General features: G+C 59.9%; 5 protein-coding genes and 1 long non-coding RNA gene across 10 annotated transcripts; 2 read left to right on the forward strand and 4 right to left on the reverse strand.

Annotated features, from left to right (window-relative positions):
• The first annotated feature begins 9290 nt into the window (after window positions 1-9290).
• Lactbl1 (lactamase beta like 1) lies at window positions 9291-23770 on the forward strand. The gene is given in 8 exon segments (XM_047541671.1): window positions 9291-9302; window positions 12784-12919; window positions 15210-15319; window positions 16704-16861; window positions 17782-17993; window positions 21710-21815; window positions 22788-23526; window positions 23528-23770. Coding segments are annotated over 8 exon segments (1716 nt in total).
• A 16735-nt stretch (window positions 23771-40505) lies between these two features.
• Window positions 40506-189466, reverse strand: Ephb2 (EPH receptor B2). Of its 3 annotated transcripts, none has more exons than XM_047561849.1 (16): window positions 189258-189466; window positions 137554-137618; window positions 134063-134747; window positions 75059-75214; window positions 73727-74062; window positions 62773-62897; window positions 55235-55304; window positions 54264-54372; window positions 53451-53518; window positions 47583-47705; window positions 46832-47079; window positions 45692-45907; window positions 44749-44898; window positions 43435-43628; window positions 42675-42830; window positions 40506-42178 (listed from the first exon to the last, which is right to left on the reverse strand). In XM_047561849.1, the coding sequence occupies exons 1-16, from the start codon at window positions 189316-189318 to the stop codon at window positions 42070-42072; spliced, it is 2871 nt and encodes a 956-aa protein (XP_047417805.1). In that variant the 5' UTR covers window positions 189319-189466; the 3' UTR covers window positions 40506-42069. The 3 variants fall into 3 exon arrangements, with proteins under 3 accessions (XP_047417805.1, XP_047417796.1, XP_047417787.1); XM_047561840.1 differs by having other exon boundaries at window positions 53451-53515; window positions 55235-55397; XM_047561831.1 differs by having other exon boundaries at window positions 55235-55397.
• On the forward strand, window positions 61706-62674 carry LOC124991104 (uncharacterized). The gene is made up of 3 exons (XR_007109874.1): window positions 61706-61810; window positions 62296-62371; window positions 62464-62674. It is a non-coding gene; the product is annotated as an uncharacterized LOC124991104 (long non-coding RNA).
• A 37710-nt stretch (window positions 189467-227176) lies between the features above and the next one.
• Window positions 227177-233647, reverse strand: C1qb (complement C1q B chain). Of its 3 annotated transcripts, XM_047547885.1 has the most exons (4): window positions 230822-230852; window positions 229873-230329; window positions 228831-229024; window positions 227177-227900 (listed from the first exon to the last, which is right to left on the reverse strand). In XM_047547885.1, the coding sequence occupies exons 1-4, from the start codon at window positions 230838-230840 to the stop codon at window positions 227329-227331; spliced, it is 1242 nt and encodes a 413-aa protein (XP_047403841.1). In that variant the 5' UTR covers window positions 230841-230852; the 3' UTR covers window positions 227177-227328. The 3 variants fall into 3 exon arrangements, with proteins under 3 accessions (XP_047403841.1, XP_047403988.1, XP_047403909.1); XM_047548032.1 differs by lacking the exons at window positions 229873-230329; window positions 230822-230852 and adding an exon at window positions 233515-233647; XM_047547953.1 differs by lacking the exons at window positions 229873-230329; window positions 230822-230852 and adding an exon at window positions 233515-233619 and having other exon boundaries at window positions 228831-229019.
• Window positions 233648-237879: 4232 nt separating this feature from the next.
• C1qc (complement C1q C chain) lies at window positions 237880-241383 on the reverse strand. The gene is made up of 3 exons (XM_047562213.1): window positions 241252-241383; window positions 240853-241034; window positions 237880-238621 (listed from the first exon to the last, which is right to left on the reverse strand). The coding sequence occupies exons 2-3, from the start codon at window positions 241031-241033 to the stop codon at window positions 238065-238067; spliced, it is 738 nt and encodes a 245-aa protein (XP_047418169.1). The 5' UTR covers window position 241034; window positions 241252-241383; the 3' UTR covers window positions 237880-238064.
• A 3510-nt stretch (window positions 241384-244893) lies between these two features.
• On the reverse strand, window positions 244894-247337 carry C1qa (complement C1q A chain). The gene is made up of 3 exons (XM_047564035.1): window positions 247207-247337; window positions 246493-246662; window positions 244894-245542 (listed from the first exon to the last, which is right to left on the reverse strand). The coding sequence occupies exons 2-3, from the start codon at window positions 246653-246655 to the stop codon at window positions 244968-244970; spliced, it is 738 nt and encodes a 245-aa protein (XP_047419991.1). The 5' UTR covers window positions 246656-246662; window positions 247207-247337; the 3' UTR covers window positions 244894-244967.
• Between the last annotated feature and the right edge of the window lie 22917 nt (window positions 247338-270254).

The following is a 270254-nucleotide window of genomic DNA, read 5'->3' on the forward strand; positions in this document are numbered from 1 at the left end:
GAGGGGCTGGGGTTGTGGCTCAGTGGTAGACACTCACCCAGCACGTGTGAGGCCCTGGGTTTGATCTTCAGCACCACATAAAGAGAAATAAAGGGATTATGTCCATCTACAACTAAACAAATTGAAAAAGCTGGGTATACAGCTCTGTGGTAAAGCACCCCTGGGTTGGATCCCTAGTACCACAAAACGAAGTATGCCAAAGTATTCTAACCATCAGTGATTTGTGTACACCTTTGTGATTTTGCCACAGCCATGAACCACCTGAATGTGTGGCCCAATACTGTCCCCCACCTTTTGTTCTCCTTACTGGGGATTCAAGCCAGGACATCGTACATGCTGGGCAAGTGCTCTACCACTAATCCACATCCCCAGCCCTAATATTGTTCCTTGAAATCTGCTATTTTTTTTCTTAAATAAATTTATCTGTAAGGGGAATAAATAACAGTTTCTCTGTGAATTAAAAAAAAAAAAGTATGATTGACTTAAATAATATACAGCTGAAAAAGACACTGAAAATAAAACCACACTTTAGCCTAAACCAGAGCTCGGCTGCCCCTGAAGGATCAGAGCCTATGACGCGGGAGTTTAAAAAGTGAGAAAATCAAGTGTCAGAGTTTGAGAGACAGGCCAGCGCCAAGCAGAGACATCTCCATAAGGAGAATTGGAGAGAAGTCACCATCTCGCGGTGGGTTCTGTGTGACCTAACACCACATTGCTGTCCCACTGAAAATCTCCTCTCAGCATTTAACACAGTGGCTATTATACAGTCAGCACTCAATAAATAATCTATGATTGTTGATCACTGTTTTGTGTCCTGGTATTTTCCTTGCCATGTTTTCAAATCCTATTTTAAGAGCAAGATCTCTGGGCTAAACTGCCTGGGTTTAAATCCCATTTCCACAATTGGGCATGGTGCAGCTACTTAGGAAGCCAAGGCAGGGGGATTGCTTGAGTCCACAAGTTTAAGATCAGCCTGGACAACACAGTAAGACCCTGTCTTGAAAAAAAAAAAGTCCTGGGACTGGGGTTTTAGCTCAATGGCAGAGCACTTACCTAGTATGTGTGAGGCACTGGGTTCGATCCTCAGCACCACATATACATACATAAAGGTTCATCGACAACTAAAAAATATATATTTTTTAAAAGTCCCAACTCTACCAATTCTGGACAACTTTACCTTTTTTATTCTTACTGTCCTTGGCCTCCTGGACTGTATAGTAGGGAGAATAAGATCACAGATCCTATAAAGCTGTTGTTAGGATTATAAGGTGTATGATTCTGGTTTTGCTGCTATAACAAAATACACAGTTTATAAAGCATCCAGTTTCCTTCTACTTACACGATCTCCTTATCATCCGGTTACCCTTGGTTTTTCTCTCCTAAATACACATTTTTATTATTCACTTAGCCAAGGTAAGAAAATTTTCAAAATTTTCTACTTCCCTTTTAATTATAAATCATTCTCTTCTTCTTTAAATCGTTTTGCTCTTCTCCCATTTTGTGGTAAGAAATTAGGAGATGCCACACATCCTGAGGGTTTTACAGTTTCGAGACACAATTTGCCAAAGTCCTACTTCAGTGCCCTTGTGTTCTGCTTCTGTGAAGTCCAGGACACAGACACAATTGAGCCAAGTTCTTTCCCACTTTATGACAAGGATAGCCTTTCCCCTGGGACCCGATACCTGGCTCTTCATTGCCGTCTGGGACCTCATCACCGTTACCGTGCCAAGCACGTGAGTAATCTCCGAGAAGAAAGGGTGTTCCCTACAGATCTTCTCCTGCACCCTCACCAGAATCGCCCTTAATGCTCCGTTCATGGTAGCACAGGCTTTTCCAGGAGGGTGTCCCACTGTCCCAGCCCCTGCCCATCCCTCATTCCAAAGCGGCTTCCACTTCTTGAAGCGTTTGTTGTATGACACACTCCTTTGCTACCAACTCTGTCTTAGTCTATTTGTGCTGCTGTAAGGAAGTGCCTGAGACCAGACGACTCACAGAGAACAGAAACTCATTACCATCCTGGAGGCTGGGGAGTCCAGGCGCAAAGTGGAGGCAGATTTGGTGTCTGGTGAGGATCTGGTCTCTGCTTCCAGGATGGTGCCTTGAACTCCACACTCTCCAGAGGGAAGGAACGCTGTGTCCTCACGAGAACAGGAGGTGGAAGGGAAAAAGAAGAAAGAAGAAACAAAGGGTTCTTGTCAAGCCTTTTGATAATGGCCTTAATCCATCACGAGACAGGAGCCCTCTTGACATAACCCTCTCTCCCGATATCATTGCACAGAAGGTCAAGTTTCCAACTGATTGTAGGAGACACGTTCAGACTAGAGCCGAAGAGCTGCTGCACCCCTCCAGGTCTTTGCTCAGATGACTCCTCAGTCAGAACCCCCAGACCTTCCTCTAAAATCCCAGCCCTCCATTGTGTGTCAGAGATCCTCAACTTGCCCCTTCAGGTCCACTCTCCATCCCTTGCCTGACTTTTCTCCAGAAACACAGTATGGATGACATCACGGGTTCCCTTGGCCCGTGCTTCCAGCTGGGCTTGGCCAATGGGGATCTCTGGAAGCGGGCTAGGGGAAGGAACAGGTTGAGGTGTTCACCCGCCGGGTCCCTCCTAAGGATCTCCAGGGGTGCTGGTGGGCTAGCCGCGCCCAGGGTGCTCTCTAGCACTCTCTCCTCCCTTTGGGCCTGGGCTGGTAGCATCCCACAGGTTTCCTGCTCAGGGGTACTGCGCCATTCCTGGGGGCCCCTCTATCCCCCACAGATCCTTGTAAACAGTCACTTTTGTGCAGCCTCACATGCCATTGCTAACGGTCTCGCTGAACGGCCAGGCCGTTGGGCCACCTGGGACTGGACCATCAGGAGAACAGTCATATGGTAACCCCTGCTGCGGAAACAAACAGCAAGTCAACTAGGAACTCGATCTGTATGAGACATATGAGGCAAATACGGAGTAATAATAAAAATAGAAGTGAATCAAGATGTTGGGGGGTCACATCCTTTTGGTGCCCTAGACCCATGTCTGGCCCTGCCACAACAGAAAAACCCCTGGGAGGTCTGAGGGACCCAGGGGGTGGGCCACTGAGCCTGGGAAGAAGGTAACAGTGTGTGACAGTGTGTGACATTGTGTGACATTGTTCCATGGCACCAGGCGGGGATGGCCCCGTGGCTCTGACCAGTCCACAATCGGCCATGGCTACAGTGGATTCTGCGGGCTGAGGATGTGATTTTGGCATCCAGGTGGCTGATCTCTGCCACCAGGGGGACAGCTCCCAGACTCCAAAGGCTCTGATGATGTCTTTGTCATGGGCTGGGACTTCCTGACGAGACACCATCTGACAGTGGGCTCTGTTGACATGGAGTGGCTCCTCCACCCTTGTCACCTGCAGTGGGCAGGTACCTCAAGCCTGGGTACCAATGGCTCCAGGAGGAAGTATGTCAGTCACCGCCTTGTCACTCTCTGTGGCACCCAGCAGCGGGAGAGCCCTGTGATGTCAGGTCCCCAGAGTCTGCACCCAATCACCCCTATTTTTTTGAGCCCACATCAAATCTGTTGGCTGGTAAGTTCACACCGCCCAGTTGAAGGACAACTGGGTGGACATGACCTTGGGTCCTTTTTGATGGACTCCTTGATGGACACACCCTGGGCTGGCGACCCTGGCACTGCCTTCACGCTGGAGCCCCATTCCTACCGTCCAGCTCCTCTGTGGCTCTGGTTGCTTGTGCAGAAGGTCTCCTCTGCCCTGGGGCCACCTTCTGTGGTCTCCAGAGGTTGGCTTGGAGGACAGAATGGTGACCACAGGTTCCTATGGAGGCCAAGACTCTGGAACAAGTATAGACCACCTGGCAGATCTTGGGGCAGGACAGATCCCAGTTGATCTAGCAAGAACATACACAAGCGGTCTCCCGAAGTGGATCAGATGGAGGGCCAACAACCTCCCACCCACTCCTCCAGATGTGGACAGGCACGGCTGAATAGCCTCTAGCAGCTGCCTAGGGACACGGGCCTATTACAGTTCCAAACATATCAGCCCCGCTGCTCCCACCTGCCATGCCCAGCTACAGGAGAGCTCAAGGTGTCTCACTTTCTGATGGTGGCGAGGGTACTACTCCTAGCTGGCCGCAGGTGCAGGAACCTCTGAGCCTCGGGCCTGCGTGAGCATGTTCCTATCCTCTGCATGGCTGGTATTGAGGCCGCCTGGCAAGAGATGCTGAACCACATCTTTTGTACCTCCAGGACTTGTTCTGTGCTCTGGACATAGGTCCTTCCTTGCCTGGACACAATGCCACCTGTGTATGGAACTTCCTGATAGCCCATGTGGGCACAGGCACTGTTCCCATGGACGAGATGTTCCTGGGTGTTTGGTGCGTGGGTTTCACCATGGATAGATGGAATCCATGATCCACAATGGCCCAGCCATCCTGGAGGAAGTTGCCATGGCGACAGCCAGGATTCTCACTGCCAAGGAGGTTATCTTGAATCCCCAGCTCAGGTTGTGCTGGGGTTAATTACTGGCAGACGAGAGAGTAGCCACACTGGCAATGTCACCTTGGGCCAAGCCAGGAAGCCCAGGGAGTGACGGCAGAAGCTCAGGGGCTCCAGGCTGCACCCCCGCCGAGCCTGGGCTCCTCCCTCAGACTTGGCATGATCTCCAGGGCCAGAGAGCTCAGGCTGTGCCTCTGCCCTATGTCTCCAGGCCTCGCTCTGTCTCTGAAGTCTCCTCTGGCTTTACCAGCAACCACTGGATCCCAGTTTCAAGCCCTGATCGATCTACTTCTGTCCGGTGGGCTTATACTTGATGAACCCCCTCTGCGGGGACGAATCTGGGGAAGACAATGTGCATCCTGTTGGAAGACCCTGGGCGCTCCTTCCAGCAATGAGAGAGCAGGAAGGCTCTGGAGGGGCTCCCTGCCCCACAGCAGAAGTGGCCCCGCTGGTCTCCATGTCCCATGGGGTCTCAGGTGCCCTCAGGGCCGCGGGTAGTTCCCCTGGCACCTGGGCTCAGACCAGGTTTTTTTTAACTTGTGATACCGACCTTGCACTTACCTGTAAAAAGTGAAGTAGCAAGAGGGCTCCGTCCAGGGCGCACTCCACGGCATTTCCAGCTACGTCCTGGCCTGTACCCAGCTGCATACGATGAGGGATGAGGAGGGGCTGGAGGTCGCCGTGCCTCCTTCAGCTGTGACCCTCTGCCGTGCGTTTCCCAGTAAAGGCTGCGTGGGCTTCGACTCGGTGGAATTCACCTTCGCCGGGACTCACCTCTCCTGGGTCTCCGCTTCCTTTTTCTTCTCCATCTCACTGTGGTGATAGCTTTAAATATCTAACGTCGCAGGCCAGACATTTTCTACATGGTGCCTCTGATCCCCGCCTCTCAGTTCCAGATGCGATGCCCAGCTGCCTGCTTCTGCGCTTCCCGCCCACACTCCACCATTCCCGGGTCAGTCCTGAACGGGGCCTCCCTGGCCGCAGGGAAAGCCCCGCCCTCCTTCCCCACGTGCAGGGCGGCCACTTTGGCGCTTTTGCCCACCACCCTCTTGCTCTCGCACCCAGCTCCACGCAGTGCGGCTGCACCTTTAAGAGTATCAGCCTCTGTCACTCGCTGGCCTCTGCTGCTGGCCCACTCACCCCCTCACCCGAACAAGCAGGGCAGCCTCTTCACTAGACTCCCTGCCCCACCCCGACCCACAGGAGCCAGATGTGGTCTGAGTGTGTCCCCAGGGCCACGTGCTGGAAGCCTGGCCCCCAGGGTGGCAGTAGAGGGTGCTCTACCACTGAGCCCCTTTTATTTTCTATTTTGAGACAGAGTCTCACTAAATTGCTCCAGCTGGCCTTGAACTTGCAATCCTCCTACCTCAGCCTGGGAGTAGCTGGGAATATAGGCACCACCAGGCCAGCAAGTGACCGAGCCTCTACGAGGCGGGGTCTAGTGCAAAGTGATTGGGCCACAGTGGGCGCTGCCCTCTGAAAGCATCAGTGTAGTTCTGTGGCCCCCTGGTTAGTACTTTGCCTCTCTCTGACTTCCTGTCTCCTCATGTGATCTTTCCCTGTCCTTGCATTCCCGCCATGCACTATGATTTTACAGTGAGGGAGGCCCTTGCCATGCTGTTTGGACTTTCAGTTTCCAAAACTGTGAGCTAAATAACCTCTTTTCTTTATAAAGTACCCAGCCTTGAGTATTCTGTTACAGTAACAGAAAACAGACTAATGCAGTGCTCCTTTGAAAAGGTGAGTCAGATCATGCTAGTCTTCTGTTCCAAACTTTGTGATGGCTCCCATCCTGCTCAGAGGAAGAGCCTGCGTCCTTCCTGTATTCTAGAAGATCCCACTCAACCTCCCTAGCCCATTACTTCCTGACTTTGCCTACTACTCTGCCTTGTACTTAGTCTGGTCTAGCCTCCGGTCTTCCTGCTTTTCCTTCCATCTACTAGGTATTCTTCCCCTAATAGGAGTGCTCTTCCTCTGCTGTCTCTAGAGTGGACTCTTTTGCTTCCTTCAAGTGATGTGCCTATCAATGAGGCCCATCCTGACTGACCAACTTAACACTGTAATCTAGCCCCCTACCCAGCTCTACTTGATTTTCCATGGCATGTACCCCATCATTTAATTTATGCACTGTGCTGCTCCTGCTAGGAGATTAGCTCTCTGAGGCCAGGGATGTTGGCCTGTGTTCACTGATATTTCAGAAGCACCCAGAACAGTGTCCAGCCCTGAGCAGGGGCCCAGTGAACACGTGATGACAGTATCTGCTACTAGGTCTGCCTGGCCACTGTGCCCTGCCCCAGAGCCAGGCGTGAGGCCTGAGTGGCGGAGGCGCGGTAAGCGCTTGCTCGGTGCTGTGAGTGAGCTAGAGGGGAATCCACCAACAAAGCCCCGCCGGGAAATGTGTCTTCGTGTATTCTTTGCGAGAATTGTTTTCCTTGTTAAAGTTTGATCTGTTCTTTCTCTTCAGCTACGCTCTTCTTTCTCAACAGCCCTGATGTTAAGGCTGGTGGCAATTTTCTTCTTCCTGGACGAGCAGGTCCGTGAGACTAAGGGGAGTAGGGGAGACCGACGTTGGTGGAGCCCCTGCGTGAGCCACTGAACTGTGTGCCGCGGGCGCATCCTCTCCTGGAGGCGCTTCATTAGCCCATTTTACAGATGAACATATCGAGGCCCAAGGGTAGCAAGGAGACCTGACCAAAGTTGCTGGCAGTGGAGAGCTGGGGATTGAACTCTGCGGTCTGACTCCAGGGTCTGCCAGGGGGTAGAGTCTACTCTGGGCAGTTAAGGATTTGGAATTTTTCAAAAGAACAGGACGCAGCTGCGGGAGTTAAGCAAAGGATGAATATGGTCTCTCATCTTGGCGGAGGATAAATGATCACTCCCTACCTGGCCGGCATGGGGATGATCTGGTTGGTGGATGGAAAGGCCGGGCGTGTGGGCTGCAGGAAGAGCCGACCGCCAGTAAAGGATTCCTTGAAGGAGGGCAGGCTGGACCCAAGGCTTTACAGCTGGCCGTCTGCTGCCACCATGTGGCCATCTTGCTGTATGACAGGCTGCAGATTCTGGTCTGGCTAAATTTGGGAGGACTGGGCTGGGTGTCCTGAGCAGGAGGCTCAGGGCCCTGAAGGGCATCAACTGAGTCAGGTAGTCAGCACTAGCTTTAAGATGCAGCCCTTGCCCTAGGGGACCTTATAGTCAGAAGGGAACAAAAGACCAGAGGTCACCTGTCTGGGAAAAGAGGACTTGTGGGTCCAATTCTGGGTCCTGCTACTTCCTGGAGACCTCTCTCCTCTGAGCATCAGTTTCTTTGGGTGCAAAGTGAGACATAATAAAACCTGCTTCATGGGACAACAGTCCCAGAAAGCACTGAGCTCTGTGTCTGGCACAAGGTCAGTACCCGTGACCTTGAGAGACTGCACAGCCCTCTCTGAGCTTCAGTGACAGCTAACCCAGAAGCCAGGTACCATGGAAAAGACCTGGGTCCTAGTGCCACTTCTGTCACTAAACTTGCTGTGTGACCCTGCGGTCACTTCCCCTCTCAGCCTGTTTCCCCAGCCACACCAGGTAGTTAGGCCAGGTCATTGGGATGTTGGTCGTGGGGCCACAGAAGAAGGTCCAGGAGGTCTGCCTCTGCCCACTCCCATACCCCCCCTGGGCACAGAGAAAGGAGATCATAGTGAGGGGCTGACGTGATCCATCAGGGTGCAGGGGACCTCGCTCCTCCAGGTGCCAGCATCCGCGTCACCTGGGTGGTGGCCAGAAATGGAGACTGTCAGGTCCCACCTTGACCCACTGCTTAGAACCTGCAGTTTAGCACCAGCCTGGGCGGCTCCCACGTGCACACGGACCCGGGGCAGAGCTTCTCAACCCGGCCACACAGCAGAATCACTGAGGACGCTTCAAAAACGTGGCTTCTGGGCTACAGCCCTGGGCATCCGGGACCCGAACACCAGCGGTTTAAAAAGGGTCACAGGGTAGTGACGGAACTGGGGTTTGAACCCAGCTATCTGGACGTGTGGACACCAGGCTTCAAACCTCAGAGGTGCATGAGGAGCCGCGTGGGTTTGGACGGGTCCAGGAAGCCCTGTGGGCCCCACCCGGTAGCTGCCACTGCCACCTCTCTTCTGCATGGGCTTGGCGAGACTCCTCCTGAGTGTCCCTCTGGCCTCCATCCCCGGGTTCCTGGGTCATGTGGTGCATCCATTCCTCCCTGACAGGTCTGCCCGCTTCCCTGGCGCCTGGGGACCCCAGCACTAATCCCCTTGGCAGAGGCACTCGGAGGGATTAGCGCTGGGAAATCAGATGCCACATCTGCTGGTCCCGGGAGAGCTTGGGCAGGGCCTCCGAGCCCAGGAAGCCTCTCCTGTCCCCTGGCCAGCTGCAGTGGGCCCCAACTGCCCTGTCCTTCCGCAGCCTTCTGGAAGAAGGTAAGTCGTGGCCCAGTGCTTGGGGGCCTGACAGGATCGTTGCTGAATGGGCTGGAGGGGGACAGGAGCCGGAATCAGAGGCAGGGCAGGCTGGCTGGCCGGCTGTCCCGTTTGCTGGCCACGGAGGGAGGGAGGGGCCTCTGGCAGTGTAGGACTCTCCGTGCTAGAAGCAGGGCGCCCTGGGCAGACAGACACCGGGTCAGCGCGAGGGGGCCTTGCCGCCAGGCGGCCGGCTTTCTAGTAGCCGCCTGTCCCTTTTCCCTTTCCCAGCCCCCGCCCGGGACTCGTTTTGCTTTCTCCCCTCTGACTCTGTTCCTGGCCCGCTGGGTCTCCTGGTGTGTGGACCTGAATCCCCCAGGAGCTGGAATCTTCCATGCCTTGGAAAGATGAAGACCCAGGTAAGGCAGAGGCCCACCGGCCTCAGGCATTGCCCTCGATCGCTCAGCCCTCGTCACCTGCATGGCCACCACTGACCTTCCAGAGCATGTGCCTAGTCCGCGGCAGCGTCCAGTGTTCCGCCCGCGCCGCTCCAAGCGGAAGCTGCACCTTCCTCCCACGCCCTCCCGCTGGCTGGTCTGCACCCTCCGTGGAGGCTGGGCCCTCCGTGGAGGCCGAGGCCACCGCAGGCTTCTGCTCATGCCCACTCCCTCGGAGGAACTACCACAGCTCTAGCGCCCAGTTGGTGAACGGCTTTCTAGGGCCTTCCAGGCATGACCTCTCCGGTCATGGCCTGATCTCCAGGAGGCGTGGGAGGACTGGCCTCCTTAAGCAGACGGGGACTCCTAGAGGCGAAGCCCTGTGTCCACGGCTAGGAAGGGCAGCCCGTGTCCAGTCCTCCTGCACCTGGCCCCAGGCCCTGGTCCCACATCACATGCTGCTGGCTCTGGGGGGCGGCAGGGGGGGCGGTGGGCAGCACCGAGCAGGCCCCGGGGACCGTGAATGAATGAATGAATGGACAGAGGGGGAGTCCCACAGTGGGCCCCGAGGACCGGGAAAAGGAGGTGAGGCGACCATGTGCAGACCCCAGGCAGGCAGCTGGGGGCCACGCAGGCACGGGGGGGCCTGGGAGGGCCGGCCCCACACAGCGTTCTCCAGCTAGGAGGGGAGAGGAGAGCCGCCCAAACGTGGCAGCTGGTGAACAGCTTAGTGCTTACGTGCTGACTCTGCCCCGGGTCCTCTGGAAATAATCCTGAGATGGGAGACCGAGGGGGGATGAGGCTGAAATCGGAGGAGCCCCCCACGCCACACGTGGAAGTGGGTGGGGGCTACAGAGCACAGAGCTCGAGTCCCAGCCCCACCTCGGCTGTCACCAAAGGCCTGGGGATTCCATTCCCATCCCATGTCCTGTTGGCTCCGCACCTACTGCTCCTGGCTCCTCTTTGTATAAACCTGCCACAGTGACCAGCAGAGTTTTACATCAGGTGTCACTCCTCTGACACTCTGGTAGAGACTGCCTTGTGCTCTCAGGATCATTAATGGACTCACTTTAGAAACCCGAGGTATTCACCTGTGATCACAGCTGCTCAGGAGGCTGAGGCAGGAGGATCACAAGTTTGAGGCCAGCCTCAGCAACTTAGCGAGACCCTGTCTCAAAAAAAAAAAAAAAAAAAAAAAAGGGGTCAGGGATGTAGCTTAGTGGCAGAGCACTTGCCTAGCATGTGCGAGGTTCTGGGTTCAATTCCCATTACTGCAAAAACAACTGAAAACAAACAATAACAAAAACTGAGGTGTTTATAAGCAATAAAGCTCCACATTTCCATGAGTTTTGACAAATCGCCAACATAGGATGGAGAAAAATTCCATCAACTCCCAGATTCACTACTGCTCTTTCATAGCCTCCCCCATCCCCAGCCCCAGGCAACTGTTAAATTGTTTTCTGTTCCTGTGGTTTGGCCTTTTCCAGAATGTTATGTAAGTGGTATTATATAGTTTGTAGTCTTTTCAGTCTGGCTTATTTCACTGAGCATCGTGCATTTGAAATTCATCTACGTTCCTGCACATTCCCGAAGCCCATCCCTTTACACTGCTGCGTAGTATCCCATTGTATGGACATAGCATACTTGGTTTATTTATTCCCCAGCTCAAAGACATTTGAGTTGATCCTGGTCTCTGAAAATTAAAAATAAATAATGACTTGGCTGGGGATGTAGCTCAGTGGTAGAGCACTCGGCTAGCATGCATGAGGCCCTGAGTTCAATCCCCAGCACTGGAAAAAAGCAAGGCAAAACAAAACAAAATAAAGCCTTCAGCATGAATACCAAATTCTGGAGCTGGAAGATAACTTTTGAAATCCAGGGAGATTTCCAGATGTAAAAATGAACTCTTTATAAATATCCCAATCCTCTTCTTCAACAATTGGAGAAGCAGAAGCTCAGAGAGTGAGGTACTTACCCCAGATGACAGTGGACTTAGGAGGGCGGGCTGAGATTTGAACCCAAGACTTTCAACTTGCTGGACAACGTGAAGTTCAAAAGCATTTCTTAAGAACCAGGAAAATAATAGTGCCTGCTTATCTTCAGATGCAAGGATTAAATTAATTCTTTATAAATCACCCAAAGAGCACCAAGCACGTGGGACCACTGCGTGTCGGCTCCTACTGAATGCCTGCCAGGTGCGGGTCTCTGAGCCAGCGATGGAGACCCGCCAGGAAGTGAAAAGGAACGTCCCTGAGCTGCTGGGCCACGGGAGACAGGCTCAGACGCCACCTCTCCAGCTCCCTGAGGGCGGATATTCCTGAGGCTGGTTCACTGTTGAACCTCAAGGCCCTGAACAGTGCCTGAGGCCTAGTAGGTGCTCAGGAAAGAGAGGTTGAAAGGACAGGGACAGTGACATTCAGGAGAGGTCAGACACAGGGTAGACAGTTGGGTAGAATGGACTTCCTTTGCTATGTGACCTTGAGCAAGTTGCTTAACCTCGCTGAACCCCCTTTATCATCTCTAAAACAGAGGTCCTGAACCAGCTTCCTGAGCAGGTTGTGAGGTCTAATAAAATGGTACACGTTAGCCAGGCCTGGTGGCGCATACCTGTACTCCCAGCTACTCGGGAGGCTGAGGCAGAAGGAGTGCAGGTTCAAGGCCAGCCTGGGCAACTTAGCAAGACTCTCTCAAAACAAGGAGGGTTGAGGATGTGGCTCAGAGGCTAGGCATAAAGCTGACACTCAACACGTGACACACGCACACGGCATACTGGGGGTGACTATTTCTTTTTGACAAGTCTTTTCCTTTCTATAACTTCCATCTGCCCACCTGGAAATGAGAAGATTCAACCAATGACCATTAAGAATCTTCTAGAATTTTGGTTGAGCAGGTCAGAGACTGGGTGTTGGGTTCAAATCCCAGATCTGCCACTGGCTGTGAGACCTTGGGCAAGTCACTTAACTTCTCTGAGCCTTGTCTATAACCTACAGGCACTAACGGGGCCTCTCTCCCAGGGTGCTGTGGCTCTCCTCTTAAAGGGGCTTAGCCCAGCTCTGGGATGCCAAAGAGAGGTGGAACCTGGCCCTTTAGTTGACGCTGAGGGAGCCATGGCTCTTCTGGGTGGCTGGGTGGCAACCAGCCTCCACCTCCAGCATCTCAGGCCTCTCCCTACCTGTCCCCTCCTCCCCTCGTGGCTTGGGGACTCGCTCACCCCGTGGACACCGCCTCCTGCTGGGCTTCCTCCTCCAGATCCCCAGGAAAGTCCCCTTTCCTCGCAGAGCTTTTCCCACTCACTTTGGCAGAGCAGCGTGGGGACCGGGAGCTGGGCCGGGCCTTCCAGGGCAGGCCACCATGCCGCAGCCCAAGCCTGCGCTGGGAGCGGAGGGTCACCCTGGGGAGGGCCTGGTTTCACAGGGCTGGGGTCCCTCTGCAGCTGTGGACTCCCATGTCCCTGCTCTTCCAGGCTGGCTGGCGGCCCCCGCTGCCCAGAGTGCGGGAGAGCTGGCTCTGGCCGGCCTTGAGCGGCTTCCTCTTCCTGTTCTCCGTGGTCATGACTGGCTGCTTCCTGTGGCAGTACCAGCTCCCCAAGCTTCAGACTGGTGAGTGTGGCCACTAGTACTGTCCCTGCTCCTGTCCCCTTGGGTCCTCCTAGGCTGTGAGCTGCCACCCAGGCCCAGGATGCTGTGGCCTCCTGCTCACTCACCAGGTCTTGCTTACTGTGCACCGTGGGCAAGTTCTGTGACCTCTCTGGGTCCTTGACGCTCTCGTGTATAAAATGAGGACCCAAATGCCACCAGGGTTTCTCAAGCCACCCAGTACAGGGTACAACTCAGGGTCCCTGCAAGTGCCAACAGCATTTCCCTTGTTCTGCCTTCAGCCAACATGGTGGGGTCCGCAGGCCCTCACCCCCTTCAAAGATCTCCCCACCGTTACATCTACGGCTCGAAGGAGCCACCATGCTGGTGATGGACATCAGGCCTTGTTGCTATAGCAACCTGGGGTCATCCAACCTGCTGGGATCCTGGAGGGCCCAGAGCCCCAGCCTCTGAGGTGTGGGAGGCCTGTCTCCATACCTGTGTCACCCTGTGTCACCGACGTCCACAGCTCAGTGAGGGCCAAGGGCTTCCAATATGCCACAGAGCTTTTATGGACGTGGCTCCTTTCCTTTCCCTTCCTCTCTCATTAATTCCTCTATGAGCGGCTTCTCAATTCCTCAAAAGACAAGATCCCGGGTGGGCAGGCTGGCCGGTCTCCCAGGGCCACGTTTCTCAAGCTATCATCCTACCCTCCATAGCAGACCAAGATTGGTATAAAACATAAAAATGAATTATTAGGGAAAACATTAGAAACGACATCCAAAATAGAAGCCCAAGTTTTGCGTTAGTGCATTCAGCAGGTGCCAAATCACTGCTGAACTGCCATAGAAGTTTCCGAACCCTTTCTCTCCAAGTGTGTACTAACTTACCACCAGCGGGAAACACAGGTCATGATCTGCAGCCCACGCGGATCTAGGTCCTCCTGCTCCGTGGGCAAGACCTGGGTGGCTTCCAGGCAGGACTCTCAGGCCCGCCCGGCGCTGGTGAATGGAGTCTGGGAATTTTAAGATTCCCAGGTGACTTTTCAGGTGTGTGCACATCAGAGCGGCGAGCCCTTGAGTCCAGCCCCAGCTCCATCCCAGCTGCCACGGCCGGATTCTCCCTGAGACCCTGACCCTGATCATTAGCCTGTGCCGTGGACTTACTGAGGTTCTACCCGAGGTCATTTTCCTGTGTAAGCGACGAACCTCCCCAGACTTACTGGCTCGCTCTCGCTAACGATCCTGCTGACCGCCGAGCTTTGCTGCTGGTCTGACCCGGGCTTCCTTCGAGGCGGCAGGCAAGCCAGTGGGGACAGAGGGCCTCCTCTGAGTCTCCTTCAGAGACCATGGGAGGCAGGGTCTCCAGGGAGCAAATCCCTTAAGGTCTAGGCTTGGAAGTCAAAGTCACACCATCAGCGGACCTAGTTCCATTGGCGTAAGGAAGTCCCCAAGCCAGCCAGACTCTAGAAGTGTGAAGAGGGCGGGGTAAGGCTTGGTGGCCAGTGGTCAGTGGCCAGGGGCTTTGCCAGCACTCCTGGCCCTGGCCCTCAGCCTTGGCAGCCGGGGAGGGCGGGAGGGTGGGAAGAGCTGACGGAACTTTTGGCCCTACTGAGCCTATCACAGGGACCTTCCCTCAGCTTGGGGAAGTGTCAGAGGCTGTGGACGGCACGGAGAGGTCCTTCCCAGGTGGTCCTCACGCCCCTCGGCACCACGCTGGCCTTGCAGGCTAAGCTGAGGTTTAGGGGAGCCGTGTGATACTGCAGCTGGAATCGGCCCTGCCGACACCTCAGGTGCCAGGGCTGCCCTCCCTGGGCACAGGCAGAGTGGCTCAAGCCCCAGAGCACGGGTCTGGTGACCGAAAGAGCTGTCCCTGGTGCTTTAAGCCTGGAGCCGACCTGAGGGTCCAAGTCCCCTCTCCCCCCTAACACACAGGCAAGAGAGATGGACAGACAGACAGAAGTAGCTAGGCCTGCCCCAAGGAGCTGAGTGCATGGCCACAAGGGCAGGAAGCTGGCTAAGCAGGGGAGGAGGGGACAGGGGTCACCAGCCAAGGCTGCGGCCTAAGGGGCACCTCGAGGGCCGAGCGGAAGCTGGCAAGCCTGGGCGGGCTCCTCCTCCTGGCTCTCTCTGCCCTTTATCCCTCTGTGCCTGTTGGTGGCATCTGTGCTGTACGCTGGCATCTGGCAAGGCTCCTGCGGCTGGGAGGACTGTCCCCACGGCTCAGCTCTGGGCTGTGCTGCCATCCCCTCCCTTAGGACCACCCTGACTCTCCTCCTGACCTCCACCCTATCACCATGTGATGTCCCCTCCAGGTTCCCCGGGACCAGAGGTGACCTCCGCCCCTGTGAGGATGTGTCCCCGGCACCCTGAGTTAGTGCCCCTGGCCCACCCGCTGCCTGTGTTGAAGGAGGCCCTGGAGAAGGTCAGTGACGCCGAGGGCGCTGGGCGGGCACTGGGCTCGTTCACTCCCCGCTCAGCATGTGTCTCCCGAGACCTGTCCCCAGGGAGGAAGGCTACCCTGACCCGTCCCCAGACCCCCAAATGGGAAGCGAAGGGAACAGACAGGACATGTGTGTCCACCGCGGGGTGAGAGTGAGGACAGGGAATGTTTAGGGGACCGTGGGGCAGAGGAACCGGTGGGGTCAGGGAGGACCCTGGAGGAAGGGCGTGGGTGCCCTGTGAACAGGACACGCCCACGTGACACGCACCCAGGGCGCCTAGATGGAAGGGTGTGCTCGAGAAAGGGAAGAGACCATGGCGTGGCCGAGGACGGGGCACCTGGAGGCCAGGAGGCTGGGGTGGACGGCGTGGGGAGATGAGATGGGAGAGGGTGGCGGCGGCCATGTCGCAGAGGCCCCTGGGAGAGCTCGGACCCCACGGCGGAACTTCTCCTGCGCAGGGTGCTCGGCTCCCTGCCAGTCAGACCCCACGCACCCGGGTCACCTGCGAGGAGACAGAGGGGACGCGTCAGCATCAGGAGCTGCAGCGCAGTGGTGTGGCGGGGGGACTCGAAACTGCCACCTGAGGGGCAGGTGGCGGGCCGGGCTGAGGGGTCCACCGCGCACCAATGCAGGGACACAACGCCCTTCCGCGAATCCCGAGAGGAGAGGGGGCACGGGCGCGCGGCAGCCAGAGTCAGAAATTTTAAAAGCAAGTCGGCAGCCACTGCGGCCTGCTGCGGTCACCGGTGTGTGGCAGGGGCTGTGCTTCTGCTCTGTCCACTGCTCGCGGTCCCCTCCCCAGGAGGAGAGGAGGCCCCCAGAGGCGCGGGTGGGCGGCAGGGACCTGAGTGGATGGCGCCCCTTGGGAGGTGTCCAGCCTGCAAAGAATGGGCTGCAGGCCGGCCTTGGTTCCGTCAGCCACTCGCCAGATGACGGTAGCCCTGGGACTCAGTTTCCCTGTCTGTTAAGTGGGGAGAAGCGAGGGCAGGCCTACCTCTCAGAGGACGATGTGAGGGACGGCTGCGTGGCCTGAGGCCCTGCTGGGCACGTCCCCAACCCCAGTGCACATCCCAGCTGGCCAGGGGCCCTCTGTGCACTGCAGAGGGCTCAGCACTGGTCTGAGGGACCCCAGGCGGGCTCCCTGGGGCGGCGGGTGGGGTTCAATTGAGTCCGTAGCTTCGCCCTGTCCTCTCTTGATTCTGCTAAGGAAAGGCTTCTCTGGACCCAAGGACAGCTGCTCAGCGGAGCTGGGCCCTCCGGGGGGTGGGTTTGGGAGGCGAGGACCTCAGGGCTGCTGCGTGCAGAGCCTCCTGTAGCCTGGGGGCTGCCGCTGCACCCACACTGCAGCCTCACGCTCTCCCTCAGGTGGACGGGATCCTGCGCCAGGCCATGTCTGCCCCAGGCCTGGCTGCCATGTCTGCAGTTGTCATTCACAACGACACCGTGCTCTGGACTGGGAACTTCGGGAGGAAGAACGGCTCAGACCCGAATTCTGGGGCGCCCAATGAGTACACCATGTACCGGTCAGCCGGGCCGCCTGCCGGGTCCTGCGGAGGGGTGAGGGGTGGGAGGGCTGAGGGACCTGGGCGGCAGGGAGACCCAGGACAATGGTGGCGGGGTCTAAGCTGCCAGGGCCCGTGATTAAGTCCTGATGATTCCATGGAGGAGAAGACTGAGGTCCACAGAGGACCAGTGAGAACCCAATTTCTCATTGTGGAAACAGATGAAGAAGGGGTCCCTTCTGGAGAGCCTTAGTCCCAAACTGCCCAAACTAGAAAGGGGTCCCTTGTCACCCTTCCCATGTGCCACATAAGAACTGTAACCAGTACTCTGGGCCTTCACCCCAGGTCCCTGTGAGTTGGCAGCAGTGGGAGGTGCTTGGGACACTGAGTTGGGACACTTGGGACCCTGGGTCTCCTCTCCTGGGTGCTGTCCACCCGATCCTCAAAGCTCACAGTGCAAAGTAAAGATGCCCCAGGGATACTGGGGGATAATGGGACCCAGAGGGAACCCCCTCCCGGGCCGGGCAGGGGCAACAATTCTATGCACTGTCACTTACAGCACTTGTCCCTGCTGGGTATGCTGACTAGCACTTCGCCTGCACAATCTCATGCACCCACTTTACTACCCATGAAGCGCTCAGATAGGTCTAGCAACTTGCCCAGGCCACACAGCCAGTGAGAGGCAGAGGACAGACCGAGCCCAGGCCTGCCCCAGCACAGGAAGGGCCTGGCACGGGTGGGCGCTCAGGGGTGCCCATCGCTCGCCAGCCCCGCTGCCTCTGGCGTCCTCCAGCATCCCAGAGTAGCTCCCAGAGGCTGGGGAACCTCCACCTCAGACCCTGGCGAGTGGACTCTGTGCTCCCCTGGGAGACCGGAAGGTTGGGGCACAGGCAGGAGCGGGCGGGGGGCCGACGGTCGCCCTCTGCCCCCACGCCGCCCAGGATCTCCAGCATCTCCAAGGTCTTCCCGGTGCTCATGCTGTACCGCCTGTGGGAGGAGGGCCTCGTGGCCTCCCTGGACGACCCTCTGGAGCGGTACGCCAGCGCCTTCACCATCCGCCACCCGCTGGGCCTGCTGGACGGGCGGGAGGAGGTTGGTCCCGGCCCCGGGCCTTCGCCTGTCACCCTCCGCAGGATGGCCAGCCAGCTCTCCGGTGAGTCTCGGCGCCCACCTGGCCTGGCCCAAACCCCCTCGGGTGGGGACTCCTGGGGACAGGTTCCCATGCAACAGGTCCCTGCTGTGTCCCCTGAACTGGCCACACTCCTGGGTGGTGGGCTGGCAAAGACCTCGCAGAGGTGAACCTGGGAATGCAGGTCAAGTCACGGATCAAAGTCAAGTTGAGAGGTCCCGTCCAGTGAACAGATGGGTATGGGGAGGCGATTCCACAGCCAAGGCCTGGTGTCCCCTCATACACAAACAAGGATCACCAACACTGACGCAGAGGTAGCGAGCCGTGGAAACAGGCGAGGACGGAGGCGGAATCAGTGACGGCAGGAAAGGCTCTCCAGTGTCCTAAATGGTGCAAGGTCCCGAGCTCACTTCCCACGAAATAAACACAGATTAAAACGACACAGAGGGACACAATTCCCGACCGGCAAAGAGCCAAAGAACGGGTACCCCCAGCTGGGGGTCGTGGTGCAATAGGCCCTCTGACAGGCCCGTGGTGGGAATTTAAGTTGACATGCGGGGAGCGACTGGCAGACTCACCAGGACTGAACGTGCAGGGGGGGCAGAGCACGCGCTCAGCATGCCTAGGACTGAGTTCCATCCCTCCTGCCACCAAAAATACATACCCTTGACTCAGCAGTCTCACTTCTAGGAAGTTCTGTACTCCCACGCATAGCTTCACGTCTGTCCACAATTATTTCCTACAGCAAAGTTTGTAATGACAAAAGATGGAAGCAACCTACATGTCCACGGACAGGGGAATGACTCAGTGAGCTGTAGGAACACATACACAATCAAATACTATGTAGCCCTAAAAAAGGTTGATACTGTTTGTGTTCAGAGATGGAAGAAGATACAGTATCAAGTAGAGGACAAACTCTTAACAGCACAAAGACTATGCTAACATAAAGAGAATAAAAATGAAACCTATGTACACGGAGGATGGATACGTATGAGTGTACAGGTACAGCGCATGCAGAACATGCGTGAGCACGCATATTCTGGATGAGGAGGAAGAGCATCTCCCGAGTGCTCTCTGGTGTTTTAGGAGTTTGAATCACATAAGTGAATACTTATTAAGGACAATTTATGTGACGATAATAAAAGCACAATAACAAGCCAGGATGCAGGTGGCGATTGGGACTATGAGACAAGACCGGGGACAGGAAGGAGCATGGCCAGGAGGGATGGTTCTGGAGGGTTCTGAAGGACCTCGCTGGCCTTTTTGCCTATCTCTCACCACGGGTGGGGACAAAGAAGGTGTGGGGGAGGAGAGTCCTGCCTCAAGGGGTCTGGCCCAGCGAAGGCGGAGAAGGCCACCCCGCCTGCCCCATCCCGAATGCCTCACTTGGCTCCTATTTATGTCACCGATTCATCAACTCGAAAAGGTGGACGTCCTCTGAAAGTGCCTGCCATTTCATCAGTTCACAGTGAGGTCCGGCTTGTCCCTCCTGGCCTCGCTCCCTCCTGACCCACTTCCACGTACAGAACCCGGGGCTCTGCCAGGGAATAGGTCCTCCTGAGATGACAGTGCAGAACGGGATCAGCGTCTTCCTGAGGCAGGGTGGCCTGGTGGATAAGGGTACAAGCACTGAAATTCCAGCTCTGCCTCTATGCTGTGTGATCCTGGGCAGGTCACTTAACCTCTCTGAGCCTTGCATTTTTCTTATGTAATAAAGCAACTGTAGCTGAGTGTGGGGGCACACACTTACAATCCCCATTACTCCAGAAGCTGAGGCAGGAGGTCTCAAGTTCAAGGTCAGCTTTGGTAACTTAGTGAAGCCTTGTCTCGAAATAAAAAATAAAAAAAGGGCTGGGGATGTAGCACAGTTGTAGATGCAACTGGGTTCAATTCCCAGTATGGAAAAATAAATAAGTAAAAAAATGGAATGACAGGTTAAGTTGACTATGGGCAACTGGAGTTGGTGAGTCTGAGTACTTGGCACCCGCAGCAGGTACTTGTCTAGGTAGCTCTTCCTGTTACTCTGGTGGAGCCTGATGTGGTTGTCATTTTGGGGTTCTCTTTAACAGTAATATTATAAATTCAAACGTATGGTGGGGCATGGCATGCTGCAATCTCAGCCATGTGAGGCTGAGGCAGGAGGATCCTAACCTGGCAAGACCCTGTCTCAGGAAAACCAAGGGGATGTGTAGCTCAGTGGCAGAGCAATCCTGGGTTCAATACCCAGTGCTAAAACAGCCGGGGAGAGGGGGAGATGTCCAGCCTCCGAACCTCCAGGGAAGTCCACCCTGGAGCTGACTCTGGGGCTCCCTCTAGTGGTGCAGCGTGGATTTTTCTTCGTCTGTAACTGGAACCCTGCACAGGGCTGTCGGCTGTCAGTTAAGGAAATATCCCACCTGATCCATGAAAATAGGGCGAGATCCCAGGCGTCAGGGGATGGAAGGGAGGGCGGAGGGCGGAAGGGGAGAAGGGTGGAATGACTGGGTCCAACTTTCTACATACATGTGTGAACACTGCACAGTGAATCTCACCTTTATGTACATCTGCAAGGCACTGATTAAAAAAAAATCTATAAATAAATAGATCAGGAAGGAAAGGGAACAGGGGAAGGACAGAGGAGAGGGAAAGGGGAAGTCCTGGGGACTGAATCGGAACAAATTGTACCCTGTGCTTGTATAATCATGTCAAAATGAACCCCAGTAATGTGTATCTATGATGAACTCATAAACAACAACTTAATTTAAAAAATATCCCACCCGGCTCCTCCCTGTCCCACAGGGGCCAGTGGAGAAATGTGCCATCCGAGCGGCTGTTCTAGGCGCTCAGCATCTTTGAAGACCTTGCACTGTCCCCCAGGGCGCCTCCGTTCCTGGGGCTCCTTCTCCTTCTAAGTCTGGCAGGGAAGCCACGCAGGCACTGAGGGTGAGCAGAGGCGGCCCAGAGAGGGGTTCCTGCCTCAAGCCCTTAGTGCTGGCTGTTCCCTCTGCCTAAGATGTCCTTTCCTTCAGCTGCCTGGCTCACTTCCACATCTCCAGGGATCACTTGCTTGAGGGTCACCTTCTCCCACCATCTTGTAGGAGACAGCATCTGACGTGGGGACAGCTTTCTCCACTGCATGCATATTTATTACGATGTGACTCCACACAGCAGGGACTTTGTTCACTGCTGAATCCCCAGCACGTAGAACAGTCCCTGGTACAAAACACGTGCTCATAAATTGGTGACAGGTGCCTGGACGGAAGGAATCCCAAGCCTGTGACCCTTCCAATGCCTGTCACATCCAGCTCAGAAAACCCCAAATGGACAGAGGAGCCAGTTCCACAAAACTGGACTGATCACTGACCTCGAGAAGTGTGTGGAAATTAAACTTTCTACAGTTGATAACAATTAATGTTTTTATGCTAGGATGGGTCCTGGGCCATGCCAGGCACCTGCTGTACACTGAGCTGCGCCTCCAGCCCCGAACGACTATTTCGTGAGCAGTCAGTATGTGCCAGGCATCCTGATAAGCATCGTATCTCACTTAATCCTCACGTCAGTCCTAGACATAGGCATCAGTCCCTCATATTATAGATAAGGCTTGGAACAGAGAGGTTCAGTGACTTCCCCAATGAAACACAGGCCCAGTGGCTCTGACCACTGCGTTCTGCACGCTGGCACTGCGCCACATGCATGGCTACATCTTCCAGCTGCATGTGGCCTGCGAGTTCCCGCATGTGCTGACCACTGCTCTTCCCTAGGGCTGCCCAGAAGGCTTCGGTCCACCTCGCTGCTGTGGAGAGGCAGCACCCAGGAAGCCCTGAGCCTGCTCAAGGACGATGTGCTGGTGGTGGACCCAGGAACCAGGTGAGGAGTGTGCTCTGATACCCAGCCGCATGGTAGGCACCTCCTGAAGAGCCAGACGCACACCCTTGAAAAATCCTAGATGGCCAGTCCGCGGAGACCTGGGGCGCACTGAACACGGTCCCTATCACTAAGGCCTCCAGCAGGAGGCAGAGCAAGGCAGGGCGAGCGGGGCCCAGAATGCAGGCCTTCCCTTCATCAGCGGACTCTGATCAAGCACCTTCCCCACATGTCCCTTTGCTTCCCCCAAAGCTGAGCCTCTGGCCCCTCTTCCCCTAGGAAGAAGGGACCCAACAGAGGCGGATACAGGCTGGGGCCCTCCTTCCTCCTCTGCAGAGCCAGGTTCCCTCTGGCCTGGAGTTCAGCAGTGCCCTTGTCGTCCATGCTGGGCCTTCCTCGGCGCCGTTTTAGAGATTCCTAAACGGCACCCGCTGTAATTGATTATTAGTGAATGTCATGCACTGGAAGAAGGGACTGAGACCCTGTCTCCTATTTGATGTCCTTGGGCCACATGGGCATTGTCACCCACCGCGCCCCATTCAGTCTACGACGTTAAGCTTCCATTTGACAACGTAAACCCTCACAAATAAGATTTGTTTTGCCGCTTTTCCACACGCATTGCTGAGCCCAGCTCTCCACTGTCCTGTGACCCCGGCAATTCCAGGTTCCTCTCTGGGCTTAGTCTTTCCCGACTGAAAATGGAGACCTTAAAAAAATCATCCGACTATACCGGGATAAATGTCTTTTATTTTAGGTAAATTATCATCAGATAAGGTTGATTTCTGAAAGACAAAACGCAACCCTGTGTCTTGCCTTAGATTCAACGGACCTCTTAAGTCTCTTCGGGGTCTGACCGCAGGGGAAGCAGGTCCCTCCTGGCGGCATTTCAGACGGCCCGAGCTGGTGGACGGGGCGGGTCAGGGTCTGGGGATGTCCGCCCAGGTCACCCTGGGGTTTCCACTGTCCTCCTGACAGATGCCATTACAGCACGCTGGCCTTCTCGCTCCTGGCCCACGTTCTGGCGGCCCACACCACGCAGGGTGACTACCAGCGCTGGGTCTCGGAGAACGTGCTGGAGCCTCTGGGGATGGGCGACACCGGCTTCGACCTCACGCCCTCCGTGCGCGCCCGCCTGGCGGCCGGCTTCTACGGCAGCGGCCGGCCGGCCCCGCTCTACGACCTGGGCTGGTACCGCCCGTCGGGCCAGATGTACTCGACCCCCGCCGACCTGGCCAAGCTGGCCATGGCGCTGCTGGGCAGCGGGCCCCAGCGGCTCCTGCGGCCCGACGCGGTCAAGACGCTGCTGGCGCCGCTGCTGGCCTGCCCGGGCGCCTACTTCGCCAACGAGACCGGCACGCCGTGGGAGTTCCACGCGCAGCGCGGCTACCGCGTGGTGCGCAAGGACGGCGACCTGGACGGCTACGCCGCCACCTTCTCGCTGGTGCCGCCGCTGCGCCTGGGCCTCGTGCTGCTGCTGGCCGGGCCGCGGCCGCCGGGGCCCGACCTGGTGGCCCAGGCCTACGACGCGCTCCTGCCGGCCATGGAGAGGGCGCTCCGGGAGGCCGAGCGCAGCCCGGCCCCGCCGCCCAGCGCGCGGCCCTTCGCCGGCTACTTCACCTTCGCCAACCGGACCTTCTACGAGGTGCGCGCGGGGCCGGCGGGCGAGCTGCGCCTGCGCCAGTTCGGGCCCCGTGTCGAGGCGCTCCTGCCCCCTCGCGTTCCGCACGCTGGCGCTGCGCCACGTGCGCGGCCGCGTCTTCCAGCTGCACGTGGCCCGCGAGTTCCCATGCGCGCTGCCGCTCGGCGACGCCTGGCTCTCGCTGGAAGCCCAGCACGGGCAGCTGGTCAACTTCTACCCGCTGGACGGCCACGGGCTGTCCCCGGGCTTCGATGTGCCCGGCCTCAACACGTACCGGGTGCTGCGTGTGCAGCACAAGCCGGTGTTCAAGGCCCAGTGAGCCTTACCCTGAGCCCCAGCTGCCACCGCGAGCTTGGAGAGAGGAGCCTGCAGGGGCCTTAGAGAACCCGGGGTCAGAGTGGGGTCCTCAGGCCGCGGACAGTTGGACTGCCCAGGTCCACGGGGAGGAGAGATTAAGTGCAGAAATTTAGAGTGAGCACTTAGAAATGTAAGCAGTGAGCGGTATTTTTGTGTCTGCTGGGTTTAAGGCACGACTCGGGGTTGCATTTTGTGTTTTAAAAATCAACCTGATCTGATTACAATTAACTTAAAATAAAAGGCATCATCCGGGTTTAGTTGGATGATTTTTTAATTTAATTTTTTGCCGTGGAGGGGATCAAACCCAGGGCATCGTGTCGCCTAGGCAAGCACTGTTCCACTGAGCTGCACCCCTTGCCCCAGTTAGATGATTGGAGCATATTGGTGCCCCCCACCACAATGAAGATATAGGAAATTACCCCCCCCCCCCCATTCCTTTGCTGGCAGCTCCCTCCCCACTCCCAGCCCCGGGCAGCCGCTCATCTGCTTTCTGTCACTGTGGATTAGTTGCGCCTGCTTAAGAATTCCACATAAATGGAATCATACAGTGTAGTCTTTTGTGTCTGTCTTCGTTTGCTCAGCATGCTGTTTTTGAGGTTCGTGTCTTTGCGTGTATCAATAGTTGGTTCCCTTTTATTCCATGGTATAGCTGGGCCACACTTTGTTTACCCTTTCACCTGCTGATGGACGTGTGGGCGGCTTCCAGATGGGGCTATTATGAAAGTGCATTCTTGTACAAGTCTTTTGTGAATGCATGCTTTCATTTCTCTTGGATAAATTTCTAGGTGTGACTGTCATGCAGTTTTCCAAAGCACTTGTGCCATTTAACATCCCTAAACCATGTCTCTCACTGTGATGGTAACTGTGTTGTATTTATTGATTTGTAAATGCTCTTTACATACTATAGATACAAATCCTTTGTCAAATATATGTATCGCAAATGTTTTCTTCCAGTTTTTGGCTTGACTTTTCATTTTCTTTTCTTCTTTCTTTCTTTCTTTCTTTTTTTTTTTTTTTGGCACCAGAGTTTGAACCCAGGGGCACTTAACCACTGAACCACATCCCCAGCCCTTTTTGTTTTTTATTTTGAGACAGGGTCTCTCTAAGTTACTTAGGGCCTTGCTGAGGCTGGCTTTGAACTTGCCATCCTCCTGCCTCAGCCTCCTGAACTGCTGGGATTACACCTCTATGCTCAGTGACTTTTCATTTTCTTAATGGTATCTTTTGAAGAGCAGAGTTTTAACATTTTGATGAATTTTATGTCTGTTGACATAAAATACAGAATTTGGGCTTGTATTTTGCATGTCTTTTTTTTTTTTTTAAAGTAAACTTTTTCTTTTGAGATAGTGATAGATCCACATGCAAGTATAAGAAGGAGTCAGTGTGCCCTTAACCCAGGTTCCTCTGATGTGGGCATCTGCTAAAACAATGGCAAGCAAGATTCCAACAGAACGGTCAAGATCCAGGACAGTTTCTTTAGCACCAGGACCCCTCTTTCCCCTTTCCTAGCCACACCCACCTACTTGTCAACCCTATCCTCTCAACCCTTGGTAACCACCAATCTGTTCTCCATTTCTGAAATTTTGTCATTTCAAGAATGGCATATAGGCCTGGGGATATAGCTCAGTTGGTAGAGTGCTCGCCTTGAAAGCACAAGGCCCTGGGTTCCATCCCCAGCACCGCAAAAAAAAAAAAAAAAAAAAAAAAAAGAATAGCGTCTAGATTGGGCTATGGCTCGGTGGTAGAGCGCTTACCTAGCACATGTGAGGCACTGGGTTCGATTCTCAGCACTGCATATAAGTGAATAAATTAAAGGCCCATTGCAACTAAAAAAAAAAAATTAAAAAAAGAAAGAATAGCATATAAATGGAGTCAGATGGTATGTGAGCTTTTGGGACCCTGCTCCCCAGGGTCATTCTCCCGGTGCTGCAGGTATTAGTAGTTTGTTTCTTTTTGTTGCACAGTAGTGGTTTCTTGGATGGATTTGGCACAAATGTCTAACCATTCACTTGTCAAAGGACATCTGGGTTGTCATGAACAAAGTTGCAGTGAGAATTTGTTTACAGGCTTTTATGGGAACTTGCTTTTATTTCTCTGGGACACGTGCCCGGGAGTGCATGGTGGGGTCAGATGGTAGTTATCTGCTTAGTTAAGCTGCCCAACTTGTCCCGGAGTGGCTGTGCCCACCCGGGGAGTGGCTCAGTGGTAGTGTGAGGCCCTCGGTTCCATTCCTGGTGCCGCAAAGATAAGAAAAGAGTGGCAGGTTGGGGATACAGCTCAGTGGGTAGAGTGCTTGCCTCGCAAGCACAAGGCCCGGGGTTCAGTCTCAGCACCGCAAAAAAAAAAAAAAGAGTGACTTACCATTTTACTTTCCAGCCAGCCGTGTCCAAAGGATCATTTCCCCACAGTCGTATCGACATTTGGTATTGTCGCTATTTTTTATTTTAGTAATTTTAATAGATGTGCAGCGATACGTCACGGTGATTTTAATTTGCACTTTCCTAACAGCAACTGATGTTGAACATCCTCATGGACTTTTTTCCCTTTCTTTTTTTTTATTTTGCCATCTGTACAGCCTCTTTAGTGAAATCTCTCTTTATGATCTTTGCCCATTTTCTAACTGGATTAAAAGATTGTTTCATTTTGAAGGTTCTTTATATATTCTTGATAGGGTCCTTTGTCAAATGTGTAGTTTCCAAATATTTTCAAGTTAGTAGTTTGTCTTTTCAGCCTCCTAGGATAGTTTGCAAAGCAGTGTTTAAAATTTTTGCTCAAGTCCAATTGTGGTAGGCTGGATCATGGTCCCTCAAAAGATGTACATGCGTCTGGGGACGGGGGTGGCGCACCCCTGACATCCCAGTGACTTGGGAGGCTGAAGCAGGAAGATCACAAGTTCGAGGCCAGTCTCAGTAACTTAGTGAGACCCTGTCTCAAAAAATATAAAAAGGACTGGGGATGAACCTCAGGGGTGGGGCACTCCTGGGTGGTTCCATCCCCAGTACTGCAAAAACAAACAAACGAAGCATCCAGGTTGTCATCGCGGGAACCTGAGACTGTTACATTGTAGAGCAGACAAAGGACTTTGCAGATATGACTGAAGATATTGAGATGAGGGTGTGGGGTTGTGACTCAGTGTAGAGCGCTTGCCTAGCATGTGTGAGGCACTGGGTTTGATTCTCAGCACCGCGTAGAAATAAACGAATAAAGTAAAGATCTATCAACATCTAAAAAAATATAAAAAAAAAAGAGTTTGAGATGAGACCATCCTGCATTACTGGGATGGGTCTGAAAAGCAATTGCAGATTTCCTTGTAAGAGAGATGCGAGGGTGAGTCAGCTCAGAAGAGAAGGAGAAAGTGTGACCACAGAGTTTGAAATGACGCAGCCCCAGCAGGGGATGGTGGCAGCCACCAGTCACCAGAAGAGGCAAAGGGCGGCTTCTCTCCTACAGCCAACAGAGCGCAGCCCTGCAGACACTCCATTCAGCCCAGCGATACTCATTTCAGACGTCTAGTCTCTAGAATGGTGAGAGTACATTTCTGTTGTTTAAAGTCATCAGTTTTGTAGTAATCTGTTACAGTAGCCACAAAACTCAAACCATCTAATTCATCATTTTTTCTCCTCTGGGTCGTGCTTTGGATGCCAAGTCTCAGAACTTTTCCGGCCTCTAGTTCCCAAAGATTTCTCCTATGAGATTTTCTGAACATTTTATCATTTTATAGTTTATATTTAAGTTTGTGAGCCCTTTTGGATTAATTTTTGTAAAAGATGTGAGGTTTAGGTTGAAATTCATGTTTCTGCCTATAGTTGTTGCTCTGGTTTGGATAAGTGTCCCCCAAATGTGTATGTGTGTATGGCTTGGTCACCAGACGATGGTGCTATTTGGAGATGGTGGAACTTTTAAGAGGTGAGGCCTAATTGGAAACCTTCAGTCATATGGGAGCATGTCCTGGATGGGGACTCTGGGACTTTGGATCCTTGTCTTTCTCTTTCACTTCCCCGATGCTATGAGGTGAGCAGATTCCTCTACTGCACACTCCTATCATGACATATGACTACCTCACTGCAGGTCCAAAGGCAACAGGAACAACTGATCATAGACTTAAAGATCCAAACTGTGAGCCATAATAAACCTTTTTTCTTTATAAGTTATTTCATGTATTTTGTTACAGTAACAGAAAACTGACCAACACAGGTGTCCAGTTATTCCAGGACCATTTGTTGAAGTGGCTGTCCTCCATTGAACACCTGTTGTGCATTAGTAAAAAAATATTTAGACACATGTGGGTCTGCCTCTAGGTTCTCTGTCCTGTTCTATGTGTCTGTCCTTCCATCAATACAACGTAGTTTGATTACTATAGTTATATTTTCCTGTTATGTTAATTCTCCTGCTTTCTGGTTTGATGGCATTCTGACCAGAGTATACACTTTGTATGATTTTAATCCTTTTAAAATCTGCTGAGGTTTGTGCTGGGCGGCTCCTCCTGTTTCTGGTCAGTGACTCACATTGATAGTTTGAAACTGGTCTCCGTGGGAGTAGTAACACCATGGAAAGTGGCCATTGCTACAGGTCAGGGATTGGTTTAGTTCTCGTTTTGTCAATTTTCTAGACCTGAGAAAATGATGGGTAAAAGGCCAATGCAGATTAAACTCAATATTGCATGTGTGCACAGCCATTAGGTTGTGACTGTCACAAAACAACTGAGGAAATATTCTTCCAGTATTTAAAAAATATTACCTGATTCAGGAGAGAAGGTTCTCACGTCATCAAGGAATTAGTGAAGCTTCACCATAATAACCATTGTTTTATTTTACCCCTTCAATGAAAATGTCAGTCAGTATTTATGAACTATATTTGGGTTTTATTTTATTAAAATTCTTTTTAGTTGTAGATGGACCTTTAATTAATTAATTAATTAATTATTTTTTTAGTTGTAGATGGACCTTTATTTTATTTCTTTATTATTATATGGTGCTGAGGATCGAACCCAGTGCCTCAGTGGGCTAGGTGAGTGCTTACCACTGAGCCACAACCCCAGTCTGAAGAGTGGGTTTTATTTATTTTATTATTTAAAAAAAATTTTTTTGGTTGTAGGTGGACACAACATCTTTATTTATTTGTTTATTTATATGTGGTGCCGAGAATCGAACCCAGTGCCTCACACGTGCGAGGTAAGGGCTCCACCACCGAGCCACAACCCACCTCAAGAGGGGTTTGAAACCCTTAAGCCTTCACACCTGGGAGGAAACACTTCTGGAAGGTTGTGAGCATCAGTTGATGACATATCCCTGGTAAAGGTCCCACAGGTGACAGTCTCCGCCAGCTTTTCCCCTGGAGCCACCTCTGATAAACTGGCAGCCTAGAGACAGACAGCAGGCTGGCAAGGTACCTAAGCCTCAAGACAAATTTCCTAGTCCTTCTCAGCCAGGTTGAGCTCTTTTCTTGAGAAATTCGAAGCCAGCAGCCGGGACCTGAGAGGTAGTGTTAAGAAATCAGGAGTGGGGGGTTTATTTTAAACTGGGGATCGAAAACAGGGATGCTCTGTGACTCAGCCACCTCCCTTTTGATTTTTTATTTTGAGACAGGGTCTTGCTCATTTGCCGAGACTGGCCTCGAACTTGTGATCCTCCTGCCTCAGCCTCCCACACCACTGGGATTACAGGTGTGCACTGCCTCACCTGGCAGGAGTGGGGATTTCAGAGGGACACCCTGAGGTTCAGCCTTCTCTGCTTCCTGTCCCATCACTGTGCAGATGGGACTGCACAACTTATGGTGTGGGTCCGTCCCTGATAAACCACACCCTACGTTGAAAACACACCTGACCCTAATTTACCGAATGTCCTAACTCGGTGACTCAGCACCCTGCAGAGCTTGGGTCGTTCTCCCGACTCCCACGTGACCGTGTGACTCACTGGAAGCCGGGCTGGCTGCCACTGCCTGGCACTGCCGGAGAGTACGGTGCAGCATATCACTTGCCCCAGAAAAGATCCAAGTTCGAAATCCAAAGTTCAGTTTGTGCTGAATGCATGTCGCTTTCACACCCTTGTAGTATCTAAAATCTCAAGTCGAGCCACCGCAAGCCTGGGGCTGTCTGTGCCTCTAGCTCCTGGCGCCTTGGCCTGAGTCCTTGCTGACAGCAGCAGGGGGTCGGATGCCCCCAGCCCACAGCCTCCTGATACCAAGGCTGCTTCTCTGGGGCTCGGCTCTGGCCTGTTACCAGCCGTGGCCCCCAGGGGGCAGAGCGGCGCCACGGAAGGAAGGCAGGCCAGGCTCAGCCTCCAGTCCCTGCCTGTCCTCCCAGTGGCCAGGCAACTCTGTGGCTTGTAACGGAGTCTCAGTTCTGAGTCCTGCCGTGTGCCCAGCTGGCACCGTGGTGGGATTTCAGCTCCTGGCTTGCTGTGGTGGCTTCTGACCTCCAGCACGACTTGGGTCCCAATCTTCCCGTGGTTGTTCCCTTGACCTTGAGAAGGTCACTCCCCTCAGTCATCTTACTTCTTCTTTTTATGTTTCTTTAGATGTTGATAGACCTTTACTTTATGCACTTATTCATACGTGGAGCTGAGGCTCGAACCCTGTACCTCACACGTGCTAGGCAAGCGCTCTGCCGCTGAGCCCCAGCCCATCATCTTCTGAGGATGCCGATTTCCAGCCGCTGCTTCCTCTACTCCAGGTCACTTCGGGGTCCTCATTCTGACACTTCTCCCCCTTCCCCTGGACACTGCTCCGGTCCTGCCCCATGCGCACTGTCCCCGTGCGTCCTGCTGTGGGGTGCTCTGTCCCTGCTTGGTGCAGGGCCACTGCTGTTGCCTTCACTCTCACCTCCCGGCTCTTCTCCACGTTACCAGGCTCCGAGGCCAAGCCCGTCGCCCATGCGGATAGCTCCACCCCATTGCTTCTTTTTTCTTTTTTGGAACCAGGGATTGAACCCCCGGGTGCCTAACCACTGAGCCACATTCTCAGCCTCCCCTCCCCCCCTTTTTAAATTTAGAGACGGGTCTTGCTGAGTTGCTTAGGGTCTCGCTACAGTGCTGAGGCTGGCCTTGAACTCCAGATCCTCCTGCCTCAGCCTCCCGAGCCGCTGGGCTTACAGGCGTGTGCCCCCGCGCCCGGCTGGCCTAACTACAGACTTCTTTCTCTATGTGGCTGCTGACCAGATGTTTAAGCACCATCTCCGACAGTCCCTACAGGATTCTTCGTCTCCCCCAGACCCGCTTCCCCACCTCTGCGAGGTGGCGGCTCCACCCTTCCTGTTGTGCAGGCGGATCTCTTTGGAGGCCCCTCCCCACTCTTTCCCTCACCCACATCCCTCCATCAGCAAACCAAGTCGACCTTACCGTCCACTCTCCAGCGTCCAGTTGCTGCTCACCGCCTCTGCTCCTGCTGCTCTGGCAGGCCACCCTTGTCTCCCTCCAGGACTGTCCGGTGACTTCCTGCCTCCTGCTTCTGCCCCGGCCTGCTGCGGTGGTCGGCTCCTGTGTGGCTCCTGGTCATGCCAACACGGATCCAGGCGTTGCTGGGTAGGTACTTTGTAGGTGTGATTAACAGACCATGGAGGGCGATCGCCCTGCTGAGAGTCAGCTGAAGATCATCCTCTGTGCTCTGCTGGGCCTCGTCCAATCAGCAAAAGGCTTCAAGAGCAAAATTAAGGTTTTCTTAAGGGAGAAGGAGTCCCACCTGGGACCCCACAGCTGCTTCTGCCGGAGATTTCCCGCCTGCCGGTCTGTCCTGCAGTTGATGGATTTGCCAGCCAAACTGCATGAATGCATCCCCAGGAATAAATCTCTTAATGTGTATCCTACCAGTGTTGTTTCTCTGGAGAGCCCTGGCTGATCCTTCCCCACCAACATCCCGAAGGACAGTCGGAGTGACGCTTGGAAAGCCAGACGGCAGCACTTGCATTCTCGAACACTCCACGGGCTTTCCTCATGCGGAGAGAAGTTAGAGTTCATATAGTCCGTGAAGGACCCCAGCTCCTCCCAGTCTCCCCTATTCCTTCTGCTCCAGCCGTCCTGGCCTTGCTGCTTCTTGAACATGCCAGGCATTCTCTGCTGGCCTCAGGGCCTTTGATCCCGCTGTCCCCTCTGCCTGGGCTCGTTTGCTCCCTCGTCACTTCAGCTGTTTCTTTATTCAAATGTCTCTGCAGTGAGGCTTTCCCTGACCACATTGTGTTTACAAATTGAGCAATAACACCCATCAAGTGTGTAAGGTGTACTAATACCGCACTTGATGCTCTTTTGCATATGCCTACACCCGCGTAACCACCACTTCCATCAAGAGATAGAATGTTAGCCAGGCATGATGGGGCACACCTGTGATCCCAGCGGCTCAGGAGGCTGAGGCAGGAGGATCGCAAGTTCAAAGCCAGCCTCAGCAACTTAGCAAGGCCCTAAGCAACTCAGTGAGACCCTGTCTCAAAACAAAAATAAAATATGAAAAATGGGCTGGGATGTGGCTCAGTGGTTAAGCACGGCTGGGTTCAAATCCCTGGTAGGAAAAAAAGAAGTAGAATGTTTCTGGCTCTCCACAAGATTCCCTCCGCACTTCCCAAAAGGAGTCACTCTTTTTTTTAAGTACCGGGGATTGAACCCAGGGGTGCTTTACCACTGAGCCACATCCCCTGTCCTTTTTGATTTGAGACAGGGCTCACTAAGTTACTGAGACTGGCCTTGAACTTTCGATCCTCCTGCCTCAGCCTCCCGAGCCACGTGCCCGCCTCAGGGGTAACTGCTGTTGAGAACTCCATCGCCATTGGTTAACGAGTCTGTCCGGCATCTTCATACAAATGTGATCCTGGATTACGTGCTCCCTTGTGTCCAACCACTCGACTTTAAAATCGCGAGCCCCCCTAGGACTTCCCAAAGCCCTTGCCCACTAATTTTTTCCTGGCTTCATCCCCACTTTTGTGGTGCGATTGTGCCCCCCCCCCCCCACACACCTAAGTTCACGTGCTGCAGATTTCACCCCTGACGCGGCAGCGCCGGGAGGTGGGGCCTAATACCAGGTGACGAGGATGAATGTCGCGAGACTGGGCTGCGGTGAAAGGCGTTCCCCACTTTCGCGCTCTCACCTCCTCCTGCCCTTCTGCCTCCCACCAAGGGATCATCCCTCCAAGGGATGATGAAGCTGAGGGCCTCACTGGCGCCAGCGTCCAGCTGTTGGAGCTCCCAGCCTTCAGAATTTGAGACAAATACACTGCTGTTTATTGTAAATTGTCCAGTGTCAGGTATTCTGTTACAGTGGCGGAAAACAGACCACGACAGCCACCTGGCATAGTGTGGTCTTTTTTTTTGGTACCTGGGACTGAACCCAGCGCACTTAGCCTCTGAGCCACATCCCCAGACCTTTTTATGTTCTATTTTGAGACGGGGTCTTGCTCACTTGCTTAGGGCCTCACTAAATTGCTGAGTTCCTGAGCATGGGATCCTCTGGCCTCAGCCTCCAAAGCCGATGGAATTACAGGTGACAGGAGTGGGGATTTTAACGGGGTACCTACAGCCATTGATAAGGGGACACCCTTAGGCCCAGCCTTGCCTGTTTCCTGTCCCAGAGCAAGGCCTGGCAGGGTGAGCATTGGAGAGAATAACCTGTCACTGTGACGAAGGGGAGTGTTGGCCAGATGACTCCGTTTGCGTATGGGGCTGGGGAGCCTGAGCTCACCTGCGTGTGGTGGGTGGGGCAGGGCAGGGCGGAGGTGCGTGTGTGGCTGCGTGTGCCTGTGCACACGCAGTGGGAGCCACTTACAAATGCGTGTGCAGGGTGGGGCCTCCACCATTGCTGAGGACTCCCATGAGGCAGGCGAACGTCCAGTGCTCTGCTCCTCTGGTCTGCCTTCCACAGTTTCAGTTACTAGGTCCCCATGGGCCAAGGATCTTAAATGGAAAATTTCAGAAACAATCAATTCATGTGTTTTGAATTGTGCGTCATTTGCAGTGGGGTGATGAAATCCCTTGCTGACCCTTCCTCCTAACAGGATGTGAATCATCCTTCTGACCAGCGTTTCCATGCTGTATGTACTACCTGCCCGTCAGTCACTTAGTGGCCATCTTGATTGTCACATTGACTGCTGCGAAATCGCAGTGCCGTGTTCAAGTAACCCTTATTTTACTTCATAACGACCTTGAAGTACAAGTGTAGTGGTGCCAAGGAGGTACCAGGGCACAAAACATGGAAGGACAGAAGACCAGGATACAACGTAGCCATGCTGTGGAACACAAAGAAAAAAATCATAGCACTCCCTGGTTGATACTAGCTGGTTTCAGGCATCCCCTGGGTCCCAGGACACTTGCACCCCTGTGTACAGGGGCTACTTTCTCAGTCCAGGGCCTGGTGTTCTGTAGGAGCCCAATTCCCATGTGATGAAGCGGCCCGGATGCTCTGACAAGCTCTCCAGGGCGGGAGCCGTCTCTGTTTGCCCGTGGTGTCTGATGTGGCACCTTCCATGTAATAAATAATCGTGATTCTAATGATGGTAATTAGACTTCGGTAAGTACTTCTGAGTGAGTCCAAGGGCAGCCTCCGAGATCCCAGCCCTCTCCGGCCTCTTCCCGACACCATTTCCAGGCCTCACTCAGCCCCAGCCCAGCTCCACTCCAGCTGCCAGGGCAGTGCCCATGCGTTGGGTGGTTCTCCCAGGGGGCTTCCAGGGACGCTGGTCCCCGAGATGGGAAGCCCGTAGGCAAGAACACCTGGGGGAGGTTCCCGTGGCGCTTCTGGCCTCGAAGCCTCCGCAGCGTTCTGAGACCCCACGATCAGGCTGCCTTGCCCAGAGTGTGCCCGGTGCATTGGAACACGGGACACTCTCCAAATGTCCTCTTCCTTTTGGCGGAAGGTCCCCTGAGGTCCGATGGGCGTCGACTCTCTGGTGCTGTCTTCGTTGCGGACCCAGCAGGGTGGGTGACAGGCCCAGGCCCTGCCATGGCGGGCTTCCCCCTCAGCGGAGCTCCCTGCTGGCACCCCCCAGGAGTGAGTGTGGGGGCCCCCGCTTCACCGACAGGAGAGTGAGGCCTAGAGTCCCGATGTGACCCACTCTCACCAGGGCAGTGGGGACGCAGACCCCAGGTCCCTGAGGGCAGAGCACACGCCCAACAGAGTGGCAGTTAGAAGAGCAGTTGTCCCTCAAGTTCCACGCCCTGGTCCCAGCCCGTCCCGGCCCCATCCTCAGCCCCGGCCAACTCACGCCGGCCTTCCGGGAGTGCCCGATTGTTCCCTGGGGAACCAACTCGGAGAAAAGAAAGTACTGAGTCCACGTGATCATTTGTACAATTCACATTTATTTTGGAAAAAAAAAAAGTTCTGCTAAAAATACTCCTACAAAGGCATTGGAGTAACAGGGTCGGGGTCGTCCGGGACACAGCTGGTGAGGTCTCCTTGGTCACAGCAGTGGGGGTCCGAGGAGCCAGGGGTTACCGGCAGCCCTTAGAAGCCCCGCTGCCTCGTGCCCGGACTCCCCAGCCTTGTCAGGAAGGCCACGTCTACGACCAGAGGAATCAGGGTTCTTGGAAATCACCTGGCACCCCTGGCACCCCGGCCGAGCGCTGGCCTGCGGAGCTGAGGCTGGGGCACAGCCCGGGAGGGGTCCAGGCGCTCTCTTCCTGCCTGGTGACAGGGTCTGGGCTGGGACGGGCCATGGTTCTGACCGTGGAGTGGTGCAGTGTGGGTGGGGGGCCGTGGCAGCGTGCGCCATGGTGATTGCAGGGCAGGCTCTGGGGTCAGAGAGCACTTGTGGCTGTGACCTGGGAGCACCGTGTGTCACGTCTCTGGTCTCTGGAATGGGAGCGGTCATTTCCCTGTCTCATGGGGTAGCATGAGAATCGGCCAGACACCACGTGTAAAAGGTCAGCACGGGCCAGGCACGTGGTTGGCACTCAGGAAACAAGCTGTGGTGACGAGCTGCCAGGCAGCCGTCTCCTCCGACTCCAGAGAAGTCCCTGCCAGGCCTAGCCAGGGTCAGCTCAGGGGCTACAGTGCATGGCCCTGCCAGCCAGAGAGTCCCTGTCCAAGGAGTGGGAGCCACGAGACTGATGGCTGAGCTTCAAGCCATCACGGGCCCTCCCTGAGGCTGCCTCCAGCTCTGGAGGGCAGTGGTTAGGATCGGAAGGGGTGAGAGGCCCTTGGGTGGGGACAGGGCTAGGCGGCCATGGGAGCTGCATCCTGAGCGTCAGAGGGCAGGAACGGGCTCTGCTGTTCGCAGCGAGACCCTCCGACGCTGTGTTAAGGCTCTGGCTTGGAACAGGAACCTGGAGGCTTGGGCAGTTCGCACCCCGCCCAGTGACTTCTGCCCAAGCTGAGCCATGGGGTCCCTACTTGGCTCCTGAGCGGGGCTGCAGAGCCCAACAGCCCGTGGGCCCTGAGGCCTGCTGGGAGGTGCGTCCCGCAGGAGAGAATTCTGCATGGCGCTCCAGGGGAGGGCCTCTAGCCAGGTTCCAAGGGTGGAGCCCTTTTTACTATGTCCAACTGTCCACCTCCCTACCTCTTCCTCTGTCTCTCTTTCTCTCTCTTTGTGCTTTACTTATTATTATTATTTTTAATTGCTAAGGCCCTGGGGCCGGGGACCAGCAATGAACAAGGGACTTGAAATCTCAGGAATCGGCAGCCTAGACTCATCAGTGCTGGAATCACAGAACGTGGAATCCTCCCCTGGAGTCTCAGAGTCGCGGGGCTTTGCAATCTTAGAGTCCTGGCATCTTCCTCCCATGGAATGTTAGAATTCTTGACTCTTGCACGCTCGGCAGGGCCCCCAGAGCGCCTGTGGCCCTGGCTCTGACCTCCTCTGAGAAGTCTCCTGACCTCCTCCCTCTCTCTTCCCTCTCTTCGTTCTCTGCTCCGCCAACAAGGGCCTTTGCTTCCTGCCCCTTCTCCAGGGAGAACTGCATTGGTTGGGGAGGCCACGTCAGACCTGAAGCTCCTGGTCCAGCTGGTAGCCCCATGCTGCCTTTGCCTGGCCCACCTGGCCAAGTGTTGAGTGAGCAGGTCTGGACTGCAGCACTGGGGTCTGTGGGGTCTCCGTAGGTGGCCCTGGGTGGGCTGCGGCCCCTCTGAAGTACTGAATTCCTCTTCTTCTTACTGCATCCGCTTTCCAGAGGCGGGCTTCGTGCTGCGAAGCTGAAGTCAGACGGACTTGGGCCTGGGGCTCTTTCTCATTTTCCTGAAATCTTAGCTCAGCCTGAACACATTCCTGAGGGTCAGCCCTACCCCCTCTGCTTCCAGAGTCCTAACCTATGTCTGCATTTGGGCATCTTATTGAACAAGGTCCAACTTTTTCCTAATCCCTGTCTACGCCAGACCCTCTCTCTGCAGTCACTGGGGCAAAGTTTGTCGTGGGGGAAGGATCTCAGCACTGGAGAATACAGAAATGGAGGCTTCTGGCCTGACTTCAGAAATTCTGGGGGCCAGCGTGGAGCCTGGGGCTCTGCAAGTTAAGGAATAAGTAGCCCAGGAGAGTCTGATCCAAAGGGATGATTGTAAACCTTTCGGGTGGAAGGACAGCAGGTTAATGGCCTGGCTGGACTCTTCTGGAATCACCACTGGGATTCTCAGTTTCCTCATTTGTGAGGTGGGGAGGTTGATACCTGGCATATGGCAAGAGCCTGGCCATCACTGCAATCCCTGTGGCTGCCACCTCCTGAGAGCAGCCTCCCTGAGCCCACCTTCTTCCTGCACCAAAAACCAATTCTGCAACCAATGCTCCAACCTTGGCTTTCCTAGCGTGGGGACCTGGCCAGCACTGAGGCCATTCTGTATCCCAACTTTTATGGCAGGAGCTGCTTCAGGGGATTTGGGGTCAAGGCCTACAGGTAGTGTGTGCACAGGTGCGAGGCACCACTCAGCACCCTGGGGCTCCCCAGACCTCCCTGGGGTTTCCCCCAGTATGATAGATACACTATGGAAAAGGACAGGACCCCAGGCCCCTTCCAGCTAGTCTGGGTGACCTGTCCAGGGCCAGGGTGACAGGGAGCAGTTTTCATGCCCACCTATTAACATTCAGGCTCCACTCCCTGGTGCCTGGCGGCTGCTGGAGAGGCCTGGAGGAAACGGGGTGGACATAGCTCCATGAAAATCAGGTAGCACAAAAATCCAGCCCCACTGTTGCAAGCAGCTGAGGTGAGTCTTTGGATTATCCGCATCCGTGAGGATGGAAATCCATCAAGGAGGGCTGCCCAGGGGCTCTTCCTCCCTGGCGGAGGGTTTCTGGAGAGCCTGCTCCATCTGATGGCTGAACTTACTCCTCTTCCTAGGACCGGACACTCTCCTGACACCCTCTGCTCAAGACTGGGCCCAATGGCGTGGCCAGACCCTGCCTGGTACCGGCCATGCCTTCCGCCTGTCCTCTCCCCTTCCAGACCAAGTCCCCACTACGCTGGGCCACTGGCTGCTGCCTCTTGCAGGGACTTCCTTTCGACCTCTCATTTTCAAGGTGGCCTCCCTGCTAGCCCCAGACCACGTCAGCGCCCCTTCTCTAACCGGCTAACCTCAGACCATCTAGCTAAGCGAGGTGGACTGAGCCCTGGAAGCGGATGGACCCAGGCTCACGGCCACTCTCTGCCCCTTGCTGGAGGTGGAGGCCTGAGAAGGACCTGCACCCCTGAGCCTCAGTGTCTTTTCCTGTACGGAGCTGGGCCTCCTCACAGGACCAAGGTGGACGCCATGTTTGCAGGCCTGGTGCGCCCAGTCCAGTACTCTTGTTTCATAGTTGGAAAACTAAGCTTAGTGAGGGGTGAGTGTCTGCCCAGACCCACATCTCTAGTTAGTGACAGGAGGGGGCTGCCTGTCCTTTCAAAGCACTCACAAGGTCTTTCCTGACGAGAATCTTCCAACTTTGGAACTATGGAGACCCTGGAGCGAGCTAGGAGTGGCTGAGGGTCCGGCACTGGGCATGGGGAGTGGTCCTGAGTCCTTCCTGGGCTTCAGCTAGGTGTGAGGATGGCCTGGCAGGGGCCGCAGCTCCCAGCTTGGAACCACATCTGTGAGGGTGCAATGCCAGTGAGTTCCCACCAGGGGGTGGCAGAGAGCCCCCAGACGGTGATCCGGTGGGGACCAACTAGACCTGCTGATGCTCTGACCTTCGAGTCTCTTAAGTGTCTTCCATGGCCCCTGTCACCCTAGTCCCCGCTCTGAGGCCTTGGCTATCATTTACTCTGATTGGTTTGCATGTGTCTTCCCAGGTGATAGATATTCAGAGTGTCCTCTCCAGGAAGATGCCTGCTGCTGATTGCCACCGCCAACCCGTCTGGGGGCCTCTGGAGTAGGAGGGCGGGCAGGTGGCATGGCTGTGTCTTACCCAGCCTGCACTGCTCAGCTCTGCCAGTCGCCCGCTCCTAGAGCAGCTGGCCCATTTCCACGGGGCCCTGGCCCGGGTTACAAGACAGCTTTCTTTCCTTAAGAACCAACTGTGTGCTGAGCTGCCGGAAGCTCCTCTCACACTGCTGGGCAGGTGGGGGCTGGCACTTGGGGAGGTTGAGCCAGGAAAGGATTAGTAACCAGGCAGCGGGCAGCTCGGAGCCATGTGCCCAGGCGAGGGGGCAGCATACGTGGCAGGCGCTTGGCAGCGTGACCTGACGCCCCCTGTGGAGCAGCCGGGGGCGGGGGTGGAGGGAACTGCCTCGGCATTGAGAAGGGAGCTGCGACTCAGCCGGACAGTGAGGTCACAGTGAGGTCTGTCTGCGGCCCTGCAGAGGTGACAGGGGGTCTGGATAGCACCTGTGGTCTGGGAAGCAGGTATGTGGGGGCCCTGAGGGTGGACAGGCAGGCGTGCCGGCTAGCAGTCACCGGCCTAGCGAGTCAGGAGAGGAAGCCATCTGACCGAAGCACCAATTGCCAGCCCCCTGTGGGGCCCTGGAGCAGCGGGAGGTGGGGCTGGGCCGGGGAGACAGAGTTAATCTAAAAAGCACCAGGGCAGCTCTTGCCAGAAGGTGACCTTGTGTGCTGGGACAGCTGCCACCCATGCTGGGCATCTTTGGGGCACAAAGGGATGGACAGTGGGCCATTGCCGGCCAGTTTGTGGGCAACCTGCCAATGCTTTCCCTGTGGCTGGCCCTGCTGTCGCCCCCAGGGGCTCGGTCCCTCCTAATCCCTTCCTTCCCTCTGCACCACAGGCTCTGGGAACAGGTGAGCGACAGATGACAGGCCCGTCTGTGCTGGATGTGCAGACCCAGGCTTTTAGCTCGTGGCCTGTGGCTTCCATCTTTCCGCTGCGGAGGCCCCTCAAAGAAACTCTATGGACCAAGGGGAAGGTCCTGAGATGGGGCGTCCCTGGCCCCCGCTGCAGAGGGAGTCAGGGCAGGCGGCAAGGCGCACACGGTGGCTCGTACTGGGGGTCTGCAGGCGCTCTGGGGCCCACGCCCCATGAGCACAGCACATGGATCACAGCTCGCCTGACACCCAGAACCCCTGGCTCTGGCCCAGGCATGCTGAGTGCACCCCTGTCCGCTCCCTGCCCGATGCATCTGGCCCACCCGCTCCCCAGGGCACTAATGCTGAGTTCTAGGCCGCTTTCTGTGCCTTTGGGAAGCCAGAGCCAGAAAGGCCACAGGGAGAAGTGTATTCTTCCATGTGTTTTCTCAGCCCTGGGCCTTCTAGAATCCTGAGGGTGGGAGGGTCCCTGGGAAGAGCATCATGAACCACTTGGCATGTCCCTAGGGCGCCAGGGTTTTCTCTTGGAACTTACAGAGGACAGGGGTCATTTTATAACTAAAGCGTTTATTTCCATTCAGTTCACTAACCGATCGTTCGGCCCAGGCGCCTGCATTTGCTCTCGGGAGGGTGTCTGGCTGATGGTTTCCCCCTGGCCGAGCCCTTCAGACCTGGGCGAAGGCCTGGTGGAGGGAAGGAGGTGGGAGAGAAGCACGTCTGCCCGTCTTGGAGGGCACCCCTGGAGGGTAGGGTATCACAGTGAATGACCCAGGCCTGGCCTCTGACTCAGCCTGGCTCAGGCTCCCAGAGGTGAACTGGGTTGTGGCCCCGGAGGGCGCTCGGGAACCCTGAAGGAGCCTGTTTGCTGGGAAGTACTGGACAGGGCGGGCCGGAGGGAGAGTGGGTGAGGCCGCTTCCACTCAATCTGCGGCTTTCAAAAGCCACCCTGGGTGGGATGCTCCTCCGCCTTGGGGCCCCCGGACCAATCTCACTCACGTCTCTGAAGGGCCCAGATGGCCCGTGGCAGGTGGCTTTGGTGAGGCCTGAGCAGGTGGGAGGAGGGAAGCGTGTCAATGAAAACCATATAAAAAATCCAGAAATGTGCATATAAAATCTCGCCCTTGGTGTATTGCCTAAGTCAGTAAGCAGAAAGCACCTTCTTCCTGGAGAAGGATCAAGTCCTCAAAAGGTAGGAAATGTCAAAGTGTCACTTCATTGTCATTAAAAAAAAAAACCCAAAAAAAACAAAAAAACCCCAAAAAAACCAACACCCCCCCCAAACCAAAACCACCCCTGACCAAAATACCCCGGAGTCCACGATTCGCTGTAAACAAACCCAGATGCAAGATCAACCCTTCTCAGTGGCAGTGTGGCTGACGACAGTCACCGCAGCATCCGTCCTCGAGGCGGGGCTGGCGGGAGCAGGCGCCGGGCGGCTGGCCTGGGGCGGCCGTCCTCAGGAAGCCTGGCCCGGGGGTGTGTCCCTGCCTTTCCTGACACAGAAGGACGAAATCCCCTTCTCAGCCCCGCGAACCGACGGCAGAAACAGTCTCTCTCGCTGGAGTTTCCAGACTTCTCTCCACGGACAGGAACTGTTTCTGTTGGCCGAGTGGCGCTGGAATGGATTTTCCCAGAGGGGCTCGGGGGCGGCTGCCTGTCTGTCCGTCGCCCCGCCACCCAGGACAGGAGAGGAGGCAGCCCCGGCTCCCCTTCACTCTTGTTTCCTGAAAGCGGTTCTGGGCTCTGGCCAGGTCACCTTCCCAGAGGGAGTTGGAGGGAACCTGCTTTTGGTCTCCGACTGGACAGGATCGCACGGATCCCCCAAGCCCTTTTTTTTCCCCCCAAGAACCAGCATCCATTTCCTGTGAGAATCCTCTTTCAAGAATATTCCTCGTATTTCCCGCCCCTCCCGGATCTAGATGCTTTCCCCCCTTTTCCCTTTCTTTCCGTCGTTTGAGTTGCACGTGTTCTTGGTGACGTCCCTGCGGCTGGAAAGCTGCTTGGTTCTTCCTGGTTGCCGTGGCCTCCTGGCAGGTGGCTGACCCTGCAGTGGACGGAGCACCTGGGGGGCCGGCATGTGGGGCGGGGGGGGCGGCCCGGAGGAAGAGGCAGGCGAGCCGAGGCAGGCGAGCGTCAGACCTCCACAGACTGAATCTGGTTCATCTGTGCCCGCATCACCTGGATACTGTTCAGGATTTTTTTCTGGTGGCCAGCCAGGGTGACCCCAACCCGGAGAATGTCCCTGTGGGAGAGAAGCCCGTGTTGGGAAATGTCGGGGCCGGAGAGGGCTTGGGGCCAGCAGGAGCTGCCTGGGCTTCCCCAGGGACTTTGTGCTGACAGCAAGTGGGGGGACGCTGAGGTGGGGCGTGGGTGGCTCTCAGAGCCGGAGTGAGTGGCCCGGTGAGGGAAAGAACACTCTGGAAGCCGGGGCACTTGGATGCCTGTTCCCTTTGCCACGAGGAAGGGGAGAGGCGCCCTCACGAAACGCCTCCTTCCTTTATTTCTCCTTCAGCCTGCCCCAGGTTACAGATGGGAAAACTGAGGCCGAGGGAACCACTTTGACTTGCTCACAGCGGCCCGGCCAGTGGGTGGCGGGCAGACCTGGATGTGGATCTGGATGTTGCCCCTTGGTCCCTTGCACCCCAGCAGGCCATCGTCTGCTCCTCACCCTCCAGGGTCCCCTGGAGGTGGGTGGACGCAGGGGCCGGGGTGGTGGGCAGGGGCGGCCGGGCACTTACTCCATCATCATCTGAGACACGACGTCGAAGGAGGTGAAGCCGGCGCTGGCGAAGCTCTCCTTGTACTGCCCCATCTTGATGGCCTCCAGCCACTCGTCCACGGTGTTGAAGCTGGTGTAGTCGGGCACCGTGCGGTCCAGCAGCGGCAGGTTGATGCTGGGGGCGACAGAGACCGTCAGGGCAGGGGCCTGCAGGGACCGCGAGGGCAAGAACCTGTGCGGACAGGCTACGGTGTACACATGGGCACCAGTGTCCACTGAGTGGACCAAGGTGGGTGAATTGTACCTACAGTGAGTGTGGGCACAAGTGCCTGCCTCTGTGTGTGTGCGTGAGAGAGAGAGAGGCAGAGTGGGAGGCTCTGCTGAGGCTGGACCTCCAGAGGGAGGCGGGGAGGCACCTGTCCGGGCTTCCAATTTTGGGGACCAGGGACTTGGGCGGGACTGACTGCGCCAGTCCCTCATGCATTCTCCACCGCTCTCTGCCGTGGTCTGGGTTCTAGGAGGCCAGGCTTGGGGACCATCCCCCAATGCAGATGAAGCTGGTGGTGCTCACGGGAATGGCCTCCTGGCTGGTGAGGGGCTTGGGTAAGGTCTCTCATGAGGCTAAAAGCTCAGGGAGATCTTGTCCAGAGTCGTGAGTGGCCGGCACGGCTGGAGGCCAGGGCTATGCTGAGACGCGGCATAAACTCTTGGCCTCATAAGGGGCGGGGCTTGGAGAAGGGCGGGGCCGGGAGGAGGGGGCGTGGCCAGGCAGGCAGTACCCAGAGGAGAGGGGCGCCATGGCTTTGAGGCTGTTGGGGTTGCGGATCATCTTGTCCAGCGTGTTGACAATCTGGCCGAACTTGGGCCTATGGTTGCGGTCTTTCTGCCAGCAGTCCAGCATGAGCTGGTGCAGGGCGCTCGGACAGTCCATGGGCGGTGGTAGCCGGTAGTCCTGCTCGATGGCATTGATTACCTGGAGACAGCACAGAGGCGGGTGGGGTTGGCATCGGCCTCTGCCAGGCCACCTTGTCTCTGGGGCATTGCAGGTCTGACCTCTTTGGTTCCACCTCTAGCCGGGGGTTGACCTGCATTCCCACCATCTATAGCCTCAGTCTGACCCGGCAGCTGGGCCTCTGCCTACCTTCTGCCAATCTCAGGACATCCGATGCCCTGAGGTGCCTCCCCCAGCTGTGTCTGGCTCCGCCAGCTCCTCCCTCTTTGCCCTCTGTGACCCTCCCCTACCCCTGGTCCAGAGAACTCCTCTCTTCGGCCACGTTCTCCATTGTAGTGTCACTGACAGATCCAGCTGAGAGATGACCTCCCAGCCAGGTCCCTCAGCACGGCCCTGAGCCCGCCTGCTGTCCCCTTCCCACAGCCCCCACCTGCTCCTCCACCAGGAACAGGAAGTCAAACACCCTGCTCCAATCTCTCCTGCCTCTGTGACAAGATTCACAGCCGGACCGTGGGTCGCCCTCCCTGTTCAAGAAGCTTCTCAAGTGCTTGTCTGTACTTTTGCGGGTGGAAATCCCGTGGATCGCTCTAAACCCTTCAGCGTGGAACGTGGCCGACTTCCGACCAACTTTCCTCTCTGCAACTCCCGCTGTCCCTGTGATATCCCGTCTCTGGGCCTTTGCGTGGGCTGTGCTTCCACCCGGAGGCCCTCGCTCCTCCTGTCCTGTGACTGAGTCCCTCTTGCCTTGTGAAGACTTCCTGGCCCATCGGGTCTAGGACTCGATACCCAACTTCTCCAATTCAGTCCCGACCACGAAGTTCCTGACGCTACGTGGGCTTCCCCCAGTCCTCATCTCGTCTCCCTGGTTTGGTGGCCAACACTGAAGGACGGCAGGGTCTCCCTAGGGCTGGCCACAGGTGCATGCGTGCTGAAGCGTGCTGCTTGGGCAGCAGGAGGCTTCCCTGCCACCTGCCCTCTGTGCCCCTGAATCAGTCGACGCTGGGCCGGGAGCTGTGCTGGCAGCCAGGCCCTCCATCTCAGGCCTATCCCCTGTCCCCTGGGTGCAAGGTCAGGAGTCCTGGTCTGCCCCTCCTCCATCTGGATGGCCAGAAAGGCTCTGTCCACCCCCTTGGAGACTTACGTCCTGGTTGGTCATGTCCCAGTAGGGCCGCTCCCCGTAGGACATCACCTCCCACATGACGATACCATAGCTCCACACATCGCTGGCTGAAGTGAACTTGCGGTACTGGATGGCTTCGGGAGCTGTCCAACGGATGGGGATCTTCCCACCCTGGGGAATGGGAAGGAGGTTGGCCTGTATGGCCTCTTCCCTCTACTCCCCACCCTTAGCCCCATGCTGCACGAACCCCACAGAGCATCCTCATTCCCTGGACTTGCCACGCTGCCTCCGACCACCGGCCATTTGCACAGGCCTTCCCTCTGCATGAAGTAGCTTCCCCACTCTGCCATCTGGTCACTGCCTTCTCTCCTTAAACCCTACTGAAGACCCTTCCCTGGCTCCCGAAGAGTTGCTGGCCCTCCATCCCTCGCGTGTGCCTCGTCTCTCTCCATGGAGGGGGCACTTGCGTAGACGTAGGACGCACAGGGCTGCCAGCCTGGCTCCGCTTGCGTGGGTCTCCTCTGAGTCTTTGAGGACAGGACCTGGGGCTTCTTCCCCTCCGTCTAAAACCCTTCAGCCCTACCTGCTGTCAGGGCAGAGTCCTGACCTTGGGCCTTCCTGGGCCTCCAGGATCTGGCCTGCCTCCTCCCCAGCACGAGACCCCAAGCCAGCACTGTGGTCACGTGACACTGCACGAGAACACACCCCCAACCAGCTCTACCACCCCCAGCCCCCCCAAACCGGTGACCTGCCTCACAGCCCCCCACTCCACAGTGCTCTGCACACCCGTGTCCCCCTCCGGCCTGGCAGCTCCGAGTGCACAGGAGCCTCAGTTGCTCTCTCCCTGTCTTAGGGCCCGGCCCCGGGCTTGGCCCGAGCAGGCCTCCGTCTACCGCGTGGGGAGCGGGATTTTTCTGCCCGCTTCTCTGGCACTGTGACTCCCACGTTCCCGCCTCCACCTTACCAAGGCGCTGGTGTAGGTGGGGTCTGAGGTGTCATCCTCCAGAAAGCGTGAGAGCCCGAAGTCAGACACCTTGCAGACCAGGTTGCTGTTGACCAGGATGTTGCGGGCGGCCAGGTCGCGGTGCACGTAGTTCATGTCCGCCAGGTACTTCATGCCGGCGGCGATGCCCCGCAGCATGCCCACCAGCTGGATGACTGTGAACTGCCCGTCGTTTTGCTTTGGGGGAGATGAAGAAAATGGAGTCAGCAGAGGAGCCGGCCTTGAGCTCGGGTCATCCTCACAACGGGGAACTGGGCAGGCCGGGGCCTGGGCCATGGGCTCCCTGTGGGAAGGACTCAAGAGGCCAGGGACCTCAAAGAGCCCCAGGAGAGGCCAAAGTCAGGGTGGGGGAGAGAACTCAGGCTTTGGAGCTTCTGGTTTGACTCTGGCTCTGCCCCTTCCTGGCTGTGCAACGTAGGACACATGACCTAACCTCTCTGAATCTCGGTTTCCTCATCTGTCTGTGCAATGGCGATAAGGAACATCTACCTTCCAGGGCCGTTCTGAGTTAAACAGGAAGGTGCATGGACACTGCCTGCACCTGCTTCACAGCTATTTGCCAGGTGTCAGCTAGTCCATCGGTATGCTTCTGCCACCCAGGCCAGTGCCCTCTGTCTAGCTGGTTGACAGTGATGTCCTGGAGGGGGCCATCAAAACTGTCCCCTGTTGGTCTTGAGCTCTGAACTCCTCTCCCTCGCCTAGGCAGTTTCGGGGAACTTCCAAATCTGATGAAAACTGGATAAAGCAACAGGACGCCTGGTCCAGTCTGAACTCCCACCCTGACCCTCTGGCTGACGTGGGCCAACAGTGCCCTCCTCCCCTGTGCTAATGAGAAGGCTGGCTCAGAGCAAGGACGGAGTCAGGCCTCAGGTTTCCTGCCAACCCCGATGGTGCTCTCTGGTGAACCGCCCTGAGAAAGAGTCTGAGACGGCTTGGGGTTGGCGGGAGGGCGTGCCGGGATCGATTAGCAATGCCTGCCACGGGTAAGGGAAGGGAGCAGGACCCCTGCAGGCCGTTCCTGATCTAGAGCTTTTCCGAGGCCCCGTGGTACGGAATCCTGCCGGCCTTCCTGCTCTTGCCCCACATCTTGGCTCCCCCTACCCGGAGGAAGGAGTCCAGGGAGCCGTTCTCCATGAACTCAGTGATGATCATCACGGGGGTGCTCTTGGTGACCACGCCCTCCAGGTGGATGACGTTGGGGTGGTCGAACTGGCCCATGATGGAGGCCTCGCTCAGGAAGTCCCGCCGCTGCTTCTCCGTGTAGCCCGACTTGAGTGTCTTGATGGCCACGAAGATCTCCCTCTTGCCTGGCAGCTTCAGGTGGCCACTGCAGACCTCACCAAACTCCCCTGGGACGGACACATCAAGAGAGGCGGGTGGTCACCTGCCGGGCAGAAGGGCCGCGGCCTTCTTCCCCTCTGATGGTCAGCTCACCCTCTCAGACACAGAACCCCTCTGAGAACGTGGGGCCCAGACAAGGCCCAGGCGCCTCCGGGAGAAGAGAGTGGGGTGAGCCCTTCAGGGGTGGCCCTGGTACTGTGCTGGGCGTGGGGGTGGGGACACAGGGGATCTGGGAAAGGGGAGAGTGACTGGGGTCCGTGATGGGAGGAAGGACACAGCCCTGGGTGAAGGGTCCTGTGAAGGGGGTTCAGACTCGCTGTGCCAGGTCGCCTGTGCCTCAGTTTCCCCTCCGGTCTGCCAGGTTTTACAGGAGGACCTCCGAGGACCCCTCCTCCTTGGGCTTCGGGCCTGGTGGTCCTTGCCCCTGTCCCACCCTCTGCCGCAGGAGGTGCCCTGGGCAGCCCCCCACCCGGGCGGAGGCTGCGGCGCCTGTTGAGGTTTGGCCACCTACCTGCTCCAATCACCTGCTCGATTTTGACGCAGGAGATGTCGATTTCCTTGGCGAACTCTCGCACTGCCTCGTTGGGGTCCTCGTAGGTGAAAGGATCGATGTAGATCTTCATGCCTGGGGTCACTGGGGGACAAGACCAGGCCCGGTCACATGGACTGATGTGCTCACACGGAAACATGGGAGCCCGTGCCTCCATGGAGGGGAAGACACGCGTGTGCCATCCCCAGAACTGGGCCAGCCCCTGCAGGGCACTGGACCTCTCAGGGAGCAGGTGGGGGGAAAGGCAAGGGGAACAGAGAGACCACAGAGGTGACAGAGAGGTTCTTGTCTTGTTCCCACTTCATTGATTAGTAATGGCTTTCTGGAGTGGTTAAGACTGTCTGGGTTGACTAGCAATGTCTGCTACGTGCCTGGGCTCGGAGGAATGAGACTAGGAGGCTCTGGTGCCCTGGCAGTGGAGAATCAGGGGTGCAGAGTGAAGGAAGAAAAAGTCAAAAGAAAGAGACTTGGAACTGAAATTAAAAAGGGCAGGCCTCAGAGCATGGTGTTCTCGGTGCTGCTGAGATCTCCTCCCTGTCTCTCTGGGCCTGGGAAACCTCCTGTCCTGGAGCCTTCCACCTGCCCAGCCCTGCCAGCCAGGTCCCAGAGCCTGTAGGGACGCTTCGCTCACCAGGTTCTGAGTACCTCGGCTCCTTGCCTCAATTCCTGGGTCCCCCACTAGCCAAGTCCAAAACCCTTCTGGATCCCTGTGGTCAGCATGAGGCCAGACGTGGGACATACTAAGTCGATTCTTGAAGTAGGTTTATTTCTATTGAATTTTGTTTGGTCCTGGGGATTGAGCCCAGGAGTACTCTGCCACGGAACTCCGTCCCTAGCCTGTTGTCTCATTTTTTATTTTCACACAGGGTCTCACTGAGTTGCTTAGGGTCTCGCTAAATTACTGAGGCTGGCCTTGAACTCCAGATCCTCCTGCCTCAGCCTCGCGAGACCTGGGATTACAGGCGTGCGACACTGCGCCTGGCAGATTTTCATTTTTTGATGCAGAAAGTGAAGGCCACCTGAACTTCAAAGACCCAGTTCTGCCCTGGTTGTGAGTCAGCAAAACACTTTGAAGGAAAGAGGGTCCATCCCCCATTCCCCTCCCAGATAACTGTCTGCCACCAGACCTTCTGGCTGTCCCCCGCCAGGCCTTCCTCCGTCCTCCCGGCATCCTGCCCACATCCCCCATTGCTCTGTAAGAGGCAGCAGCTCTAGGGGTTGGGAGCTGGAGCCCCCGGCTGGGTGGCAAGTGGGGTCATCAACCCTGCTCGGCCGTGACCTTGTTAGCTGACCTCTCTCAGCCTCCATTGCAGACATTCCAGGAACTGAGGAGTTGGAGCCTGTAACAGCCTGTAACTGGCCCACTGCCTGTTTTGTAAATAAAGTTTTATTGGAACACAGCCATGCTCATTCCTTTGCCTGTGGCTCCTCTGATCCTGCAGAGTTAGGGAGTGACAACAGAGTTCCCAAGGGCATTACCATCTGGCCCCTACAGAAAAGCTCGCCAGTGCTGCTTTAGCACGTTAGCCGTGTCTGGGATTCTTTGTGTGGGTGTTTGTCAAGCCCCCTGGGCCTGTGAGCCTCTTGGCAGCCCTGGGATGGGCTTTGGGAGGTCTGGTAACCTCCTGGGATGGAATGCATTTTTTACTTCCTTTTTGAATTCAAGAAGAAATTCAAGCTCCTTATAAAGTCCAAAAATTATGGAAATAAATGTAGTTGGAAAAAAATTCCTGAAAACCCATCCCTGAGTTCAGACCTCCAGTTTCTTTTATCTTAGAATTTTCTACACCTACTCACACAGACACATTTGTGTCCAAAACACTCATCAGAGTCTCACAGGAATCCAAGGCCTCAAAAGAGGTGAGGAACCACTGCCCAAGGCCGAGGGCCTGGGGCGGGCGTGGGCCCGGAGCTTTCCCGTGTCTCCCCCTCTTGGCACTCCATGCAGAGCTCAGCTCACGACAAGCCCTACCCGTCTGCAGCGCCGAGAGACTCCAGATGCCGGGACAGAATGATAATAACAGCCGCTGTCACTTACTGAGTCCCTTGTCTGGGCCCAACACCGTGCCGGTCTCTCTAGGCACCGTCTCATTTCTTCCTTCCAAAAGCTTTTGGAGGAAAGGATGATCAGCTCCATTTCCCACATAAGGAAACTGCAGCTCAGAGGCCAAGTCATCTGACCAAGCCCACACAGCGGGCATGGCCAGCTGTGCAAATGGCACAGGGAGGATTCACACCCAGGACCGTCAGCCTTGAGCCCAGGGCGGGTTCCCTCAATCGCCACGCTCACTGCTGCCTGGATCTGCCCAGCCTCCTCCACCTGGAGCCTCCAGCCACGACCCCTCCTTCCTTGGAAGAGCCGGGGACCGGCTCCCTGGAGGTGCTCTTTCTTGGTCAGATGCCGTGGGTCAGGGAGGCTGGCTTTCAGCATTCCTCCCAGGAGAACTGGGGAGGCCCTTTCTGGCCCCAGCGAGGGAGGAGGGACAGAAATGGGGGGCTCAGGAGCTCAGGGGAAGAACAGCCAGAACTCAGAGCCCACTGGGCACTTCCATTGCCCACACTTAGATGCCATCCGCAAGCCTTGGCTGGGAGCATGATCAGACGTTCCCCAAACGTCGCGTGCTAGAGGCCTGGTCCCCACTGTGGAGGTGTTGGGGCCTTTAAGAGGGGGAGCTGGCTGCCAGGTAATAAGGCCGTTGGGGGTGCTGGCCGAGGTCTCAGGGACCCTGGGTGGCGCTCTCCTCCCGCAGGCCGTTTCCTGGAGGGGCACGTGCTTGGCTGAGCCTGGGTGAGGACCTATGCGGGCACAGTCTGCCGGAAACACCATGTCTGTGTGATTCACAGCTGTCAGGGTTGCTGACTGTCATCCTGAAGCCAGATGGGAACTTCAGGAGGTGGGGGGTGGGAACCAGGTGTGCAGAGTCCTGGGTTTGAATTCTGACTCTTTGGATCCAGTCCCAACCACTGTGTTGACCCAGCTGTGTGCCCTTGGGTGTTACCTGACGTTGGCTCACTTGTTTCCATCTGCAAAATGGATGTAGTAAGCATCAACCTCATTAGGGGATTGTGCGGATTAAATGAGGATATCTTATTAAAGGGCTGAGTACTACAGCTGGCAAATAGCATTAACTAACTACCTGTTAATAAAGAAGAGTTGGCTGTTGCTAAGTCTTATTATTACAAAGCACCTCAACTTCCACTAATTCATTTACAGCCCTGTGAAATAAGTGGACCAGTCCAGTAATGTCCCATATAAGGATGCTGAGGCTCAGAGAGGGTTGGTAACTTCCCCAAGGTCACCCAGCTGGCCAGTGGCCGAGCAGGGATAAGAAACAGAGTAAGTTCCTCTGGTTCCACACCCATGCCTCGGTCCCCACTGAGTACCCGCTGAAGGATGGAAAACAGCCCACGCAGGGACTCGGAGCCGTCCCATGCATCTCTGGGCCTCAGCCTCCTCCTGTGTCCTGGCCACACAGGGTTGTGGGTGGATCTGGGATCACAGGGTAGGCTGTGCTTTGAAGAGAACAAAGTCCTGCTTGGGTCTGATGTTACAGCGCAGGACGGGGAGCGCGGACTTCGACCTTAACGTGTATCGATCTGGGAACAAACCCTGGGGTCTATTTTTAAAATCAGCCTCACCTGCTTCCTTGTTATTGACTCACGCTCCAAATAACCCCGCTCCCCAAGGTTCCAGGTGGCGGGCGTGAGCCTGCTGCCTCTGCTCGGCAGCTGCAGAGGGGCTGAGAGCACACGCTCTGGGCCGGGCCCACGCCCGGCTCCTTCTCCCAGCAGCTGGCGATCCCAGTGCCCCCATTTACTTACATTCCAAGTGGGACATTAAAAGGATTAGATGGATGAACACGGTGAGATGAGGCACTTCTGGGCACATGGAATGCACTCACTGTGCCTAGCCACAGGACCTCCCGGTTTCATTACTTGGGGACAGCGGGGGAGCCATGTCACTGATCATTTTGGTACCAGGGATTGAACCCAGGGGTGTTTAACCACTAAGCCGCATCCCCAGCCCTTTTTGGTATTTTATTTAGAGACAGGGTCTCCCTGAGTTACTTAGGGCCTTGCCAAGTTGCTGAGACTGGCTTTGAACTCGCGATCCTCCTGCCTCAGCCTCCCGAGCTGCTGGGATGACAGGGGAGTGCCGCTGTGCTCAGTTTGAGGACTTATTTGTAATGGACAGGTGATTTTTATTTCTGGGCAGTTAAATGTGTCCCTCTTTCCCCCATGGTCTTCCATTGCTTTTATACTTAGTCCTCTCCCTTCTCCCTATCTGTTAAGTAGTTACTTCCAGGATCTGCTGGAAATTTTAATGGTTCACTTGTCTTTACACATAGGTCCAAAACTATTTCTAAGTGTCGGAACTTTTACTCCCAGTGGTTTAGCTAGGGGTCTAACATCTGGGACTCTCTGACTCACCCGCCACATCCAACGCTGCAGGAAGTCCAACCACTGCCTCCCGCCTCCCCGGCTGCTGCCAGGTCTCGCTGCAGCCGGGTCTGCCCTAGGTGAGTCCAGCCCACCTCGCTCATCTCCCTGCTTCAGCATTTGATGTCCATTCTCCATACAGCAGCCAATAAGTCCTGCCAGGGCTGCAGCTCAGAGCACGCGCGTCCTCTGTTCTGAGCCCTCTGTGGCTCCGCACTTCACTAAGCGTGTGAGCCGAGGCCCTGCCAAGGCTGGCAAGAGCCCGCACGTGCAGTCCCTCCTGCCTCCCAGTTCCACCTTCACTCTGCTGCGATCACGCTGGCCTCTTTGCTGTTCCTGAAACCTGCTGGGCTCCAGCCTCGGGGCCTTTGCACTGGCTGCTCCCCTGCCGGGAATGCCCTTCCCTCGGGCGTCTCCAAGCAGCCCGCTTCCCCAGCGACTTCGCCTCTTTGTTCAAATGAGACCCCACTCCCTGCCGCCCGACCTCCGCGACCCAGCCCCTCGTCCTGCTCCCTGGTGCTGGTGTCTCCTCGAAACACTGGATCTTGTTCAGTGATTACGTTTTAAAATCCCCTGTCCCTCCCCTGGAACGTGCCATCTGCGTTCTGCTGGGCGTCTAGGCTCGTGTCTGGTGTCCAGGCCAGTAGGCCCAGCATAGGTGTGTGACAAGGAAGATGTGCCGAGTCCCCTCTTACCCAGAGGCGACCGTGGGAGGAACCCCAGGGGACCCCACTGAACATGGTTTGAGAACCCACGTGGGACCTGCTGGAACCCCTTCTGGCTGGAAGCTGAGGAAGGGCTTCCTGCTTCCTGACCGCCCATTCTGCCAAAGTCACGTGGAGAGCGCTCTGGAGTCGCCTTCTCCGTTGGCCCTTCTGGCCTGTCTGGGCTTCTGCTCTGGGAGAGTGTGAGGCACCCGCACCCCCAGCCCTGGCCTGATGTGGGGTGGGACAGTGGGGACGTGGGGCACTGGGTGGACGGAGGGAGGCCGGCCTGCTGCCTTCCTCTCCCCAGCTGGGCCCGGGCCTGGCTCCTGGTCATGCCACTCGCTCATCGGTTCGCGTATTCACTCTGAGACGTGTCCCTTGGGCCCACTATGTGCCGAACACCCTGCTGGTGCCAGGGAGCAGCGGAGAATGGCAGACGCAATCTGGGTCTCCGGGGGACCCTGTTAGAATGGTGGAGAGACCAGGAAACAGGGTCACCACACGGCCTGGCAGGAGGGGGCCTGACCCAGGGCGGCCTGGTCAGGGAGGCTGCTCCGCGCCTGGCAGAGGCCAAGAGGCGGGGCGAGCTCTGGCTGCAGCATGGGAGGAGGCGCACGGAGGCCGGGAGGCCCCTGGGGAGCCACAGTGAGGGCCAGGTGAGCCCGCGGGGCGGTGTACATACTGTGGCCGCTGGTGTAGTGCTGCAGCTTGTCCGTGTACTCCGAGTCGGCACGCTCAAAGCCCCGTCTTCTGGAACAAGAGCAAAGGGCTGGAGCCACCTGAGACGCCCGGGGAGCTGGGAGCCCCAGCAGGTGATAGGGAGAAGGTGGGCCAGCCCTTGAAGCCGCTCCCTGCCCCTGGCTCCCTGCCTGCCCCTTGCCTCGCAGTCCCCGCTCCTGGCCCCACCCCGAGCCCAGGCTCACCCTGGGGCTGTTCCCTCTCCAGCCAAGTCCCTTCAGAGAGAAATCCCATCTCCCAGCTGTGGCTTCTGTCCCCGCCAGCCCAGGGGCCTCTGTCCACCTGACCTGATGGTCCATCTGGGTGAAGGCAGGGACTCAGGGAGGGGTCGGTCTCTGTCTGCACTGCGCCCAGCAGAGCCGGAGCCGCCCGCCCTCCCGCCCTCCCGCCTTCCCTCAGGCTGTGCTGGCTGCCTGGGTTGCGTTGCCCACAGCTCCTAAGTCCTCCCCGTCTTTCGGGCACTTCAGCCAGTGCAGAAACTGGGGCGATCTGCACGGCCCCCGGCCTGGAGCTGCTGGCATTCTGAGGTCATCTCTGTCCACGGTCCTGGGACCTTCCCCGGGGTGGCTGGGCCACCCCTCTGCTCCACGGACCTCCCAAGGGCAGTGCCGAGTGGGCCTTAGGGATGGACGGCTGACGGGCCTGTGGGGCTCTGGGCCCACCCAGTCCCTCCCTGGTCCTGGCGGTTGTGGCCTCTGTCCGCAAACACGGCTGACTGGACGCAGGGACCCGCTGGGCCAGCCGGGGCGCCACCCACCTGTTGCACACGATGGCGATGACCACCACAGCGATGAGGAAGACCAGGCCGGCGGCCGAGGAGCCGATGACGAGGGGCAGCTTCTCCTGGATGCTCGTCTGGTACTCGGCTGGTGGAGGCACAGGGCGAGTCAGCCCCGCTCGGGTCTAACGCTGCCCCGCCCCCGCCTCTGGAGCCCACAGAGACTGGCTGGCTGGAGAAGGGGCCCCCAGAGACCCCCAGCCACGGCCCCGAGGTAACCGCCATTTGATGAGTGCTAAGCACGCGTGGGGCCCGAACCCAGCCCGTGCTACGTCCCTCATCCTGACACTAGTTTGATGATGACAATGACATAGTTGTTATCACCTCCAGTTGTGGATAAAAAGCTGGGGATCAGAGAGGTAAGGGACATGTTCAGGCCCCAGGGGCTGAACCAGCGCGGAATCCCGTCTGCCTGGTCAGAGGTCACACTGTCTTTAACCTCTTTAGGCTGCGGCCGCCTGTTCCCTGGCCCAGGCAGACATGACTAATCTATCGCAGACATGACTAATCTATCCTGCTGAACTTGGTTGTGGCTTCTGAATTCTCCATCCAATCATCACAGTCATTTATGGATCGACTGTGTTCACTCTCTCAGATGGAATACGATGCTTTCATTTTATAAATGAGAAAAATTCAGAGCAGGAAATGGAAATGACTTGCTCAGAGTGGCCCTGCAGGTTAGGACTGAGCTTCCCAGCGTCCTGGGAAAGGATTGGCCTGGCTGAGACGATGGTAACTGAGAAGCCTGTGTCCTTTCTAGGCCACAGAAGCAGAGGTTCCATGGAGGGTTGGGCAGTTTGTGCACTGAACAAAGGTTTGCGACCGGAAGCGGGGTTAACGTCTGGGGGGGGTGCCTTTCCAATCTGCACAAAGCTTTCGCAGGAGGGGGCCCCTGATTTGTTCTTTCTGTGGAACTGGTGCCCCCTTCTTGCCCCCTGGACTCCGCTCACCTTCTGTCATGGTCTGGAAGTACATCTTGCCGCTGTAGCGCCCGTACCCTGCCACGGTGCGTGCCCGCACCTGGAAGACATAGATGGCGCCGGCTTTGAGGCCCTGCACGGTGACCGTGTTGGTGGGGCTTTTTATGGCTGTGGCGTTGTACTCACTGAGCTCCTGCCGAGGAACAGAGAAGAGGGTTAGTGAGGCGGCTGCCCACGCTGGGCCCCCAGCCGGCTGCCCTTAGCTGCACATTGGGGCCTTGGCAGCAAGCAGAGCGTATTTCTCTGCCTCGTGGCTGCTGGATTCAGCCGGGGGACCTGCTTTGGCCACCGGCATACTCCCGCGGACACGATGCCGGTCGGCATGGCGAGCTAGAGGGTGTGGAGTGGATCAAGTGGACGGGCAGGCTCTGCGTGCGTTCGCTGATTTGGCCTGACTTCCTGGGTTTCTACCTCGTGCCTCGAGAGGGGCTTGCCTGGGTTACGCTGGTTCCAGAACGAGAAACGTGTGGATGAAACAGGGTCACGCTAGTGGGTTCCCAGACAAATCCAGGAGCAAGAACAATGATTGCTTGCTGACCTATGCCACTGGCTTTGGGGGACTGTTTGTTTTGCAGCGTCACATCAGCAACAGCTGACTAATACATACATTAAGTGGCCACTGTGTGCAGATCCTAAGGACTAGATTGGGGACAGCATGGAGGGGAGTCATCTTATTACTTTGGTCCCTGCCTTCTTGCCCCGGGCCTTGATGGGTAAAGCCAAAGGGCCTCTTCTCAGACTCAGCACCCTTGGGTGGGATGAGAACAAAGGCCGAGAAAGGGAAAATGATGCTCGAGGACACACATAACAGTTGGCGGCTGCTTTGGGACTCAAAGCCAGGCTGTGCTGGAGCCACATCTAATGTCCACACGTTGGGTACTCAGGACCTAATGTTCCCTCCTGGGAGAGACACAGGACACTGATGCTGGCCTCCTGACCACGGCACGGGGTGTCTGAGGCAGGACAAAGTTCCAGCTGTGCCCTCGGAGTGCAGATGTGGCTGGGCTGGATGCCTGTGGGACCAGGCGTCTGTCAGCCACCCAGGGACTTCCCCAAGTACCCTCTTTGCACTGGGCCTGGGTCCTGGGGTTCCACAGAGATCAGCCCAGAAAAGCAAAAGGCCTGAGGATCTCGACTGAGAAACTGATAAAACCCCGTGGGCCTCATCCAGGAAAACGGGCCCCTAATCGTACCTGCCAATCACGTATACACCACGGAGCCCGGGAAACCCTCCCCAAGCAAGGAAGACTGGCGTGAGCACCGTCACCAAGGCACTGTCCTGTGGAAGTTGAGGTCACACACTGGAGCCCCACCTCCTGGGTTCAGACTCTGGCTCTGTGACTTAGCACCTGGGCAGCCTGAGGCAAGTTCCTGAATTTCTCTGGGTCTCCTTTTATCTATGGAGTGGGAATGATCATGACGCTACCTCAGAGCGCGGCTCACGGGCTGCAAAGTGCTCACGCTGGTGGGCGGGCACAGTGAGTCTGGGGATGAGACCTGGCCTGGGTGGGGGCTGTCGGGTGACCTCAGGAGAGGCTCCCTGGGGGGTGGGGACACCAGAATGGAATCTTTCCGAATGAACAGGGCATTCCCGGCAGAAGGAGCAGCAGCTACAAAGCAAGAGGAGAGGAAGGGCCTGGGGTGAGGCTGGAGAAGGGGCTGACCTGTAGGGGTAGCGCCAGGAAGTCTCTTCCTGTGCCAGGTCATCGGCCGCCTCCTCCAGGAAGCCTCCCTGACTTCCAAGCCAGATGTGCCCCTCTCTCGTCAGGGCCCCGAGCACTTGCTGTGGGTGCCAGAGGAAGGGGATTTCTGCCGCCTCCTCTTGCCTGGGGCACAGGCCCCTTTACCACCTTGATTGTGGCTTCCCGAGGGAGGGGCTGTACCAAGCCCAGGGTGCTGCACACAGAGTCCTTCCCCAACACCCAGTGTGAGGCCGACTCCTTCCCTGGCATTCCAGGCCCAACAGCACCACCCCTCACCAATCTCTCCTGCCACATCCCCAAGATCCTCCAGACTCCGGCCATGCCAGACACACACACACACGATTTTTTGATACCAGGGATTGAACCCAGGGATACTTAACCACAAAGTCATGACCCCAGCCCTTTTTATTTTTATTTTTTGGTGCTGGGGATTGAACCCAGGGCCTTGTGCATGCAAGGCAAGCACTCTACCAACTGAGCTATCTCCCCAGTCCTTTATTTTTTATTTTGAGACAGGGCCTTGCTAAGTTGCTGAGGCTGGTTCTGAACTTGTGATCCTCCAGCCTCAGCCTCTCGAGCTGCTGGGATTACAGGCGTGCACTACTGTGTCTGGCACCATATAAATATATAGTGTAAAAGGATGTCCCATGCAATATTTGGGACATATACCAAAGTGATTTTTTGAAAATTCAAATCTAGCTGGGAGCGAAATCTCAGCAACTCAGGAGGCCAAGGCATAAGGATCGCAACTTAGAGGCCAGTCTCAGCAACTTGGTGACATCCTGTCTCAAATTTAAAAATGCAAATCTAATCTTATTTCCTCCCTCCCTCCTTCCTTCCTGCCTTCCTTCCCTCATTCCTTCCTTCCTTCCTGGGATCAAACCCAGGTTTGGCATGCTAGGCAAGTTCTCTACCACTGAGTTTCACCCCCAGCCCTGCGTCCTATATTTTCCCTGGCAACCCCACCTTCCCTGGGCACTCTGAGATTCTGCAAGCAGACTGCCCTGCCTGACATGCCCTTTCCTCTTCTATCTGACATTCGACCTCTGCCGGGAAACCTTCTCAGGTGCCCCAGCCGGGGATGCGGGTCTGCTGCCTTCTCGTCTATCTGTTGTTGTTATACGTGCCCGTATTATCTAAGGATGTGGGATCCCTGAGGGCAGGGGCCACCTCATTCATCTGCAGAACCTCAGGATCAGCACACAGTAGGTGCTCCCTAGCTGGTGACATGAACATTCAGAATTGCCAGGCCTTGGGCGCAGTACCGGGATTGAACACTAGGCGCCGCTGTGCCACGTGGGATCTGCTCAGGTGTGGAAAGTGGGTTGGATTTGCACTGGCTGGGGGCCCACTTGAGGATCCCAGGTTTTAAGTTCCTGATCACAGGAGGGTCACGAGAGGTAACTTCTGGTGTCACGGTGTCTCCGGAGAGTGAGGAACTAACTTGAACAGATCCCTTCTCTAAAGCTGGGCCCAGGTCCGAGCCTGGGTTTGAAGACTTCAAATATCAGCTCTTCCACTTAATCGCACGGTGACATTGGGAAGGACCTTCTCTGCCCTGAGCCTCTGTTTTCCACTTCAGAAAAACGGAGCAAAGCATGCCAATCCCTCGGGGTTCTGACATCCACTCCCTCTGCCTCGCCTCTGGAGGGCCTTTATCTGAAGTGATTCAGCGCCAATGGGCGGTGGGAAGAAATTCAGCATGGAATCCACTAGTCCTTCGTGTGAGTCCTTTTCCGGGGACTGGAGGTCAGGGAGTCACCAGGTGCGTGTCCTGAGCCATCTGAGCCTTGGTTTTCTCTCCTCAAAAGCGGGATAACCCCAGTGCGTACCACGGTGGGTGGCTGCAGGGATCCAGCACAAGATCACGGGAGCACTTGCAGCCTGTAAGTCCTCTGAGCACACATCAGGACTCAAGTGAACGTGGGCTGCCACCAACATCGTCATCGTCAACGCCAGGACCCAGTAAGTTCTCACTGGTGAGCGAATGCGTGAAGGGACCTCTCCAGGTAGGTGCTGCTCAGTACACTGAACACAGGTGACTCTACCCCAGCCTTTGTCCCTGGACTGTCCTTCCCCTCCACAGCTGCCAAGCAGACATTCTGATGACTAAACACTGACATCGGTGTGGCTGTGAGGGCCCACCCACCTCAGCCAGCCTCCCTGATCCGATGCCTCTCCTCGGCTCTTGAGAGCTGCGGGGAGCGTGAACCAGTGTGCTCAGGGGTGACACCGCTGGGGCCACCTCCCCTGGGAAGCCGAGGCTGGTGGAAGCGGCCCAGCCTGGGTCTGCAGGCCTCGCTCCCTCCATCAGTCACACCCGGAAACCTTCTGGCAAAGCGGTGGCCTGCTCTCGGGCCGGGCTGGCTGGGCCATCGCAGTGGAGCTGGGGCAATGCCAAAGGAGCCCCTTCTGAGGAAGGGAGGCGAGGAAAGGGGGATGGGGTTCTGTGGGCCCTTCTAGGGGGATCTGGAGCAGCCCCTGGGAAGCAGCCGCGGGCTTCAGGAGGCTGACAGGCCTCAGGTGAGAGCCGGCTGCCCACTGATGTGCCTCCAGGACACTCCTGTCGGCTCGCTTCTCCCTCACTGTGCCCTGGTGCTCCCCGGACCCCTCTGCTTCTGTCAGCCTTCTGCACACTGTCTGACTGTCCTAAGCCACCCTCCTGTCCCCACAGTCCTGCTCCAGCAGGCGCCAACTGACACCTGCACATCACCTGCCCCAGGAACAGGCACCCCATCCTGGGAGGCCCAGAGTCCCCGAGCTCCAGGATACTGTCTGGATCGCTCAGCTTCTCAGGTCTCCCCGGCAGTCTACTCTGCACACAGCACACTGTAGGGCCCTTGGTGCAATCCGAGTCAGATGCCACCATTCCAGAACCTTCCCATCATACCTTAACTCCAAGACAGACTCCCAAGGCCTGGCAGGCTGGACACAACCAGACCCGAGTCCTCTCCAACCTGCTCCCCTGCCTCTCCACCTCTGGCTCTCATTGCTCCTGCCTGAGCCCCACGAGCCTCGCCCTCTCTGTTCCTGATGCAGCTGACATCCCTGCCCCAGGGCCTTTGCACATGTTCTGCCTGCTCCCCCACATGACCACTCTCTTCACATGCCTGTCTGAACTCTGAGCATCATTCAAGGCTCAACTCAAATGTCACTAACGGCAGGCTTCCCCCGGCTGCCATGCCACGATTGGGGGCCTCTCCTGGGTGCCCCTGGGATCTTTGCTGACCCTTCTGTAGCTTGTATCATGCTGTCTCAGGCTGTTAGTGTCTGCGTTTATGTTTTTCCTGGACTATTTGGTCCCTGATGCCTCTGGGCCATCTGGTTGCTTTCAGTATTTCTGACTCCCATGTAAAACCTGGTCCAAAGTTGGTGAGGATGACAGTGAGTGGCCACTGTCCCTCTTCCTGGTAGCAGATGCCAAGTGGCCACTCTGCACCCAGCCCTGGGGGTGGGGCTGATGAAAGCACATGCTCAGCCCTGCCCTGCACAGCACTTGTCCCCAAGGGTCCTGCCTACCTGTCGGGTTGTCCCAGCAGCACCCTGAGGAACAGTGGGAGGCAGGAGCGCCAGGCAGAGAGGGAGGGCACATAGGGAATCCTTGCTCTGCCCTGTGCTCCTGGGCTGGTTATGTACAGCCTGTGCCTCAGTTTCCCCTCCCGTCCAGTGGGCCGGAGAGTGGGCCATGTGCGTGGCACAGAGCAAGGCACAGAGGGAGGGCTCCTGAGCAGGCGCCACCTCGGGGCTGCGGCACCTGCTGGTCCTGCCCCTGGTAGGGGCCTGGGAAGCCTGGGCAGCGCTGGAAAGTGGGGCAGAGCCCCCTCCCAGCTCCCGCCTCCACCAGCCTCCCCAGGCCTGCCTGCCGAGGAAATGGGTCGCGGGCAGGACCCGCCCGGGGTTCCTCATTTCCTCTCCTGTCTCCGGGGACAAACACTTTCAGTTTCATTTAATCACAAAGCTTCATAATTAGTTTTTTTTTTTTTTTTTTTCCCCCTTAATTCGGAGTTGCTAGGCCGTCCCTGCTGGAGGGAACAGTGACACTGGCTGGTGCCGGCCTGGGTTTCCGGGGTCTGGGAGTCTGTCCAGCGGCCCAGGGTGCCCGCTCCTTGGAGGCTCCGCCCAGCGAGGGGTGGAGTCGCCCTCCGTGTCACCCCAGCGCAGGCCCTCAGGGACCGCTTCCCCGAGACATCCCAAAACACCTGTGAGCGCCCCTTGTGTGCCAGGCTCTAGGGACACCGCAGAGAGAGCGGCAGGGTCTCCACCCCGGAGAGGCCGACCCTCGGACCCACAGCGGAGGCAGCGCAGACTTGGGCGGCGCTTAGCACCGCACAGCCCTGAGCAGCGCTTTGCAGGAGAGGGGCGAGGAGCGAGCAGGGAGGAGGGGCCTGGCCTGGGGGCCTGCCCTGCATGGGGTTCCGGCTGAGAAAGAACGGGAAGGAGGAGCGAGCGGGCCAGGGGGCGGGAGGGGCGTGGCGGGGCGTGGCCAGGGTGGGGGCGTGGCCGCGGGGTCGGGGGCCAGCGCCCGACCTGGGCACCAGCCCCCCTGTCAGCTTCTCCTCTGTTCCTCGGCGCCATGGTTCACTGGCCTTCAGACTCACTGTGCAAGGCCTGCGGGGACGTGGTGCCCACTGCCAGCCTGCGGCATTTGGGAGGAGCCCGAAAGGCAGAGAGGAGGGGAGGGCGGAGGGATGTGGCCCGCAAGGGGTCCATTCGCTTATTCATTCATCAGGTATTGCAGGTGTCTCCCCGGTGACACGCCCAGGGGGCTGGGAGAAGCTGGTGAGTGGAGAGAAGTGGCCCCAGACCTTGGAGTGCACAGCCTCCAGGAGGGGACGGCGAGGACGTAAGCAGTCAGCAGCAGCTGGGGAAGGCCGGACAGTGTGGGCTGAGGTCACCGGGTCTGGCTGACCCAGCGGTTCACAGACTTGCAGGGCTCCAGCAGAGCCGCCCACACTGGCTCCGGCTCTCCCCCTTTCAGCCTTTAGGGACAGCCTTCCTGTGCGGTTTTGGTTCCAATGGGCTTGCCCTCCACTAAAGGACTTCCTATCAGTCATTTACATCTTAGTCTGAATGCAAGCCTGTGACACCTTTCCTCTCTGTGGCTGTTTGGGGCTTCAGGGCCTCTCATGCCTGTCCCTGTGGGTGGCCAGCTGCTGTGCCTACCCTCTCACCCTGAATCGTGCAGACCCTAGGTTCTCCTGGCCTCGTGTGGTGTTGCCCTTGTCCACCCTGTGGCGGGCAGGGTGGAGGAGCAGGGTAGGGGGTGCACTCATGCCGTCAAGGTCAGGCACCTTGCTGGGCGCCGACTTTGCCTCCTCCTGCTCACAGGCACAGCCCTCTCCTACGACAGAGCCCATCTCTTCGCCACCTGACCCAGGAGGTGCACACCCGCCCAGGCCACGAGGTTGGTTAAAGATGGAGCTGGGGTTTGAACCCGGTTCCGTTCCTACTCTCCCTCCTGGGTCGCCGAAGGGTGAATTAGGGGCTGCTCTACAGGTTCAAGAGGAAGCACGCTCTCTAAGGCCAGGGCGTTTGCTGAGTGGACAGAGCGGACGGGGGCTCCGCTGGCCCTGCCGGGCTCTCAGTAGGTGTGGGGACCCTCATGACCACTAAGCAGGACTTTTTGGAAGCCAGTGTTTTGGCAATCTCGGACCCACTGAGACCAGGCAGAGGGGTCCGGGTGCGGGTGTGTGAGGGCTGCGTTTGTCCAGGTGACTGCTGGACCCCGCATGCCAGAAAAGCAAGGCACGGAGAAGAGCGGGACCTGGGGGAGGAGCGGGCGGGGCGGGCGCGGGGCGGGGCTACCTTCTCGTAGTACTGCAGCTCGTAGTCCAGGATCACGCCGTTGGGCTGGTCTGGCTGGGACCACGACAGGGTGATGCTGTCCACGGTGCGGCTCACCTGGTGCATGATGGACACCGCTGAGGGCGCTGCAAGAGAGGCCGGGGTCGCGCTCAGCGGCACACCCAGGAGGGGCAGCCTCTGAACCACTCTGAGAGGTGCCAGGGCAGGCGGGGAGTGGCGGGGCCGGAGGGGAGAAGGCATCTGGCTGAGGCCACGGCCAGCTGGGCAGCAGACGGGGCAGAGGGGCAGGCAGGGCCGTGGGGCTGTCGTGAACCCTCCAGCACCTTTGGGTTACAGACAGTGACAGCCTGGGCCACTCCAGAGATGAGAGACCGCGGCCTGGCTTTTGGCCCCGCCCCCAGGGACACAGGATATAGGACAGGGAAGTGGAAGGGCCCGTGGGGCAGAGAAGGTGGGTGGTCCATTCATTCCTTCCACAGCTCTGCACTGAGTGCCTACTGTATGTCAAGGAATACAGTCACCAATAAAACTGACCTGGATAACCAGTGTACATTTATCTTAGCATTTCTACTCTTAAGGATATTCTCCAAAGAACTGAAGACATGTACTCAAACACATCCTTGCACATGAATGTTTTTGGCAGTACAGTTCACAATAGCCAAAAGGTGGGGATACTCCAAACACCCATCAACAGATGAAAGGTGAACAAATTATGATGTACAAATTATAATGGAATATTACCTGGCCATAAAAAAGGAATGAAGTACTGAATCAGGCTACAATGTGGACGAGCCCCAAGCATACGCTAAGTCAAAGACGGCAAAGCTCACATATGGTATGATTCTATTTATACGATACTCAGAATCGGTAAATCTGTAGGGACAGAGGGCAGGCTGGTGGCTGCCAGGGCCTGGGGGGTGGGGAGGAGCAGAGAGCGTTGGGCACAGGATCTTCTTCTGGCGGAGATGAAAATGTCTTGGAACTAGGTAGAGGCACGGGCTGCAGAGCACGGTAAACACACTAAGTGCCACTGCATTGCACGTGTCGAGATGGCTGATTTAAGTCATGATTTCAACCCAATAAATTCAGTCCATCCATTGACCCCCCCTCCCACGGGTGCTGTCTGGAGCGTGGCTGGCTGACGGGGACAAAGTCGGGCCAGCGACGGCCTTGCTGCCTGCTCTCCCCGTCCCTGACCCGGCTCAGCTCGTAGTGGCACCTCGGTAGTGAGCCCAGCGCTGTCCTCCGGGGCTGCCCGAGGCCTGGCTCCACCGTGAGGTCCCGGCTAAGCCAATCCAGGGCTCCTGCCTGGGGCTCAGGAAGCACCCCCGTACCCCAGCTTCCCAGCCCCCTGGGGCTTCCGCTGAGAGCCGCAGGGCCCGGGGGCGGCCTAGCCTGGCTGGAGTCCGGCCGCCCCCACGCACTTGTGTGGAGCAGGCACTTCTCCCCTCTCTGAGCCTCAGTTTCCACACCTGTGAAACGGAACCTTTGCTCGACAGGGACGTTGGGTGTCGGCCAGGAGGGAAGTATCATCAGGTGACCTCCATTCCTGGAGTGGCCGGGATGCCAGTGTGCTGCTGGGCCCTGGAGGGGAAACTCACGGGCCCTGCCTCCCCAGGCTCGTCTGTCTTTCACCTCTGCTTCTGCCCCAGGCCGGTGCCACGCTAGGCGCTGGAGAGACCACGAGACCGGGAGGCCGCGTGGAGCCCCTGGGTCGGAGCCCGTTCAAGACGCGGCCCAGGGTAACCAGGCCTGAGAAAGGACAGGGGCTGCTCCCTTCCCTCTGCTCCTCGTGATTCCCCTTACAGCAAACCAAAGTGGCAGAACGTGTCCCCATGGCTTCCTGTGCTTCTTTCGGTTTTGGTCCTGGGGATTGGACCCTGGGGGCTTTACCACCGGGCCACTCCCCTGCCCTCTTTGTTTTGAGACAGGGTCTCACAAAGTTGCTTAGTGCTAAGTTGTGGAGGCTGGCCTTGAACTTGGATCCTCCTGCCTCAGCCTCCCGAGTCACTGGTGCTCAGCACTCTCTGCACTGTCCCCCGCCCCCCCCCCCCCCACCGCATGGCGTTGGGTTGGCTGGAGGCTTTGCTGGCACTCAGGCGGGACTAGAGCCCAGAGCACTGAGACCTGGGGGAGTGCAGTCTCCACTGCCGCGTGGCCTCTCCCGGCCCGGCCCTGCCCTGCCTGCCAGGCCGGACTCTTCCCTCCCGTACTCCAGCCCTGGGCCTCCAGGCGGTGGAAGGAGGAATTCCCAGAGGGGCGCGGACCAGGCAGTGGGACAGGTGGGGCCCAGCCTAGGCTCGGCTTGGTCCTGCGGGCACTGGGGAGCTGCCCCTCCAGCAGCACAAGCCGGGCACAGGACACCCAGCCGAGGGGACGGCCATGGCGGGGCACCTGGCCGAACGCGTGTGTCAGAGAAGTCACCCGACACCCGACCAACCCGTGGGGCTGATGTTCTCATGCCCATTTCACAGAGCAGTAGACGGAGGCACAGCGTGAAGCGACTGGCCCAGGCTCACACAGGGACCCCGGGTCTGAGGCCGCCCCTGCCCAGCAGCCCCAGGCCCCCAGGACAGTCCGGCCACGGCCATCCGTCTGCTGCCCAGTGCACACCCGTGAAGCACCCGCTGCCCACCGCTGCCCGGCCCTGGGCTCAGCTGCTGGCCGAGGTGGGGCTGCGGGTCTGGGCGCCTCTGATCTCCCAGGCCCGCAGCCCGGGCGTGGCGAGGAGGCGGCCTCTGCCGGGAAGAGGCCTGCAGGCCGGGCGCTGGGCCGGCCTCTCCCCTGGAATCCGGGATTAGGCGGAACAGCTGGGGTGCCCGGCCCGCCTGCCCCCCCGCGCCCCGGGCTCAGGTTCCCTGTAGCTGGTCACCAGGGGATTCTGGCATTTTCAATTACCAGCCAGACAAGCTGGCAGGGGACGGGGTCAGCGGGGCTCCATGACCCCTGCGAGGAGATGGAGCCCCAGGGAGCGAGCAGAGGCGGCAGCCGAGGGGCAGCCGGGCCTCCCTGGCTGGAGCCGGTGGTCAGGGCCCCGCCGCCCCCCCAAGCCCTGGGGACCGGTCCCACTGTCCTTGGCTGAGAGCGGGAGGCAGCCCTGCCATGCCCTGTGTCCTTCCAGGGCCTGAGGGGCTGCCATGCAGGGCTGGCCGGGAGCCCGGGGACTGCGACCCTGGACGCTGCAGGAGGCGCCCCAGGCTCCCACGGCGCCCACACCAGGCTGGCGGAGGAAGGAGGCAGGCCTCACCCTGACCTGGCCCTGACCCTGCCCTGCCCTGGCCCTGACCCTGCCCTGACCCCGCCCTGGCCCTGGCCCTTCCACCAGGCAGAAGACCCGGAGCCAGGGTGGCCGCCTCCCCAGGCCCCGCCCCGCCCCCAAGCTCTGCCCGGTGCAGAGACAGAGGTCTCCTCCACTCTCCCCTCCCTCAGCACCCGCCACCCTGGGCCCGTCCCCAGGGCACCCGGGTCGCTGCTGTTCCTGCCCGAGCCTGTCCCCCGGCCACCCTCCTCTTCGCAGGGTCCCTCAGGGCACCTCCTGGACCCCTGCCCTCCAGCCGCTGCCACCCACACCCTGGTTTTCTTCAGAGAACCCGTGGGCAGGGCCCTCCTCTCGTTGGGCTCCGTCGCCAGCGCTGGGCACAGGTGAAGCGTCTCGGCGGGAGGAGAGCCGGGAGGGGCCGCTGACCGCCAGCCCCCAGGCTCCACTCGCCCACCTCCCCTCGCCAGCGGCCAGCGGAGGCCACGTGACTTCCGTGGTGGCCGTCCACATTGGCTCCCCAGAGCCCTGCGGCCTCCTGCCAACCTGCAGCTGCCTCTCGGCGGCCGGGGCCTGGCTAGGCACTTGCCCACGGCGGCACTGCGGGCCAGCTAAGGGCCGGCCAGCTCTTTTTGGAGCACCCGTCTCTTCAGCTCAGTTACCTGCCCGCGAGGGACCAGAGGGCCCTTCTGCCTGGCCCGCAATGACGCTCCCATAACGCTCTTCCAGAGAACAGTCCTGCACACCTTTTCTAAGGGCTTCCAGGCTCTCAGGGACCGTCTGGGACAAGCAGGGACCCAGTGCCTGGACCGGAAGGTGGCAGGAGCCCAGGCCACCTGGCTCAGCGCCCCGGGCCTCGGTTTCCCCTCTGGAGAATGGGTACCATGACGGGGCTCTCGGCAGGGCTAAGTGAAGACCTCTTGGCAAAGCCCTTAGCATGGGACCTGCCCCAGGGGAAGGCCAGGGACGACTCGGCCGCAGGCAGCCCAGTCTCACTGGGCACTGCCAGCAGCCAGTGCCCAGCCTGGCTGTCGGCAGTGCGGCGTGCCAGGGAGGCAGCGTCAAGATCCCCAACCCGGCCATCCTGCTCCCAGGCCACTGCGTGACCCAGGTCCCCTACCGCTTCTCTGCACGGGTTCCTCATCTGCAGAATGGAACGTGGCGGACACGTCTCACTCTCTCACGCACACGGAGTCTGTTCCTCAGACCAGCGAAACCCTGGGTCTTAGCTGGGCACACGGTGCCCAATTGAAGGACTACATTTTCCCAAACTCTCTGGCAACCAGAGTGGCCGTGTGACAACATGCTTATCAATAGAGACAAGCTGGCATGTTGTGTAGGACTTCTAGGAAGTCTACCTCTCGCTCTCCTTCCATCCTGCTGCCTGGGACATGGGCGTGATGGCTGGAGATATTGCAGCCATTTGGGTCCACAAGGACAAGAAACTATGGATTTAAGTCTGGACCCTGATCGTTGCATGAGTTGCTGCAACTCCTGTCTTCCGACGTGTGAGAAAAGGAAAACCTCCATTCTGTCTAAGCCACCATGTTAAGCTGGTTGCAGTAACTGCCCCTCTATCCACACTGCCTGGTAACTGTGCACCCTCTCACTCCGACTCTGGGCCTGGCCAGGTGACTTTCTTTGGCCAGCTGTGATATAAACAGACGAGCTGCTGTCTGGGTTCCCGTGACTGCCCCAGAACATGTCCAGGCCAAACTGCCGGAAGCCCAGACCCGAGGCGCGGAGCCGCTGCCGCAGGAGGCCCAGCCAGGCCCCTCCAGGCTGGCTGGCAACAGTCAGCCCCTGAACCGGCCACGGAGTCCCGGCAAACTCCAAGGAGCTGCCAAGTGACCCCGGAGCAGATGGCCTGTAAATCCGCGGATGCTGGGGGCCAAGCCCTGGGTGACGGTCCCGCCAGCCCTGCCTCTCGGGCCGGGTGTGCAGTGCAGTGGCCCCCGTGTGGCAGCGGCTGCTCTCTTCCTCCCGTGCTGCACAGAGAAAGCCTGTGGCAGTGTTCCCGCGGGCCAGCCCTGCCTTCCAGGAAGCTCGGGAGGATCAGAGAGGAGGAGGCAGGCGGAGGCCCCGGCCTCGGGAGGGGCGCCCCCCCCCCCCTCAACCCCCTTTCCGGGCCGGGCTCACCGGGGCTCTCTTGGCCTCTTTCTCTCTGATCCTGTGGCCTCCCAGGGAGAGAAGCGGGTGAACACGTTCACCCCAGTGCTGGAGACTGCGCGGTGCGCCTGGCAGGCGGGAGGATCAGAGGAGCGCTCGGTGGGGAGGCCGGGAGGGCTTCCAGAGCCGAGTCTCCCCAGGAGGCCACGCCGCAGTGTCACGGGAGAGACCCGGCTGGGGGGCGGGGGCGGCTGTGTGATCCGGGCAGTCACTCAGAACCTCTCTGGGCCTCAGTTTCCCTCTTTGTAAGAGAAGGCGCGTGCACTGCGGAGCGCGAATCCCCGCCAGCGCCGGGTGCTGCCTTCCCTGAGGCCGATGGCGGCCCCCAAGACACGCCCCACTCCTGGGGTCTGCGGCAAAAGGACCCTCGGCCGGGAGATTTTCCTGGATTATCCAGGCAGACCCAGCTCCTTGATTGAGCTCTGAAAAGAGGAGGACCTTCTCCAGCAGGGACCCGGAGGGCCGGGCGCGTCCGAGGCTCTGCACGAGGACCTGAGAGAGGCCCGGAGGGGCCCAGGGCAGCCCCAGCTGACACTGCAGGAGACAGAGCCTCACTTCTCCGCAAGGACCTGAGTTCTAAGGACGCAACAAACGAGGAGACAGATCCTCCCTGAGCGCCGGGGACACATCCTCTGACAGATTTCCACCCGACGGGGTCCACACTGACCTTCTGATCCTCCAGCACCGGAAGATCCTAAGTGATTTTTTTTTTTTAATATTTTTTAGTTATAGTTGTTGATGGACCTTTATTTTATTTATTTATTTTTATGTGGTGCTGAGAATCGAACCCAGGGCCTCACACGTTAGGCAAGCGCTCTGCCACTGAGCCCCAGCCCCAGCCCCCCAAGTGATCTTATGCTGCTGTAATTTTTTTTTCCCCTTTGGTACCCGGGATTGCACCCAGGAGCACCTACCACTGAGCCACACCCCAGCCCTTTTTGTATTTTTATTTAGAGACAGGGTCTTGATAAGCGGCTGAGGCTGGCCTTGAACTTGTGATCCTCCTGCCTCAGCCTCCTGAGCCGCTGGGATTACAGGCGTGCACCACTGCACTTGTACCCAAGTTTTCCGTAACTGAGTCTGCAGGATTTTGCTGGGGCTGCCATAGTAGTGTCCACCTGCTGTGTGCTGGGAGCTTTGTCCATGTCACTGTGGGTCCTGTGGCCACCTGGCTGAGCTGGAGGGACAGGAAATTGCTGGCTCTGTGGCTGAGGCCTCCCTGCTGGGCCGGCTGGGTGGATGAGGCCCAGTTCCTTGCCTTTTCTCCCAGGTGATCACAGGAAGGAGGGGACAGGTCCCTCCTGGTGAAGCCCCTGCCCATTACCGTGGCCTCCAAGCTCCGAGGGCCCCCAGGCTGTGAGCTGCTGTTCCATCTCTGCACGAGGCGGGGCCTGGCCAGCCCTGGGCCCTGCGTCTGCAGTGACCTGGTCCTTCAGGCGCTGCCTCTTGCTGCCAGGAGGCCGAGGGCAGGTCCCCTAGCGTTCCACGCCGGGCTCCCTTTAGAGAACATCAGGGCCCGAGCGTGGCGCCTGCCAAGGCCTCGCCCAGCCCTGCCGTGGTGACCGCCCACCAGGAGGATGCAACCGGACGGCAGCGAAGCCACGTGAGCCAGGCCACGGGCAGGGAGCTGCCAGGTCCGTCCAAGCCAGGTCCGCTGCCCGACTCCAGGGCCCGGACCTTCCCACCGGCTCCGGAACCCGGCAGAGCGGGGGCGTCGGGAGCTGCTCGGGTGAAGTCTGGGGCTTAGGCCACCGCGTCCGGCGCAGCCTGGAGGTGGCAGAGCCCTGCGTGGACTCTGAGCATGAGCCGCGTTTCTGAAATCCGCCCCCAGTCTGCCTGGCTGTCTCTGCCCGCGGTCCCATGTCAGCTGGAGAAGCTGCCCGCGGCTGGCCGCCCCCTCCCTCCTGTCCCTCTGGGGCTGCTGGTTTGTGTCAAGGGCCAAGATGGCAGCGTGGACAGGACCCTGGGCTCGGGACAGCTGGACCCGCTCTCAGATCTGCCCCTCCCAGCGGCAGGGCTGGACACATCATTGTCCTCTCCCGGTCACACCTGTCCATCCTTGGCTGTGGTCAGTGCCCAGGGATAGCAAGCTGGGCCCGTCCTTGCCCAGAAGAAATGCTTTCTCCTCTTAAGGCGACAAGCTGATGTTTATGTAACGAATTTTGGGGTCTGTCCACAACAGGCCACTGGACGCACAGCCCTGGACGTGGAGTCCCCAGCCTGGCTTCTGGCCTTGCCCCACTTCTCCACACCCAGCCTCGCTCCACGTTTTGCCAAACGCCAGTTGCGGGGCGTCCCCTTCGGTGAGGAGAAGCAGGCCCAGCACAGTGTGGAAGGTGGGGAGACAGGGACCCCATGACGGAAGACAGGAAGATTTCTGCTGTGACAACCGGAAGGCCACAGTGCTATGGCCAGGCAGGAGACTTTCCACCCCGTCCAGGAACGTCCATAAAATGAGCTGAGGTCTGAAGGAAGAGTGGAGGGCAAAGCCTTCTGGGTAGTGGAAACAGCAGCAGGTGCAAAGATCCTGGGGCAGAGGAGGCTGGGGCTGAGGAAAGAGGCTTCGGTCTTGCTGTCTCCTGCAGATCTGCACCTGGGGATGCTCCGCCCTGCACGATCCCACTTTGCTTGTTAGAAGCCTCTTCAGTCTCCAAGGCCAAGCTCAAATAAGTGCCTCCTCTTCCAGGAAGCTCTCCAGGACGCGTCTACCTCTCATTCCCCAGGAGGAGACGATCTCTCCTGCTGTCGTCTCCTTTGTGGGCCATGCCTGGGTCCTCGCTCACATCCCACGCACCCTGCGTGTCTGTGTGGCGTCTCCCGATCCAGCTGTACACCCTCCAGGGCAGGTTCTGTGTTTTCTCCGGTGTGGACTTGGAGGCACGGGACGTGGTCCTGGGTAAGTCCTGTTGAGGCCCCTTGGCAGGGGGACTTGGCATGAATGACCCACCTCTCGGGACCTCAGTGTCCTCGCCTGGCAAGGCCATGCGTGGGGAGGGGTGGCGGCTGGCTGCACAGAGCACCTGAGGACGGAGCTTTACAGGGGCTTGGGACAAAGTGGAGGGGGGGAGGCGACTACCGCCCAGCACACGGGGGCCGGGGGCGCAGCAGGGCCCGTCGCCCTGAGGCCCGAGCTCCCCAGGTGTGTCTGCGGGAAGAAACACCTGAGCCACTTATTAGGGACGCAGTCCCTGGAGTCCTCATTTGGCAGGTCTGGGGGGACCAGGAGCCTGTGTTCTGACCAAGTCCCCAGGTAGCCCCGATGCAGAACCCGGCGGGGAGGAAGCGAGTCCCCTGTGTGGTGGGCTGGCTCGGTCCCCGGGGCCTTCCCGTGACAGGATCACACAGCTCTCTCCCGTGCCAGCGATGGCACAGCCCACTCCCTTGGCGGAGTGGACCTGCCCCCCACACCGATGCTGGCACTGGACTTGCTGTGGCCGGTGAGTGGCACGGCTCCCAGCCACGATCCCACTACACCTGGTCCAACGGGAGGAGCCTCATGGAACCTGCTGAACGAGGGACTCCTGCCCAGCACAGAGCTCCTGGCCAAGATGAGCCCACTCCGTGGAGGCCTCTCACTGTCGAGTTCTGAGTTGGGAGGTTTTGTTACGCAGCACCACTGAGCAGCAGCTGACTGACATGCTGACGTCACTCGGCAAACCAGTGCACACCTGGGGTTCCAACCAGGTCTCCTGCTCCTCCTCCAGGGCCTGCTCCTCACGGCTTCCCCGTCCATCCCCAGGCCTCCTCCTGCACCCTTCCACCGGAAGCCTCTTACTTCCGTCCTTGGCCCACCTCTGCTCTCTGGGGACAGCCAGCTCTGGACAGCAGCCCGGGAAGCACCCTTGCTGCTAATAGGCTGAGGTTTCTTAGAAGCCACTTCCACCCTCAGGGGTCCCAGCGGGTGCAGGGGCTCCCGCCATGGGCGACGGGCCCCCAGCGCTTCCTCTCTGGCTCTTCCCAGCTGCAAAGCGCTGCGCCTCCGTCCTGTTGGGAGTCCAGGCTCCCAGCCCCCAGCGTCGTCAGCGGAGGCCTGGTCACTTGCCAGGTGTCCCGGTCGACGGCTGCTGGCTCTTGAGGGTTCCCTGAGGCTCTCACTGAGTCGGCCCCTGCCGACCCCAATCGGGGGACGATGCCAATCACCCACCTGCAAGGACCGCGGGCTCCGGCTCACGGCCACACCCGCTGCCCAGGCCCAAGGGCCACAGGCTCCCCAGCCCTGCTCCCGGGCCCCAGAGCGGGACGCGCCCAGCTCCCAAGTGCAAATATAAATCAGAGGCCGCGGTTTCTCGCCCAGGCGCCCGCGCACGGCCCCTCACAGAGGCCCACGGCCCCCTCAGTGCCTGGACCCGCCCACGCGGGTCCCTGACTCGTGCTCTGGACTCACTCCTCCCAGCACATCTGTGGGATGGGCACGCGGAGGCCTGGGGTGCGGGAGGTGGGGTGCGGAGGGCGCCTGCCCGCCAGGAGGCCCTCCCTGGCCTGGGAACTCCATTTCTTCCTACGATCCCTTCCAGAACCGGCTGGTCCTTCGACCCGCAGGCCAAGTCCAACCTCCTCTGGGAAGCCCTCCAGGGTCTGCCCGGGCCTCCCGCGGGCTTACTGTGGGCGCTGTGCCTTGGGGGGACAGCAGGGTGGCTGCTCGCCCTCTCCTGGCCTCCCTGGCTCCTTGGCCCTCACGCCGCAGGGGGCGGCAACTGTGTGGAGGGAATTACAGAGGGTCCCACGCACAGTGCCCGTCCCGGACCTCCCGCCGGCACCGAGATGTGGTTGGAGAGCTCATGGGGGCCGGGGGCTGGGAGGTCATGCTGGACACCCGGAGGTCTCAGGTGAGCCTGAGGGGCCGTCCTGGCGGACAGTGGGCGGGCACCGCGCCTTCGGCCGCCGTGTGTGCCTGTGCGCGTGCGTGGGTGACGGGCAGGGACAGGACTATTGAAGGCGAGCCTCCGGAGCAGAGAGGTTTCTAGAACGTGATCGTCCTGCTGAGTGAGACAGAGTGGGCAGAGGTCAAAGGAAGCCCTGTGGAAGGGGCTGGGTGTCCCCTGAGGCCCGTCCACCATGACAAGAGGCTTCTGTCCGGCCAGAGAGGTGACATCCCCAGCTCCCTGTGAGGCCCCGTGACCAAGGCCTTCCCCACGGGATGCCCAGAGGCCTGGGTGCCACTCCCCAGACCCGGCTTGACACACCCGCGCTGCCTGGTCTGCTCTGTCCTCCACTCTGTCCCCCCACATGGATGAGCCGCAGGGAGGAGGAGGTGACACCAGGGAGCCTGGGTCCCACGACTCCCCGGGACGGCTCTGCTGGCCTCTACGCTCTTCCAAGAGAGGGAAACGCATTTTCTTGAAGCCACATTAACATTGGGACCTTTTGTTTTAGCGGCTACATGTTAACCTTCAGCAATGCGCGCTCTGCAAGAGGCACTGTCACCAACTCTGGGGGCGTGTCACCCACGTGAAGCTGTCGACAGGAGGAGCTCACTCTGCGGATGGCAGGGAGTCTCCCCCAGGCCCGGCGCGACCCCGGGCGGCTCACCTGCTTGGTTGGTGGTGATGTTCACGGAGGCGAACTGGGGAGAGAAGGGGCTCTGTTCGGTGACGCCGTTCACGGCCTGGATCTCGAAGGTGTACTGAGTGTGGGCCAGCAGGTCGCTGATGTAGACGCGCGGTTCGGTCAGGCCCAGCTGGCGCGGGGCGTACTGCACGTTGTCCCCGCAGCGCGTGCAGGCGCCCCGGCCCGAGCCGCAGCTCTTGCAGATGATGTTGTAGACCAGGTCCTCGCGGCCCCCGGCGTCCCGCGGGGGCGTCCACTCCAGCATGAGGGACGTCTCGTTGACGCTGGAGATCACGGCCTGCGGGGCGGAGGGGATGGCTGGGGACGGGAGAGGCGGGAGTTAACCGGGGCCGTGGGGGCTGCTCCCCAGGGGGCCCTCTGCCCGCTGCCTGGCTCCAGCCCAGGCCTCTACCTCCAAATCCTCACCTGAGAGAATTTTCTAGAAAACGAGTCATCCTGCTGCGCCTCTGCGGAAACCGTTCCTCCCAGCCCCCACTAGGGACGGTTCTGGGTTTGGGTTGCCTGTGCAGTATCTATTTTCCCTCTTTCCTTATGTAAGAACCCAACTATACTCAGGGTGGCAATAGGTTTAGCTAAAGGACTTTATTCTCAGATTTTTGTGATTAAGTGCTGGCCATTCATAACAGTCAGAAGTTGTTAAATAGGGCTGCGTCTTAAAAGGGAGACAGACACATCCTTTTTGGCCTTTCTCCCTTTATACGGCCAAAATGGATGTGATGGCAGGAGCATCGGCAGCCGTGTTGGACTATGAAGTGACTTTAAGGATAGAAACCCCAGGTTACGGCTGGCAGAGCCAGCCAAGAAGTCATCTCGACTCTTCATACCATCCCAGGACGGCCTACCCTGAGCTCCTTGCATGGAAGAGAAGGAATCTGTGGGGTTCGAGCCACTGGAATCAGCTCTGTTATTCATAGCTGACGGCCATTCCTGACTGACAGAGGGGCAGGGAAACTGCCCGCCCGCCCACCCTTTCCTAGAGCACCTGGCCCGAGTCTGGCAGCTGCTGCCAGGTGAAAGCGCTGGGCAGCCTTCTGTGCAGAGGCCCAGCTGCGCTGGCTGCTGCCTGCCGAGCCTCACGTCCCCCGCCCCGCTGTGAATCGAGACCTTGACCTTATCGTCCTCCCTGCGACACAGCAGAGGGGAGGCAGGAGACAGAGGCCGACTACGGTGTCCGCACGGCGGCAGCGCCACCCCAGGTACCTGGTGCTCCCTCGGCCGCCACCCACCGCCCCCAGCTGTCCTGCGGGGGGCCGGGGCCAGGGCAGGCGGCACCCTGGCGGGGCCTGAGCGTACTTGTGCAGGGCATGTCCAGGGGGTCCAGGTCCGCTCGGTAGTAGCCATTGCGGCAGACGCAGTTGGTGGCCCCTTCGGAGGTGGTTCGGCTGTTGATGGGGCAGTGCGTGCAGGCCTCGTCCCCTTGGTTGGCCTTGAAGGTTCCAGACGGACACCCTGGGGAGGAGACGAGGGCTCATCAGGGAGCCGGACCAGACGGTCCCCCACCCGGCCCAACTGTTGAGAGCCCATCCCCTGAAGTCCCGGCTTCAGCTCTAGGGGGCAGTTCTGCTCCGTCTAGAAGGTTCCAGACCCCTGGCTTCCTGCCCCTGAGGCTGTCTGGGGTTGGCCGGGCCCTGTCTTCCCTCCCTGCCCAGCCTGGCCAGGCCACGGCCTCCAGGAGCCACCCGGCCTCGTCGGGAGGCCTCTGAAGGGGGCCTCGCCCATGGTCCGCCCTTGCTTTCTGACGTCGAGCCAGCCACCAGCAATGAGTTCATAACTGGGTCCCGGGTTCCAGACCGGGAAGGGGGGATTAGGTTACAGGAGAGAAGTCCACAGCACGGGGTCAGGAGAGAGGGGACATGGAGAGCAGGGGACGCAGCCCTTCGGCCCCCGCAGACCTGCGTTTGAGTCTCTGTCCCGTATTTTACTGCTGTGTGGCTCTAGACAAGTGGCTTAGCCACTCTGAGACTCGGTTTTGTTATTCATAAAACTACGACTCGAAGGCCTGTTTCTGCAGGTGAACATTTACCTAGCGTGAGTGCGAGAGGGCACAGGGCCTTCCAGGAGGCAGGTGCCGGGCTTGACCAGTTCACCAACCGCAGGGCCCACAGCTCCAAGCGCAGCCTGGCGGGCAGCGGCCACACTCGCCCTGGGTTTGCATTCTGGATTGGCCCGGCCGGGAACAGCCCCTGCAGCTCAGAGCCCGGAGCTGGTTCACTGCCGCGCGTGGGTTTGCCTCCTCACCCCCTTCCTGCTGGCCCTGGGCGGGGAATCAGGTGGTCCAGGGCTCAGCGCTGTCCGTCTCCCAGCCTCAGCCTACGGGGTTCGGCATCCCAAGTCTGCTGTGATGCCTTGGAGGGACTGAGGGAGGGGCACGTGAGTGGGTGGGAAGGGAAGAGCTTTGCAGGACAAGATCCTCCGTGGGATGAAATGCTGTTAATCCATCTACAAGCCAGAGCCCCTCAACCAGAGTACATTCCTGCCTGGGTGCTGTGTGACCTTTGGCAAGTGACTCCACCTCTCTGAGCATCGGCTTCCTTGTATGTAAATGGTTAACCCGGAGTTTGTCTTCAATGCTTATCTTCCAAGCCTTAGCAAACCACCCTTCCGGCTGCTCCAGCTCAGGGAAGCAGCTTTTCCCGGTGCTCGGAACAGCACTTGCCTTTGGAATCCTTTACTCTCCTGCCGTGATTATTAATCGAGGCCGCCCAGGATGGGAGCCATAAGTCATGCCTCGCTCTGGCCTAGCCGAGGGCTTGGTACTCAGTGGGCGCAATAGCGATGCTTCTTGGAGCTGCCTCCAGGTGGAGAGAGAGGCCTTCGGGGGACTGGCCAGCGGGAGGGCAGTGCCTGGCAAATTCTGGGCTCACCCGTGTGAGCAGCCTGACCTCGGACAAGTCACTCACACTGTTTCCTCGTCCGTAAAATGGAACCAGAGTGACCTCCTCCTGGGGCTGCCAGGGTCCACTGGCTAACTTATGTAAAAGTGCTCAGAACAGCTCCCCGCAGGACGGGGCAGTTATCTGGTTCAAAGCCAAGCTGCTGGGTGACCTTGGATGAGTTGCTTGACCTCTCTGAGCTGCAATTTTCTCAGCAGTGGGTAGAGAGGGGTCTACCACATAAGGCGACTCCTGCGAGCACAGACCTGGTGTGGGGCCGAGGAGGGGCCGCAGCTCCAAGCCGGGGCTCGGGGAGGAGGGGGCTCCCTGAGGCAGCTGGAGGCAGCAGGCGGCCCTGCCTTCCTGCCCTGGGAGGGGGCTTCTGTGAGGCGGGCTACGAGGTGAGGGTCCCAGAGTTGGGGCCTCCAGGGTGAGGCTCCGGAGGCCCCAGAGGCAAATGGCCGGCACCTCTGTGCTCCTCGTGCCCCTGGCCCTGGTCCAAGTATCCGAGCTGTGTGACCCGGACCCCCACCCGCCCCGGGCCGGGGTCACCCCATCTCAGAGGCGTGAAGAGGCGAGGCTGCCTTCCCAGCAGGGCTCCGAACCTCGTCCCCCAGCCTCCCAGACCTCCCTCTCCCGCAGTCTGTCATTTCTGGATCGCTGGCACCGAGGTTCCTAAAACCTGCTCTTCTCCGTCCTGGGAAGCGGCCTGAGGTCCCCCATTCGCCGGGAGCCCCATCTCCACGCCTGCTGCCCGTCAGTTACCAGGTCTTCCTCCTCAGCGGTCGCCCTGCTCTGTGGTGCCTGCCACCCCTGCAGGCATCTAGAAAGCTCTTCCCACCACCCAGCCCAGCCTCCCTGGCCTCCCGCCCGCCTTCCGCAGCAGGCTCTCTGAGGTGACCTTTCTGTGTCACTGGAACACGCGCCTCGGCAGACAATGGAATATTATTCAGCCACAAAAAGGAACAACGCGTGCTGATCCAGGCTCCCAGGTGGAAAAGCTGCTGGGGAGAGGAGCCCGTCACGAACAAGTGGTTCCATTTACAGGAGCAGGTCCAGGAAGACACATCGAAGAGACAGAAAGTCGATGTGTGCCTGCGGAGGGCAGGGGACGGGGGACCGGCTGCCTGCTAATGGGCTGCGGGGTTTCTTTGGGGGTGACAAGATGTTTTCAGATCGATCGCGGTGATGCTTGCATGGTCCTGTGGACGCGCTGCATCCATTAAGGCAAACCCTCGGGCAGGGAGGCCGTGGCCGTACTGACCTCCCGACAAGGCCGCGATTCCGAACGCTGCCGGGGTCTCGTCGCCCGGGAGGCAGGACCTCTTCGGGGCCCCTGTGCCCCTGGGCTGGCGTAGCCCCGTCTCCAGCACGAGGCTCTCTGTCCCTGGCCCACCTGCGCCCCTGGCCTTCGTCCACCTGCCCTGGCCTGGGATGGCCTGGGATGTGTCCCCGTCCCAGGCGGACGCCACCTCTTCCAGGAAGTCCCCCCGGGCACGGTTTTGGCTCTTGGCTGGGCTCCCTCGGGGCGGGAGGGGCCAGGAAAGCGTCTGGCGTCCAGGCCGCCCCTTCTGTTGGCCTCCGGGGAGACCAAGGCCCAGAGAGGAGCGCACGGGTGGGCGAGGCCCTCGGAGGCCGGGCCACTGTGCCGGGCTCAGCGCCAGCCTCGCCTCCCCCTCCTCCAGAGGGGCCTGGTGGCCGCTGGCGCTCGCTGCCCTCTCCTGGGGCCTGGTGGCCGCCCCTCCCGCCAGCCTCTGGGAGGAGGAAGCCAGGCCCTGGGGGCTGCAGAGCCGTGTCGGCCTGGACAGGCCCTCTTGTCTCCAGGAAAGGTAGCGGGCAGGGCAGACGTGCTGCGGGTGACGGGCACCCAGGGATGGTCCCACTGACCCCCGCCCAGCTGAAGTCCGAAGTGACCCTGACGGGGAATCAGCTGCTCACGCCCGGGGGCTCCCTCCTGAGCTGCCACGAGGCCTCGGTCACCCTGAGGGTCTCCTGCCACTGCCTGCCACCCCCACGCTCGGGGCACGGCCCGCGGGTCATGGGTTGGTCCCCACCCCCGGCCTTTGGCCACGCTGCCCGGGCTTGGCCTGCCCTCCCTGCTCCTCAGGACGCTCCTTGTCCTCCTCCAGGCCACCTCCTCCCAGGGGCCACGCAGGCTCCGGCTGGAGGGAGTCCTGCCTTGCCTGTCTCTGTCTCCGTCCCCCCGTGGACCCCGGCCCCGACGGGCAGCCCCTCCAGAAGTCGGTTTCTCAGCCTGTGAGCTGCCCAGACGTCTAGCTGCACCCCACGCCCCGGCGCCCGCCCGGCCTCTCTGAGGCCCACGGGCTGGAGGACCTGCTCACGACGGGCGGGGTGCACTGGCCAGCGGCAGGTCAGGAAATAAGAAGCCCGGGTTCACTGTTCGCGGTTCTTGTGGTGGGGGGTCCCTGCCAGATTCCAGGCTCCCAACCTGAGGCCGCAGGACACAGAAGAAACGTGGGCCAGCGGCTCCTGCCAGCCAGGCCAGGGCTCGTCTGTGTCCCGCCGCTGGCTAGTGAGCGCTGGCTGGAGCAGGGGAGGAGCCTCTAGTCTCTAGGTGGCACCTAACACAGGCCCTGGCACATAGTAGGTGCTCAGCCAATTCCATCTGCTCGAGGACGGGTCTGCCGCTGGGCGGGCGGGTGGACACCCTGCAGGTGCTGCTGGCCGTCAACGCTCCCGTTTGTCAGGCGCGCCCGGGTGCCGGGTGCTGGGCTAGGTACTCACTCAGATTCTCTCTTAGTCCGAGCTCTGCCCCCCGAGGTAGGTGCCACTACCATTCCCTCCTACAGACGGAAACCGAGGCTCAGAGGGTACAGCCACCCCCTGGAGCCACACAGCTCGTGAGGGCCCAGCTGGGGCTGGACTCTGGTTTCAGAGACCTTGGGCCCAAATACAGAGGCCGAATCTCAGGGCTGGAGACCATCCTGTCAGGCTGACCGGGGTCCCTCGGCAAGACGGGGGCGAAGCCTGGCACTCGAGCCCAGGGCTCCGGTTTGGGATCAGGAGCAGCCAGCCGGCCTGGCCTTCTGCGGACGCCCAGTGCCCTGGGCCAGGCAGCCCGAGGTGCGGATGGCAGGCGGCCAGCTGGGGACGGACAGGAGGATTAGAGGGAAGCAGATTTCCCCCGCCTGCCCCCTGGGCCCGGGATAGGTGATAATTGACCAAGTGGGCCCAGAGTCAGGCCAGCAGGGCTCCATCTGGGCCTGGCACGCCGGGCTGCTAATTGGCACCCGGTGACCCTCGGCGGCTGTCCTGCTGCCTCTGCTGGCCCCTCCTCCCAGCCACGCTGCTCTCATCCTGGAGATGGCCGGAGATGGCCGAAGCCACCTTGGAGCCCGCCGCTCGGTCAGGCCCGTGTGCCAGACAGCGGGGCTCGGCAGGAGCGTGTCTCCCTGGGGGTCCTGGAGTCAGGGGGCTCTGTCTGCGGGCCCGGGGGGGTGGCACCTGCAGTCTGCTCCCCGCGCACGTTCCCCACTCCTGCGCAGGGGCTCCGAGTCAGGAGCACCCGGCCAGGGCGGGGCAGTCACGGCCTCTCCTGCACTGTGTGACCATCGGAAAGTTACCTAACCTCTCTGTGCCTCGGTTTCCAGTCCACACGATGAGGAGGATAACAATACTGGCTCTGCTGTGATGATTAAAGGAGATAATAAAGCAAAGCTCCCCCACGGAGACTTCCCGGCTCACGGTCAGCTGTCATCCTACCTTTACCTGGACGTTTGGGATCGGGAGAGTTTGGGATTTCAGAAGTTAGAATACGAGCTCAGACCTTGAGAGATCGTGGGAACGGGACCCAGCGTCCACCTGAGTCTCTCACACCTCAGATCAAGCCTGAAGGTCATTTCCCAGGTGTCGTAAGGGGCTGTGTACCGGCGGCGGGGCTTCCTGGAGGGTTTCCCCGCGACGTCACCCTCGCTCCGTCAGGCTCTGGATTGGGAGCATTTTGGGTTTTGGGTCAGGGATGGTCGACCTGCACCCGTCCATTCTGGGCCCGAGCTTGCCACGCGCCTGGAGCTGCAGAGGGGAGGACAGGCCCCTGTCCTGGGAGGCCATGCCCGCTGGGGACGCGGCCAGCCTGCACCGGCCCGCAGGCGTTTCTCAAGCCCCCTGCAGGCGCCAGGCACCGGGCTGGGCCGCGGACGGGCCCTTCTCTACCTGGTGGCCTCTGCACAGGAGCCTGGCCACTTCCTCCCGACTCCCCTACCAGGCTGGCAGCAGAGACAGGACGACGGGTGCCCCAGCGTCTGGCCCCGAGGGGACGGTGGCCCACACAGGTGGCATCTTTGCTGGAGGTCGGCCAGCTTGCGCCTGGCCTGGGGTTTGTCCTCCCCACGTCCTCGAAGATGGCTCTGGGGCGCCACCCACCTTCCCCTGGGCGCCTCCTCCCCTGCCCAGCGGTGAGCTGCCCTGCTGACCACCCTGCTGACCACCCGGCGGGCAGGCCAGAGCAGGTGTGGGGAGCGGCTTCCTGCAGGAGGGCGGTCTGGAGGTCCTGGGGCCTCGGCCAGGGCCACCGGCCAGGCGTTCGCGACCAGCCTCGGCTCCCGGTGGCGGCAGGGGTCCTGGGGACGGGGCTCGGTCTCTGAGGGAGCCGGAGGCGAGCGAGGGGGGTTCTCGGCCTGTGCCCGGGCGCTGGACCCGAGTCGGGCCCCAGCCCGCTGCCTCCCCTGGGCTCGGCCAGCGGGCCCAGCAGGCGGCCGCTGCTCCCTTTTCCTCCCCATTAATCGAGCGCTGGACTTTTTAATTATCTGCCTGCAGGGCGACTCCCACTCTGGTGGAGCAATTAAGGACGTTTCCAAGGGCCGCGCGGCTGCAGGCAGAGTGCTGGGCCAGGCCCTGGTGCAGGGGCGAGAGACGAGGGGCTGGCCACGGCGGTGACAAGGTCCCAACCGCGGGGCCGCTGCCAAGTTGTCCTGGGACCTGGCCGGAGCGATCCAGGGATCCAGGGCCACCCTGTTGAGCGTCACCCACTCAGGTGCATCTGTGGTCTGGGCTCCGGGGTCCCTGACCGCTCCCAGGGGCCAGGCTCTGGCCAAGTGCCCCGTGGACACTGGCTCTTCCCCTGAACCTGGGAGTAGGAACCTGTGTCTCACTGACGAGGGAGCCACCTGCCTGCAGGAGATGCCCGAGCGGAGGCAGCCTGTGGGTGAGGGGGCTCTGGGCCGAGGGGACAGCCTGAGCAAGGGCACAGACGTGACATGGCCTGGTGGGAACTGCACACAGTGCCCAGCCACTGGGGCACGAAGTTCAAGGCTGCAGAGGCAGGAGGGGGAGACTGGAGAGGCAGGAGGGGAGGCTGGAGAGGCAGGAGGGGAGGCTGCAGAGGCAGGAGGGGAGGCTGGAGAGGCAGGAGGGGAGGCTGGAGAGGCAGGAGGGGAGGCTGCAGAGGCAGGAGGGGAGGCTGGAGAGGCAGGAGGGGAGGCTGCAGAGGCAGGAGGGGAGGCTGGAGAGGCAGGAGGGGAGGCTGCAGAGGCAGGAGGGGAGGCTGGAGAGGCAGGAGGGGAGGCTGCAGAGGCAGGAGGGGAGGCTGCAGAGGCAGGAGGGGTCTGGGGCATCGGAAGGCACAGAACTTGCACCATATTCTGGGTTAAGCTCCTCACGTGTGACTATAGAATACGTGGCCCAGGCAGGGACGGTAACTCGCCTAAGGTCACACAGCGAGTCAGTGATGACAGAGCTGGGGCAGCAGTCCAGGGGTCTGGTGCCTGGATTTGGAGGGAAGAAAGAGGCTCAGAGCAGCGGTCACATCATGCTGGCTGGCCTTCTGACTGGCCTCCTGCTTCTGCCCTCGTCCGCCATCCCGCTTTCTACGGGCTGCAGCCCGCTGTCCACACCCTGTGGAGCAGGAGCCGCTCCATTGCCGCTCTGCCCGGAGGCCTCCGACAGCCCAGCTCGTGTGGAGTAAGATCCAGTGACCTACAAAGTCACCTCCTAGCACCCTCCCTTTGATCCACTGACCATTCTGGAGTGCACAGACCTCCTCTAGCCTCAGGGCCTTTGCACATGCCGATTCTGCTGCTTCCTGAGTCGCTTCTTGGTTATGCCCCACCTCCTCACCTACCACTGGGTTGATGCCACACACCCCACTCTCCTGAGGAAGAGGAATGACCGGGAGCCCCTTCACCCCAGCCAGCACCATCACCAAAACAGGCCCGGGCCCGCAGCCTGTCGTGGGGACTCAGAAATGCTGGAAGAGCGAGCGTTAAAGAATGATCACAACGAGCCCTCGGGAGGCTGCATGTGCTCAGAAGGCCCCACACATCTGGCAGAGCCGCCTGAGCCCGGCGCATCTGGCTGCTGTATGGACAGGTGTGCGCGGGTCACGGAGGTGGCCTGGCGGGTCCAGTCCTGCTGCAGGGCTGTGGGGGCCCCTGACGGAGCTGGCGGGTCCCCGTGTCCTGCACGGGTCCCTGGTGGGCCCTCAGCCGGCGGCAGTGGCAGGGCCCAGGCTGGTCTGCCAGACCCCGAGGCCCGACCTCCACGTCAGCCCTGCAGCCCGGCTGGGGTCGGGGGCCCGGGAGAGGCCCCTCCCCTCTCCAGCCGCCCGGGCCTCTGGGGTCCCTCGCGGAGCATGTCCCCTTCTACCGGAGCCAGAAACGCGGCCGTCGCCCCACCCGAGGGACCCCGGCCGAGCCTGCCTCTCCCCCCGCCCACCTGCCCCGGGAGGCCAGGGTCATTAATAAAGGACACGGTGAGCTGTCAGCCGAGAGCACGTCTGGACTCTTTCCCCTGCTCGGTGAGCCGGTTAAAGCAACCAGCCCGCGGCCCCGCGAGCGGCCGACACACCTGCCCGGGGCCCTGCCGCCCGGGGCAGGCGGGGCCGCGGCGTCTCCGGTGGGTCCGCAGGTCCCAGCCTGTTTCCGGGCCAGTGGAGAAAGTGATGAAGCGCGAGAGATTCCTGGCAGAAGCCGTTTTCTCCACCTGACAGGCCGCAGGCCGAGGGAGCGGCCCGGGCTGGGGGACCCGGGGTGGTCGGCCTCCCCGATCCATGCGCAGGAGGGAAGGAGGCCCAGGGTGGAGCGGGGCCTGGCTCCTGCCCAGGGTAGCTTGTCCCTCTTGCTGTGTGGCCCCCCGCCCACCCTAGGGACTGGCTGCCCGCGTCTCCAAGGAGGCTCCACAGTCCGTGAGGGTGGCTTCCACACACTGCTGGGCCCTGGGGCCACAGGACAGCGGCGATGGGGACGTGTGGCGGCTGCCCTCGCAGAGTGGACGGCGGCACGGAGGGAGGAAGCCCTGGCCGCGACGGAGACCACGGCAGGCTCTGGAACGTTCTCAGAGACTTGGCAACGAGGTCTGAAGGTGCCAGGAGGGAGAGGGGGTCCCCAAGGAGAGGCCCTCGGGGGTCACACAGGGATGGGGACATGCCAGGGGCAGGTGCTCCGCAGGCAGGGAGCACACGGCCCAGGGGCCAGGGTCTTGGTGCCGCGGGCTGCACCGGCCAGTAGCGCTGGGGGCTGCGGTGCTGGGCGTTGGGCACCCTCTTGTCTGCGGCCAGCTACGTACCACCCAGACAGACAGAAGGACTGGGGCCCGGAAGGACTTCTTGTCCTGTCCTAACGACGCCATGACCTGGGGATCCATGGCCCACTCCACAGATCAGAGACGGAGGCTCACGATCGATGGCCCGTCCCGGGGCTCACAGACCTCGGCGCAGGAGCCTCCGCCTCCAGCACCAGCCTCTCTCCCTCCCTGGTCTGGGAGTGTTCTGGAACCACTGCTCCCAGCGAAGGCTGGTCTCCTTGAGCCGGGCACCTGTGACTAGAACACCAACCACACCTCTACTCCAGGGGTCCCAGCACTCGGCACCTCAGGGAGGAGGGATCGGGAAATGCAAATGGGCGGGGGCTCTCGCACACGGGCACTGAGGTCCCCACTTGGGGCGACTGCCATTGTTCTCCCTCCTAGGGGTACAAAAACCATCCTCCTCCTCCTTTGGCTTCTGGGGAGCAGGAGTAGGCCTCAGCTAACCCAAGCCATAAATCAAACGCACAAGATGTGGCTTGGCAGCCATCCCAGTGAAAAAGATCTGGGGGTTTGAGTTGACCACAAGCCAAAAGCTGCTGAAAAAGCCAATGTGGTCATAGGCTGCTAGAATAGAAGCGGAGTGACAGCCTGGCATCCTCCCGCTGCTCAGGCGGGGCTGGTGATAGCCGGCAGGACATTTCAGCCTTTCAGCTTGCTTTACACTGGCAGCTGCCTCGGGGGGAGCTGGGGCGGGTCCCAGCTATGAAGTCTCCAGGTAGCACTGCACAGGCGAATGGCCGCGTTCTGGAGCATCTCTCACCTAGACCCCGAGCAGCGCCAGCTGGGCTTCCTCTCACTCGGCCTGCGTGTACTGGGTCGCTGGCGATGTGAGGTCACCTGTGGGGTTTCACCAGGCCTGCCATTCGTTAGAAGAGGGACAGTAAAAACCCTAGGGACTTTTTCTAGTGATTACCTGGTGCCAGGTCTGCATTAGATGCTGAGCTACATGGGCCCTGGCCTTGAGGCTCCCCGCCTGGCAGGGAAGCTGCTGTGAGCAGCTGGGGTATCTGGAGGCTCCTCAGAGGAGGGGCCGCTGGCACAGGGTATTGAGGGGTGAAGAGGAGTTTGCCCAGGCTAGAGGAGAGGAAGGCGGTGTCTGACGGACACGCACCACGGTGCCTGCAGGGCCTGGAGGGGTGCGGGCAGGGCAGGTGGCTGGAGCGTGGTGAGTGTGGGGTGGGGCACGAGGCAGGAGAGCGACCTGGGCTTCATGTGCCAGCGAGGGAGGCTGGGGTTTATCTTCTAAGAGCGGGGAAGCCAGCGGTCATCCGGGGAGTCCTGGCCCTGCCGCCCTCTGCCATCCTCCGGGGCCTGCTGGCCCTCCCGCCCTGGGCTCCGCCCTCCGGGTTGGCCTCGGCGGCCCCACCCCCGTCCCCTCGCTCCTGGCCCCTCTTCTCCAGTTCTTCTCCTCTGCCGTCACCTGTCCCACCTCCTCATCATTAAAAATGGGCTCAGAACCTACCGCAGGGCAGCCACCGTTTGCTGAGCATCTACTGTGCTCCAGGCTGAGGGACTCGTCCCGGGGAGGGCCCTGCCTCGCCTGGAGAGGGACGTGGGCTCCGAGCCGGGGACCTCTGGCTCCAGCCTCTGGCTCCACCTGGCCTCGGGCGGGTTACTCAGCTTCTCCGCTGCCTGGTTTCCTCATGGAAAGGGGGCCTGCTGTTAGGACCCCTGGAGCGAGGCGCTCAGGTCAACTCCAGGCAGCGGTCGGCTTCCCTCCGCGATTCCCGGGAGCGAGTAGCTGCCCGCAACCCCTGGGGAAGCGTCTCATCTGGGATGGGGCCGGACCTGCCCCGGCCACCTGGCCTGGCCCTGGAGCCTGCTGCCTGGCCTGGGTGGGCAGACGCCCAGTATGGAGCCCTTTCCCCTGAGGCTCAGTGTTGGGGCTGCACAGGGTGCGGGGTTGGTGCTGGCCTGGGAGCCCAGAGGCGGGTCCTTAACAGAGTTGCTTCCTGGTGGTGGCAGCGCTTGAGCTGTCTAGAGACACAGAAGGGATGGAGAGAGGAGAGATGGAGAGCGGAGGCCAGCCAGGCCCAGGGAGCAGCCTGGCCCAGGGGGCAGTGCGGGGTGGGCAGATGGGGCAGACAGCACCCAGCCAGGGTGCCTGTGTCCAAGTCTGCAGGAGAACTGGGCGGAAGCTGGCCAGGCCCCTGCCCTGGAATGTTCTAGAATCATAAAGTCTTACATGGCAGAGCAGGGTCCGTACCTCTGCCGAGCTCCTTTGGGTCAAACTGATCCCAAATACTCCCAGGGACAAGTGATTTTTTTTTTAAAGTTACTTTAAAATTTTCCCATCCCCTAAGCTTACAGAGATCCCACACCTTCTTAGTTTTAAAGGGTCAAAAGTTGAAAATTACGAGCCGGCGGCAAGATTTTTCAACACAAGTGATCTTTGGCCAACAGCCTGGAGACTTTACGACACAGTGCCCAGACCCGGCCATTTAGGAGCAATCACCTTTAAACGGAGCCTTGACTGAGAAGCCCCTAAACGTCTCCTTTATTTGAACAGCCTGTTTATGGGGCCCGGGGCTGCCGTTCCCAGCCGCGCTACGGTTTTGTAAAAGAGAAGGAACCCGAGAGAGAGAGACAGACATTAAAGCAGAGGACGATGACAAACTTCTAATCCCATAAACCTTCTCTTATCTCAGCCCTTATAAAAGTGGGAGGCTGAGTGTCCCTAAAAGCAGCCCTGAGAGCTCGTAAACTTGACAGGCATTGAGCTCCAGCACCCACAGAGAGGCCTCAAATCCCTGAGAAAACCCAACAGCAGCCCACAGAGAGGCCCCGGGCTATCAGCCTGCGAGGGCTCTGGAGTCCGCTTCCAGCCCAGTGTCCTGACCTCAGGGCGGCCCTGTTTGGGACAGCCTCTGCTCTGGAGACGGGAGACCCCAGACTAACGTTTTAACCTCCGGAATCTCTGATAAGTAGCAGCTTATGCTGGGCGCTTGCTCTGGCCAAGACCAGCCTTTGGCACCTGGCGAGGATTAACCGTGCCATCGCAGGGTAGATCCTCATTGTTACAGGGAGAACAGGTAAGTCGCCAGAGCTGGCCGCGGCCGGCCTTCCCTCACCGGCTGCCCACGTGCTGGGTGGGCTTTCCTCAGGACTGCATGTCTTTTTACTCTGCCAGGCCTGCAGCCCCTTCCTGAACCTGGGGCTCTGGTGCCCTGACCGGCGTGGTCTCCCTGGAGAGGCAGTGCAGGGCAGTGGTCAGTGGCGTGCATGCAGCCGCCCGACTCCTACCTGGGCTTAACCTGGCTTCCCAGCTGAGGGGCCATGGGCAGGTCCAACAGCCTCCTGTGCTTCCATCTTGCCATCTGCAAAATGGGAACACCAGCACACTCCCTCCTGAGGCTCGGAGAACACAGCGAATGCCCGGGGGCAGGGGGCACAGAGACCACTGTCCGAGTGGAGCGAGTGCTGAAACGTGTCAGAGCTGTCCCTACGCAGATCTCCTCTCCCGGGCATGTGGCCTGCGGCCTGGGCATCGCTGCCAAGCTGGACGGCCTCTGGCCACCCCAAAGCCTGTCCCTGCAGAGGAAGCAGCCTCTGGGTTCAGACCCCAGCTTAGCTCTCGCCGGCCGGAGAGAGGCCAGAGCAGGGGCTCGGCACCACACGGACCTGGGTCTGCTTCCTGCTCTCTGCCCGGTCCGGAGACAGCTGCTGGCACCCAGAGCCCCAGTTTCTCTGCTGTACCACGAGGACGCTCCCTTGGAGGGCTTCGGACTGTGAGGACAGAACGAGGTTCCAGGTGGATGTGCCAGGTACGGCAGGGTCTTCACGTGGCCATTCATATTACCTGCTTCCTTTTTAGGGACCATTCATTTGACAGACGCGGTGCCTGGGGACAAGCCAGGTGCTACTCCAGCTGCCAACCAGCACGCTGGGTCCCTCCTGAGAGTTGAGAACCATGTGAGGAGACGGGCGACGGACAGAGAGCAAGTGAATGCGGGGTGCGTGCTCGGGGGGCCCGGGAGGAACGCCGGCTGGGGCACAGCGAGGGCTTCTCGGAGGAGGCGAGGCTGGCGGGCAATGGCGCGGGGGACGGCAGGGAAGGGGACGGAACGGGCAAAGGAGGAGCTGCAGAGAGACCCGGGTGGCTGGGGAGGGTGGACGGTGAGCAGGACAGGGGAGGGGCAGGGGTCACGGTCACAGGAAGGAGACTGGGCTCGAAGTATCATGGGAAACCACGAGGTTCCAGCCAGGGCCAGGAAGTGACCTGTGATCCGATCGGGTCCCCCAGGGCGGTGCAGGGGACAGGGGGCCAGTGAGGAGGCAGTGCTAGGACGGCCCGTGACAGAAGCGCAGAGAGGTGCTGGGCTCAGCCAGGGCTTGGGAGCAAGTCCACTGGGGGGCGTGGAGGCTCACGCGGGGTTCCACGGCTCAGCACGGCCTCCCCCAGGGGCTCAGTCAGCGCTGGCTGCCCATTGAGAGGCTGTAATTAGGCTTCTAGGACAGGTGCCCGAGGGTGGCAGGAGCCCTTTGGGACTGTTCCTTGGCAAAGAGTTGAAACAGGCAAGAAGATGGCTCCCGGCAGCAGCTCCGTGCTCCATTCTTAGGGTCCTCCTGCTGCCCCTCCTCTGGCCACGGGCATGTGGCTCCCACAGCTCCCTGAGGCCCCGGATGCCAGCTGGAAGCCTCGGGCCGCGCCTGGCTCCTGGCGTCGCCCCGCCCCAGCCCCGGCCCGCTCCCCTGAACCCAGCTCAAGCTAAGGGAGGCCAGGGATGGGTCCTCCCCGAGGAAGCCCAGTGGCGGCTCTCCACCCCGCTGCCTTGCAACGGGACTCCCAGGAGGCAGAGGCCTTCACCCAGGAGTCCATCAAGGGTGGACACGTCCAGCACTGTGGCAGGCAGGACGGGGGAGACTCTGAGGCCAAACAGGGCATGTGGCGGCCACACAAATCCCACCTCAGCCTCCAGCATTCAAGTCTGACCCCTGCTCCTGGACCCACCTGCCCACAGCTGGTGTCCAGAACAACTCGCTTCTGCTTCCGTGTCCTAGGATGGCCACGTGTATGTCTTCCACCCTCATGACCCGAGGCCCGGGTCATCGGTCCTCCCCTTGTGCCCATGAGAATGACAAGGCTCTGAGGGAGAGGTGACTGTCCAAGGCACACAGGTGGCAGGGGCAGAAGCGGGCACCGAGCCCGCCTCCGTCAAGGAGGACATGTTTCCTTGGTACCAGGCCCTCTCCCCCACCAGGCTCCTGCGGGCTCTACAAGGGCTGAAAGGGTGGCAGGGGGCTTTGGCTAAGATCACAGAACTACAAGGCCATCTATGGGTGGTGGCAGACACGAAAGGACAGCAAAGCATGTGGCCTAAGCGAGTCCAAACACTGACTGAGACAACCACTGAGGAAAGCCCTGAGGTCTTGGAGACATTAACCCTCTAGACCACAGCCCTTTGTCTGCCAAACCACCATCAGAGCCTGGTCCACACTCGAAGGGCTGCAGTGAGCAGATGTATCCATTCATCCACCCATCCATCCTCCATCCATCCACCCACCCATCCATCCATCTAGTCCTTTCTCCATCCATCCCTCCATTCATCCATCCACCCATCCATCCATCTAGTCCTTTCTCCATCCCTCCATTCATCCATCCACCTATCCATTCATCTAGTTCTTTCTCCATCCATCCATTCATCCATCTATCCCTCCATTCATACATCCATCTATCCCTCCATCCATCCATTCACCCATCTAGTCCTTTCTCCATCCATCCATCCATCCATCCATCCATCCATCCATCCATCCATCCATCCAAGATTTACTAAATACCTTTTTTTGGTACCAGGAGTTGAACCTAGAGGCTCTTAAACACTAAGCCCCATCCCCACAATCCCCTGTATATTTTATTTACGGACAGGGTCTCCCTAAGTTGCTTAGAACCTTGTTAAGTTTCTGAGGCTGGTTTTGAACTTGTGATCCTCCTGCCTCAGTCTCCCGAGCTGCTGGGGTTACAGGCGTGTGCCACCGCGCCTGGCTTACTAAGTACCTTTGATGAGCCGGTCGGCACTAGGGCCAGATTCAAGTCCCAGCTAATATCAAGTGAGACCCAGGCCCTGCCCTGTCAGGGCTGGCCAGGAAGCCCCTGTTAAATAACCGGCAGTCTCCTGTGGAGTGCAGGGTACAATGGGTGAGTCCACCAGGGCCTGAGTGGGGTTTCAGCCCAGCAGGAAAGCCAGCCTGGGAATGTCCCTCTCACCCCCCGAGTCACTCCTCCAAGGTCCCATCTTTGGCCATTTTTGATGCTGCAAATCCCCATTCCTTGGGGATGGTGACCTGGTTATGACACCTTCTCCTTATCTCACCCGCCACAGATGCCACATACCCCTGAGAAACCAGGTGCATCTGAACCCTGTGTTGTCACTTGTTTGCTGAGTGAGAATTCCAATGTCCCCTTCTTGGGAGGCCTTCTGGAACCACAACCATGTCCCCGAAGAGCCAAGATGCTTCCTTCTCTGAGTTCCCACAGGAAACTGAATGTCGCGGACAGTCTCCTGTATCTTAATTATTTCCCCCTTGACCTCCTTCCTGCTGGACTTTGCTCCTCCTCTGGAGAGTGACTAGGCCTTGTTCATCTTTGAATCTCAGACAACACTGGACATGTGGTGGGTCTCACTAAGAGCTCGGTCCAGGAGCATGGAGGGGCAGAACGGGAGAGAATGTTGGGCCTGAGTGCCAGTCCTGATTGTCCAGTGGCAGGGCCCTGGGCAGGCCCAGGCTGGCTCTCTGGTTGGCATGCACATAGCTTCATCTTACCCTCCAACTGCAACCAGCTGATGGGCAGCTGCCTAGAGTGTTGTGTTGAGAAGGTCCTGAAGGGGCACCTGGCTTGGGAGAGGTGAGTGGTGAAGGGCCTGCAGCGTCTGCCCCGGTCAGCAGACGGGGTGACAGGTGTGCCGGGAAGTCCTTTTGCTCCTTCAGGCTTGGTTTTCCCATTTGCGAAGTGAGCCGGCTGCAGGATTCTGAGCCCTGCACCCTCCCAGGGCCTGGGCACAGCAGGTGCTCAGTAGATGCAGACTGGACGGATAACCTGTCCCCGTAAGCCTGTGTCACCTCATTTCAACAGAAGGGAGGCGGGTTTCCAAGGGAAGGAGGGGAAGCCGTGCCAGGGCTGTTCCCTGCTCCTCGGACCTCGGCGGTGCTCCCTCCCCGGCTGGCTGAACGCACCTCTCTGAATGGACGTTTCCGAGGGTCGCGATCACCCTCAGGCCTGCATTTCCAATCCTTGGGTTTTTTCACCCTGCTTGTTGCACTTGAGCTTCTCAAGGACTCTGGCAAGGGAGGGGTGTCCGCCGCCCTCGGTCAGCAGCCTGGAACTCGGATGCTCAGAGGCCGTGGGGTTTGCTGGAGCTGGGACTCAAGAAACTCGGGTGTTTTGGTCCTGGTCCTGAGCTGCCCACCTGCCCACCTGCCCAGCTCTGGGGGCTGGTTCCCCTCTCTGCACAGACATCTGTATTTTTTTTTTAAGATGAAAGAGCAGAGACATAAAGGAGATGTAACGGGAACCACGCTGCCTCTCCCACGAGGCCAAGCCCCACCTTGGGCCACCTCTTTGGAGGGGAGGGGTCTTGAAGGGGTCATAAGACCTGCGCGGCGGGCGCCAGCTGGATGATGGGACTCGCAGGGACCCCAGCCGGGGCCTCGCCAGCTGGGTAAACAAGAGCGAACCCTTCCTGGGGCTGGCGGGGGGGTCCTGCCCTCTCGGTGCCTGTCTGTTGCTAAGGATTCTGGGGAGGGTGGAGGCAACATAGCCAAGGAGCAGCCACCCAGGTCTGATCTGCGACTGTCCTTGGGAAGACAGGACGGCCCCCAGGCAGGCCTGGCACCACCCTCCCCCTTCTTCCCGCTCCTTACAATTCCGGTTTACTTTTCACCTAGACAGTGTGTAACGCTTGCCACGTCACTGGGTCACCTGTCACTCAACTGCCCCCCTGGAAAACAGGCCTGGGGACCAGCTCTTTGGGACTCCAGAAGCCTTTCTTTGTTCCCACCTGCTCTGCTTTTCAGAGACCCTTACCCCTCACTGACTCAGACTCTGTGAATGTCACACTGTCCTGCCCCACACAGCAGCCCGCAGGACCAGGGCAGCAGGTGTCTGTGTATGCAGGGGGTCAGCCGGCGTGAATTTCCCCAGGACTGTGGAGAAGGCCTTAGGCTAAGGGGCTTGGGGGCTGGAGGTCCCCATGACAGTGGGAAAGCCACCTCCTCTCTTTGGGCCTTGGTTGCTTTCTTTGTGGCACCTGGGAGCTGAGGGTCATTAGGGCCCTTCTGGTGGGGACGTCATTCCAGCGCCTGTTTTCCCGGTTCCGGCTCTGCTGGCCCAGTGTCCTCAACTCTTGGCAGAGTCCCCCCATCTCTGCGTGAGCAAATCCAGGTCTGGGGTCCCCCCTCGGCACACACCTCCCCAGGCCTGCTCCAGCCACCAGACCACAGGGCTTCATCAGGAGCCCAGCGGGGGAACGCAGTGCCCCGGGCTGTCCACCTGCAGTGCTGTGGCTCTTGCCACGGTTCCCAGTGCCCAGCGCAGCGGGAAACCAACAGAAGAAATAGGCAAGAGGGCCGCCACACCCCTGCCCGGCCCTGGCAGGGGGCTTCAGAGCTCCGAGATCCCCTCGCGCTGGAAACTCACAGGAAGATGAGGCACAGGGGGGAGAGGGCTCGCGTTTCCAGGCGTCTGGTGGAACCCAAGACTGCAGGGCCACTCGAGGGCTCCCAGAAGGTCAAGTTCAATGAACAGCAGGCTGGAAGACCTCACCGGGATGCTCCCTGACCCAGCCAAAGCCATCACTCGCTCCCTCCTGCATCCAACGCACCACATCCTGCGGATCAATATTCCAAAATACACAGCCCACTGTCTTGTCCATAAGAACACAGGGTCTCCCTCCCTCCAGTGTTTCCAGATAACGGGAAACAAGGACAAGAAGCAGGACCGACTGCCTGTCTGTTGATCTTTGTACCCCCAGAGGCTGGTGCCGACTTGACTCTGAGAACCCCCAGAGTGAGCGGCTGCCCCCAGCCCGGTGCACAGCCGAACTCTCAGCACGTCTCCTCTGGACGCACGCACTCCGCGGGCTGGAGACCATCAGGAGGCGTCGGGGAAATCAAAAGCAGCTACGCAGGAAAGGCCGGGCCGCAGCAGAGGCCGCTCGGCGGGGCCACGCTGCCCCCGGCCGGTGATTCATGCCTCTCTGGCTTGGGGCGGGAGCGCAGGCGAGGCTGAGCTGAATTCATAAGACCATCTCTGTTTTATCTCACAGATGTTTCTGGGATGGATGTGTCAAGGGAAAAAAAAGGATGGAGTTGAAAAATTCCAACTCAGCACATGTCCTCAGCCCTGGGAGACGTGACAGGGGATTCAAACGCCTGCTCTCCTCATTTGCCAGCGTCTCGGGGGGAAGCTAAGTCGTGTCCCTGTCAGGGCTCTCCTGGGCACCTGCTGGCTACACAGACAGCCTCCTCGGTAGCTTTCCTTTGGAAACCAGCACGCAAAAATAGTGTCGTGGGTGCAGATGTGTGCCACGGACCTGACGCTGTTCCAGAACCTGTTCCCACACAGAGGAGCCAACTTCCGAGCGCTTACCGCGTGCCAGGCATTGCCCTGAGTGCCCCTCGGTTGTGTCCTTGAAACCCAATGAGGCCAAGGTGTCTTTTTTGGTACCAGGAATTGAACCTAGGGGCACTTACCCACTGAGTCGCATCCCCAGCCCTTTTTAATTTTATTTACAGTCAGGGTCTTGCTGAGTTGCTGAGGCTGCCTTTAAACTTGTGATCCTCCTGCCTCAGCCTCCTGAACTGCTGGGAGAGGTCAAAGTTCTTACTATCTCACTCTCTAGGTGATTTGCCTGCACACACGAGAACAGGCCCACTCGTGTGCGTATATCCTTCTGTGCACAAAATTGGCTCACGCGTACATCTAGTCTTCATCGTTCCAACGTGTCCAACGTATCCAACACGGTGCGTTCACCTACTGGGCATCCTCCTTGATAATTGTTACCATTTACTGAGCTACTTCTTAGCGACAGACTCTTCCCTTACAATCCTGGTGAGGAAAACAGCCTCATTTACGGCAGAGGTCGCCGGAGGCCGAGCTTGGCCACCACCTGTTTCTGAAGATGGCGTTTTATTGGGACGCGGCCACGCCCCTTTGGTTCAGGATCATCTAGGGCTGCAATGAGGCCCCCGGGGCGGGCAGGCAGGTCAGTGGCAGGAGAGACCCAGGAGGTCACAAGTCTGCGTGTTACTCTCCGGCCCTTCGGGGTTGGCCGATCCCAAATCTACACCGTCCACGTCAGGAAACCGACGCTCAGGCGGTGCAGCTAACTGTGCGAGGTCGCGCGCTGAGCAGCTGGCCGGCGCGCCAGACCGGCTTCGCACACCTGTGGGTCTTTGTGGGAGCTAGCTGCAGTTGTTGCTACGGACTGTCACTGTCCCCGTGGGCTTATGCACCTGGGGGAAGGTTTGTGGGCCTGTTTTGAGCCTTTCCGTGTGGGATGTCTGAAAAAAAAAATGTGGGTTTTAAAATTTATTGGGAGCAGGGTTCTTATTAATTAGGTCATTTGAGTCTAAAAATTTGAGTCTACTTAGTCAATTTCTGAGAAATCTATGCTAAAATATCCTGCTGAGCCTGTGGAGTTGATTTGGTGGTTTCTTCTTGCAAGAGCGTCGGTTTTATTTTGTGTTTCCCGCGAGCCACCTCAAGCCCAGGGACCCCTTTTTCCCCAGTGTGTCCTGAGCCTGTGTTGCGAGTGCAGGTTCAGGACTGTCATGGCTTGTCTTGAGCAGCAAGGCTTCCTGCCTCGGAGTCTTTGCCCTGATAGGAGCCTTGGTACCAGTTCCATCCCGAGACTGCTGCCGTCACCCTGTCCCTTCCCCTCCTTGAAGGGCCGCCCTCTCCTAGGCTTGCGCCTGGTAAGTGGGCATTGTTTCCTTCTCCAAACTAAGAATTCCTGTCTCTTCACTGTTGAGTTTCATCTATTTTCATTTAATGCGAATACTCTGTGCATTCGAGTTAATTTATACACTCTTGTGTGTTTTATTTATCATCCACTTAAATCCCCTTTATCCTCTCTTGCCTTCTGTGGAATTGCTTGAAATTTCTTTATGCCTTTTTATTCCTTTTATTGAAGTTCGGTATCATAGTCTTTCACAGGGATCCTTACTGTGCGTCCGTGTCTGGGGGCCGGGTGGGACCCAGGGCCTCCCGCATGCCGAGCCCGGGCTCTGCCCCCGAGCTGCCCCCAGCCCAACCCTGACATCTTCAACACGCACCTTCGTCTTGACCAAGTACAAAGCGAATTGCTACCTCTGTCCACCTTCCGAACAGAGTGCTTGGATTCATTCTCCTTCCCTCCATCTTCAATCGAATCACTATATTTTGTTCTATCTAATATAAAAAAATTTCCTAAATTAAAAAATAAAGTCACCCAAGGATTTTCCAGTTTTCTTACAAGTTCATGTCAACCTCGCCTCTGGTAATTTTTTTGTGTGTGTCTGGGGTAGGGGAGGGGCCGCCACGCCAGCACAACCCACCCTGTTCCGGAAAGCTCCCCCTCGCGGCTTCTTGTCCTCGCCTCTGTGTGACTGTGTTGCACGACTGCACTTAACACGCACGCCGAGGGGCCCCTGTTCCCCACCCTGAGCCTGCGCCATTAGCAGACCGTCTCTTGTGCCCTTTCCCCATGGGGACCTGTGGCGGGCCCTCGGGGTCCCAGCTGGGAGCACCTAAAGATCGCAACGAAGCCTGGGAGATGCCGGACGGGAGCCTAAAGGCTGCGGGAGATGAAGGCGTGCTTAACCAGGCTCTCAGGCCATCCAGGAAAGCTTCCTGGAGGAAGAGGCATCCGCCTGAATCCTGACAGAGGAACAGGAACCCCACAGTGAAGAGCAGTGGCCTGGCTGGGCTGGCCCACTCTGTGACACTCGCTGGGGTTGCAGCTCAGAGGGTTAGAGGCTGTGTGATTCCGGGTAAGGCCCTTAACCTCTCTGGTAAAGAGACCTTGCAAAAGTGTTGTGAGGCTTCAAAGAGACGGGGCGGGGGGGAGGGGCGAAGGTGCACAGCAAGCTGAGAAGGGCTGTCTGGAGGCACGATTTTTAAAATACAGCAGTAGTGCAGCCACCATTTCTTGAGTCCCTACTGTGTGTTAGGCCCGGTATTGCGAATCTGCCCAGCAATATTAAATAGGGCATTGGCCTGCCCTTATTACCGAGGAGGACCCTAAAGACCAGAGACGTAACGTGACTTGCCCAAGGCCACACAGGGACTGCGCGGGCCTGGGACGCGTGTTCCCACGGTGAACACTCTGCCGCGCACCCCAGTCTGAATTCTCCCGTCTTTTTCTGCTTCCCACCTCTCTCCGACTCCCTTCATGAGCCAGGGGCCCGGAGGACCTCCTGGTCTGCAGGAGGGAAAGCCGGCACCTCCCGCTGCTCCGTTTGGGCCTGGGGAAGCCCCCCTCTTCCCCTCCCCAGCCCCCTCCCTCCCGGGAGCCCCTCTGCAGGTTTATGTGGGGCAGAGAATCAGGTTAATGGAATCCTGCCTGCCTCTGGCTAGCGGGTGGCAGGCCCCCCTCTGGAACGCACTGTGGTCAGCCCTCTGCTTCCAGCTCTGTGGAACGCGCCCCGCCCCCGGCCTTGAAGAGCCAGGGGTGGGGGTCCGCACTTCACACCCTGCCCGGGGAGCTCAGGCCAGCCTCTGCCACCAAGAGCCACTCTGGCCTTCCCTTCAGCAGCCCCAGGAAGCCATTCCTGAGATCTGTGCCGGCGCGGTTTGGTGTCGGGTTAAGGTGCTGGGTTTGGAAAGCCCTGGGTAACCGCCCTGCTGGGTCTGACCTTGGTCAAACCACTCGGGCTCCCTGGGCCTCAGTTTCTTCATCTGTCAAATGGAAATCAGAGCGGACTCACTTGTATGGACAGCTGATTTAAATAAGATGATTCACACACAGGGCCTAGCAGGTTGCCTGGCACATAGTAGGAACTCAATTAACGCTTGTTGACTAGGTGACTTACACTATGCCAGCAGCCGAGTTTTTATGCAATAAACGGTCACTCTCTGGGGGCCGTCCCGTCTTGATCTGGAGGGGCCATCTCGTGCTCATGACCTGCTAGGACCCGCACACCTGTGTGCAAGACACTCTGCGAAGCACCTTACAGAAGCTGCCTCACTTAGTTAATGCCCAGCATTGTCCCCCTCAGCCACCTCTCACTCCTGCAGAGAAGCTGCTCAGTCCCTTCACAGGGTGGACAGGCGGCCAGTACCGAGCCGCGGAGCTGCGGGCTCGCCTGGGATCCTGGGTCTGCCTCTGGCCTCAATCCCCAGGGTCTGGCTCTGGACTCGGGGCTGCACGTTTCATGACCAGCAGGAGCTTCACCCTCTTCCTTCGCTTGGCGTTCCCGCCCCGGAGGCCAAACCATCGCCCGCTACCTCTGAATGTCCGCCGTGGTTCCTGGGCCTCTGTTTGCTGCCTGGGAAATGGGGTGGTTGGAGACAGGCTTCTCTTCGATTTTAGGTGCTAGGGACAGGAGCGAGGCATCGCTTCCCCCGTGGCTCTGCAGGGCAGGCTCTGTCCTTAGCCCCACGTCACCAATGGAGACACTGAGGCCTCTGGAGTGACGTCATTTGCCCGACTCGTTGGCAACACAGGCGGGCAGGGACTTCTGCGCCGGCCTGTCTGGCTCTTTGCCTACGCGTGGCCCCCAGCTCGGGGGATTCTACAGACTGCACAGAGCTGGGGGCACCGTGCGGTCCCCGCGTGGGTCCCATTCAGTGCCTGGGACCTGCCCGCCCCTCCGCGCACGGTGTCTGCTGCCAGCCTGTGGACAAAGGCTACGCAGCCGGCACCCCTCTGTGCAGCCCGGGGACCCGCGGAAGGCCTTTCTCTGATTTTGGAGCCCGGCCCGGGTTGGCCACCAGTCCTGGGAAGGAATCTGCAGTTCCTCGATTCTAAAGGAAGGAAAGCAAATCCTGCGCCCAGGCTTCTCTTCCCACCAGTCAGGCACGCGCTCTCCCGAAGTGGCACAGCCTTAGCGAGACGCCCCGGCCGCCCCCACGCCTCTGCTCGGCACCGCCGTCTGCCGCCCCGTGGCCACCGCGGGGCACCTTTCTTGCTGCCCACGCAGCAGCTCTTGACGATTCCCAAACCAGGCCACCTGCGGCGTTTCTGGGCCTTTGCTCCTGCTGCCTCCACCTTCCCTGTGGATCCGGATTCTGCCTCCTTCTGCGCTCCTTCCTCCGGGAAGGCCTCCGTGACACCCTGGCCACATCCCCCCCCACAGTATCGTCTCTGTCCCCGGATGGCCCTTCCAGTCTGATGCTTAGGACAGGGGCTGTCCTGACCCAGGGCCATCTCGCTGGTGCCCGCAGCCTCGTCTGACTCTCAGAAAGTGATCTGAAATGACACGGAACTGACGAAGGTGGTGGTGGGGACGTGCGCAGTGCACGGTTGGCACGGCCACCTGTGGGCAGACAGGCAGGTAAGGGCGAGGCGGTGCCGGGAGGCCGCTGGGGATCCCACGCCATGGCCCTCACGCCCAGGCTATGAATCCCGGCTGGGACCTGGGTGCGCTCGCTGGAAGCAGACCCGGAGACCCTGGAGAGGCATGGTCACCAGAGGGTGCTGGCCGCTGGCTGGGCTGCTCCCCTGGGACACCAGGTGCAGGCTCTGGGGACCCCTCCCACCTCCCCTGCCACGGCAGGAGGGCTGGCGAGCAGGACTGGCAGGTGCCGGGAGCAGATGTCCTCAGGCCCCCGTCACCTTGGCGGTGGGGCGGGGGTGGCTGGGGATGGACCCCAGGGTCTCCCACATGCTAGGCCGGGGCTCTGCCACGCAGCCACACCCCAGCCTCTGCAAGTCTTGATGAGACACCACACCCCAAGACCAAAATATTCTCCAGTGTAGGGCTGGGATGTGGCCCAGCGGCAGGGCGGTGCCAGGCGTGTGCAAGACCTGAGTTTGATCTCCAGCACCACAAATCACACCAACCAATGAACAACAGCAAGAGAAGGAGGAGGAGACCGTCCCCAGTCCCCGATCGCGGCGCTTTCCCAGGGCAGCAGGCTGCAGGTCCCGCCTCCAGAGCGAACATTCTCAGCGCACCAACTGAGATGGTAACAGTCTCGAATTCCTGCTTATAAGGCTACAATTTTAATAATCTCTGGCTGTAAAGTTCTCTAATTCTATGATCATGACCTTTGCACGCCTGCAATATTCGAAAACTGCCGCTTCACCGACCCCTCTGCTTCTCCTCCTTTTGGCCCCTGTGATTACACGATTGTAACATTCCGTAATTCCATGATTATAACCTTTCCAGGCCTGTAACAGTCTAAAGTTCTCGCTCGACTGCGATTTTAACACTGCACAGCTCTGTGGCCGTAATGCACAGGGACTGTGGCGTCGTGGGGCGTGATCCTGGACTGTCTGGCCTTGTCCCACCCCCACGCCAGCCTCTGCTGGGACTCCCGGTTCCCACAGGGTCTCTGGCTCTCTGGCAGAGGCTGGGCCTCTTGCCTCTTCCAGCCCGAGCCAGGATGGGCTCAGTGAATGTCCACCAGAGTGGGCCTAGAGGAGACCCAGGGGCTCTTGGGGTGGCCGGGGACCCCGGAGGGCTGACTGCCTGGCTGCCCCCCGCCCCACTGTTGGGTGAGCTGGGGGCGGCCAGGCCCTGCTGTGAATTCTGCTACCCAGGTTCACCAGGCAGCACGTGCATCTGCTTCTGAGCCCCAGGAGAAGTAGCGAGGCCACCGAGCAGCCCCCGAATCCCCGAGGAGCCGGCGCCAGGCACCGTAAGACCCAGAGCAGCCTTGACCCACGGCTGGCCCCCTCTAAGTGGAGCTGGGGGAGCACGGCTACAGGACCCCCGCCCCCGCCAGTGGGGTCAGGACACCATCTGAAGCGGCCTCTTTCTCCTTTTCTGACTGGGGCAGCTCGGTTCTGTCTCTGTGGGCGTCAGCATGTCCCTGGTGAGCAGCCCTGCACATGAGCAGATGGCGAAGGCCCACAGAACAAGGCCAAGGGGCTGGCCACCCTTTGGCCCACATGATCTGAAGTAGCCTGGACCCTGGACAAGGGTTTCCTGGCGTGAATGAGAGAGGGACATGGGAGTGAGCAGGTCTCAGACAAGGCCAGCCCCCAACTCAGAATTAGGGTTGATTCCTTGCTATGTCTGCGTGAACCACGAGTCCCCAGGTATGAGGGTGCGGGGGCTCTGGCGAGGGGGTCTATGCTTCACACCGGCAACAGCTTGTTTTATTGAGCACTTACTATGTCCCAGGCACCTTGTCCTGGTTCCCTCCATTAAGTCCTCACAGGGACAAAATTGAGACTTCAAGAGATGCAGCCCAAAGTTGCCAACTGGTTAGGGGTTGGGCAGCAGCCAGACCTGATGGACAGCAAAGCCACCATAGTATATAAGTCTACTGTGCTGTGGGTCAGTCTGCTGGTCCCTGGGCCAGCTCAGTGTAGTGTCCATCCCCGGCCTGGGAAGGAGGGTGAGTCTTCCACCTGCTTCCGTTGGCCTCTCCTGTGAGCTGGGCTGGAAGCAGGGGACACAGATGAGAGAGCCCAGTTCCTGCCATAGACATAGATGCCACAAGGCCAGAGGTCCTGAGCCCAGGGGCTCAAGGACAGATGGACACTTCTGTCTGGGGAAACCAGGGAGGGGTCCCTGGAGGCGGTGAGGTCTGAACTGGACTTGGGGACCTCTACGGCTGCGCGGGTGGCGGAGGGGCAGACAAAGAGGAGGATGTCTTCCTTCTCAGGAACCTTGTGTCCCAGCAGCCGGGAGGGGGCAGGGCCCCCGAATTCCACACTCATTTACTAAGAATTTCAGGAAAAACTGGTTTGGCGTTAGGCTGGACTGAAGGCAAAGAGCAACTGGAGGTCAAGGCAGGGGGAGGGGGTGACACAGAAGGAATTTGCCTCCATTTTCAATCCCGCCCTGGATTCCGAGCTGCGTCAGGCTGTGGGGTCCCAGAGGAGCCAGAGATAGAGGTAGCACTGGAAGAGCTCTCCTGCCGGGAGAAGGCGGCCGGACAAGGGCTGGGCCTCCCCACCGAGACTCCCACGCAACCTGGAGGCTGCCTCTCCAGACCACGGATGCCCGGGGAGGCCAGGCTGGCCCCCACCTTGGGATCGCTGGGAGAGACGTGTTCCCTCAGAGCCGGTCAGAAACCAGCTGCTTACTGGTTTGCATGGGAAATTAAATTTCCCTGGAAGCCCTGGCCCCACGAGGGTACAGCGCCGGCCCCACCTGCTGGGGTTAGCAGACCTCGTTTGAGACGCGTGAGATACAGGCCGAGCGGAGGCGCTCCGAAGATCTCCCTGAAGCCCCAGGCCGCGGGGAGGCGGGGGCGCGCCCCGCTTTTCTAAAGGACGCGTCTTCACGTCACGGGTTTGAGCTCTGGGAGCCTGGCCCAGCCTGCTGGCCGCCAGCCCTGCCTGGCGTAAGACGGCAGCCTCATCAAAGGCCGTCTCCTCACTCCAGCTCACTCGCCCCTGCCAATCACCCCATCACGCCACTCTCCCACTCAAAACCCCGCTGTGGCTCCCAGCACCCTGGGGTTCAGCTCAGCTCCTCAGTTGGCAGAGGAGGCCTCATGGGGCGCCTCACTCCTGGGGCCTCGGCCTTAGCCTGCTCTGCACCCGCTGCTCTCCCGCCCCCTCCCGCCACCTGCCACTTCCCCTCAGGTGACCCTCATTTGTCCCCGGCTTGGCAGGTGCTTCCCTTGCCACGGGGCAGCCTGGTTTGCTTTCCCGCCTGCGCCTGCGGCAGGGCCTCCACACCCGGGCAGCCACAGCCCTCCCCGGTTCCTGCTTTGCCTTGCAAAGGGCAGAGACCCAGGTGGCCCAGCACCCGGCTCCTGCTAGTTCTCCACTGCAGCTGTGGCTCCGCTCAGCCGGCTGCGCCTCCGTGCCAGCCCCGTGCTCTCCCTCCCCACTGTGGGTGACAGTGAGGTGCCAGCGCAGGAGGGTTGAGGCTTGGTAGGAGCAGAGCTGCCACTGGACCTGGGTACCCCAAGTCCTGGCCTGGGGCTCCCTCAGCCCAGCACTCGTTCCCTACCAGTCCTCTCTGCTCAGACCCAGGCTGTCCGCCACCGGGTTCTGCAGGGGCGGTGAGAGGAGTTAGATGTGCGCGCAGACCATCCCTGAAAATGGCTTCTGTGGTGGGAGTAAGGTGTCAATATCTAGACCTGATGTTCCATTTCACAGTAGCTCAGAGAGGCCAAGTGCTTTTCCCAAGGCCACACAGCTAGAAGGTTCCAGACCTAGGATATGAATCCAGGTCTTTCTGAACCAGAGCCTATGTCCTCGAAGTATCTTCAGTCTATGGGACCTTCTGGAGACAAGGTGTGGTCCCTGGTGGTGCGCCTGACTCAGGAGAGTCCTGGGAGCTCCTGGGGATCTCAGAACACTCCTGGAGGAGGGCAGGGAAGGGTTCCATCATCAAGTTTTCTGTCCCCAGGGCTTCGGATGAGCTTGGCTCTGTCTAACCCTGGGCTGCCTGGCAATGCCCCTGGGAACCTGGCTGTGGCCAGCCCACCCTGCCCCGGTCACAGGCACCCTGGGATGGAATGCTCACAGGGCTGCCATCCCAGGCTGGAGCTGAAAATTAAATTAAAACCACGACAGGGACAGTTAATTAAAGCAGATTAGTGCGAGACTAATTAGGGACACTGACACTGGAACCATCGCACTCCAAGATGTTAATTAGCTGTTCATTAATGTCAGCTCCCCGTTCAAGGGAGAAATATGAACAGCCTTCCTGGAGCCTCATCCCAGAGCTGAGTAGACAGGGGCTGCCCGCCGCTCCCCGCCGCCCTCCCTCCCTTTGGCCCTTGTCTCTGCCCACTCTGTCCCCCTCCTCACCAGCTTCTGAGCTTCGCCACTGCAGAGGCCCTGGCTCTCGGGAGTGTCAGCGAAGCTGGGGCCCAACACCAAGAAGCTCTGCAAGACGGGGCCCAGGGAGCCCTCTGCCCCTGCCTCCCGTCTTGGCCTAGTCGGATGGAGGCCTTCCTTCCACCATCCATCCATCCATCCACTATCCATCCATCCATCCTTCAGACCATCCATCCAATTATCCACCCATCCATCCATCCATTCATCCATGCATCCATCCAACCATCCATCCATCCACAATCCATCCATCCATCCATCCTTCAGACCATCCATCCAATTATCCACCCATCCATCCATCCATTCATCCATGCATCCATGCATCCATCCTTCAGATCATCCATCCAATTATCCATCCATTCATCCATTCATCCATGCATCCATCCAACCATCCATCCACAATCCATCCATCCATCCATCCTTCAGACCATCCATCCAATTATCCATCCATCCATCCATCCATTCATCCATGCATCCATCCATCCATCCTTCAGATCATCGATTCAATTATACATCCATCCATCCATCCAACCACCCATCCAACCATCCACCCATCCACCCCACACATCCATCCATCCATCCACAATCCATCCATCCATCCATCCATCCTTCAGACCATCCAATTATCCATTCATCCATCCATCCATTCATCCATGCATCCATCCATCCATCCTTCAGATCATCAATTCAATTATACATCCATCCATCCATCCATTCAACCACCCATCCAACCATCCACACATCCACCCCACACATCCATCCATCCATCCACAATCCATCCATCCATCTATCCTTCAGACCATCCAATTATCCATCCATCCATTGATCCATCCATCCATCCATCCATTCATCCATGCATCCATCCATCCATCCTTCAGATCATCCATCTAATTATATATCCATCCATCAATTCAACCACCCATCCACCCATCCACCCACACATCCATCCATCCATCCACCCATTCATCCTTCAGACCATCCACCCAATTATACACCTACCCATCCATCCACATTCCCATCTATGATCCATGTAGTCATCATTTCACCCATCTACTGATTCTTTGTCAAAACCCATCTGCCACCTATCCATCCATCACCCATCCACCATCAGCCAATCTTACATGCACGGATCTATCCCTCTACCTAGCGAGCCCATGAGCGCATCCGCCACTCCTCCAGCCACACGCTGCGGCCACTCACCATGCCCGCACCACTGTCATTCATCTAGACACCGACTCTTCCACCTACTGCCAATCACCCTTCCGTCCAACGCTCTCAGGCAGCTGCTGAACACCTCCTGTGTGAGGCACCATGTTAGACGCTGAGGTAGAGGAGGGACAGAGATGAGGAGGAGCTCACAGGGGAATCTCCCCTCGTCTCCACTTCACAGATGAGAAACCCAAGATCAAAGGAGGTGAATTTCTTGCCTAAAGCCACCCATCAAATTATTCATCCCAGCATCCGCTTAATTACTATTTATCGTACTGCCTATTGCATGTCACTAGAGGATACAGCGACAGACACAGTTCCTAACTGTACAAGCGTCACAGTCTAGAGCGGGAATTCTCAAGAGCATCTGATGCGGTTATTACTGCTGTCCCCAGAAAGCCCTCCTGCACACCTAGAACACATTTAGTGAACAAAGTCAGTGAGTTCACAACCCTCCTTAAAGCCTCCCCACGTGCCAGACCCATGGTGTCGGTTGATGGATGCACAGTCAACAGAATGGCAGACCCAGTGTTCTGCGCGGAGTAATGCGGGAGTAGGGAGGGAGTCAGGGAAGACTTCCTGGAGGAGGTGGCGGCCAGGCTGAGTCGTGAAGGGCGGGTTGGCTAAGCGAGGCTGGCCACGCTGTTTGCACATTCTGTTGCACATCCAAAGCTCCGAGGAGCGAGGCAGTCAAGGGCGGGGTCTGTGTGGGGTGAGTGGGACCTGCAGTGTGTAGGGGTGCTGGTACTGGCCCGATCGCTAAGTGAAGGCTTGGATCTGCCCAACTTCCCAAGAAACACGAGGATCAAGCCCTCGGGGGTGGCCCGGGGTCCATGCAGGTCTCAGTGGCTCTCAGCTTGGTGCCGGGCCCCAAGTGCTGCCTCGCTGTCTCCTGGAGGCCACTGTCTCCTCCAGGAAGCCTGTTTCCAGGCTTGAACCTCAGCCACGTGGCTCTGTAGGACGGCTCCTCCTTCATCCCAGACTCCATCTGGGTAGGGATGGGAAACAGGGAGCAGAGGCCTCTGCAGGTGCTGGGCCTGGAGCTGTGCTTGGACCCGCTGGGCAGGGGCTGCAGCGGGGGGAGACAGGCCCTCTGGGAGTTGCTCTGTGCTTTGCCCCAGGACTGGTCCCTTCACGCTGGGCCAGTCCAGCCTGCTCTGTGACGGTGGGCAGGGGGCTTCAGATCAGTTCCCCATCAGGCCACGGCTGTGACACTGGTCCAGTCTACAGAAGGCAGCTAGGCATTCCCAGAGAAGCAGGCATTTAGGTGACAGAAAGGTCTGGGTTTGAATCACACTTCTGCCCTTCAGGGGCTCTGCGGCCTCAGCTGAGAAGCTTCAGCCTTTCGAACGTCAAACGTGAAACAGGATTGTGACCACTGCTTTCTTTCCTGGTCTTTATTTTTTATTGAGCATTGCTTGGTGGGGCTCATTCCATCCCTTGGCTTTTTATCCTGTATCATTTTGCTTTAGCTGTGTCTTTTTAAAAAAAGAGCATGTAGCCAGATTTATTCTAATTTTAAGCCCTGAGAGTCATTGTCTGTCAATAAAGGAATATAACCTATTCACATTTATTATAGTAATATAATTGGTACAGAAGATGCCTAGCAAAGATGACTCTTTCCTCCTGGTATCAGCTGGGGACCTTAAATTTTTGTTCTTCCATATCCATTGCCCCTTCCACAAGTTCCACCTCTGGAGACCCATTTGCTGGGGAACATGCAGCAGGTTCTAAGCAAAGGCTGCCCTTGGCTTTGCAGCATCTCAAAAACTGAATGTCAGCACAGGAAAGACCTTTAAGACCGACAGGCCAGAATACCAAGGGCCAAGGTCAGATATCTTTAGTATCAACACTGGTAAAACAATCATCTCTTATCAATTCAGGGGCTAAAAGAAGCCCCCAAATGCAACTATCCTAAGGCTCAGGAAGAGAAGAGGGAAGGTGAACCAGGAGCCAGAAGGAAAGGACCTGGGAGGCAGGGTGAGGCCGAGAACGTGGGTTTTGTGACTCCTGAGACAGGTTTCTGAACTTGATCCTGCCCCCCTTTTCTGTTCGATCCTGAGCAAGTCACTTGCCCTCTCTGGGTTTCAGGTTCTTTCTGGAATACTTGGAAGCTGGATCTAAAGACTGCACTGAACAATTCTGTCTGCACGTCTGGAGAGGCAGTGAGGGGGTGCTGACGGAGGCGTTGAGGAGCGTCCCCGCATCTGACCCCCTTTATTCCCTAATGGTTGCCCCTGATGTTCAGCTGGGCACGAGCCCTGGAGTCAAGCCTACGTTCCCACCCTATCTGGGGACAGGGCTAAGGTTATGTGATTTGGTTCTGACCAAGGAGATGTTAGTGGAAATGATAGCTCACGACTTCTGGGAAGTGTCCTTAAAAGAACCACGCATACCCGTGTTCGCCCTTTCCTTTTTCCTACCAGCTGGAATGTGGATGTGATAGCTGGCGCTCTAGCAGTCAAACTGAGATCTTGGGACCAAAACAGGACTCTGGGTCCTCTACGATCATAGAACCACCACACCAGTCTTGGACCCCCTGTCTCTGGACTTCATTTACTTGTGAGAGGCAAAGACTCCTACCTCATCCAAGTCACTATTATTTTGATTTTCTGTTATTTGCAATCCAAACTGACGCAAGCGGTTAAAAATGCATGATGTGAACTGACATACCTACTTTGAGTCCTAGTTCTGCTACCAACAACCTGAGTGATCTTCTGCAAGTCGCTTAACTTCTGGCCTCAGTTTCCCTATCTGTGAAATGGATATATGGACACGAGCCCATTAGCATGACCTCTGTTATTTCCATCCGCTAATTTCTTCCCCAGGATTTCCATGAAAGCTGCTGCTCCTGTAGCCCCCTGGCTTTTAGCTTCACTCTGTAGGCGACACTTGGGGAGACGTGTGTAAGCATGGGAAGACCCAGACTTCACGCCGTCGAGGCCTGGGATCTAACCGCAACGCTGCGTGGTCCTGGCCACGCCTCGCCGCCCGCCTGAGGCTGCGTCCTCTTCCCGGAGGATGGTGATACAGATCCATCAGGGGCGTCTGGAGGTCCTGACGGGATCGCCTTGGGGAAGGCCCGGGGTGGGGTTACCACCAGGGAAGGAGAAGGTGGCCGCCTTCCCTGGCCTTGGACACATCTGGAGGACGCAGGAGCAGAGAGGGAGTGACCAGCCTGGTCCCCGATCTCCGGAGGGGGAAATCTCCCGGTTGCTCATCTCGCGGTCTAACGGGCCCTGAGGGGGCGCTTAGGGCGCAGGGAGAAAAACCAAAGCTCCATTTTTAACAACCAATCAATTTGCAACAATCCAAATACAAGTCATTAGATGTGGCTGCCCACCAGGGACACCCAGGGGCCTCCTCCTCACCAGGTTCCCAGGAAATTGATCGGCAATCACTGACACTAATGGGGGCTGGAGAGGCCCGGCCTTCTCCCGTGGCTCTCTGGGGACGGCGATGGCATGTCAAGATCTGTCAGGCCGGGTCCGTCCTGGGGCAGTGGAGACCCCAGTTCTGGCCAGAGACGGGCACCAGCTGGGGCCGACGCCCCCGGGGACCCTCACCCCTTTACTTATTTATGGCTTGCTTTGCCTCCCGGTGAGCTAATGGTCCCCGTGGGCCTGTGCAGATGGCGGGACCGCGATGGGAGGGTGGGCGAGGGGCCTGCGAGCCTCCAGGCCTGCCCGGGACCCGGGTCCGGGGTTGCATGAAGGAGGCCTCGGTCCTCCCAGGAAGTCAGGGGGCAAAAGTCAAAGGAAGGGTCGCTGGAGAGGCCAGAGCCGCTGCAGGCGGGGCTGGAGCTGGAGACAGACGGAAAAGGCGCGAAGACCAGCAGGAAGGGCCTCTAATGGGAGACCGAGATGCGGCCGCCGGCTGGCCGGGCCACAGCAGACACCCAACTCAGGCGGTCTTTTATACGCTCAGCAGCCAAGGCACAGAGAGGGTAGGGCTCCAGCCTGAGGTCTCCCAGCACAGATCTGGGGAGGGGACCAGAACCTGACTAGCTGCCTTGAGCTGGGAAGGGAGACCCCCTGGGACAGTGTCTCTCACCTCAGGGGCATCTCTGCACCTGGGGAGGGTCCCCTCTGGCTGCGGGGAAGACAGGCGACCGGTGAGCAGGGGTGTGGGGAAGGGTGTTCGAGGAGGGTCCCTGGGGGAGACGAGGTCAGGAGGAGGGGAGGGAGTTCTAGGCCAGCGGCAGCTCGGGCACCGCTGGGGTAGGAGCAGGGTGAACACCACGCCACGGGGGCTGGAGGCGGAGGCTGGAGAGAGGCTGGGCGGATGTGGAGGCCGAGCTCCGTGCTGGGCGGATCAGGAAGCCTCAGGCAGACACCAACCCGTGACCAGATTTCCACTTTAGAAAGTGGCTCTGGGCTGCCAGACGGGAGGGACTGGCGGGCAGAGATGGGCAAGGCGGGCAGGAGAGGCCACTGCAGGAATCCTGCAGGTGGCAGGGGCGGAGGGAGGCCAGGACTCACATGGGAGGGACGGTCACAGGGTCTGGAGTCTGATCCCGGGGTGCCTGAGGCATGGGGTAGGGTGGCTGGCCAGGCGTCCTGAGCTTGAAGGACGGCTGGGACCAGCACAGTGACCCCGAGTGCAGATGGACCATGTGGTCTGGGAAAGGTGACAGGACCAGCTGCAGGAAGGGAGGTGAGACTGAGGTCAGAGAGGTTAAGTTTTTCAGCCAAGGTCACCCAGCCAGGAGGCATCCCTCTGCTTTAACCCCAAAGCCACACATTTCCAGGGAGAGGAAGACGGCTGGGCTCTCAAGCACTTCCACAGTGTGGACCGTGACCAACTGTCCCTCCTCCCAGCCAGGAGGTTTGGGGCCGGGTTCCCCTCTTTCACCTGGGCCCTGGACACTCAGTCCTTTGGCGGATGAGACCTCGCTGACCGAGGATGCTGTCCCCGAGGGTCCATGCCGGCTGGGCTCTCCCATGCCCGGAGTGAGTGGCCGTTCGCCTGCCTGCTCCGAGGTCCCACGGAATGACCCTGCAACCTGTCAAGGCGCTGCTGGCCGAGCCCCAGACATCTCGGGTTGCTCTGGAGCCAAAGCCCCCGTGTCCACAGCACGCAGAGGGCTGAGGTCTCGCCCGTAGGCGGGACTCTGGGGGCGGGAGTCAGTGTGTGGCCCAGGGCCATCTACACAGCTACCTCAACCGTCCAGCGTGGGGCAGCCAGGCAGGCGTGGGTTCTGATCCTGGCTGGATACTTTTTAGCTGTGTGACCTCAGGTGACTCACTGAAGCTCTCTGTGCCACATTTCATCTGTGAAACAGGGAAATATCCGTATCTGCTGCGAGGGTGCCTGAGAGGATTCAATGATTAATGTGTGTAAAACACGGTAAAATAGTTCAAGGGGAAACAATGTTGCCAGGCAGGGAGCCGAGGGAGACGCCATGGGGGTCGCTAAGCTGCATCCTCCCTGCGTGTCCTGGACAGACGCTGGGGAGGCAGGCTGGTCACGTCTATTCTCGGCTCATCCACTGGGGGCCGGCCGTGGCATTGCGCCAGGCTGCCCACACGCCGCGGTATTGATCTTCCTACTGGAAGGCATGAGGTATTTACTGCACCAGTTGGCGGTGGCGGGTCCCCTGCTGGGGCCAGCCTTCCGCTGCGAGCGTGTCGGGAGTCAGGACGAGCCTGGCTCCTCCCAGGGCCTGCAGCACGGTCCCGGGGCTCCTGAGGGGGCCGAGACCCTCATCAACGCCCCAGTCAGGAGCCTCGGTCAGGGTCCTGGCTTGGCTTCCGGCCTCCCTGGTGACCTTGGGCGGACTCGGCCACCGTGAGGCTCATCACTGTAGAGCTTAATTAATTAACTCTTGGTGTTGTGATCGACCCCAGGGGCGCTTTACCACAGAGCCACATCCCCAGCGCTTTTCACTTTTATTTCAAGATAGGATCTTGCTAGGTTGCAGAGGCTGGCCTTGACCTTGAGATCCTCCTGCCTCAGCCTCCCGAGTCTCTGGGATGACAGGCGTGTGCCATGATGCCTGGCTCTGGCGAGTCCATACACCTGGCTCCTGCCCATCATTTCATTTGACCCCCACCGCAACCCCAGGGGCGGGCAGCGCATGAGTCGTCACTCCCACCGTGTGGCGGAACCGAGGCTCAGGAGGGCTCAGCACCGGCCTGCCTGAGGTCACCTGCAGGTGGGGGCCTGGCCAGGCTGGGGTCTGCCTGACTCGGCTCTGCCTCTGCCCAGGCAGAAACTCCAGACCCACACTTGGGAGCAGTCACGCAGCGTTAGCCAGCCCTGCGGGGGGCGTTCTCGGGCTAATCCCACACACTCCTGAGGTTAGATGGGAGGGGGACGGTCAGGCTTGCAAAGGCCCAGAGAGGTTAAGTAATTGGCCTCAAGTCCCACAGCATATGAGTGGTAAATCTGGGTTCTAAACCCTTCCCCGAGCTGCCAACACCCACACCCCTTCTGTTCCCTCAGAACCACAGGCGACTTCGCACTCTGGGACTTGGAGGGCTAGGCAGCGCTCACCTCCGTGCCACCCAGGCCCCGAGCCTGCTCTGGCCCGACCGGAAGACTCGGGTGTTTGCACTCGGGACGGGAAGACCTTGGACGACAGCCCTGGCTATCCTAATGGATTCTGGACTCTTTAAATAGCCCTCGGAGCCCCTAAACAGCTTCCAGGGCTGAGAGATTGCTTCCATAGCGTTCCAATGCCTTTGGAATCTTTGAACAACCCCTAAGATGGACCAGAGTCGGAGGCCCAGGAGGTTGGGGTGGTCCTCCCAGGAGGCAGAGGCCCCCCACGGGGCCGGCTGCACCTGCGGGGCCTGCAGCAGCCTGGCAACCCCTCGGGCCAGCCTGCAAGGCTCCTGGTGGCCTGGAAGGACCGCAGGACCCAGCCAGGACCCCCCAGGGCCTCCTCCGGCCTCCACCCACGAGGTCCTGGGCTCGGTTTCCCGGTTTACCAAAGCGGGCTCCTGGGGGGGGGTTCAGGGTGTGAGGGGTGCTGCCAAGCTCCAGGGTAAAGCCCGCCCGGGCCCGGCTGGCCTGTCATGAGTCCAAGGCCAGGGCAGGCGCTGACTCACTGGGACAGCAGTGCCCAGGGCCAGAGGCACCCCGGCCTGTGGGCCACCCGGGACGCAGGCCCGACTTCCCCTTTCCACGGGCCTGGATGGAAGCCCCGACCCTTGGCCTGGACAGGCGCCTCTCGGGAGGGGCCTCGGGTGCCAGCCCAGCACCTGGCTGCCTTCACGCGTGGCCACAGGGGGCGGCCGCGTCAGCCACACAGAGCCGTCTCCATGGTGACAGGCAGGAAGCCGAGCGGGGCTCTGGAAGAACATTCCCCAAGGGACAAGCCCGCCCGACGAGCCGGGTGCACTGGTGAAGCAAGAGGCCTGGGCCAGCCCCGTGCCGTGTCCAGTGCGGCTGCCCGTGGTCTGTCTGTCCTGGCCAGGACCGGGCTTCTGGCCACCAGGCTTGAGCCCTGCTTCTGCCCGCACCTACCCACTCGATCTTTGAAGGGAGCTGCCATGGCCTTCTTAGCTGTGTGACCTTGAACGAGTGCATTCACCTCTCTGAGCCTCAGTTAAACCCCGAATTGTCCGAAACCCCCCACTCCAGAGGGCAGTGTTTCACGAAGACAAAGGATCTAGGTGGTCCTGCCACCTAGGAGCTGTGTGACCTCTGACGAGTTACTGAACCTCTCTGAGCCTGGGCTTCCTTACAAGGAAGCCTGATGAGTTGCTGTGACGGAGGCCGGTTGAAGGGCCAGGTCCCGTTTGTAAGCAGGACGGTGCTCGGGAGGGCTGGGCTGTGAGGAGCTGCATTGCAACAGGGCACTGCACCCCAGCGCGTGGTCCCAAGGGCGGCCAGTTGCCTCAGGCGGGTGGGACGGCCAGACGTCCTCGCGACCACCAGGAAGGGGGACACCAGCAACCCCGGCGGGGCCCCGACTACGCCCAGCTGGTCCCAAGCCTTGGCCTGCTCCGCACAGCACCCCGACTTCCTGCGCCCTGGGCGTCCCTCCCCGCAGTCGCCGGCCTGGCCGCTGAGCCCTGCCCTGCCCCGGGCCCCCCGGGACTCAGGACGTCCCCCCGCGTCCCCCCTCGGGATCTCCTTACAAAACGGGCCCCGTTAAAAAAACAAGAAGCGCGTTGCATGATCTCACGGAGATCGCTGCCGTCCACCTGGAGTAGAGCTCTTGGGGGACCCTCCACGGGGCCCCAGGTCCCCCATCTAGAGGTCCTGGCCCCACAGACAGGGCTTCCCACTCCCCACGAGACCCTCCTCCTTTCCTGGCCAGGCAAGACACGGGGGTCAGAGGGTTGGCCGGCCGTGCCTAAGTCCACCAGATGCCACACTCCTCCCCCGTCCAGAGAGGCAGGCGAGATGCCTGTGTTCACAAGTGCTCAGGGGCTCAGAGAGGGCGCTAACCTGCCTGGGGCCACACAGCTGGCTGGCCTGGGCTCCGCAGGCTGGTTCCCCTGTGCCCTGGGTGCCCCGGCAGGGCAATCTGTAGCTCCTCACTGCACCACCAGGAGGGCAGAGAAGCTTGGGGACAGCCGCGCTCAGTGCGAGGGAGGGCAGACGTGGCTTCCTGCCCACATCGCCTGCCTGGACATCCTATGGCCAGGTGGCTGGCAGGGGCCCAGGTCGACACACTCCCTGGACCTGGTCGCAGGGTTCGAGGGCTCACGCTGAGGCCAGACGGTGAGGGGCACGGAGCATGAGTGCCCAGTGTCCAGATCATGGACTTGGCGCTGAAATTGGCCCTCAGGGTCCAAAGCAGGAAGGCTGAGCCCTTCCTCAGACTTGGGGCATCCGGAGCAGGCCTGGGCCCGGGGCTGAGAGCCGGCTCTACCCCATCCCGGGAGGGCGGGAGGGCAAGGGTTCCCCCAGCCACGCGTGTCCAGCCAGGCTGGACATGGCTGCTTCTGACTGCCCAGTTCAGGTCCTGGTCACCTCAGGCCTTCGGGGCTGGTGGGCTGGGGAGTGGGTTGGGGCGCCAGGGTCTCCCGGCCTCCCACAAAGTGAGGTGCCCTCTCCCAGCCAGGGCGTGAGTGACAAGGACCGAGTGACGCCTCGGGGAGATCAGGTGGTTAGGAATGCATGACCAGGGACAGCAGGACCAGGACCAGGACCAGAGACTGGAGGTGGAGCCCTCCCCGGAGGCTCTGGGGCTGGTGTGTCCTGCACCCTGCCGGTCCCCACCCACCGGGCAGCCCCAAGACAGGGCTTCCTGGTTCACCTCCTCAGAGAGCTCGGGACGCCCAGGGCCCCCGCTGGCCTCTGCCTTTTTCCTCCTTTGACGCTCGGGAACCGAGGCCCAGAGACGAGTGACTGGCCTCAGGCGCGCCGCAGGGAGTCAGAAAGGACCGGCCTCGGGGGCGGCGACGCGTGGGTCCGAGGGTGCTGGAGGACCCCAGGAGGAGGTGGCTCCCTTAACCAAGCAATCCGCCAGCCCCAGCCCGTGAAGCCCAGGAGACAAAGACAGGGCCCGAGGGCTGGGGGACCCCAGCCTGGCCCGGTGCCCCTCCGTGTGGAATCACAGAGCAGAGCCTCCACGGGTCCAGCTGGCGCCACTCTGTCCCTCACACGCCTGGTCTCCTCACGGGGCCCAGGCTTCCAGCACGAGAGCTGCTGAGGCCAACGCTTGCTGACCCCAGTCCCAATAAACTCAGGGAGCACCCCGTCAGGCGGAACCGGGCCCTTCCCTGGCACACAAAGCACTGCAGTGTCCAGGCCGAGTTTTCCGCCTGGAATGGCCATTGACTCATCTCCACCTGGTGGGCTCCTATTCAGCCTTCAAAGCCCCAGGGTGAAGCCCCACCCCACCTTCAGGACGGATTTGAGCTGGCTAGACTTCCTGGGGCGGGGGAATGCTCTTATTCTTTTCTGTGTCTGGTACAGAGTAGGGATGGAGCACACAGTGTGCCTAACACAGTGCTGGATACACTCAAAGACCAGGAAGGAGGCCTCTTCCGTGGCAAGGAGCAGATGCTTAGTCAGACGGTCCTGGGTTCAAAGCGTGGGGTCCCTGTGTGACCTGGCAGAGGCCTCTGAACCGTGCTGGGAGTCAGTTTCCTCAGCTGTAAAATGGGAATCGTTGCATGTACTTTGCAGAGAGATGGTGAATCCCTGGCAGGAGATTCGACAAGGAAAGGAGGCTGGCATCCAGCAAACGCTCAATAAATGAAGGGACACACGGAGGACACTGTCTATGAACATTCCTCTCCCCTAAAACTCGACCCAGGCCCGGAGCCCTTGGAGAAACACCGTAGGCGGGCGTCGTCTGATCGCAGACCCCTCTGCGTCCCCGCCTGAGCCCCACTCGGCTGCCTTGCTCCCAGGGTGCCGGGGAAATACCGCAGGCAGCCGGGGCCTGCGACCTGCCAGCCGCTGGGAGGCCGCTCGTTAATTTTCCCGTCTCCACACGCAGACCTGCAGCTTCTGCAACTCATCTTGGGAAATTGAGTGGAGCGGGTCAGGCTGGGGCCACGGGTCACAGGAAGTGGGGCTGGGGGGTGCCAGGGGACTTGAAAGGGCCGACGGAGGCACCGCGGGGAAGACGTCCGGGCTGGAGGAAGTGGGCCCGGAGCTGCCGAAAGGCAGACGGATCCCAGGCCTGGCCCAGCCCCGCCCGGTCTCCCCAGGGCTCTCTGCTCTCCACCCAGGCGGGAGGAAACCAGGGCCTGACCGCAAGGCTGGACCCGCACTGTCCCCTGGAGAGGCTGGCGCTGGGGGCCATGAGGTCCCCGCCAGGAGAGGCGAGGCCCGGGGTGTGAATCCTGGCCTGCAGCTCGCGGCTGCCCGTTCCTGGGCAAGTTAGCTGACGCCCGTGTCTGAGCTCTCCCCCGTGAATCAAGATGAGGGACGCCCACGTCGCAGGCACGTCCTGGCAATGAAGGGGGCATTAAGAGCTTAGAACTGCCATCCCTTCTGAACAGTCCCACCTGCAGAGTGGGAGCCCTGGACCTGCCTGAGGGGGCGTGGAAGGTTCAGCACCCGCACAGCTCCGGGAGTCTGCCTGCAGCTCTCTGGACTGAGTGGAAGGATGCTGTGACTGATTGGTGATGTCTGCACGGGGCTCGGGAATGGACGCGGTGGACTGTGAGGGGGCCTCCCGCCTGCCATGGCTGGGACATTTCATTTACTCAGCAGACACTTATTAAGTCCCTGCTCCATGCCGGGCCAGGCCCTGTGACACGGAGGTGTACGAAAACAGCCACGGCTCTCCGTTGGGGCTGCGAGCTGCAATCGGGGAGGCCAGTGACTCGGTCTGCTATGCCTCCGTCCTGTGAGCCAGCGTAGGCACTGCGACACCTCCCCTGCCCGGGCCGCTAGCCTCTCTGGACCCTGTTATGCCACCACCTCTGGCTCAGGGATCTTTCTCTTTTTTAGAACAATTACTCGTCCCTTGGGAAGCAGCCCTCCCCGCCAGCCGCTGCTCGCTCCTCTGAGCTGCTGGAGAATTCCTCAGAGCCCCCCGCTCCTGCAGGGCGCTGCCACTGAGTGCTGGGCTGTGGGTGGCATCTTCCCTTCAGCAGGAGGCCAGAGATGGCCCGACCACAGCGCAGGCCCTGTCCATGGGGGCCGCAGCAGGCAGGAGCTGGCCCGGCCCGCCTCCTGGCTCTGGAAGGGTGTGCCCTTCGCCTCTAGGTCCACCCGTATGCTCAGGCCAGGAGGAGGACCCCAGGCTGGGTCTGCCGCTTCTGGGTCTTGCTTGCTATTGTGCCATTCTGAGCCGCATCCACAGGATGGGGACACTTCAGAACCATGGTGTGCGGGGTCAGAGTGTAACCAGGGCCCTAGATGCAGCAGGTGCTCAATAAAAGCCTTTTCTCCCTTTTATTTCCTTCCTAAAGTAGCATTCGGGATCAGTACCCGTGCCCTGCAGTGCCCAGGTGGGACCTGAGCCCCCAGGAGAAACACAGGGGCAGCCCAAATTCCAGAAAGAGGGCCCAGAGGAGCAGAGGAGACGGCGCGGGAGGAAGGGGCACCCGCAGGCTGCTCCTCGGAGAGCGGGACCCGGCCCACACGTGCCGCCCAGGGCCCTGGGCTCTTCCCGCTCTGCCGCCTGCCGGGAAGCCTCCCCATCCTTCCTCGGCTGAGGCGTCTGCTGCAGGCGGAGCGCTGGTGGTAAAGGCACCTCTGTGTGTCTCTGGGGAAGCGGGCTGGGGGCGGCAGCGAGGGGGGGCCACAAAGCTCCTGCAGCTGTGTGTTTGCAAACAGGGGAGCCGAGCTGTGCAGAGGGGCTGAAAGCACTAATTGTCTTTAATTAAAGGAGGCTGGAGGCAGCGCAGGCTTTGACAAAAGAGATCTCCAGCCTGTTAGCAGCTTCAGCCCGCGCAGGGCTGGGCGGCCCAGGCGCCCTCCGCTTTGTCCCCGTGGGGCCTGGCCCTGTGGCGGGCACAGCCAACACCTGCCTGGTGGGGGCGGGGAGGGGGCAGGGGCCACGCACGCGCAGTGGGTCTGTGCAGACAGAGCTGGGCTGGGGGGCTGGGGACACAGCTCTCATTCACTGGCGCAGTCAGTAGGCATCAGTGAGTACTTGCGGTGTCTGGCCAGTGCCCAGAGCCGGGGCAGATTCGGGACAGTCCTACGTTCTGAGGACGTGACATTCTAAGAGGTACCACAAGCAGGGACTCTGGTAGGTAGCAATCGCTCTGTAAGAATTAACCCGGTGTTTACGGTCCCTCTCCCGTTGGAAAGCAGCCCACCGGACGCTCTCACCCGTGAAGTGTGAGCTTGCTGGCGTGGCTTTGGATCCTGGCGCCATGGCCCATTGGCTGTGGGATCGTGAGCCAGTGACTTTGCCTCTCTGTGCCTCAGTTTCTCCACCCGTAAGAGGGTGATAAAGTGGCACTTGAGGTCATAGGTTGTGCAGGGATCACGGGGTCACTGTACAAGGTCCGCCCGGGGCTTTGACAAGCACCCACGGCCATGGTTTGCTTCTCCATTCATCCAGATTCTACTTGGTCCAGGTCCCCAAAGGCACCCGGTGGGTAGAAGGAGCTTTATCTACGAGGCTGCCCGGGCTCCCGCGCCAGCTCTGCCCGTCACTTGCTGTGTGTCCCCAGCCTCAGTTCCCCACCTGCACAGCGGGCTGGCGGGCGTGGGCCGGGGGCTCTGCGGGTGTGGGGGCTCCTCTCACCAGCCGGCCTCGAGGCTCCTGTGCCCTGGTGCAGCAAGTGGGCTCAGCGTCCACCCCAGCAGCTCGCTCCCGCCCTCAGACACACCTGCGGCCCCCGGGGCAGGCACGCTCGTGTTAGTGATGGCTCTGCACACGCGTGTGCACTCACACACACCTGCCTGATTCCGCCCCACCCGACTCCATCACCTGCAGATGCACTTGAAGGCTGGCTGACCCCTGGGTCCAGGACGGGTGGGGGACAGGGGTCGGCTCAGAATCTGGTCCCTTCCAGCCCAGCTGGAAAGGCAGAGGAAGAGGACAGAAGGCAAGAGGGTCCTGGGGTCGGCTCTGCAGGTGGTGGGAGGGAGGTCAGCTCCTGCGGGGGTGCCCAAGGCAGGCCAGGCAGAGGAGAAAGACTGGTGTGTCCACTGGGGAGCAGCCCGCGAGACTGGGCAGCCCACACCTGCTCTGGGCCAACAGCCCCTTTTTAGTCTAGTTGAGTCCCGATGAGGAAACTGAGGTTGAGAGAGGCTGGGTGTGGCTCAAGGCACAGGTGACATCATGCCAAATCAGGGACCACTCTAGTCTTTGGAACCAACCACCCAGCCCCTGTGGCCAGCATGGAGCCCAGAGACGGCAGGCGGAGGAGGGGGGCCTTGAGGCTGGAGGCTTGTCCCACACCTGCAGGATTCGCCCCCTGGGGGTTGGCGTGGTCAGGAGCAGGGGAGGGCTTGAGATCCCCGGGACGGATGAGCGAACTCCAGCTGGCCAGCCTGGGCTCGACCCCACCTCTGACTCCTGCTGAGGAGGACTGGGCTCAGCACTGCTTAGGACAGAGGTCCTCCAAAGTGTCCCTGGGCCAACTCCCTGTGACCCTGAGCCACGGCCTCTCAGTCTGCCCTCGCTGACCTCGGGGGCAGAGGGCTGACCGTGGCTGTGGCCAGAAGGCGTGGGCTCCCCTGCTCCCCTTCCAGGGCCACCCCTGAGCACCTGAGTGTCGGGCGGGACGCTGGGCCTCACCGAGCACCTCCAGGCCCAGGAGGCTGCCTCCATCTCGCAGGAAAGAACAAGACTGAGCGAGGCAGAGGCCCCTCTGGAGGCTTGCAGGGGACGCCAGCCGTGGGGACCGGCATCTGCAGATGCCTGAAATGGCCGTTAAGGGCGAGCTCAGGGCTGGGTGGTGGCTCAGTGGCAGAGCACTTGCCTAGCATGTGTGAGGCACTGGGTTCAATCCTCAGCACTGCTGAAAATAAGTGAATAAAATAAAGATCCATCAACAACTGAAAAAATATTTTAAAAAAAGGAGTGAGCTCAACCCGGCGTGATGGCCCTCAACTGTAATCCCCATAGCCTGGGAGGCTGAGGCAGGAGGATGGCGAGTTCAAAGCCAGCCTCAGCAACAGCAAGGCCCTAAGCAACTCTGTGAGACCCTGTCTCTAAAAAAACACAAAATAGGGCCGGGACGTGGTCCAGTGGCCGAGTGCCCCTGAGCTCAATCCCTGGTAACCCCTCCCCGATAAAAAGGAGCCAGCTCAGCCTGGGGTGGATTCCACAGGTTCGCAGGTGAGGAGACCCAGGGGCTGCCCGGGCCCTGCCCTGTGGGGGCAGGTTGGGGGCTCCTTTCTGACCCCAGCTTGACCCCGAAGCTTCTCCCCAGCCCTCAGCTCACCTGGGTCCCTTGGCCTGTCCAGGCAGGTAAATGGCCCCCTGAGGGTCGGAGGGAGGAAGATGGGGAAGGGGCGAGAGAGGAAGAAAGAGGAGGCAAGAGGCAGGACAGCAGGAGGGGGCGGGAGGACACAGTACAGGTGGACACAGATTAGGGTAGGGACACGGTGGGGAACAAAGCACAGGGGAGGGGCCAGGTTCAGAGACCTGGGAGCCTGTGTGGCCGGGGCAGCTGGTCCAGAGGTCCAGGAAGAGCCACCAGCCCTGTGCCTCAGCAGATGGGGCTGGAGTGGGGAGGCCCGGCCCGTCCTGTCCCTGGTCCAGGCGCCCACAGTGGGCAGGCGGGGCGGGACCCCCATGGGCTGGCGCCCCAGGCCACCAGCGTGCCCCAGAGCTGGAGGGGGCTGCTGGCGTGTGCTCAGGCCCAGGCTGTGTGGGCAGCCGGGCGGGTCCTCTGGCCTCTGTGGGGCCCACGCGCCCTCCCCATCCTGAATCTCCAGAACTGGCCGTGGGTGAATCCACGTTTAATACAGCCTGCGGGAGGCAGGGGGCTGCGGGTGTGTCCTTGGGGACAAACAGGCAGGAAGCCAGGAGGACAGATTGGTCTTCTCCACCTGGGGTCCCCCTGCCGTCCCCTGGCCCCAGCCTTGCCAGGCAGGTGCCATGCAGGCAGGAGCCCAGGACAAACCCCACTAACCCACAGGGCCCAGGGCACATGCCCTCTCCCTGGGGCCCTCTTCTTGTCTGCAAAGTGGGGTGGCGGTCCCTGCGCCCCGGGTTGGTCAAGGCAAGGCAGTGGCAGGACCAGGTCCCCTAGAGAGCTGCCAGTTCCCTCGTCACACCGTGGCCTCCTAGCCACCGTCCCACCCCATGGTGACTTGACTGCAGACCCTAAGCCCCCGGAGGCTGCCAATTGCCACAGGTGGCCATAGCTGTACAGCCCCCCTGGGGCTCTGGGTGGGGTCCTGCCCAGCGCTGGCAGGTGCAGCATGAGCACCCCACACCCACCCCTGCCCTGCCTCTCAGACCCCAATGTCCAGCCCCAGAGCTATTCCCGCTTGTCTGCCAGGTCTCAGCCCAGGTGGCCCTTCCTCCAGGAAGCCCTCGGGGACTCCCAGGCTGGCGTGATCCTGTCCACAGCTCCCAGTTTCCTCTGTGGTCCTCAGTCCTCAGTCCCCATCAGATGCCCCACCCTCTGTGCATCAGGGTCTCCTTGTCCCTGCACCCGGCCATGAAGCAGAGGCCAAGGTGATCTGCCCAGGGCCTGGCACACAGCAGGGCCATGTTGAGAGGGGCTGCAGCATTTGCAGGTCCAGTGTCTGACCACTTTCTGTCTCGTACTGCTTTCCCTGAGTGCCTGAATCCACAACGTGGGTACCACATACCCCCTGCAGGTGGCCTCAGGGACCCTCCTCACCCAGGAGGTCGAGGGAGGTGGGCTAAGGTTGGGAGGCAGGGGTGGGTACTTAAGAGGACGGGGTGAGAAGTCCCAGCTCTGCCAGGGACCGTCCTGTGTCCTCCCAGGGAGCCTTGGTTTCCTCAGCTGTAACCCAGCAGGGTGACAATCATGTTGGTGGCCACAGAAGGGCGTAACCTGTGCCCTCAGGCTGGAGACTGTGCCAAGCGGTGAGTGGTAGGAGGAGCTCTGGACACATCTCTTGGTGGCAGCTCTGTCCCCATTTCTTTGGTCCCCCTCACTCACATCAAAGCACTATGTAAATGAAGCTTCAAGACCAGGCCCCGCCCCTGCCATTCGTTGACCCTTAAGTCCCCTCCAGGGTGGAAATTCTGACTCCCCTGCCCCGCCACGGGCAGCCTTGAGCTTGGTTGCCAGCTCTATCCTCCAAGACCTTAGTGAGGAGCCAGAGAACCCGAGGGCCATCACTGTCCCCAAGCACCCCCACGGGCTGGGGCGGCTGCTCCTTCCCGAGCCGGCCCCCTTCCCGCCTCTCCCGCTGGACCCAGCGCTGGCGCCCCTCCTCCACTCTCCACCGGGACATGACATTCACCAGCATCGCTTCTGGTCCCATCTGCGGAGCGCCCCACCCCCGCCGCTAATCCCCACAAAGCCCGCGCAGGGCCCAGCATGACAAGCAGGCGGCTCGGGAGCGCGCTCGCGGGGCGAGGCGGGATTCGGCGCGCCTGTCACTCTCTGCGTCCGCGCCTCTAATTGGATTCCCAACACGCAGAGGTCAGCAGAAACCCCGGGAGAGGAGAATCAAAGGGAAGGGGCGTCTGGGAGATAAAGAGAGGCATTCTTCCCGGGCCACAAAGACGGCAGCGTGGGGGGCGGGACCCCGCAAGGGGCTGCCCATCTGGAGGGGGAAGGGCAGGAGAGGGAGGTGGCGGAGGCTGAGGCTGGGGCCCCTTTCCTCCAGGCGGGTGCCACCCCACCTCCGTGCCTCCGCTCACACGGTGCCTGAGGCTTGGGCGTCCTCCAGACCTGGCCCCTCACTCCTGCCTGCTCTAGGGGCGATCTGGGAAGGCGGGGGCTGGGGAAAGCCTCAGGGGTTCACTGAGCTGAGTCCTGACCCTGGCCTGCCACCTGCTCCCTGGGAGATTTGGCAAGTCTTTGCAGTTCTCCCGGTCTCAGTTTGCTCCTCTGTGGAATGGGACAACAGCAGTCACCACCTGGGGCAGTGACCAGGATGAAATGCAGGGACACGAGCAGATGCCTGGTGCACAGGGCCCCGAGTCGTGGCAGCTCGTTCGTACCCCCTTCCCACGCTCCACCACGGTCCTGTCCAGCAGACGCCCTTCATGGACATCACAGCCAGGACAGCGGATGGAGAGCTCAGTGACGGCCCCCAGCCTTGGTGGGGGCTCCACCCCTCATGCTCACGTCTCCAGGGATGCCTGAGTGGCAGACAGGGAACCTGGACTCAGGAAGTGAAGAACAATGGCCAGGGCCACAGCAGCAGAAAAGCCCAGAACCTGGACCGCAGTCTGAGCCCTGGCCCCTGCCGCGGCACCCCTCTGGGGCCCTTGCTCCCCGCGATGGCAGCTTCTGTGTGCTAGTGCAGGCACACCAGCGGGGGTCGGGGCGGGCGAGGGAGCCTGCTGCCAAACAGGCCCTGTTTGCTTTAAGAACTCGAGCCGCTGACTTTGGTTCATGAAAGAGACAAGAAGAGGACCTCAAAGGGAATTTCTAACAGACAGAAAATCAATGGCCCGACATCCTGGCCCCCAGAAAGTCTCTCTCTCCTCTCTCTCTCTCTCTCTCTCTCTCTCTCTCTCACACACACACACACACACACACACACACACTGCACTGACACAGTGCACGTACGCACACTCACAAGTACCCAATTTCCAGTGCGTGCACATCTGGCTCGATACAGCACACACCCACCATGGCGGAGGACACGGCCTGGCTGAGCTGTGGGTGGGGCGCGCCCCTGCGGACCCCTACACCTGACCCAGAGAGTGCTCGCACAGCGCCCAGCAGCACAGGACACGGGCGCCCTCACGCACAGAGGGATGTGCACACTTGTTTGGTGCAGCGCATGCGCTTCCACCCAGGCCTACCCGTCCGGCACGCCCAAGAGCCTGCTCCTCCCGGCTCCAATGTGCTGGGGCGGGTCGGGCAGGCACGGAAGTACCTGGAAACAGGGCCTTGGGGACTGAGGGTGGCTCCAGGGAGCCCCATGTGGGCAAGCTCGTGGGCAAAGCCCACCCCTGAGCAGTGCGGACCTGCTCGCTGGTCCAGAGGTGCTCCTGGGTGCAGATGTGGAGCCACAGCCCTCACATGCACGTGCTGAGGAGGGAAGCTGGGGCTGACCGGGCACATGCAGGTGAGCCCCTGGGGGTCTCCAGGGAGCTCCCACAGACCATCTTCTGACAGCGGTGTGCGGGAGGGCAGCCCAGGCTGGGGTTGCCAGGGATACGGTCGCGGGGCTCCCAAAGCCACACAGCCTGCCCAGGCAGCACAAAAAGGCCAGCGACCACTCTCAGGTCTTTAAAATGTCGCTGATCAGATGGCAGTGGCTTTAAAGGAGACTGGAAACTTGAGTTTGGTTTCCCCGGAGCCAGTGTCACGCTGCGGGGTTCCAGGAGAGGTCTGCCAAGCCCCCAGGGAAGAATCTTTTCCTTCTAATTCTAACGTGAGGCCTTGAGCCCAAAGTGTGCGGAGGACACAGGGGCGGAAAGAGCTCTGCTCGGCCCCCAAGCCTTTCCCCAGGCCACACCTTTCCGTCAAACAACCTGGGTTCAGTAAGAGCCATTTATTTGCTGTATGGCCTAGGGCAAGCCACTTGCTCTCTCTGAACCTGAGTGTCCTCATGTACAAAAGGAGATGGTGACAAACCTGAACATTAAGAGAGCAGGTTCCAGGCTCTGGCCCCAGAGCTCAGCTGACCGACCAGGAGCCTCATGCCGGGTGCTGCGCTGGACACGTCCTCACCATAGTCACCTGAGCTGTCACACCTTGCCCCGTAACGTTTCACTTATTTATTATACCCATTTACAGATGAGGAGAGCGAGGATTCGGGAGGCGGATCACCAGCCCGGGGCCACTCAGTTGGCCCGATGTTTGAACCCTAGAGCTGGTACTCAGCCACTTAGCTAAACCTTCCTGTCCCCGGGTGCCTGGAGGGTGGCAGGCAACGTGGACCCTAGCCTTTAGGTGGCCACAGCTGCCCTGGTGACCTCTTGAGGGGCCATGAAGACCAGGAAGGACAGAATCAGAGGCTGCTAGTCTGCCGGTGGTCACTGAGCTTCAGGGCGGGAGGCCAGGGGGCAGTGCCCTGCCGGGGCTTCACAGCAAGGCAGCAGACGGCCCAAATTTGGACCCAGTTACCCGACTCTGTGGGCTGTGTCTGGGCTCTCACTGGGCATGTCATTGCACAAGCACATATTAGGCACCTGCTGTGTGCCTGGGCTTGCTTCTAACCAAGGCATCATCCATCCCCTTGTGCCTCCCTGTGACAGGGGCCCTCGGCCCGCTCTCTAGCGACTCTGCCAGGGTCCCCCGGGGCAGGCACCTGCCCTGGGAACATTTCTTCCAGGGGCAGAAACCCGCCCCCAGCCCTTCTCCTGTCTTCCGAGCTCCCTCCGTACCTCAGAGCCTCCCCCAGACCTGGGGAGCTGGGACCACTGCCCCGTGATCGACAGGGAAACCACGGCTCAGGAAGAGGCCCTGCCACGCAGGTCTCAAGGGTGATGCGGGACGGAGAGGGAAGCCCCTGCCCCGCGCCAGCTCTGCCTGCACGGGCCCGGGCTCCCTGGGCTTCCCCGGCTCCTGATGGAGAATGGACAGACGCTGGTCTCGGACAACACCGCAGGGACCCCACCATCAGGCCAGGGGAGGAGGACAGCAAGGGCTGAAGCCACATTCACTAGTGAGAAAGACCCGGACACCTGGGAGGTGCTTCCTGACACCTCTGGTCCAAGAAGGACCTGAGGTCTTAGGGGACCCCTGAGTTTTGAGAATGAGGACTTTCCACACAGGCCTAGAAACCCCTGTCCTACCGCAGACAGATGTGCGGCCGGTGTCGGTGCCTCGGGGAGACCCCAGCCTCTCCCAGGGCCTTTGCTAGCAGGGCGGCTCACACCAGGGTTGGAGGGGTCAGTCTGAGATTTACCAAGTACTCATTACCTTCTGCGAGTTAAGCACCATCCCAGAACCCCGAAATCCAGCAGGGAACCCGGACACAGAAACGCCTGACCTGGCGGAGCCTACACACCAGTTGGGGAAGACAGGCAGCTGAGGAATGAGCTGGAAAACACACTAGTAAGTCGCTGGGTGCTGGGATGGCACAGGGAAGTCAAGGGAGACGGACGCACACCTGCATGGACGTCAGATGCCCACAGGGAATCGGGAGCGCAGAGGCCGAAGGCAGTGAGGGATCTGTGAGTGGATATCAGGAAGGAACATTCCAGGCACAAGAGCCCAGGGGGTCAGTGTGCTGGAGTGGGCGGAGGGGTAGGGCGGGAAGTGGAAGGACAGGGGCCAGAGAGGCTGATGGAGGGAGGCCCACGGACGCTGCGGGGCTTGGCTTTTGTCCTGTGGGATGGGGACTCTGTTCCAGGCAGCCCTGGGTCTGCCGGGGGTGGGGGCACAGAGGCAGGGGTAGGGCGGGGGCAGGAGGGTGCGGCAGGCCTGGGCAACCAGGGAAGGCCTGTGACCCTGCTGGGCTGGACGGAGCCACCCAGGGAGAGGGAGGAGGGGGACGTGGTCCTGGGGTCCGCCACCGTGCAGAGGTGGGAGACGGGCAGGAACCACCCTTGAGGCACCAGAGGGGCTGGGGACCCAGCTGAGTGGGGTCTCAGCAGGATAGGGACGCGTCCACCGCGGGGCCACGTGGAACGTCCCGGTGGCATTGACGTGAGCTGCTTTCGTGGAGAGGAGGGTAAATGCCTGAGGAAGGTGGGTTCAGGAGGGGGGTGCAGGCACGGCAGCACGCGGGGCACCAGGGGCCACGGTGGCCTCGCCGGTGAGCGGAGGGCCGAGAGCAGAGCAGCCCATGCCGGCCCGGGCAGCTCTGCCTTCACCTTCTCTGGGCTCATGGCCCCGCGGCTGGGGAGCAGCTGCTCAGCCCTGCACACGCTTTGGGGTGCACGTGAGGTGGGGTGGTGGGATTGGCCTGCTGGCTGGCTGGACAGACAAACGACCATGGCCAGAAAACAACTCCTGTGATTAAAACAGCAACACCACCCAACCTGGGCAGGGCTGGGTGGAGAAAGCCCGGGAAGGCTGGAGGAGGAGCAAAGGGCCTGTGGCAGCAGCCAGGGCGTGAGTCCCAAGGCCAGCCCACGGGTCCTTGCTGGTCCCTGGCCACGGGTCAGTTCAGGCCCTCGGGGCCTGTTCGCAGCTGCCCAACCCGCCCACAGTCCTCTCCCCGGAGCGCCTTCTCTGGGCGTGAGCAGCTCGCCCCTCTTCCCGCCCAGACTTCCTAGGCCCCGGGGGAGCTGCCTGGCTGGACATCTGAGAGACCACGAGCTGCAGCCCAGGGCTCCCGTCCGGCTCGGTCCCCCCGAGTGTTCAGTGGCCCTGGGAACGCCCTGTCCCTCTGGACTTCAGTTCTCCTGTATGGACAATGGCGACGACAACCTCGGTGGCCCCCACTCCCAGGAGATCAGAGGATCTAGGGTGAGACAGAGCCCCCCAGCGAGGGGGGCAGCGAGTGACTAGGAGCCGCTCACACGCAGGACGTCAGGGTCACGCACGGTGCCACGTCCCCGAGCGGGGGAGGCAGACCCCTCGGTGTTGGGTGACGCTCTCAAGAGGCCCCAGCAGCCCCTCCCGCCTCCAGCTCCAGCCAACAAGGTGGACGAACCCAAACCCGGTGGGGTCCCTGCCAGCCGCGAAGCCCTGCTGGGCTCAAGTTGGCTTCAGAGGGGTTGGTGGCGTCTGCCAGGATGATATGCCGTCCCCTCCGTTCCAGGGCAGAGCGTCTAGGAGGGGAAGGGGCTCAGACAGGTCTTCATTCAAGCCTCTGGTGGGCTGTGTGGCCCGGGTTGTTCCCTCTCCCTCTCTGAGCCTTGGTTCCTCCTGTGAGGCCAGAGCTCACACCTGGAGGCTTGGGGTGGGAGGATGGGGAGGGAAGGGGGGCCAGGGAGGGGGTGTCCCAACAGGGCGGGGCGGGGCCAGAGCCGGCCAGTGGGCCCTGGGCCAGCTGCTGCGGAGAAATGAAAATCTCTTAACCACACAGAATTGTTAACGGCTCCCAAATCCTGTTGTACCACAGGCTTAGGAAGGCTTAAACTGTTAAATGCATAAACTTCCTCAATAAACCGGCTTCTCGCGCCAGAGCCAGAGGCCCCACCAGATGAGAAGGCAGTGGCGGGAGGCAGGGGAACTCCCCCAGCTGTTTATGGTCCCGCTGGCGGGTTCTGGAGGCAGCATGGACCAAGCCTGTCACCCTGGTGTCACCAGGGTCAGGAGAGCTAGTCTGGGGCCAAGAGAGGACGTGGCACAGGGGCTCCAGGGCCAGGTGGCCCAGGTCCACACCCCACCCCTTCCTAGCCATGTCACCTTGGCAGACTGTGGAACCTCTCTGAACCTCAGTTTCCTTTTCTGTAAAGAGCATGACCTCTGCCAACCCCACGGGCAGCCAAGGCTCAGCCGGACAGCCCTGTGAGGACGAGGTCAGCAGTGGGAGGCACAGGAGCACAGACCGGCCTCTGGCCTCAGAGTGGCCTGACGCACTGGCCCAGGCATAGCTTCGACAAGGTAGCGGGCAGGAAGCGCCGGGGGCAGGTGGGCAGCTGTGCTTTCTGGGTGAAGGCCAGTCGGCCGGGACCCTCGGGGCTCCCCACCCGTGGGTCTGTCCTGGGGTCACGCTGCACCCTGCCCCACGTCTTTTTTTTTTTTTTGGTACCAGGGATTAACTCAGGGGCACTCGCCCACTGAGCCACGTCTCCAGTCCTGTGTTGTCTTTTATTTAGAGACAGGTCTCACTGAGTTGCCTAGGTCCTTGCTGAGAGGCTGAGGCTGGCTTTGAACTCGCCATCCTCCTGCCTGGGCCTCTTGGGCCGCTGGGATGACAGACGTGCACCAGGGTGCCCGGCTCCCACATGCCTAAGAGGACAGCTGCCTGCCCCTGGAGGCCCGGTGCCGAGAAGCCCCTTGGGCTGCCTGTGGGGTGAGCCCCTCCCTCCTCTGAAGTCCCACAGTCCTAGCTGTCACTTTCTCTGCTTCCGCCATGCTGAAGGGGGCAGGGCAGGGTTACTGGCCCCGTTTCTTGAACAAGGTCACCCAGGCCCTCCCCAGCACACCCTGCTGCGCACTCTTAGATTCTTCAGGAGGGGGCTCCAGGCCAGTTGGACAGGACGCAGGCCTCAGGTATCAAGGGAGAGAACATTCCGGCATCCGTCTACTCTAGGTTAGTAAGTGGCTCAGCCCAATTGGAGAAAGCCAGGTTCAAGTTCTGGCTCTGCAACTTAGTGCTGAGAGACTTTGAGCAACTTGCTGACCCTCTCTGGACCTGAGCCTCATCATTTGTAAAATGGAACTAGTAAGAACAATGGCAGGTCCCCTAAGGCCAGGGAGCACGGCACTTAGCACAGTGCTGGCCCCCAGGCGGTCCTTTCTCCCTCCTGTCCAGGGCCCGCCAGGCCCCTCAGGCCCCAGCAGAGGAGTTGAAGCCCTGGTGGCCCTGCACCCCAGAACCCCTCTCCTCTGTGCCCCTTGGATGGCAGCAACCTGCCTGGAGAGCAACGGAAAGAAAATAGGGCCTCGCTTCTGGCCTAGAGTCCATCCTGCCTTGTTCCTCCACAGCCCAGGAGAGGGCTCCTCCTCCAGGAAGCCCACCCAGCTCTCTCCCCGTTCCCTCCTCAGCACCGCAAGGCTGCATCGTGCCGGGGCAGCTGCTGTGGCTCCGGGCCTCTGCACCTCCCGGCCTCACCAGGCCAGCTCCAGTGCCCACTGGAGGGAACCTCTTCCAGGAAGCCTCCCTGCCCTGGCCTCACCTGTCTGCTTCCACACGCCTCCTGCCCCCGCCCTCTCCAGCATGACACCTGCTCCGGCACCTTCGCCGCCCACAGACCACGGCCAACATCTCCGGCTGGATGGCCGAGGGCAGGGGCCACGACAGACCTTTCCCAGGACCCCTGAGGCCTGGACAGCCCCGGTTCTCCATGAGGGCATCTCTGGCCCCTGCAAGGAGAAAACACCAGAGCTGGCATTCAGTGACCGTCAGCTAGATGGACGGACAGACAGATGGGCCAGTGGATGGAGGAGGAGGAGGGGAGTGTGTGGAGCTCTTCCAGTTTTTGGAGCAGAGCTCTGAGCAGCTTGAGTGCGTTGGCTGGGATCCCCGTCCAACCCCTTCCCCAAAGGCTGGCCTGGGTGGTCTCGGCCCTCGACGGAGCCCGGGGTCTGCAGGGCTTGTCCGTCACCCCGCCCCCTCCTCCAGCTGGCTGTCTCCACCCTGAAGGGAAACTGCAGAACTTTCTGGGGTGGGGGTTTGGCCTCCCCTCCCACCCGGCGTTCCAACCCTCACACCCTTCCCAGCGAGCCTGGGTCCTGCCAGCTGGCGGCCTCCCTCCTCGCCCCCGCTGCCTGCGCCCCACCCGGCAGACGCCCCCAGAGACATCTGGGCCACTGGGCCAACCTCTGAGGGAGGGGCCGGGTGGGAAGGAGGCCACCCTGGGGTGGCCAAGGGGACCCCCGGCCACTCCCTCCCAGGATTCTGGGAGTAAAACAGAAGACACAGCCAGGGACGTGATAGGCCGTGCTGGCCCACATGCGGGGAGAGGGGCGCCAGAGGCTGCTGCCAGCAGGGGACGTGGCCAGCCTTCCTGGGGGTAATCTGGCAACGTGAGTCAGAAGCTCTCAACAAAAGTACGTGCCCTTTGACCCGCAATTCCATGCCTGGAAACGTGTCCTCAGCGAAAACAGCGACCGGGCGAGAAGTCGGACTCGCTCCCGGCCTTGGTCCAAGAGGCGACAGGCTGCAGTCCGCGCCCGCCACGCAGGACCGGTCAGTGCGCCCCGCTGCGCTGCTGCCCCACCCGAGAGCCCCCAGGACGCCCCTCGGTGTGGCAGAAGCCCGAGGTTGGTGGCCCTGGGTGCCATTCCCAGCACGCGCTCCCTCCAGGGGGACTTGAAGTTCATTGTTTTCAAAAATGGAAAACCTAGCACGAGGCTCCACCGACCGCGCGGGTCCGGGCGGTTCACTCGGGCTCATCTCGGGGACCCACGGGGTCTTTCATTTTCTCCTTTTCACTTCTCAGCCATTTCTAAAGTTCCTCCGAACAACTTGTGCGGCTTTCACAATAAAGAAAGTTATTTTTTCCTCAAAATAAAAAGTGCATCAGGGAAAAGACAACAACGGCCAAGCCAGGCCGCCAGCCCAGGCCTTCCTCCAGCCTCCCCGCACGCCCGCCTGGCCTCCGCTCCCCGCCCGGCCCCAGCCCTGCCCTGCGGAGAGGGAGGCAGAGGTCGAGAAGGTCAGTGGCTGGCCAAGGTCAGCGGCCAGTGAGAGGCGGGGCTGGGGTTTGAAACCAGGTCTCTCAAGCCAAGGTCAAGGCGGGGCTGGGGAGAGGGGCTGGCCGCAGGCAGGAGGGCCGGGAGGGAGGCCTGCAGCGCGAGCTGGGGAGTCCTGGCCATGGCCACCAAGCGACATGGGGGACGCCCCCGCTGGCTGGTGGCCGCTCTCCCCACCCGAGCTCCATAGTCGACCGGGCCTGAGGCCTGTCCCCAGAGCCACGGCAGCCATGGTGGGGCACTGGGGTGGAGGAGGGCGGACCCCCAAAGGTGGCTTGGCTGGGGCTCCCGCTGGACAGGGGAAGCAGGGGGAAACCTGGGGAAACCGAGGCAGGGGCCCTTCAGCATCCAGCTGTAACGTCCCCGAGAAAGTCAAGGAACAGGCCGTGGGTGGGGGCTGCAGAGGAGGAATTGCAGGGGGCACCCCCAACACGCCGCTGGTGGGAGGCCCGGGGGTGCGTCCTGAGGAGGTTGGGGACAGGCACACGGGAAGGGGCGGGAGACCCGGCGTCCCCGCCTGGCAGATGGGACGGCCAGCACAGGCCCGGATCAGGCGGTCGGTGCCTAGGGACCAGATGAGTGAAGAGGGGCAGCCATAGGGGGAGAGGGCCACCCGCCCTGCACCCCAGAGCCGGCAGCGTCACAGGACAGGGCCACGTCCGCACGTCCTCCCCGCCCCACCCCCAGGCCCCGCCAACGCCGCTCACTCCTCCCGCCGAATGCCACCTGCTCCCGAGCGCCCCAGGCAAGGACACCGTCTTCCTTCATCGCAGCCCCGTCCCTCCTGTCTGAGTCCCCAGGTCACCCAGGAGCCACTCGCCCCCAGTCTCAGTTTCTCAGGCTCCTCTGCTGGGGACGCTCCCTCTGGGCCCCACAGGGCAGCCCGCACTAGCTCGAAGGCCACCTCCTGTGGGAGGCCTTCCTTACCCAAAGCAGGACCCCGTGTGGGTCCCTAGTGTCACACAGGACTGCCGTACATTCACCACCCTCTGTGACTGGCTTATTTATCCTTTGATGTTTTCCTCCGCTCCCCCATCACCCCCCGGCCAGGACTCCAGAGGCAGAGAGCCTGTCGGTTCTGTTCTCGTCTCTCGTCCCAGCGAGTGTCTGCTACCTAGTGGGCGCTCAGCACATATTTGTTAGAGGGCTAAATGGCAAACAGTGGGTACTTAATACGTGCTTGTTGAACGGCCGGCTTCTCTCACTACACCTGCACATAGTAGGCATGGCAGACAGTGGGTCGGCGTGAACCAGCTTAGTTTTGTGAACTCACTGTGCTGGGAAGTAGTGACCCTTTAGCCACCGCGGCCTGCCCTGGGGTGGTAGCTGCTCCCCACAGGGACGCCCCACTCATCTCCCCAGAGACCTTTGTCCAGTCTGATTTCCTCTGTATTAGCAAACCAATGGGACGCCCCTGGTCAGACGAGGTCAGGACATTAAGCGGAGCTTCTGGAGTACTGTCCTCCCCCCAGGGTGGATGCTCCCTGGGGCGCGGCGGGGTGGGCTGGGGGTCAGCCCTTGGCCTGGGGCCCCAGCTTGGTCTGGCCGAGATGTGCTGTCTCCTTGCAGGTCTAGCTCAAGGCCCTGGTTCAGGATCGCCGGGGAGGCCGGGCTGAGAAATCGAGTGCCAGGTGCCGCCTCAGGGCCGGGCCTGGGGAAGAGGTTGGCGGGCCAGACCCGAAACTGCGTTTCCACCGACTCTCCAGGCGTTTCTGGTCCACAGTAAAGGCTGAGAATCCCCCAGCAGGGGGACGGGACTGCGCTGGGCGGTCCCTCAGGTGTGAGCCGCAGCCACTGCCCCTCCACACCCCTGCTGGCCAGGCCGGGTCTGCGGGACGTGGGCTGGAGCGGCCCCACATCTGGGTGGCTGCCCACAGGCCACACCAGCAGCTGGGTCCTTCTGGGCTCTCTGAGATCGTGAGTCACGCCCTGACGGGTCACCATGCACGCCCTGCAGCTGGCCGGACCAGGCCTGGGCCTGAGGTGGGCTGGTGAGTCCAGGGCCGACCACCCCGCCCGGCATCCCCCAGAACGCTGGCTACTGGCCAGGAGGGGCTCTGACCCTCCCTGAGAACCTGCCCCCAACAGGCACCTCTAAGATGGCCTGTGACCTGACCCTTGGACGGGGAGGCAGACCCCTTTCCGTCAAGCCTGCAGATGACACCACAGCCCCCACTCAACGGAGAGGCATCGTCCAGGCCACACCTGGATTCCTGGTCCTTGGAAGTGGCGAGAGGACGGATGTTGGTTTACACGGCTGGTCTTGGGGTGATCAGTTTAGCGGCCACAGAGGAGGCGCCGTCCGAGCTGCTCCAGCCGCAGCCTTTTCTACATCTCTCCTCCATCTCGGTACCCGACCAGTCCCCCTAGCGGGCCACTCTGCTTCAATCCCTGGGACATATTCATGCAAATCCACCCTCTGGAAGTCCTGGGCCACCTGCCCGACAGAGCTCTCTCCCAAGACGGCGCCATCGGCACCTCCGCTCTGCGGGCTTCTGCCAGGTCTGTGCCCACTGCAGCCTGAAGGGTTCTATTAAAACGAGTCTAACACGTCAACCTGTGTTCATTTACAGGTGCACCCCCCCGGACTGAGCACTGCAGAGGGGAGGCCACAGCTGGATTCTTCTCTGTATCACCTGACGCTCAGGACAAGGTCTGACACAGAGCAGGACGTCTGACACAGAGCAGGACCGGCGAAAGTTTGATGACTGGATAAACAACCAACACTGAGTGACCGGTTTCTGGTTTGCACATTCTGACCTCCCGCTCTGTCGGCTCCCAAGGTTGCTCTTTCCAAGGACCGAAAACCAGATCTGTGGGTCTGCTCAGGGGGACAGCGTTGCCTAGCATGGGCTTGGAGGCCACGACCCTCCCGCTCCGCAGCCTGCGATCGCCACGCAGAACCGCTTACAGACTGCTCCACCATTCTTGGCCAGATCTGATCTCCCACCACCTGTGCTGCTGTTTACCTAAGATTTTTCCTTCACTAGGAGGCCCGGTGGTTAAAAGGGCTGGCTCTGGAGCACTCCCTGGGTGACAGCCCCAGATCCCGCCCCCGACTCTCTGCGAGACTCTCTGAGCCTCAGGTTCCTCAGCGCAGAGAGTACTTCCACGGGGTTCTAGATGGGGTATATCACGGAGGTGCTTGTCCTTCAACGTGATCACAAGGCCTGGGTCACAGTGAGAGTGGGAATTGGAAGTGACCACATGACCCACTTTGGCCACTGGAATGGGCCGTTCCAGGTGGAGGCCTCGACCTGCTGTTATGCTCGCTCCTCCTTCTGTGCTACTGATGGCGACATTCCTCAGGGTGGCTCCTCCATCCACTTGGCTCCTGGAGGGAGGAGTCTTAGGCTGACCCGTGATGACTGGGTAGCGCTGAGAAATACAGTTTTGTCGCTTCAGCTTAGCCTGGCCTATACTGACTGACAGAGCAGAAGTCTTGGGACGATCGGTTTAGCGGCCACGGAGGACGCGCCGTCCGAGCCGCTGCAGACACCGGCTTTTCTACATCTCTCCTCCATCTCGGTCCTGGCTGTACCCGACCAGTCCCCCTAGGGGGCCACCCTGCTTCAATCCCTAGGATGTATTCTAAATGTCATCTATTATGACATTTGTTTTATTTTTAAGAAGTTTTTAACAACCTTATTTTACTTATATGCGGCGCTGAGGATGGAGCCCAGGGCCTCACGCGCTCTACCACCGAGTCGCAACCCCAGCCCACAGTCATTTTTTTAAACAAGGAACCGTATCACTTTTGCAAGCGAAGAAAAAGAAACACCCTTTACCATCATAAATAATCACGTAATAATTGAAAGGAAAGGCCTCCAGCTTCACACCAACCCCGTCATGGGCGCCTCCCGTGTCTGTGCACGGACCCTTGGCCAGGGAGCACTATCGGGGCCTCCCTCCAGGAGGCCGGGCAAAGCTGTGGGTTTGGGAAGCTGCCGTGGAGAGCCCCGCGGTCAGCTCCAGGCCTTTGCCCTCGCCAGCCTGGGCACCAGCCCCCAAGGCAGAGCCTGCAGCCAGCACCAACTCTAACCCCTGCATTCGCAGGGCCCCCCGCCCCGCGGCGGCTCCTACCTCGGCAGACGGTGCCGTTCTCCACGGCCTCGAAACCGGCTTTGCACATGCAGCGTCCGATGGGCACCAGCCACTCCCCGTCGCCGTTGCAGTACAGCTTGATGGGCACGTCCACCTCTTCAGCGTTGGCGATGCAGCTGCCCCGGGCAGCCACCAGGGACGTGCTCTCAGCCCCTGACAGTGTCTCCTGGAAGATGGCTCCGTTCTGGATGACGCGGGGACACTTGCGGTAGAAGACGCGCACAGCGATGAGGGACATGCAGCCGCCATAGTCCTGGAAGGCCAGGTAGAAGCCATTGCGGGACACGGGCCCAAAGCTCCGCACCTCGGTGTTGATCTTCATGACCCGGCCACCCAGGTCCACCTGGGAGAAGCTCTCGTCAGCCGCGATGGTATCCACCTTCACCCACGGGTTCTCCATCCAGTTGGGGAAGGTCTTGGTGGCCGAGTCGAAGTCGGCCTCATAGTAGTAGAGGTTGAAGGTCTCCTTGCAGGAGCCGGGCACGCTGGGGATGCTGCTGCAGTCGCGCACGGAGAACTTCATCTCCACGTGGATGCGGTGGGCGCCACGCCGCCGGATGAACTTGGTCCGCAGCCAGTTGTTCTGGCTCGACTCGAAGACGTTGCACACCTGGTAGGTGCGGATGGTGTTCATGTTCTCGTCGTAGCCGCTCACCTCTTCCCACTGCGGGGGAGACGCCAGTCAGGCGGGAGGAAGGGGCTCGGCCCCTGTACACACCCAAGTGGGGACACAGACTTTGCCTTTGGGATCCTCCAATCTGATGGTGGAGACATCAGAAACTTCCCAGGCTGATGGGACAGCCCGGACCCTGGCAAATGCCCCGTCTGTGACAGCGGCACATCAATCCAAGGGCAAAGGTGTGCACCTGCTCTTGGTACCCCCCAGGTGACATGCGTGACGTGGCCTTACTGTCAGGGGCTCGCTATTCTAATAAAGGAGGCCTGAACACTGATCTCAGGAAGTTCCCACCCAGAAGGGAGAAGGGGAGGTCCCTGCCCTTCGGGATGCTTCTGACACACGCTCCATGCGGGAGCTTCCAGTTGGATGGGGGAGATGGAACTTCTGCCCTCTGGGAGCTCCCTGTATGACCAGGGAGACAAAGTCCTTGCCTCTGGGGACTCCAAGCCTGATGGGAAAGATGGAGTTGCCCCACTGGCTTCCTAGGGGACCAGGAAGTCGGAGTCCTTCCCGAGGAGAGCAGCTCCCCTCTGGGGCTCTCAGCTGCTAGGGCTCCTCAGAGCGCTGTCTGCTCTCAGGTGCCTCGAGGGGGCTCTCCTGTCCTTCCTGCCTGGGCGCCAGCCTGAGCTGGGCCTGACACAGGACCTGGGTGACCTCCGCCCACTCTCAGGCTGAGCTGGAACCCATGGCTGAGCCTCGCTTTGTTTCATTTTGACGTGGGTGCTGGGAGCCGAACCCAGGGCATGGCCTTTGCTCCATCCCTGAGCCACACCCCAGCCCTTCTCGACCTCTGCGGCAGTCTGTCCCCTGGCCGCCTGCGTTTGAATTCACCTACTTTCCCTTGGGCTTTTGGGGACATGCGGGTGAGCAGCCCCATGCCCAGCCTGGCCTCCCCAGTGGGTGGGGAGCTTGCTGGGGGCAGCTGCCTCGGGCCTCCTCCCATGCCCCTCCTCGGGGGTTGGGCTGGCTTCACCTGGGACCCTGACAGCAGAGTCCTCCTGGTCCCTGGCCAGGCCCAGCGCTGGGCGTCCTTACAGTCTTGTTCCTCAGCCGGGATTCTCACCACTGTACAGAAGAGGGAAGAGACTGGGCCAGCGACCTCACTTGACCCAGGTCATGTAGATCCAGATGCGCTAGCCTGTGCTGCCCCAGGACACCGCCTGCCGGCCTGATGTGGGCCCCGGCCATGTCTTCCCCTCTCTGGGCCTCTATTTCCCCAACTGCCAAACGTGACTGTGGGCATGGCAGGTGACACAGTGGGTGTTCTTTGTCCTTTGTTGCACGGATTCTCTGGCCAAGTCTGGGCAGGACAGAGTGAGGGCTGCGGCCTGGGGAGAGTGGGGCACTCGGGAGAGCGCGTGTGCCGGGCAGGCCGAGGGGGCTCGCGGGCCCAGCCTCTGCTTCGATGGCGACCCGGAGGCTCCCGACGTTGCATTTGATTTTTTTTTTTTTTTTTTTGGTGGCACCATGTGACAAAGTCAGCCCCTGTTACAACTGCTGCTCTTCTTCAGAACTTAATTAGAGCACTTAATTAGAGCACTCTGCCTTTCTCCCCTCTCTCTAATTAACATGCGGAGGCCCTGCAGCCCAAACACCCCAAATAATTGCGTCCGGGGGCCCTGCAGCCCAGCCTGGCCTCATTACTGGCAGGGTGGGGCTGCTGGGCCCAGCCGCCTTCGCAGATGGAAAATTGGTGACAAGAAAGAGCCACAGAAAGAGGCCTGACCCTGGGGCCCTGCCTATTGAGAGTGCAGGCCTGGGGGTGGTGGGGGAGCAGCTCCCTGGGGCTGCAGCTGAGTCCCCAGAGGGGAGGGGGTGGGGGCAGGGCAGGCTGGGCTGTGGAGGCCAGGGTCCTCCCCCAGAAACCAGGGGAGGGGAAGTGAGGATTAAAATCGATGACGATGGCCCTGACGATGGTGATAATTAGCACAGCCACTCTCTCTCTCGGGGACCAACCTATGCCAGGCTCTGGGTTAGACCCTTTGGAGGACAATCTCCCAACAGCCCTGGGGGAGACATTATCAGGACCACTTCACAGACAGGAGACCACAGCTCAGCGCTGGTGGGTGGTGCTCGGACGGCATCTTGGCCCCACAGCCTCTCCCTCTGCACAAGTGCTGGGGAGAAAGGACTCCAGATCAAGTCGGTCTTGCTCTCAGGGACCTTGGCGCATAGAGGCGGCCTCTGCCCAAGGAAAAACGAGGCTCAGAACCAGGGATGGAGAGAGTCCTGGTGTTATGGGGAGCCAGGGAGGCGCCAGAAACTGGTCACAGCCCTGGATACAAAGGCTGGGTGCAGCTCAGCACGGAGTGTCCAGCAAGCAGGAGGCCCTGGGTGCCATCCCAACACCGAATAAAACGAATCTGAGCCCCTCACTTATTAGCTGCAGGGTCCTGGGCAGGTGGCTGCACCTCTCTGAGCTTCAGCTTCCTCGGGGCTAAAAGGGAACAATTTTCACTGCTGAAGCGCACAGGTGCTGCGTGCCCACGACACAGAGCGGTCCTCAGGAAGTGAGAGCTCACTTTTCTCATCTGAAATGGGGGTTGTGAGAGTACTACTTCTCAGCCTCGCCTCGAGGATTCCCTGGGATAAAGTCTGAAAGCATCCAGCCTGTTGTCATGGTAACGGGCGCTCCATCCATGGTAGGGGATGGGGAGGGTGGGACATGAACAGCCTGGCTCTGGGCCCTGAAGAGGGAAGAGGGACTGGAATGTGAGGTGGCATTCGGGTCCTGCAACAGGGCCTGCTATACCGTGGGGGACCCAGCAGGGTTTGGGGACCAGAGACTCACCCCTGATGGGGGATGCACCATCCAGCCCAGTTCAGCCGTCGCCGTCGTGGAGTCCATCAGCGTTTCTGTGGGGAGAGCAAGCAGTCACGCCCCGCCCCGCCCACCCACCCAGCACTGTCAATCACTCTGTCCGAACCCCAAGACTCCTCCCCTCGAGGGAGTCTCCTCCCCTTCCTTCCAGAGCCCCACCCACTTCCACTGCCCGGTCATCTGGCTCCAGGTAATCCTCTGGGCACTCCATGATCCCACCTCCTCCCACTGCCAGTCCTCCGATTCCATTTCTCTAGGTTCCGCCCCTCTAGGCGCAACTTCAGGCTCAGCCCCTATCCCTGCAGCCCATCACGTCTGACCTAACTACTGTCCTCTCCCTAATTTTCTGGTGGGCAAGAGTCAATATGGGGTATCCGGGATGGGTTCCAGAGGCTCCATCACCAAACCCTTGAACTTTTACGTCAAATCGTGGGTCTCAGCTCACTTTTCGGCTTGTATCAAATTCTCAAAAACTGGAACCTAAGTCCTAGAGGGACTTCTCTTCTGCCCACAGACCCCGTGTGTTACTCCTCCTCGCCTCTAGGCTGCACGTTCTGACAGGGAACCCCGCCCCTCCTGAACCTAGGGGTGCTCATTCTCAACCCTGGGGCCCCTCCCAGGGGGCCCAGCCAACTCTGCCCCCAAGGTCAGATCCTGGGGATGCAGGGTTGGTGAGATCCAGCAACAGCGGGGACCAGTAGTCACAAGCCCTCTGGGGATTCGGGAGACGTCAATCAGCTTCTACATCAGTAGCTGGATTGTGGGAAGGAGCCCCACAGGCTGCGGGTGAAGGAGACCTGCACGGCTTTAGAGATCCCGTCACCCCAAGTCGAGTTCAGGACCCCTCCCTTCTACCCCTCCCTGGCAAAGGGGCTTCAAGATACTCCCCCCACCCCAGATACGAGGGATGGAACCCAGGGACTGATACATACGGGACAAGCTCTCTGCCACTGAGCTACACCCCAGCCCTCAGACACGTTTCAAATTGAATTGCAGTGCGTGGAACAGATTTAAATTGACCCCTTTCAAGCATTCCCTCAACAAATATATCCCAAAGCCCAGGTACCAGGCGCTGTGCTGGGCATCCCAAGAGGGAGCCCATGAAGATCGAGAGAGCAGTTCTCAGCCTGGTAGTAGAGACGAGGCGGGAATGGAAAGGATACAGAGAGCAGGTGGGACCTTCCACGCCACCCAGCTCAGTGACAGTAGCTAGGAGGCAGGCTCACTGCTGTGCTACCATCTACCACGCCATGTCCAGGGCAGGCATCACTAATCAATCCCACACTCTGCGACCACACAGTGTTGCTCACTGCCGTGCCTCAGGAGATGAACGCTGACCATCTGAGATGCTAGCCATGGTCTAGCCCTGGGCAGCTGAAGCACAGGGCAGGGAGGGACTTCCTGAAGATCACAGGAGTTAGTGGCAGGGCGGGAAGTGGCATCCTGCCTGCACCCTAGGCCCCTAACACAATCAGTCCGATGGTCTGGATGCACTGGGGCCAGGAGATTGGGGCAGGGTGTCCGAGGTCCAGGTCACTGAGAAGGTCTCAGTGGGAGGAGGATGGGAAGGGAGGAGGAGGCATCAGGCTAGAGATGACCCCAGTCAGACCCCTGAGCTGACAAGACAGGATGCAGAGGCATCCCCGGGACCACCTGTGGTTGTGTTTGTGGTCACCGTGTCCCTTTGCACCGGGGGCCACTCTGGGGAGGGGTGGGGGGCGGGGGTGCCAGTGCCAAGGGCATCTTTTTGATGGCAAATTGGAGGGAAGTTCTATTATGCAGCTTTGGAGCTGGAAAAAAGGGTTTCTTTTCACACTCCAAATGCTACAGATTTTTCTTCCTGGAGAGAACAAGGGCTGAACTTTTAACCTGTTTTCTCTCATCGGCCTTGGCCAGGGACGCGCCGAGCCGGGCTCTTTGCCTGGGCCTGAGGAACAGCTGCTGGAGCTGCGTGCAGTGGGGAGAGGAGACGCTGCTGGGACAGAACGGGGTCGGGTGGGGGAGGCGAGCCCGCGAGCAGGTGGCCCCACCCCTTGGCCGGATTCCTGGGCCGACCCGGAGCAGGAACACTGGAAGTTTCCCTGGCCCAGAGAGGGAGTGGCTGGGAACTGAGGTCCTCATTCCAAGGATGGAAACTCAGGCCCAGGGGGTGCAAATGACTGGCCAAAAGACACCCAGGAAAAATCAGGGCCAAACCTGGGCTCCCCAGAAGCCCGGGTCAGGGGGCATCGGGTTCTACTCCTTCCACACGCCTGGCCTGTACACACTGGGCGGGGAATGACCTGGGGAGGTGCTCAGAGCGACTGCAGGGGAACCGGCCCCTGGCTCACCAGCAGGAAGGGCCTAGAAGGGATTGTGAAGTCTGCGGATGCCCAGGAGGGAGGGGCATCTGCTCTCGCCCTCCATGCCAGTCTTGGGCTTTGCCTGGAACCCTGGCTCTGTGTCACCACCGCTGGGCTGGGACAGGAAGGAACACATGGCTGTTCTCTCTGCAGCATCCCCTTGGCCCTGTGCTCGTCAGTCTTGACGCCTCCCTCTGCCGCCTGCCAAAGGCTGGCAACCTGGGCACGTGGACCCAGCCTTGGAGGCCAGGGAGACCTGACCTCTAACACCATCTCCCACCTGGCTCGGAACCTGGGGCCTTCCCGAGCCTCAGTTTCCTCGCCTACACAATGGCCGACATAGCTGCCAAGCTGGGTGTGCAGGCTGATCGCAGGCAAATGTGCCAGCGTGGAGCAAGTCCGTCCATGCGCACTCGATGGGTCAGTTCAGACGGGTGCCGTGCTTTCTGGTCCGCCCAGAGCCTGCCCACACGACCCTTTCTCGGGGCTCATCGAGTGGCCCCTGACGGTGAAGGCAGGTCCACGAGTCTCCACCTCCCGGCCTCCCCCGTCTCCCAGGCCACGCTGCCAACATCTGACAAACATCAGCCTCCGTGTGGCCGCCACAGGCTGCACGCAGGGGCCCGTCCCCGCACATCTGAAGTTGCTCGCCGAGATGCCCCAAGTTTCTTCTTTGTTCTTCTCCAGCCAAGTACAAGCCAAACCTCACCCCGTGGGAATCTGGAGCTGACCCTGCCCAGGAGCCTAGGTGGGTCCAGGAGCGGAGCTGCCCCATCCACAACGCTCCTGCCTCCTCCCCTAACACCTCAGGCGCCTCCCTCCAGTTCTAAGAATCTACAGAGGGAGGGAGCCCGCGCCCACTGAGACTCCATTAAGAGCCAGAAACGCACCAGCATCTGCACGGCAGTGCTCAGAGGGCCTGGCCACTGCCCCACTTCACGGATGGGGAAACTCAGTCCTGGGAGAGCTGGAGCTTGCCCAAGGTCCCCGCCTGCTGCACTTCCCAACCCCGCAGCTCCCCTTCCTCATGACCCCTCCCCTCCACGCCTGCTTTGCCCGCCCTGATGCTCCTCATCTGTGACCTTCCAACTCAGGTCACCTGCACTAGGAAGTCCTCTGAATCCACCCCACCCCACCGCTCTGCAGCCAGGGGTGCTTCACAGGGTCTCAGAAACCGCAGGCGTCCTGGGTGGTAACTGTACAGCCCTACCCTCTTCCAACGGTGTCTGTGATCCTGAAGGGCAGGTGCTGGGCCCCCCAGCAGCTCGGGGACCTGTACCCGTCCATCGGCTTGAACGCAGGCTCCCGCTGGGATTCCCGGGCTCCCGCCTCGCAGGCCGACACGCCCTGAGGCTTCTCACCCACACCCGGGACCATGATCTAGTTACTATTTTTCTTCCAATTCTCTCTCTCTCTTTTTAAAGTACATTTAAAAAGGAAAAGAATCATCATCATTATAAATGGAAAACCAGTATCACCTGCCACACAAAGAGGGAAAACAAACACAAGACGGGCAGTTAAACACACGTGTCCCCAGAAGACCCAGCGTCACATCACTGCCCATGCCTGGGGGCGGCCGGGCTCCTCGAGCTGCCTCTGAAGTGCTGGAAATGTCCCTGTCCCCATCCCCACTGTGACAATGACAATCCCTCATGCAGGGAAGTCATTGTCACTGTATGCAGATAATTAATCACCACGAGGACGTGACAAAGACCACCAGGGGCACGTGCAGTGTGTTCTGGGTTGGGGAAGCCAAGCAGACAGGAGGGGAGGCCGGGTGGGGAGGGCTTCCTGGAGGAGGTGACGGTAGGTGGAGGCTCAAAGGGGGTGGGAGGGGCCAGCCGAGGTCAAGGCAAGGAGGTGACCCCGGGTGGGGACCCTGTGCTGGGCCGCGCCCACCCGCCTCCCACCCCACCATCCCATTGACACATCGGTGCCCAGGTCTTAGCCACCCTAAGTGCCCACTTTAGAAAAGAAGCCCCAACGCACAGAAGGGGAGAGTGAGGCACACAGACTCTCAGCATCCGGGCGGAAGCTGGGCCGGCCGGCTCCTCGCTGCTCAGGGAGAACTCGGGGTGTGGGCCGTGGCGGCCTCGGCCCAGCCCTGCTGGGCGGCAGCCCCTCTCCTTCCTGGCGGCCGCACAGAAGAAAGTAATCAGGAGGCCCGAGCGCGGCTGGGGAGGCCCGGCGGCCCTCCGGCTACGTGTGAATGAGCAGTGTGCATTTCAGAAATATTTGAGCTAAAAGGGGGACACGCTGAAGTCGTTAGCGTCAGGCAGACGAGGCGGCGGTGTGGGGCCCTGCTCTCCATCTGGGGCGGAGGCTGCCCTGCGCCTGGCTGCCCCCTATCCAGCCGTCACCCTCCAGGGCCACAGACGCTGTTTGTCCGAGGGAGGTGAGGATGGGACTTCCATGAGGCACCTCGGTGTGCCAAGCATCAGCCAAGAGGCTCTGAATGACACTCCAGGCTCGGCCGAACCTGCGGGGCCCAGGGGTGAGCCCCCTTTCACAGATGAGGAAACTGAGGTCAGAGGGGAGCAATTGCCCTCGCAAGGGCACAGGCAGAGCGGGGGTGAGCCTCCCCCTGCCTCCTCCCACCGTGCCATCTGAAGTTGCGAGGCCGCGGCCTTAGACACAGAGGACACAAAAGCAAAGCTGTCAGGGCCTCTGTGTGCACGTGTGTCCTCCCCGCCGGGAGGTTGTGAGACGGCAGGAGAGGCAGGGGCGGCAGGTCCTGGGGCAGACGGCCTGGGCTCTGTCCACTTTCTGGTGTGCAAGGGAGCTTGTCCTCTCTGGGCCTCAGTTTCTGCTTCTGTTCAGTGGGTCCTCGTGGGAACTGAATGACATCATGTGGGTGTGTGTGGTGGACCTGCCGTCTCCCGGGGCCTCGTTCTGGGAGGGTCTGTGCTGTCCGCTCACCGCTGTGCCCTCAGCCTGGCACCGAGGAGGCGCTCCACCCTGCACGCGGGAGCTGAAGCCCGTGTCTGAGGCCCAGCGTCCCCAGGCCTCAGGATAGAGTCTCACTCCTAGTGTCCAAGCCCCTGCCAACCAGACTGGTACTGACCTCCTAGCCCCCCTTCCACGCCCCAAGGGTCCAGCTGCCCTGAATTCCCCTCTGCTTGCAGAAGGTACTATACTTCCTGAGCCTTAGGGAACTGACACTTCCAGAATGTTCTCCCTGGAATGCTTGGCCCTTCCTGCTTTGTTAGCTTGGCTAACTTCTCTTCCAAAATCGAGCTCAAAGGCTCCTTCCCTCTTCCTGGCAGCTGTCCTTGACTTCTCCCCATCTGGCCGCTTGAAGTAGCAAAGTCACGGTCACTCAGTGAGCATCTACTCCACCCAGTGTGTGCCAGGCACTGGGGACACAGCTGGATCCAAGGGTCCTTCCCTCCAGGAGCTCCCGGACTACGGCCCAGCGCATGGACTCACTGCAGGGAGAGGCGGGGAGATGGCTCGTCCCGGCTGGACGCCAGGACACACAGAGCTCTGACCAGGGAACTAGGAGAGGTGGCGAGAGGTGGCGGCATCAGAGCTGGGGAGAGCGGAGGGCATGCCACAGGAGGGCGGGCAGAGTCCAGGCCTCAGGCCGAGGGCATTCGGTCACAGCAAAAACAGAGGCCAGCCCTCCGCTGGGGCTCTGGGGAAAGCGTCCCAGGCTGTGGGAGCAAAACCCTTCGTGGGAGGCGGCGGTGGCTCAGGAGCAGCGAGAACGTGGACAGCCTCAAACACGGGCGAGGAGCCGGCGTCCTACTCGATAGGCAGTGGGGAGCTCTGGAGGGTTCCCGAGGAGGGCAGGGGCATGGCCTGTCCTGAGAACCGTGGGGCCACAGAGGAAGTGTCGCTCAAGGCGGGCACCAGCTCGGGCAGGAGGGTTGGACACTGAACACGGATGGACCCCTGGCAGCTACACCCAGGGGTCTCTTCCCCCAGACTGGACGGCAGCCCACAACCCAGATAGCCAAAGCTGGGTATGTGACCCAAGGGGCAGAGGCCGGGCAGGACCCTCCCCAGCAGGCCCCGCCAAACCCTGCCTGGGCTGGAGGGACAGATGCCAGCCACAGCCTGGAGGCCTGGCCCAGACTTTCTCTGAGCCCAGAGCATTATTTTCATGGTCCAAATTAGAAATTCCAAGACGTGCAACAGCCGGGAACCAGGAGATGAGGTTCAAGGCCACCGACAAGCTTGGGAAAAGTCACTTCCTCTCTGAGCCTCAGCTTCCTTATTTGGAAAACAGGGGTGGCAGAATCCCTGCTCTGGGCAGCTCACAGCCTCGCTCTGGGGACTCAAGGAGGCCCTGGGGACGGTGGCGAACACCTGCAGAAGCCACCCACAGGAGGCGCCTCATCGATACCCCTCTGCACATCCCAGGCTGCCTGACTGGGCTTCAGAGGCCTCTCCTCCGAACACGTGGGGATGGGTGTCAGAGAGGGCCGGGGCTCCCTGGCCCACCAGAGGGTCCAGGGCCAGCTCCTGGAAGGCTGTGGACTCTCTGAAGCGAACCCCCACCAGGCAGCAGTTATTTCTCCAGCTCAGCCCCTGCCTGGCCGGCGGGCTGGAGGAAGGGGCCCCCGCTAATGTGAAATCCTTCTGCCTGGACCCTCGCAGGGGTGTCCCTCTGTCTTGCCGCGGCACGGAGGCCCTTCTCCGCCTCGGTGGCCTGCTCGGAGCCTCCCCGTGTTTTCTCAGGCCTGGGCGGGGGAGTCCCTGTGACGCCTCCTGCTCCTCCGCTCTGTCCCCGCCTGCCTGCCTGCCGCTGGCCTGGGCATCCGCCAGTACCGGCCGCCGGGAGGAAACCCAATCCTCGGGCAGCCGGGCTGCTGCGAACAGCGGGCAGCATTGTGCAGCCGGGGCTTGGGGAGCGTGGACTCGCTGCTCGGGGACCCTCTTAACCTCTGTGAAGGACAGGATGATGGATGGGGGTCTGAGATGGGGTGGGGGGGTGGGGAGGGTGGTAATGAACACCAGGGCCTGCTGGGGAGGGGAGGGAGGGCGGCAGGGCGGGAAGGCCCCGCACACGTGGAGAGCGCCGCCTTCGCCTGTGTTCTCACGGAAGCAGACGCTCTGAGAGGTTGGGCGACATGACCAGGGTCACACAGCAAGTCAGGAATCGAACCCAAGCCTACGGCCCTCCCACACCGGGTCGCCTCTGGGGGCCAGGTTTTGCCCCGAGTTGTCAATTTTTAAAGCTCCTGTACTTAAATGGATGCACACGCTCTTCCCATCTAATAGTAGGGGATCGTGATCATTACTGAGACCTACTGTGCGCTTGGTACCATGCTGAGTCCTTTGCCTCTTTATGCCGTGAGAGCTTAACGTGACCCGTGGAGGGAGGGATGACCGCTGTCCTTTAATGGAGAAAAGAGAGTTCGGACTGCCCTTAGCGAGACCGGGTCCCAGGTATGAGGGTGCCCTTGCCACGCACTTTACATCCCCTCTGCCACCGGGTCACTCTGCAGTGGGCACCCAGCTGCTGTTCCTTCTCCCTGAGATGATCCTCACCCTCTGACCTGCCTGGGACACTCACCCCTGTCCTTCAAGACCCATCTCAAATGCCACCTCCTCCGAGAAGCCCTCCCTGGGGACCTGGGAAGCAGGGCTCTCGCGGTCACGGGTGAGACTCCGTCACTGCATTTGTCCTGGCCGGCAGCTTTCTTTGACTCGGGGGCCCTCGAGGGGACTGGAAGCGCCGTGGAGGCAGGGCTGCGTCCGGCCAGCCTGGGCCAACAGCCTCGCTGCCGAAACACCTCGCCCGGTGAGCACCCCGGAGACCGGAGGCCGAAGGCCGCTCCCGCCTCCACCCCCGGTCTGGGTGTCTGGATTTTCACACCAGGAAACGTGGTCACTGGGTCAAGATGGCGTATACATGACAGCTGTCCCTGGGTGTCCAAGGGGATGGGTCCCAGGACCCCGTAGGTCCCAGATCCTCACGAGCTCGAGTCCTTTACCAAACAGGACGAATTTGCACAAAGCTTCGACCTCCTCCCGTATACTTTACCCCATCCCTGGATTCCACACCCAACGCCGCGTGAGCGCCATGTAAATATCATCATCCTGCATCGTCTAGGGAATACTGACAAGAAAAACAGGCCTGCGCCTTGGATGGAATCTTTAAAAACTACTCCGGATCCATGGTCGGCAGAACCCACAGAGGTGAGACCGGAGATGGAGGGTCGGCGCTGGTGCTGTGCTAACCGCTGTGCTAACCGCTGTGCAAAGCTGTCACAGACGTCACCTCTTCTGAGGCTCACAGCACCTATGAGGTGAGTTATCCTGGTCCCCATCCGCCCACCCCACGTGCACAGTCACTAACCACCTGTCCATCGTTCCACTCAGCCCATCACCTCCCCCACTCTCCCTCCCACCCATTTGCTCAGCATCCCACTTAAGTACCTATTTATCATCCATATGCCTTCCTGCACCAACCTCTCTTCCTCCACCAACCTCTCTTCCTGCACCAACCTCTCCTCCTCCACCAACCTCTTTTCCTCCCATTCTCCCTTTCTCCCTACGGATGGGGGCAAATAAAACTTCAGAGAGGTTAAGCCCCCTGCCCCACATCACACAGCAGAAGACCTGGGAGGTGAACCAGGTGCTTTTAACCCCTGGGTTCTGTGGCCTCTTTGCTGTCTCACTTGATTTCTTAATGTCCTATTTCACGTGGGTTTAATCATGTAAGTCACCTCGAATCCTTTTGGATGTGAGTGGAGTGTAAATGACAAATCAATAAGACACAGGCCACTGTGAGTCCAGGGTCTGTCAGGCTGGAGTCAATTAGCTAGCCTGCCGCAGGACCTGCTGGGCCTGGATCTATTTGCCTAATTGGCACTGGTTTCCCCCAGTGAAGGACAATTAACTCAGATCCCAGAGCCCAGACCACCCTCCACTTCTGGGCAAGGTGTCAGGCATTGAGCTGCAGGAAGGGTGAGTGTTCATTCATTCGCCCTTTGACCCCTACACCTACCCATCTATCCATTTTTCCAACCATCCTGACCTTGCAATCATCCATGAATTATCATGACATTCTCTCACCCACCCGCCCATTTACCCACCTATACACATGTCTATTCACATGTCCGCCCGTCCATCCATCTACCCACCCACCCATTCACTTGCCCAACAACGCACCCACCTATTCTCACATCCATCCATTCACTGAAGCACCCAATCCACACAACCATGTATGAAATCATTCTGCCACTTTGCTATCTTCTTGTCCATCCACCTACCCCTCTCACTTACCCCTTATACCATCTATCACATGTCTACTTAGGTATCCATCCATCCATTTGTCCACCCATCCATCCAACCATCCATCATCCATCTACCATCAATCACCATCCACCCATCCACCATCCACTCAGCCATCCATCCAATCAACCATACATCATCTATCTATCCATCTGTCCACCCATCCATCATCCATCTATCCATCCACTCATCTAACCATCTACCATCCATCCATCCATCCATCCATGCATCCATCCGTCACTATTCACCATCCATCCACCACTATCCACCATCCACCCATCCATCTATCCATCCATCCACCCATCACTATCCACCATCCATCCACCACCATCCATCCATCTGGCCACCCACCCATCCATCCATCCACCCACCCACGTATCCATCCATCAGTATTCACCATCCATCCACCACTATCCATCCATCCACCCATCACTATCCATCCATCCACCCATCACTATCCTCCATCCATCCACCACTATCCACCATCCACCCATTCGTCTATCCATCCATCCACCCATCACTATCCTCCATCCATCCACCACTATCCATCCATCTGTCCACCCATCCATCCACCACCATCCACTCATTCATCCACCCACCATCCATTACCACCCACCATCCATCCAGCCACGAAGCAACCTCCCTCTTTCTCTCCTTTCCATTCACCTCCCCCCCTGCCTGTTCGCTGACCTCTTTCCATTCACATCACTCATCTATACTTCTATACATTGGCTTTCCACGTCTCCCATCCAGTCAGATTACATTTGTTGAACACCTACTATGTGCCAAGCCCATGCCAAGTTCTAGAGAATCAAAACAGACACTTCCTCAGATGCTGGCTGGTCTGAAGCAAAGGCTGAACCCTTTCCGGCTCCTGCCCTGCGAGTTCCCAGGGACTTTTGAGGCGCCAGGGCCCACACTTGGAGCTGGACTCTCGCTCAGCCTGGAGTCCCGGGTGCTGTCCTGCTGTCTCTGAAGCTGGCTCCCCCTGCCTCCAGGTGGCCTGTTTCTCGGGGACCCCACAGGACTAGCAGACCTCTTTCCCAGATCACATCAGGTCTGGACATGGCTGAGGCCCACCCCTCCCCACAGAGGGGCCCAGATTCAGCCCCACTATCCCCTGTCACTCCACAGGGGATCCCAGGCACATCCAGATGTCATCTCCCAACACAGCAGGGAGCCCTGCCCAGGTGTCAGCGTGACGCCTTCCTGAATGAGTGACACCTGGCCTGAACCCCAAAGAGCATGTAGGAGACAGCCAGGCCAAAGGAAGGAGAGAAAGGGGATAAAGAAAACAGAGAGGGTGCCCGGCGCAGAGGGAACAGCTCGTACAGCGGCTGGGAGGAGTGAGCAAGGCCCCTTCTGGAAGACAGGGACCTCCAGACTCCAGAATCTCCAATGCCTGTTTGAAGACTGAGGCTTCTCCCGAGGGCAGAGGGGATCTTCCGAGGTGGGCGGCCTGATTTGGCCATCCATGCGTTCTCTCGTGTGACCGGTTCATGTAATAGAAGAGGAAGTTGCAGCTAAGGGATCAGAGAGGTACAGAAAGCTACCCTAAGCCACACAGCTGCTCAAAACAGAGATCCCAAACCAGCTCTGATGGCTCTCAGTCTCTCCCCTTTTGGCTGCTGCCTCAGAGAAGACATTTCTAGAATGCCGGAAGAGCTCCCCTCTGGGTCTCCCTCGATGGTCGGCAGGTAGGTACAATGACAGAATACCCTGGGCACTGTCCCTGCTCCGCGTGACGCCCCAGGCTCCCTGGCCAACCACTCCTGTCCTCCCGGGCAGTGAAGCAGGACAGTCAGCTGATGTTTCCTTGCATGCTGATGTTTCTTAGTGGAGTTGCTCAGTCATCTCCCCGTCACCTTCACAAGAGACTATGTCCTCGTCACCAGTTCCCGTTCACTATCTACCAACCAGGTACCCTGCGAGGCCCTGCCAGGCCAGAAGGGCCTGGAAGGAGCTGGGCTTAATGAAGGAGGTCTCTGGGTGGAGAAGACACAAGGGACAGGCGCCCTGTGCCAGCCAGGAAAGGAGGGAAAGCCACCTCCCGCCAGCATCTCTGTTGTCACGGCTACCGCCTACCACCTGCCCGGCACTGTGCCATGCAGGTGACGTCCAGGATTGCACTGAGTTCACATAAGTCTCCCTAAAGTCCTCAGAGCACAGGATTGTCCCCGTTTTGCAGACAAGCCAACTGAGGTTTGGTGAAGACGAGTTAGTTGCAAGTGCCTGCAAGCCAGAGCAGGTGGGTGGGGAAAGCCGTCTCCACTGTGGGCTATGTGATGGACCCTCTCACCAGCCCAAGGAAACTGGGCGTCCAGTGCCTCAGGTAAGGGCTAAAGTAGAGGGTAAAGTTGGGAAGTGGGGGCTTCCATGCCTGAACGCGGCAGTGTAGAAGCAGGCAGCAGGTATGATCTGATCCAGAGGCAGGAGGCTGTTGCCCAGGCAGCCGGAGTGGGCAGGAACGAGGTCTCCACGTAGCCAGTTGTGTTCTTCCTGCCCCACTGGTAGATGCCCCTCAGTCTGCAGAATGCAGAGGCGTCTGTGAGGTGCCAAGACAGCAGGTCACCTGCAGTGGGCTTCTCTAGCTGCTGCTGGAGCTCAGCAGAGCAGGCTTCTTGCCTGCGCTAGAGACTCATTCTGTGAAGTCAGGCAAGGTCTTCCAGGGGAGGTCGGCAGTCTGGAGGGGCTCACCACCGTGATGTGTGAGGCTCCAGGCCACTGCTGTCCTGGAAACTGACCAGGTCTCAAAGAGGCAGGAGCTGTCCTCCTCGCAGCCCTGAGGGGACCAGGACCAGTGTGCCGTGCAAGGCCCTCGGGCTGGCCCTGGTGATCCCAACGGCACCCGTGTGCGGAGGCCAGTCTGCTCCTCCGACCACCGCTGCCTGGAAGGACGGGCGTCCCAGCAGGCCAGCATCAGCGGAGGACTCCAGGGAGAGGACCTCCTCCCACGTGCCGGGCGCTCGCTCTTCTTGCCCCTGGCCCCGGCCAGAGTGCTCGCCTGGAAAACCCGGGCCTCCTGAAGGACGGCCAGGCGTCTCCCCGCAGCAAGCCGTCCCCGCAGTGCACCCTGACGCCCTTCGAGCTTGGCCTTTGACCTCTGGCCTCCAACGCTGGGCTGCAGAGTGACCAGCAGACAGTCTCTCCCAGGCACACGGAGATGTGCCCCATTTAACAGATGAGGAAACTGAGGCTTGGAGAGGGCCAGAGACTTGCCTGGGTCACCAGGAAGGGTCAGTAGTGCCGGGCTTCTGAGCAAGTCTGGGCAGGTGGCCTTGTGCTAAGCCCAGGGACAGGACAGGCCCGCCCTCCCCAGCCACTGGCCGCACCACGCCCCGGGTCCCCGGGAGCAGAGGTCGCAGCACCTCGGGCCCAGCCTTGCCCAGTCCCCGGGCTGCTCGGCCTCGCCTCCCCAGCCCCACTCAGGGCTCCTCCTCGCCAGGGACTCCGTTCTGTGGTGGCAGTGGCCCCATCAGACCCCGAGGCTGAATTCCGGCTGCCCCTGGGAAGCTGGCTCTGGGACCTAAGCGTCCAGTGTGCCGGTGGCCATCAGCGGGGACGGACGCTTCTGGGAGGGGCTGAGGTGTGGTGGGTGGTCCCCTCGGGCTGACGGGCACACCTAACCCCTCCCCCCCACGGCTCTGGAGCCTTGGGGACCTCATCTGGGAGATGGGGGCGGCGAATGCCCTACTCCTGGGTCTGCAAAGCTCTTGGCCGGAGCCCTGCAGGGGCGGCTGCTTCCAGAGTCATGGCCACGGGCGAGCCGCGGCCAGCAGGACCGAGAACAGCAGCGGGGACGGGGCTTCAGGGTGGGCGGACGGACGGCAGCTCAGGGGCCTAGCCGGTGCCACGGGGTGCACCCGATAGGAACTTTCATAGGTCCCCATTTAGCAGATGAGGAAACTGAGGCTTGGAGAGGGCTGGAAACTTGCCTGGGTCACCAGGAAGGGTCAGTAGTGCTGGGCTTCGGACCAAGTCCGGGGCTCCCTTCCCACCACCTCCCTCCAAAGCTCAGAGTCCCCTGGGACAGGCCTGGCAGGGAGTGTTCGCTAGGCCTTATTTAAAGTTGCAATTATCTGTCCCGTTTCCCGCTGGCTGCGGCTGAGGTCTCAGGGGAGGCAGGAAGGCCCTGGCGGAGGCTGCCAAGAACGTGGAATTTCTGAGGCTCCTCGCTGAGCCTCTGGCTCCAGGAGCCCGGGGAGGCGCAGCCCTGCCAGAGGCCCTGTCCCAGCACCTGGCCTCTCTCCCACCTGCCCCTGCCCCCGGCCAGTGGGGGCTCCGGGGCTGGGAGGCTCATCGGTCCTGCAGAGCGGGTGAAGGGGTCACGCCACAGGCGGAGGCCGAAGGGGTCACTAGGGTGCCGCGTGACAGTGGCGCCCCAGGCAGAGAGGGGAGGACCGAGGCAGCCTGGGACTGGACCAGGGTCACACCTAAAACTCAGAGTAGCACAGGCCTGCGGTGGGTCCCAGGGACCTCCGCGAGAGGCGGGAAGAGGGAAGAGGGACGCCTCGGCACTGGACAGAGGGCGACGGCGCGCGTCACGGGTGGCGTCTGAGGTCTGGATGCCCCGAGCCCCACGCTCGGACACTCGGCCTTGCCCACCAGGTCAACAGCTCAGTCCAGCCCCTACCCGGGCCGGGCACCCGCGCCCGCCTCCGAGCCACGCCGGCTCTCCTTCCCTTCTCCACCCGCGCCCTCGCTGAGCCTGCGCCCACGGCCGAGGAACCCGAGGCTGCTGAGGACGGCAGCCCAGCGGGCAGTGCTGGCACCCGCCGCCAGTGACGGGCGGGAGGGCAGGAGCCTGGTGCAGCTCAGCACGGTCCCCCAGGCAGCTCCTGAGGCGAGGGTGTGGCCTGCAGTCAGCTTGGTTGGAACCGCTTCCTGACCAGAGGCCCCAGACCCAGCACCATTTCCCATTCCTGGGCCGCAGAACGGGGACAACGTTAGTACCTGCCCTGCAGGTGGCCGTGACAAGTAACGAGGCCGGGCACAGGAAAGCACTGAGCCAGGGCCCGGGTAGAGTAGGTGCTCAGTAAAATGCTGTCCTTACGATGACTCGGATTCCACGTGACTGGGCACAAAGTGGTCACTCAGTAAACGGACGTCATGACATTGTGCTTATTATCCACATCAGCCGGGGCCCGGGGATGGCTGAGGCCGAGGCTAGCCTTCTCGTCTATGGGGTACAGAACAAGGGCTCCCCGAGAGGCCTGCACCCTCATCCAGGGCACCCGTGAGCATCGCCTCACGTAGCCAGGTGTGTAAGGACTTGGCAGACAGGACTGAAGGAGGGACCTAGCCACGGGGAAGTGATCCCAGATTATCCGAGTGAGCCCAATGTCATGGTGAGGGGCCTCAGGAGCGGAGGCCGGCGACAGTCGCGGGGCAGCCGGGACCATGGAAGCAGAGGCAAAGAGGGAGGAAGGAGCCACAAGCCCAGGAAGCTGGAAAACGCTAGAAGTGGGTTCTCCCCTTCAGCCTTGGAGAGGGTGTGGCTCCCAGCACGGCTGTCAGCCCCCCGAAACCCGTTCCAGACCTCTAACCTCCAGAGCTGTGGGTTAATAAATCTGTGTGGCTTTAAACCGTCACTTTTGTGGTGATTTGTTACAGCAGCAACAGGAAACTAACGCAGCACCTTAATGGAGAAGTGCTCAACTCGCACTCTGCCGCCTGCTCTGACCCGGAAGCCCGGCACACTGCCCCCATTACGGAGGAGCCTCCTGGTGAGGCCTGAGGCTGTGGCACGCAAACGCTGGTCCTGTGCCAGCCTCCGTTCCGGACGAGGGTGGGGGCGGACTCCTTTTAGGGCCGTCATGGACTTTGTGCCTTCCCAGGACCTCATCTTCCCAAGAGGCAGGAACTATATATAAATCATTCCCATTTTACAGATGAAGAAACTGAGGCTCAGAGAAGCAAAACAACTTGCCCAAGGCTGTCCAGCAGGAGGTGGTCTGGCTTCTGCTTGCACAGGCCAAGGTCCAGGTAGGTCCATGGACCCGGTTCATGCCCAGGCCACTCATATCCTGGCAGAGGACCTCTGCTGTGGGCTCGCTGTGTGACCTGAGCCACTCCCTGCCTAGCGTTCTCAGGACCTCGAGGCAGGAACTGAGCCTTCATGTTGGCCCCACGGAGGGTCTGGGTGCCGGACGCTGCTGCAGACAGCTGGACGGTGGGAGGAAGAGACGCCCCCAGTCACGCGCCCAGGCACCTGAACAGAGGCCCCCATGCTCATGGGAGTGGCAGGGGGGGCTCGAGGCCCTGCCACCTGACGCACCTGGGCTCCTACGGCTCAGCCGTCAGCCTCCCACCACACAGAAAACCACGGACACGGTCATGACCACGGCCCTGAGCTAAGTGCCTGCTGCTGTCACATGCTGTCCTCGGACACCCCCAGGGAAACTCCCACGCCCTCCTGAACTAGGACCTGGGGTTCAGAGAGGGAAAGGGGCTTCTCCAGGTCACACAGTGGGGAGGGGCCTGGCTGGGGGCTGTGGCAGGCGACTGACGCCCTCCCGCAGGCTCTTAGTGTCCTGGGGTGCAGAGGAAGAGACGGCCGGGGCTCCTGCTTACTCAAGGCCCTTCCCTCCGCCCTGGGGTGTCCTGTGTCCTCAGAAGGCGAGGCTGGGCCCTGGCCCCCGGGGCTCATGGTGCAGGGTCCGCCTGGAGACGTCGGCTCTGAGCCCATCTCCTCCTGCCTCCGTGGAACCCCAAGAGCCTGGGCCTCCGTCAGCCAGGGGCCGGGGAGCTAGGGAGCTGGTCTGCGGGTGGCCGCGGCCCCTGGTGCTGTCAGGACACCGCCCGCAGCGGGCCCCTCGCCGTTCGCCTCAGATGACTCCCGGCGCGGGCTGGGGGGGAGGCGGGCTGGCGTCTGCCACGCGAGCTCCAGCACCGCCCGGAATCCCAATTGAGCTATTTTTAATGTGCTTCAATTTTCATTTTCTTTTATTGGAAAACACAGATGGTGACATGGTGCCCCCTCATACGCCAGGCAGAGGGAGGGCGCACCGGCTCACGCACGCGCCCGCCCGCTGCTGGGGACTGGAGCGGCCGCCAGGCTCCCAGCCGCCCCGGGACTCAGTGTCCCCATCCGCAAAAGGGCCCCACTAGGGCAGCCGCAAGAGCCCCCGGCCTGCATGCCCTGCGGGGCGCTGGGCTGGCCTTGCAGAGGAGGCCGCCACCGGGCACGGACAGGAACGGGCATCCAGGACCCGGGCACAGTGGCTGGGGAAGAGGCCAGGTGGAGAGGGAGGAAGGGGCGTCAGGCTGCGCCCACACGCCCGGCCACAGCTGGTGCCCGGTCCCCAGACCACGGCGGGGAAACGAGGCGCAGGAGACCCGGCGCCCTGCCTGGCAGCCACGCTGGTCCGGGGCTGTGCCAGCCCAGGTCCCGCTCTCCTGCTGGTGCCTCTCCGGAAGGTCCCTGTCCAGGGCTTCTGCGACCCGCCTTCTCCTTAAAAAGCCACCATGCTCCTTACAGTTTGGAGCCCACAGACGTCAGGTGGCAGTGAACAGGGCCGATCCGCGGCCCCCGCAGCCCCCGCAGCCCCCGCGGCCTCTGCCAACGCTCTGCTGCCTTCTTTCTGTTCTTTGTTCCTCGCTCCCACAGCTCGTCACCATCCCAGCACTGCGGATGGCTCCGGCCGCGGCTCACAACAGACTGGGGCCCGTTCCGAAGCACCAGCCCTGGCGTTCCCTGAGTCCCTCCAGACTGCCAGCCTCGGAATCCTGGCCCAGGCTGGCGGCTGGCGGCTGGGGCTCTGTGTTCCCCACAAGCCTCCTGATGGTGTGCTGCGCCCAGCCTGGGGCGGCCACAGACCTGTCCCCACCGCTGGCTCTGGGGACAGCTGGCCTCCTCTGGCTTGACCTGGCCCAGCTGTGTGGCCTTGGTTGAGTGCATTCACCTCTCTGAGCTATAATTTCCTTGTCCGGAAAAACAAGACTCCCGACCCCACACCCCGCGTAGGCTCCTGGGGAGGATGAGACCCCAAACAGGATCCTATGCCCATCTGGGACAGAGCCTCCTCCCCAAGGCTATGGTCATAAGCATCTCGGGGCCACCGTCATAACTACCTCAGGAAAGTGGCCTGGGTAAGGCGGGAGTGGGAGACCCCCGGAGCAGAGAGGAAGATGGGTTGCAGCAGGCGGTGGGCGATGCACCTGGGCCCGGGGCTGACGCAGGTCTCAGGGAGCAGGGCCGGCGTCCTCCCTCCCCAGCCGGGATGATGTGAGGCATGTTTCAGGGGCGCTGGCTCTGGGCAAGGACAGCGGCCCCCTGAGGCCGAGGAGGGGCCCCTGCGGTGGGTGGGGGCACAACTGGGAGCAAAACCACACCAGACGCCCCGAGACCCGGCCTCGGCCTCCCGACCTCAACACGGGCTCGGCCCCGAGCCCCTCCAGCCCAGCCTGCTGGCCTCCGAAACGCTTCTCCTGGACACCCTGGGCTCCCCTTTCTGGAAACCACCATTGCCCCGAACAGCAGGGTACACCTGCCTCCGGGTACCCGATCCCTTCTGCCCAGCGGCGGGTCCAGGAGGCAGGGCCAGCTCTGCCCAGGGCAGGCGAGTCCCACGTCCCCGGCTCTGACGGGCGAGGCCTGCGATCTGCACACCTGGTCTGGAAGCCTGGCAGCCGCGGCAAGCTGGAGGACACCGTGCCTCGGGAACCACACTCGAAGTGGCCCAGCCTTAGGTGGCCGGCCAGGTGCTGCTCGGGGCCTGCGGGGTGGGGGCAGACCCCGGGGCCACGGTCTGGGTCGAGGCCATGAGGGGACAGGACCCTCCAGAGGTGCTGCCGTCATCAAGGAAGGCGGGTGGCTGATGGTCCCTCGTGGGCACGACACGCCGTCCCAGAAAGTGTGACGGATCACACGGGCGGGGCGGGCGGCAACCGAGGCACCGCGCCCCAGTCTGCGAAGCCCCGCCCAGCGCGGCCCCAACTCGGGGGTTGCTCGTTCATCAGCCCTCGTGGTGGGGGTCTGCCCCCCGCTCAGCCCGGCAGAGCCAGGCCAGTGTGTCCAGCCCCCCAGCAAGGTGGACGTCAGGCAGGCAGCCAGGGCCTGGGGCAGGTGACAACAGGAAGAGCAGTGAAGGCCGCAGGGTCCCCAACCCGAGAGGGACGGAGGCACCCGAGGGCGCAGGAAACCGCAGGCCTCAGCGTCCCCACGCCACAGATGCTGTCGCTGTGGGCCTGGGCTCACGGCCATCAGTGCCCAGCGGACCTGAGCCCAGGGCTTGCTCAGGATGCCGTGGTGGGAGAGAGTAGCCAGGAAGAAGTTCCAGCCGGGCGAAGAGCAAGTGCAAAGGCCCGAGGGGCAGGATCTTAGTCGATTTCTGGTGAGTTAACAGTTAACCAGCTAACTAACCCACCCACCTAGCCGGCTGGGCTCCCACGCGCACCAGGCTCTGCGCGGGGGATGAGGACAGAGAGCGGCCAGGGAGCCAGCTCCCCGTCACAGACCGTGAGAGGCCGAGGTGCCCTCAGAAGTGGCTCCCGTCCAGGGGAAACAGGCCGGGGCTGCCTTGTGCGGGGAGAGCCCACGAATGAGAGGCGGCCTGCTTGGCTCAGGCCCGGTGCTGGGGCCGCGGCGTCCCGCTCACGGAAGCCCTGGGGGCCCCTGAGGGGACAGTACCCATTGAAGACCGCCAGCTCTGGCTGGTGCCAGCCCCCCGTGCTCACCCTCCTGCCGGGAAGCCCCCTCCCATCCCTCCCTCTGTGCCTCCCCGTGACGCCTTCAGGCCTGGGGGGCCAAGGCCCAGCTCTGGGGCCACCACACCTGCAGACACAGCTGGCCCACGGAGACCCTCGGCGTTGAGTGCGTCACAGCGTTGAGGACACTGGGACTCAGACACGGTCTGCTCAGGTCTCCCTGCTGGCCGTGGAGCAAGGTCTGATCTCACTGCCTGCCCTGCACGTCCCCTCTGTCCCCTCTGGGCGCCCTCCGCTCCGCTTCCAGCTACTCAGATCTCCTCACCCCTCAATGTCATTGCCTTTGGGAGACCCCACCCCAGAGCTCCCAAGCCACCTCCGCGCTCCCTGGAATGTACCTGTGTCATCCTGGGGGCTCATCCCCGTGGGCCAGCAGGGGCTCCCCGCATGGAGAGGTGGCCCAAGAATTCCAGAATGATCTGAGCCCTGAGCCCACTCTGGGCCCCGCAGCCGCCCGCCCGTCACCCCAGCATGGGGAAGGCCCCGCCTCCTCTCGCCGTCGCCACGCCTACCGTTACCCTGAGTTTTGTAAAAAGGTCTTGAGTGAAAAGAAATGTTTATTAAAGACATTGAGACAACAGGGGAGGTGGGAGATGGGAGGTTGGGAGATGGGAGGTGGGAGGTGGGAGGTGGGAGGTCCGCAGGCCGAGCTTGTTCCCCAGAGGCAGGTGAATTAGGGACCTGTCTCCGGAGACCCCGCAGACTTGTTCCTCAGAAAGTCACCAACGGAACCCACGCCGACTCTGAGTCAGCTTTCAGACTCTGCGTCTCCTGACCCTGGCGCAGAAGCTCCAGAACATTCCACGGCCCCTCGTGTCTCAGGCTCTTGTGCGTGGCCCTTCTCCTCCCGCCTCTCAGGGTGTCTGAGGGGAAACCGAGGCAGCAGGTGTGGCCTCTTCAGGAGCCAGGGAAGCGGCCTGCGGCTGGCTGTGTGGTGGGCGGGGTGGGGGACACCCTTGGCTTTCCCTCCCCCGGGGACGCCCTCGCCCTCCCTCCCCCGGGGACGCCTCGCCCTCCTCCGGGCAGCCTGTCTCACCCCCACCCAGCCGTGCCCCCCACACCTCATAAATCTGCAGGCGTCCAGCTTGCTCAGCTCCCCGACGCCCTCCAGGGACTCCCTGCGAAGCTGCCCATGGCCAGGGGAGGCCGGGTCTCGGGGGCCGTGCAGCCCGGCAGCCTGGGCCCTGCCCCACCGGCACTGACCGAGCTCCGGGGGTCACGGTGACGCAAGGCTCTCTGCGCACCTCCCTGGGACCATCCCAAGCCGGCCGCCCAGCCGGCTTCCTGCCTCCCCTCCGGACCTTCCCACCGCCCATCCATCCTGAAACCGCAGCCACAGGAGCGTCCCCAACACCCCTTTCATCATGTCACTCCCGGCTCGTGGCCTGCCGGTGGCCCCCAGCGCCCGTGGGAGAAGGCGCAGCTCTTCCCCCGGAATTCCTCGGGCAGCCTGGCGCCCCTCCCGGCCCGCGGCCTCACACCAGACCCTGCGGGCGGGACCCACGTGCCCAGAGTCCGACAGGGCTGCACCCATAAGAGCGGGCCCCCAGAGGGTGGGCACTGCCCGAGAGAGCTGCAGCAGGGCCACTCGGTCACCCCGCCCCAGGCTTCCCTGGGCTCATAATGAACCTGGGCGCAGACGGCGTCCGGGCCAGGCCGGGCAGGAGGCGCGTGCTGCCTTCCTTCACCTCTGAAGGCTCTTTGGAGGGCCCTGCACTGTCCCCATCGCAGACGAGGAGACGGAGGCAGAGCGGTGACGGCATCTCCCAAGGCCCCGTGGTCACCTGGGGGCAGAGGGAGAGCTGGAACCCTGCACCCCACCCCCCAGGAAGCCCCTCCTCCAAGAGGCCACCTGGGCTTCCTGAGGGGGTCACCTCGCTCTGCGGTCCTGCTGAGAGCGCAGAGGTCCAGCTGGGCCCGGCCGGCAGACCAGCCGCGGGGATGGGCCTCGGGAGCCGGCTTCTCTCTCCAGCCCTCGGCCTGAAGGAAGGTGGCGCCCTGCTCCTCCGACTCTGGGACCCTGTCCCCGTGGCCATCACAGATGCTTCCTGGTCTGAACCCGGGCGGCGGTCAGCGCAGGGGAAGCGAGGCTTCGAGTGCCCACGCGCGCGCGGCCCTTCCCCAGCCTGGAATCCGCCCTCTCCTGGGGACAGTCTGCAGGGGACCGCGGCACCCGACGCTGCATTCCGCGATGCTATAAAGCGGGGACGTCGCTCTCTTTGCAGTTGGCCCAGAGCCCCGGCCTCAGAGGCAGTCTCCGGCTCGGGGACCTGGACGCCCCTCCAACTGGCCTGCTGGTCTCTAGCACGGGGAAGGGACATGCCGCACGTGGCCTCTGAGGCGCCAGCTCCACCTCTCCTCTTGTGCTCTGCCCAGGCCCCTGGCCCACCCGGGGCTTCGAGATGCCCAGAGCGGGCACGCAGCACACGGACGGGCACTCCGCCAGAGGTGGCTCCCGATGTCCCAGGCTGAGACCGGCGGCGGGAACCAGAGGACAGAAGGTGCCTGGACCTCCAGCCCCAGCCTCCGTTTGGGTTGGGGACATTCTGAGGGTCTGGGTGGGTGGAAAGGGCCGGTCGCCTGCTCTCTCCTGGGGGGCACAGTGGGCCCCAGGCCCGGGGTGGCCTGAACGGAGGAGCCGGGCATGTCCAGGCCCGGCTCGCCCGGGGCTAGGCTGGTCCAGGTGTCCTGGGCCGTGCTGGGAGCGGCCCGAGCCCTTCCTCATCCTCATCCCCGCCCGGCACCCTCGGGGCTTGGGAAGGCCGGGGCACATCTGGAGCTGGGTACGGGGAGACGCTGGAGAGGCAGGAAGCGAACAGGTCCAGCACGGGCCTAGATAAGCACGGGGACAGGACCCACGCCAGGGCGGAGGGAAGGGAGCGCTGCGCCGGGAGAGCTGGCCTCGTCAGGCCGTCCCGGGCGTTTGCTCCGCAGCTCGCGTCCCCGCCCCCCACACGGCCCTGACTGCCCGGGGGTGTGCTGCCTGGACTCCTCCACCTGGACAGGGAAGTGCCAACGTGCATGGCTGGAGGAGCCCAGGGGGGGCCATGCTTAGTGACGACAGGCAGCAGGGACGGCCATCATCACCCCATGTCCACCCCGGGCCAGGACGTGCACCGGCCGTGGCTCAGGCATCCAGGCACTCAATCCACGGGACCCCTCAGAAGGCGTCCCCATTTCATAGATGAGGAGCCTGAGGTTCAGAGAGGGTCAGAGGCTGGGAATCGGGGGAGCCGGGATCTGAACCCAGGGTTGCCCGAGGCGGGGGCTCACGCTCCTTCCTCACCCCGAGGCAGCGAGGCCAGAGGCTGTCGGCCGGAAGAACGAGTGGGAAAGAAAACAGCCCCGTCCAGCTCCCGCCAGGCCCCTCTCAGAGGCTTGTTGGGAAGCGGGTTTTAATCCTTTCTATGCACCGTCTACACCATGATTTTAGAGTGCTGTGCAGGGACTCTGCCGTCTACACGAGGCTTAAAGACGGTCGGACATCAGGCCGGCAGACATTTCAAACAATGTGCCGCAACCGGGTCACGAGGGGCGGGACAGGTGAGGGACCCAGGCCGAGAGAGAAGGGGCAGAGAAGGCCGCACGCAGCCGGTGGGCACCAGGGTCCGGCCCCGGCCTGGGCGGCTGTGCGCACGGCCCAACCCCAGCCAGTGCTGGTGCAGGGCCGCCGCCCGCCCCTCGGGCCTCGGCCTCCCCGTCTGTGTGGGGACCGGCGTGGGGCCCAGCTCCTTTCCAGGACCGCGGGGAGAAGGGCAGCCTGCTGGCCTCCGAGGAGGGCTGGTGCCTCCCCGCCTCTCCCGGCACTCGCTGGGTCTCCGCAGCCCTCCCCAGGGGTGAGCGCCTCCCTGCAGGCTGCACGGACCGGGTGGGTCTTGGAAGCTTCTGGAAGGAAGCGGAGGTGGCGCAGGTGGGACAGAGCGCCCGGCTGCCACTGCGAAGACACAGGCGAGAAGGAAGAGGCGCGACGTAGTCAGCTCGGCAGTGGCCACATCACCCACTGGCCTGGCCCGGGGCCTGGGGCTCGGCCGCCCCTGCTGGGAGCGGCTGTGGAGACAGGGATCCTGTTACACCGGGCGGCCCAGGGCCGGTGGGCACAGCTCCACACTCCTCCGGGCGCTCGGCCCTCAGTGCAGGAGGCAGACGGCACCGGCGGCCCTGGTGGCTTATAGGCTGACTTGCTGTGTGACCCTCATCAGGACCCATCCCCTCTCTGGGCTTCGTCCTCCCCCTTGGACTGATCAGTGTTCGTCAAACTGCAGTTGAACCATTATCAGGACTTCGGCTGTATCCATGTCACCAGTTAAATTTTAAATTTTTAAATTGACTCACTCAAAAAAAAAAAAAAATAAAATCCATTAGTACAGGGAAAATCAGGTTCCTGCCTTCACCAGAAGAAATCCAGTGCTGATCCCATGACCCGAGGCAGTTTGCAGAGGTGGTTTAAGAGCACAGGTCCTGGAGTTGGCTGCCTGGGTTTATAATCCTTGCTCTGACGCTTATTAGCTGTGTGACCTTCCACCAGATACTTAACCTCTCTGGACCTCAGCTCATTCACCTGTAAGGTGCATGAGAATTCCTATTGGCTAAAGTTGTAACGAGGATGAAAAGAGGTGATGCTTGTCAAGCACGCAGACAGTGCTGCACCTGTGTTTTGTTAAATAAAAGTGCATTCGCTTGGCACAAGGAAAAGCAGAAAGGCCCCGGCATGTTAGCCCCCTGGCGGGCTCTGGGCCTGAGATCCGCTTTCCCCAACTGAAAGGGGAGATGGGGGCCATCAACGGGCGTCGGAGACGTGCCGGCCAAAGACAGACGCCGTGTGAGTGGTCAGGCGGCAGGAGGCCAGGAAGAGAGGTTTCTGACCCTGTGATTCAGCGTTATTTAATGCCATTTCTGCGCTCCCCTGGGGCCCGCTGGGTCGGGCTGACACCCTGGCAAACAGGAACATGGCATGTCTGGTCCATCTCTGGTGACCTGCACCCCGGGAGGGGAAGAGAGCAGAGCTCTGAGGCCACAGAGGGTCCGAGCCGTCTGCCCAGGTCCCTTCCTGCCCCTGCCCTTGCCGGATGAAAGCCCCCTCTGCAGCCCCACTTGCCGGGATTATCTGATCACCCCAATAGAAAGCACCCCACTCCGTTTCTTTCCCCGGAGATGCGGCAGCTGGGAGAGGAAAAGGGTCAGAATTCTGGACTATAAATCCCAATTCGGTGCTCGCTGGCTGTGTGACCTTGGGCAAGTCACGTCCTGCTCTGTTCCATTTCCTCATCTGCTTAACAAAAATAAAACTAGCGAGAGTCGGGGCTTGTGGATCAGCGCGTTGATGCGGTTCAGGGCCCTGCACAGCGCGGGCACGTGGCCAGGCAGCATGGGGACGGAAGGTTCTAGGAGAAACGTACAGCCCAGCCCCTGCCCTCAACCCTCCTTCTTGCAGGGCACCAACATGTTCTGGTAGCCAGCCAAGTCGTGAACTTCCAAGGGATGTCCCGACAAGGACCTCACAGGCCAGAGGTCCAGGACCCATGTAGCCTACCCTGCTGGTTCTCAAAAAATTCTATATTCTCCAGGGTAAGTTCAAGGGAACTTGGTAATTTACATATACGTCAGGAAATCTGAGTCAAATACGTGTAAAAAGAGCACTCAGACAGTCCTTCGAGGTAGGGGGAAGAGAATTCGCCCACACAAACCTGATCAGGAAACTGTTTGTTCTGGGCTTCCTGGCAGCCAAAGGAAGAAGGGCAGCAAGTTGAGAGGGGAAGAAGGGAAAACAGATCGGCAACAGTCAAAACTAATCGCGTGCGTAGTCTGCACCAAGCATTCAAAGCTCTGCGTGTAGAGACACCTGAGGGGCCCAGGGGAACAGAGATTGCCCACCCCATTTTGCAGAGGCAAACTGAGAGGAGAGGATTAACTCATTTGCTCAAGTGCAGGCCAGGGTCTGAACCAGGAGAGCTGGTGTGGACAGAATGGCTCTCGACCACGCTGCCAGCGTGCTGCTCTCCGCTTGCACAACCCGGCGCGCCCAGGCGGGGGTTATTGTCTTCGCTGGCCAAATGGAGTCACAGAGAGGTGAAGCGACTTGCCCGACTACACGGCTCCTCGGCAGTGGGCGCGGCCGCCCAGCCCCATTGTCCTCTCCCTTGGCGGGCGGGCTCAGTGCCGCGGTGCTACGGGTTCCGGGCTCATGCCACCCACGGGAGGCAGAGGGGTTCATTCCAGGTGGCGGGACGGGCCACACCCGAGTCCCTGGGTGGCAGAGCAGTCCTGAGAGCTGGCCTACTGTGCGCCCCGCAGGCCGCCCGGCAGGCACGGCCCTGATGACTGAGGGTCTGCAGGTTCTCAAGCCCCACTTGATTGGCCCTAGGAGGACAAGGGGCTGAGTCAGCTGACCTTGTCCAGAGTCTGACCTCGGGGAAACCAGTTCACACCACGGCGATGTCAATCATTGTACAAGGTCACTCAGCAAAGCCCTTGGCACCGTGCTGTGGCACAGAGGAAGCACCCAACGAACGCCAGCCTGGACCTGTCTGTGGTCCACGCCGCTCTGACCTCCACGGGCCCGGTGAGCCCGCCTTGCTCAGACCCCAACCCAGCGACCAACGACTGGGTGTGGGTATTTCTCCCCCGCCTGCCTGACCGTCTGGCTTGAAGCAGAAACCCAGGTTCAATCCCAGCCCTGTCCCTAAGTTGCTGTGTGATCTGGGGTCCGCAATCTCCCTCTCTGGGCCTCAGTTTCCCCTTCTACACAATAAGAGGCTTGGTGTGAGGGGCTTGCCATCCGTCACTTCTTCCTCTATTTCTCTGACTTGGCCCTGGCAGGAGGTAGGGCAGGTCCTGACCCCTTCTAGGCCCAGGAGGAGGCTGCGCTTGGGAGGCTCCCAGGGAGCGAGCCATCCTGGCCAGCGTGTGTGTGGGGTCAGCAGCGCAGGGCCCTGGGCTGACGTGGCCACCAGCAGAGACCCGTCAGCACCCGAGCCCGGGCACAGGTCGTCTCTGACCAAGGCCGTGGCTGCTGCATGGAGCAGTGGCCCCTTCCCGGGGTGTCAGCGGGAGTGGGAGCCCTGGGTGACCTTCTCTGCCCAGGAGGACACTTCAGTGCACTTGGACGGGGTGGCCGGCAAGCCTGGCTCCTGCCCTGGGTGAGGCCAAGGGGCTCGGAGGCCGGCAGAGCTCCGTCCCCAGGGTCGCCCAGCCCTGCTTCCCCCGACATTCCCACCAGGACCCCCAACGGGAGCCAGGCCACCGCGAGGGCAGAAAGGGCGCTCTGTCCAACCGGTCCTGCTCTGGGCATCGCCCTCCATGGCCGGGACAGCCCCGAGGTCAGCGGCTGTGACGTGACCACCCAGAGCCCAGAGCTGTGCAGGACCAGCAGGGGGTCGCAGACGGGCCTCAGGAGCAGGGCCTGGGCCTGGACTGGCGTGGACCATGCTGCCACCCGCTGACCGGGGGCCTGGGGACGCTGTCTCCTGAGCCTGCCTCCCGACGGCACGGGGCCGACTTCCGGGTGAGCGGCCGTGTGGACCAGGCGGCCTCCGCTGCATCCTGAGACGGGAGGACGACGGAGCCCTGGCAGACGGGCGCGAGGCCGCAGCGGGGACGGTCCTCCAGGCCCCTGTGCAGGCGACTGCCCCTACCTTGTTCCCGTCATGGTGCCCAGTAGGGGCCACCGTGAGAAAGGGACCCCTTTGCTGGAGGATCAGAAAACCAGGCTGTGAAAGCAGATGCCTCCCGCTTTCCCAGGCCTCTCAACCGCGGAGCGCAGAGGCCGCAGGGGCTGAAACACCTACTCCGTGCCGGGCGACCCTCAGCGTCCACGCTGGGCGCGCCAGGCAGCTGTGCCGTCTGCTGGGCCCTTATCTCCTGGGATTTAGATAAGAGGGAGCCGGGGCGGCGGGAGGGCAGCCAGGTAGCTGGGGGGCTGGCTCCGGGCAGGCGGCAGGCGGTCTGCTTGGGAGGACAATAAAGTGGAGGCATCAGTCGCGAGGCAGGTCCCAGCGGCCCGCAGTGCAGCCAGACTCAGAGGCAGGGGCCTCCAGAGCCCCGTCCACGCAGGGGCCACTGCGGCCGGAGGAGCCCAAAGAGGGCGACGGGACTGGCCCCAGAGGCAGGCGGAGGGGCGGGGGGCGCGGGAGGAGCCGGCGAAGATCCCACCCGCACGGCCCCAACCAGAGAGGCTTCTGCTCGGACGTCCATTTAACCGAGGAGGAAAATGAGGCTGAGAGAGATAAAGGAGGCCAAGCCACCACGCCAGCGGGGCGGGAGCCGGCGGGGCTGCGGAGGGGCCCCAGCGCGGGAAGTGCACGCCAAGGGCAGCAGGGTCAGAAACGGCCACACGTGCAGGCTGGACATGGCTGTGGCCGGGTCAGCTGGCCACGGCGGCCCAGGAGGCACAGGGAACCCCAGAGACAGTTTGGGTGTTGCGATCCCGCGGAGGCTCCAGAGCACTCTTCTCCCTGCGGTGCCAGAGGGGCGCTGTCCCCAACAGAGCGCAGGACCCCGGGCCCACGCGTCTGACCTTGCCAGGGCTGTGGGGGCACAGTGACCACGGAGGATGCCACCAGCACTTCAGGGGCTGGAGCCTCCGGTGGGCAGGACAGCCTCACGAGGGGAGGAACCGTCCTGCTCCACTGGGAATCGTAAGCATGCGTCCAAGAGCTAGTAGATTAGCTCCCCTCAAAGAGCGATGCACCCCAAACGACGGAACGTCACCCAGAGGGAGAGGGCTCGGCCCATCGGTACCACTGAAAACGATCTCAGGGTCATTGGGGACCTCAAGCTGAGCACAAGGAAGCAACCGAAGGCTCAGGCAAATCATTTGGGTCTGAAGCTTCAAAAACAGGGTTTATTTAGATAATCCCTCGCCAGGCCCCCGGCCTCAGCGCCTGGCTTCTCCAAGGATTTATTTTGTGAAAATGTCTCTCTCAACAAGTCATCCTACCCTGAGCCAAGGAGGGGATTCTCTCTGTGTTCAAAACCACACGCCCGGCAGCCCTCCTGCAGCCCGGCACCGCTTCTGCAGCCTCAGGCCATGAATCACTCATCGGATCCCAGAGCCGGGCCGCGGGGCGCGGGAGGGGCACCTGCTCACCCCCAGCCCCGGGGCGCGCAGGGCAGGCCGGCCCAGCCACCCCTGGCCACGACTCCCCTAGGGCCACCTGCGTGGGACACCGGAAACGCCTGGCCTGGGTTGGGTGGACGGCTGGCCCTCCGCACAGGTGAGCCCCTTGGGGCCGGGGAACGGCCTGGTGGGCTGCATCCGGCTACGGCGGGATGGCGGACAGGTGAGAGGTGGCGGGGTCAAGGTCAGGAACAAGCACTGCTCGCGGGCCACGGCAGGCTCCAGAGCCTGCCCACCCACGGCCGATGCTAGGGGACCCCACCCTGGCTTAGGAGGGCGCCTCCGCTCTGCCAATGCCAGGCTCGGCCTCCCCAGAAGCCTCTGCAGCAGAGCCCGGCACACACTAGGTCCTCAGCAAACACCTACTGAGTGCAAGAACTGGATACTAGCCAACGACTGCCGTGTGACAGACACTCCTTTACCAACTGCCTCACCAGCACCTGGGTGAATGGGCGGCGGACTGGGGGGAGGGGCTGGGCCGCGAGGCCCCCAGGACGCCACCCAGCCCCCGCGAGACGTCCCGCCTCTTCTTCTTCACCGGCCAGTGGGCTCAGCAGGAGCTGCGAGAAGCAAAGGCCTCAGCAGGGCCAGCGCACGTAGCAGCCACCTCCCCGCCCGCCACCCGTTCTCGTCTCTAATGCTGCCTGGATTCAGCCGCCTCGGAGCAGCCGGAGCATTGTGATGATTCCCTCCCACTTCCAAGGTCTCCTGGGGGTGTCGCGCCGAGTTGTCAAAGCCTCTAGGAGGGAGGAGGAAGCTATTTTTCTGGGCTGACAGTGTGTCCACTCACCCTCATTCATAAAGCATCGGTGGGAGAGCCAGCTGGGGGGAGTCCCTGCGTTAGGCACCAGAGGCCCAGGGAGGAAGCAGAGGGAAATGCTCCACATTCCAGCCTCGTGGAAGAGGCCAGCGTGGGCAGATTACGGCTCCGTGGTGTCCTAAGGCCGTCTACGCGAGAGTCGTGGATAAAGGGTCAGAGCAGGCACAGAGCAGGCGACAAGCAGGAGGGCATCTGAGTTGGGCTTTGAAGGATGAGTAGGAGTTCTCTGGTCAGAGACATGAGAGGAGGGTGTGCATTCTGGGTAACACGGGGCCTGAACGGAGGTCCGGGGGCGTGGGAGTTCACGATGTGTGTGTGGGAGGACTGGAGTTTGGGATAAGGATGAGGAGGACAGCAGAGAGTCATGGGGGCCAGGTCACCAAGCGGGCGGAGCACGACCTTGGTGTTTGAGGCCACAGGAGCAGGGCCTCCGGGGCCTGAGCTGCGCTTCCCTGAGGTGTCCAGCCTGGGGTCCGGTGGTGGCTGCTGGGGTGCAGGGGCGGCTGGAACGGCCAGGGAGGGGCCCAGAGGCCTCCTCAGGCCAGTGGTGGGATCCACAGTCCCCGACACCCCTGGGGGACGCCCTGCGTTCTCGGTCACACACTCTCAGAACCACCCCAGGCCACGGCACGGTGGCGGCCAAGAGTCCCAAGGCCTGGGCCTCCGGCCCTCCTGCTCCCTGGCTGGCGGTCTGTCTCTGAGCTGAGCCCCATCATCCTGGGGAGGCGGCTGACCCCCTGCCGCCACCCCACAGGCCTGGGAAGAAAGCCCCATTCCAGGCCGGGCCCGGGTCGGGGCAGCGCCTTTATCCTCAGTGACCCGCCACCGTGTCCGCGGCACAGGGAGGGAGCGAGGGCAGCTGCCCCCCAAGGGCCTGTGCTGCGGGGCCGGGGCCTCCTGGGGCTCCCAGGCTCCTTCCACCCCCAGAACCACGCTTGTGCCCGGCGGTGACCAGGGCAGCCTGCGGGTGGGGGGCCGCTACAGAGCCCCTGCTGCGCACTGGGCAGCGGGACCCAAGCAGCCCCTGCCTGACCCCCATGGTCTGGGGGAAGGCTGAGCGTCTGGGGGAAGGCTGAGCGTCTGGGGACCCCTGGCCTCCGCCCCCCACGGCCACGCAGGAGGGGCCTCCTGTCCGCAGCCGCCCCTGGACCGGCCTGCTGGCTGCTCCCTGCCCCTCTCCCTCCAGGTGCTGCCCTGCCTCCCCTGGCCAGCTCCTGCGGCCTCCGTGTGTGCCGCGTGTCCCTGCCCCTCCATGGCCGCCAGAACAGCCGCAATCACGACCATCATCATCTTTGTGGTTGTTTGGCTGCTGGGGACGGAACCCAGGGGGCACGCAATGCGCGTCCCGCCACAGTTACGCCCGATCCCACTACCAAGCACTTTATCTTTACAAGCACTTCCTTCCAGCCACGCACGGTGCGTGCTGCCTGGAGCTGAAGTTCAGAGAGGGTCACAGAGCACCAGGTGACTGAGTCAGGACGGGAACCCGGGTCCCACAGAGCCCACGCGCTCATCCACCGAGCAGGACTCCGAAGGCTGCTCTGCTAAAGAGAGGCTCTGCCCCGAGCCCGGGACCTCCTGGGCCCCCAGCCCTCCCCTGTGCGTCTGCTCCTTGGGCAGGCGTGTCTCCAAGGAGCCCTGGGTGCTCCGGCCTGGGGCGAGGGGCTGCAGGTCTAAGCCGGACGCATCCGGCTTCACGGCAGATCTTCCGTCCTGCAGAGCTGAGCGGGGCTGAAGTCTCCACCAGGAAGCCCAGGGGGCGCCCTGCGGGGAGTTCCCAGGGGCCAGGAAGCTCAGTGCCCGCCGGGAGCCGGAGGCCTGGTTCTGGATGCACTGCGGCCTCCTGGTCAGTAAAGCAGGACCTCGGGTCTCCCTGCTGTGCAGGGTTAGTGAGCGCCACCCTCTCTGAGCCGCAGCCTCCCTACTCTCAGGCCGGAGTGCAGCAGGTAAGGTGTGGATCCACCGCCCTGTCTGGCACCAAGCAGGTGCTCAGTGAAACCAGGCCGTCCGCAGAGCAGCACAGGGCAGCACAGGGCAGTGCGCCTGCAGCTGAGTCCGTGAGTCCCGAAACCGCGTCTAAAAGTGTGTGTGTCTCCGATTTCCCAGGAGGGGAGCCCGGCTTTGGCAGCTTCTCAAGGCTCTCTGGGTCTCAAAGGAGGTTCAGAACCACGGCAGGACATTCCCTCGGGTGAGAACACCGCTGGGCCGAGACTGGGGAGCCCTGCCCGCCCGTCTCCTGAGGGTATCAGGGCTGGGAGGCGGGAGAGGTGGCCAGCTGCCCACCACCTGCTGTGTGGGAGGGGAGGGGCGCCTCCTGGCTGTGCTTTGTTTTTGGAGGCCAGGAGGCCAAGAATCTAGAGTCCTGGGATCAACTTCTGGCCAGGTCCCGTCAGATCACGCCAGCCTGATACGGTGCGAAGAGCACAGGCTCCCAGCTGTGTGGCCTCGGGCCAGTCACTGAACCTCTCAGAGACTGAGTCTTCCCGCCTCTCGTAGATGGCCAGCACAGCGCCTCACGGCGGATGTCACAAGGTAACCGCCGGCACGTGACAAGGCCCTGGGACGCACACGCCCGCTGCCCTGCGTGCCAGCTCTGGGTCCACGCGTTGACACTAAAGCTCTCGGGTGAGTATTAAACTTTCTTAATGGGCCTTTCCGGTCACTCCTCTCTCGGCTCCGGGAGACCCGCACAGAGCCTGGCCTCTTTGGGTCTTGGCCCCGCCCTCAAAACTCAAAGGGGCCAAACAGAAAGGTCCCGCGGGGCGAGGCACCCGGAGCTCGGGCCAGTCCTGGGGTCGAAGGTCCACGGGGGCCCTGCCACCTCAACGGGCACGTCTGAGTCTGCGGGGGTGACGTGCCCGGCCCGGGCTGGACGCTGCTGGCAAAAAGAGGCAGAGGAGGTGGCCCCACACGGCTGGGCCTCAGCGGCAGCCCGCCAGGAAACAGGCACCTCTGGGGTGCCCCCCAGGGGGCTCGGGCGGGGGGCTCCACTTCTGAGTCAGAAAACAAAGTGGGGATCCCCTGAATACCGACCTGCCGGCGAAACCACGAGCCCTTTACAGGGAGCACAGGAGGCAGCCCCAAACCCAGCGTGCGCGCCCGGGGCAAGGAAGGAAATGAGGTCACGTGGAAGCGGACGCCTTCCGTCCCGACGGGCGTTTACAAATACTCTTAATCACACGAAGATGGGGAAAGGTTTTCTCAAAAATCAGAGAGGCTCTGGGAGTGGCCTCTGCCCCCACGCCCCAGCCCTCCGGCCTCCGCCCTCCCCGGCCTCCGCCCACCGCCCTCCCCGGCCTCGCCTTTCCCAGGCCCCCGCAGTTCTCCGCACCCGCTCCTGGGAGGCCAGGGCCCGCACATCTGGGCAGAAGGGAGCCAGAGTCCGCCCACCCCGCCCGCTGAGCCCTTTCCAAGAGGTTCCTATTTCATCCTCTGCATCCCCGGGAGGAAGTCCTCTCATTATCCCCGCCGCCCAGAGGCAGGAAGTGCATCAGCCCCAGGACTCAGAAAGGGTGCGTTGCCAGCCTGAGGCCACACAGCCTGTAGACGCGGAGCTCTGGAGCCAGGTGCCTCTCCCTGGAGGGTGCCCTCTCCTGGGCACAGTGGGTGCCCTAGGACTGCTGGAAACCAGGACCTGGCAAGCCGCCCTGGGCGGGAACGAGACAGAGACTGGGCACAGACTGGGTGCAGGTGTCCCCGAGCTGGCTCTTGTGCCTCTGCCCCACGCAGTGGTCACACCTCACAGATGAGGAAGCTGGAGAGGCTTGGGAAGGGGCCCCAGCCCTGGAGCCAGCGGAGCGGCTCCCGCCCTCGGGCACTGTCCTCCGGCTGCCCCACGGAGGGAAAGGGCTGTGTGCAAAGCGCCCTCCGCCTCTCTCCACCAGGGACGCGGCTGGCGCTGGGGCCGCCCGCATGGCTACTGGGGGCGGAATCGGTGGTTCATGTTAGAAACTGGAGGACGAGAGTTCCAGGTCACAAATGCCAGCAGAGCCCCTGGGTAGGTGGGGGTGACGACGGGCCAGGTCAGAGGGCACCCCCCCAGTCACACTGATCAGGGAGCAAGACTGGCCGCGACGGACGGCATCCCTCCCCGGCCCGGCAGCCAGCACAGGCCCCCACCTGGACCTGCAGATCCCTCCCAGCCCCCGTGTCCCCAGCCTGTCCCCTCGTGGCAGTCAGAGCGGCACTTCCTGACCCCAGAACCTCCCACACCCGTCACTCAAGGTGGAAGCCCCCCGGGCACCAGCTTCCACCGTCCCTCACCCTTCAGCTCCAATCTCACTGGAGTCCTTGCACCTCTCTGCCACAGGGCCTTTGCCCAGACTGTCCCCTCCTTCCCGGGGTCCATGGGGCTCCCACCCGCTCACACAGGCCTCGGCTCAGAGGCCCTCCTTAGAGATGCTTCCCCGACCCCTGCCCCCAGCTGGCCTCTGACCCCTTCCTCAGCTGGACTCCTTCCCACCCTCTCCCCACCCCACCCACACATGGAGGGAAAGCCCAATGGGCAGGACAGTCCTGCTGTCCCCTCTAAGCCCTGTAGTCATACACTGGCTGGCAAGGGGCTTGGCGGTCCAGAGCCTGAGAGTCAGTGAGAAGAGAGAGGCCCGGCCCTGAATCCGTATCCGTCCCCTTGCTAGCCGTGTGGCCCGAGGCACTTCCCCTCCTGAGCACCAGAAGCCTCTTCCGTCCATCTGGCAGGAGAACAAGCCCAGCCTCACAGAGGCCGTGCGCATCCAGCGGGAGCCCCGAAGCCAGGCCCAGGAGGCCGGATTCACCTCGGATCCGCAGCCCACCCTGGGTCTGGCCCGGGGCCAAGCCCCTGCAGATTTCAATACCCGTCTGCTCAATTAGAGGGAGATGATGGATGTCACAGCACCCTGCCAACTGTCACCCAGAAGAACAGACAGAAGCCAACCCTCCCTTCTCATGAGAGCGGCGCTTGTTCATTCTCCAACTGATACATATTAATTGAGCACCTACTAGGAGCCAGGCGCTCCAGGAGGCCTGGAGAAGGTGGGAAGCGGTCGAGGCCTGGCCTCTGTGGAGGCTACGGTGTGCTGGGAAGGAGAGAAGGCAGATCAAAGAACACAGACTTCGTAAGATTCTGACTTTGACAGATCTGTGGGGGAGCCTCTGCTGGCGCTCTCTGGGGCTGGTGAAAGACTTCCCTGAAAAAGTGGCCCAGCTGGAGGAAGCAGGATCCTAGCGACAGGGACCAGTCAGTACCAAGGCCCTGTGGTGGACAGAAGCCCAGAGACAGTAAGGGACGGAAAGGCCAGACCGGGGTGGGTGACGGCGAGTCAGAGTGACCAGCGGCCAGATGACAGGGGGAACAGCATCCCCAAATCATTCGGAAGCCCTGGGAACGGCTTAGGGGAGCAGCATGGCTGGAGCCAGGACCCCACCGGGTCCGTTCACCAGAGGGAAGTCTGGGTGCCTCTGCGTCTCAGTGGGGCCCTGGAGGGGGTCGGGCCCCAGCCTCCCAACTAGGAGATTTCGAGGCCAGAATCTCCCGCCCAGGAGAGAAAGCCCACCACCCTGGGGCGGAGCATTCTGAAGCCATCCAGGTGCCCGCGGGCTGAGGTCTGCACCGCCGGCCAAGGTCTGCCGGACAGCACGGTTGCCACACAGGATTATAACTGGCCCAGAACTTCGGGAACCTCGGCGTCGCCCCCAGCCCCGCCCCGTGATCCGGAGCGGGAGGCATCGCCCCACGCCAGCCGCTTATCAGGATGTGTAATTTCTGGAATAAACACAGCTGTGTTTGTTTCTCTCGCCACACTGCAGCCTGAACGGCAGCCGGGCCGCCGCGTGCAGCTGGAGCCTCGCACCTCGGGACCGGGGCCATCAGGGAGCCAGACGTCCTCCCGACGGCCACTGGGCCCAGAGGGTCTGCTGGAGGTCCCTTCTGACCTGGGACACAGGTGGCAGGACCACGGAGGAGGAGGGAGCCTTAGAGGGAAGGAGTGTGGCCTTAGCCATCAGCCGTGGGACGGTCCCCCAGGCCGGGAGCACCTGAGGTCCAGGAAAGGGAAATGGGAAGAACGGGCGGGTGCCCCCTGTCCAGCCCCGACTTGGTGCCAGTCGCTGCGTGCGACAGGCCCCAGAAGCACCCTGGCCTTCACACAGCTCCCAGAGCCGCGGACCACGGGCAAGTCACAGGCAACCCGGGAGCCTCGGTTTCCTCATCTGCAAAGTGGGGCTGCGCACAGCTACTCCGTGGGATTCCTGCAGGTGAAGACCCTGTCGGCTGCAGGCACACTGTGAGGAGCCCACAGGGGTGGGGGGCCCTCGCTCACTCATTTTCAGTCTGTCTGTCGTTATTATCCAACACCCGGAATGTTCCAGGCGTGCTGGCATTTATAAAGAAAAGGAGCGGAGATGGGCGACTGATAACGTTCCCCTTCTGCTGTCGTTACTGTGTCCACTTGACAGCGTGGTCAACAGAGGTTCGGAGCGGGCAAGGAACTTCTGAAAACCTGACTTGCTTCCGTCCACCTCACTCAAGAGGCCCAGGGGCAGAGGACGAAAGATGTGTCCAGGCCTCGGCAAGCAGGAAGGCAGCCGCCAACGTCCAGGGTCCCCCGGGAAGAACCTCAGGGGCTAGGGACCCGGCCCCCAGCTCCGCCCGCCGCGGGCTCTGTGCCTCCCTGTCCAGTCCTGTTTCTCCACATGCCCAGCTTTGACGTCCGCAGGCTGGGCAGGTTCTTGGGGTGCTGCTTGGGTTCCCCGGGCTTTGTGGAAGGGCTGGTTGCCACAAGGTGCCCGTGACCTTACCCAGCACCAAGGAGCGACATGGCAGGGAGGAACAGGGCCCCGAGGTGCTGCCTGGGAGCCAGAGGACTTCAGCGAGGGGACGGGAGGCGGGTAGCCGCCGGCCCTGACCCGGTTCCTCTGCCACGGTCCTGGCGCTGCCGCAGCCTCTGCCCCTGCCAGAGTAGCTAGCTGGCAGGAGCAGGCTGGCCCAGGTCTGGCTCATCAGAGGCCCTGCCGTCCTGCTGGACCTCCAGCCCAGCCTCCCGCTCTGGATCCTCCCGTTCCAGCCTCCACGGCCATTGGCCTCAACTCCTTCCTGCTTGGGATTTCTCTGGGCAGCTTCCTCTTGCTTCTAAGCTCAACCTTGCTTGTCACTCAGGCCTCTCTCAGCCAGACACACCCCTCCCGCCAGCCTCATCTCCCACTCCCCTGGCGCCCTCGATCATTTGCTGCGGTCTCTTTCCAGCCTTGAGGTCTTCGTTCAGGCTGTTCCCCGACCAAGCACACCCTTCGTTCCCTTCAAACAGCTCCTGACATCGCAGGCGGAAGACGCGTCCCCTCTGCCCCAACACACCTGTCTCCCAGGCGAGCACGTGCCGGTGGAGGATCCCTTGTCCTACAGGTTTGGGACCAGAGGGGTTGGGATTTCAACATTTTAAAAATTTTGCGCCATTTGCGTGTGCATGGTAAGACCTCGGGGGATGGGACCGGAGTCTCCACACAACACCCATTCAGGGTCCACGTGTGCCGTGAGCACACAGCCTGAAGGCCACTCTACGTGGCGTTTTTGGCGCACCTGCGTTTTGACTGTGACCTGTCACGTGACGGCAGCTGTGGGACTTTCTACGTGGGGCATCACGGTGGTGCTCCACACTTGGGGGCTTGGGAGCATTTTGGATTTGGGATGTTCAGATGGAGGAAGCTGAATCTGAGTGCAGCCTTGGGTGGTCCACATCTCTTAACCTATAAAACGAGGAGGAACCATTAGCAGGGCAGACGAGCGCGGGGTGGCATCGAGCCCCACAGAGGCCGCTACCACCCGCTGTCCATGCAGCAGGGGAAGGGAGGAGGGAAGAGCAAAGCCGGAGGCGCAGGAGGGACGCTTTGCCCGTCACCTCTGCCGGACGCGACTCGGACACCATGGTGTCCAGTCTGATCTGTTTAGCTCCCCGTGTCTCCTGGCACCCTTGAGGTTCCCCACGGTGAGTGCCGCACGGGCAGACAGAGGAATGGACGAGGGAAGAGGGATTCGGGAAGGAAGGAAGGAGGTACAGACAGATGAGCAGAAACCGAGTCTGGGGAGATGGAAGGGGCCAGCCCAGAGCCCAGCAGCACAGCATCCCACGGCAGCAGAGGATTCTGGGACCAGATGCCAGATCTGTCCCCTGCTGTCGCATCCCCTGGCTCTGAGCTCCGTGCTGCTGGCCAGCATCGGTCTGCGCTCAGTTGGGGTGAGTGGAAGCTCAGGGCAGCGGAGGCCCAGGGGAGTCCCAGCTCCTCCCGCCTATCTCCAGCTCGGGGCACCAGCCCCCGGGCGCAGGAACCTGTCTCCAAGGTGTGAGCCACGTCTGCGGGGAAGCAGGACTCAGGCTGCGGAGAGTCGCTGGGGGCCAGCGTCTCCTGAACTGCCAGCACAGGGACTTTGGCAGATCCAAAGTGGACATCTCAGAAGGTTTCTCCAGACCTGGGGAGTGTGCCCTTTGCCAGCTCCTTCCAGGGCCAGAGCGAGAATGAGGAGGAGGGACAGTCCAGGTACAGAGGGAATGGAAGGGCCGAGGAACACTCCGGGTTTCGGTGTTGGTTCTTTCTTTTTCTTTTTCTTTTTTTGATACCAGGGGTCGAACCCAGGGGCACTCACCACTGAGCCACACCCCCAGCCCTATTTTGTATTTTATTTAGAGACAGGGTCTCACTGAGTTCTTAGTGCCTTGCTGTTGCTGAGGCTGGCTTTGAACTCGAAATCCTCCTGCCTCGGACTCCCGAGTCGCTGGGATTACAGCTGTGCCCCACCACGCCCAGCTGGTGTTTGTTCCTTATTCTGTTCACTTATCCACACATCTATGGAAAACGCACAGCATCCTGTCATCGTCCATCCACCGCTATCCACCTGTCCATCCACCTCTCCATTCGCCTCCCCATCCACCTCTCCATCCACCTCCCCATCCACCTCTCCATCCACCTCCCCATCCGCCTCTCCATCCGCCTCCCCATCCGCCTCTCCATCCGCCTCTCCATCCGCCTCTCCATCCACCTCCCCATCCACCTCTCCATCCACCTCCCCATCCACCTCCCCATCCACCTCCCCATCCACCTCTCCATCCACCTCCCCATCCACCTCTCCATCCACCTCTCCATTCACCTCCCCATCCACCTCTCCATCCACCTCTCCATCCACCTCTCCATTCACCTCTCCATCCACCTCTCCATTCACCTCCCCATCCACCTCTCCATCCACCTCTCCATCCACCTCTCCATCCACCTCTCCATCCACCTCTCCATTCACCTCCCCATCCACCTCTCCATTCACCTCCCCATCCACCTCTCCATTCACCTCTCCATTCACCTCTCCATTCACCTCCCCGTCCACCTCTCCATCCACTTACCTACACACCCTCCATGGAATCTGCCCTCCCCCTCCTTTCCTGTGCATCATCCATCTGAGCGTCAACCTGCCTGTCATTCATGCCACCCTCCTATCCTACACCCATCCAGGCATCATCTCCTCTCCACCCAGCTCCTCACCCATCCAGCCAGCTCCCTGTTCAGCAGCTCAGCTGCTCACCCAACCATTTAACCAGGTACCCTCCAGCCATGGCGACTGAGGCTGTCCCAGCTTGGTTGGGAGGAGGTCAGGCATGCAGGCTGGGTATGTGGGATGGTCTAACCTGGGCAACAGAAAAGAGGGACATGCAGGATACCACACAGGACACAGAGGCCACAAGGATGGAAGGGGGAGGGATCAGAGAGAGGTCACGGCTTCAAACAGGTGCAGACGCTCAAGACCGATCCATTGTTTTGGGGGGCAGGGCAATACTGGGTTGAACCCAGGGGTGCTCTACCACCAAGTTACACCCATGGCCCTTTTTATTTTTTGTTTTGAGACAGGGTCTTGCCAAGTTGCTGAGGTTGGCCTCAAACTTGCCATCCTCCTGCCTCAGCCTCCTGGGTCACTGAGATGCAGGTGTGCACCACGGGGCCTGGCTCTAGCCTGATCCTGACGAGCTGCAGGAGGAGGCCAGAGGGAGGACGTGACGGGGCACCAGGGGGGAGGGCAGGCATGACCTGAAGCAGCGGGGAGCACGGTGGGCTCTGGGGGTCCCACGGGCACAGCTCCGCAGTGAAGCGCTTGCCTGGCACGCGGGAAGGCCTGGCTTCCATCCCGGCACACGACGAAAAAATAGACAGCAAAAGAGAGAAATGCAAAGGCGCGAGGCCTCGTTGCCTGGCAAGCTGTGGCCTGGCTGGTCCTCTGCTCAGGTCCACCAGACGCCATTATCCCTCCTCGCTTCCTCAAGAGCAAGGGCCACGTCCCACCACGGCTGCCCGGGCTGTGCTCTGGAGGCTGCAGTGCAGGTGAACGTGGAGGAAAGTAGGTCCCCAACCTTGTGACAAGGCCACCAAGCAGAGGCAGGTGCATCCTGCTCCACAGTCCACCGCACCCGCGGGACCTGAGTCTTTCCTTCTGACATGAAGAAGGACAAGAGTTCTCGCCCAGCTCCAGTGAGAGTGGCCGGGGCGGGGCTTGGGGAGTGGCAGGTGCCCCCCTCTGCCAGGACTCACGTCCCCCTGTGTGCCAGGGACAGCGGTCTAAACCTAGCCAAGCAGCTGGGCCTTCAGCTGGGCGCAGTGGTGCACACCTGTAATCGCAGGCACCCGGGAGGCTGAGGCCGGAGGACCGCAGCTCGAGGCCAGCCTGGGCAACTCAGCGAGACCCTGTCGCAGAATAAAATGAGTAGGCAGGATGGAGCTTAGTGGCAGAGGGTCCTGGGTTCAACCCCCAGTATCAAAAAAAGAAAAGAAAAGAAAGTGGGCCTTAGACTTACAGGAGTCAATTGCCAGCGAACGTGAGTTCTTTGCAACCCAAGTCCAAGTGGTTTGGGAAAAAATACACACAGGCGCGTTTAGAGAGAGAGAGTGACAAGAAAGTTCCCCACGGCTGAATGTCAAAGACGGGTGTATGAGTTTGTTTTACCGACCTTGAACTTTTCTGTAGGTGTGAATACTAAGAAGAAATGACGAGATCAGCTCTTTGTCGGTCTTTCCTGGAGTCAGGGAGCGTGGGCTCTGGCTCGGGGTCGATCGTGCCCCCAAGCCTTGGTTTTGACCTTGGGAACTGGAGGGTCCTGGTCCCTAGATGGGCCTGTCTGTCACACTCTGCTCTGGGCGCTCACTGCTGCTGCTACTGCTACCGTCCCTGTTATCACGGAGGCCGGGGAGTCTGGGGGACACACTCACCCCTCATTCCCCAAGACCCTCGGCAGGGGAGGCTTCCCTCATTTCGGGATGAAAACCTAAAGCGGAGGAGGAGGAGTGGCCGACCCGGGTGGCACAGCTGTTGAGCGCAAGAGCCAGGATTAGAACACCGTCCTGCCCATCTCCAAAACGCAGGCCACCCCACGCCCCACCGCCTGCCTCTCCGGGCCCTGGGCCAAGGGGCCCAGCCCCGTGGCCCTGCAGCTCCGCTAGGGGACGGTCACAGGAGTCCCCAGCTCCACGGGCACGGCATGCTTCCGGGCCGGCTGGGGCACCAGTGCCAGGGGCTCCTTGGCAGCTCAGAAGCTCTTTCGACTGCTCCTGAGAGCCAGGGAGCTGCCATCTGAGGCCTTGAGGAGTGACAGCTGACAATGCCGGACAGGCAGGGGCACGGCCCAGCCAGGGCCCTGACTCCAGCAGACGCCCTGGGCCGCGGCCCGTCGTGGGTTCCAAAGGCCCGGCGGGCTCTGGCCGAGGCCGTTCCCAGGCCCTGCCGCCCGCGAGAGGTGGAGGAGCCCATTCAGGCGGCCACATCCCACTGTGCGCTAAGCCGCTTTCTCCCCACTTACACATTTCAGATGCTTTTTGTCCTTCCGGCTTCCCATGGACACAGGCCAAGTGACAAGTTGGTGCTGTGGACATATGTCGTCGCCATAATAGGAGCGTTGACCCCACGCTCTCTCCCTGCTGGGGCCAGGCAGCTTGCGCCCCGCCCCTGTGCGGGGCCTGTCCCGCTCCCTGTCACACAGGGCTCTCTCCAGCTCCCAGGCACATCGCACACGCGCAGGGCTCTGATCTGGATCTTTGCACACGCCATCCCCGTGGCCTGGATCGTCCACCCGCCACTTCCTCACCTGGATGTTTCTTCTTTTTATTTTGGTACCAGGGATGGAACTCTGCTGAGGTGGGGGTGGGAGGCGTGGCACTCAACCACGGAGCCACCTCCCCTGCCCTGTGTTGTATTTATTTAGAGACAGGGTCTCGCTGAGTTGCTTAGTGCCTTGCTGATGCTCAGTCTGGCTTTGAACTCTCCCGAGCTGCTGGGATTACAGGCATGTGCCACCTTGCCGGGCCGCCTGCCTATTCTTTAAGAATGATTTTAGCCAGGTGCTATGGGACACACCTGTAATTGCAGCAACTCAGGAGGCTGGGGCCGGAGGATCACAAGTTCAAGGCCAGACTCTGCAACATAGCAAAACCCTGTCTCCAGATTTTTAAAAAGGGTTGGGGATGCCACTTTGTGGGGAAGTGCCCTGGGTTCAATCCCAGTACCACAAAAGTGAAAAAGAGTCTTCGAGTCGCTTCTCCCACGAAGCCTTTCCTAACCTCATGCCACAGTTGAGGAAGCTGAGCTCAACCAGGGAAGTTAAAAGGGCCAGTGTCGTGCTGTCCCCAGGGTCAGAGCCAGAGGTTCACCCGGCATGGTTCCCCAGACAGGTGCTCCATCCCACCAACCGTCCTCAGCAAGAGGAACCCGAGGGAAGACGTGCTCTCTGCCTTCACACCAGATGTCACAGATGGCTCTTACATTCCTGGATTCTTCTGGAGAGGGGGCAACGGGGACGGTGTGGGGAGGTTACAGGAAAACGGACTCCCCAGTTCAAGGCTAAGGCGTGTCCTAAGTCGCTGCCCACAAGCACAGTGACCAAGGTGAATCGCTGCTGCCAGAGCCACTGTGCACAATAGCGATGACAATACCCGGCTGCTCTGCCCCCAAACACCTGCACCAGAGCTCGTAACTGCCAGTGAGCCGTATCCAGGCGGCCAGCGGGGTTTGGTCTGGTCAAACTGCATTCGAGAATAAAATGCGGGACTATCCACACCAATTTTCCCACAAACACCAAAGCTCTGCGAACCAGACCTGGCAAAACAGCCCCGAGTCCCGCCCAGAGAATGGCCAGGTGGGGGTGGCTCCCGCCACCTTTGGGGTGGGCACGGGCTCTGCCTGGGACACCACTGTCTGACCAACACCTACTGTCCTCACTCAGCCACAGCCGGGTCAGCTCGTGGGTCTGGGGTCTCCGACCCGGACTCTTGTCATTTATTACCAGTGTGACATTGGGCTTGGTTTTCCTTTGGTCACCAAGTAGAACCCCCATTCTCGCTCAGGGGTTAAGGACATAAACCTCGACATCCAGGCTGCTCCCCCACGCGTCTTGGGGGTGACGCCCGGAGCTCAGTGCCCGCACCCCCACTTCCCTGTTGGCACAAAGCTCTGTATACACTGGGCCAAACTTCCCAGCAGATCTGACAGCCACTGACTGCCATGCTGACACCATACTGACCGCCACACTGATCGCCATGCTGACCAGCATACTGACCACCACACTGACCACCACGCTGGCTGCCATGCTGGCCGCCAAGCTGACCACCACGCTGACCACCACGCTGACCGCCACATAGACCGCCATGCTGACCAGCACGCTGACCACCACACTGACCGCCACATAGACCGCCATGCTGACCGCCATGTTGACCACCACGCTGGCCGCCACGCTGGCCACCACATGCCTGTACAAGTTTCTCTTCTCCAAGGCCTCCTTGTGCATGTGGTGGCCGCCAGTCCAGCAGAGAATGACCACCACGGCACCTCCACGGTTCTCCCGCTGAACGAGGGACCGGCTGCCCCTTGGCACAGCCTTCAGCAATTACGACCCCCAACTCACCCTGGAGGACGCGCCCGAGGGGGCCAGGCTGGCCGTCCTCGCCACAGGCCCACCGTGGTCCCAGCCCTCAGCTCCCACCTCAGCAGCCCCGGGCCTCCTGCTCTGGCCTCCGCCTCACGCAGAGCCTGGAACACCGTGCCTCTGGGCTGCCCTTCCGCTAACCTGGAGCCCCCTAGCTGCACACGGACCTATTTCCTGCCCACGGTGAACTAGGCTTGGTGCTGGCGACGGGACAGGAGGGGAAGGTCAGAGTCCCTGCCCTCCTGGGGCCGCAGACAGCCCTGGAAGGCAAGGGAGTAAGTGCCAGACCTGGAGGCGGAGCGCCCGGCTTCCCGTGCCCCAGCGCTGGGCGCTCAGCTCCACTCCAAGCGCAATGCTGCCCCGTGAGCCGTGGTCTAGAGCACGTGGGGTGGCGTGGCAGGAGGGGACCGAGCTCTGAGCGCCCCCTCCGACAGGCGCCCCTGGGGACAACCGGACAATGCCCCAGGACCATTACCCACGTTCGACTCTACGTGTGAAGCCACCGAGTGAGAAACGGGGTTTCTCTCGAAGGACTGGACAGAAAATCAAGGGCCATGTCTGTCCCTCCCCTCGAGCCTGACCAGGAGGCCCGGGATGAATCCGAGCTGGCTTTGTGACTTGCTTTGAATGACAGAATGCTGCGGGGGAGGGTCGTGACATTAGCGCGAGGCCCTCCGGAAGTCCTGAGGGGCTGGCAAGGGCTTGCCCAGCCCTGCAGGGCCCTGGGCTCGGTCCTCAGTACCCTAAAACAAAGGGAGTCCTGCAGGTCCGCCTCGGCCTGGGAGAGCCGCCCTCGGGGAGGGCAGCCCGGTCTAGACTGGTGTCGGAGGCAGTGACCCTGCCAGGGCCACAGAGCGGCACAGGGGGTCGAGACCAAGCTTCAGGCCCCTTGCTGGGTGACCCTGGCTGACACCCCACGGAGCCCAGCCACCCCGCTGAATCGGGAGAACCACTAAATCGTTGTCGGGAGCCAGAGGGTTTTGGGGTGGCTTAGGACACAGCACTAGATGCACTCCCCAAGCCCCTCCTCCCCGCCTGAGGCCCAGTCCTGGGCACTGGACCCTGGAGCTGGAAGGAGCCCCCAAGGCCACCGAGTCCCACCCCCTCATTACACAGAAGAGGCAGCTGAGGCCCAGGTTGCGGTCAGGGGCAGCCCCAGGAGGCAACTTGAACCCGAGGGGCCCGGCGGCCACACCGAGGCGGGCTCACACGTCCCGTCTGAAGGGGCTGCGGCTCCCCAGCTCTAGCCCCCTGTGGCCGAGTGGGAATGGGGGCCCCGCAGAGCCAGATTGAAGGACTTTTGGAGCAGCAAGAAACAGGATTTTTCTGTGAAATCTCTTCATTTCAAAATGAGGGCTAAGAATTCAAACAGACTCTCTGATCTCTGGGAGGCTGGGACTGGCCTTGGCCCTCGAGTTTGGCCCAGGCACCCGCTTTGGGCAGATCATATTATTCCCCCAGGCCTCAGTTTCCCCGTCTCTGAAATGGGCCCCAGGGCTCCCGTCCACCTACAGGGCTGCTGTGAGACCCGATGAGCTCATGTGCTTGGACGAGCAGCGGCCGGCGGTCCCGTGACCGTCCCTGGTCCTGGCTGTCTGTGGAGGAACCTTCCCACATCATGAGTTACCACCCGATTTGTCTAAGTTACAACAACATTATTCTGACCATTATGACAGAGATTGTCTTTTTATGGCAGGTTTGTGAGTTCCAGAACCCTCCCGCTCGCATTATCTCAGGATGTGGACGGAGTCAGAGGCTGGACGGCTGCCCTGGAGACCCGCACAGAGCCAAGCCTTTCCCCTGAGCCGGCAGGCGCCTTCCAGAAGCGGCTAGAGAGAAGCGCGCGGGCTCAGAGTCTGAGCCCAGGCCCAGGGTTCAAATCCCCGCTGTGCCATTTCCTCTGTCCTTGGGCCGAACGCTCTCTAAGCCTTGTTTCCCTCATCTGGAAAATGGGTGTAATCGGGCACCTCGCGTGGGCTGCTGGGGCAATGCGGATGGTGGCCTTAGTGTCACGTCGGGCACAAGGACCGATGTGGCATGGAAGTGGGCACTGGAGTCGCTGGGCCAGGCGGGATCCTGCCCCTGCTGAAGTGGGTGGGCCTCAGAGGAGAGCCTCCAGGGAACCCAGGGGCAGGCGCAGGCCTCTCCCTCACCCACGAGAGATGGGCCCTGGCCCTCCCGACTAGGCCCTGACTTCTTCATGGAGGGGCAACAGGCGGGGGCGAGCTGGAGGGGAAGGGAACCTCTCCAACGGCGCCTCCTCCCCCACTCGGGCCCAGTTTCCCACTGGTACCGGGCAGTGGCCCACAGTCCCTAGGTGCTTGTGCTCCAGCCCGGAGGCACGCACCTAGCCCTGTCTTCCTCCGACTGACACATCTGCTCCTCCAAACCACCCCGAGGGCTGGAAACTATCGTCACCCCCATTTTAGAGACTAGGGGACCAAGGTTCAGAGAGGGTAAGTCACAAGTCAGAGGATGCACAGAAAGGGATGGCCTGACTCCAGGGTCTGCTGCTTAGGGAAATTGAGTGAAAGTGGCCAGGGCCAAACTAAAGGGCTGAGGACTTCAGAGGAGGGGCAGGGGCTGCTGAGGTCTGAGTCACGACGCAATCTGATCTGCCTACGGCCCCACTGTGAGCCTTCAACATGCCCTGTATCCAGTTTGCAGATGAAGAAACTGAGGCCCAGAGAGGTCAGAGAGCAGGCCATCTCCCCCTCAGAGGACGTGGGGCAGCAGATGGCCTCAGGAAAGGTCACCTAGCCAGACTCAGGCTTTTGTGGCCTGGGGGGAGCCCCCAGGTGACTCAGGGACACTGGGGAGACAGGTGTCCCCTCCCCTATTCTCCGGAAGGCAGCTGCTTTAAAAGGCCCTAAAACGCTTGCTCGCAAGGCGGCCTTATCAGGCTGATCCCAATCAGGAAGCTTCCAGGTGCTGCCACCAACGGCCGCCCCAGGCCGCCCCACCCTGGACGGTGCTCTGCAAACACCCCCCAACGGCCGCCCTCTTCACGCCCGGCGCAGGAGGTGGGCGCGGCGCCGACTGATTCACTTCACTTCAGTCTTTCCCAGTTTCCGCCTGAGCTTCCGCCTCCTCTCCCAGGGGTCCTGGGCTTTACCCCAGGCCACTGCCCGTGGAAGGACTGGAGAGGGTGCTGGGAACACAGAGTCCCCACCTCGTCCCCACCCTCCGGCCCAGTCAGGAGAGCCAGCCAGGCCACAGGACGAGCCGGGCCTGGGTGGGAGGCCAGGAGCCCGCCCTCACGTGTACCCACCTGCCCTGATGCGTACCCACCCGCCCTCACGGGCAAGACCCCCGCCTTGGCCAGCCCAGCCTCCTGCCACCAGCCAGCGCCGCCCGCCACCTCCTGCTGGGGCTCCTGGTCTCAGGCCTGAACTCACAGGCGGGCTCTGGGCAGGTGACCACTCACTACCTGGGCTGAGACCCACCCACCTGGAGGAAGGGGCCAGGGGCCCAAGGACAACTGCCGGAGGGAGGGGCCCCAGCAGGGCGGGGGGCAGTGGGGGCTCACTCAGGACTCCAGGGGCCCGGGGCAGCCTGGGGTCCTCGCGATGGTGTTGAGAATCTTCCGGTCCCAGGAACGCCCGCCCGGAAACCCACCTCAGCATCCTCTGTTGCCTGTGATCTCAGGGTGGTCAGAGAGCCCCAGGCCAGGGGCCCCCGGGAGAGCCGCCCTGGCCTAAGAACCTACGCGGTGCCCAGCGTGGTCCTGAGGCAGAGCAGAGGGGCAGCAGGCGGCTCACAGTGTGGGGCCACCGTCCCCAGGCTGGGGTGGGGCTGGGGTGGGGCTGGGGGAGATGCTGAGGGCCGATTTGACCCCCACAACCCAAACGCTGCCAGGGCCAGGTCAGAAGCCCGCCGTCACAGAACACACCCTGGGTGCGCCAAGGAAGGGGACCGGGACCGGCACATCATGGACATGGCCGTGTGCCTGAGCGGCTGGCGGCCCCCCGGGTGTCCCTGGGGACCTGAGGAGGCGGAGGCCAGGGCAGCAGGGCACCAGGCTCAGGGCACACGGCACCCGGTGCCGGGATTTGAACCCAGGTCCGCCTGCCCCGAAGGCTGCCCCTTTCTCCTCCCCATGCAGTCCCCTGCTCCCCGCCACTCCCAGAACCCCGTCTCCCACCCAGCACCGGACTGGGCGCTGGTGACCCTGGAGATCCCACTGACGGAGGAAGGGGTGGGCAGACCGCTGCCTTCTGAACTGGACAGCAGCTGGATGGTCACTCTGAGCCCGGGGCTCCTGGCTGAAAGCGCCCTCCTCGGAAGTGAGGAGAAGACACAAACATTAAAGGGACTCCACCCAAATTCATCCACGAAGATCACCAGGTCCCTGAGCCGGGTGGAAGGGACGGGGCGGGAGGGGCCGGGCGGGCCCTCCACTGCCATCGGCCACGCCTGAGGACACTGCTGGCCCATCTGCACCCCTGCTCAGCTGGGCTCTCCTGTTCACTGTCCCCAAACACCCTCCTGCACCCCTGCTTGGAAGACCTGGGCGTCTCCCTCCAGGAAGCCCTCCTTGATTTTTCTGGCCAGGTGGTTCTTGTCCTTGTCCCTGTATCGTCTGCCTGCTGCCCGACATGACAGGACACACATTCCTTCCCTCCCTCCACACGCCAGCGATTCATGCAGTGTCCCCGGCCTCGTTCTAGGCCTGAGCCCCCGCAGGGCTGGGTACGGTTCTAGGCCCTGGCAATGCCACGTGGTAACCATGGCAACAAGCAGGTCTTCTCCCCGGGAGTTCAGACTAGCAGCCCAGGTGTACACGGAACAAGGAACCAACAGGTGTCTGACTTTGAGGGGGCAGTGGGTGCCCCGAAGCCACCCAGAGCCGGTGGGATGGAAAATATCAAACCTGGGTCTGTTCAAGATGAGGCCATCGTGGGAAGGACCCTGGGAAGGTGGCATTTGAACAGAGCTCTGGGACCACAACTGTGGGCACGAGAATGTGCCAGATGGGTCCCCGCCCTCGAGGAACTCGGTCTAGCCAGGAACAGGCAAGTTCATCTTGTTGCAGCGACGCAGGGCCAGCTCTGGCTCACCTGAACATCCCTGAGCTGGAAGTCACTGATCTTTTCAAACACAGATCCGGTCAGGTCCCTCGATGGCTCAAGAGCCTTCAATGGCTCCCTACTGCCCTCAGCACAAATCCAAACTTCTCAGCCTTCTATCCCAGCCTTTCTGGACATGCCCTGCACACCCAGGCTCAGTCTCGCCTCCGCGGCTGCCCTCAGTGCCCCTCCCCTCGGACATGGCCAGGTGAGCCCCTGACCCTCCGTTCCCTGCCTTCCCACCTGCTGTTTCCTTTTTCAGGCAAAATTCTCCTCAGCCCCCGGATCCCAACCAGCTGCACAACTCGGAGGAGCACAGCCCGTTAGCGTGTCAGGCGGCGAGGAAGGCTCGCTGCAAGGAGAGCTGAGGACACGGGCGGAGCGCGGGACCCTGAAGGCCGAGACAACCCTCTCCCACCCCACACGCTGCCCCGGGGACCCACGATGGCCCCCCGGCACCCCTGGGGACACGCTTCACAATTCTATCTTGCCAACCGCCTTCCCGCGGGCTCGCCCATCTCCCCGCCTGCCGGGGGCCCGGCACCGCCAGCCTGAGAGCAAATGAAAGCCCAGGAGACCCCGACCTCTGGATCCCATCTAGTGGCGGGGCTGCCACTGTCCTCTTCTCCTGTTGAATGTGTCCCCTGGGTGCCTTGTCCCTCTCGCAGCCTCGGCTCCAGATGTTCTGTGCTCTGTTTTTCTTGGAGGGGTCCCGTGGTTTGGGGGAGATACGACGCATAACATCCTAACCCAGGAATCCCCTCCCGACACACACACACACGCGCACACACACACACACACACACACGCTCTGGAACACTCCCACGCCCGCTCCTCACATTCCGCAGGCCCGAGCTGGGGATTTCCTAGGGCCGGGGCGCAGGCTGCCCGGCCCTGGACTGAGAGGCTGCGGAGAGACAAGGGAAGGGAGTGGCGGCCACATGGCTCCGGGTGCTGGGAGCCACACGGCTGCCCTCCCCGGCCCCAAGCCTCTGTCCTGTTCCCCCAGGCCGAGCTGCTTCCAGGGAAGGCGGCAGGTGCCCCCAGGATGTGCCGTGGGCAGCACCACCCACCCACCTTCCCCTCCACCAAGGCGATGCCCAGGGCTTAGAGAGGGCTCTTCCCTATCTGTGCCCTCGACTGATCCTTAAAGACCCTCCATCAGACAGACGGACAGGCAGTATGATCGCCCTGGTTGGATGGATGAGGGAAAGCCGGATGTGCACACAGGAGGGGACCCAAGACATGGTGGGACCCTTTCACACCCAAGGGAAATGGGCTCCAGGAGGGAAGGGGCTGGCAAGGGTCCCACGGCACACCAGGAGCGGGCCCTGACCTCTGCCAGCGCCCATCCATCTGGCCAGTTCTGGATTCACTCCCAGTGGAGCACATTCCTTAGGGTCCGGGGCACGAGGGGAGCGCCCGAAGCAAGTTCTGGGGTGCACTGAAGCCCTCCTTTCACCTGGCTGCTCACCCTCCCGTGGCCTGAGCCACCAACTGGCCCTGTGTCCGGGGCCAGGGTAGTCAGGCCGCAGCCCACCAGATTCCAGCCACCCCTGCCAGGGTCAAGGCTGGACAGACGTGGCCCTTCCATCTACCCCACGGTAATTAAAAACACACCCAGGCCTCTTCCAACACCAGAGAGGCCAATTTTCTTCCCCTCCAGCACCGCCGACTGCAACCTAAATAGCAATATTTATGCCAAGCTCCCATAATACCGTAAACATCCCAACGTACAGCGGGCCAGCGCATGAGTCATCTCCCCAAAGCCAGAGTTAGTAAGTGGTACCTCAGCCGTATTCCAGGGAGCTCCGGCCAGCAGCCGGGCCCCAGGGCTACCCTTCCACACCCAGGGCCCATGGCACCTCGGTGCCTAGCAGCCCCACTCTGGGAAACCACAGGCAGCCACCAAATCCTCCAGGAGCCAGAGGACAGCTGCCTCCGTGCCAGAAACCGTGGCTGCCATCCAGGGACACCCTCCCACCCCCCGACTGTGGCCACTAAAGTGCTCATTACTGAGAGAAAGTAAAGTTATAGCACGGGGCCCCCCAGCGGGCCACCCCCAGAGGCTGTGACCTCCATGCCAGGTCTGACCAGGGCGGTTTCCACTGCAGAGGGGAAGGGCCATCACCTGAGTGGCCAAGCAGAGGGTCAATATGCCTCACCCCTCAGCCTCTGGGGCAGAATCCTGGAAGGGGTCATCCACTAGGAACAAGAAAACCCAGCCAAAAGTGAGTCCTCTTCAAAGACCTCAGATCCGGTTCTATTTTTTCCCCAGCAGCTCGGGAGAGACTCTGCCCTTTTCTGAGCCTCAGTTTCTCCATTCGGTCACGAGGAGTACGAGGCATACCCGGCTGGCTCCCCGGCAGACTTACTTTGAAGGATTCAACACAATTGCGGGTGGGAAGGCACTTTGTAAAGCTTAAAGTACCTTGTCAACAGCGCAGCACGTTGTAAACCACAGAGCGCTCTGTACAGTGCAAAGTACTTCATAAACTGTAAAGCGGCTTGAAAACTGTAAAGCGCAGTGCACATGAGAACCATTATTCAGATCCATTGCTGCCCTACGAGCTCGGCCGTTCCTGGTGGACACGCCCAGACCCCACTAACAACTTTCCCTCCAGAGCCAGCAGGCCGGGGAGGCCCGGCAGCCACCCCTGCCCCCCTGGGGGTCGGGTGGTACCAACACCAGAGGCCACGGGGAGAGGGCCAGCCGACCCTGGCCAAGGCCAACACATGGCACGGGCATCTGGTCCAGCCCTGATGGCAGCTGGAGAGTTCCCGGGGCTCCTGCCGCCACGCTGAGCCCCGACACCCCGCGGGGCGGTGGCCGGCGGGGGGTGCCCGGAGACCCCGCGCGGCGGAGAGATGCCCACGGACCCATCCCCCGCGCAGTCCTCCCGGGGAGGGGACCCCATTGTACGCCGCGGGCGATGGGCAGGCACGGGCTCGGGGCTGGCGCGCTCGCTTGCACTCCGCCGCTCCCCGCTCTCCGGTCGCCGGGCCCCATTCCGGGGGCGCGGACCCGGGGCCCCCACCCGGGCCAGCGCGGAGCCTCCCTCCCTCCGCTGCCTGCCAAACTTTGCAGCCCCGGCTGCGCGCCGCGGCCCCGGCCCGCGCCCTCCACCCGGTGCCGAGCCAGGCCGGGCGGGCGCGAGGGGCTGCGGGGCCGGCGGCGGGCGCGCGTGGGCAGCCCCAGGCCCTGGGCGGCGCTCGCCCGGCTGGCTACAAAGCCGCGGCAAGATGGTCCCTTCGCCTCCTCCTGGCACAGTCAATCAGCGCCCGCCGCTCCCCGGGCGCCCCGGGGCCCGCGCCTCCCGCGCGGCCGGACACACCTCCCCGCGGCCACCTGCGCCCGGCGCCCGCCCCGGGGCAAACTTTGCGGGCCGCGGGCGGAGGTGGGCGCCGGGGCCGCCGTGCCGGCCCTCCCCGCCCCCACCGCGCGCCCGCCGCTCACCTTCCACGGCGGCGAGCAGCGGCAGCAGCAGCAGCGCGGCCCCCAGCCTCCGCAGGGCCATGGCTGCGCTTCCCGGCGCCTCGGGCCGCGGCGCCGCGGGGCCCGGGCGGCCCGGGCGGGAGCGCGCGCCCCGGGCTCGGGGGGCCGGGGGGAGCGGCGAGGCGCGGCGCACACACAGCCGCCGCCACCGCGCAGCCAGCAGAATGAGCCATCCAGCCCGGGCAGAACGGGGACCCGGGCTCCGCCAGCGCTGGGCACGGCCCACCTGAGCCGCGGGCGCGGGGGGAGCCCGGCTCGGCCGCCGCCCCCTGCGCGCGCCCCGCGCCCCGGCCGGCCGCGCGCCGCCCCGAGCCCGGCCCCCGGAGTCCGCAGGGCCACCCCCGGGCAGCGCGGGCGCGGGGGCGCGGCGACCCCGCGCGCCGGGGTGAGCGGGACCCCGGGTTCCCCCCGCGCAGCAGTGGTCTCTCCCGGCGCTGTGGCTCCTCCAGATAAAGCAGCGATTTCAGCCCAAATGTTTCTCAATTTTTATTGAATGCTGCAAAGCCGGAGAGCGTCTGGCGCGGCTGACAGGGGCAGGGAGAGGGGACCCGGGGGGAGGGCGGGGGAAGGGGCTGCCCAAAGCGGGGGCCGGCCCTACCTGTCAGGGCTGGGAGTGCCACCCCCTCGCCTCGGCCCTGCCACCCGGGTCCCTGCGGCTTCGAAAGGGACCGAACTGCAATGAATGAGAAAAAAAGAGGGGGTGGGGGGAGCTGGGAACAAAACAGGCGGCTTTCCCAGGCGCTGGGGCTGGGCTGGGGCCTCCGACGGGGAGAGTGGGCCTTGGCGCTAACCAGCGGGCCTGGGGGGTTCACTGGGCAGGGGCGGGGCGGGCTCTGGCAGGCAGACCCCAGGCCTCCCATCCGTGCCTTGTTGTGAGCGAGCCCACCAGCCCCTCCCTGCAGACCCTTCTATCTGTACATTGTATTTCTCCTTCTCTGTTGATCTTGTTCCCATTGCGGCCTGAGCGCCGAAGGGCGGAGGCGGCCCACGGGGGTATCTGAGCCCAGCACGGTCCACCCCACGCTGTGGAATGGACCCGCCTGGCAGCCACGATTTAGTGCACGGTGTCCCTTCAGGGAGGACACGACCCCTCGTTCCATTTCCGTGGGCTCGGCCCACTCTGACAGTCTTCATCACCGTCATCATTAGCAGGCTGCGCTGAGGCCGGGTGGTGGGCGCGCTGCAGGGGGCCTGGCCCTTAGGAGCCGCACTCCCAACAAGCCAGCGTCCACCAGGAGCTTCCCACCGTGGGCTGGGTGCGAGGTGCCAGTGGAGGGACAGTCTGTCAAAGCCCAACTGTGCCACCCAGACTTCTACCCCTTTGTCACACAAATTATCAAAATGTCCCAGCAATCCCTGCCCAACAGTCCATACCAAGAAAATGGCACCACAGACTTTGGTTTGGAAAATAGGGTCATCCTTTGAGGCTCTACCTGAAATAGGGGTCATCTTGGAAGGCCACCCAGAGGAGCAGGAGTGATCAGGAGTGAGCAGGGAGAGCAGAGGACAGGGAGTCCCCCTCTTGAGCCTGCAGACTCCTCACCAGGGACAAGATTCACTGGGATGGAGCTGGCTTTTATATTCAGTTCCTGCTTGTCAGGCCTTCTGGGGGATCCAAGGTTTGAGGGACCCTGAGCTTGTCCCACTTTGGGGCAGGACCCTGTCTCCTGCAGCTCTGAATTGTGGTACTTATCAATGTCAACCCCAACTCATCCAGGTGCCTGGCCCCTTCCCAAGAAATTTTTGGCCTCCAGAAGTATTTATTGAGCACCTACTAAGTGCCAAGTGAATTCAACTCTTCTGCTTTATTTCTATCCCCTGAAGTCCTTGTTAACACCTTCCAGCCCAGTGGCTACTTCCCTCTTTAACTCAATATAAGAACAGCAGAGACAGGCTTGAGATGCAGCTCAGTGGTGAGCACTTGCCTAGCATGGGTGAGGCCCCTAGTGCTGCAAAAGGAAAGAAAGACAGAAAGAAAGAAAGAAAGAAAGAGAGAGAGACAGAAAGAAAGAAAGAGAGAGAGAAAGAAAGAAAGAAAGAAAGGCAAAAACGAGCATTTGTCGAGGACCTGGTACCAGGCCTGAGGCTGAGCTTTGCTTGTCCACCAGTCCCCTTAATCTTTTCAACCCTTCGAGGTGGGTGCTGACCTTGTCAGCTGATGACACCCAGGACCAGGTCATGCAGGAAGTTGGAGCTCGGATTCAACCCCTTCCGCTGACCAGTGCTGATGCCTGCGCCCTTCGTGGGCACACAGAGCTCCGGGACTCAACTCCCCACATCCCATTTCACAGGTCAGCAAACTGAGGCCTCAAGAGGAACATGAACCACCAAAAGTTACAGTTAAGTAGCCATCGATCCTGGGCCTTTACCTGGCTGCGTGTAGAGCCATGGTAATTATAAAGTCTCCCTTATCGTCCCTCCTTTTCTCCCTTAAACGTTGCTTTATTCCCTGTTTGGGGTCCTGGGATTTGCCATCCAGCAGGCCCTTCCAGCCTGGTCCCTTGGCAGCTGGCTTGGGCTGTCTCTGTGCACCTGGCCTTCTCCACTCCCAAGACTCGGGTTCCACGAGCTGTGACTGACATGGGCCTCTCCCCTCCTGCCCAACCCATTTGCTTATGAGGTTTCCTGAAGGACGAGGAGCCTGTCCCTGCGCAGTCCCTCCTGTGATCTCTTCCAATTTACATAGTATTCCTACCACCCCTGCAGACCGCAGGACCAGCCGGCAGTGCCTGGAAGCGACACTCCAGGGCTGCAGGCCCAGAGGGTATCTGACCCACTCCCCTGGCTGCAGAGGAAGAGGCGGCTGGGAGCTTCGTGTCTAATGACAACAGCTCCTCGCATTTGCAATCACACTTTAACAGTTTACAAAGCAGCGTTCACACCCATCAGCTCGTTCCTGCTAATTCAACCAGCCTATCCTGCAAGCCAGCCCCACAGCCCAGCGCAGCCGCAGCCGGGGCGGGGGTGGGTGCTCCTGGCTTCACAAGGGGAAACTGGGACCCAGAGAGGGAAGGTACTTGCCCAAGGACACTCAGCAGATTTTGTTGGGTTTTGGTGCAGCTGGAGAGAGGCTTCAGTGACCTGACTTGTCCATGTCTCTTTCAATCAAATCTGATTGACAAACATTAGTGGGGCATCTCTTGCATGCAGGCCCTGGGGAGGCGGGGCCGCCCAGCTGTGCACTGACCATCAGGGCTCTGCTGTGGGGAACCTATATAATGACAAGATAATGACAAGAGTGAGAAGTGCTAGCAAGATAATAAAAGTAGGAAGATAATAAAATGGGCAGAGGGCGCAGTGATGGACGAAGGGGAGGGGCACAAGAGGGCTGAGAGCCAGATGGTGAGGAATTCCTTCAACAAACCTGGGAAGAGGGTTCCCAGGGGAACGGGTTCTGAAAGCGAAGGCCCCGAGGCGGGAACCAGCCAGTGCCTTCCCTACCCGGATGCAGGACTGACAGGGGCCGCTGCCAGTTGTAGGTCACACCACATGTACAGTCACACGGACAGCTAGTGCCAGGTCAGGGGTTTCATATGGACTCGGCTCAAGTTCTAGTTCCACCACCAGCTTGCTGTGTGACCTCAGGTAGGACCCTTTCCCTCTCTGGACCTTAACTGGGAGAGTCGCACACTACTCTCATGAAGCTCATGGGTCAACACTATATGTCCAAAAGACATATGATGATGTCCGTATTAATTCTTAAATTTCGAGTAGACACACTAACAAAGCTCAGGAGCGCTGAGGGTGGAGCTCAGTGGTACAGCGCCTGCCTTGTGTCCCTGGGTGCCTGGGTTCCATCCCCAGCACCCCTCGAAAGTAAGAGGAACGGGTGGAGTTAATTCAAACATATTTAACCTAGTTATCCCAAACATCATTTCAACATGTAATTAGTGACCTCTTTTATATTTTTTCATTCTAAGTACTTGAATTCTGATGGGCTTTTTAATTTCTGCATCTCTCACTCTGCACTAGCCACATTTCAGGGGTCACTAGCCACGTGTGACTAGTGGCTGCCACATTGAGTACCTAGATGGAGACATGGAGAGCAATCATTATCCCTTCGGGTGAAGAGTGATCTTTAGCAGAGGTTGTGCAAAACCTCCCTGGACACAGGAGAGGAAGTCACCGCCTCTGCCTGGAGAAAGGGGGAAGGCTTCCTGGAGGAGGTGACATTTGAACGAAAATAAAATTGGTGTCCATAGCTAACATCTGTCCTCCCCCTTTCAAGAAAACTTTTGTTCTCCCTTAAAAGTACACATGTACTCCTTGTCAAAAATGAGGAAGATGTAAAAGAATTAAGAAGAAAAATAAAAGTCATCCATTTATCTCCCTAGCCTGAGAACCACTGTTAATATTTTGTGGTTCCTTCGGGGTATTTTTCTAGGCACACATGTTTACAACCCTGCTGTACGTACAGGGCTGTGTCCTATCCTTTTCCCACCTAGCAGTGCAGAACAAGCATTCGCCTGGCCTGTTAAAACCATCATTGCTTAGGGCTGTATAGTATTCCAGGGAAGGGCTGGAACTCTTGGGTGCCTTCCAGCTTCACCCGAAGATCCCTTCAAACCCAGCTCTGCAGTGGATGCTCCTCTAAGCCCAGGGACTGTGGGGAGAGTGGAGCAGAGTAACCAGGAGGGGAGAGTTGCCTGTAAACCACCCTGTGTCTGAAACCAGCGCTGAGGCTGTGTGACTCCAGCTAGAGGAGGCTGGGCCAGGCAGGGGCGCAGAGCTGCTGGTCTCTTGACTGCCACCTGGTGGCCCAGGAAGTTAATGCATGTCCCAGGAGCATCATTTGAGGGGGGGTGGCTGGAGGCAGGAGCTGGGGTCCTAGGTGTCCACCTTCCCTCCCTGGCGGTCACTCTGCTCCATGAGCAGCTTGTGGGGTGGGCCTGGATCTGCGGCTCTGGAGACTGGACTGTTGGAATTCAAATCCAGCTCCACCCTGTGCCAGGATCACTCCCTTTTCCTGTGCCTCAGGAATAATGACAACGTCCCCCCTCCAGTCAGGAGGCTGAACCCTGGGTCTCACGCTCACTGTCTCAAATTATTTGCCATCAGAAGGACCCCAGCTGCAGGGGCCGGGAGGGACCTGGGTCGCATCCTCTTCCCCTGGGTCTCTGGCCTTCATTCTCAGGCCCCAGATGGCTTTCCTGAAACCCTGGTTCTCCAGCGAAGCCACTTTCCTATCAAGTCTTCAGCGGCTCCCTGCCGTCCCCTGCCATAAATACAGCTCCCACCCCCAACTGGTCTACAAGCCCCTGGGGACAGGACCCAGCGGTCCCCAGCCTCGGCCCCCTCCAGGTGCCCTCTGTTCCAGCCCAACTCCCAGCATGCCTCTCAGTCTGGGCCTGGCCCCGCACCCCATCCTCCCAGGGTTCTGTGCATCTTCCAAGACCTGCTCGCAAACCGCTTCCCCAGGGAATCCAGTCACAGACCAACTGGTCTCTACACCTCCCCAAAGAGAGGATTGCATATGTCTCGATTTTCTTCATCTTTTTTCTTGCAAAGCAGACATGTGGACTAGAAAGAGTATGGGCTTGGGAATCAGGGAGGCACATGTGGAAACCCTGTGTGGCCTTGAGCAGAGAGGATGCTAGGCCTCCTTCAGCCTCAGTTTCTTCATCTGCAAAATGGGCCTGGTCCATATAGTTCTGCTATGAATGCAAAATGAGAGGACACACTCAAAACGCCAGCCACCAGAGAATACTCTCAACATGTCCGTTTCCCTGTCCTGCTAGCTCACACCCTCTGTGGACAGGAAGCGGACCCGGGCCAGACTGCATCCTGCTCACCTCCGATCCCAGAGTCCAGCAAGGGGCCTGGTACGTGGGTACTGAGTCATCACTTGCTACAGTGAATTGAAACTTCTCTCCCACTAGTTGGAAAAAACCCTGCTTGGCATTGGACATGGGGGGTAAATGGCTGCCCGGAGTCTGTGAGCCATGGGGACAAGCCTTTGAAGCCAAAGACTCAAGCTCATGCCCGAGGGTCCTGGCAGGGTGGGCGGGTTCTGGCTTGCAATGTGCAGTCGGTTCCCATCACCATCTGCTTGGATCCTCATGGCCGTCTCATGAGCCTGGCAGCCCTCCCACTTTACAGCAGAGGAAACTGCGGCCAAGAGAGGAAATGACTTGGCTAAGGTCACTCAACAGACTCAGGAGTGCTGGGCTGGGAGCCAGGCCTCCCGATCCCTGGGTTAAGGTCGTTCAGAGTGGCAGCTGTGTCCTGGTTGAAAAGACACTCGGTTTTTCCTGATGTTAAATCCCGAGATCAAATTCTGACTCGGCCACATTCTGTGTGGCTTTTGCAGTGTGTAACTTCCTGGGCCTCAGTTTCCTTGTGGCAGGGGACACGGTCGGGAGATGCAAGGCGCCTCTGTAAACTGCGGTGCCGAGCCCAGGTGAAAGGTTGCCACAGTTGCTCGCCGAGCCTGATACAGAGGCTTTGATCTTGGCGCCCTCAGAGCTCCGGGTTTATGGTCTTACCTGGCTGCCCGCTGCCCAGCCCGCCTCTCCCTGGGAGCTGGAGAAGCTGTTTGGATGGGTGCCTGGCAACAGGTGCAGCGGGGTGGGGAGCCGGCTGGCGAGCTGAGTATGGGAGCTCCAGGGCCAGGACAGCTGCCCCCTGCCAGGCAGAGTCCTAAGACCAGGGTGAAGCTGGACAGGGCTTGGGAAACACGGCCGGGTGCAGCACAGATCCCACCCTCTATGGACTGTGGTGCATGGAAAGTTGGAGAACCAGCTGCAGCCGCTGCCTGGAAAGGGTCTGGTGAAAGAGTGGAGCCGGAGGCCAACGATCAGAGCTGGCCCACGAGCAGAACCAAGCACGCAAGAGGGCTTCCAGAAGCATCTACCAAGCAGGCGAGCGGGTGGGGAGATGGATGGGCATGGATGAGGGGATGACTGGGGGGATGGATGGAGGATGGGGGAATGGATGGATGGACGTGTGGATGGATGGATGTGTGGATGGATGGGAGGATGGATGGATGGATGTGTGGATGGATGGATGTGTGGATGGATGGATGTGTAGATGGATGGGTGGATGGGTGGATGGATGGGGGCATGGATGGACATGTGGATGGATGGATGTGTAGGTGGATGGATGTGTAGATGGATGGGAGGATGGATGGATGGACGTGTGGATGGATGGATGTGTGGATGTATGGATATGTAGATGGATGGGTGGATGGGGGGTGGATGAATGGATGTGTAGATGGATGATATGCAGATGGATGGGGAATGGATGGGTGGGTGGGTGGATGGATAGGTGGGTGCATGGATGGATGGGAGATGGATGGATGTGTAGATGGATGGACGAATGGATGTATGGATGGGGGCATGGTTGGATGGGGGTGGGGGATAGATGGCGGATGGGGAATAGATGGGTGGGTGGGTGGATGGATAGGTGGGTGCATGGATGGATGGGGGATGGATGGATGGATGGGGGATGGGTGGATGGATGGATGGGTGGATGGCTGGGAGGGAGGATGGGAGAGAGGATGGTGACAGGCAGACAGGCTTCCAGCAGGCGGTGATGCATGACCTGAGATGATTCTCTGGATTTTATTTATTTATTTTTTCAGGAGTTTTCCAAAGAATGCATCCAGCAATCAAACCCAGGAAGCCCCACTCTGTGCTCAGGACTAAGGGGAACCCATAAAAAAGTCTCAGGAGGCCTGAGCGAGATTGGCGATCATGGAGAAAATCAAAGGTGTCCCTAGTCACTGCCATATGATAACAAGAGCTGCCAGGGGCCGAGCCAAACCTCTTAGAGAAGGCATCTCATCGTTCCCCACTATTCCCCAAAAATGGTTGCTCGAGGTTTCTGTGTCCCTCTCCTTTCTGCAGGTCATTCCCTGGGTGCCCACCTTGACAGCTGGCACTGGCCATGACTCTCAGGGAGACCCAGATTGGCCAGGCTTCCACACCATGCAGAGGGGCCCTGGCCAATCCAAAGTCCTGCTGACGCCAGGTCTTGAGAGAGAGGAAGCAGCCCTGCCAAAGGTCTCCTGGTGGGCTGGGGCAGGGGCACGGGTGGGACTAGAACTCAGATCTCCTGGTACTTTTCCCTCACTGCACCCCAATGGGAATAGGCATCTGGGGCCCAGAAAAGGTTGTAAGATGAGGGGAGAAGGAGCTTTCAGGAGAGTGAGCCCGAGCGTCGCAGCCTTCCCCTCTGTCCTTGCACAGGCTCTGTCCTGGAGAGGCAGGTCAGGACACTGAGGCCAACTGCACCCCAGCAGATCTCCAGTCCAGGTGTCCGATAATGAGACAGAACCTCAGAATCTTTAGATTCAGAAGAGCCTGCATAGCTTCTCCTCCCCGCTCATTTGATGAAAGGAGAAACAGAGTCTCAGGGAAGGAAAGTGACTTTCTCAAGGTCACACAGCTAGTCAGTGGACCATAGTGGTGAGACGTTCTACAGGTTATGGAGGGGAATTGGCAGGTGGCCTGGGACTTCCGATTAGGAGTCTAGGACAAGGAGCCCAAGGGGAGTCCAAGGAGACAGGGGGGAGGTCCTCATTTTTCTAGGACCTTCTCGCAGGCTGGGCAGAGCCCAGCACTCTGAGAAAGACCTGGAAAGCAGCCAGCTTGTCAGTCGCACCTATTAACTAATAGTCTATTATTTTTCTCTAGGATTAATTTTAAAATGCAAATGACATGTTTTATCACACATGCGAACATTTAGCCCTCACTGATCCCTGGCTTCTGAGGAGGGCAGGTCTTCCTCCAGTAGCTCCAGGGGCCCTGGCAGCCCCTAGGAGGACACAGGAGGCAGGGGACGCTCGGGTAGAGGTTCCAAGTTCTTGCTCCTGAATTCTGGTTCTGCACCATTCCCAAGATCTATTTGGGAGGGGCGAAGCAGTAGAATCGACAGGAGGGGACGGTGGTGGAGGAAGAGAGCCAGCCAGAGCAGGTTCCCCTTGCCCAGGACAGTTTCCTCCACTTCATCACAAAGGGAAGCTAGTCTGCATTGGATTGTGGGGATTATGCAAATGAGGCTCTGGATGGAGCTTTCTGAGTTCCTGGTTGTTCTGACCGCCATGAAGTCCTGTCCAGAAACGCTCGGCCAAGACCACAGCTGGAGTGGCCTCCTTCCTCCAGTCCAGGGCGTGGCAGGCACTTGGGGGGACCTTGATTAAAAGAATCCAGCCTGCGTCTAGAACTTCTAGAGGGAGCCAGTGGGGTAGGTTTTCCCAGCAGAGGGGATTTAGAGAGGGCCAGGCAAAGGTAGCCCAGGCACAGGATGCAGGCTTAGTTCTCCTCCAAGACAGTGAGACACGGAAGAAAGGGCGTCACCTGGGGAGTCACCACGGTGCTGCAATCCCTGCTCTGCCACCTGCTGGCTGTGACCCTGAGTGAGTGGCTTCGCCCCTCCAAGCCTCAGTCTCCTCATCTGTGAAATGGGGGGAGGCAACCATTGCTTCCTCCCAGAGTTGATATGAACATCTAGTCAAATGCCTGAGGCTCTGCTCAATGGAGGAGGCCAAGGCTGCCTCTTCTGGTGGCCTCATGTAGACTGAATGTGACAATAGTTCATGTCAGATTATAATAATAGCATTAGCGGAAATAATATAATAATACAACAGCAAGTTTTATAAACGGTCATCCCTTGGTATCCACAGGGGATCAACTCCAGGATCCCTGAGAACAACAAGACCTGCAGCCCCTGGAGCCTGTCATCTGGAAAGGCATGGTCTCACCTATGAGCCCCACATGTCCTCTGTGGACTTTAAACCCTCTCTCGTGCATGATTGTGTACCGTTCAGGGAAAACTGACAAGAAAAATGTCTATATGTGTTCAATACAGATGCAATAATTTTTCAATTATTTTTGATCCAAGGTTGGTTGAATCTAAAGGCACTGAGCCAATGGAGAGGGGGCCAACCATGTATCACAACAAAATAATAATAATCATATCAGTAAACCGGGAGCCGGGAGCTGTTCTGAGCTCTGTGCACGTGGGAGCTGGTGGGAGCTCTCCACAGCTGTGATCCAGGTGCAGCAGGAAAGCACCCATTTTATGGGTGAATATTCATGGCATGAGGCCGTATCCAGGGTGCTCCCTCCTCAGATGCCACACAAGGGCCCTGGTGTTCATCAGGTTTGGCTCACCCATTTTCTAGGTGGGAAACTGAGACCCAGAGGAGGAAAGTAACCCACCCAAGGCAGCAGACAGAAGTATTAGCAGGTCTAGGGTCTCCCAGTCCAGAACTTTCTTCCCTACCTGCCCGCCATCCATCAGAGGGGAACTGATTTTTGAGCTATCAACTGTCTCCTCGCTGAAAAGTGTCTGCCAGGGAGTCCTGTGCTCAGCTAGGCCCTGGGGCATGCAGGGCTGAGAAACTGCACACCTGTCTGGCCTCAGAGAAAAGCCCAGACAGACACACAGACAGCTCTGGGTCAAGTGCAGGGGCAGGGGAGGGGCTGTCCTTAGGCAGGAGGTGGGAGGGGTGGGGAGGGGTGGGGAGGGCCCCTGCCCTGGGAGAATCAACTCAGGCCTGCCATGTGCTATGTGGCAGCCACACCTGTAATCCTAGCGACTTGTGAGGCTGAAGCAGGAGGATCCAAGTTCAAGCCCAGCCTGGGCAAATGAGCAAGATTCCGTCTCAAAACAAAAATGTGAATGGGCTGGGATGTGGCAATTGGGCACTTGAAATGTGCTAGTCTGATGTGCCTCAAATGTAAAATAAAAATACATGCTGCATTTCAAAGATTTAGTAAAACAAACAAATGCAAAAAAAAAAAAAAAAAAAAAAAAAAAGTAAAATATCCTGTGAGGTTTTGGTATGCTGTTGGAATAACATTAGGGATAACTATATCCCTAGATTTAAAAAACGCATCATTAAAATTAACTTCACCATAACCAGGTGCGGTGGCACAAGCCTGTAATCCCAGCGGCTCAGGAGGCTGAGACAGGAGGATCTTGAGTTCAAAGCCAGCCTCAGCAACAACAAGGCACTAAGCAACTCAGCCAGACCCTGTCCCTAAATAAACTACAAAATAAAGCTGGGGATGTGGCTCAGTGGTCGAGTGCCCCTGAGTTCAATCCCCGGTACCAAGAGTAAAAATCAACTTCACCTGTGTCTCTTACCTCGTTCTCCTTACTCCTCCTCTTTCCTCCCCTCTCCCCACCCCCTTCTTCCTCCTTCCTTCCTCGTTTGGTGGCTGGGGATGTAACCCGGGGCCTGGCACATGCCAGGTGAGCGCCCACCGCCGAGCCACGCCCACCGCCGAGCCACGCCCACCGCCGAGCCACGCCCACCGCCGAGCCACGCCCACCGCCGAGCCACGCCCCGACCCATGTTCCTGCATTTTTGCTGCATTCCTTCCGCAGTTCAGTGCCGTGCTGGGCCTGGCTGGCCAACAGAACTCTGTGCAGTGGTGGAACCATCCATCCTGCAGGAGGAGGGCAGCCTCTACGTCACGTGTGGCTGTTGAGGACTTGAAATACGACCAGTGCGACTGAGCAAGTGCATTTTAAATTTTATTTCATGTTAATTAATTTAAACTGGAACGTAAGTAGCCACATGTGGCCGGTGGCTACTGCATGGGACGGCGCAGTGCCAGTGATGATTTTCTGCCTGTGAAGACAGATACACACCACAGTGTCCCCACAGAGGCACTGACCTTTGGGTATGGGAGGCACAAGGAGGGGTCCAGGGATATGGCTGCCTCCGTGGTGGTTGTGGAAACAGAGAAGTTTAGGGACTGCCCCATGGAGATGCAGAGTTGGACCACAGGTGAGCCTCACTCCAAGACCCCTGGATTTGCCACCTGCTCTGCTAGGGGACTGTTTCCAGGGTCCCCTTCAAGTTGACCCCTGGCCTGCATGTCACACTCTGGGGCTCACCCAATCTCCCTGTCACCCTGCTGGAAGCGCCAGCTGTGGTAACTTGCCCAGTCTGTCCTGGGGATCCATCCCCTTCCCCACCCTCAATCCTTAGCACGGAGCCTGACGGTGGCCCGGGTGCCAGCTGCGCCCCGGCAGGGTGAGACGGCCTTTGCGGGGGCTGCATGATTCCTATAGCTTCTCGGGTGTCCCCAGCCCCCTGGGCAGGCAGATGCTGTGAAGGCCACAGCAGAAGCAGCCGGGCTCACTGCTGTCCTGCCAGGCCGACAGAGGGCGGGGCGCCAACCCTGGCTCTGCCCCCACTGCCTCAGTTTCCCTGGTTGTCAAATGGACAATACAGATGTTCCTCTGTTGTGATGGGGTCCATCCTGATAACCCGTCACCAGAAAATATGCTAAGTTGAAAGGACTTTGGCTTGCCACCTACCCGGCCCCATGGCCCAGCAGAGCCTCCGCTCTCCCAGCTGGGAGCCTGTGCCTGCCTGGGAGCCGGGGAAGAACCAGGTTCTCAGCGCTGTTCCTACTGAATGGAAGCCGCTGTCACTCCACAGTAAGGGTGAAAGACTGTCAATCAAACCATCGTGGGTGGGGACTGTGTGCGAGGGTCCCACGGGGAGCTTGTGGAGGTGAAGCACAGCCAGGGCCACAAGTGCCCCGGGAGCTTGTGGAATGAAACAGACACTTGGCAGACGAGGACGTGTCCCCGCGGCAAGATCCCCTTGGAAGCATTAACCTGACCCACACCCAACCTCATGCTGGAGTGGCTTTGCAATTTGTCCCCTGGAGGGTGGCCTGGACTGAGCCATGGATTCAAATGACAGGATGAAGCAGAGGAGATGCCACGTGACCCCTGGTTGTTGGGGAGCATCCTCTGGAGGGAGTTAGCTGCCGGGTCTGGAGGACATGCAGGCACATGTGTGGGGGGCCCAGGTGGTGGGGAACTGAGGCCTCCTGCCTGCTTCCCTGCCCGTGAGACCCCTGGGAAGCAGAGCCACTGCGACCTCAGGAGAAACTCTGAGCCAGAGGCGCCAGGCAAAGCCACTCCTGACTCTGACGTCCAGAAACCGTGAAGGAATAAATGCTTGTGTCTTAAGCCACTGCTACATTTGTTACCCAGTGGCAGACGACTGGAACACAGGCACCGTTTCACGGAGTTCTCACAGCATGAGGATGCAGGCTTTGCTATTTCATCCCCATTTGACAGATGAGCAAAACCAAGGCTCAAAGAGGAAAGACGCCTGCCCAAGGCCACTCAGTGGAGACCTCAGGCCTGGCCTGTTTGAATTCCACACTGGCACGTGTGGAAGCACCTGGGCCCCTCAGGAGGTGATCTGAGAGATGAACACAGGTCCATCCCAGCTGCACTGTGGACCAGTGGACGCCTAAAGATAAGGACACTTCTTGACATAATTCCCAATGCTTAGCAACCTGAAGGGGCTCATTAAAGCCGGGCACTTGGATCCTGTGTGGTCCTGGGCTGTCTCCTTGGCCACACCCAAGCAAGCACCGGTGAGTTCCAGGGCGAGGTGCAAGTGCCCTTCCTCATCCCCACGGCTGAATGTTCAAAAGTTAGGACTCAAACTAGCCACCAATGACATAACACAACAAATATACCTTTATCATAACAAAATATAAAATGCGTATAAAACTATGGCTTTATATGTTTGAAGGTCAGCAAAGTATCCAAGATTCCTGAATGGAATTCTTCTTGTACGTGTCTGGCTCCTCTCTTCATGGGTTGATGGTAATTGGATGAGTAATAAAATAAAAACATACACGATTCATAATTTTTACTCTATTTTTTGCCACCTGGGAATAAACCCAGGGCCTCACACATGCTAGGCGGGCACTCTGTCACCCCGCCCCTCGTAAATGATTATGTATTTATTCTATAAATTTTGTTTCTCTTGCCTTTTTTCCAGCAAAGCCAGAGTCGCGTTGTGATCATCCAGAGTCTCACATGATTTCTGTTCTGTCGACAGTAATGTGAAATGAGACAACCTTTCCCAAGGCATTGTGTTTCTTAGATAGTTTTTAATTAATTTCAACTTGGAAATACTTGCTCTGTGGAGGATGTGGGAACAAATTGTCAATAAAATTCTTAAAGCAATATTTAGATTGGGAAATGAGCCATGGATCGCACATAGCAAGCTTAAGCATTGTAATGGGGTCGCTCATGAGAGGTTATGATCATGGTAGAAAATATCACCAATGCTCAAATGCTATTCACGTAACTGCTATCACGTACATCTTGATTTTTGCCATCTCTCTAAACAATATGTAGCCCCAGCAGCCGTGTAAGTAATTGATGTCATGCTTTAAGCATGTTCCATCTGGACCCACATATATAATATACAAATTCAAGAATGACACGGATTATTTAATATTGCAAAATATTCTTCAGCCATCCTGTGTAAGCCATGTGGAAAGCTTGGCCCTTTTCTAAAAAAAATGATTTATTTTATTTTTTGGTACTGGAAGTTGAACCCAGGGGTGCTTAACCACTGAGCCACTTCCCCAGCCCTTTTTATGTTTTTGTTTAGAGACAGGGCCTCACTAAGTTGCTTAGGCCTCACTAGGTTGCTGAGGCTGGCCTCCACCTTGTGATCCTCCTGCCTCAGCCTCCCGAGTAGCTGGGATTACAGGTGTGCGCCGCTGCACCCGGCTGTCTTGCCCTTTTCATGAGAACCTCTGGAACCAGGAATTGGAACGTGAAGAGAAGCAAAGCAGCAGTTGCTTGGGACCACTGGGGATTTCCTGCCTTCCTGCTGTGGAAGAGGAAGGATTTAACAAGTTAATTAGCCTCTCGTCTTTCCTAAGAGCAAAGGGGCTTCTCGTGGGACTCCGAGCCCTCCTGGGCCCGGGCAGCGTCCACCTGCTGTGCCGGCCACAGGCCTCCCGGCATCTGCACGCCCCTCCTGTAGAATGAGGGAGGCGGGTGAGGAGGGCCATTTCCCTGCTCCTCCCCGGGCCTGGGCAGTCGCCAGAGGGGGGTGTCGGGGTGATGCGGGGCCGGGCCAGGAGACGGGGCTCCCTGTGCTCCTTAATAAATGCCACGGGTTTGTCACGCGTGTGTCCCGTGACTGGGGCTGATGCAGGAGCTGCCCAGAAACGGAGAATGAAGTGTTGGGGGACTTTCCTAGCGGGGGCCCTCCTTCTTCCAGGGGTTCATCTTGTCAATGATGATTTTACGGAACGTTCCGAGACAGAGGTAATATGTTTCTCCCCATTCCTGCCAGTTCAGTAGCGTCGCTTTATGAAGAAGCAACTGTCATCTCACGATGACACGTTGCATGTTGGTATCTGTATCATCGCAAGTTATAAAACTGTTTTTTTTCCATTGTAGTTTAAAAAAAAGTTGCATAACGTCCACTTTGGCATCTTCTCCAGCTCTCCGTGCAGCGCTGGGTAGGATCGAGCTCGCCCACAGAGTCGCTGGCCAGTCGCCGGGACCTTGTGCCTCACACAGTGGAAGTGACGTCCCCTGTCCCCTTTAAACAGTGCCCTGCCCCTCCCCCAGCACCTGGTAACCGTGTCTCTCACCACGTGCTACAGTTTGGGTGAGAGTCTCCAGAGGCCCTGTGGCGCCTGTGGTCAAACCTTTAGGGGGTGGAATTTAGGGGAAGGAATTTAGGTCACGGGGGGTGTGTGCTTGAAGGGGACATGGGGAGCCTGACCCCTTTCTCTCTCTTTTCCTTCCTGGCATCCCCTCTGCCATCTCACCGCGATGTACTACCCTGCCACAGGCCCAAAGCTGTGGGGTGCATGGACCAGGATCTGGAACCTCTGAAACCATGAGCCAAAATAGACCTTTCCTCTTTATAAGTTGTTGACCTCAGGTATTTTGTCACAGTGACAGAAAGCTCACTGACACACTGAATGCCTTCTATTGTCTGTTATGAAGGTAGCAGTCTGTGACAGATTGGAAATTTAAAAAGTAAAATGATTCTTTGTCATATGTAGTTGGAGAAACACTTCCCCCAAAACACAGGGCCAAGGATAGAGCCCCTCCTCCCAGGCAGGTCCAAAGGCCTTTCCGATTTGCTTCCTGGGCCTCAGTTTCTCCCAGTAGAAAGAGGGGTGTTTGGACAGCAATGTCCTGAAGATCGCATGCCCTCCAGGGCTGCTTGGGTGGTTGGAATTCCCCAAGCAAGGACTGGCTATCTGACTGGGCAGCTGCCCTCTGTCCCCTCCCGGTGGGCCCTGCTCCAAGTCCCATTTCACGCCTTGGGAGCTCCTTTGTCTCCGCTGACCCCTGCTTCCCTGCCTCTGCGACCACAGAGGGGCCTTCTCCTGGATGACACATGCCAACTACTTCCACAGCCCATGCCCGGCCAAAGGTTCACAGTGTCAACCCCCAAGTCTACCCCCTGTGGTGACCGTCGCCCGTTTTCACGATTCACTGGGGCTGAACGGGCGGAGGCGATGAGAGCCCTGGAGCTCTAGCCTTTCAGAGCTGGAAGGGAAGCCGTCCTGTTTTTCATCTTATGCCACAAGTAAGACATTTATTGCAAAACAACCTGGAAATGCTCTTTACGTCACCCATTCGCCCAGCGTCCAACGACAAGCACCTTCCTGTTTTAGTGACTCTCCTGTTTTCCTTCCTTTATTCATCTTTTTTTTTTTAAAAAAAAAAGAACAGGAATGTGCTGCCTGTCCTGTGCGTAGCCTGCCGTTTCCACTCGGCAATACATCCCGACATTCCCCCTAAATGTGCGGCCACAGCGTCCGCGGGGTGGCTTTGGAGTGTGCCGTGTGGGCAGGCCAGCGTGGGCAGGCGGGCAGTGGGCAGGTGGGCGGTGGGCAGGCCAGCATGGGCAGGCGGCCTCCTTGGACCCGACATTTGTCTCTCGCACACACGTGTGATTACGAGCAGTGGACGACGATATTCCTGCAGCCGACTTTTCCATTATTTCTCAGAATCACGTCCGGGAGGTGGAGTCCCCGGGCCAAAGGCTCTACGTAGCGTCTGTAAACGAGTTCGCGACAGGGTTTCAGGATTTGATAGTGTTTGGTTGACACTGCTGTCAGGGGCGTCGGGAGAGGGCTGGGGATGTGGCTCAGCGGTCGAGCACGGGGCCCCGGGTTCGATCCCCGGCACTGGCTCAACAGGAGTGTCCACCTCAGCTCGTGGCCCTGCTGTTTTGATTTGCATTTCTTTGCCGGGGTGTTGGACGTGCTTTCCTGATGCTCATTGGCCAATCGTCTTGAAACAGATCAGGGACCTTTTCCAGCCCGGTTGGCAGTGAGGGGCCCAGGAGGGTCTGGAGCAGGTGGAGGATCATCATCAACTCATTTTTTCAAAAGCATATGAAGCTGGGTGCAGTGGCTCTGGAGGCTGAGGCAGGAGGATCCCAAGTTCAAGATCAGCCTCAGCAACTCAGTGAGACCCTGTCTCTAAATAAAAAATAAAATGGCTGCGATGTGGCTCAGGGGTTGAGTGCCCCTGGGTTCAATCCCAGTACCAAAAAAAAAAAAAAGAAAGAAAGAAAAAAGAAAAAAAGCGTATCAGCCTTGGCCTGTAGCTTATCATGATTCTAGAACAGCTTCTTGGAACTTCCTGGTGTCCTCTGCAGTCTTCAAGTTGTTGTCTTTCTGGGGCTAGAGATCAAACCCAGGACATGCTGGCCAGGGGTCTACCACTGAGCGGCCGCCCCTCTCCTGGTCTTCAAATTATTTTGAGGAAAAGATTCCAAAGGACTTTCATTTGTATGGATTATTGATACAATCCATTAACACAACCGTTACTTGTGTTAGAAATTAAGACTGAGACATGTGGACACATTTATTTATTTCAAAATAATAAACCCATTAAATGTCAGACCTTTTTATGAAAAATAATTTCTAAAATAAAAGCCTTCTGTAGGCAGAGTGACGTCGGTTGACATTTTTGCCGACCTCTTTTATATTTGCCTTGATATCATGAAGAGAAAACCTGGTTTTGCAAACTCCCTGAAAGGGTCCTGGGCGCACCTCGAGGGGCGGCCCTGGACGCAGCGCCCTGGAGGCTGGACGGGCGAGCAGGAGCTGTTCTGCGGGCCTGGCAGCCGGGGGCGGGGCTGCGGGGGAGCCTCTGCTGGCTGCCAGGCAGCCTGCGGGTGGAGCCGCCTCTGGAGGAGACGCTGAGTGAGCTGGGCATCTCGGGGTGGGAAGGGCTGGGGCCTCCCACGTGCGCTGCCCAGGGAGGACCGGCGAGGAGGAGGGAGTGCGGCTGAGGACCCACACTCAGGACCCGGGGGGACGGTCCTGGTGGGGACGGGAGGGGCGCAGGGCCTGGGGCTGCCCGTGGGTCGCCTGCTCCTCCCTCCTCCGCCTGCTCCGCGCTTGCGGAGCTGACAGCGGGATCCCAGCCAGTTCCCACGAGGGACTGCCAAGGAGGGGCCTGGCCAGGACTCACTGGAGGGGAACTGGGGACAGGGGAGCAGAGGAGGCTGGAGGCCCCAGAGCCGGTGGGGGCTCAGGCACCTGGGAGCCCTGGCAGGGATGGCCTCCAGGAAGCAGCGTGTCCAGGGGCCAGTGAGCAAGGGACAGATGGGCTTCTCCCTGCTTTTGAATTTCTGCCACGTCTTGAGAACCCGGATGACTTGCCAGGTGGAGGCAGGTGCTGGCCCAGGTGCCCATGAGGTGGGCCCGGTGCTGGCCGCTGGCCGCTGGCCCCGCCCTGTGCTCTGATACCGTGGGAGTGGCAGGGGTTGGGACCTCTTATGGTTGATTTGGGTTCTAAGAAAGCTAATCTTCAGGCGTCCACGTGCCAGCCCCACTCTGTCAAAGAGAGGAATCAGGCACGAATCTGGCCCCTGAGGACCTCCAGACTCCTGGGAGAAAAGAGCAAGAGGCGTCGATAATAAGAGCTGATGCTGGACGTTTCCATCGCCAGGGCCGCTCCTGGGCAAACTGAGATCTCACAGCAAATCCTGGCATAAGAACTACTGTCACCCCATGTTAAGGACGAGTAACTCAGGAACAGAGAGGTTGAGTAACTCTCAGGGCCACACAGCTGGGAGTGGGAGTTGGGCTGAACACGGGCAGCAGGTCTCCCAGAGCACCATGCTCTACCCTGGGGCTCAGAACTGGAAAGCCCTGCAGTGGCAGCCACAGAAGGGCTCCAAGCTGGCTCTTTCCCAGCAGAGGCACAACCAGGAAGTCTTCCTGGAGAAGGTGCCACAGAGCGCAGGAAGCCTGTGGGCGGGGAGTGAAGCAGGAGGAATGGCGGATGCGCAGCCAGCAGGAGGCCGGTTCCCAGGGTTGGTGTGGAGACTCTGGCCCAGTGGGCAGGCGGCAGTGGCCCAAGCGTCCTGGCCAGGCAGTGCAAGAGTAGAGACAGATCCACATCTCCACGTGGAGGTCCCACGGGCTCCTCCCACTCAACATGACCAAACTTGGGTCATGCCCTGCCCTGGCCCTGCCCTCTGAGGCCCCGCGTCCTCTTTCCCAGGGACGCTCCACCAGCGGTTGCCAAAGGGGAAACCTGGTGTTCCTCAGAGACCCCTCCCTCCCCACCCTAGCCACGCTCTGCCCCTGTGGTCCTAGTGGCCCCTCTGCCTAGCCTGACCCCTCAGGGCGCCAGTGGGCCTCTGCTGCAGGCTAGGCCCTGCCCCCTCCACGATGGAACCAAGCTGGTCTCCACCACAGCCCTCAGGGACCGTCCAAGGTGCCAGATGAAGGCCAAGCTCCTTGGTCACCTCGGGCCTGCCTGCATGCCTGCCTCGTCCTCCGTCTGTGATCCAGGCCGGTGCCTCTGGGCCTTTGCACACTCTGCCTGCAAGCCCAGCCTCTCTGGTAACACAGGACAGCCTCACCCTTTGGCTCCTGCAGTTCCACGGCTCCTGTCCTTTGCCATCATCTAGTCACACATGACTTTCTTTACCCAATGGTGTCTCCAGATGGGACGCTGCAGGAGGGGAAGGCCCGGCCCTGTGCCCAGCACACAGCACTCAGGAGTGTTTGTTGACTGAATGAGTGAGGCACGGTCCCTGCTCCAAAGGTTCCAGACAGATGCTACGGTGCAGAGTGCTGGGGCCTCCGCTGCAGGGGAGTGGCATGATTGGGCGACTGTGAGAGGCAGAGGAGAGCAACGGACTCTCAGGGAATCTCTACAACAGAGGAGACATCATCGCCTGGGTCTTGAAGGGCGAGCAGGCGTTTTTAGGCAGCAAACAGCAGGAGTAACAGCAACTACTTAAAAGCTCCTGTCTTCTTCATTGGCCTGAGGGTGCCTGGAACGGGCTGAGGGCCAGGGCCAGAGGGGAAGGTGGGAAAACAGCACGCTTGCCGACTGACAGGGACCTGCCCTCCCTCCCGAGTCCCCCAAAGAAGAAAAGGAATCCAGGTCAGGACACCATACTGGCTTGAGTAAGTGAAAGGAAGGTCCAGACTTCAGGCACGGCTGGATCCGGTCCTCCAGTGGGGTCCTAGGTCATCCACCGCCTGCCTCACTCTCTTGGAGCATTCGCTCCCTGTGGGTCGAAGGAAGGTTTCCTGCATAGACAGCCCAGTAAAAAGTGAACTCCACTCAGACACAGTGGCGCACCCCTGCAATCCCAGCTGCTCGGGAGGCTGAGGCAGGAGGACTGTAAGTCAAAGGCGAGTCTTGGCCATTCAGCAAGGCCCTCAGTAACTTAGCAATCTCTGTCTCAAAATGGAAAATGAAAAGGGCTGGGGGTGTGGCTCAGTGGTTAGCACCCCTGGGCTCAATCCCCAACACGGGAAGAAAAACAAAAAACAGTAGACTCCATCTTCTCGCTACTCTCTGTAAAATTCCTGGAGAGACTCATTCACGTGGCGTGAGTCACATGCACGGTGGCCAGAGGAGAACGCAACATGTCAACTGGCTGGGCCTCTGGCACGCATCCCTTCTTGGGGTGGGGTGGGGGCCTTGTGGGCCCCTCCCAAACTGCACAGGGAGTGGGGAGGATGGTCCTCAAAGGAAACAAGGAGGCCGCTGCCAGGAGAAGGGGCTGGACCTTAGCAGGTCAGGGCTGGCACTCAGGGTGAGCCTTACACAGCACAGAACCCTGGGGACACCCGGGGACCACTCAGGCTTGGCTTTCAGTCTTGGCTGTGTGCCCCTCAGCTGGATGACCAGTTGAGATATTTTTCCTCTCTGAGCCTCAGTTTCCTCTTCTGTGAAATGGGATGAGTCTCTCTAAGAAAACAAGGGGACAGAGAGAGGAGGCCAGGTGGAGATGGAGGCTGAGATGCGAGTTACCAGACACAGGCCAGGAGTGCCAGGAGCCACCGGAGCTGACCGGGCGGGGACGGGTGCCCGGCTGGGGCCTTGGAGGAGGCCCGGCCCCGCCCCTTCCATCTTGGTCCAGCCCGAGCTGTGGCGCTCTGCTGCGTGGGCGGCTGGTGGGCGGTTCTTGGTTGGGCAGCTCTAGCCGTCAGTCATCCGCAAGGAGAAATGATCTTATTTACTTAGGGAACCATTCTCATCTTTCTCCGCAGGTGACCAGCTCCATGAGGCCAGGCACCGTCCTTGTTGTGACTGCAGTCTACGCCCCTTTCCCAGTCCATTCTTCCTGGCCCACACTTGCTCACGTGTCCCCACAGGGTAGGGTGGCCCGTGGTGGCGACTTGGGGACACACACGCTTGGGCACCTGGTGTCTGTGGCTCTGACCTGCCCTGAGGCTGGACTGCAGCAGGTCCCTGACTTCCCGCTTCCTCCACTGGAAAATAGGGGCAGGATCCCCAGCTTCTCAGAATTACCTGCCCTGCCTGGAATATAGTAGGTGTTCAATAAATGGTCTCTGGAGCCACCGTTGTACCCAGAGTCACCAACCCACGAATTCAGCAAAGGTCACCTGAGCCTCCGTGTGCTTTTTCTTTTTTCTAACTTCTCGAATTTCAGTGGCAAATCAGCAATTGTCTCCAACTCACTGACAGGGGACCCAAGGACAAGACAGGTGAAGCGAGTTGTCTACACCCCAGCCAGGTGTGTGGCGGAGTGTGGTTGGAACCCGGGTTCCTTGACCCCGGGTCTCCTTTATTCCTGTGATCCTGAGGCCAATGTTTTGGGGAGTCTGGTCGCTGGTGACGTCTTGGGGAGGTCAGCCAGGACCTCCAGGCCTGCCTGCCATGGGTGGGAGGCCAGGCGCCAGGATTTGGATGGGGGACATTTGAAGGTGAATAAAGTCTTCATGCAACTCCTGGAAACACCCAGGACCTGGCTCTGGGTGGAGCTGCCCTGGGTGCCCTGGGTGCACAGAGGAAGAGGAAGGACCTGCCCGGCTGGGGACAGGGTGGGACCAGCTCCGAGCCCTGCCAAGGGACCCGACTGCAGCCCACCACCACTCCTGCCCCAGCCACAGGGTCAGGGGAAGCTCCCAGAGCGTTGCTGGTGTGGGAAGGGGACAGGGCAGAACCGGCTCCCGGTCACACAGCCAGGTGCTCCGGGAAAGGTGTGGTGGGACAGGAGAGCAGAGCGGTCCCTGCGAGGAACCAAGAGAAAAGAGGGAGCGCTGGGGAGGGTCGGGGTTCACTCCATTTTCTGAGCAGAGCCCACTCCAGATCTGGGGCAGCTGAGGGGACAGAGTGGCTCCCCCCCCAGTTGGGACAGGAGCATAAGACACCGCCCTGCCCCTGCGCTGGTCCCATGTGGCTCCTCAATGGACAGGGCATCGGGAAGGCGGGTGGGATTCCGGGAAAGAAACAGGGCGGCGGAGACCTGGGCTGTGCCCCGAGCTGGGGGTCCTGGGGGACCCCAGCCCCTTTCCCGAGCTCGGTGTTCCAGCCGGACCGTGTGCGCATGCGTGCGGCGGGGCGGGAGCGCGCGCTGGGCTCCCACGGTCGGGATTCCGCTGCTCCTGGGCTCCGGCCTCCGGGGGCGGGTGGGGGCAGCTGGCCCAGGGTCCCTGTTGCCTCTCCTGCGGTCCTGGCCCTTCCTCCCCTGGCTCAGCCCCCTTCCCGGCCCTGCCAGCCAAATCCCAACCCGGAAAACACCAGCGGGCCCAGCCATTAACTGCCGAAAGCCGCGTCTCCTTTTCCTCCTATGCTGGGCTCAGTCCCTGCACCAAGGCCCTCCGGGCCCCTCAGTGTGCCAGGCTCGAAGTCTTTCGCAGACCATCTCCTCAAACCCACGGGGCTGAGCTCTCTCAGGTTCCCGCCTCAGGGAGGGGAGCGCCTGGGGACCCCGCCCTGAGTTACACGCTGGGACCCCATCTCAGGGAACAGTAGGGCCAAGGGAACCCGGCACACACGTTGTCCTCTCCTACTGGCCTCAGCCCCCCATTGAAGGTCTTGCAGGCAGAAACAGAGTGGTTGTCCCTGCTTAGTCAGTCCGGCCGCTGTAGGACCAGTGAATTTCCACCCAGCCCTGAGCTGAGACCCCAGCTCTGCCACGCAGCAGCTGGGTGACCTTGGGCAAGTGACTTAGCTTTGCTGAGCCGGTTCTACAGATGTGCTGTAAGGAAAAGATCGGGGTGCGTGCGGAGGGACCTTTGATCCTGGCCCCCGCGCCCCTGTCCCTTGCCGGGGTGTGGGAAGGGAAGGCCCGGGGCAGGCGGGGATTAGCCCCGGGTCCCTCTCCCAGGGCGGCACTTTTAACCACCTTCTCCCCAGGGATCAGCCCTGCCCCCTCCCAGGCCCCGGGCCAGGCCTGTGTTTGCCATGGGGATCTGGCCGCTGCCTTTCATTCCTGGGCAGTTCTGCTTGCTTTAGGCGGCTCTGCCCGGCTCCCCAGGAGCAGATGGGTCGCGGTGGGAAAGGCAGCGGCTGGCCCTAAGAGGATTGGCGGCCTTTCTTCCCACCCTTTGTGCTGCTTCCCGAGGGCCACCAGCGCCCAGACCACAAAGGCCATTTGTTTGTCCGCCTCTGGGGGCGCAGGGGTCACAGCGGACAGCAGTGCCCCTGGAGAGGCCAGCACCCTGTGCGCAGGAACACCCAGAACACGGGAGCATCCAAGCCAGGAAGACGCGGGACGTCCTCGGTCCCCCACCCCCGTAGGCCACCAGAGCACTCTCACATGTGGCCGCTGGGTGTTGGGAGTAGGAGGGACCCTGGGGGCCTGGGCATGTCCCCTATCACCTCTCGGAGAACCTGAGGCCCAGAGAGGGCTCTGACTTGGCTAAATCACACAGCAAATTAGCGGGTGACCAGGACTCACTCCCAGGGACCCAATGCCCAGCAAGCTCCCTGCTCTCTAGGAGACACTGTGTCCCTCTGCCGAGTCCTCTTGCCATCAGGAGGCTCTGAGCAAGGGACTGTGCTGGGCCAGTGCAGGGCAGGGAACTCAGCAAGCTGGAGCGGGAGAGCCAGGAATCCCCAGAGAGGTGTCCCGCCACACCTCGAGGCCAGGCCGGGGCGAGGACAGGACAGGGATGGTCTCGCCTGCAAGTTTATTTAATAAATGCTGATTTATTGGCACCTGCCCTGCGGTGTGCTGAGCTCGGCAGCCGGGGGACCGGTTCCTGGGCAAGGGCTTCTGCCCAGGGCTTCTCAGCCTCGCCACTGCTGGCCCTTGGGGTCACACACCCTTGTTTTGGGCAGCTGTCCTGCGCAGCGCAGTGTCCTTGATCTCAGGAGCATCCCCAGGAGACGTGGCCCCAAAGTCTCCAGACTTCGCCAACTGTCCCTTGGACGGGGAGGGTCGGCCAGGTTGAGAACCACAGGTCCGGACCTCCCCGGGCCTTTGTCCATGCGTCAGACTCACGCTTCGTGAGCTCTGGGTGCGCTGGTCCCCGTCTAGGGCCTGGGACACAGCCGTGGAGTTACAAGTGTCCAGTGCATGCCATTATATGACCTCCTTGAGGAGAGGGTGACGGAGTCCATGCAGGGATGGAATGGGGACCAGGGTCACCAAGAAGCTCCTGGAGGTGATATTTGAGCCAGGCCTAGAAGACTGGCTGCCAGGTGCTGCGACAGAGAAGATGGGAAGGAGGACATTCCCGGCCAAATAGGCCAAAAGGCAGACTGGACCCTCCCTCCAGGGCCCGCTCCATCCAGGGATACAGACGGATGGACAGAGGGACGAGACAGGCCTCTTTCAGGGTATGGAGGCCTCAGGACACGCAAAGAAGGGGCTGCGGGGGCCGGGGAGCCCTTCCCGGGAGGGAGGCAGGAGTGAACTCTCAGGCTGGGAGGCAGGGGCTGGGCAGGAGAGGCTGCACAGGCCAGGCGGCTGGCGCCCGAGGCTGTGGGGAGGCGGGAGGAGGGAGGCCGGAGCGGGCGCCCAGCAGGAGCGGTGGGCACGGAGAGGTTTTATCCTAGAAACATCGCCGTGGCTGTGGTGAGGATATTGAGTCAGACAAGTGGCAGGGGCTGTCACAGGCGTGAGATCACGGTGACAGTGCACACGACCACAGGGGACAGGTCCCACAGACACTGAGGAGGTGGAGGGTTTAGGCTACCAGCTTGGATGTGGGGCCAGCAAGCTGGGGGAGGCACCTGGGCGGATTCTGGGTGTCTGGCAGTGCAGCCCCGAAACGAATCACCGGATTAGAAACACCAGATAAAAGACGGCGAAGAGAAAGAGACGTCTGCGAAGCCAAGCATGCAAATTATTTTTGGAACCTTGCTCTCATGCATCGTCTTTAAATATTGATAACCAACATTTTTAAAGAGCTTAATGCAGCGTGCCAGGCACTGTTCTAAGCACTTCGTGTACAATAACGCATTAAGCCCTCAAAACAGCCCTCTGGAGGACAGACTTTCTATCGTCTCCAATAGGAAGAGACAGGCACAGAGAGAGTAAGTAATTTGTCCAAGGTCACACAGCTCGTGAGTGACTGAGGCAGGATTTCAACTCAGGCAGCTGGTTCCAGAGTCTGCACTATCTACTACGTAGAGTTTGTTTAAAGCCTGCTTAACTTTGGCTATTTATACAGTCCTGTGGCACAGCTATAGTCCCCCTTATCTATGGAGGGCACTGTGAGACCCCCAGTGATGTCTGAAACGGTGGAACCTACTAAACCCTATTTAGACCGTGTTCTTCCCTATACGTACATGTATATGATCAAGTTTAATGTATAAATTAGGCATAGCAAGAGATCAACAATAACTGATAGAATAATCGTAACCGTATTGTGAGACTGTAGTAAAGGTCCTGCCGCTGAGGTCTCTCTCTGGAAGGAGTCAAGACTAATATCAGTGTAGCCCATCCGTGGCTGGCTGCGGGCGACTGCAAACCTGAGACAGGTGCGGGGACCGACGGTCACATCAATGTGAACATTCAACAGCATCAGCGTGTCGAGGGTTGTGGCAGAGGGAGACAAGCTGGGGACTCATCTTCTGGAGTCTCAGGGAAGCCGGGTACCTGGGCAGCCAGAACTGCCAGCTGGTGGCAGCGTACCCCAAGCCGAGACCTGACCAAGGCCAAGCCCTGGCAGCGCCAGCCCAGGGCGGCCAGGGCTTATTGACATGAGGCCACTGTGGCCAACATGTGTCCTCTGGCTGGTGGGAAGGAGAAGGCGCCCGGAGCTCCTGCTGCGGGGTGTGCGCTCTGAGGGACGGTGGCGGTGGGTACACGGGATGGGGTGCCCGGCCCTGCCCAGACTCCCAGCGGTTCCCTAGACGACCCGCGTCAGGCATTTCTGAAGCAGCTGGTGGGAGCTGGAATGGGGGGGGGAGTTACTCTGCAAACACAGGCTGTGCCCGTGACCCCGACCTTCTAATCTCAGGGCTTAACGGACTTCATTAACTCCAGGGGGATCAAGAGAGACCCCCCAATCCTTCTGTCACATCGTGCTCATGAAAGTCCCTTTCCTGGGAGCGGTGCAGGAGAACCTCCTGCACGGAGGCAGGGGACTGGAGGTGATGACCCTTGGACGTGAACCCTCTGCTGACTGGTTAAAGGGCAGGATCCGCCCCACCCCCCTGCCAGCCCAGGGGCAGTGAGGGAGAAAACTGGGTGAAAGCAGAGCATGCTGGGTAGCCTGGCCAAGAGCTGAGCGGTCCAGCCTCCCACCCCCCACTGTGGTTGCCATGGCAACCGAGTGGGGGAGGGAGGAGGAGAGGAGAGACCACTCGCCCCTCAGACAATGGGAACCTATTGCAGGTCACCCTTGGACTTATCCTGAGAGGCTTGGGGCGTCCAGCAGTCCTGGGCCCCTCATAGCCTGCGGCACTGGGATTTGGGGGAGTAGTGCTCAGCTCAGGCCAGGCCTGGAGAACCAAATGGGGGTTCCAGTCAGGATCCTCTCCCTGGAAAATCCCAAGCCCACCAAAGCCTCCTTCTTGCCAGGCTCCCAGGTCCTCCAAGATGAAGCTGGGTTCCTTTCCCGAGGCCCCTCTCCACCCGAGAGCTTGACCTTCTGCTGGGAGGTGAAGAGCAGGCGCGGGAGGAGGCGGCAGCCGCTTTGGGAACAGGCCGAATATTTTATGAGTAATTTAATATCTGGAGCAAGAATCACTGAGCAGAGAACCCGTCAGCTGCCTGGAGCAAGAAGCTGGTCTGGTCCTCATAATGCAGGGGCGAGGATGGGGGACGGACAGGGACAGATCCGGGGACCCGGGGGAGTTAACCCTTTAAGATCCTGGGCCAGTGCCAGGAAGGGCCAGGACCACATCCCGCTGTGCGGTTTAGATGGCGTGGACACCCTGAGCCTGGGCAGCCCATGGGAAAGCCTGGCTTTGAGACTCGGGACCTGAGTTTAGTTCCCATTAAACACGCCACTGGAGACCGTCTGAGCCTCAGTTTCCTCATCTGTCAAACGGGGATGATAATCATGGTACATCACAGGTAAGAGTGCAGAGGGTGCCCAGGACACAGCAGGTGCTCCATTAAAGACATAACTGATGCCCTGTGAACCCCCTCTGCAGCCCCCGGACACCCTTGCTGGGCGTCTTTCCACCCTCTGGCTCCATCTCAGACTCCTCTGCCGGCAGGAATGGAGCCTGAAGGGCCCCCACATCTGCACAGGCCACAGTCCTGCCCCTCTTCCGACACATGCCCTAGCCCCCACTCGGGGTTTCTGGGGAGAGGCGCTGTCTGGTAGCCTGGGAGTCCCCGGGTCAGGAGGCCAGCTCAGCCAAGGTCCAGCCATGGGAGGGCACTTCTCTCTGGGTCTTTGCTTCCTCACCTGTGGAAGGCGAGGAACGCGCACCTGCCTCGCCAGGGACGAGGCTCGGCCGTTCTGGGAAGGTGTGAGCACAGAGCACCGTGTTCTTCCTCACCCACACTTGGAGAGGGCGGCCTGAACCGGGGGCGCACGCCTGTCATCCCAGGGACTCAGGGGCCTGAGGAGGAGGATAGCAAGGTGGAGGCCAGCCTCAGCAACTCAGCAAGACCCTTTCTTGCTAAGGGTGGAGCTGGCCCAATTTCAATCCCCAGTTCTGGAGAGAGAGAGAGAGAGAGAGAGAGAGAGAGAGAGAGAGAGAGAGAGAGAGAGAAACAGTGGTACTGGCCTTGGTCAGGGTGCTTAACTTCCCTGTACGTGAGTCCCGTGCCCGGGAAACGGGCATGTTAACACTACCTGCCTTGTGGGATTCATTGGTACGGACGCGGACTGTGTTTGGAAGAGTCTGGAAAGAAGGAGGAGCCGAGTCCACCTGGCTTCGAGAACTCTCCTCTGAGATTCAGAAGCGATCTCTGAACAGGGATCTCAGCTCCCCTCTGCCCCTACCCCATGGCACCTCCCATGCCACCTTGGCCTGGGGCTTAGTCCCTGCTGGCGACTTATCTCCCTCTCCTGGGGACCCCAGCAGCCTCCCCGGCTCCTGCCAAGGGCTCCTGCCCGTTTGCATCCTAACAGACCAACCTCCGCTTCCCTGCAGCCAGCCCTAGTGCCGCTGTGCGGGCTGGAGAGCCTCTGGGTGCCTCCTGTGTGCAGCCTGCGGAGCTGCAGGCGCTCAGGCCAGGACCCCAGCCCAGGCCCTGACTCCCAGGCCAGCACCCAGACCACTGATAAGGATGTGCAGGTCCAGCGATGGTGGGGACTGGGAGCAGGATTTGAACCCAGGCCTGGGAGCCCCAGACTCGAGCAAGCCTGTCCACCAGCAAGGGCCAGCTGGGATCCGGCAGCTCGGTGTTTGGTCTCGCTGCAGCGCCCCAGAAGAAGAGCCCAGCCATGCCTGGGAAGCACCCCCATTTTACAGATGAGGAAACTGTGACCCAGAAGGGCAGTCCCTTGCCTGGGGTCACACAGTGAGCCAGGGACTCCGGGACCAGTGCTCCCGCACCAATTCTGCCCCCAGGGACCTACTTCTAGTGTCGTTTCACTGAGCGTCTCCCCATCTCCCCAGCTTGGATCCCACTGAAGGGACGTGCAGCACGCACTCTGTGTACACGGCTCGACCCCCGGGACCCTGCTCCTTCTCCTGGTTGCTGTGAGGGGTGCTCTGGAAGCACCTGGGGCTGGGACCCGGCGAGGTGGACATTTCCGAGCTGCCTCTAATCACCTCAGCTGACGTGCTTCCAACAAGGCCTGAGACGCGTGCTCGCAGGGACAGCTGCCTGGAGGGGCCTGCGTGGGGACCCAGAGCTCGCAGACTGTGCCCAAGGCTGGCGCGGGCGGGGCTTCGGTCGCCTCCTGCAGCTCATCTGAGCCGCTGGGTGAGTGGCAGGCCCTGTCACAGAGGAGGATGCACTGGCTGAGCGAGCTGTGTCCCTCTAGACGGTGGGCCTACTATGTGCCAGGCAGGCGCTCTGCAGGCACCCGCCCATTAGCCCACCTGAGCCGGGAAGGCAGAAGCTCAGAGTGGAGGCCACTGGCTGGTGCTGTGTCACTCGGCTAGAAAGTGGCAAAGCCGAAAGGAGCTTGGGCCTGCTGTAGTTGGGTCTGGACTGTCCCACAAAGGCTTGGTCCCTGGGTGGTGTTCCTGGGGGGTGGTGAGACCTTTAGGAAGGCGGCCTTGGGAAGGTCCTTAGGTCACTGAGGTTAGGCGGCCCAGGACTCTTCCTCTCCTTTTTTTTTTTTTTTTTTTGCTCCCTAGTTCGTGATATTTGCAGGTTCCATCCACCACGTGCTCCCCGCCATTGCCACCCGGCACCCCCACCAGAGGCCCAAAGCCATGAGTCCACCCGATCCAGGATTGGAACCTCCAAAACTGTGAGCCAAGCAAACCTGTTTCCCTGATAAGTTCATTATCTCAGGCATTTCATTATAGCGACCAAGAGCTGACTCTTGTGAGCCGCCGACACTAGCCACTGCACAGCGCCCAGCACACAGTAGGTGCTCGGTTCTTTTGTCTTCCTTCTGCCGGTGGGCTTGTTTACATCCTGCCTCCTTCCCGGATGCTGTAGGCGGCTTAGAAGAATAAATATGTGATGAGCTCGCACAGATGAGAGTCTGCCAAAGCACCGGAACGGAGGGGTGCGCGTGGCAGGAAGGAGACAGGCCCGGGAGCGAGCCCTGCGCAGACCCGCAAGCTCAGGGGCTCAGCTCTCCCTGCAATGTTGGGGCTTCGGCCTCGGTTTCCCAGCCTCTGAGCCACGTTGGAGGGAGCTGGGAGGACCAAGTGGGTTGATACCAAGTGGGACAGGCACGTTCACGTGCTCAGTGGGACTTCTCCCTGCAGGTCTTTGTTCCCCTCAGAGTGCCAAGCCCCCCTGTGGCGACTGTCCCAGGGGCTCCCAGCACGGCCGCCTTCCCTTTCTTTCCAGGCAGGATGGAATCTTGACGTCCCGGCTCCCCGGCCTCCTTTCAGGCCACAGCCCCCCGCGCGGCATGCATTATGTATGTGCTCGGTATCCATGGGGATGGGTTCCAGGAATCCCAGGCTCCAAAATCTGAGGATGCGCGCGTCCTTTATACGAAACGGTGTGGCATTTACATACAACCCCGGCGCTTTCCCAACAGGCTTGACTCGTGGTGGTGGGGACAAGCCAGGGCCTCACGCCTGCAGCAAGGGCTCTGCGGCTGAGCTGCACCCCGAGCCCCCTTGGAATGTTTCCCATGGTCTCCAGATCACTCACGACACCTAATACACGGTCAGCGCTCCCTAAACGGCGACACTCTATTGCTTAGAGACCAGTAAGAAGGACAGGAGTCTGCTGTTCAGTGCACAGCCACCACAGGCCCACAGCTCGGCACAGGACCCTGCTGGCTGACCCCGAGAATGCAGAACCCACGGGTACCGAGGGCTGATGGCCTCTGTCTCCAAATGAAGTGCAGTGTGGTCAATCCGAGCTGGGCGCAGGGGCACATGCCTATGATCCCAGCAGCTCGGGAGGCTGAGGCAGGAGGATCGCAAGTTCAGAATCAGCCTTAGCAACTTAGTGAGACCCTGTCTCTAAATAAAATATAAAAAAGGGCTGCAGATGAGGCTCAGGGGTTAGGTGTCCCTGGGTTCAATCCCCAGTATCAAAAAAAAAAAAAAAAAAGGGAAAGAAAGAAGGAATGGATCAATCCACTGATTAACGCACCCGGACTTGGCTTCAAGCATTTGCTAACCATGCACTTCCAGGCCCCGTGGGCTGGGCATGGTCGGCTTCTTGATTCTCTTCCGGCCCTGGTGGTGTGCTGTGTTGGTAGGTAAGCATGTGAGGTGTGGGGCTTGGCCATCGCTTCCTTCCTGGTTGGTGACCCTGTAATAACTCCTTGCCCTTTTCCAAGGGTGTCACCAGGTAGCAAGAGCCCCTGGCTCCTAACCAGTAGGCTTGGGATGGACCTGAGAATCTGTTTCTGTCACAAGCTCCCTGGGTGAGCCTAGTGCAATTGGTCTTGTTCAACCCACTCCTTCTCTGGGGCAGTCTAAGGCTCAGAGAGGGCTAGTAACTTGTCTGAGATCACACAGTAAGTTCGGTTTTCAAGGCCAGTCTAGAACTGGGAAGCTCTTGTCTTCCCAACCAGCAGCTTTCCACTCTGCTGGGTCCCCTCGTTGTGGGTGTTCCTCCCTGGGTGGGCTCTGCTGGACTTCTTGAACGAACACCCCCTTTTCCCCTGCCTTGGTCAACAGGGCTGTTTATCAGAATGCCTCCTGGCTACATGCAAAAATAAACTCATTGCGGATGGCTCTGGAAGGAGGGCATGTGTTTTGTGTGCCCTGGGCAGAGAGGAAAGGCAGGGTACCTGGGGCTTGTGGTCACAGGAGACCAGGAAGGAAAGGACGCCGAGCAGAAACGGGGGCGAGTCTTGCCCGGGATCAGGGAGATGGAGTGTCCGCCTGCATCCCTGAACTCCTTACCGTGACCACCACTGGAACGTGATCACCATGACGGCAACGACCAGGGCCAGGGAGAGGTGAGCCACGCAGCCAGCTTCCGCCAGCCCCTGCACTGGCCACAGCCCGCGGACGACAGAACTCGTCTGCAGCGGATCACCAGGCTGAGCCACCACGGTGTTGGCGACCGAAAGTGTGGCCCCAGCCCAGTCCTGTCCCATCCTCTGGCAGCTTGTTGGGAAAGCAAATTCCCAGGCCCCGCCCTGACCTACGGATTCAGGATCTGCATTCTAGCAAGCCCCAGGTGGTGTGCATTAAAATGGGAGGGGCGTGCCATCGAGGTCCCCCAATTCCAGGGACAACCCACCGTCACAGCCACAGAGGTGCTTGTGGCATGGGGATTTGCACAAGGGATCACATTTGACCTTCATCAGGTTTCTGGGGTGGGGATGCTTTCCACTCCTGTAAGGCAGATAAGGAAACTGCAGCCCAGAGAGGTTAAGCAATTAGCTGGAGAACACACAGCTTATTATAAATAGCAGTGGTGGGACCTGAGCCCAGTCTCTCTGTCCCCAAGGTCCTTCCAGTTTCTTCCCCGCTGGACTTTCCTCTCTTGCTGCATTTCTCATCTTGTGTAGCTGTCAATGGACAAGAAGTCTGTCTCTGCTTCCTTGCCTTCACAGAGCCCTGGGACTCACAAGGTCAGAGGCTGGGTCAATTCCTGGCTTTCAAGTCCTTTGTTCTGCAGTCTAGAGGGTGTGGAGGGTCACCTGCACTGGAATCACCGGGGGTGATAGAGAGAAGGGCAGGTGCCCTGGGCAGGTCCTCTGGAAGCAGAACCTCTTGGGGGGAGGCTCCGACACCAGCAAGCTTCCAGGAGATTTAGTTGCCACTAGAATCAAACCCCCGGGATCTGGGATCACGCGGGGCAGGGACTGCAATCCTACAGTCCAGCACCCCGAGGCCCAGCCAGTCTTCCTGTCCACGTCCCAGGGCTGGACTGTGGCAGCCTCGCTGGGTGGAAGGTGCCCTGGCCCGAGCATCGGGCGGTTCTGGGCTCCTCTGCTCGGGGTTTGGAACCAGCCTGGGTCTACAGCAAGGCAAACTCCAGCCCTGGGGCCAGACCCCCGGCCCGCCGCTGGTTTGTGTGCAGCCTGCTGGCTCAGAGCACGCTCACATTTTTAAATGGGTGAAGAAAATCAAGAAGAAAATATGTAAAATAGTATGCAAAATTCAAATGTCAGTGTCCACGAGATGTGTTGGAATATAGCTATGCTTGTTTTTTTTTTTAATTTTATTTAGTTGAAGGTGGACAATTTATTTTTATTTTTATGTGACGCTGAGGATCAAACCCAGTGCCTCACACGCGCTAGGCCAGAGCCCACCACTGAGTCACAACCCCAGCCCCTGATTTCTTATTTTTAATTTTTTTCATGCTCATTTATTGATATGGTCACCTGTCAGTACCCAAGGGACCATATCCAGGACAACCCTCCCCCATACAAAACCCACAGCCTCCCAAGTCCCTCATAGGAAACGGTGCATTTGCATAAAACTACACAAAGACATTTCTTTGGTACTGGGGACTGAGCCCAGGGGTGCTTTACCACTGAGCCACATCCCCAGCCCTTCTTATTTTTTTTTATTTTGAGACAGGGTCTTGCTAAGTTGCTCAGAGCCTCACTAAGTAGCTGAGGCTGGCCTCACACTTGTGATCCTCCTGCCTCAGCCTCCTGAGCTGCAGGGATTCCAGACTTGTGCCACTGCATTTGGCTCCTTCTATAGACTGCAAAACATCAGTAGATGACTCATAATACCTATTGGATGTAAATGCTCATGCATCGTTGTTACACTGTATTGTTTAGGGGATGATACATGGAAAGAAGTCAGAGATGCATTTTTAAAATATATTTCCCCTCCCCAGGATGCAGAACTGTGGATATGGGGCCTGGCAGGGACTGTGTACTGCTTATTGCTATTTTCATGCTATAAAAAGAGGTTTGAGTAGTTGCAACAGAGAGTCTATGGCCTGCAAAGCCTCAAATATTTCCTATTTGGCTCTTTACAAAGTTTGACGACCCCGGTCTAGAGGAGTGGTCCTTGGGTGATTCCATAGTTGTCCTGATTGTGGTTTTGGTTTTCCCTGGGCGGGGGTGGGCCCCGGCCCTGCAGGAGCGACTCACAACCTGGAATCCTCCCACACCTGTGAGAACCAGCTGCTGTGCCCGGGATCTGCTCCAGTTAGCGGCCGGTCGGATCCTGTGTCTGAACAAGTTCCCAGGTGGTGCGGGGCTGGGCTCTCTTTTGGAGGACAGGGTTTAAGGAACTCCACTCTTCAAAGCTGACCCTCAGCCCCACCCAGGAAGCCCACCCAGAGAGTGGGAGGGATTGGGGGAGGGAGAAGCCACAGTCCCAACCTGACTCTCTTCCAGGCGGTCCTTGTCCTGGTACCTACCCCCCCCTGGTGGCAGGAAGCCAGAAGCTGGGCTCACGTGCACCCTTGACCAGCCCATGGCTCCACGTGGAAACACGTCAAAGACTTTGACGTTCACAACGCTTTTATCCAGGGAGTCCGCTCCTAGGAATTTTTAAATTATTATTATTTTATTTATTTTTGGAACCGGGGATTGAACTGAGGGGTGCTTAGCCACTGAGTCACACCCCCAGCCCCTTTTGTTTTATTTAGAGACAGGGTCTCACTAGGTTGCTTACAGCTTTGCTAAGTTGCTGAGGCTGGCTTTTGAACCTGCGATCCTCCTGCCTCAGCCTCCCCAGGCGCTGGGACTACAGGCTGCACCACCTTGCCCTACTGGATCCTAGGAATTTAATCCAACAGAAGAATCAAGACTGGGTATCACCACCTCATCTGTTTGTCAGGGTGTGAAGCAGACCCGCGGGCAGTGAGGTGGTGGCATCACGGGAAGGATCTGAAGAGGGCCTGTCTCACTCCAGAGCTGCACCCAGCTGCAGCCCCACACCCCCAGGGGGCCTCCTGCCATGAAGAACCGTCGGACTGCCGGGCTTCCATCGGGTTCTATGACTTACTAGCTGTGTGACATCGGGGAGTCACTTCACTTCTCTGGGCCTCAGTGTTCCCACCTGGGGGGCACCATGCCTGTGAGGGTCCCGGGGTGAGCAGGAAGCTCTCCGGAGCCCGGTGCTGCAGGAGCTGATTAGCACAGGGTTTAAGCCCCTGCCGGCCCCTACCTGTGCCCTGGCCGCTTCTCTTACCTGGCTGAAAGCATGTGGGTCCCTGGAGGGAACATTTCAGCAGCAACTGGAGTTGACAGTGGAGGAGATTTGGCACTCGAGTCCGGAGGGGGCAGATGTCAGGGTGGGTCCACCCACAGGGTTCTGAGAGCTGCCCACCCCTTAACAGAGGCCCTCAGTCCTAGGGCTGAGCCCTGCCTCTCTGGTGTGACATGGGCAAGGGACAGTTCCCCTGAGTCCCAACCTCCTTGCCTGCAGATGGGCACATGGCAGGAGGGCGTGGCTCCTAAAGCTGGTCTCCCCCGCAGCGTCACAGGGGGACCCATAGGAAACGCAAATTCCAGCCATTCCTTGCTCGCTCTCCTGCTGCACTGGCCCTCTGCTCCGGGCTCCTTGTGACTAGCAAAGGAGAGAAGAGTTGCCAGGTGCGTGACCCTCACAGCCTGCTCCTCCCTAGCCCCTACTGACTGGACCAGGAGCACCCACATTCCACGCTGCGCCAAACTGACACCCTCTCATGGGAACCAGGATCATAGATTCTGCGTCACTCCCACAGTAGGGGTTACCTTGGGGCATGGACAGCTTTGCCTGGGTCCTTGCAGTGGGATGGGCACCCTGCAGGTGGCGCTGGAGAACACGCCTGAGGCCTAAAGGCTGCAGGTAAGACATCAGGAGGGTGCCGAGGGGTCTGCAGAAGGAATCCCAACAGCTGTGGCTGGCAAGGAGGTGCAACGTCTGAAGGTTCAGCAAGAACTTTTTGAAAAACACATGCTGAGCACCTGTCACCCAGGGCAAATTGCTTGCCCTCTCTGAGCTTTGGATTTCTTATCTGTAAAATGGGATTAATACTATGTACCTTCTGGGGATTTTACTGAGGATTAAACGAGCCAATATACCTAAAGCAGTAGGCACATGGTAACTTGATCATGGTGTGGCTATTATTGCTATAATTATTACTTGTAGGCTCGAAGTCCAGGCAGACCGTTTGTATTGAAAGAATTGAGCAGCAAAAAGAAGGTCCAAATCCTGTAGAAAAGATTCAAGGTTTCAGGTGGAGCGTCTGAAGTTGGGGCAGGTCACGAAGTCCAGGCCTTTGGAGATGGGGCAGAAGCTCCACCCAATGAATGGAGTCCCGAAAGATGCGCCAGCCAATCAGAAGACTGGACTGGTACTAGAGTCCCATGGGAAGCCAGAATGCCCTAAATCCCGCCCACCTCAGTCAGGATTGGTAGAGGGCTTGAGGGGGTGGGGCTAATGGGAGGAGCTGCCGAGACTTGCCGGGACTTCTGTTCCCGCAGTTCAACCAATCAGGCGCCTGTCTTCATGGGGCGTCTGTGTTATCCTGGGCTCTGGGGTCCAGCGACAGCAGGAGCTCACAGCCTAGATGGGAGACTGGGTGGGAGCAAGGAAAATCCAGGCGCAGACTGGGCACGCTCAGACCTGAATAAGTGAGAAATGGGGTTGGAAGAAGTCGGAGGAGGGAGAGAGGGCTGACCTGGGGCAGCTTCGGGGAGGCAGGTGGCCTCCAGGTTTTAGAGGGTGGCGGAGTGGAAGGCCCCAGGTCGGGGAGCAGGGAGGGGAAGGGAGCTGCGGTGGGAAGCTGGGCTTGCGAGAAGACAGAGGGGCCCAATGGAGCGAGGCAGGCCAGGCCCACGGGCTGGAACTAGAGGGCAATAGGGAGCCACTGAAGGTTTTTGGACAGAGAAGTGACATTGGTTCTAACTGGACAACGGAAGGCGAGCTGGGTGGGGCAGATTTTGAGAGGGCAGGCATGCAGGGAGAATCAAATGGCAGGGTTCCTTTTCCAGGGTCAGTTAGGACTTGGAGGAGGACCCAGGCATCCCTCAGTGGGGTGAAGGGAGGTTACAAGTGCACGGCCCTCTTAGTCCTGCCTGGACATGCTGCCTTAAGACATCTCAGGTCATCTATGGGCAACTCTGTCCTTGAAGCCTAGCCTTGCTGTGGGATGATGGAAATCCCTTCATCCCTCTGGTCCCCAGTCTCCCTCTAAAGGAAGTGTGAAAAAATCAATCTCCAAGGAGAAGCATAGGACTAATGAGGTAGAAGGTGCTCCCATCCCTGTGGGCTGGCAGAGTCTGACCCTCCAGTCACCTCCACGCAGAAGCTTCTGCTTCCAGCAGTCATCTGTCCATCCATCCAACCATCCACCCACACACCCATCCATCCACACACCCATTCATCCACACACCCATCCATCCACACACCCATCCATCCATTCACCCACACACCCATCCATCCATTCACCCACCCACCCATCCATCCACCCCTCCTCCACCCACCTACATATCCATCTATCCTCCATTCATTCACCCATCCATCCATCCACCCCTACATCCATCCATCCACCCCTCTATGCATCCATTCATCCATCCATCCACCCATCCACCCTCTATCCATCCATCCATCCATCCACCCCTCCATCCATCTACATATCCATCCATTCATCCTCCCATCCATGCATCCATCCATCCACATATCATCCATCCACCCATCCATCCACCCCTCCAACCATCTACATATCTATCCATCCATCCATCCATCCATTTATTCACCCATCCGCTCATCATCCATCCATTCATCCATCCATCCATCCACACATACATACATCCACCCATCCACACATCCATTGATCCACACATCCATCCTTCCATCCGCCCATCATCCATCCATCCATCCATCCATCCATCCATTGTTTATCCATCATTCAACTAGCATTGCTGAGCACCAGGTGTGCCAGGTACTGGGACCCAGAGTTGAACTAGCTTGCCGTCCCTTGACCTTGAAGAGTTTATTGATTCATTCATTCAGTTACAGAGGTTTGGCCGGGTAGGCGGTGGTGCTGGGGGTAAGGTGAATGTTGCTGGGGGGAGGCAAGGGGTGGCCCCAAGCAGGTGGGGTTCAGCCCCGTGGGTCACACCTCTGCATCAGGGAAGAGCAGGAACCCCGAGAAGATGCTGTTGGCCCCCTCGATGCCCAGCAGAGAGTTCTTGTCGGTGGCCTGCAGGAAGACCATCTCTCCCTGCTCCAGCTTGAGGACCACGCTGCCTGTGGTGACCTGGAAGGTGTTGGCGTAGTCACAGAAGGTGACCACCTTCTGCATGTTCTCGCGGCCCCTGACGAGGTTCACACACAGGTTGCCTCGGGAGCTGGCGTGGTAGGTGAAGTAGTAGAGACCCGGCACCTTGCAGGTGAACTTGCCGCTGCGAGGCTCATAGTTGTTGTTCGCATTGGTGATGACGCTGTCGAAGCGGATGGCCTGGTCCCGCCTCAGGACACTGTTGATGGTCCTCGTGGCAGAGAAGGCTATCTTCTGTGTGGCCCTGTAGTCGCCTGATTCGCCTTTGGGACCAGGGGATCCGGGGGACCCTTGGGGACCCTTAGGGCCAACAGGGCCCTTGGGGCCAACTTTTCCTGGATTGCCAGGAATCCCTGGGTCTCCCTTCTCTCCAAACTCACCATGGTCTCCAGCCAGCCCTGGAAGCCCTGGAAAAGCAGAGACAAGAGAAATGAGAGGGCCAGAGGCCACTGAGGCCAAAAGAAGGAGCTGGGCTGGGACCTCAGGGACTGACGGCCATTGGGAGGAGAGCAGTACCCCCTGAGGACGGCACTGGCCCTGCTCTTCCCCAGCCCACACCGGTCCCTTGTGGGGCCTAAGCCTAGGGCAGAGCTAATGAATTCCTGGCGCGCTTGCTGTCTGTCCCCGCCTCAGCCTTGGCAGACATCCTTAATCAATCACAGCTGACTCGCACAGCCCGATGGTGAACTCTGGATCCTCATTCCACGCTCAAGCAGCCACCGCCCCAGGGTTGGCACAACACAAGACAAAGGGTATTTTCAGCAGAGCAGCGGAGTACCGCGCCTGCGAGTGGGCTCTGCAGACGGACGGCTGTGCTGCTAACGGGACGCGAGCCCGGGTCAGCGGTGTCACCTTGACACAGCATGTCCCATTCTCTGAGGCTCAGTGTCCTCGTCTGTCAAGTGGGGATGAGATGGGTTGGCTTAGGGTGAGCTGCCACGGGGCTGCTCGGAACCACAGGGGTCTCGGTGCAACCCCATGACAGCTCCAGGAAAGTATCATTGTTCCTGTTTCTCAGGTGAGGGAATGGTAACTCAGAGGGGAAGCCGGGAGCTCTGGAGGCGGAGTGAACTCAGGTCTGTGTGGCCGTGTGGTGCCCTCTCCACCCTGGCTCAGAGGGAAGAGGGCCGCGGCCTCAGCATGGTGCGGCTACCCTGAGGAAGTCAGGAATCCTTCTGGATATCAGTTTTCCTGTCTGTAAAATGGGACTCTGAATTCCCTCCTGGCAGTTACGGGCTTTGTGCTTTTGCATTTTCTAAGGCAGGGGGGCTGTGACTTGGGAGGCAGGAATTGGGGCCTTGGCCGATGACACCAGTGTGTCCCAAAGCATGCAGTACCTTTCTCGCCCTTCACCCCCAGGGTCCCAGGTTCGCCATCAGAGCCAGGTATCCCTGGGATGCCTGGGATGCCAGGGATGGCCGGGTGCCCGGTGCAGCTCTGGGCCCAGGAGACAGGGAGCAGACCCAGGAGCAGCAGCGGGAGCAGCACCAAGACATCGGCCCACAGGGACTTCATCACTGTCTCAGCTGCCCTGGGGGAGAGAGGACGCGGGAGGTCACTACCACAGTGACCTCTTCCTTCACTCATCAGTCCATCTGTATATTCTCTATCCCTGCACCCACCCACATCCGCCTCCTTCCTCCCTCCCTCCATCCATCCACAAAGCCATCCAGTTATCCATCACCCATCCATCCACACATCCTTCCATTCATCCATCCATCCATCCACTCATCCATTCATCCATCCATCCATCCATCATCCATCCATCCATCCATCCATCATCCATTCATCTATCCACACATCCTTCCATCCCTCCACCCATCATTCATTCATCCATCCATCCACTCATCCATCCATCCATTCATCATCCATTCTTCAGCCATCCACCCATCCACCCATCTATCCACCCATTCACTCATCCATTCATCTTCCATCCATCCATCATTCATCCATCCATCCACTCACCCATCCACCCATCATTTATCCACCCATCCACCCATCCATCCATCCATCATTTATCCATCCTTTCGCCCACCTACCCACCCGCCCCTCATCCATCCATCCCTCTGTCCATCCCTCCATTATCCATCATCCCTCCATCCATCCCTCCATCATCCATCCATCCCTTCATCCCTCCATCATTTATCCATCCTTTTACCCTTCTACCCACTCACCCATCCTCCCATCCCTCCATCCATCCCTCCATCACCCATCATTTATCCATCCTTTTGCCCACCTACCCACCCGCCCCTCTTCCATCCACCCATCCTCATGTTCAGTGATGGGAAGCTCATTGTCCCCTTTCCCCCCATCCTGTGCTAGGTTTGGAGGTGGAGTGATGGACAAGAAAGTATGGTCCCTGTTGCCAAGGTCCTGTACCCTGAGGGGAAGTGGGATAAACGGGCCGTCACGAGTTGAATGTGAAGTCCACACTGCGATGGTGCTCTGGAGGGAGGGCAGCGCGCCTGGGGACAGCCGCTGGGCTGGGGCTGCGGCTGGCTGGTGTTGCGAGGGAAGTCCTCCCTCCGGGATGGTCTTTTCCACAGAGGAAAGGTGGCATTTGGGCTGAGACCTGGGGGTTCCGAAAGGGCTGGGGCAAGAGTGTCCAGGAGGAAGAGATGCGGGGAAAGGCCCTGAGAGGGGTTGAGGACCAGCAGGGAGGCCGGTGTGGCCAGAGGCGCGTGGGGACCAAGGAGGCAGGAGGGAGCCTGCGGAGGGGGAGCTGACGTGAGTGCCGAAGGTACCCAGATGGTCTCCCGGGTAGACGGCAGGTGCTGCTTAGGCGGTGTGTCACTCGGCATCCTCACGAGCATCGGTGCCTGCTGGAAACTAATTCCTATACCAAAGAGGACGCCGATGTTCAGAGAGGCCAAGTCAGTGGCTCAGGGTCACACAGTACAGGCCAGCACACAGGCCAGGCCTGCTGCCGACACCCTCGGGCTCCTCGGGCAGTGGTGGCTCTGGCGAGAGGGCGTGTGGCCCTTTATTGACCCAGGGAGCAGGAGGAGGCTGCGGGCTGTCCTGAGCAGGTCAGCAAGGCCAGCAGCCCCTGGCGTTGCTTTCAGGACAGAGGGGCCTCGGTCCGCCAGGTCCCACCCTGAGGGCACATTGCCATCACGTCCAGCTGGCCCGCTGGAGCGAGCATGGTGGCCGGTCACACAGTCACAGTGGGGGCAGCTGCCCTGTCTAGTTCCGATCGTTTTCCTCCTCCCGTCGGAAACTCTGCCCAGGACGCAGTGTTCCCCACCCCGGCCCTGACAACCCCGGAGCTGCTTCCCCTCTGGTTGACCTGCTCTGCAGGTTTCTTATCAGCGGGATCCTACGATACCTGGCCTCCCGTTCATCATTCCAGGCTCATCCGCGTTGCAGCACGTATCAGGACTTCCTTCCCTTTTACGGGCAGAATACTATTCCGCGGTGTGGATGGGCCCTGTTGGCTTATCCCCTCGTTACTGATGGGTATTCGGGAAGTTGCCACCTCTTGGCTATTATGAGCAGCGCTGCCATGACCATCCGCACCACGCTCTGAGCCCCTGCCTTTCAGTCTTCTTTTTGGTACTGGGAATTGAACCCCGCCCGGGGTGTGTAACCACTGAGCTTCTCCCAAACCCTTTTTCATATTTTATTTAGAGACAGGATCTCACTGAGTTGCTTGGGGCCTCCCTCCCCACGTTGCCGAGGCTGGCTTTGAACTCGTGATTCTGGGGTCCACTTTTTGAGGAACCTTCAGCCTATTCCTAAATCTCAGTGGCGGCTCTGGGAAGGGCTCTTGGGCACTGTTTCCGCGATGGGCAGCTCGTGCCCCAGCAAGGCTGCCCTTCGCCTTTCCCCGGGTCTGACTTCTCCCCACCCTGGGCCCTCGAGGGAACGCCTTCTCCTCCAGGAAGCCCTCCCTCATGACCCTCAGCCCCGAGCTGTTCTTGCTCTGAAAATGGAGAGCGGAGCGGCCCTGCCCACTCCCGGGTGGCCACAGGACCACGGCTGGCAAGACTCCAGGAGCTCCCCGCCCGCCTCTGAACTGGCTGCCACCGCCTGCATCTGACCCTCCAGCACCCAGGAAGCATCAGGAAACTGAGTCTCACGAATGAGACGCAGGGGACCCAAGTCTCCCTGGGAGACAGGGACCGGGTGCAGCCAAGCCGCCGCTCTGGGCCTGGTGCTGGCTGGGCCACCCCGAGCTGGGCGCGTGGAAGGCTGCCTGGGGCGTTAGAGTCCTGCTGGTACGTGGCTCTCGGCTCTGAGAACCAGCCTCCGTGGCCCAGTCTAGTCCTGGTCACTCATTGCTCAGACCCCTGTGCCAGTCACCAAGGACAGGAGGCTACAAAGCTGTGGCCAGGGCCTGCCCGAGAGGGCTTAGGCTCTGTTGTCCTCCGAGGGAGGCTGGCTCAGGGCAGAGCCTGCTGTCTTTGAGAAAGCCTCAGTTCTCACTCTTGCTGGAAGTTTTACAAAATGCCAATTCAACAACTTATAAAGCCGGGCACTTAGCAGGGACCAGGCTCTAAGCCAAATGATTTACGTGTCATTATCACGTTTAGTTTAATTCTCATGACAGCCCCCTGAGGAAGCACTTTTGTGCTCTCATTTACAGATGAGGAACTGGGAACCAGAGAGGGCAAACACCTGATAAAGGTCACACAGCTTCCACATGGCTGGGATTCAAACCTACATCCACTGGAACTTAAGAGGCCACTTCAGAAATACGTTCTGGGGCCGGACAGTCTGATTGAAGGACTCCTGCGTGGGACAAGCTGAGAGTGGTGCTGGGTGTGTGTGGCCTTGATCAGCAGGACCTTTGTTGGAAGGCAGCTGTCACCGGACGCCGAGGGCCTGTTGTGCCGTGCGGAGGAGAGCGCGGCCAGGTGCCGACGGCCTCTGCCGCTGTTGGTGAGGGGCCTCCGGAAATCCCTTCTTTCCCTCAGTTTACCCTCCTATGAAATGGGAAGATGCTGATCTCTCGATTCAGGGTGAACGAGTCACGGCTTACAGCAGAGCGTGGAGCCCTTGCTCAGTGTCCCTGATTTTGTCACCGTCACCACCGTCCACAAACTCCTGAGTCGGGGAAGGAGGGAAGTTTCCTGGTGACGCGAAAATGGACGCAGGCCCCCTGGGAGAGGGCCCGGGGAGGGGTTGTCCCAGGCTGAGGCAGCTCGGGCGGGGAGTGGACAGGGTCTTGATGGGACCTGGGCTTCCTGGAGGGGCCCTGGCAGCAAGAGCTCCGTTCTAGCCCATGTTCAGGGCCAGTCTCAGGTTTGACGGAGGACTTGCAACTCGCCTGGCTCCTGGACCTCCTGCTCTCGCTGGCTGGTCATCACTGACCCTTCCTCCCCACCCCAATAGTTCCTTCCCCCGACTGGGAGCCAAGCAACCTGATCTCCAACTCTTCTGCTGTGTGACCTTGGGCAGATGCTTTAACCTCTCTGAACTTCCTTGGCAAGGTTGATTTCTGGATTAAACGCAATAGCAACCAGAAGAGAAGAGATCCCTAGGACAGCCCCGCGACCCTCTCCCCCTGTGACAAATATTATCCAGGTCAAGCAGGGAGGCACATCCGATCCCAATCCACCCGCCAATCAGGCGATTTCCTTGAGAAAGTCCGGCTGAGCTTTCTCACCAGATGGCAGGAAAATGAGAGCAGTAAGGCGCTAGGCAGGACATGTGGCTCTGGAGGGGACCTGGCCCTCGTCCTGCCTCTGCCTCTGCCTCTGGTCCACCCTGTGCTAGTGGCCAAGGTGGCCCCTGGGCCGGGTCTCCTTTAGGGCGTGCTGGGCCCTGCGAGGCTCTGCTCTCCCCAGGGAGTCTGGGGCCGAGGGAGATCAGCGGCTCGCCCGAGGTGACCAGCGCTAAGCGGCTCTCTTCACGACCCTCGACCTCACGCTGGAGGCTCCTACTGGAGGCTGCTGCAGACTCCCCGGCTCACCCGGAAAGCCCCAGAGAGCCCTGGGGCCAGCGCTGGGCCCCGTCACGCGCTGTCAGACCCCCCCGCGGCCCCTCGGCCACACTGCCCCACCCGCAGGTGCTCACCTGGGGACCTGCGTCCTGCAAAGCCGCCGGCGGGCAGCAGTGGGGCCGGGAGCTGCAGCCTGCCGCTCTCCGCCCGAAGCAGAAGTTCCATTTCCTGGGGGGCGGGAAGGGCGTCCCCCTGCGTCCCCCCGCGTCCCCCCCAGGGGCCCAGCAGGCGGTCCCAGCCCCCGCCACCCCTCGGTCGCCGTCCTGCTGCCTTTAGGCAGTTTCAGGTCCCATTTCTGCCCCAGGGTGGGGTTGGGCTTCCCGTAAACGCGGTGGCCCGTGGTCAGTGGGTTTCGCCGACTCAGCGGCCCGGGCAGCGCAGGCTGTGGGGAGTGTCCAGAGCCCAGGCCTCTGAGCTCAGGGGCTTCCGTGGGACCCGGCGTCCCCCAGGTGCCTGAGCGCTGGGCGCGGTGGAGACCCCGACGTGCCCAGCTCTGCCACCCCAGCTCCGCGCTCTCAGTCCAGCGAGCCCGGGGAGCCCCGTCCTCTCCGCCCTGGATGGGACATGATGACACCTGCCTGAGGGCCTCTCAGTCCCCAGGAGCATGGATGGGATAATGGAGGAGAAAGGGTCGCGGGCCCGGAAAGCTGAGTGCTCGTGCACATCCCGAATGCCACCGCACGTCCCCGCGTCCCCTCGCTGGGCTGGCCGCCTCTGCTCCTTCCCACCCTGAGCCTCTGCTCTTTCCTCTTCTAAAATAATCGGATCATGAATTTTAAATCCGCTCATGACTTATTGATGCCCCTCCCCCACCTCCAGCCGGACTCTGTGCTGGTGACAGTCATCGTCACAGGCAGGTGCCCTCGTCCACCCTAAAATTATGCCAAGCTGGACCTGGAGAGGCCTCGGGGGTCACACTCTACACGCAGGGGGTGGCCCGAGGGGGAGGCGTCCTTAGAAACATGGTCTCTCCGTGCCCAGCAAGTCGTGCGTGGCTCCTGTCCCCATGGAACTTGCCTTCGGGTGTAGACGGGTGTTAAACAGGGGATGACACAGGCTTTCAGCTGTGTGATAAATGTCATCCGCGAAGCCGTGACTGCCGCCGGAGCCCACCCCCCACGTAGGTGGGGATGCAGGACCCGGCAGGCCCGGGACTCAGTCTGCCTCGCTGTGCCACGAGGCCCCTGCTCAGGGTCAGCTGGCCCCAGTGACCTGCGCTTGGAGAATCAAGGGGCTCAGACGCCGAGCGATGGGAATCGAGCTTTCACTGCGGAGGGTGACAGGCAAGGAAAGGAGGGATTCGAAAACCCCGCGGGTCTCTGGGCTCGGCCAACCAGAGTCGGAGGAGCTGGCCATACCCAGGAGGCCGTGAATTCAAATGGCGGGTGGGAGTTGGCAGGTTGCAAGTCCAAGTGTCCAGCCAGGGTGTCCAGGGTCACTTGAGCCTGGGTGGTCGATGGCCATGGGAAAGGTGGGGTTGAACTTGGGGTGGAAGCAGCAGAGGGGCTTAAGAGCAAGGGCTTTGGGGTCGGCCACTCCCCGGGGGAGTCCCGGCCTGGCCTCCTTCTGAGCACCTGACCTCGGCTCTTGGCCACCTGTGTCCTCCGATGCAAGCCAGAGGCCTGGGTGCTCATCTCCTGGGGCCATTGGTGGGAACAGGGAGGCGACCCCGCCAGCCCCGGAAGCTTGCAGGCACACAGGAACGTTCGGCCGTGTGAAGGAAGGACGAGGGTCCTGGAGCCCAGCCGAGGAGCCGCGGGGAGGCCTGGGCGGGGGGCCGGGCTGAGGCTCCCTGGCCAAGACCCCTGGGGGCAGCCGCTGGTCTCAGTGCCCATAAGTGGCTGAGTCCCACCCCTGCTGGAGACGCAGACCCCTGCCAAGGGCAGAATAAAGCCCCCCAGCGCCCGGTCTGAAAGCTTGGGTGCAGCTTGGGGCGACTCCGCTTCCCGCTCCTGGCCCAACCCCCAAAGGCCCTGCCGGCCACCAACCAGTAGACAGGCCGCGTCCTCTAAGGTCCTCGCTCCTGTCAGAGGACAACGGGGAACAATCATGGAAAACAAGCGGCAGGAGCTCGTTTCCACGCTCAGGGGTCTGCCACACTCAGGGGTCTGCCACGCTCAGGGGTCTGCCACACTCAGGGGTCTGCCACGCTCAGGGTCTGCCACGCTCAGGGTCTGCTCGGACACCGTGGATGCCGAAAACGGCACATTAATTGTTTTAAACAAAAGAGAAATGAGAAGAAAGACGCGTCGCTGGGACATCGCAGGGTGGACACTGAGTGGTGGGACAACGGACGCCGTGGCTGGTGACCCATGCCTGGCCCTGCCAAGGCACCTGGTCCTAGTGCATAGGCAGGATCCCTCCGGTTCTTCCTGTGTGTGCATGTGCGTATTGTGTGTGTGCATGTGAGCGCATGCATGCGTACACATGTACATGCGTGCACATACATGTGCAGCATATGTACACATACATGCACGTGTGTGCACTGTGTATGTGTGTATGCGTGTGCATGTGTGCGTGTGTGTGCTGTGTTCCTCGGTGCCCGGCGGGCATCACAGGCCCACCCCCTGGATGCTCACAGGTGACAGGAGGCAGATGTGTGAGTTAGTGCCCAGAAGACAGTCGGTGCCCCAGCTGGCGGCATTCACTGCTGCCCGCCACTCACCACGGCCCCGTCTTCCCCAGACCTCCACGACGCTACCTTGGGTCTACAAATCTGGTTTTGTTTTAAGTAAGTCCGTAGGTTAATCCTATTTGCCAGCAGAATTGCTGTAAACTCGTGGCCCACAAATGATGGAGGCCGGCGGGGAGCAAACCCGGGATCAGCAGCTGTCCTTTATCCTGCAGGGAGGTCCATCGATCAGGCACGGGAGGGCCCATTTTCTGGGTATGGAGGTGGCCCCCAGGTTACAGAAGGAGTCTGGGTTTTATGGTTTCGTTGGAGATGTGGACGTGCAGTTGGACTTTGGGGCTGTGGCACAGGTCAGAACTTTAACTTAGGCGGTAGCTGTAAAAAGGCTGAAACTCTATCATCTGGGGACAGAGGAGTCCAGATCCCCGGGGATGAGTACTCAGATCCTGCCATTGCTTTTCTTTCTCTGGGATCCATTGTTTCCCGGAGTGTCAATATTTGCTGTGCCTCCATTTGGGGCTGCTTTGCAATGGGGGAGTCCAGGCCCAGCATTTGAGTGTTTGCCTCCTTCCTTCAATGCGCTGGGGTTGGGAGGGGTAAAGGTTTGCTTGTGGCGGAGATGCTGGGATGAGCCCGGGAAGGGATGGAAGTTTGCTTTTTCCCTCGGGGCCCATTGTCATGGGGAAAGGATGCACTGGGAGAGGCTTAATGTTTGGCTAATTTCCCCTCCTCCTGAGCCACACTGTCCCTCAATTTTTCTTGGGGAGCCATCTTGTAGGAATGTTTTTTCCATAATCCTTCCCTTGGGAACCTGGTCTCTGAAGTCTTGAGTTTGTGGTCCACGTCTGCAGAGGGAGCTGTGGGTGGGGGGTCTGGTAGGCCTTCCTGGAGGAGGCGATCTGGGTGAGGTGTCCTGTTCGTGTGGATGGGCGGTGTGTGTGAGTGGGCTGGGACTCTACAGGACAAGGACAGCAGGGGCAGGGGTGCGGCCGTATGGGACGGGCTCTGTCGGAACCGAAGGGCCTGAATGGACACAGGTGTCTGCAGAATTCACTCTCACTGACCCTTAGTGATGCCGCTGTGAGGTCCCCACCCAGGTTCTCCTGGGCCTGGTGAGCCTTCGAGCTCACTGGGCTCCAAGGCCTGGACCTGAAGGCTGCCCAGTCTCCCGACCGGGGCAGCTGAGCCCAGTTCTCAGCAACCTCACCTCCCAAACCTGGGGGCTGTGGGTGATCTCTGGGGGACCCTGGGGTCTGTGAGTTTCTTGGGGTGACGCAGACGCAGGGGGCAGTCCTCTCACCCACTCACGCCCGTCTCAGAGCGTGGCTGCAAAGACGAGAGAGCCCATGGGTGTGAATTTCTTGCACAACACCTGGTGCAGACGGAGAGCCCGCGAATCCAGCTGCTCGATGCTTCAGTGGCTCGGCCTGGACGCTGCCCGCCTGGCCTGCCCGCCTGGCCTGCGTGTGCACGGGGCTCAGCCGAGCCCAGCTCCTCCCCATCTGAGTGCTCCGGCCTGGACCTCGAACTCAGTCCCGTTTACCTAGGAGCCCGGGCCTTCTCTGACAGTGGTGTCCCTCCCCGAGACATGTGGCAGCAGACAGCTGCTTGGGGACCTCTGGTGGCCTGTGACCACACTTGAACATCCTCCCCCACCAGGTCAAATGTGCTGAGGGTCTCGGCACAGGTGGCCACTGGGCCTGGGTACCACCTGGACGCCCCAGGTCCAGAGCCGCAGAGAGCTGCGGCAGGTGCCACCAGCACTGGCAGGTCCCCGGTGTCACCGAGGGGAGTCGGGCCACCCAGGTTCCGTCTGGTTATTTATTCATGTATCTCCCCACCTCTCCCAAGACCCGAAAAAACAGAAATAAGTTGAGCCGTGGTCCCGAGGGGGCCGGGGGGACTGGGGCGCGTGGTGGCCGCGGAAAGGCGCTCAGAGGAGCAGCGGCCGGGGTGGGAGGGCTTCCTGGAGGAGGAGCGCGGGCCGGGCGGCTAGTCAGGGAAGAGCAGGAAGCCCGAGAAGACGCTGTCGGAGCCCTCGGTGCCCACCAGGCCGTTGTAGTCGTTGACGGCCAGCCACACCTGCTCGCCCGCCTGCAGCCGCAGCAGCGCGCCGCCCGAGCTGACCTGCTTGCTGTTGGACATGTGGTCACAGAAGGTGGTCACCTTGACATCGTTGCGGTAGAGCAGCACGCACAGGTTGGCCGTCTGCGACGTGTGGTAGACGAAGTAGTAGAGCCCGGGCACCCTGCAGGTGAACTTGCCCGTGCCCGTGTCGTAGTCCCCCTGCGGGTTGGTGACCACCGAGTTGAACTTGACCAGCCTGTTGGCGGCCGGGTACTGGGCCGTCTGCCGCGTGACCGTGAACACCGACTGGTGCTTCTGCTTGTACCTGCCCTCCTCGCCCGGCTCCCCGGGAGGCCCCGGGAGGCCCCGGTCCCCCTGCATCCCCGTGGGGCCCATCGGGCCGTTCTTCCCAGGATAGCCAGGGGTGCCCGGCTCTCCCTTCTGGCCCTTGGGTCCTCGTGTGCCAGGGACGGCTGGGATTCCTGGGGAGAGAGCGGGGAGAGCGTGAGGGGCTGGGCAGAGGGACCTGGGGTGTCCACTTTCCCAGATGGGCCGTCCACTGGAAGTGGGCCCTGGCCTGGGGCGAGGGAGATCGGCCTCTGTTTCCACGTCTGTGATGGAGGGTGGGCCTGGGCAGCACGGGTGTCCCAGCAGGACAGGAGGTCAGGAGCCCCGAGCGCTGGGCAGCAGGTGGCCACGGACGCCCTGTTCGGCTTGCATGCTGCTTTCTGATTTTTAAACTGCAGCAGAGCTCGAAGAACTCGCCTAAAAATCTGTGGTCCCGGCTTTTCCTGGAAAGAATCACAGGACCAGCGCGAGGTGGCATCCCCGGGGGGCCGAGGCGCCCTCGCTCCGCCCTGCGGGGCCGCTCAACCAAGGCTGTGTTCACACGTTTGACTGCGCACTGGGAAATCATAGAGTCGTAGCAATTTGGAAAAAAAGAAAAAGAAAGGGATGAGGTCCCCGACGTGCCTCTCCCTCGCTTTCCCAGCGGCACGCGGCACAGGTGGTAGCACTGGAGCCCAGTGTCAGAACGGGGACACTAAGTCACAGCAGCCACAGGACTCACCCGGGCTGTGCCTGCTAGGTCTGTGTGTGTGTGTGTGTGTGTGCTTGTGTGTGTGCATGTGCATGTGTGTATGGGGCATGCATGTATGTGTGCGCGCGTACATGTTTGTGTGTGTGCATGTGCATGTGCACATGCACGTGTGTGCATGTGTGTACATGTGTGCATGTACATGTGTGTGTGTGCATGTGTGCTTGTGTGTGCATGATGTGTATGTGTGTGCTTGTGTGCGTGTGTGTGTATGCGTGTGCGCGTGTGCGTAGCTTCTAGTACATCTGTGTCGTGTGTAGGTTTCTGAGGAAACTGAGGCCGGAGACTTCCCACTTTCAAGGTCCATCTCCAGTTTCCTCTTCCAGAAAGTCCCCCGTGGTCACCCCTGCCAGCCCTCGTGGTTCTTTTCTCCTCCGCCTTCCTTGGGGCTCCATGTCTGTCCTTCTATGGAGTGAGGACCTTTAGGTCCCAGGGTTAGGAGAGTGGGGTCAGAACCCAGCAGACTGGGCTCAGGCTGTGTGATACTGGGCAGGTGACCTCCCCTTTCTGAGCCTGTTTGCTCAGTTGAGATAGGAGCATAGGGGAACAGAGCCCAGAGAGGCTGACAGGGTGGAGTGGAGGACCGCATGGCAAGTGCTGGGCGCAGTGCCTTCAAAATGTCTTCAAGTGCCCAATGGGGCAGGACGCAGCGTGGAGAGGGGCCCAGGAGGCAGGGAAGGGCAGTGGTTAAGGGTGTGGATAGGGTTCTGCTGTGTGACTTTGGGTGAGTTGTTCAATCTCTCTGAACCCCAGTTTTGACATTTGCAAAATAGAAGTAAACCTCCTTTTCAAGGGATTTGGCCTCGGTTTTCTTATCAGCAACAGAGCCTCCGGTTTCATCCTCCGGAGGACTGAGGCTCTTTCTCCACCTGCCTCTGCCTGCCCAGGAGCTCTGCCCAGTCCTGATGGCCTCGCCCGTGCTGGACACTCTCAGCTCCCAGGCCAGCTGCCTGCTCCCATCCTCGTCCCTTGTTTGACGCTGTGGCTTGGGCGTGAACCTGCCCAGAAGATTCTGGGGCTGTGGTCCCGACTGCCCCGCTCCACCCCTCCACCCCTCCAGAGCCCCCGGGAGGGCGGTGAGCACAGCTCCCGAACAAGACGCTGCCCACCGCGGCCTCTGCCTGGGCGTGCGGGCCAGGTGCTCAGGGCAGCCTATGCCCCAACACAAGGACCCCTGGTCCCAGGTCGGCCGGTGCCGACTCCTCCCGGTGGTGCAGGTGGGTAAACTGAGGCACGGCAAGGCCGACTCTGTGTGTGTCTCCCTGGGGCAGCGGTCACCTGGGTTTGGACCCAGCAGTCAGTGCTTTGCTGGTTCCCAGGGTGTGCCCACCTTTCCCAGGTGACACCTGGCGGGAGGGCTGTGACCGTGGTGGAGGCCTCAGCGTGGCCTCCTCTCCCCTGGGCGCCTGCTGCTGCTGGGACGGGGCCTCTCCCTCCCTGCGGAGGGGTGAGGGAGGTGGGGAGGCAGAGGAGCCGGAGGTCAGCCCCGGGGCCCGAAGCCTGGGCGGGAGGACAGAGGGCCGGATGGGCCCAGAGAGCAGGGCCCTGCCCCTCCCGCCTGCAGGCTGGGCTGGAGGGACCCTCTGGGCCCGCCACCCCTGCGGCCCCCAGACTCACCTGGCTCGCCCTTGGGGCCCCGCAGACCGTCATGCCCGTCCTTGCCAGGGGCGCCCGGCAGGCCCGGCATCCCCGGGATCCCGTAGCAGCTTGTGCTGGCCTGGCCCCGGAGTGGCAGGGCCATCAGAAGCAGCAGGAGGTAGAGTCCCAGGGGGCTCCTGCGGCTGGGTGCCACGTCCATCCTGGGGAGGGAGCACCGGGGACAGTGAGTGGCCTCCTCCTCAGGCGGCCTCCCTGCATAGCCCCTCGCCCTGCAAGGGTGGACCCCACCGTGGATGGTGACCGGCCTCTTCTGAAGCCAGGCCTGGGCTCAGCAGGGGTGAGCCTCCTCTCCTCAAAGCCGAGCTGCTCCGGTGCCCTGGTCCAGGAAGGTGGCCGGGAGGTGGCCGTTTCCCTCACCTGTGTGCCGGGGGTGGGAGGCTTCGGGCTGGTCAGAGATGTCTTGGCTCGGCTCCCTCTCCCAGGCCGGAGGACACTGTGTCCGAGTGGACGGAGCAAGGACGGCCCAGAGCGGCGCTGGGCCTCCTCCCGCCGCCCCTCCCCCGCCACCGCTCCCCTCCCACATCCCCTTTCTCCTTTTTCCTGACTTGACACTTTTTCACGGGTTCTGAGCCAGGCTGGCCACAGTGACGCCCTGTCCACCCCTTCCTCCTCTGCCCTCGGTCATGAGGGTCTGAAATGAGGAAATGTCGTAAGCCCCCAGGGCACAGACGTCCCTGGAGGCCTTTTGGGTCCCCCGAAAGTCTGGCCCCCTCTGCAGCAGGCACCGTGCCTGGGGCTCAGTGATTGGCAACACCCGGGGGTTCCCAACTCCGCACAGATGAGGAAACCGAGGCCCAGGGAGGTGGACACCCTGGCCCCAAGCCACACCCCGAGGGGTCTTGGGATTCCACGCCCTGCTAGACCCCTCTGCTCAGCCACCACCAGAAGGAGTCTGACCTGCCCTTCTCAGGTGCAGGTCTTATTCTAGAAACATCCGTGGCCCAGCCCAGTCGCCACACTTGGGGAGACCCCCGTTCCCAGGCTGCTCTGCACAGTCGGCAGCTCTGGCTTCTCCTCCGGCCCTGCTGCCCGCTTGCCTGGAGGCTCTCCTGAGCCCCTCCCCCTGTGACTCCTGGGACCCAGCTCTGCCTTTGGGGGGGCCCCTGGCGCCACCATCCCCGCTGGCGTCACCTTGCCCGCCGGCGTCCACCTTCCCCGCCAGTGTCCACCCTGCCTCAGGCCCAGGCGCCCGAGGTGGAGGGGTTCCAGGTGGCCAGGCAGCCCCTCTGGCTTCGGGACTTTGGGATGAAGGACTCGGGGGCGGCAGAGGGTCCAGTCCCGACTCCCCTGCCGCCTACTCCGGATGAGGTCGTCCGTTAGCTCCACGGCAGGGACGTGGTAGGGGACACGCCATGCCGGCGTGGGCAGGAGTTGAGCCCTTCCCGGCCGGGCTGAGCAGCTTGGGGCCCAGGCTCCACCTGGACCTCCGCCCTATGGCACCGGGCTGCCCAGGACACGGGTGCACGTGGCCCCGGGAGTCCCCGTGGAGGGAGCTCTGGGCACGGCCTCACAGGGGTGAGGGACGACCTGGCCATGCCGCTGGGCCCTGGGCCTCCAGCTCCTGCCCTGGCCTCCAGCTCCTGCCCTGGCCTCCAGCTCCTGCCCTGGCCTCTGTGGCGCCTAGGTCCGCCGTGTCCAGCAGGTGGCAGCCTCGGCCTGTGCTCAGCTCTGTCCTGCCCCACTGGCCCTCTGGGCCTGGGCCGAGGCTGTCCCCAGAGGGACAGAGGGGCGTCACGGTGGGCAGGTGGGGAGGGGTGACTCAGGGCAGGGGCAGTGGGCCGTCCTGGTGCCCCAGTTCCATAGCCTGGCCTCTGCCACGTGGGCCACCCTGACTTCCTGGAGTCCCGCTGCCCCCTGGGGTCCGCAGACTGTTTCCAGGCCCTGCCGCCTGGCAGACGTGACCGTAGGCGCTGTGGTTGAGCTCGGGGCCCGTCTCTTGCAGGGATTAAGTGCACCAATGGCTATGAAATGCCCAGGGCGTGGCGGGCACCGCAGAGCTGCCTCTCCCAGCCTGGGGCCCACGGGCAGCGTGTTCAGACAGGCGGGGACACGGCGGCAGACCTGACCCCAGGGAGCCAGGGTGACAGGACCCAGCAGTGCCTGGGGCCAAGGGGGGCTGCTCTCCCACTGCCGACCCTCTCGCTCCCTCCTGACCCCTAAAGACCCCGGCACAGGGGCGAGGGCCGCGCCAGGAGGGTCCTGGGCGTGGACGTCAGAGGTGGTGGGCCGGGGTGTGTGCAGAGGGCCACTTGTGACAGTGACCGGGACACTCTGGTCTCTGAGGAGAGCTCTGTGGAGTTGTGCGCGTCGGGGGTCAGCGTGGAGAGGACGTGGGCTTCCTCGGCCTCGGGCGCTGGGGCCGGAGGGTGACATGTTCCCGTGGGTGTCCGTGTGTCTGGGACACGCGTCCCCAGGTGTGTGCCTGTGTGCCGGAGACGGAAATGCACTCTGGTGGTTCAGGAATGTTCCTTGGAAGTCGGAGGTGGGAGGTAGGGGTTCGACAGGCGTGCCCCCGAGTGTGCCCCCGAGTGTGCCCCCGAGTGTGCCCCGAGTGTGCCCCCGAGTGTGCCCCGAGTGTGCACCCGTGTGAGGCTCAAGGGGTGTGTCTCCCCCCGTGTGGGGGCCGCGTTTCTGTAGGGAGTGGACGACGTTCTGTGGGACCCTGGGGAAGCACAGGAGCGTCCAGGGCCCTCAGGTCCCTGGCCCAGGCCGGACACCCAGAAGCCCCAGGCTGCCCACCTGCTGGGGTGGAAACCCAGGGCCAGACTCAGGAGTCCAGGCTTGGCGGGACTGCTGGTGTCCTTGGGCCAGTTGCTTCCCTTCTCTGTTTCCTGCTCCAGCCCAGGGCTGGGAAAGACCCTGTGGGATTAGCCCAGCACAGCTGTAGAAGCTGGGGAGGCTGCGGGGTCTGGGAGGCTGGGGTTCTGGGGAGGCTGGGGGTCTGGGAGACTGTGGGGTCTGGGAGGCTGTGGGCTCTGGGAGGCTGGGGGTCTGGGAGGCTGTGGGCTCTGGGAGGCTGTGAGGTCTGGGGAGGCTGGGGTTCTGGGGAGGCTGGGGGTCTGGGAGGCTGGGGGTCTGGGAGGCTGGAGTTCTGGGGAGGCTGTGGGGTCTGGGAGGCTGTGGGGTCTGGGAGGCTGGGGACCTGGGAGGCTGGGGGTCTGGGGAGGCTGTGGGTTCTGGGAGGCTGGGGGTCTGGGAGGCTGTGGGGTCTGGGAGGCTGGGGACCTGGGAGGCTGGGGGTCTGGGAAGCTGTGGGGTCTGGGAGGCTGTGGGGTCTGGGGAGGCTGTGGGGTCTTGGAGGCTGGGGGTCTGGGAGGCTGGGGGTCTGGGGAGGCTGTGGGGTCTGGGAGGCTGGGGGTCTGGGAGGCTGGGGGTCTGGGGAGGCTGTGGGTTCTGGGAGGCTGTGGTGTCTGGGAGGCTGGGAGTCTGGGAGACTGTGGGGTCTGGGAGGCTGTGGTGTCTGGGAGGCTGGGGGTCTGGGAGGCTGGGTCTGGGAGGCTGGGTCTGGGAGGCTGGGTCTGGGAGGCTGGGGGTCTGGGAGGCTGGGTCTGGGAGGCTGGGGGTCTGGGAGGCTCCCAGGGGACTGGTACCCATGGGTGGCAGTGAGACGTGGGTTCGATTCCAGTGCCTCCCTCAGATCCTGCCCTGGGGCTTTGATCCCGTCACGGCCGCTTCATCGCCTGTAAAGTGACACCTGGACGTCCACAGCCACCCGGGGGCTTGATCAGCAAGAGGAAGAAGCACGGTCCTCGCTGCGCGTTTGCGAAGTGACCGGTGACGCGACTCGCTGCAGGAGCGCTGGGCCAGCTCCCACCGCGCGTCGCCCAGTCCCCGACCCGTGAGTAGGCACCGTATTAGCCCCACTCTACAGACGAGGACACTGGGGTCACAGCGGTCAGGCCGCCTGCAGATGATCAGCAGCCCCTGGACCGGCTAGACACCAGACAGGCGGCCACCTTCCCACGCCCGCAGCAGCACCTGGACCTCCAGCCCAGCAGGTAGAGACTCGGGTATTTATTCCGGGGAGGCGGCCGGAGTCCAGCGCCCACTCGCGGCACAGAGCAGCGCCTGGCTCAGGGGGACGGGAAGATGAGGAAGCCGCTGAAGACGCTGTCGGCCTCGGGGCCCTGGTAGATGCGGCCCTTGGCGGGGTCCTTCTCCAGCCAGACCTGGTCGCCCCGCTGCAGGCGCAGCACCGTGCCGCCGGACAGCACCTGGAAGAGCCCCTTCAGGTTGCTGTCGCAGAAGCCCACGCCGCGCCGCACCTGGCCGCCCGAGGAGGACACGACGGTCAGGCAGAGGTCCCACTTGGAGACCACCTGGAAGGTGAAGTAGTAGTAGCCAGGCACGGCGCAGAGGAAGCGGCCCGAGTGGCTCTGGTAGGGGCTCTCCTGGTTGGTGATGACCGTGTCGAAGATGACCACGTTGCCCACCGCCGGCGGGTTCCGCCGCACGGCCGAGAAGGCTGGCCGTGGCTGGTCCCTGAGGTTTCCTGGGTTGCCCTTGATGCCCTTCGGTCCTGGTGTGCCGGGGTCCCCCAGGGGGCCACTGGGCCCCGGGTAGCCCACCTTGCCGGGCTTCCCGGGGTGCCCGGGTTCCCCCGGGTCTCCCTTAAGGCCTCGGATGCCGGTCCTGATGCCCGGGGCTCCTGTGGGAGAGAAGAGATGGAGGGGGAGAGTCCAGGGCCTGCCGGTGCCCTGGAGAGGCCGGGCCCAGGGGCTGGGAGATGGAAGCCGGGGAATGCCCAGACCCTCAAGACGATTCCCACCGCTGTGTGACCTCGGGCGAGTGTCTCAACCTCCCTGAGCCTCTGCTGCTTCTATAAAACGAGAGAAGCATGAGTGGCCCTTGGGATGGTGTCGGTTCTGGGAACGGGTGACACTCTGGTGGCTCCCGTTCCTGCTCATGGCTGTCCACCCCCACCCTCCAGGCCACTGACCCCTTCCTCCTCAGGGTTGGGGACCTCGTGTAGATTCCCGGATACAAATGAGTGCAGGTGTCTGTGCCAATCCTGCTGCTCCGCTGCAGACGGAGGTGAGACCTTCCTTTCCCACTCTGGTCATGACCGCCTCCCTTTTCCATCCCTCCCAGCCTTTTTGCTATAATGTGACAATTTTTGAACCCTAAAAGGACTGAGAGGAGGAATCAGAGACAGAGTTGGGGGTGCTGGAGGAAAGCAAAAACGTCAGGTGCTGTTCACTGATCCCTCCCTGAGGGAGCCAGGCAGGGTTATGTCTCCATGTTACAGATGAGGAAAATGGAGCTCAGAGAGGGCCAGTAACTTGCTTGAGGTCACACAGCAAGACAGTGGCTCCTAAGTCTGAAATCCGGGGCCTTTGTTCTGTCTCTGAACAGTGACCGAGGACTGCTTCAGACCTTTCACTTTCATTGCTCAAAGCAGCTCATTCCCCACAAGAGGAAGGTGAGGCCAAAGAACGGTCCTGGCAGGAAGGAGTCTGAGGGGCCTGGAGGCCTAGAGGCCACGCTCCCCAGCCCTCGGGAAAAAGTGCAAACCAGAGGGCTTCTGGGGACCAGGTGGACGCCTGCCCCCCGGGGCCACCCCAGCCACAGGCCGAGGGTCCAGAGGGAGCTGCTTACCTGGCTCCCCGCGCTCGCCCTTGAGGCCCGGCCGCCCCGGCCGGCCAGGCTTCCCTGCTGCCCCGTCCTTCCCGTTGGGCGCTTGGCACACATCCTCGGCCACGGCCAAGGCCAGGGACACGGCCAGCACACAGACCACCAGCCACCGCCAAGAGGCCTCCATGATGTCCCTGTGGAGATGGGCAGGGCCTGGGCAGGCTGGACAGCACCGTGCGCACCCCACGCACCCAACTCCACACGACCAGCACACCGGGCCTTTGATGTCCCCTGGCCACCGGCCCCAGGGACCCCGCCGGCCAGGTGCGCAGGCCGCGGCCACAGGCTGGGGCTCACCCCCCACACCCCCGCTCCCCCAGCGTCGTCCCCTGAGCAGTGACTCCCGGGCGCTGCTCCCAGATGGCGGAGCCCGGTGCTCGGGGGGCCGCGAGCGCATCTGCCCCTCCTGAGGGCTCCTCTGCCGCGGGGCGCGGGGCCCGGGCTGCCCCCTCCCGGCCTCCTCCCAGGCCGTGTTGGGACCAGGGTCCCGTTTTCAGTGGGTGTCCCACCTCCACTCCCCCGGCTCTGGCCCAGGGGCTTGGGGTCCTCCACTCACCCATCCTGAGTCCTGGACGGTCCCCCATCCTGTCCCCATCCCAGACCCAGAGCAGCGTCCCTGCCCCCGCCCGCCCCCGCCTCCCAGACCTCACGGTCCCTCCCTCTCCAGTCCGGCCTCACCTGCCCTGGGCTGCCGACTCCAACTGGACGCTCTGCCCTTGGCCCAGGGACCCCGGGGACACCCAGCAGGGGCGTTGCCCTCTGTGGGCAAGTTTCACATCCCTCCCCACTTCCCCTCCCCTCCCCCAGACCGTCCCCTCAACTTCCCCAGGGACCAGAGGCGGCCAGGGAAGTTTTGAGCAGACCTCAGCAAGACTGGGACTTGGGGAGCAGAGCCCAGCCACAGCTGTGCAGGGGGTGGCGCAGAGGGAGGAGCTCCGGAGGGCAGGGCGGAGGGAGCCCAGGGGACCGCAGGATCCAGAGGGAGAGCACGTCAGGGCGGCGGAGTGACCTGCTGGTCCCTTCCAGGGTGTTCACTGCCCAGAGCTTGGAAGATGCAAAGAAGAAAGACAGAGGTTTGGGGGCGGGGAGCCCAGCAACCGGGCTCTAGACTTCTGCTTCCTGGCAGCCGCAAGTCTTGGGGGAAGTTACTCAACCTCTGGGTCCTCAGTTTCCTTGTCTGTAAATTGGGAACAATGGATTCTGCCTCATCGGATGATGGTAACTTTTTAATGACATACGCATGCAAAATAATTGGCACACAGGGGACATTTAACCATTGGCTTCTATCAACATAAAAAAAACAAAAAAACAAAAACAAAAAACCAGCCGCAGGGCTGGGTGGCTCCGGGGTGGAGCGCCTGCCCAGCATGCTGCGGCCCTGGGCTTCACCCCATCACCACCGAAAAACCACACAGCAAACGAAACAACAGCAACCACAACAACCCACAGGGCAACAAAACCATCAGCTCCGCTGTCCAGAGGCGGTGCTGGGGCGTTTGAATGGTGCGCTGACGGGTGCCCGTCACCTGCCGGCTCGGCGAGCCTCGTTGGCAGCTTGGACCCTGAGAAGATTTTTTTTTTTTTTACACTGATTGACACCCCTCTCTAAGGCTTGAGGTCAATGCCATCAAGCTGGGCTGACCACATCTTTTTGCCTCTTTCCAAGAGCTTGTCTTGGTTTTTCTGGAATTTGCCATAGGGAGGCGGCCAGGAGGGAGAAGGAAGGTCCAGAGCCAGGGCCAGCAGGCTTCGGGGCTCCTTTTACACCTGCAATCCTGTGTGGCCCTGGCATCTGCCAATCAGAGACAGAGGCTTGCTTTGATTGAAGGAGGGGGCCAGGAGTACTGTCTGCCAGCCCCTGTCTTCCTCCCCAGAATGCAGGAAGTTAGAGAGCTGGTATCGGGCATCTCCCAGCTCAGCCTCACAAAACGTGACCCTGAGCAAGTTGTATCCTCCCCTGGAACGCAGTCCCCTTCTCTGTAAAAGGGATGATAGCCAGACTCCTCGATGGGCTTCGAGGGAATACGTTAATTTATGAGAAAACTTCTACTGCCATTGAATGAAATCATCATTTTGAACAACAGCTGTGTGATCTTGGGCAAGTTGCCTAACCTCTCTGAGCTTCACTCTCCTTCTACCAAGAAGCAGGCAGTTTGCCCCACCTGGTCTCTAACATCCTTTCTAGAGTCCATCTTCTGTGACTGCCTCATGGCAGCCTTGCTTTCCAGAAAGAGGAGTCAGAAACATGAAATATCAGAACCCAGAGGCTCAGCCTGTCTCCCATTTTGCTAATGAAAAAATGAAGGACCAGAGACAGAAAGACTTACCCAGTGTCACACAGGAAAGGACAAAGCTAGTCAGATACTGTGAAAAACTTCCCAATTTTTCAAAATATGAAACACACAATTCTTACATAAATATCTAAGAGTAGGATCACATCAACTTTTTTTTTTTTGCAGTTTATTAATAAGGAAGCAGCGGAATGGCAAAGCTAGTTCAATGAAGAATATTTTAAAAAATTACATGTGCATACATGCAGGGAAAGAAAGGAGAGACTCAGTGAGAACAGTAATGAAGAATTCTGGAATATTCATAAAGTTGCTAAATTAAATATGAAACTGGTTAATGTTCCATGGGACAGTAAAATCATAGAGTTGGAGTCATCTTCCATTGTTTCTAGACAAAAAGAATTTGCAACTTATCAGCTTCCACCAGTCAGCCGCTGTCTCTACAGAGTGTGGGCCCTGATCAATAGCAAAGAATGCGTCCAGCCAAGTGACATTCCCCCGGAGTGTCACATGCTGCTCACCAGGGCTCCTTGGGAGCAGCCCAGCCTGACTTTGAAAGGACATGGGTTATCTATTTGCTCTGCTCCCAGGTGTCCGCCCATCTTACTTATCAGGCTGTTGCAAGAGCAGACACACCTCCCCAAGAGCAGCATTGCAGGATGCAAGTGGGTCAGCAGTGAGTGGCCCTGTGTCACAATGGGGACACCCGCAGGCCCACAGAGCAGGGTGGGAGCCTTCTTCCATTTCTCCTGAGATCTGACTCCTGGAGGGGAGGCAGAAGATGTCGGGGTGAGAGGAGACCCCAAAGGAGTGTCCACCAGCCCGCATCCACCAGCTGCCTCAGAGTGGAGTCGGGGGCTAAGGAACGCCCCAAAAGAAGGCTGCAGTGAGTCCGGCTCTTCGTGATGGAGTCGCCTGTCGGTCGAGGGCTGGACCCACAGTAGTATGTTAGGCACCATTGTGGGGGGTCAGTATCCCCACCGCGGCGGGGCGGGGCTCAGCCGCACAGCGCTGGGCTGGGCCTGGGTTCCACCCCCGGCGCTGCAAGAGGAAAACAAAAACACAAGGAAGAGGAAAAGAATTGGGAAAGCGTCTCGGGAAGTGCCATCTGGGAGACCAGGGTACCATTTTGCAACAGTCACTCTGGGCTTTGACACCGAGCAGATTTCTTTTCTGATTGAGAACACTCGGCTCACGTGGACCCAGCCCGGTCCCAACACACACACACACACACACACACACACACACACGTGGAGGAACTGCACTTCAAGGCCGGGTCCCGCTCGAGGCGAGGGGTTTCGGACAGGAGTGGCGCAGGCTTGGGGACAGCCCTCCTCATCCTGGCTCGTTCAGTAGGTAGGCCCTCCTAGGGCGACGCCCCCTACCTTATTTATGCTATTTCTAGTTCTTTCTCTGAGTCTTTTTAGGCCCAGGGCAGGGGGTCAAGTGTGTGTATAAGGTGACTCTGAGGTTTTCCTACTCTTTTTTTTTTTTTTTTTCTTCCTTTTCACTTAAAAAAAAAATTGAGGTAAATGTGCAGATCCTCGGTGCCTCCACGTGTCCTCGCCCCCGCCCAGCCGGGGGCGCATGCGCCGTGTCCCCACCGCTCCTGCAAGTGGCCTGGGGCGGCTCCTGGCCCGCTGCGGGCCCGAGAGCACCGCTCCGCTCGCACGCCTGCTCTCGGGCCTCACGTGAGGGAGTCCGGCCGTGGTGCCCGTGGTGCCCTTGGTATCCGAGCCTGCGCGGCGCCACGTCGCCCTCCCTGCTGGATTGCATCCCGCTTGCCGTGTCCGGGGTCCCCGGTGCGTAGGGTTGCGAGGAACACGGCTGCTGAGAACCCTCTCGCGCGGATCCGCGGCCCACCCAGCCCGGGGCCGAGGCGCGCAGGGCACCTGTTTCAGCACCACGAAGGGGCGGAGAGCTCCCGGGGCTCCGCTGGGCGGTGCCTCTCCTCGGGCCCTCCCCCAAGCCCACCCCTCCCCGCCCTCCGCGGCCTCCGCGGCCTCCGCGGCCTCCGCGGCTCCGTGAGCACCCGGTCTCCGCCGCCTCTGGCTGGAGCGTCCCCTCGGGCTGTCCGGCCCTCGGAGTCTCCTTCATCCCTCCCCTTGAAGTCCCGGCTTTGCTGGCAAGTGGGGGTCGGGGACTGGGAGCCGGGAGCAGCTGTCCGCAGACCTGCCACTCGCCTTCCGCCTACAGTCTTTGCCCCCTTCGGCAGCTCCAAGGGCATCTTGGGATGGCACTTATGAAACACGGAGGCTCTACAAGCAACCTCCCATCTGTGGCGGTGACAACAGCCTGGGTTCAAGTTCAGCATCTGTGTCCCCCTGGCTGTGTGACCTTGCAGCACAAGCCGCCTCCAGTCCCTGGGGTTTGGGTCTCACCTATAAACCCAGGTCGGTGATCGCCCTCATCCAGCCCGTACCCAGGCCTCCCAGGGCACCATGGCGTGTCAGTGGCACCGGGCGGGCACGTGGCAAAATGTCCCTCCTTGGTCCCACCTGTCCCTTAGAGAGCCAGTGTAGGGCGACCCTTTGAGAAGTTTGGGAAAGAAAATGTAAAAAGAAGACAAAACAAGGCAAAAGCATTCCTCAGGGGAGGTGAAGAAAGGCAGGAGGAAGTAAAGCCACTACACGGTCCTGTTGCCCCAGCCGGTCGCCAGCGTCCTGGAGGCCCAGAAGGGATGCACTGGAGCCTGGGAGGGGCCAGGCGAGCAGCTCAGGGAGAAGCCCACCACATGCAGGTGTGGCCGGAAGCCGCAGTGCAGGCAGGTGAGATGTAAAAAGATTAAGAGGATTAGGAGAGAGTTTGGAGAACAAACAACCAGCGGAGGCAGTCTCTCCTGTGCCAGCTGGGCCCGGGGCCTGCGGGACCCATAGACCAGAACAGGCATCCCAATGGCTGGGATAATGCCGGCCCCTCAGGAGTTCACATAGGCACAGGGTTCCAGGGGAGTGGGCTGGGGAAGTCCTACAGGGAAAGGCAACGCTCATCTGGGATCACAGCCCTGTCGTTTTGCCACTGCCCTTCTTTCTGTGGGTAAGCAGCGCCCCCTCTGGAGAGTTCTGAACCTGCATCCCAGCGCATCTGTAGGACCTTAGCAGGCTGTCCCTGGCGAACCTACTGCGAGTTCGACACTATCTCACCTCATCATCCAATCCTAGGAAGCTGGCCCTCTGATGGGTCCCCTTTACAAACGAGATAACAGAGACTCAGAGAGAGTAAGTGACTTGCACAAGGCCACACAGCCAGTCTTCCTGTAGATGTTCCATTGGCATCCTACAGAGGGGGGTGTAGAACAGCAACTCGGAAATAGGGAGGGAAAGCAGGAGACCGGTGTGTGGGGTGTAGGACTCTAAAAGAAAGATCTGCCCCTCCACAAAGCATCTCCCTCCTACCAGGCATGTTACAAACGTCTTCTCACTTGATTTACTCAGTGAATTAAGGGTAGCATTCTGGTTCGTTTTCAAAGATGAAGAAACTGAGGCTCAGAGAGGGGACTCAACCAGTTCATGGGACTAGGGTTGGATTACCAGATTGAACAAATAAGAATATAGGATGCAAAATATATATATATAGGATGCCTAGTTCAATTTGAATTACAGAAAACAACAGTATGCAGGGGATATACAGAAACAGTCATTGTGATTGTCCTGTATTTTATCTGATAACCTTCACAGGTCAGGCATCCTGTAAGTGGCTCTGTACCCCCTTCCCTGTGGCCCTCTGGAAAGAACCATAGGGATAGAGCGGGGTGGAGGCTGGTGCCTTCCTGCCCCCCTGAGAAATGTGAGCCCCAGCCCTCCACTCATGACCCAGATACCACTGCTGTGGGCTGCTGAGAACCCCGGCGGTCCCTCCACCATGTCCCCATGCTGGCTGCCCTCTGGGGCCCCATTTCCCACTCTGCTGGGTGTCCCTGGACCAATCACCTCTTGAGCCTCAGTCTCCCCATCTGTAAGGGGGCGAAACCAAAGCCCAGAGGTCCCTGGGGCAGCCCCTGGGCTTGCTGGTTTAGAATGGCTCTGCTGAGCGGCGCCCTCCTGCTGACCTGAACCTCTGCAGGATGGTGGGGGGACATGGGCTTCAGCACCTGGAACTGGTGACCCGGGAGGTCTGAGCCGACAGCCCAGCCCATGCTGGGGCCAACAGTGACTAAGGGTCTTTCCAACCTTGGCATGTTGACTGGGCCCATCTGGATCTTTGAACTTGATCTTGTAGCATTTGACAAGCAGGAAGAAGACACTGGAGGCTTTAGAAAAACCTGGCCTTGCCCCCTCCATCAAGGTCAGGTTTGTTGGGTGAGGATCTAAGGGGGGGAAGGTCACTCAGTCTCCCCGAGGGCTGAGACCACTTCAACCTCAGAATTCACATACTTCTTACAGCAAAGTAGAAGTCCACGTTTTTGTGGTCACTGTTTGGCTCATGATATTTCCCAATGGGAGGGTGGCAGGTGGGGCTACTGTTATCACCCTCAATTAACTGGTGAGGAGGCTGAGACTCTGGGAGGTTAGTGAGTTGCCTGTGTTAAACAGCAAAGCTGAGCCAGTCTCTGGGGCCAGGACTTTGCCTACCAGCCCCCCTCTAGGATGGTCCTGAAAGGTGGCTGTCCCTGCCCCTTCTGGAGTCCTGGGTCCTGGCCACTGCCATTTCTATCATGATGCCAATGCCCTGAGCCCATCCTGTCCTGCAGCTGCCCACTTAGGGTCTTTGTCCAACACGCTCCTGACCCGGGGTCTGATCCTGTCCTCTTTCCCCTGAGCCCAGGGCATGTCCAAGTCACACGGTGCACCAGGGCAGACCCGGGATCTGAGCGCAGGTCCCGCCCCGCATGAGCTGGCTCTCAGTTTTCCACCCACGGAGCCGCTCTGGAATTTGGGCTAATGACAGCTGTCCTGCCCGCTTCCTCCCCCTCGCCCCAGCCCTTTGCTGATTACAAATAAACACCCGGGCTACGCGGGAGAGTAATTAACTCTCCGATGTGGGGAGAACTAATCAGCCTGGAGTTTGCTGCAGGTGGGAACAGCGAAGGCTTTTCCTAAGTAGTATGCAAATGAACCCGTAGTATGCAAACGAGCCCTCGCGGCTCCTGGGAAGGGCTGTCAGAGCCGGAAGCGGGGCTGTAGCAGGCGGGCTCTGGCAAGCGGGCTGGCTGCCGGGCGGTGGGGGTGGGCTCTCAGGTTTGGGGTAGCAGCGGGGCCAGAGTAGAAGTAGGGGTGGAGCGCACTGGTCCGCAGCACACCTGCCGTGCTTGTGGGGGGAACAGAGGGAGAAATAGGCTCTGAATCCAAATACCACTGTCCTGGCCCTGGTGACTGTGGGCAAGTGGCTGCACCTTCCTGGGCCTCAGTCTTCTCGCTGAACAATAATGCGCGCGTTCCGGGCTTGCACCGAGGCCTGGGCAGGAACGCGGTGTGGCACTTCGCAGGGGCTCGGTTAATGGGGACTCAGGCCGGAAAGCATCCAGACGTCCCACCGGGCTGTGAGTCAAGGCCGAGCCCCGCCTCCGGGGGGTGCGGTCGGCCACGTGATTGGTGATCGGAGAGGCTCCAGGAATGACCCTCCTGCTCCCAGCTTCACTGGCCTGAAATTCTAGGGTATGCCCGCCGACCGCCACCCCTTACCCGCCTCTCCACACGCGTACAGTAAGGAGGCGCTGACTCACTTTGGCGCGGGCGCAGAATCAGCCTGAGAGTGCAGGAGGCGCGAGGCTCCTTCTCCCCATCGTTGCCTCTGCCCCGCTGGAATTCCACCCTGAAGGGTCATCTTTCTGGGGTTAGGCATTGTCCTCCTCCTAGGCCTCCTTTAAGGACCTGGTGGGGTGCAGGAAGGCGGGCATGAAGCAGTTTCTGGGGTAATGGAAATATTTTACATCTTGACCCTGGGTGTCAGTTACAAGGGTGTATAATTTGTCAAAATTCACCAAATGGTACATTTAAGCTCACCATTTTTAAGTTTTACCTCCATCAAACATAATTAAAAATAAAATAAAATGTAAATATCTTTTGGGAGCCATCACATGCTAGCAAGATAATGATGTCCAGTGGCCATCCCGTGCCTGCCTCTGGTGAAGGGCAGCTCCCTACCTACCAAACCAGGCCATCTGTTTAGCAGTGGATCTGGGCTTCAGACGCAGACTGGACTCCAGCCTCCAAGTCCAGAATCTACGGGCTCCCCCAGGATTGTGCGTACTTAGGAACTGCCGTCAGAGGAAATGAGATGTGATGTGAAATGTTTGTCGCCTGTGGTCTAGAGAGGCTGGAAGATCCCACACACCCGAGACATGGCAAATTTGCACACCCCACCCCATTGAAACTGGAGTTTGGGGTGAAACTAGATTTTCTGCTTCACCAATTTCTTTCTGGTTTCTTGTCTCACAAATACGAAGGATGAAATCTGCAGACAATAACCGTAGGCAGGACTGGATGGAGTTGGATCTATTGAAGTGAGAAGAAAAGAGAACTCATGCCAGGTGAGCAGGGGGCCGGACAGCAGGTTTTCCAGCGAAATGTCCTAGTCCAGGGGCTTATGTAGCTTCCTGGCAGGGCACTGATCAACATCCATGCTAAACAGTTTAGGAAAGGGGTTAAGGCTATTTATTGGCTTGGTCCCTGACCCTCCAATTGGCTGTGTCCTTCAAACCCGGACTTTGAACTTTCCAGGCATTTCTGTTCAGGTCCGACCCTGTGTCCATTTTCCTGCTCCAAGAAGTTGGCTGGAGTGCTTGGGATTTTCTGCAGGTCATTTTCTTGGAGTGGTCTTTACATTTGGAGGGGAAAATAAAAACCAACTCAATAGAAGCCCATTACCCTGATGACCAGCCAGGGGGACACAGAACTGAGGAAGGCCTGGGCAGTGGCGGACACACGGGCTGCAGTCAGCACCTGGACAGCTCATCTGGTCCAGTCAGGGAGGGTACCCTGTAGGGTTCTCTACAAGGATGCTGTCAATGACAGTGACAACCCTGAAAGTGAAGAGGCAGAGGAGGGTGAGCTAGACCACGAGGGCAACAGGGTCAATGTGACGGCCATTCTGCTGGACCCACTCCGTGCCCTATCAGTCAGGATGAGCTAAGTCACTGCAGTAATGACCACGCCTCCCTGGCTTAATGCTAGAAAGGCTTGCTCTTCACTCCTTCAAAGCCTGTCCTGGGTCCAGGTGACTCTCCAACCAGGCCACTCACATGCTGCGTCCCCACCTTTGGCAATTCAAGGACTGCTCCACCCCACAGCAGAGCACTGGCAGCTGCACCAGCCATGTCCCTTCTGCTCCTATGTCATTGCATGGTACTGGTCTTGGACTCCACTCAGTTGTGGGGACGGTGAATGAGAACAGCTGATGGTGTTTCCAACCCCAGCCTGACTTTGGGGGTCCACTATCACTTTTTATGGTGGTAAAATACATGTAGCATAAAATTCACCACATGGGCCCCTTGAGGTGTGCAGTTCAAAGACACTAAGAAGGTGCACATCACCGTGTGACCGTGACCACCTTCCGTCTCCAGAACTTGTCCAGCGTTTCCTGCTGAAACCCTGGACCCACTAACCCCTGACCCCAACCCAGGCCACAAGCTCTACTCGACTGTCTGTGAATCTGACGGCTCCAGGTACCTCGCGTAGGTCGACACACATCATGTGTCCCTTGGTGACTGGCGAGATGTCCACTATAACATGTTATCAAGATTTCCTTGCTTTCTAAAGCAGAATAAAATTCCACGGCAGGTACATACCTGATTTACTCACCCACCGATCTGCTGAAGGACACGTGGGTCATCTCCACCTTTGGCCATGAACTCCTTGCTTTCCTGAGCCCACTACTGCCACCACCTGGGGACACTCCCAGAGCTTTGCCACCATCCACAGGCCCCAGGTCCACATGATCTGAACCAGACCCCACCCAGCCCTCAGCTCACTGGCCATCTTGCTGCCCCTCAGCTGCGTACCTTTGCTTTCTTGGTCCTGGACCCCCCACGGCTCAGGTCCAAGTTCACCTGCTTCTCAAGGCTCATCTGGAATATTCCATCTGCTCCAGGAAGCCTCTAATACCCCGGAGGCTCCTTCTTCCCCCCAGAGCCCCTGACTCCCCCCAGGTTGGTGACTACTCGAGACCTCCCGTTACTGCCCGTCCTGTCTCTCCTTCCCGCTCTTTCGGAACGGGTGTTTCCCTCCAGCATTCAGTTGAGATGAACTCCTCTTTAGGGCAGGAGAACATGAGGGTCTTCCCTCCACATATGACCAGCCTGAGTGACCAAAGCTGTCACTTGCACTAGCGCAATGACTTTGGGCTCAAAGTAAGCAGGTGTGGGGTCGCCTTGCAAGAGTGCTTAGTGCACCAGGAGACATCAGCTGTGGGCACTGCCTGGCTGCTGTTGGCACAGGGGGGCCGCTGGGCAAAAGACCCTGGGCTCCATTGCTTTGCACCCTCTGGGAAAGAGTCGTCCGAGCAGCCTTCTCCCTGGGGTCCCCTGCTCCTCCCTCGCTGTCTCCAGGTTCTCAGCTCAGGCAGATAGGAAGTCACTGGGGGAGCCCGTGGGAGTTGGGGTATGCGGAGTGGGGGCTTCTCTAGAAGGCAGGTTGATGCTGGCCAAAGGGAAAGGCAGTGCAGGCTGGTGCTGGGCTCTGGGTCAGCCCCGGGTGACAGGTGCAGGTTCCAAGTCACTCACGGAGCCAGACCAGGGTCGCCAGCTCTGCCCTGGCACATGGAGAGGGCACAGCCTGGAGCCCGAGGTCTGCCCTGCTCGGCCTGGGCTGCTCGGCCCTTTCTTCCAGGTTCAGTGTGCTCCTCTCTCCCAGGCACCGTCCCTGTCACCTCCTTGCAGAGCTGCAGGAGACCCCCCTCGATGACACTCACTGAGGAGTGTCCCAAGAGCAAGGCAAAGCGAAGGATGGCCATGTCCTGCTGTCGCGTGTGGCTGGGCTGGCCCTCCAGCAGGAGGCGGGCCAGGCTACACCGGAGATGTGCGTGGGTGGAAGGAGCTGCAGGCTCCCGGCTTCCTCTGCGGCCACGTGCTCGCCGAGTGAGTGACCCGTCTTGGGCCTCTGTCTCCCGGCTGCTGATGGCCACGGCAGCTGCTGTGCTTCAGGTCCCTGCAGGACCAGCAGGTTTTGTGGGGGTTTTTAATCTAAATGTTCCCAAGGTCCCTTCATATCATGTACATTGCTTCGAGATGACACGTGGGACAACAGGGCTTCAGAAGTGCTGCCACTTGCCCCCGCCATGCACCTAAAGACTCAGAGCAGAAACTAGGTTTCAGTACCTACTTCTGTGTGGCCCGGAGCAAGTACCCTCACCTCTCTGAGCTTCAGTCTCCACCTGTTCAAGGGAGCAGTGGTGCCGCAGGCACCAAATAAGGGCAGGCAGTGAAGATCGTAGCAGGCCTCGAACCCGGGACTGTAGACTGTGCGCCCTGTTTCATGGGGCTGCCTCCGTGGGCAGGGTGCCGGCCCCCGTGGCCTCCAAGCCTCTGCAGTTTGGCACGAACGTTCCCAGGGCTTCTTCTCAGCCTCCAGTCTCCCAAACGGCCTCTCCTGGTGGCGTTCGGTCTCCACTGGTCTCCGCGAGGCTGCCTCTGATGACGCGCCGCCCTCTCTCCCCGCTCCAGGCCCAGCCCTGGTGTGCGTGGGCTGGGGGCTTCCCTGGCAATGAGGCCGTGCCTTCCCGGGGCTTTCCACATCTGTGAAGGGCTAACTGGGGGTGCCACTCCAGAGCGCCCCCTTTGGATCTCAGCGGGAAGGGGTGACCAGGTTATTTTGGTGATAAAAGTTTAATAAATTGCGAGGCACGGGCTTCATCCTGTGGGTAATTAGCCGCCGCTGCTGGCTCCCTCCTAATTGTCTCGCTCACTCCAGACGGGAGATCAATAGGAAGCGGCCGCTGTGCGGTGAAAGTCACAATTAATTAATTGTCGGGCGTGTGTGTGTCTCCATCTTTGCCACATCAAAGGCCCAGGGGCTGCAGCTGCCCGCGTCTGGCCACGAGGAGTGGCCGGGCCCAGGAACCCCAGATGCACGTGACCACCAACCACAGGGCCTGCTTCTCCCTCAGCAGTGGGAGCACTACAGAAGGGGTCCCCTGGGACCCCAGGCTTCTCGACCGCCAGCGCCCCCACCATCTCCACCCCAGGCCGTCTCCATGGCACCTCTGCCCAGGACACCCTTGCCCTCATCTCTGCCACCCTGGGCTGTTCCACCCCTTCACCCCCAGGGAATCTGACTGGCCGATCTGATGGTGGTGGAGGGAGGGGCTGACCGGGCGGGGAAGGTTCCAGGGCCCTGGGAGTGCTCCGATTTTTGTTTGGGTGTGGCCTCAGGGTGGAGGCCTGCGTCGGAGGCCACGCTGCTGCACACTGAAGGTGAGTCCAGTGTTCACACACGCTCCCCTCCGGCTGGTGTCCCGGCTGCTCAATGAGGCGGCCCCAGGCCCGGGAGCCCCTGCTGAACTGCATCCCAGGTCACAGATGGGGACAGAGAGGCACAGGAGAGGAGGAGAAGCCGGGCGTCGCGGGGGCTGGTGTGTCGCGGGCACGAGCTCCGAGCTTCACACACCTCCACCTCTGCACGGAGGCCAGGGTCGGGTCCTTGTCACAGACGGGGAAGCTGAGACCCAGAGAGAGGCAGTCCCTGGTCTGAAGTCACAGGCTGAGAGTGACGGGTCTGGTCTGGAACGGACGGTCTCGCTCCAACGTCACTCTGAAGGGAAGGGCAACGGGAGGACAGAGGGGGGCAGAGGTGGGCACCTGGGCCAGCACCCAGCCTCTGTCCAGGGCGCAGCCCCCAGGTGATGCTTGGCCTTGGGAGGGTCAGGCTGCCTGTCCCCCACCCTGCGTGCTCTGCTCTCCCCTCACCGGGGCCCCCTGTGCTCACAGGTTGGCAGACACGCAGCGGGTTCTTCCTGGGGAGGCGGCGCCCCCAGCCTGCTGCTGCTTCTCCGTGAGAACCCAGCGGCCAGCCTCCCGCCCAGGCTGGCGTCAGGGGACGCCACCTCCACGCTCCCTCCACCGCTGCCGCCTGTCACTGTGCCTTTGAAGTGGCGCCTGATTTTCCAGTCTGTCTGAAGTCCCTCACTGTTTATGCAGCAGCTGGTCCAGCAAGTCCCCCCGCCGGGCCTTTCCGTGACGGTGCCAGCCGCTGGGGACTCGGGAGACAGCCATCGGGCTGGGGCGGGGAGCGGGAGGAGGCTGCGATCCATTCCTGTCTTCAGGGTCCCTAGACCCAGTTTGCTTATTTTTTTTTAAAAGGATGGAAAAGGAGTTTCTGAGAACCCCAATGTGCTATTTCACTTCAAAGAAAAAGGAATGAAGAAAGAGAGGAGACCAAACCCAGGGCCAAAGGTAAAGCGCCGAGTATTTTCACTGCTGTGGCGGCTGCACGCGGAAAGTGCTGGGCTGGGAAGCCTTTGGTCCAGGCTAATGGGCCTCGTGACCTTGGGCAAGTCACTTCCCTCTCTGCAGATCCCTCAAGTGCAGGGAGGCTTCCGCCCCTCTGCTCCCTTCCCACTGGGGAGCCATCCCACAAAGTCTGATCCTTCAAAGACACAGCACCTCTGGAAAGCCTTCCACAGCCCAGAAAATTAGAGGGGGATGAGGGTCCTCTGAGACCTGATGAGTGGGATGATCTTTTTTGGACATGGATGCTTGAAATCTCCATTTTAAAGAGGGCACATTCAGGATCAGAGGGGTTACGCAACTTGCCCAAAAATCACACAGTAAAGGAGTCCATGGGAGAAGCAGGATCACTGAGCCTGTGGGTTCCGACTGCCTGGCCAGGGTCTTTATCCTGCCTCATTAAGCGGCAGGAGGAAGTTCCTAGAAAGCAGAAGCCATCTTTATGTGACATATTTTTTGACCTAGACTCCTGAAAGTAGATTTAAGGCTCTGGGGTGAAGCCACTTGGTCCCACGGCTGCCGCTCTCATGGGGCTGTAGGCCACTGATGCCACGTCCCTAAGCCTCGATTCCCCTAACGGCACAACGGGCCACTCCCCTGCTCTCGTGAGGGTCAGGTGGGAGCCCGCGGTGCACCCAGCACGCGAGAGCCTTCGGCAGCTGCTCCCTGGACCCCTTAGCGTCGGGCTGGGGCACATCCGCTCCCTTCGTCAAGCTCTTGGAGGAAGAGGGCACACAGGGGTCGGTCTCCCAGGCCTGGCTGTCACATCAGCGCCTCTCAAGCCACCTCCAGCCCCCCAGAGCCACTTCTTGGGAGAGACAGGCAGCCCCTGCCAGGCTGCATGTGAAATGTCAACCTCATGTCACCGAGAGGCCACTGCTGACACTGAGGAGCCCCCAGCAGGCTGAGAGCAGCCTGGGTCTGGCGCTGCTCCCCCTGGACTGGGCCTTTGTTGGTCTCCTTGTCAGTCCTGGCTCCAGCGGGGGAGGGACCGGTGGTCCTGCTGGTTGCTTGGGTCGCCTGCCTGGGGCTGGGGAGCTGTCAGTCTAGGGACTGGCCTCTAGTGCAGCTGGCAGGAGGGCAGGTGGGTGGGCTCAAGCGCGGGGCAGAGGGCAGGTGCCCAGCGGGTGTGGACACAGGGCTCAAATGCAGAATGAAATGGGCTGGGATCCGGACTCCGAATCCTGCCTTCACTTGCTGTAGCCTGGGGCAAGTCAAGTCACCTCCCTAGATTAAGGTTCTCTACCTAGAGATGGGGACAGTGTGGATCCTTTCCCCACTGACTTACTGTGTGACTTTGGGCCAGGCACTTTCCCTCTCTGGGCTTAGGTTTCCACATTTACAAAATGAGACTAATCACCAGCTTTGCAACACCAGGGGAAAGTTTCCAGTGAGGCCAGTTTGGGGAAGGCGCTAGGAGCCCGGGTTTCCTCTTCCTATCCTGCTCCCCTCCCCCGGGAGCAGCTGGGCAGAGGACAGGAGTGACACTTGGCAGCACTTCTGCTCCATTTGGAAGCCCCGCCCAGGACACCCAGCCGGAAATGGCTGCTCCGTCTTTTGAAGGCTGATCCTGAGCGGGGACAGAAGCCCTGTGCACTTTCTATAGCTCGAGGCCCAGCAGTGATCACCCCGTCCTTGAAATTCCCTTCAGTCACCCTGGGGGTGAGGTTCTTTGGATCTAGGCAGCCTGGTAGCTGGAGGGGACCAGCAGCAGTCAATCATCCATTCTCTGTCAATCAGTTGGACAATCAGCGAGTCCTGGTCCAGCATTACCGCGCAGCCACCCATGCTGGGCACAGGGCATTGTGGGTGTGTCCGTTCCTCAGGAGCACTAAGCACTCCTCTGTCCCAGGCTGGGCCTGGCACTGGGGATGAGGTGATCAGTTGACTTATTCAATGAGTAGACGCAGCTACATGCGCCCTGTGCTGAGTGTCAAATCCAGAGGGAGCCCCCTCTGTGCAGGCACCAGGGTGGGTGCAGGGAACAAAGATCCTCGGCTCCCTGAGCGCCCGCAGATTCTGAGCCAGGCATCCAGCCCGGGAAAACGGCGGCTGGCGTTTTGTATGCGACGTGAAACCCAGTGTCTCCCTGTGGCTAATGAATCATCGGGCCTCACAAGAGAAGCCGAACAGACCCCCTTGTCCATGAATTTGCTAATTGAGCTCCTCGAACTCAGACATTAACCTGCATTACCATAAATACTGCCGAGAACCCGTCCTCGATCGCTGCTCAGTGCTAATGGAGAAAATCAGACGAGGAATAAAACCGAAATGGAATCATAAAACCTTATTTTCACCATTAATTTGAACCTAGTCTTCCCCAAATACTGTGAGCTAAATCTTCTGGTACTCCTGGGCTGGAAGGAGGGGGATGGCTGACAGAGGGGAGGTTCATGCCAGGGAGGCTGGGGGGGGCGGGGAACTGAGACTGGGGGTGCAGGCTCCGGCTGCTGGCCTGCCAGGCCCGGCCGTGCCCTGGAGGGTGGCTTTTGGCAATGAGTAGCCCCGGATCCCCTCGTGGAGAGAAATGGGTTAAGAGCAGTGGAATAGCAAGGGAAAAAAAGAGAGAGAGAGATGGACCAAGAGGTGGATGGCAGGCAGACAGAAGGTAGGACTGACTGACAAGTAGACAGAGGGACACAAGCCAATCAAGAGACAAATGGGCAGCCAACCTGGCCAGTGAGAGGGCAGACAGACAGGCTTAGTGGGCAGAGGGAGACCAACAGATGAGCTGGCAGACAGAAGGACAGCCAGTCTGTCACAGAAGCCTGACAATTGACAGGCAGTCGGACAGGCACGGCGACCGTCCAAGAAGCAGATCTGGGAGAGACCGGCAGCCGGGCTGTCCTTTGAGAGGGCGGATGGATGGGGTGACTGACAGGGAGCAGGGAGTGGAAGCTGGAGTGGGGGCAGAGGCCACAGCTGGCGGAGGAGGGGGCCTGGGCCACGCCCTCCTCGCGTGCCTGTGGAGCCCCTTGCGTGAGGGAGACGGGCGTGCGTGCAGGGTGCTCCCCTGGGCCCAGGCCTCCCGGCCTCTTCCCCCTCCTCCTCCTGCTGCTCACAGCCACACACCTCGTCATCTGGCACGCGAGGCCGGGAGGCTCGAGCCCCTGTGGAGGCCGCTGCGTGTGGGGGACGGTGCCTGCCATCCATGGGCTCTCAGTTCCAGGGCACTCGGCCGGGCCGCGCCTCAGGGACCTGGGTCTGTGCAGGAAACCCGTTGGCCCTGGGGCACGAGCCACATGGCCCAGCTGTTACCACCACCAAGCTGCTTCCGGCTCCGAGAGCCCCCTCGGCAGAGCCGGCGGGAGGGGCGAACGCTTACCCGTCCGTGCGATCCAGGGACTCCCACGGGCCTGGCTGGAGGGAAGACACCCAGGGCTTCCCCCAGGGAGAACGGGCCTCCGTGCCGGCCCCCTGGATTTTCAGCCATTTCTCTTTTTGGTGCTGGGTGGTTGGAACCCGGGGCACGAGAGGTTTCCATTGGCCAAGATGGTGTTGCTGGTGCAGGTGCTGCGGCAGAGCTGGCGATGGCTCTCACCAGCGCGACCGGGGAGGCCACGGGTCCCAGCGAGCTCCTTGCTGCTGTCTGAGAGCGCCCTCCTCCCCGTCGCCCTGGAGGGGACGCTGTGCTTGCTGGGCTGCCAAAACCTCATGGGGAGGGAAGCCCCACTTCCAGCATGTGACTGTCCCAGAGCTGGTGCCCCAGCCGGTGGGGCTTCTGAGGGCTGTGGCTGGGCCGTGGGGAGCGAGGGAGAGGGGCGACTGAGGCAGAGGGTGGCGGGGACAGGCTCAGAACTCGCAGAGACCAGAGGCCGGAGGCTGGTGAGAGCTACGGGCAGCTCCCTGCACTGCCCTGGGCACGGAGGTGAGAAGCACTGTCCCATCCTCCTGAAGGAATCACTACTCACCAGACCAGCCCCACACCCGGGCTGCGGCTTCATCCATGCTTCATTTATTTCCTCCTTAAAACTCCACCCAAGGGAGGGAAAGAGGAAGGAGTGGAGACGAAGCTGAGGGTATGTGGGCATGTGGCAGGCATTCTCTGCCTTCTGGTGGGCAGGGAGCTTCGGTCGCCCTGAGTTAACGGCACAGGTTGGAAGTCATATGCACCTGTGTGGTTCCAGCCTGATGACTTCCTAGTTGTGTGATGTTCAACCGTTCACATCCCTTCCAGAGCCTCGGTTTCCTCGCCTGTAATGTGCAGCTAACGATATATATGCCTGTGGGCTGTGGCCAGCATGCAGCAGGTATTCAATGCATGGCGGTCCTTGTGTCTAAGGGCAGGTCCGCTCTCACGAAGACCCCAGGAAAATGGAATGTTTTCTCTTTCTCATTGTCTGGAAGCTCATCTTTCTGAGGCGGGATGATCCCCTGTCCAAGGAATTCCAACTATAGGAAAGGGTTTCTTAAGTGGAGCTGAACTCTGTCTCCCTGAAGCTTCCACCATCTGTTTTGGGGAAGAACTAGTCTGAGTCCCTTTTGCAGGATGAACTGAAGAGGCCTGAAGACAGACAAGGGTCAGAGTTGCTGCCACATGCTCACCAGGGTCCTGCCATGGTCCCCACATGCCATGGCCCCACACTCTCCCCCACCATGATACTCTTGGACAAATCTAAAGTCCTGTTGTTTCCCATCCTGGACCAGAACCTGAACTGCTGCAACCTCACCCTGAGCCTGAGACTGTTGAGGCCAAAGTGAGGCAAGACTGTGGGTGTGCCAGGCCAGAATGGAACACGGTAGGGAAAGTCACCTTTCTTGATTGTGATGTTCTGCTCCCAAAAATACAGCCGCAGGACCTGGGGGCTTCCTGGGAACAATGTTTACAGCCTCCCAAAGTCCAGAGGAGGCCCCCCTCCAGGTCCCCGTCCAGGAAGGCGCCTGCAGATGCGGCTTCAGCACCAAGGACAGCTCCAGGCACTGTGTGGCTGCAGATGCATCCCGCTGTTTGAGGTCCAAAGGGGTCTGGAGAAAGACGGTGGTGGCTGCATCCTGGGAGGAACATGAGTTGGTGACAGGCTTGCGGAGCAGGTTGTTTGGCTGCAGGATGGACCAGCTGATACCTGCTGCAGGACTGGTCTGTTGCCTCCGTCCCAGCCAGGACGAGAGGGAGGAAGATGGAGCAAAGGCTCAGAGCATTGGAGGACTTTGGGAAAAGCAATCTGGACTTGAGGTTGGGGGAAGTCCTAACTTGTCTGAGGCCCAGTTTCCTCAACTGTGAAGTGGAAAGGATTTATATGGTGTACAAAGGTATGGGACCCGCTGCTTGCAGGCTGTCTCCCTGAGGATCCTTCCACTGAGGCAAAACGATCCCTGTTCTGAGCATCTCAACGGACGCAGAGTTGTCCCTGGGACAGAGACTTGGTGGAGGGAAGGAGTCCGAGGAGATCATCTTGGCTTGGCACCTGCACACATGTGCACGCACACCCCCCCACTACACACAGTGTCATGGTCATGGAGACATGTGCACACATGTGCAAGCATACAGTGCGGTACCTGCGTCGAGCACACGGACACTCGCTCTTCTGTGTACTTCACGTAGCTGAGTCCCTACATTCTGCCTGGAAGACGCCTGCCATAGCCCCAGCTGCCCTCCTCCACATGGCATGTACTCATCAAAGTCGCTTTTGCATGAAAACCTGTGTACAGACACGTGCACAAGCACACTTGGCAAAAATGCCACGTGTCCCCTTTGGCATTGTCACATGCTACTGCGTGCACAAAGAATGTGCATACAACCCTCAGAATTGTCTCTTTGCGTCTGGGCACAAATCCATAGCAACAGTCCCACCCTCTCCCCCATCACTCATCCCCTGTGGCCAATGGGCTTGGGATGTCTTTCCCGGCAGAAACTGTCCAGGAGACCCATTCAGGTGTGACCGGCTGGCTGGCCAGGTGACTCCTGAGCTTCAGACAGGGCCACAGGTTGTCTGGCCACAGGGTGGAAGAGCTGGATACCTGCTGGACAGGGCCTGTCACAGAAAGAGGTGCCTTAGCCACCCCCTCAGCACACTCTGCCATCCCCCTCCCGCTTCTGATTTCTGGCTCATGTGTAACATGGAGCAAGCGACATAGCCTCCTTGGTCTCAGTTTCCTGACCAGGGAAGAGGGGTAGCCGTAGCAATGCCGTCACAAGGTGGTGTGGGGATTCAAAGGCAGGACGATGGGGACACTTGGCACTGTGCCTGGCACAAGATCAAAGTGCAGTAACAGGGACGCATTTAGCATTAATAAAGATAAGCCCCGCGGCTCCCGCTAGGTCCATGCACGCCGGCTCCCTCTCAGCCCTTCCTAGGAGCGTGTGGGGGCGGGGCGCCGGTGACTTTTAGCATCCACAGAGGACACGGCCTGGGAGGGAGAGCTACACCTGGCTGCCTCCCCTCCCCGCTGGCCTCAGCCCCTGGGTCACCTTGGCCAGGCTGCACTTCAACTTCCGCCTGGCATCCTCCCCGCCCTCCCCCTCCCCAGGCCCCTTCTCCTCCCCTTGGGCTCCCGCCACCTCAAAGCTGGAAGGTGGCTTTCTGGTGTGTTTTGCATTTTTGGTATTCAGGGAGAGGCTCACGCTAATCTCCTCACTCTAAATGCTCCTCACATTTCTCTTAAAGCCACAGGAGCCCCCCCCCCATCTTTTATTCATCGCCTTCCATCAGCCCCAACGCGGAGCCATGGAAATGTGAGCCTCCGAGGACTCGGCTGCCAGGCCAGCAGCTGACCCTCCCCAACTGCCTGAGTCCTAATGAGGTGCCTGGCACTGGGGGTGGAGGAAGAGAGGGGTCCAGCCCACAGGCGAGGCCAGCACCCCCGGGTAGTATGGGAGAGAGGAGTGGCAGAAACTGCCCTGGGGACTCCAGACTCCCCGAGCTGCCAACACCCCAGCCACAGCTTGGCCCTCGCCACCCAGTCACCCTTCTGTAGCAAAAGTGACAAATGCCAGGCCCTGCCCCTTGCATCCGATCTCCTATTACCTTTAACCCTCATGACAGCCCTGAGATAGATGTAAGGAGTGACTGCATGCTATAGATGATGAGGTGACATCCTCAAGGTCACATGGAAGGGAGGGATGAAGGAACTGCGCTCGAAGCAGGACAGATGCTGGGGCCCCAGGCGTTCATCGATCACTGAATTCTTGGCGCGAGCCAGCCCTGGGCTAGGCACGGGGCTTCTCCGGCTAGATAGAGCCATTCCAAATTTAGTCATGAAGGTGCAAGATCTTTCTCTGTGCCATTCAAGTGCTTGTGGGGAAGCCAGAGACTAAGGGACCTCAGGAGGGGTACGGTGGGTGAGGAACGTGGCTCTCAAGCCCTGGAGAGGGGGCTGGAAGCATCGGGGGCTGGGGGCGAAGGCAGAGGAGGAACGTGCCCAGGAGGGCACCGGGCCACACGCAGGGAGGCTGAGAGTGTTTCTGGGCGCTTTGTCTTGGCTGAGGGTCCCATGGGCTTGCTGGGGATTGAGATAAGCCAGAGGCGGGTGGGGCCAGGGTGGAAGGTTTGCTTGGGGTCTTGGACAGCCCTTTCTGGGTTTCCTCTGACTCCTGCCATATGGTGGGAGGATCTGGCCAGCTTTGGGGGCTTCTCTGCTTGGTTAGGGAAGTCCAAAGAGGACCAAACTTGCTCCAAAGAGCGGGGTCCTAACAGGGGCATGAAGACACTGTGTCTGATAAAAGAGTAAGGTGCAGTGTGCCTGCAGCCGTCCATCAGCCCCGCAGACTGCTTCCCTGGGGAATGTGCTGTCCCTCTGCAGAGGAGACCTCAGGGCACCCAAGAGCCAGAATGGAAAAGGCCCAAAGTTGCTCCAGGGGCTTCTTTTAAATGAAAAATTTGAGGCAAAATATAAGGTGACCTGGGCTCAGACACAGACTATGCCTCTGATGCTGTGTGAGCTTAGGGGAGTCCTTGTCCCTCTCTGGGCAATGTTCAGTTACTTCAGTTAAGAAACAAGGAGGGGGTGAGGAATGAAAAATTAGATTACTTTAAAGTCCTCTAATTCCATAATAAGAGCAAAGGGGATTACGCCTCCATTCCAGTTCTGTGATTTGGCTCTTCTGCTCTTTCCAGCCTGTGAGCATCTTGAGGGCAAGGATTATCTATTTACTCTGGAATCCTCAGAGCCAAGCACCGGGCCTGTCACAGAAGAGGTGCCTGGTAAACATTTGCTCATTCATTCATCCAGCAAATATCTGCTGCTACATCCTGGGGTTAAAGCATTGAGAAAATTAGATGAGACTCCTGACTCTTTCCTTAGATCGCATTGCCTGGTGGGGCAGAAAGTAAACCTGTAAATAAACAGATACCCGAGATAACTTAGTGACCTCGGGAAACGAGATACGGAGTGGCTGGGGGGAGGGCTCTGGGGCGGTCGCACTTGGGCGGAGCCTATTGCAGAAGTGCAAGAACATTCCAGGCAGGGGAGGAGTGAGCCCGCAGGTCCAAGGGACGCAGGAGGGCGCCGTGGAGCGGAGGCCGGGGAGGCGGGCGGGGCGGCCGAGCAGACGGTGCGCGGGCCGCAGGCCAGCGGAGGATTGGAGACGCTGTTGTAACCGGATCTGCGGCTTTCGGAGGATTGCGAGCAGGGACAACCATGATCCGGTTTATGTTTTTAAAAGATTCCTTTGACTGCTTGCGGGGAACGGATTACGGGGGCGAGAGAGGAAGCGGAGAGCAGTGGGGAGCTTCCTGCAGGCGCCTGGGGACAGGGCCGCGGCAGGGCGTGGAGACGCACCGTTGGGGTTGGAGAGAGCGGCCGGGGCCTGCGGAGTTACGGCCCCACAACCTGCCCCGCCCCGGGGCCCAGCACCCTGGACAGCGGCGCCTCCGCGGCGGGTTCTCGGGCTCTCTCTGACCCGCTGAGCTTCCCAAGGCCTCACAACCCCGACCGTGTGGGTTTTAAAAAAGTAATTAATAAAATTCATTTTTTAAGAGAAGTTTTAGCTTCACCGAAAAATTGGGAAGTACAGAGAGTTCCTGTCTCTATCTCCCTGTGGTTTTTAAACATCATTTTAAATTATAAAATATTTCAACATATGGGGGGAAAAAACCAAAATGTAATGTAAGAGGGACATATGTACTCACCACCAAGATTGAGTGCATTAGCATATTGCCATGTGTACTTCAGAATTCCGTCTTTTAAAAAAGAAAGTCCATGCAAGGACTGTGGAGAACACCTATAATCCCAACAGCTCAGGAGGCTGAGGCAGGAGGATCGAAAGTTCAAAGCCAGCCTCAGCAACTTAGCGAGGGCCCTAGGCAACTCAGTGAGACCCTGTTTCTAAATAAAATGCAAAACAGGGCTGGGGATGTGGCTCAGTGATGAAGTGCCCCTGGGTTCAATTTCAATCCCCAGGACCAAATAAATAAATAAAGAGAAGGTGGGTGAGGTTTCCCGGCTGGAGCTGGGTGTTTATCTGCCCTCTCATTTATCCACGTGCGCATCCAAAGCCTGCATATTCCACCCTCCCATCTGTCCTAAAGGGTTACCTAAATGGTATCACTCTGTGCATATTCCTTGGTCACTTATCGTTTCACTCCATATCCGTTTTGGAGACTCATCCATACTGACACTGATTCAGGGGACTCATTTTAACCGCGTAGATGATTCCACTGGGTATAGAGCAGTTTCCTGTTGAGAGACAGGTGGCCTCTCTGCTCTTCTATTCCATGCTCAGGGGCGTGGACATCCTTGGACGTGCCCTCTTGCACACGTGTTTCTCTGGGGTGCTGGAGAAGACACTGCTGGTGGCCCCCCTGCGTGCTTTTTATCTGCACGTGGGTCCATCCCCTGGCTGCACTAAGGGTTGATGCCGAGGGAGCGTAGCTGCTTCCATCTTCGTAATCTCCTCACACGGGAAGCTACCCCTCCCCATAGGTAGCTCATGCCAGTGACTGACTAAAACGGGGTACAATGTATTGGCTCGCTTGCCTGAAGAAAGATCGACTCTGGTGTATTGAGTGTTTCCAAGCTCCCCTGGGGTCTGAGTGAAGCCAATTTCTGACTGAGAAATGTATTGGGTGTGGGTACTGGGGATTGAACCCATGGGTGCTCTGCCACTGAACTACACCCCA

Source organism: Sciurus carolinensis, chromosome 1 (assembly GCF_902686445.1).
Source record: "Sciurus carolinensis chromosome 1, mSciCar1.2, whole genome shotgun sequence".
Classification (NCBI taxonomy): domain Eukaryota; kingdom Metazoa; phylum Chordata; class Mammalia; order Rodentia; family Sciuridae; genus Sciurus; species Sciurus carolinensis.

Bases quoted from the DNA above. Each gene is read 5' to 3' on its own strand.
- Ephb2 (XM_047561831.1), bottom strand. From the start codon at position 189,318: ATGGCCCTGCGGAGGCTGGGGGCCGCGCTGCTGCTGCTGCCGCTGCTC. The intron at 74,063-75,058 runs GTACGCTCAGGC...TCCCGTCCCCAG, and splicing joins CCTGGACATGCCCTGCACAA to CCATCCCCTCCGCCCCGCAG. The intron at 62,898-73,726 runs GTGAGCCGCCCG...CCTCTCTTGCAG, and splicing joins CATCACCACCAACCAAGCAG to CGCCCTCAGCGGTGTCCATC.
- C1qb (XM_047547885.1), bottom strand. The intron at 229,025-229,872 runs GTACAGGACCTT...TCTCTCCCCCAG, and splicing joins TTATCCCACTTCCCCTCAGG to GGCAGCTGAGACAGTGATGA. The intron at 227,901-228,830 runs GTACTGCATGCT...CTGCTTTTCCAG, and splicing joins GGGGGTGAAGGGCGAGAAAG to GGCTTCCAGGGCTGGCTGGA.
- C1qc (XM_047562213.1), bottom strand. From the start codon at position 241,033: ATGGACGTGGCACCCAGCCGCAGGAGCCCCCTGGGACTCTACCTCCTG. The intron at 238,622-240,852 runs GTGAGTCTGGGG...CTCTCTCCCCAG, and splicing joins GGGCCCCAAGGGCGAGCCAG to GAATCCCAGCCGTCCCTGGC.
- C1qa (XM_047564035.1), bottom strand. From the start codon at position 246,655: ATGGAGGCCTCTTGGCGGTGGCTGGTGGTCTGTGTGCTGGCCGTGTCC. The intron at 245,543-246,492 runs GTAAGCAGCTCC...TCTCTCCCACAG, and splicing joins GGGCGAGCGCGGGGAGCCAG to GAGCCCCGGGCATCAGGACC.